Source organism: Aquarana catesbeiana, linkage group LG01, assembly GCF_042186555.1.
Source record: "Aquarana catesbeiana isolate 2022-GZ linkage group LG01, ASM4218655v1, whole genome shotgun sequence".
Lineage (NCBI taxonomy): Eukaryota > Metazoa > Chordata > Amphibia > Anura > Ranidae > Aquarana > Aquarana catesbeiana.
The window spans coordinates 472,373,273-472,605,843 of NC_133324.1; the positions used below are offsets into that span (position 1 = coordinate 472,373,273).

At 42.9% G+C, this 232,571-nt stretch overlaps 2 protein-coding genes across 5 annotated transcripts; one reads left to right on the forward strand and one right to left on the reverse strand.

Moving 5' to 3' along the window:
• The first annotated feature begins 32,674 nt into the window (after positions 1-32,674).
• Positions 32,675-164,881, forward strand: TMOD1 (tropomodulin 1). Of its 3 annotated transcripts, XM_073591241.1 has the most exons (11): positions 32,675-33,551; positions 36,182-36,276; positions 82,278-82,430; positions 84,581-84,737; positions 97,140-97,259; positions 131,796-131,885; positions 136,347-136,477; positions 150,056-150,163; positions 151,440-151,583; positions 155,105-155,249; positions 161,494-164,881. In XM_073591241.1, the coding sequence occupies exons 3-11, from the start codon at positions 82,311-82,313 to the stop codon at positions 161,556-161,558; spliced, it is 1,080 nt and encodes a 359-aa protein (XP_073447342.1). In that variant the 5' UTR covers positions 32,675-33,551; positions 36,182-36,276; positions 82,278-82,310; the 3' UTR covers positions 161,559-164,881. The 3 variants fall into 3 exon arrangements, with proteins under 3 accessions (XP_073447342.1, XP_073447341.1, XP_073447343.1); XM_073591240.1 differs by lacking the exon at positions 36,182-36,276; XM_073591242.1 differs by lacking the exons at positions 36,182-36,276; positions 161,494-164,881 and adding an exon at positions 159,266-159,834.
• Positions 164,882-182,666: 17,785 nt separating this feature from the next.
• TSTD2 (thiosulfate sulfurtransferase like domain containing 2) lies at positions 182,667-228,153 on the reverse strand. 2 transcript variants are annotated; one of them, XM_073591244.1, is made up of 10 exons: positions 227,911-228,153; positions 227,599-227,734; positions 219,818-220,143; positions 213,964-214,072; positions 210,424-210,549; positions 207,087-207,192; positions 196,951-197,069; positions 196,195-196,353; positions 191,625-191,763; positions 182,667-186,291 (listed from the first exon to the last, which is right to left on the reverse strand). In XM_073591244.1, the coding sequence occupies exons 1-10, from the start codon at positions 227,943-227,945 to the stop codon at positions 186,062-186,064; spliced, it is 1,485 nt and encodes a 494-aa protein (XP_073447345.1). In that variant the 5' UTR covers positions 227,946-228,153; the 3' UTR covers positions 182,667-186,061. The 2 variants fall into 2 exon arrangements, with proteins under 2 accessions (XP_073447345.1, XP_073447344.1); XM_073591243.1 differs by having other exon boundaries at positions 182,668-186,291; positions 227,599-228,153.
• Positions 228,154-232,571: the final 4,418 nt, after the last annotated feature.

Here is a 232,571-nt window from a genome sequence, read left to right on the forward strand (position 1 = left end):
TGCCTTCCACAGTCCATGCCCATCTGTTCCCATTGGCTGGGGAGAAGCTGTGAGCCATTTCCTGAATGGAGAGGAGCACAAGGTGAGAACGGCCCATGATGGGAAAGTGTCTGTGCCTTGTGTGCTGGCAACATGGAATGGTAACCGAGCTCAACGAGGCAAGAGGAGGAGAGTGCCGTCCTGGAGCCATGATGGGACCGATGTTACTGGTGAGGTATGACACTGCTCAGTGTCTCCTAGTCACCAGCTGGGATTCTCTGTACCCCCCCACCCTACTTACCCCACTTCCCTGACAACTGGGGAAAAGATACATATTCGGGAGGGGACCTTCCCCCAACACCTGCCAACACTGACAGAGAAACCTTCAGAAATTGCAAAAACAAATCCCTTAACACCTCGGGGGGCCCCTGAAGGGCTGCAGGCTCAAGATTGTGTCACATGGCTTTGCCCTCCCAGATCTAAGTTGCCCCCTCCAAAGCCCCCTGACCACCCCCTCCACCCTGCATGCTATGCCCAGCTGCTGAGCTCCTTTCCCATTACAACAAACTATACTGTTCCTCCTCCGCAGGGCTGAAATCACATTCCTTTACAACACAGCCAGTTAGCCATGATCTGCACAGGGTGTATCTGCCTACTACTGGGTCAGAAGGGCAACATAAAAGCCAGATACACCCTGTGAAGACTGACAGAATGTTTGTAAAGGAATGTGATTTCAGCCCTGTGTAATATGTGTGTGGGGGGGGGGAGGAGCTGTATACAGTGCTGGGATGGGAAAGGAGCTCTGCCAAGTAACCTGCCAGGAGTCCTTGTTCTCTGATTCTCCAGCGGTAATCTCTGTCCTCTGCTGTAAAGAGGAACTCAAAACCCTTAAGTCACTTTGAGTATCTTGCTGTCCGGTGGGTGTAGCTGCACGCATGTTGGAAGTAGTGGGGGGGGCCCAGGTCAACTTTTGCATCGGGGCCCACAAGCTTCAAGCTACGCCTCTGTGTGAACCCTATTAAAGTCTATGGGACCTGAACTTGAAAAATCAAAAGTCCCCATTTTGAAGGCTTACAGTGCCTTGAAAAAGTATTCATAGCCCTTGAAATTTTCCACATTTTGTCATGTTACAACCAAAAATGTAAATATATTTTATTGGGATTTTATGTGATAGACCAACACAAAGGGGCACATAATTGTGAAGTGGAAGGAAAATGATAAATGGTTTTCAAAATGTTTTACAAATAAATATGTGAAATATGTGTTGCGTGCATTTGTATTCAGCCCTCCTGAGTCAATACATTGTAGAACCACCTTTCACTGCAATTACAGCAGCAAATCATCTAGAGAATGTCATTTTTGCCCATTCTTCTGTGCAAAATAGCTCAAGCACTGGGATGCTGCATCTTTCTTATCCCTGGCTACCCTTCCCAGTTGATCTTACCTGTTGGTAACTACTTATCTGGAATGTTGCCAAGAACTCATTGTGAAACTTTTATTGACATGACACGCATTTCATGAAGGTATGGCTTCTTAGGTGAAAAAGTTGCAACCTCCATAAGGGCCAGTCCACACTAGAATTGCATAGGAACATGTGCCACTTTTCCATGTGATTCCTGAACATTCATTTAAATGGACTGCAAATCGCATCAGAATGCAGATAAAGGTACTGTTGTACCATGCTTTTTGGTGCACGCAAACGTACTGTGTTTGCAATCTGCATTTAGAGTGTATTGTCTTGTTACCTGTGTATTGTCTTGTTGAGTATTAGTGTCAGGAAGCTAGTTGTTAGGTAATTTGGACAGAGTATAATCCCCAATCCTCATTAAATTAAATAGGTAAGATGCCCGGCGGGTGTGGAGAGGCGTCTCCTTGTACATCTTGCGGCATGTTTGCGTTCCTTGATCATCCGATCGATGTTGAATGCTGCTGTGCAAAATGTAAGCGCATTGTTTCCCTGGAAGCTCAGGTTCTGAATCTGGGGAAGCAACTGTCAGCACTGAGAAGTCCCTCCGTACTAAAGGAGAGCCAGGAACGTACACGGCAGGTGCCGGCAGGGGCCAGCACAGAGGCGGGTGGAGACCAAGAGGTGCAGGCACTAGGAAAGAGTAGATGGATGACAGTCAGGAAGGGTAGAGAGGGAAGTGCCAGGGGGGCCGATCCAGGGCTGGAGCATCCCAATAAGCATGCTCCATTGAGTGACACTGGTGAAACCAGTCAGGGACCAGCACTGCTGGAGCTGAGGGACTCTCCTAGCTGCCGCGGTGAGAACTCCTCCAGTGAGAGTGGGGGGGAATCGAAGGGAAAGGAAAGACAGATTCTGGTGGTAGGGGACTCAATTCTTAGAAGCACAGAGAGGCCAATCTGTAACAAATACCTTAAGCATCGAACAGTATGTTGTCTACCAGGCGCTCGGGTTCGGCACATCACGGATCTGGTGGACAGATTACTGGGAGGGGCTGGGGAAGACCCAGCTGTCATAGTGCACGTTGGCACCAATGACAAAGTCAGAGGCAGATGGAGTGTCCTAAAGAACGATTTTAGGGACTTGGGAGCTAAATTGAGGAAAAGGACCTCCAAAGTAGTATTCTCAGGAATACTACCAGTACATCGAGCCACACCAGAAAGGCAGAGTGAGATTAGGGAAGTAAATAAGTGGCTGAAGAGCTGGTGTAGTAAGGAGGGGTTTGGGTTCCTGGAGGACTGGGCCAAATTCTCAGTCTATAACCAGTGCTATAGAAGGGATGGACTGCACCTAAATGAGAAGGGTGCAGATCAGCTAGGAATGAAGATGGCCAAAAAGTTAGAGGGGTTTTTAAACTAGGCAATGGGGGGGAGGGTCCAAAGGTAGAGATAGTCAGCGCGGAACATATTCCGGAGGGTAGTATTAGGGGCATTAGTGGTAGGTTAACCAAAGCACAAAAACCCAAGGTAAGTATAGTAGCAAGTCCTAGTTGCAATCTCAGAACACCCAATAAGAGGATAATATGCGACTGGTCTAAAGTATGTGGCATGTTTACCAATGCAGGGAGCTTGGTGGACAAGATGGGTGAACTAGAGATACTGCTGTATGAGGAGGATTTGGGTTTTGTGGGAATTTCAGAGACCTGGTTCAACAGCTCTCATGATTGGCTGGCAACCATTCAAGGGTATACCCTTTATCGCAAGGATAGAGAAGGTAAAAAAGGGGGAGGGGTAGTCCTATATATCAAGAATAATGTACGAGTGATAATAATAATGTGAGAGATGACATCACTAAGGGAGCTAGGGAGGAGGTGGAATCCTTATGGGTAGAGCTCCAAAGGGATGAAGCTAAGGGGAAAATAATACTGGGAGTATGCTATAGGCCCCCTTACCTGAGGGAGGAGAGGGAGACAGACCTCCTATCACAATTTGCATTAGCAGCAAGGATGGGACGTGTTATCATAATGGGGATTTTAACTATTCAGACATAGACTGGGCGGAGGGAACCGCGCATTCATCTAAGGCTCGCCAGTTCCTAAATGTCTCGCAGGACAATTTTATAGGTCAGATGGTAGACGCACCAACTAGAAATAAAGCGTTACTGGATCTATTACCAACAATACAGACCTGATCACAGATGTGGAAATACGGGGCAATTTAGGTAACAGCGATCACAGGTCAATTGGCTTCAGTACAAATCACACAAACAGGAAACATAAGGGGAATACAAAGACACTGAATTTCAAAGGAGCCAAATTCCCTAAACTGCAAACCTTGCTAGAAGGCATAAATTGGGATAAAATCTTAGGAACAAGAGATGGAGAGATGGGTTTGCTTTAAGAGCATATTAAATAAGGGCATTAGCCAATGCATCCCATTGGGTAATAAATTTAAAAGAGCGAACAAAAGTCCTGGATGGCTTAACTCCAATGTAAAAATGCATATAAAAGCAAAGGAGAAAGCCTTAAAAAAATACAAGGTTGAGGGATCATCATCAGCTTTCAGACTTTATAAAGAATGCAACAAGAAATGTAAGGGTGCAATAAGAACGGCTAAGATAGAAAATGAAAGACATATAGCGGAGGAGAGCAACATGGCGGAGGAGAGCAAAAAAAATCCAAAGAAATTCTTTAAGTATGTAAACAGTAAAAAAGGAGGACATACCATATTGGCCCCATAAAGAATGAGGAAGGACATCTGGTTACAAAGGATGGGGAAATGGCGAAGGTATTGAATTTATTCTTCTCCTCAGTCTTCACAAGGGAATCGGGGGGCTTCAGTAACCAAAACGGCAGTGTTTATCCTCATGACACATCACAGGAAGCACTTCCATGGTTAACAGAGGACAGAATTAAAATTAGACTTGGGAAACTTAACATTAATAAATCACCGGGACCAGATGGCTTGCACCCAAGGGTACTTAGGGAACTCAGTCAAGTAATTGCCAGACCATTGTTCCTAATTTTTACTGACAGTCTACTGCCTGGAATGGTACCAGCTGATTGGAGAAAAGCCAATGTAGCACCAATATTTAAAAAGGGCTCAAAATACATCCCTGGGAATTACAGACCAGTTAGCCTAACATCAATAATATGTAAACTCTTGGAGGGGATGATAAGGGACTATATACAAGATTTTAGTAATGAGAATGGTATCATTAGCAGTAATCAGCATGGATTCATGAAGAATCGTTCTTGCCAAACCAATCTATTAACCTTCTATGAGGAGGTGAGTTGCCATCTAGATAAAGGAAGGCCCGTAGACGTGGTGTATCTGGATTTTGCAAAAGTATTTGACACAGTTCCCCATAAACGTTTACTGTACAAAATAAGGTCCATTGGCATGGACCATAGGGTGAGTACATGGATTGAAAACTGGCTACAAGGGCGAGTTCAGAGGGTGGTGATAAATGGGGAGTACTCGGAATGGTCAGGGGTGGGTAGTGGGGTCCCCCAGGGTTCTGTGCTGGGACCAATCCTGTTTAATTTGTTCATAAACGACCTGGAGGATGGGGTAAACAGTTCAATCTCTGTATTTGCAGACGATACTAAGCTAAGCAGGGCAATAACTTCTCCGCAGGATGTGGAAACCTTGTTATAGATCTGAACAAATGAATGGGGTGGGCAACTACATGGCAAATGAGGTTCAATGTAAAAAACTGTAAAATAATGCATTTGGGCGGCAAAAATATGAATGCAATCTATACACTGGGGGGACCTCTGGGGGAATCTAGGATGGAATCTAGGATGGAAAAGTACCTGAGGGTCCTAGTAGATGATAGGCTCAGCAATGGCATGCAATGCCAAGCTGCTGCTAGCAAAGCAAACAGAATATTGGCATGCATTAAAAAGGGGATTAATTCCAGAGATAAAACGATAATTCTCCCCCTCTACTCTGGTCCGGCCGCACCTAGAGTATGCTGTCCAGTTCTGGGCACCAGTCCTCAGGAAGGATGTACTGGAAATGGAGCAAGTACAAAGAAGGGCAACAAAGCTAATAAAGGGTCTAGAGGATATTAGTTATGAGGAAAGGTTGCTAGCACTGAACTTATTCTCTCTGGAGAAGAGACGCTTGAGAGGGGATATGATTTCAATATACAAATACTGTACTGGTGACCCCACAATAGGGATAAAACTTTTTTGCAGAAGGGAGTTTAACAAGACTTGTGCCACTCATTAAAACTGGTGGTGGTCTCAGCGGGGGGCATTGATAGTTTCAAGAAACTATTAGATAAGCACTTGAACGACCGCAATATACAGGGATATACAATGTAATACTGACATATAATCACACGCATAGGTTGGACTTGTGTCTTTTTTCAACCTCACCTACTATGTAACTATGAGTGCTGTTAACAATGCATTGGCACCTGCAGCAGATCGCAATAGCACTGCACTCAAGCAAGGTGCAGAAAATGCACATACAATGTGCCTTTTCCTACACCGCAGTCTAGTGTGAGCCGACCCTTACTGCATTTCTAAAGGTCGGTGCTAACATTTGTGCAAGGTGAAGACAAGGCTTTTATCAAGCAAAATTAGCAATATCATGTTTTATGGGTATACTGCTCTATGCCATGTGGACAGTGAAAATATATAGAAAATTGCTGTGCTAATCTCCAATGTAAAACACAGTGTCAAAATAATAATGACATATATATAGCTGCTGCCACTAGAACAAAGTCCAAAGTAAATAAGAAAAAAATAAGTGTAGCGCTGGTGAACATGGATTAATGAAACAGTGAACTGTAATCAATAAATGTGAACTACTGTGTAAAAAAAGGGGATAGAACAATATTAATAAACAATGACTGTAATATATGAAGTCCAAATCCTGTAGGATAAAAAACCAAAGAAGCTCATAAATGGAAATCCCACTCAAATGACAGAGTTAAAATCCTCTGTGACTGATAGTTGAAATGATGAAAGTGTGATGATGATTATATAACACGGTAAGTGTCAGGCAATCAGGTGTACATTCATCAAATCAGAAATACTGGATGGCTACTTCTTACCGGACTCGGTGGGCACACCTGTCATACGACAGTGAGCCAATCAGGCATGTAATGATGACAAAGGGTCATACGCTCCTCGGGACTCCCGACTGGAAGAAGGACAGAGATGATGATAAAAATCCCTCCACCGATGAGCGTTGTATCAATTAGCCAGGCCAGATCGAATTATGGTGACCAAACATCCAGGACTCAGGCAGATCATCCATACAAAAGTGCACCAGACCTCTAGGAGTAGGTCAGTGGACTGATAGTGACACAATGGAAACGGTGTCACATGTAGATCAAAAACAAAAAAGAAAAGGAAAAAGGGAGCTCCATATGGTGCAGGTCAAAAAACTTCAAGAATTTAATCTGATAAAAAATGACAGATGCAGGTAAAAAAGTGATCACTAAAAGTATAAAAGCAATATGGGAAGCATGTGAAACACGCCCTACGCGTTTCGACCTACGGGTCTTCAACAGGGGCATAACATTAGCTGACAGCTTGAGAGCTGACAGCTTTAGTGCTGGTTCATACCACAAAAACGTACTCCAGATCTGTTCCAGATACGTTTCTGCATGCGCATTTTTTTTTTGTTTTACTGTGTTACAGTACAGTACAGTCCAGTGCAGGAAAAATGCAGCATTTTCTTTCTTTTTCTGGATCTGGAAAGCCCTGGAACTAACCGCAGTGGTGTGAACTATGCCACTGGAAATCATAAAATGTACTTTCCATGCGTTGGTGTGAACTGGTCATTAAAGCAGAAATAAACCCTCCTATCATTTACAGCCAAGGAAGCTGCTTCTGTTTGCAACTGCCATGGTGCTGCACATGTGATCAGTTATGACACCAGCCATTTGATGGCTTGACAGTTTGGTTGAGGATACAAGCTAATGTGACTATTAGCAATCCAGCTGTTTTTTTAGCAGCTGCAACCATGATCCTGGTGTGGTTTTTTTCAGCCAGTGATTAGTTTTCTCATAAAAGTGATCAGCTGCCTGATCACTTTTACAGTCAGGCCCCCCATCAGGGGGGTACAGCCGGTACACACATGTAAGGGGCCTGCCCGTCCGAGGGGCCCAGACCACAGGTCACAACCCGGGCTATCTTTAATACGCGGCAGCTGCCGTCAGAGCAGACTGGCTGCCAGGATGCAGGGGAGGGTGAAGAGGTGGGCGGATCCCACATGTTTGCAGGTCGGGGCCCGCTGTCAGACGCTGTACGGGGTGGGATAAGGTCAGGTGCCAGGTCGGAGGGCCCCATGGAGGAGGATATCAGGGGGGAGGAGCCCCTCCCCGCTCTTTTGTGTGTGCAGGTCGGAGGGCCCCATGGAGGAGGACATCAGGGGGAAGGAGTCCCTCCTCATTTTTTTGTGTGTGCAGATCGGATGGCCCCATGGAGGAGGAGGTCAGGTGGAGGAGCCCCCCCCACCCTATTTTGTGCATGCAGGCTCAGCTCCGGTCAGGTACCAGTGTGTGCCGGGCTGTGCAGGGTGGGTGAGGCCAGTTGGTGCCAGTGGAGGGCCCCATGGAGGAAAAGGTCAGGGTGGAGAAGTCCCCCCTTTTTTGCAGCTGCCGCCGGAGATCCTGATGGAGATGGCACACAGGCTCAGCTACCTCTCCTGGCACTGCTGGACACGTGAGAGCTGGGAGGACTGGTGCTTCCCTAGGTGTGTGTGACACTCCCTCCCACTTGTTCCGCTGCCCCCCTACCTGTGACACTGCCTCTCATCTTTCCCGCTGCCCTCCTACCTGTGACACTGCCTCCCACCTGTCCCGCTGCCCCCCTACCTGTGACACTGCCTCTCACCCGTCCCGCTGCCCCCCTACCTGTGACACTGCCTCTCACCTTTCCCGCTGACCCCCTACCTGTGACACTGCCTCCCACCTGTCCCGCTGCCCCCCTACCTGTGACACTGCCTCTCACCCGTCCCGCTGCCCCCCTACCTGTGACACTGCCTCCCACCTCTCCCGCTGCCCCTCTACCTGTAAAACTGCCTCCCCCCGTCCCGCTGCCCCCTTACCTTTGACACTGCCTCCCACCTGTCCCACTGCCCCCCTACCTGTCCCACTGCCCCCTACTTGTGACACTGCCCCCCTACCTGTGACACTGCCTCCCACCTGTCCTGCTGCCCCCCTACCTGTGACACTGCCTCCCACCTGTCCTGCTGCCCCCCCACCTGTCCCACTGCCCCCTTACCTTTGACACTGCCTCCCACCTGTTCCACTGCCCCCCTACCTGTCCCAACCCCCCCCTACCTGTGACACTGCCTCCCACCTGTCCCACACCCTCCCACCTGTCCCACTGTCCCCCAGCTGAGACACTGCCTCTAACCTGTGATGCTGTCCCCCTCCACTTTTCCCACTGCCCAGTGGCGTAGCTAGCACATCTGGCACCTGGGACTGGACATTTTTTTTGTAATCCCCCTCCCCCAAGAAAAATGGTATGTGGCAATATAGCGGTGCCATGCCAAAACTGTGGGTGTGGTCAGACTGCATCAACAGTGGGAAGGGCTTAAAGGGCCATGTGCTTTAATGACTCTGCCACAAGCGAGTATGTATTAGACAGTACAAACCTCAGTATATTAAATTTAATGAAATAAAACTGTTCTATTGCATATATTTTACTACACACAGCTAAACATGAAGCGATATTAACCACTTCAGCTCCGGAAGATTTGGCTGCTCAATTACCAGGACATTTTTTGCGATACGACACTGTGTCGCTTTAACTGACAATTGCGCGGTCGCGCGATGCTGTACCCAAACAAAATTGACGTCCTTTTTTCCCCACAAATAGAGCTTTCTTTTGGTGGTATTTAATCACCTCTGCGGTTTTGATGTTTTGATTAAACAAAAGAAGAGTGACAATTTTGAAAAAAAAACACTTTGGGGGTTATTTACGAAAGGCAACTCCACTTTGCACAAGTGCAAACTAAAAGTGCAAAGTGCACTTGAAATTGCACTGAAAGTGCACTTGGAAGTGCAGTTGCTGTAAATCTGAGGGGTAGATCTGAAATGAGGGGAAGCTCTGCTGATTTTATCATCCAATCATGTGCAAGCTAAAATGCTGGTTTTTATTTTCCTTGCATGTCCCCCTCGGATCTACAACGATTGCACCTCCAAGTGGATTTGCCTTTCGTAAATAACCCCCCCATTATCTTTTACTTTTTGCTATAATAAATAGCCCAAATTAAAAAAAAAAATGCTTTCCTCAGTTTAGGCCGATATGTATTCTTCTACATATTTTTGGTAAAAAAATTGCAATAAGAATATATTGATTGGTTTGCGCAAAGGTTATAGCGTCTACAAAATAAGGGAAAATTTATGGCATTTTTATTATTTTTTTTTTTTTACTAGTAATGGTGGTGATCTGCGATTTTTATCAGGCCTGCTATATTGCGGCAGACAAATTAGACACTTCTGACACATTTTTGGGATCACTGACAATTATACAGCGATCAGTGCTATAAAAATGCACTGATTACTGTATAAATGTCACTGGTAGGGAAGGGGTTAACACTAGGGGGCGATCAAGAGGTTAACTGTGTTCCCTAGTGTGTGTTCTAACTGTAGGGGGGATGGGACTGACTAGGGGAGGAGAGAGATCAGTGTTCATACTTGGTATGAACACACAATCTGTCTCCTCTCCCCTGAGAGAACCGGGATCTGTGTGTGTAAACAGGTTCTCGCTCTGTCACGAGCGTTCGCAGGTGCCCGGCGGTCATCGCGCCCGCTGGGCACTTGCATCGGCTCCAGCGTGGCGCCACAGGTGCACGCGTGCGCCCCCTAGTGGTCAAAAGGTGAATACAGTGCATACAGTTAAGTCGGTTCACCCAGGGGAGCCAACCTGCTGCAGTACAACTGCGGCGGCTGGTTGGGAAGGGGTTAAAGTCTTGTTTTTTTGTTTGTTTTTTCTAAATAATAAACATGTTATACTTACCTGCTCAGGCTAATGGTTTTGCACAGAGCAGCTTGGATCCTCCTCTTCTTGGGTCCCTTGCCGGAACCCCTTCCCCTCCCTCTTTCTGGGTACCCCCACAGCAAGCAGCCTGTGTCCATCCACACATGGAGCCATGGTTCGACTCCGCTCCCTCCATCTTTTGATTGGCTCACTGGCTGTGGTTGAGAGCAGTGTGAGCCAATGGCTCCCGCTGCTGCCAACAGCCAATCAGGAGTGTGATTTCCCAGACAGCCAAGGCTCTCGTGGACATAGCTGGATCGACAGGTGGCTCAGGTAAGAATTAGGTGGGGCTGGGGGGGGGCTGCTGCACACAGAAGGTTTTTCACCTTCATGCATAGAATGTTGTCCCTTTACAATCACTTTAACAATGAATGTGCTGTACTTAGAATACAGTAGTCAAGAGTAAGAAATGTAAAACACAGTGAGGGGAATTTATCAAAACTGGTGGAGTCAGAATTTGGAACAGCTGTGCATGGCAACCAATCAGCTTCTATCATCAGCTTGTTCAGCTTTTAAAATAAAATCTATGGGCTGATTTGTTGCCATGCATAGCTGTTCCAAATTCTGTCCGCTCTAGTTTTGATAAATTCCCCAAAGGGCTAAGCAGACAGGTGCTGAGACAGGTCCTGTATGCTGAGCCACTTTTTGCTGCATCTGCATCCACCAGAGAACTTCACCTATAGAAATGGGTACACAGGGACGAATGCAGACACTGTGCGTTTGTATACATGCATCCCTTCCTCAAATTTTGACATTCGACTGTCCATGCAGCTGCTGCGTCCCAATTGACTGACTGGACTGCCTGCACAGGGATGCACAGAACACCAAATATCCCCACATGGTACACGGCCATCACACTGGGCATGGACACATATGCCCCATATGAATGAGGCCTAATTGTCATGTGGGCCAGATAGCAGGAGCAGGAAAGAGAAGATGTTGGGTAATTAAAAGAGAAGTATGGGAATTTTATTTATGAATCATACTTACCTAGGTTGATGCTGCATCTGTCCTCCACCGGCTCTAAGGCTGAGAACTGAGTAATCAAACAGCCAATCACTCAGTTCTCAGTGCTCCCTGAGCAGAGAGCTGGTGGCTGTCAGTCTCTGGCTCTCCCCCCCCCCCTCTGGTGCTGACTGAAACACTGGGCTGTGGAGGGGGCGGGAGTGGCCGGCTCAGGCTCTCAGCGCCTCGCTGAGTTATGAGCTAGGTGCTGGTCCAGGCATGTGAGCAGATCCCAACCATATGGGACCGATTGGACCAATTCTGTGACATCAGCCGAGAGCAACCTTAAGCCTGCTGTCAGCTGAAAATGGGTCACAGTAGTGCAAAACAAGCTGCACTGATGTGATCAACAGGAGAAGTACAACCAAACAGGCTTTGGCTGTATCCTCCTCTGTATCCCCCAGTCCAGGACCTCCTCTGCACCCCCCAGTCAAGGGCTTCCTGTGTACTCCCCTCCTAGTCTAGGGCCTCCTCTACACCCCCCACTCCAGCACCTCCTCTGCACCCCTCCAGTCTTGAACCTCCTCTGCATCCCCCAAGTCCAGGTTCTCCCCTTCACCCCCCCAGGTCAGGGCCTCCTCTGCACCTCCAGCCCAGGGCCTCCTCCGCACCCCCCAGCCCAAGGCCTCCTCCGTACCCCCCATCAGCCCAGGGCCTCCACTGCACCCCCCAGCCAAGGGCCTCCTTCACACCCCCCTAGCCTGGGGCCTCCTCCACACCCCCCAATTCAGGGCCTCCTCTGCACCCCCCTCCCCTTCTCTGGGATGCCTCACGCAGAAAATACATAGGCTGTTTGGGCACTGGGCAGGACTAGGAGGGAGACCTGCCTGTTGATTACACTTGATCCAGCAGAAGTGACACCCTTAGAGCAGCGTTCATAGTGCGGGTGGGGCAGCACCCCTGGTGTCACCCCCCTAAATGTGTCACTGCCCCCACTAGTTTCGGCCCTGCCAAAGCCCCCCTTCCATGACACTTATGACACTTCCCCCCTCCTGTCCTGCTGCCCTCCTCCTGTCCCGCTGACCTCCTACCATGACACTTCCCCCTTCACTTCTGCTTCACCCCTGCCTGTCCCGCTGCCCCCCATTCATCCGGGTGCCTCCTCCTGTCATGCTGCTCTTCTCCTGTGACACTCCCCCCTCCTGTCCCACTTCCCCTTCCTAACACACTGCCCCCCCACCTGTCCCCCTGCTCCCTTCCTGTCCCACTTCCCCCTTCTGTGGTAGGAGGAGATGTGACTGGAGGAGGAGGAGATGGGATTGCAGGAGGATGAAGAGGACGTGGGATAGAGACATGGGATGGATAAGGAGGAGGACGTGGGATGGCCAGTGGGTGGATTCGATGAAACAGCCAGTGGGCGGGCCCTGGGGAATGTTGGTGGTTAGGCCGGGGGGGGGGGGGGGGGGCAGGCCTAAAGCTGTGCAAGGGGCTCCACCTTTTCTGATGGCTGCCCCGTTTACAGTAATGGGGATGATCCACCCTCCCACCAGGTATCCTGCGACTGCAGTAAATGGTGAGGATGGCTTGCCGCAGGGGAGATGGAAGAAAATCTGTTTCCTGATCTCCTCTGTGATGAATGAAATGGAAATCAATGAGGATTTCATCACCTCCAGTTTTAGGGTGTCATCTGTGTTTTATCAGCTGCTTTGAAAGGCAGGAGAGACATCAGGGGTCTAATAACCCTGATGTCTCCATAAAGAGTCACCTGCCCAAAGCTATCACAAGGGGGCTTGTTCAAACCCCTTGTGACACCAATAACGTTAAATGAAAAAATGTAAGTGTTTGCATTGTTTGCATTAAGGTAAAAAAAAATTCAGTCTCCCTGTGCCCCCTCTTCCCCTGTGTGAAGGGGAAAAGAGGGGAGAAGAGATTAGGGCTGTGCACGGCTGCATCTATTCTCCCCTCTTTTCCTCTTTACACGGCATTCAAGCAGCAGCAGGAGCCATTGGCGCTTGCTGTTGTCAATCAAATGCAGTGAGGAGAAAGTGGGGGCAGACCTAAGTCCCGCTGTGTAAGTTTATGGAGCACAGCTCCATAGACACACAGGTCAGGAGCACGGGAACTACATTTCTCCTCATAGCCAGCAGCTGGCTATGGTAGTTCCAAGAAGAAGAGGAGGAGCCAAGATTGCTGCCGGGGACCCCAGAAGAGGAGGATCAAAACCACTCGGAGCAATACCACTGCACAGAGCAGGTACGTATAGTTTGTTATTTTAATTTTAAAAAATTGCCTTTAGTAACACTTTAAATTTAAATAAATAAAAATAATTTAAAAATGTAAACACACCCTCATGCAAACACGCTAATGCAAACACATGTCCAGCATGCATATGTAAGTGGTGATTGCACCACACATGCAAGGTATCACTGCAAACATCAGAGTGAGAAAAATACAGTATATATGTTATTCTGCACTTAAGCCTAGGGGGCACCTTTGTGCCGCTCCTGTTGTGATTACTCACAGCAGAAGTCGATCTGTGAGTTCCGGGCACTGGATGTCCGCTGCCACCCACCAATCATTGGGCAGAGACACAGAACGGAGCACTGCCTATGTAAACAAAGCAGATCTCCATTCTGACGGGGGAAGGGATGGATTTTATGTCCTTGCAAAGCAGGGAATAAAATCCATCACTTTTCTGAGTAAAAGCAGCACACATAGTACAGTAAAACACTAGCTAGGCACACAGTTAACCCTTTGATCACCCTCAGTGTTTAACCCCTTCCCAGCCAGTGTCATTCGTACAGTAATAGTGCATATTTTTAGCACTGATCACTGTATTAGTGTCACCGGTTCCCACAAAGTGTCAATTAGTGTCAGAATATCAGCTGCAATATCGCAGTCCCACTATAAGTCGCTGATCGCCACCATTACTAGTATAAAAAAAATTAAATAAATACAAATTCCAGTAAATATAGCATAGCTATTACTTTTGGGCAAACAAATCAATATACGCTTATTGGGATTGTTTTTACCAAAAATATATAGCGGAATCCATATAGGCCTAAATTTTTGCAGAAATTAGATTTTTACATTTTTTTTAATTGGATATGTTTTATGGCATAAAGTAAAAAATACTCTCTCCAGAGAAATATAACTCTCCAGTTCTGTCAGGTTGGATGGTAAACGTTGGTGGACAGCCATTTTTAGATCTCTCCAGAGATGCCCAATTGGGTTTAAGTCAGGGCTCTGGCTGGGCCATTCAAGAACAGTCACGGAGTTGTTGTGAAGCCACTCCTTTGTTATTTTAGCTGTGTGCTTAGGGTCATTGTCTTGTTGGAAGGTAAACCTTTGGCCCAGTCTGAGGTCCTGAGCACTCTGGAGAAGGTTTTTGTCCAGGATATCCCTGTACTTCGCCGCATTCATCTTTCCCTCAATTGCAACCAGTCGTCCTGTCCCTGAAGCTGAAAAACACCCCCACAGCATGATGCTGCCACCACCATGCTTCACTGTTGGGACTGTATTGGACAGGTGATGAGCAGTGCCTGGTTTTCTCCACACATACCGCTTAGAATTAAGGCCAAAAAGTTCTATCTTGGTCTCATCAGACCAGAGAATCTTATTTCTCACCATCTTGGAGTCCTTCAGGTGTTTTTTAGCAAACTTCATGCGGGCTTTCGTGTGTCACTGAGGAGAGGCTTCCGTCGGGCCACTCTGCCATAAAGCCCCAACTGGTGGAGGGCTGCAGTGATGGTTGACTTTCTACAACTCTCTCCCATCTCCGGACTGCATCTCTGGAGCTCAGCCACAGTGATCTTTGGATTCTTCTTTACCTCTCTCACCAAGGCTCTTCTCCCCTGATAGCTCAGGTTGGCCAGACGGCCAACTCTAGGAAGGGTTCTGGTCATCCCAAACGTCTTCCATTTAAGGATTATGGAGGCCACTGTGCTCTTAGGAACCTTAAGTGCAGCTGAAATTTTTTGTAAACTTGGCCAGATCTGTGCCTTGCCACAATTCTGTCTCTGAGCTCTTCAGGCAGTTCATTTGACCTCATGATTCTCATTTGCTCTGACATGCACTGTGAGCTGTAAGGTCTTATATAGACAGGTGTGTGGCTTTCTTAATCAAGTCCAATCAGTATAATCAAACACAGCTGTACTCAAATGAAGGTGTAGAAGCATCTCAAGGATGATCAGAAGAAATGGACAGCACCTACGTTAAATATATGAGTGTCAAGCAAAGGGTCTGAATACTTAGGACCATGTGATATTTCAGTTTTTCTTTTTTTAATAAATCTGCAAAAATGTCAACAATTCTGTGTTTTTCTGTCAATATGTTGTGCTGTGTGTACATTAATGAGGAAAAAAATGAACTTAAATGATTTTAGCAAATGGCTGCAATATAACAAAGAGTGAAAAATGTAAGGGGGTCTGAATACTTTCCGTCCCCACTGTATATATATATATATATATATATATATATATATATACACATATATTATTATGTAGCAATGTGGACTGCAATTTTAAAGTACAGTGTTCTTCTGGTATTTCTATGCATCGCATGTCCCTCTAGTGATCAACTGACATCATGTTTGTGAGCCAAGCTAAAGGGATTGTGGGATAAGTAGTTCCACAAATTGATAATTGCTTCTCATGACCCTGTACCTGGACTACATATCCCAGGGATCTTTGCTGCCATCGGAGAGATTGCTGGGAGGAACTATATAAGAAGCCAAAGCCCTGCCCTGCGCTCTCTTCCTCCTGGGCCTGACGAGAGATGGACCTCTTCGTGCATGGGAGAGAGAGGTCGCGGCCTGTGACACGGTGTACAACATTCCAACCCAGATGAGAGGGGCCAAGCACTGGTTGCTGTTCATCGGACATCCATTCAGCACCACTTCGGTCACCTGCCAACCTGTGTTCTAAGCTTCGCATCGGAAGATCGTAACGGCGGTTTCCGCTGCACGTGTGTCACTACAGGGGCTGATGAGGACATTAAATCGGCTTGGTTGTTGGTGAGAGGGCAGTCACCCAGCTTTACAAATCCTTTTCTCATGGTTTCACTGGGACGCTTTGCACAGACATCTTTACCTTGGGAATACTTTACTGAACCTATCTTGAACACTGTGCATAGACACCTTAGCTTCTACCATTTCAAGAAATCTTATTGTTTGCTATTACACCTTATTGGAAACAATTAATAAGCTCCTACATGCCAGTGGAAACCATCAGATCTGCAATAGGGACATTGTTATCATTATTGCTACAAGGGTTTTTATACCATTAGCATTAAGTCTGACCTCTCATTAGGGTTAATGGTTTATTAGCTGGCCGAGGTTTCCCCCTTTAGAAGTTTGTCAGTATAACAATTTAATTTTGTTTATCCTTTCAGGTGCAAGCAGTACTCCATTGTACATGTGTGTATAATAGACTGTTTACCTGCAAATATCTTGACTTGTGTTATTGGGAGGAATTTCTTTGCTGAGTTGGTGCTATTGCCTAAAAATCAGCATATCTATTTCCTCCTCTATGTGACAATATCTTCTTTGAACTGTCTTAGTAAACATTATCAGAATATCAACGCACAGAGTTGTCTGGCTTATTGCTTTAAGGTGGTGCAAAGATGTCTGAACCCAGAGTGTCAGGTGAGTTGGAATGTTCATTAGGTCATGGCAGTGCAGATGAGCAGGTAAATCCAAGCAGCCCCTTAGGGGGTTGTGCTACATTTGGGGGCCCGTCCGGAATGCTATCTGCAGCTGGCCTTAGCCGGCTTCCGTGGGAAGTCGCTTCAAGGGCCGTAGTTGCTTGGGACAGGAGTCAGGGAGCTCCAACAGAGAAGAGCAGGTTGAGAGGCATCTCTCAACCAGTACTTATGAGAAGGGCCCTGTACCGGTGGGAGCTGCCTCTCAAGGGGCCAGTGCCCCCCCCCCCTCTTTCTCACGGAATTGAGCCGACTAGTTGATAGCTTTGTAAAGAATGGATCTGGAAATGCCAACCAGAGCTATCGAAGACTTATGCCCTGTACACGCGATCGGACTTTCCAACAACAAAACCGTGGATTTTTGTGCAAAGGATGTTGGCTCCAACTTGTCTTGCATACACACGGTCACACAAATGTTGGCTAACAATTATGAACGTGGGAACGTGGTGACGTACAAGATGTACGATGAGCCGAGAAAAAGGATGTTCAATAGCCAATGCGGCTCCTTCTGCTTGATTCCGAGCATGTGTGAACTTTTGTGCGTCGGATTGTGTACACACAATCGGAAATTCCGACAACAAAGTTTTGTTGGCGGAAAAATTTGAGAATCTGCTAGCCAACATTTATTGACGGAAAGTCCAACAACAAATGTTCGATGGAGCATACACAAGGTCGAACTTTCAGCCAACAAGCTCACATCCAACATTTGTTGTCGGAAAATCTGATCGAGGGTACAGGGCTTTAGGTTCTTCTCAGGGCAACTGCCGACTCCTGTGGGGGAAGATGAGTTTGAAACGTGGATGAGTCAGGCCCTGCAGGCCATGGAAGAGTGGGGTGTTCTAGAGGCTGTGAAAGGACAATGACTTAGTGAGAGCCTTCGAGGCCCAGCGGCTGATGTGATCCGTAATCTGAGGATGGGCAAGAAAACTTGTGTTGCCATGGATTACATAGATGCTCTGTATGCTGTACGGGGGGGGAGGGTTGAAACTACCGCAGACTTGATGTACGAATTCAATCACACCCACCAACAGAAGGGGGAGAGTCTGTCCGAATACATCTCTCGAGGATAATCTGATGCAGCATCCTGTCAACTCAAGAGGGGTATTGACCCCAAAGATATTGAGGTTCGCCTGGACTGGGTTCTGAAAGGGGCTCCACCAAATCATCCTATTGTATTAAAGTTACTACTGAAGAGAACTCAAGTGGTACCCACATACCCTGAACTGATAAGAGAAGTACGAGGGGAAAAGGCTCTATTAGAAGAGAAAAGCCAAAGATCGAGAGAAATGGGCTCTATTGCTGGGAACAAAGAGAAAGTGGTGGCTCGAGCTGTTCATGCGGAAATGGATTTCTCGGATGAAGATAGTGGAACTGAGTCTGAACCGGTGGGATTGGCCCTTCCTGACACTAACAAGCCAGTAGCAGAACTCGGGCCAACCAAATTGATGGCTCAGTTAGCTCAGGCCCAAACCCAAATGTATCATGGTCTGATGCGAGTCATGGAGACCCAAGCGAAGGTCCAGGAACAAGGGACTCATCGAGATGAGGAAAAACTGTACCAGGGGCGAGAGAAGAGATGTTATGGGTGTGGAGAGGATGGCATCAGCCCCAAATTACTCACGTAAGTTCTGAGAGCCTTACAAAAAACGACTTTTCCCAAAGCCGGTGGAAAACTTCAGGGGACCTCAATGAAGGAGCTAGTTGAGAGTCCTGAGGGGAAACTGCGCTCCAAAGCCAAGAAAAGAGACAAGAAAAAAAGGGGACGCAAGTCACCTGTTACCTCTACCCCTTTTTTACCTAAACAAGCAAAAGAAACAAAATCCTCAGAGAAGGGAAGACAGAGGCAGGAAATCAATGCACACCTTACTGAACGAATAGTTAGACCAACTCCACCGCCTCCGAGGAGGTTTGTTAGGGCCAAAACTATAGAGCCACCTGTGAGAAACCTATCCAAGAACTTAGTGGGGCCCTCCCCCATAGTCTCGGTACAAGTAGAGGGCATCTATACACAGGCCCTATTGGATACTGGAGCTCAGGTGACACTGCTGTATCGAGACTTTTACCACAAGTACTTGAAGCATATCCCTTTGTGCAAGCTTGAGGAATTAGAGATTTGAGGCACAGGGACCCAGAAGTGCCCATACGACGGATACATACCCATCAAGATAACCTTCGATCCTGCCATGGCTTGAAAACCAGAGACTTTCGATACGCTGGCTGTCCTCTGTCCCCGACCTCTTGGGGCAGGCCAAAATTCCTTATTGATAGGCACCAACACCAACCTTATGAGGAGACTACTCTCTCCTCTGGCTTTGGAGGGCACTCCAGTAGGGAAGATTCATCCTCAGTTGAGGCAGGCGTTGCAGCGAATATTACAAGAGAAGAAGGCACCTGCTGAAGGAGTGGGAAGATTGTAGCAACTGGATACCCATGAACGGGTGTTGCAGCCTGGGGAGAGGGCCTGTCTGAAAGCCACGGTCAAACTGTCATGGGACCAGCCGAGCCCTTACGTGGGGATGGAAGCTGATACAGCAGAGGAGGAGGCTGGAATAGATTTGGTCCCGGAGATCGTATCCACTCGGGCCTTAAGGAGAAGCGGGGGACGAATTCCTGTCAGCGTGAGGAACATCACTAGTCACCCAATCAGCTTAAAGCCCCATATGGTGATCGGGAAAGTGAGTGCTTCCACCCCAGTGGCGGGAGATGGAAGAAGAACCACTGTCCACTGCCCAAATCTACCCTCTGCCTTGGACGAGAGGATCAAAGCTCAGATAGCTCGATAGGAGAAAATGTTCTCCAAGAATGACTTTGATGTGGGCTGTGCCAGGAGTGCTCAACATCGAATTTGATTGAACGAAGATAAGCCTTTTCGAAAAAGGGCCAGGCGAATCCCCTTGTGTGATCTAGAGGATCTTTGAGAGCAGCTGGCTGAAATGAAGAGATCAGGGATCATGGTAGTGAGGAAGAAGAATGGGTCCCTTCGGATGTGCATCGACTACCAAACCTTGAACTGAAGAATTATCCCAGATCAGTACACAACCCCTTGCATAGAAGAAGCCTTACAATGCTTATCAGGGGCCAAATGGTTCAGTGTACTGGATTTAAAGAGTGGATATTACCAGATCCCCATGCATCCAGATGACCAAGAAAAGACGTCCTTCATCAGCCCTCTAGGGTTTTTCGAGTTTGACCGAATGCCACAGGGATTAAGAGGGGCCCCTGCTACTTTCCAGAGACTGATATTGAACACTGTGGGTGATATGAACTTGGTAGAAGTGTTAGTTTATCTCAATGATATCATTTTGTTCGACAGAATGTTGGAGGACCATGAAGCTTGGTTGGAGAAGGTTTTCCAGCGACTACACGCCGAGGGGTTGAAGCTGTCTTTAGAGAAGTGCCTAGGTTCTAACAGACCTCAGTCACATGCCTAGGGCATGTGGTGTCGGCCGAGGGAATAGCAACTGACCCTCAAAAGTTGGAGGCTGTCACTTCATGGCCTCGGCCCAATACCATCACAGAGTTCTTCTTGGGTTTCTGATCATACTATCCAAGATTTGTGAAGAACTTCTCACAGATTGCCCAGCCGTTGACCGAGCTGTTACAGAAGAAAACGGAGGGGGACCAGCAGAAAACCCAGAGGGGAGGGAAGCCTTGTGAGTCTATCCAGGAACAATGGGCAGAGAAATGTGAAAGGTCTTTTGAACGGCTGAAGGAGAGCCTGGTTGAAGCACTGGTGTTGGCCTACGCTGATCCATCAAAACCTTAGGAATTACAAGTGGATGCCAGCAGAGATGGCCTTGGAGGGGTATTGAACCAATAGTCAGAGGGAAAGCTCCATCCAGTGGCCAGAGTCGCAGCCTCACCCCCACACAGTGCCTTGAAAAAGTATTCATACCCCTTGAAATTTTCCACATTTTGTCATGTTACAACCAACAACGTAAATGTACTTTATTGGGACTTTATGTGATAGACCACCACAAAGTGGCACATAATTGTGAAGTGGAAGGAAAATGATAAATGGTTAAACAAAAAAGGAAGAGGAAAGAATGGAACTTATATGAGGTATGTCACTGAATAAATATCTAGTTTATATTGATCATTGAATTGTTTATTAATTCCAAATCCAGTTAAAAAGTATCATAATCTTTGGTAAAAGACATGATATACTGTAGATAACAGTTCACATGTATACACATACAATTATTATACAAAGTAAAATACAACATGATTGGCAGTACAATTTCATAGATCATTCATCCATTAATAATAAACATAAGCAATTGCTCTCAGTGAGCCAAACTTGTCTGGGCATCAGTTAAAAGTGTACTTGACGCACATTTTTTGGCTCAAGCCACTCATCAGGAGTAAAATGCTCTGAAATAAAATTAATAACTTAAAAAATGGTCCAATAGTGACGCCCAACCTATATCCAAGGGAAGACGGGGGACAGGGATGATGATCTCCCCTGGGGCTGAGGTGAGGAATCCCATCCAAACCGGGGACAGCAGCCAGGTGAAGACCAGGCAACCATATCACAACCATGTGAATCTTGTGTGTGCTTGATAACCCACACTGCTCTGCAAGGATATGTAAATGAGACCATGTGAGCTGAATGAACTGTTGATAAGGTGAACCTATACCAGTGACTAAATGGAGGTGATATATGGTGTGTGATTACTGCAGTGAACTTAACCCTTTCATGACTAAGCCTATTTTTGAAATTTGGTGTTTACAAGTTAAAATCCGTATTTTTTGCTAGAAAATTACTTAGAACCCCCAAACATTATATATATTTTTTTAGCAGAGAATCTAGAGAATAAAATGGCGATTGTTGCAATATTTTTTATCACACGGTATTTGTGCAGCGGTGTTTTAAACGCAAATTTTTGGAAAAGTGACACGTTCATGAATTTTAAAAAATCCAAACAGTAAAGTTACCCCAATTTTTTTGTATAATGTGAAAGATGATGTTACGCCGAGTAAATAGATACCAAACATGTCACCCTTTATAATTGCACGTACTCGTGGAATGGCAACAAACTACGGTACCTTTGAATTTCCATAGGCGACGCTTTAAAAATTTGTTACGGTTACCAGGTTTGAGCTACAGAGGAGGTCTAGGGCTAGAATTATTGCTCTCGCTCTGACGATCGCGGTGATACCTCACATGTGTGGTTTGAACACCGTTTACATATGCGGGCGCGACTTCCGTATGCGTTTTCTTCGCTGCGCGAGCTCGCGGGGACAGGGGCACTTTAAAAAAATTTTTTTTATTTTATTTTATTTATTTGTGTACTTTATAAATTGTGTTTAAAATTTTTTTTTTTTTTTTTTTTTACTTTTATTGCTGTCACAAGCAATGTAAACATCCCTTGTGACAGTAATATGTGGTGACAGGTACTCTTTATGGAGGGATGGGGGGTCTAAAAGACCCCCCATCCCTCCTTTACACTTCAAAGTATTCAGATCGCCGAAAACGGCAATTCTGAATACTGTGTACTTTTTTAAATTCGGCGCCATTGGCAGCCGAGTAAACGGGAAGTGACGTCATGACGTCGCTTCCGCGTTTACAACAAGAAGGCTGGAACGAAGCCGCTCGCAGCTTCGTTCCAGTCCGCCCCCACCCGCCGAAGGCAGCCGAACGGACACCGGGCCTCCCGATCGCACGGGAGGCCCGGTAACAGCGGCGGGAGGCGGCGGGAGGGGGGGGATTTCCCCTCCCGCTCCTCCGGTATAACAGCCGAGCGGCTTTTAGCCGCATCGGTTGTTATACACGGGTAGCCGATCGCCCGCTGTAAACAACGGTACTGGGATGATGCCTGCCTGCAGCTGCGGGCATCATCCCGGTATAACCCCGGAAAGCCGAGTACGCATATCTGCGTACGGTCGGCGGTGGAGGGCCACCCTGAAAAAAAAAAAATCACCAAAAATCCTAAAAAAAAATTAAAAAAAAAAATATTAAACTTACCTAAACCCTTGTTGCTAGGTCTTCCTAATCTGCCTCTTCCTATTCTGCGGCGTGTTCTGCTCCTGTGTGTTCCCAGAACACCACGGGGCCACTCGCGCGTGCGCAGTAGGAAACTGGCAGTGAAGCCGCAAGGCTGCACTGACTGTTTCCCTTACTTAGGATGGCGGTGCCGGGACCCGAGAGTCAAGGGGACGGGTCGGCCTCGGGCGGCTGACATAGCGGACACCCAGGACAGGTAAGTACTTATTTAAAGTCAGCAGCTACAGTGTTAGTAGCTGCTGACTTTAAAAATTTTTTTTTCAGGGACAGAATCCTGCTTTAAGTGTGCTAACTAAAAGGACTGCTACCAAAAAAGATGTGTGTGCATGTACCCACCAAAATTAAATCCAAGTCCAAACCCACCATTTGATAACTATGTGCGCTCCATAATGATGGTGAAATATAATAAGTGATACCAAAATAGACCTGAAAAGTGTTATGTGTGTGATATAAATGAGCCTCTGTTACCTTATGTGTATGATTCTGTGAATGTGAACATGTCTGGGATCCCTCATGACCCATGTGGAATGGTCAGCTGGCCAGCCTGAGCCACTCTTATCCCCGGTGAGGGGCGGGTTCCCACCAACGTCATGAAAAAACCCCACCAATGCGGCGGGGAATAGCGACAAGCTTTGGCTTCATCAGCGGCATATGAATCCATTGCAGAACCAAGCAAGTTCCAGCCCCAACTAGATGGGGGGGGGGGGATCCACCCAATGCTCAGGCCTGATGACCCGCTCAGCGGGGCATCAAACCATGACGCCGATGCATAGGAGGCAAGGCCCCAAGCCTATTTAAGGGGGAAAGGGGAAAGGCTGCCATGCATCGCAGCTCTGGAGTTAAAAACCATCCTGTCACCTCCCTCTTTCCCCACAGTGTGGGTTGTTAAGTACACACAAGATTCACATGGTTGTGATATGGTTGCCTGGTCGTCACCTGGCTGCTGTCTCCGGTTTGGATGGGATTCCTCACCTCAGCCCCAGGGGAGATCATCACCCCTGTCCCCCATCCTCCCTTGGATATAGGTTGGGCGTCGCTATTGGACCATTTTGTACATTTTGTAAGTTATAGATTCCCCCCCTTTTTTGAGAGATGATTCCCTTTTTAAAGGGTATCCTATATTTATAGATATATCCTATACTTATAGATATGTTATTGATTTAATTTCAGAGCATTTTACTCCTGATGAGTGGCTTGAGCAATGGAACGTGCGTCGAGTACACTTTGAACTGATGCCCAGACAAGTTTGGCTCACATGACTTTTTTTTTAATTGCATTTTAGTGTAAATATGAGATCTGAGGTCTTTTTGACCCCAGTTCTCATATTTAAGACGTCCTGTCATGCTTTTTTCTATTACAAGGGATATTTACATTCCTTGTAATAGGAATAAAAGTGACACTATTTTTTTTTTTTTAAACAGCGTAAAAATAAATAAAATAATGTAAAATAAATAATAAAAATAAAAAAAATGTTCAAAAAACCCCCGTCCCGACGAGCTCGCGCGCGCGCAGAAGCGAACGCATACGCGAGTAGCGCCCGCATATGAAAACGGTGGTCAAACCACACATGTGAGGTATCGCTGTGACCACTAGAGCGAGAGCAATAATTCTAGCTCTAGACCTCCTCTGTACCGCAAAACATGCAACCTGTACAATTTTTTAAACGTCGCCTATGGAGATTTTTGAGGGTAAAAGTTTGACGCCATTTCACGAGCGGGCGCAATTTTGAAGCGTGACATATTGGGTATCAATTTACTTGGCGTAACATTATATTTCACAATATAAAAAAAAATGGGCTAACTTTACTTTTGTCTTATTTTTTTATTCAAAAAAGTGATTTTTTTCCAAAAAAAGTGCGCTTTAAGACCGCTGCGCAAATACAGTGCAAAAAAAAAAGTATTGCAACGACCGCCATTTTATTCTCTAGGGTGTTAGAAGAAAAAAATATATAATGTTTGGGGGTTCTAAGTCATTTTCTAGCAAAAAAACCTGTTTTAAACATGTAAACACCTAAAATTCAAAACGAGGCTGGTCCTTAAGTGGTTAATGGATGAATGATCTATGAAATTTTACTGCCAATCATGTTGTATTTTACTTTGTATAATAATTGTATGTGTATACAAATGAGCTGTTATTTACAGTAAATCATGTCTTTTACCAAACATTATTGATACTTTTTGACTGGATTTGGACTTAATAAACAATTTAATGATCAATATAAACTAGATATTTATTCAGTGACATGCCTCATATAAAGTCCCATTCCTTCCTCTTCCTTTTTTGTTTAAACATATATTAGGGATGGAGGTTTGCCACTGTTATGATTGAGTTGTGTCAGGTCACATTATTACAATGATAAATGGTTTTAATTTTTTTTTTTCAAATAAATATCTGAAAAGTGTTATGTGCATTAGGTTATAAAAAAATATCCCAAGCTTTGAACATCTCACAGAGCAATGTTTAATCCATCATCTGAAAATGGAAAGAGTATTACACAACTGCAAACCTACCAAGACATGGCCGTCCACCTAAACTGACAGGCCGGGCAAGGAGAGCATTAATCAGAGAAGCAGCCAAGAGGCCCATGGTGACTCTGGAGGAGCTGCAGAGATCCACAGCTCAGGTAGGGGAATCTGTCCACAGGACAACTATTAGTCATGCACTCCACAAATCTGGCCTTTATGGAAGAGTGGCAAGAAGAAAGCCATTGTTGAAAGAAAGCCATAAGAAGTCCCGTTCACAGTTTGCGAGAAGTCATGTGAGGGACACAGCAAACATGTGGAAGAAGGTGCTCTGGTCAGATGAGACCAAAGTTGAACTTTTTGGCCTAAAAACTAACACTGCATATCACCCTGAACACACCATCCCCACCGTGAAACATGGTGGTGGCAGCATCTTGTTGTGGGGATGCTTTTCTTCAGCAGGGACAGAGAAGCTGGTCAGAGTTGATGGGAAGATGGATGGAGCCAAATACAGGCAATCTTAGAAGAAAACCTGTTATGCCCTGTACACACGATTGGATATTGATCGGACATTCCGACAACAAAATCCATGGATTTTTTCAGACGGATGTTGGCTCAAACTTGTTTTGCGTACACACGGTCGCACAAAGTTGTCAGAATTTCCGCTCGCTAAGAACGCGGTGACGTACACCATGTACGACGAGACTAGAAAAGGCCAGTTCAGAACCAAGTGCGCACCCTTTGGGCTCCTTTTGCTAATCTTGTGTTAGTAAAAGTTTGGTGAGAGATGATTCGTGCTTTTTCAGACTCGTGGTTTTCAGATCGTTTTCTGCGGTTCAGTTTGTGCTTGTGGGTTTGTATCTGCTCTTCAGTGCGTGCAAGCAAGCTACGCGTGACTTTGTCATTGTGTTCTTGTTTGTTCATTACTGTTTTTCAGGTCACTCTTCACAGGCCTTGCTGTTCTTCAGTGCGTTCTGTTACTTCGTTCTGAGCAGCCGACCATTTTCTAGCCATGTTTCGTATGCGTACTCCTCGTAGAGTTCGTGCTGTGTGGGGGCTTGGTGTTGGGGTCCTGACCTTGACACAAGTCCAGTCCATGAACAGGGTGGGGAGGAGTTCATGGACCAAGAATTGGTTGCTTCAGCGTGACCAGTTCTCTCATATGCCTTTGCTCCATGAGATCCGTGAGAATAATCCTGATGATTTCAGAAACTTTCTCCGGATGGCGGACCCTGTATTTCACCGTTTGTTGGCTTTGCTGACCCCCTATATCAGCAGGCAGGATACCTGCATGAGGCAAGCCATCACTCCAGAGCAGAGGCTCATCGCTACCCTGCGGTACTTGGCGACGGGGAGAAGCCTGCAAGTTCTCGACAGGCATCCCCCCCCAGGCTCTGGGAATTATTATCCCAGAGACCTGTTCTGCCATCATCCAGGTCCTGCAGAAGGAGTATATGAAGGTAAGATTTTTATCCTTTAATATCACATTTTATTGTATTTAATGTTTGATAATATATTGTATTTCTTTCCTCATTCCCTAATTACCATGATTGAAATATGCTGTGAATGTCCCCTTTCTCCTCATGCATGCTGGATTTTTATGTCATTATCTTTGTTGTCCTTCATACATATTTGCCTTCACTTACCTCCCCAGTATGGTCTCCTGCCCTATATTCACCTCATGTAGTCACTTAACAATGTATTTTATCAGCTCCATAGTAGTGTTTTACCCCAAACACCCCTAAAATGTTTTGAAATGTGATTGGTGCTTCAAATTCAGGCAGAGTGCCAGAGGCTTTTTTTTGGGGGTCCCCAAATCATTTTGAACCCTCCCTCCCCCCAACTGCTAAGTCAGCTGATACCAATTCTCTATCTATCCTCAATCATCTATCTGCTGACTTTGCCAAACCCATACACACTATACCCATCTCTTTTGTGCTCAGATTTATGGATGAATTCCCCAAAGCATGTAGTGCAAGGGCCTGCCTGTATACTTTCCAATGGTACTGTTTAAAGTTTGGGTATCCTATTATTATCTTGATAGGTAATAGCAGAATGTCCAAATGTGCTAAAATGTGTACAGTGTGTATTTATATCTTTGTATTATGACACTTCTTACCTGTCCAGTGGGCTGTCAATAGTGTAACTAAGGAGGGTCTGTTCAAAGTAATACACATTATATAGGCATTCATCTCTCAATGAAGTGGAGAGGGTTACCTGTCCAAGAGTCCCCCCCTCCCTATAATGTTAGAAATGGACCATGAGAGGGGGGGGGGAATCTGATAGGTGTACCTTATACTTTGGTCTTTAAAAATTCCCATAAATAAATGGTACTTGGTTACTAGATGTTATTATTGATCACTAATTGCTAAGAAAGTGTTTTACATATCAATAGACAGTAGTGGCCAAAAATAATTGAGACAAGAATGAAAAATGCTGGGCTCAGAAGGATAGTCTATTATATTTGTTAACATTCAATTTGCAACAATCATGAGCTGAAAACTGTGTGTGATTGATGAATAAAAAAACTATGTCCTTTTTCATACACAGGAAGACCTCAGCCAGGAGGAGGCTGTGGAATGTGCCACACAGGAGGAGGCTGTGGAATGTGGCAGCCAGGAGGAGGCGGGGGTAAGTGGCAGCCAGGAGGAGGCGGGGGTAAGTGGCAGCCAGGAGGAGGCGGGGCTAAGTGGCAGCCAGGAGAAGCCTGGGCCCAGTCGTAGCCTGACCAAATTGCAGGTTCCTCCCCTCCGCCTTCCATACAAAAGACCCAGGAAGGGGAGTCACGTGCAGGATTCAGCGCTCAGGCTCATTCAGGAGGCTTCTGTGTCTCTCAGAGCCTTACCCACTCCTGAAGAGGCCTTTGCCTGCATGGCTGCCACCAAACTGCAGGCCATGCAGGAGGGTCAACGCAAGCTGTGTGAGGACCTTCTGTATAAAGTCCAAAGTAAGGGGGTGAGTGGCGAAATCACACCCAATACCCACCTGAGTGAGTTGGCCCATCCCCCTCCTTCTCCGCCTGCTGCCAGAACTCCACCACCACAGCCACAGCATGGAAGGAAGCATGGAAGGAAGACCAGAGAGTGATGACCTGGGTTCAGTCTGGTCTGACAGAAGAAGCAGTCTCTTGTATGACCACAGCCTGGGGACACAGATGTCATCTGCTGTTTTCCGGATCTCTGGGACTTCTGGACCAGACTGCACTCCCTTAGATATGGACTCCTCAGGCCACCAATTTTGCTGTAAAAGAATTGATGTGTGCCCTGGGGGCCAAAGGCTTCACCAATTTCTGCTGTTTCTCCAGCGTTGCCTCCCTCTTTGGTTGTGAGCCCTTAATAAAGGAATTTTTGTTTCAATTATACTCGCCTATGTGTGTTTTCCTTAAAAAAAAAACAGTTTGTTGGTGAGGAGGCGGGTACATTTCAAAATACAATGTGAAATTAACAAGGGACACCAACACCAAACAATCTCATTGAGATGAAATAATACAAGATAATAATGGTGTTGTGGTAACTTGACACACAAAACACACACAAAAATATTCTGGAGTAAAAACCAAAAAAAAAGAAAAAAAAAAAAGCCTTGAAAAAAATACAAACCCAAAAAAAAAAAAATGTAAAAATTAAAAACAACCGAAAAAAAAATTGGTCAGATGTGACAAATCAAAATATATTGAGGGAATCCCGATAAAGAATAAAGAAAGAAGTTTGTGAGAAGTCTGTGTGAATATGAGCAGCAAAACTACTTCATTCTTCTCACATTATAAAGATGAACAGAGTGCGCTGTATTAAACTATTTAAAACATTGCAGCGTGACGAAAGTGCTGTATCCATTCCGAACGCTCATTTTATCAGACCGAGCTGTTCCGTCTCGGAATTTCTTCTGAGTATGCGTGGCACTTTGTGCGTCGGAACTGGCCACACATGGTCGGAATTGACGCGATCGGATTTTGTTGTCGGAAAATTTTATAGCCTGCTCTCAAACTTTGTGTGTCGGAAAATCCGATGGTATATGTCCGATGGAGCCCACACACGGTCGGAATATCTGACAACACGCTCCGTCGGAAAATCCGACCGTGTGTACGGGGCATTAGAGTATGCAAAAGACTTGAGACTGGGATGGTGGTTCACCTTCCAGCAACATACAGCCAGAGCTACAAAGGAATGGTTTAGATCAAAGCATATTCATGTGTTAGAATGGCCCAGTCAAAGTCCAGACCTAAATCCAATTGAGAATCTGTGGCAAGACTTGAAACTTGCTGTTCACAGACACTCTCCATCCAATCTGACAGAGCTTGAGCTATATTGCAAAGAAGCATAGGCAAAAATGTCACTCTCTAGATGTGCAAAGCTGGTAGAGAGACATACCCAAAAAGACTTGCAGCTGTAATTGCAGTGAAAGGTGGTTCTACAAAGTATTGACTCAGGGGGGCGCCATACAAATGCACGCCACACTTTTCACATATTTATTTGTAAAAAAAATTGAAAACCATTTATCATTTTCCTTCCACTTCACAATTATGTGCCACTTTGTGTTGGTCTATCACATAAAATCCCAATTAAATACATTTAAGTTTTTGGTTGTAACATGACAAAATGTGGAAAATTTCAAGGGGTGTGAATCCTTTTTAAGGCACTGTATATATACAGTATACAGTGGGGATGGAAAGTATTCAGACCCCCTTAAATTTTTCACTCTTTGTTATATTGCAGCCATTTGCTAAAATCATTTAAGTTAATTTTTTTCCTCATTAATGTACACACAGCACCCCATATTGACAGAAAAACACAGAATTGTTGTCATTTTTGCAGATTTATTACAAAAAAAAAATTGAAATATCACATGGTCCTAAGTATTCAGACCCTTTGCTCAGTATTTAGTAGAAGCACCCTTTTGATCTAATACAGCCATGAATCTTTTGGGAAAGATGCAACAAGTTTTTCACACCTGGATTTGGGGATCCTCTGCCATTCCTCCTTGCAGATCCTCTCCAGTTCTGTCAGGTTGGATGGTAAAAGTTGGTGGACAGCCATTTTTAGGTCTCTCCAGAGATGGTTTAAGTCAGGGCTCTGGCTGGGCCATTCAAGAACAGTCACGGAGTTGTTGTGAAGCCACTCCTTCGTTATTTTAGCTGTGTGCTTAGGGTCATTGTCTTGTTGGAAGGTAAACCTTCGGCCCAGTCTGAGGCCCTGAGCACTCTGGAGAAGGTTTTCATCCAGGATATCCCTGTACTTTCCCGCATTCATCTTTTCCTTGATTGCAACCAGTCATCCTGTCCCTGCAGCTGAAAAAACACCCCCACAGCATGATGCTGCCACCACCATGCTTCACTGTTGGGACTGTATTGGACAGGTGATGAGCAGTGCCTGGTTTTCTCCACACATACTGCTTAGAATTAAGGCCAAAAAGTTCTATCTTGGTCTCATCAGACCAGAGAATCTTATTTCTCACCATCTTGGAGTCCTTCAGGTGTCTTTTTGTAAACTCCATGCAGGCTTTCATGTGTCTTGCACTGAGGAGAGGCTTCCATCGGGCCACTCTGCCATAAAGCCCCAACTGGTGGAGGGCTGCAGTGATGGTTGACTTTCTACAACTTTCTCCCATCTCCCGACTGCATCTTTGAAGCTCGGCCACAGTGATCTTTGGGTTCTTCTTTACCTCTCTCACCAAGGCTCTTCTTCCCCGATAGCTCAGTTTGGCCGGACAGCCAGCTCTAGGAAGGGTTCTGGTCATCCCAAAGGTCTTCCATTTAAGGATTATGGAGGCCACTGTGCTCTTAGGAACCTTAAGTTCAGCTGAAATTTTTTTGTAAACTTGGCCAGATCTGTGCCTTGCCACAATTCTGTCTCTGAGCTCTTCAGGCAGTTCATTTGACCTCATGATTCTCATTTGCTCTGACATGCACTGTGAGCTGTAAGGTCTTATATAGACAGGTGTGTGGCTTTCCTAATCAAGTTCAATCAGTATAATCAAACACAGCTGGACTCAGATGAATGTGTAGAACCATCTCAAGGATGATCAGAAGAAATGGACAGCACCTGAGTTAAATATATGAATGTCACAGCAAAGGGTCTGAATACTTAGGACCATGTGATATTTCAATTTTTCTTTTTTAATAAATCTGCAAAAATGTCAACAATTCTGTGTTTTTCTGTCAATATGGGGTGCTGTGTGTACATTAATGAGGAAAAAAATGAACTTAAATGATTTTAGCAAATGGCTGCAATATAACAAAGAGTGAAAAATGTAAGGGGGTCTGAATACTTTCTGTCCCCACTGTATATGCCTTACAACCCAGACAAGAATTGCTGCTAACACCTTCCCAGTGTGTTCACTGAAAACACCACATATATCTACTACAACATAAAATAAGTGCAGCGCAATAGGGTAGAAATGTATGTTATACACACACACAGTGGCGGTGTATGGGCCATATCCATGCGTCTGGTCCCTATGCAGGATGCTGGATGCATGAATTCCAATGGGGGGGGAGGGGGGGGGTTTGAAGCATGTGATTGGAACCAGAGGCTCTAACACGTTTCAAAAAAGGATGGGCTTGGGGCGCAGAGCACTGCGAACCGAGCCCACTCAGTTATGTGAAATAGCAAATGAATATTTGGCTGTGGGTGCACTGATTGCTGCCCCCCTAATTAAATTACCACCAGCTGCCACAGTACACACATTAAACAAAATGTAAAGTATAGTGCATGAGATGGGTGTAGCACAATACAATGTAAATATAAACTATACTCATTGATCAGACTACACTCTGGAGAACTTGTGACAAAAAGCAAACATAATAATGTACCTTTTGATCACAAGTTCTGCAGAGTGTAGTCTGATCAATGAGTATAGTTTATATTCACATTGTATTATGCTACACCCATCTCATGCATTATATTTTCAATTTTGTTTAATGTGTGTATAACATACATTTCTACCTTATTGCGCTGCACTTATTTTATGTTGTAACATACACTTATTGGGAATTTATTTTTACCACAAATATGTAGCAGAATACATATTGGCCTAAGTTTGTGAAGAAATTCGATTTTTAGAATTTTTTTATTGGATATGTTTTATAGCAGAAAGTAAAAAATATATATTTTTTTTTTTTCTAAATTGTCATTTTTGTTTTGTTTAAAGTGCAAAAAAAAAACAAAAAAACGCAGTGGTGATCAAATACCACCAAAAGAAAGCTCTATTTGTGAGGAAAAAATACACAAATTTTATTTGGGTACAGTGTTGCATGACTGCGCAGTTGTCAAAGTAACGTTGTCCTGTATCGCAAAAGATGGCCTGGTCATGAAGGGGGGTAAATCTTAGGTCAAGTGGTTATATATATCAAGTCCAACACCGAGTTAATCAGGGGCGGCCCATCCATTAAGGGCGCATGGGCGCCGCCCACACCCCCGTCCATCGCTGCCTCTCCTATCCATGCGTCCGGCCCCTTTCAAAATTTTGAAAAAAACAAAACAAAAAAAACAATATTTCTTACTTTCTGTTATAAAACATATCCAATTAAAAAAAGAAAAAAACAATAGGTGGATATTAATTGGTTTGTGCAAAAGTTATAGCGTTTACAAACTATGGGATATATACTGGCATTTTTATTTATTTATTTCTAAAAAAAAGAAATACATAAAAAGACCTGATTATTATTAACACTTCATCCAATAGAAGCCCGCAGTAACTGTAAACAGCCTTCTTCATAGGAACAAAGAACATTCCTGGGGATGCTGTAGAAGTAGACGCTGTGAAAGCCATCACCTGGTATGGCGCCCCCTAGCGGTGCACCCAGTAGAAGCGCAGCCTTCCATCCCTGATAATAAGGCACACTACATCGGAGCGGAGCCCAGGCGGTGACGTCAGTTGAGTGACAGCTGCAGTGGCCGCAGATGCCTGGCGGAGGGTTCAGCTGCTGAGTTCCTCTAACAATACTTGTCCGGGAGTCTGCTGCATACAAGTCCTCCATAAGGACAAGTTCATCCCGCCTCTGTGCTCATCCTCTGTCTTTAAGCCTTCACTGCTTCAGCCAGGGTAAGGATAGATCTGATTTTATTTACAATGGGTGCTATCTTACTTCTCCTGCCTTGTGGGTTTAATACTGAGCCAGGCCATATCTGGTCAAAATATTCAGTTGTCACCAAAGGGGGGACTGTGCGGCTTCTCTATAAATAGAAGACAGTGATCTGCTACATGGGGACAATGCATGTTTGTGTGAGTGTGGAGTGCCTGGGATGGGATGCCCCGCACACCAAACATGTCTAATACTGGGATCTAATACTTTCCTATGACTTCTCATCATTATTCCACAACACTTATTATTAAAGGGAATGTCCATCATGTGTTCCCTTCAATGTTTAATATCCAGCTATCTGACAGGTGTACATGGCTTTATACACACCTCCATGTACACTAAACTACTTTTAATAAACATGCAAACATGTATTATATTGCAGCTTACCAGTTCTTAGATGTGACGGCTGCATTCATTTTCCTTCATAGGCTTCCTTTCCCTTATTTTTAACAGGTGATCCAGTACGTAAGTCTGTTGTTTTTCAAAAGAACAAGCTTTCTTCCAGATGTATCCATTTACAGCAGGGGTCTCCAAACTTTCTAAGACTCTGGGGGGGGGCAGACTGTGGCCAATGGGAGTAGAAAAGGTCCCGATGTCAGAGGAAATACACAATTCGCCATCTTTGGTGTCAGTGGGAGGAATTGTGCTCCTTTGTTGGTGTTGGTGGGAGGAATTGTGCCCCATCATTGGTGTCGTCTTGCCCGATTGTTGGTGTCATTGGGAGGAATTGTGCCCCATCGTTGGTGCAATTGGGAGGAATTGTGCCCCATCATTGGTGTCGTCTTGCCTAATTGTTGGTGTAATTGGAAGGAATTGTGCCCCTTCACTGGTCTCAGGGGGCATTATGCTCCATTGTTGGTATCAGTGGATGAAATAGTGCCCCAAGGGCCTGATAAAAGCAAGCAAAGTGCCATATCTGGCCCCTGAGCCGCAGTTTGGAGACCACTAGTTTACAGGGATGAGACAAACCATTTACCAATGACAGGGGTGCTTACAATGATCAGCTTTTATTTACTCTTGTAAAACATTTAGGCTCCATTCACACTGGTGCAACTTGTCATGCGAATTTGGACACATAGGGAGTTATTTACTAAAACTGTAAAGTACAAAATCTGGTGCAACTCTGTATAGAAACCAATCAGCTTCCAGGTTTTATTGCCAAAGCTTGATTGAACAAGCTGAATTTAGAAGCTGATTGGCTACCATGCACAGCTGCACTAGAATCTGAGTGCTCCAGTTTTATTAAATCTCCTCCATAAAGTCACATGACAAGTTGCAGCCCATTGTTTTCAATGGCACCTGTTCAAATCGGTGCGACTCAAAGTCGCAGTGATTTTGAAAAGGTGCCTGCACTACTTTGATGTGACTTTTGAAGCGACTTAGTGCCAGAGAATGTAAAATCGCATCAAAGTCACACTCCACAGTCACACTGGATATTGTGCGACTTTGGAGTCACACAAGCGTGAATGGAGCCTTATCCTAAAAGAAAAAGAAATTGTTGTTGTAACTGTTTATAAAATGTGAGCTGGAGTTTGGCTTCAATTTGTTAGTGTATTTAAATCTGCTAGTACATCTCACACATCCCTTCTCCCAGATTGACAATGCTGCTGTCTGCTGTGCCCCCTGTGCTTCTTCATCCAGAGTAGGGGCACTCTAATACAGGAGGTGTGTTACTGACCAGATCACCAGGTGAAAACAGAGGGAAAACAGCATAAAAAAAAGAAAACGAATGCAGCCACCACAGCTAAGGATTGGTAAGCTGCAATATATTACATTTTCTGCTTTGGGTTTATTACAGCTCTACCTATCCCAACATGTAATATATTGTAGCTTACCAATCCTTAGATGTGGTGGCTGCATTAGTGTCTTTATGGACCTTGATTTGTGCACTGGTGCGCAGTCATGTTGGAACAGATAGAGGCCATCTCCAAACAAAGTTGGGAGCATGAAATTGTCCAAAATGTCTTGGTATGCTGATGTCTTAAGAGTTCCCTTCACTGTAACTAAGGGGCCAAGCCCAACCACTGAAAAACAACCCCCACACCATAATCCCGCGTCCACCAAATGATTTGAACCAGTGCACAAAGCAAGGTCCATAAAGACATAGATGAGTGAGTTTGGGGTGGAGGAACTTGACTGGCCTGCACAGAGTCCTGACCTCAACCTGATAGAACACCTTTGGGATGAATTAGAGCGGAGACTGCGAGCCAGGCCTTCTCGTCCAACATCAGTGCCTGAACTCACAAATGCGCTTTTGGAAGAATGGTCAAACATTCCAATAGACACACTCCTAAGCCTTGTGGACAGCCTTCCAAGAAGAATTGAAGCTGTTATAGCTGCAAAGGGTGGGCCAACTCAATATTGAATCCTACGGACTAAGACTGGGATGCCAATAAAGTTCATGTGCATGTAAAGACAGGTGTCCCAATACTTTTGACAATATAGTGTATATTTGTATGACAATTTAAAACAGTTTATTGGAATAATTATTTTTTTATTTTTACTCTGTATTCCAAAGGCTTTTTTTTTTTTAATTTTTTTTTTTTTTTTTTGCTTTTTGCTTCTTTTTTATTTTATATGTGACCAGCAGCAGAGGACCAGGAGCTCTTCCTGCCACAGTTTCCCTACAGACAGACTGGGAAAGATCTTAGTCATGTGACAGCTGTATATCAATTAGGAAATAAGGTACTTAGATTTTTTTTTTAATAAAATAATTTTAGTGCCATCATTCACATACAGAAAGAGAAGGGATAATGTAAATTAAACAGTGTGTATTTAGTATCACTTTAATTTTAAAAGCTGAGAAGTCGCGGGGGGGGGGGGGGGGGGGGAGCAGCAGTAGGACAGAAGGACTTGGCGTAGTACATACATCATGTGTACCTTAAAGAATTTTTCTTGGGCATGTGTAGCATGCCCAGTGTCCTAAACTACTTAATGTGTTTAGCTATAAAAAAAAAAGATGCTAAAGGTTTAATACTTCTTTAACCACTTCAATACCAGCCACTTATACACCTTTCTGCCCAGACCAATTTTCAGCTTTCAGCGCTGTCACAGTTTGAATGACAATTGCGTGGTCATCCATTACTGTACCCAAACTAAATTTTTATCACTTTGTTCCCACAAATAGAGCTTTCTTTTGGTGGTATTTGATCACCTCTCCGGTTTTTATTTCTTGCTAAACAAATAAAAAAAGACCAAAAATTGTGAAAAAAATAAAAGTTTTGCTTTTGTTTCTGTTAAAAAATGTTGTAAATAAGTACGTTTTCTCTTTCACTGATGGACACTGATAAGGCAGCACTGACAGGCACTGATAAGGCGGCACCGATGAGGTGCAACCAATGAGCGGGCACTGACGGGCACTGACGATGGGCACTGATATGCAGGACTTATGGGCATTGATAGGCGGCACTGATGGGCACTCATGGGTGGCACTGGGTGGCACTGGTGGTCACTGATAGGCGACACTGCTAGGCACTGAAAGTCTGCAAAGATGGGTTCTTATGAGTGGCACTGATGGGCACTGATAGGTGGCACTGATGGGCACTGATACGAGGCACTGCTAAGCATCCCTGGTGGCACTGGCATTGGTAGGCATTGTGAGTGGGCACTGATTGGCAGCTGCCTGGGCACAGATTAGTATTTCCCTGGGGGTCTAGGGGGCATACCTGGTGGTCCAGTGTGGATGGCATGGCTTCCCTGGTGGTCCTGGGTGGGATCCGAGGGGGGGCTCTGCTGATAAACAATCAGCACAGACCCCCCCTGGACATGGCTGATCATGTGGTAAAGAGTCTCTGTCAGAGACTCTTTACCTAGATCGGTGTTGCGGGGTGTCAGACTGACACCCCGCAACAACGATCGCCGCGATGCGCACCCCCGGGGGCGCGCAGCAGCTCAATATCCTGAGGACGTCATATGACGCCCAGTCAGCATATTGAAACCACTTTGCAGCCATCATTCTGCTATATGGCGGGCAGCAAGTGGTTAAGGAAAGATGAAAAATAGCAGATTTACTGGCCAGATCACCAGATGAAAATAAATGGAAAAAAAAAGCCTAAAAAAGGGAAAACTAATGCAGCCACCACAATTAAGGATTTTTATCATACGTTAATTTTTATTTTTATAACATTATATATATATATATATATATATATATATATATATATATATATTAATACATGTTAGTACAATGTTAATATATGAATACATTTTGGGGTTTGGATACTTACTAACATTGATCTCATGCTGCCGATAAGTGTTTAGTGAGGCCGGCCTGTAAAATGATGCTTGCTCATTGACAAACATTGGTAAACCTGGCAGTGCTCAGGATGTAGTTTAGTAAGGATTGTCGATGAAATACCTAAGCTGTTCTAAATAATTCTAAGTAAAAGGACTGTACAAATTGGACACTGGTGTTGAAAAGCACACATTGAGTATCAAATATTTTTATTGGTTCCATTCATCTGTTACAATGTTATGAACTAATGTCCTCACAAACAGTTTTTAATACTGTCGTGGAAATTCCACTATCCGCTGTCTGTAATCCATGTCACTTTCAGCCCTTTGGTATAATGCATCTTAGTAGGACCCTGTTTCCCGTATCTTCTCAAGTAACACAGACATGACCACCAACCAATGAACAATGATTAGGGGAGTCTTATGGGCGTGTCTGGACAGGGGCAGTGTGTATGATTTTCCGCCCCCTGTCTCTGTAAGCCATCATCTTCAGCTAGACAAAGAAAGCCGAATGGCTGGCTTTGAAATCATGAATGCTCCTCCCTGACCATAACAAATCAAAGACTGCCGTTTTTACCGTTGGCGTGAATCCTTATTCTGCATTGTTCAGAGAACAACACATACCCAGATTATTCTATCATTCCTGAGGATGGGAGATTATCTGCAGGAACACGCCATAGCCCCCCCCCATGTGCTGATCAGACACACAGGGGCACACAAGCGTACATCCCCTCATAACCGATAATGTCTTTGCAGAACGAACATCCCCCCCCCAGACGATCGTCTATGCATTGCACAGGGGCCCTTCTCTGGCGGACATATCCTCACTCCGCAAACACCTCTCTGCATCCACAGAAAGCTTTTCACTACCAAAACGGATCTCAACTAGTGCCAGTCTGCCCCAGTCCGCTCTTTAGAGCGGGCTGCAGGAGAACTAACACTGGGAGACACTGTGACAATACATATTAAATACGTCCTAATAAAATTTCCACAACAATACGTTTTTTTTCCAGCCTAGCTGAACTTCTGGCTAGCATTTTCAAACACAGTTAAGATTTCTGTATGTGAACCTGTTAACAGATTAGTTATTTTACATTGTAGAGCCATTTTTGTGATCCAAATACCTCTGCCAGACAATACTGCCAGGTAGCCTGGATCAGGGCCCACTCCAGGCAATTAAAGCGTTTGTGAAGGCAAAACGTATTTATTATTACAGGTATTAATATACAGTATTGCTGACAATTTACACAGCGTATTACATGCTATAGATTCATATCAGTCCCTGTCAAGGAGCTTACAATCCAAGGTCCCCATCATACATACTAGGGCTAACTTAGACAGGACACCACTTTATCCCATATGCCATGTTGTATGTGCCCTATTTTGCAACATTTGTTTCCATATGCCATGCAATATGTTACCTATTATGTGATGCCTTAGGTTGTATGCCATGCTATATGTTCCTGATTCTTAGTGTCATTACGTTAGGGAGAGAATTGAAAAGGGGAGGCACTCTTTAAAAAAAAATACCTATCAAGCTCCCAATGAAAACACAGCATAGTGTCCTGTGAGCCTCCCCCCCCCCCACTCCCACTAGTGTCCTCCACTCCCCTTCACATCACCCCCTCCCCCACAGTAGTTTCCCCCCCGCCACAGTAGGGACCACTGCCCCCTCATATACATACGTGTCCTCTGCCTCCCTTCACATCACCCCCCCACTATAGTGTTCTCTGCCCCTCATAGCAGTGTCCTCTGCCCTCCCTCCACCCCGCAGTAGGGTCCTCTGCCCCTCTAACTATTGTAGTGTCCTCTGCCCCCTCCCCATAGCAGTGTCCACTGTCCCCTTTACATCACAATCCCCCCCACTGTAGTGTCACCTGCACCCCCATAGCAGTGTCCTGTGCCCCCTCAAAGTAGTGTCCTCTGTCCCCTTCACACCCCTCCACTATAGTCTCACCTGCCCCCCCCAAAGCAATGTCCTCTGTCCCCTTCCCACCCTCCCCCCACTGTAGCGTCCTCTGTGCCCCCCCAAAGCAATGTCCTTTGTCCCCTTTACACCCTCCCCCCACTGTAGTGTCCTCTGCCCCCCCCAAAGCAATGTCCTATGTCCCCTTCACCCCATCACCCCACTGTAGTGTCCTCTGCTCCCCCCAATGCAATGTCCTCTGTCCCCTTTACACCCCCTCCCAAGTGCAGTGTCCCCTGTCCCCTTCACCCCCCCAACTGTAGTTTCTTCTGTCCCCCCCACCCCCCCCACCCCCACTTTAGTGTCCTCTGTCCACCCCCCACTCCCACATGTGATGTCCTCTGCAAATATCCCAAGTCTCCCGCGAGGTGCGGGAGTCTCCCGGATTTCAGCTGCGGCTCCTGGACACCCACAAGTGCTGCGCGATATTCCAGCTGCGGGGCCGATCCCGGGCCAGCCACCTTACCAGCTACATTGTACTGACTCGTTGCTAGGACCACCTGCTGCTTGGCATCTAGCAACCAGTGACATCACGCGCGCACACAGTGAGGCCCTGGCATTCAGAGCGGAGGAGGCCTAGTGCTAAGCTCCACCCACCTCCTTCTCAAACTTCTCCGGTCCAGCACCGCGGCATGCTCAGGCTCAAAGGGAAGGGCTTGGTGTGATCGGGAAAATCAGAGGAGACCGATTGTCTGATCGGGCACCTGGCACCATCACCACAGGACTCTGTTGTTCCTCTGGCCCAGAAATGAATTCGAGGAGCTCCCCCTCCGCCAGACTTCTTCTTCTTCCCCTCCGGTCCAGAGATCATCTGATCATCTTCTGTGTGCTGAGATCAGCTGCCTGACTTCTTATCCCTGCCCTACTGAGGGACCTGAGAGATACCATCGGCCTTATCACTGGGGGGGGGGGGGTTTGCGGTAGGCAGCTGGTCAGAGAGTTCTCCGGGCAAGAAGCTAAGAAAGTGAGTCCCCCCATGGCCCCACCTAATCATATACCCCCGACCTGGTTTTAAACTCCACCCACCTGGTCATAAACTCCACCCACCTGGTCATAAACCCCCCCACCTGGTCATAAACCCCATCCACCTGGTCATAAACCAGGTGTCTAAGAATGGAGAAACTGTAAAGGCAAATAGACTAGGGAAGGGAAGTTGCACCTTGCAAGAAAATTTACCCCATGGCTTAGTTAATGTGGTGGGGAGCTACTTCCATCATCTAGTCAGTGGCAAGCAAAAATAAATTTTTAGCTGTGGCCTTCTTGAGTAGGGACAGGTGATTTATGTAGCATTGATTTCCTGGAATCCCTCTTCCCTCAGCTTAGGCATGCAGACAGGGGGGTGTGCTTAGCTGAGAAAAACCCTCCTCCACTCCTGAAGACTCCTGGGATGTATCATATAATGTGCCCAGGCCTGGAAACCAGGAAGTAACTGAAGAAATGTAAAAGACAAGTAAATATAATATACGGTACTTTCCTATCTATATACTAATGCTGGCAGCTTAAAGTGTTACTAAACCCACAACAGTAAAATCAGTCTGTATATGCAGTAAAGCATGCTTGTTATACTCACTGTGAAACCTAAGGGGTTAATCCTCTGTATTGTGTAAAAAGGCTGTTAGATCCTGTCTTCTCTGATCCTCCCCTCCTTCCACTGACTCCTAATAATTTCCTGATAACACAGAGCCTATGGAGTCAGGCTGCACATGGTCAGTTTGGTATTGCTAGAGAGGTTTTTTTTTCTTTGGAGGATGCATGTAATGAGCACAGGGCCAATCAGCACTGTCCAGACAGAGGGTCACGGGTCCTGCAGTCTCACAGGACAGTCAGAAAACTCCTCCTACAAGCTTTAACCAGTGCTTGGCTGGACACTGACTTCTATATACTGCTGATGAAAAAAGGTAATTAGCAGTTTATATTTACTAAAATAATTGCATTTCCATGTTCTGTGTACTGTGGGAGACTAGATATACAGGATCATGGGTTTAGTAACACTTTAAGGATTAAAATAGTCACTGCTGATTGAGAAAGTGAAGTTCCTCTTTAACCTTCATAGTATTTCCTAAGGTAACAAATTTCACTTAAAATGGTGCACTGTGCATGTTTCTGCAATAGTATAATACACAAGTGTGTTTATTATGTCATTTATGTGTCAACAAGATTTTCCACTTATGGTGCTCCATATTTATACCCGATCCACCCATAACTTTATAGAAGTAATAAATAATATAAACTATATTAATCAAATAACTATTCAATTTTCTGTAGGTGGTTGTATGCCTGCTACTTTTATGTGATATCCAGTATCCTTCTAACTTACTATCTGTGCACGTATATATAGCTTTAGGGCCATCATTTACTTCATGAACACTATTCTACTCCACAGGCATCACTTCACAAATCATTGCAAGTTTTGCTGTGCTTAAACCAAAGAAAAAAATGTTTACATAAGACATCTATAAAGACTTTTTTAGACATATTATCATATGGCTAAATGTATTTTATGTGCACTTTTGACGGCAGCTCTAATAAATGTCATACAAGTAATTAATGGTTTGGTGGTTTTTGGGGTAAATGGGTATGAGTCATGGTACGGTCTACAAAATGAAACAACCAAATTTAGACAAGACTTCTGTCTTCATTGTCTGTTTAGGACACTTAGAACTTTTCAGATAACCGTGAAAAAAGGGTAGGCTGTGTTTGTGGCACAAGGACACTATACATTCTCTTATCTGCTAGGAATGTCAATCTAATGCCAGCCATAGATGAAGCGTGTAAAAAGAAACTCAATCCGGATGACCGCACTCCAACGATAATTTCTTTATTGGTTAAACACCATACAGCAAGAGATGGAATCAACAGCTAACATGTTTCACACCGTAACTACTGGTGCTTACTCATAGCTTTTTTTGGCCCAGACACCTGGAGCAGGTCCTTTTCTATTGTTTGTCTATTTATCTGGATCATAGACGAAGCGTGGTTGCACGAAAGAAAATCGCTCGATTCCCCCCATCAACACAGTCAGTGCTGATGGGTTTATCCCTCCCGCAAAGCCATTGTGTTCTCCTGGCGGGGGGAGCCATCCCTGCCAGGAGAACACAGTGATTATTGCTAGCGGCTGTAATAGCTACTAGCAATAATCGCATGTAAAAATCCATCGATCAACTTGGGTACATTCAGCCTGCCTGCTGAACCATCCAAGATTCAAACCAACTATGGCTGTCCTAATTGCCTTGTGCTTTAAAGACTACCTATAGGTGATTCTACAATTTTTTTCATCATTTAGGCTTAAAAGGATCATTCACCTTTACAAAAAAACTGCCTATGCAGATAAGGGGCGCCTGTAGAATAAAACAAACTGTGTAGCTCTGACTAAAGATGAATAATACCCTTGCTATAGGTGTAGGCCATTTACATACCTTATGAAACTTGACTGGAATACTCCCAGGACGTTGCTAAGTACTCCCAGGATGTTGCTAAGTGAGGCCTAGTCATCCTCCACTATCACAGGAGTGAGCTTTCAAAACGCTGAGCTCAGAGCTACTGCATCAAGGGAGAGAAAGAGCATGTGAGGGGGTTTGAATCAGAGAAAGAGCTCACTCCTGTGATGGTGGAGGTGAGCATTGAAGACTAGGCCTCACTTAGCAACGTCCTGGGAGTATTCCAATCAGGCTTCATAAGGTATGTAAATTGCCTACACCTATAGCAAGGGTATTCTTCATCTTTAGTCAGAGCTGCAAAAACAGCAAGTGAGAGGAAATCCCTTCAAAATGAGAGGAAATCACCAGGGTCACAGAACTAGTGTCTCCATTGGAAGATTTCACCTCTATTCCTGCTCAGGTGACAACCCAAAATTTTTTTCCACTTTCAGTGATAATGTTAAACAGGACAAATAAAGAGGGTGAATCTCTGATATATGTTCTAATTCTTCTCCACACTATCCAAAAAAAAAAAAGTTTTGCCTTTAGTTACACTTAACCACCTCAGCTCTGGAAGGTTTACCCCCTTCATGACCAGGCCATTTTATTGCTATTTAGCACTGAGCTACTTTAACTGGTAACTGTGCAGTCATGCAGCACTGTACATACAGTACATTTAATTTATAGCCTTTTTTCAAACAAATAGGGCTTACTTTTGGTGGTATGTGATCAACTCTCTATATCAACGGCAAACAACCACTCCCCCCCCCCCCCCCCAAGCAGCCGGGCGGTGATGAGCGACTTATAATGGGACTGCGATAGTGCGGCAGGCAATCTGACATGGAGTGGGAGCTGTCTAACTGCCGCTGACATCACCAGTGGCACTAAGGCTAGGTTCCTATGCATTTTTTAGTGCGTTTTGCAGTTTGTAGAAACACACTACAGTCCATTTAACATGGTTTCCTGTGGTACACATTCAGCATTTTTCAGCCAGTGTGTTTTTGGAAAGGGTCAGGGACTTTTTTCCTGCAGCAGATTGCGTTTTGCATTTAATAGACTTCAATTGACCTAGAACAAAAACGCAAGTGTGTTTTTGATGCGTTTTGCATTTTTTTTTTTCTCTTTAACAAACTGTGAATAGCTGGTTCTTAAGGAGCTGGCAAACAAGCCTGTTTTCTTAACAACCAATGAGTCATTAGCTATCAGCGGGGTTCCCCTCTGACAACTGAATGTAAACACAAGAATTGCTGGCAATAAAAAAATCGTTAAAAAAACAGCATGGGGTCCCCCCTCATCCATACTGGGCCTTTTAGGTCTGGTATGGCTTTTGAAGGGAATCCCAGGGGCTTCTTCCCCACAACCATGGTTGGTGGTTGTGGGGGTCTGCAGGTAGGGTGCCTATTGGAGTCTGGAATCCAGATCCTGCCCCTCCCCCTATGTGAATGAGTATGGGGTACATAGTACCCCTACTCATTCACCAAAAAAAAAGAAAGAAGGTGTAGTGTAAAAAATGACAGTAGGCAGTTTTTGATAAGTCCTTTATTTAAAAAAACTAAAATAAAAAACAATACCCCCCGATGTAGATCCATCTTCAATCAGGATGCCCACCACACCGCCAGACCTGAAAAAAGAAAGTAATACTATAATACTATACACTGTCACTGTACTAATGGCACTGGCTTGGAAGGGGGTAACATCTTGGGTAATCAAGGGGTTCAATGTTTGCCTAAAGCCTGGTACACACTATGAGTTTTTTTTCAGTTGAACGTAAAAATAACTGTCAGTTCCGGTCGGAACTGCTGTACTAACTATGCAAAGTTAGTGCAGCTATCTCCCCCACTGAGCTGTTGTGTTCTGACAGACCAGAACGCTCCGATCAGCACTCACCGCCATTGGCGGAGAGAACTGATTGGGAGTCGGTCAGCTGCTGGTTTTCCAGCATGCTTGTCTGACAGAAGCCGGCCATGCGCCTGGCTTCTGTTGGACAGACCGACATACACACGGGCCAAGGCCAAATGTCGGTTGTCGGCTTTTTGTGCCTATTTAATTACATATTATGCGTGCATACAAAGCTTTTAAAGCATTAATACTTGTTAAAATATTTACCCCAAGCTGATCTCATTTAAATGTATAATTAAAAGAGAAGTATGATCTAACAAAAACCACACCTACATACTCACCAGGTGCGATGCTGCATCTGTCCCCCGAGACCGGGGATCAATCAAAGAGCACTGAACACTCAATTGTCCGTCTTCAATGAGCAGAGAGCAATGACTGTCAATCACTGCACTAGGCTCTGTCCGTCCAGTGCTCACTGGAGGCTGTGGAGGGTGTAAGAGGCTGACTTAGGCTCTAGGTGGCTCGCAGAGAGGCTGAGCCAGCTCCTGGTCCAGACATCTGGGTGGATCCCGACATTGAAGTCGGGATCCCTCCAAAGACTGGAGCAGCTGAGTGACTTCAGCCAACAGCCTGCTGTCAGTTGAATATTGGTCACAGACGTGCAGAACTAAGTGCTCTCCTGTGACCCACAGGAGAAGTAGGGCCAAAAAAGCTTTGGCCCTACTTCTTTAAATAAAAGCTTTGTTAACCACTTCAATACCAGGCACTTTCCCCCGGCCCAAACAAATTTTCAGCTTTTAGCGCTGTCACTTTTTAAATGACAATTCCGCGGTCATGCTACACTTTACCCAAACAACATTTTTATCATTTTGTTCCCACAAATAGAGCTTTCTTTTGGTGGTATTTGATCAACTCTGCAGTTTTTATTTGTTGCTAAACAAATAAAAAAAAACAAATTTTGAAAAAAAAAAAAGTTTTTCTTTGTTTCCTTTATAAAATTTTGTAAATAAGTAAGTTTTCTCCTTCACTGATGAGGCTGCACTGACGGGCACTGATATGCAGCACTGATGGGCATTGATAGGCGGCATTGATAGGTGGCACTGGTGGGCATTGATGGGCACTGATAGGCGACACTGATGGGCACTGAAAGGCTGCACTGATGGGTACTTTTGAGTGGCACTGTTAGGTGGCACTGATGGGCATTGATGGGCACTGATAGGCGGCACTGATGGGCATCAGTGATGACACTGGCAGGCATTGCTGATGGGCACTGATTGGCATCTGCCTGGGCACTGATTGGCATATCCCTGGTGGTCCAGGGTGGCATACCTGGTGGGCGTCCTTTGTGGTCATCCCTGGTGGACCTGGCAGCATCCCTGGTGGTCCTGGGCGGGCATCCGCTGGGGGGCTGTGCTGATAAACAATCAGCACAGACCCCCCCTGTCAGGAGAACAGCCAATCGGCTCTCCTCTACTTGTGTCTGTCAGACGCGAGTGAGGAAAAGCCGATAAATGGCTCTTCCTGTTTTCACTGTGATCAGCCATGATTGGATGCGGCTGATCACGTGGTAAAGAGCCTCTGTCAAAGGCTCTTTACCGAGATCAGTATTGCGGTGTGTCAGACTGACACCCCGCAACAACGATTGTCACGCTGCGTGTCCCTTTAGGGGGCGATCGCGGCTTATCCTGCTGGACGTCATATGACGCCCAGTCAGGATAACTGAACCACTTCCCAGCCGTCATTTTGCTATAGGCCAGGCAGGAAGTGGTTAAAGTGATTGTAAAGTCTCGTTTAAAATAATAAAACAACAAACATGTTATACTTGCCTCCTCTGTGCAGTTGGTTTTGCATAGATCAGCCCGGATCCTCCTCTTCTCGGGTCCCTCTTTGCTGCTCCTGGCCCCTCCCTCATATCGAGTGCCCCCACAGTCAGCAGCTTCCTATGGGAGCACTGGAGCCGAGGCACAGCTCTGTGTATCCAATCAGACATGGAGCCCTAACCTGGCCCCGCCCCCTCTCTCCCCTGATTGGCTGACTGACTTTGATTGACAGCCAGGGGATGTGTCCCAGATGACTTAGACATTCGTGGACATCGCTGCAGAGAGATGGGGCTCAGGTATTAGGGGGTGCTGGGGCGGCTGCTATACACAAGTTTTTTTATCTTAATGCATAGAATGCAATAAGATAAAAAAGCTTCTGCCTTTACAACTACTTTAAAACTACTAATTCCTTTTACAGTGATACTAAAAACGTATATTCAAGTATGTATTCTTAACTCACAAAAGTCCCTTCTATTGCTCTCAACCTCCTTCACATCTCAAAGTCCCTTTTTCTTTGCTGCTGTGATGTGACTTCCTTGTAAAGGGTGGCTCTGTTTGTTCCCCATGGTCCCACTGTATGTTGGAATGTAGCCACCCTCTCTTGCTCATTTCCAACTGGGGACCATGAGCTATAAGATTTGTAGTGTGCATAGATCAGTGCACATGACCACAACAAACATGTCCTGCTCATTCCAAACAAACACAAGTGAGGTTGAAAAGAGAGGTTTGGGAACTCATAGAGGATGTTACAAGGAAGAAGAAGAATTCAGTAAGAAACAAATTTCATGAAAAATAGGTTACAGGACCATTAGGTAGTGAACGTGTATGGGGTTATCTTTGGAGAAAAAAGGATATTGTTTAGTGTCACTTTAAAGTGCCTGTCCAGCCTTAAAACACATTCTTCTTAGCATGTTTGCCATGTGTCAGTTATAATCTGCCTTTTCCCGTATGCACTGTTCTTGTTTCTAACATGCTATTCTGGTCAGGTGCATTTTTATCATAATCAGTGGCCGTCATTTGTTACCCAATGACACATGAAGTTCTTATGTTCACTGCAATCACTGTAATCTGACTGTAAATGCCAGGATTGCATAGTGCAAAATAGTTCAGATAACAGTAACCACAGCAGACAAGCAGTACATGCAGGGAGATTTGACTTTTTACATAAAGGAAATGCACATGAAAGCAGATCTGGCCTTATTTGCTCTCTGGCCACTTTATTAGGTACACGGTTCAATTGCTTGGTAACACAAAATGCTAATCATCCAATCACATGACAGCAACTCAATGCATTTAGGCATCTAGACGCGGTGAAGACAACTTGTTGAAGTTCAAACCAGGGAAGAAAGAAGATTTAAGTGACTTTGAACATAGCATGGTTGTTGGTGCCAGGCGGGCTGGTCTGAGTATTTCAAAAACTGCTGATCTACTGGGATTTTCACACACAACCATATCTGGGAATTACAGAGAATGGTCCGAAAAGGAGGAAATGTCCAGTGAGCGGCAGTTGTGTAGACAAAAATGCCTTGTTGATGTCAGTTGAGAATGAGCAGACTGGTTTGAGACGATAGAAAGACAACAGTTACTCAAATAACCACACATTACAAGGTATGCAGAATACTATCTCTGAATGCACCACACTTCAAACCTTGAGGCAGATGGGCTACAGCAGCATGAGCAGCAGGAGAACACCCCGGGTTCCACTCATGTCAGCTAAGAACAGGAAACCAAGTCTACAATTCGCGCAGGCTCACCAAAATTGGACAATCAAAGATTGGAAAAACATTGTCTGGTCTGATGAGTCTCAATTTCAGCTACAACATTCAGATGGTAGGGTCAGAATTTGGTGTAAACAATATGAAAGCATGGATCCATCCTGCCTTGTATCAACAGTTCAGGCTGGTGGTGTAATGGTGTGGGGGGTATTTTCTTGGCACACTTTGGGCCCCTTAGTACCAATTGAGCATCGTTTAAACGCCACGGCCTACCTGAGTATTGTTGCTGACCATGTCCATCCCTTTGTGACTACAGTGTACCCATCTTCTGATACTTCCAGCAGGATAATGCACCATGTCACAAAGCTCAAATCATCTCACCACTGGTTTCTTGAACATGACAATGAGGTCACTGTACTCCAATGGCCTCCACAGTCACCAGATCTCAATCCAATATAGCACCTTTGAGATGTGGTGGAACAGGAGATTCACATCATGGATGTGCAGCCGACAAATCTGCAGTAACTGCGTGATGTTATCATGTCAGTATGGACCAAAATCTGAGGAATGTTTCCAATACCTTGTTGAATCTATGGCAAGAAGAAATAAGGTAGTTCGGAAGGCAAAAGGGGGTCCAACCCGATACTAGCAAGGTGTACCTAATAAAGTGGCTGGTGAGTGTATAATAAATAAATATATATATATATGTGTGTGTGTGTGTGTGTGTGTATATATATATATATATATATATATATATATATATATATATATATATACACACACAGTGGGGTAAAAAAGTATGTAGTCAGCCAACAATTGTTCAAGTTCTCCCACCTAAAAAGATGAGAGAGGTCTGTAATTGTCATCATAGGTATACCTCAACTATGAGAGACAAAATGTGGAAATAAATCCAGACATTCACATTGTCTGATTTTTGAAAGAATTTATTTGCAAATTATGGTGGAAAATAAGTATTTGGTCAATATCAAAAGTTCATCTCAATACTTTGTTATATATTCTTTGTTGGCAATGACAGAGGTCAAACATTTTCTGTAAGTCTTCACAAGGTTCTCACACACTGTTGCTGGTATGTTGGCCCATTCCTCCATGCAGATCTCCTCCAGAGCAGTGATGTTTTGGGGCTGTCGCTGGGCAACACGGACTTTCAACTCCCTCCAAAGGTTTTCTTGTACAAAAGGTTTTATTGAAAATATACATCAACAGATAAGTACAAAACGGTGATGGATACATCATGAGTTAACAGGTATAAGAATGCCGGTATCTGGCGGGTGAAACTATTATTCAAAAATTTAAGCCTGGACTCAGGCGGTACAATGCCGAGGCCAGGCGACATACCAAGACATATTCTCATCCCGCGTATTCTGGCGTAGTGGTATGGTATCAGCACATATTAATATGATTGCAAACATACATGAATAACTAAGATTTCTAAACGAGATGTTGTTGCAATACATAACGTTTCATGAAGAAATAAAATAAAAATATAAAATAAAGAGAAAACAAAAAAGAACCAGCACTAAAATCAGTTTAAATTGAATAACCTTAAAGAGGATAAAATACCTCTGAATGTAATAATTTGTGTATTATATTAAATTTCCGGTCCTTGTAGAATTAAGCCCAAGGGCCTGAATAAGGAGGAGAGAGAAATTGAAAGTGGGAAAGGAGGGGGGTAGAAAGGAGAGAAAGGAGGGAAGGACCCTGTAGTGGGGGGAACGGAGGCTTGTTATAGGGAAAGGAGCGTTCGATCAAATCTTGATGGGCTATTGTAAGTCACCCAGGGTTGCCATATCCTGAGGAATTTATCATGAGTGTCCATCACTATGGCCGTAAGTTTCTCATTTACCATGATATCATTCACACTATTTTTAACTGCTTCAAAACTAAGGTTCGGGGCTTTCCAGGCCCTTGCTATGGTGAGTTTAGTTGCAGTGAAAATCTGTGCTGCTAACTGACGTTCAGGACGAAGAAGTTCTGCAATTGGTTTCCATAAAAGGGCCTCAAAAGGGTCCCGCTTTATGTTGGTATTAAAAAGATTACGTAATAGTGCATATACTCTAACCCATAGTCTGCAGACCCTGGGACAGGTCCACCAAATATGCGCCATCGTGCCCTCCTGTGAGCACCTGTGAAAACAGAGGGGGGAGTAAGATGGGATGAAACTTGCTAATCTAGCCGGAGTATAATACCATCTATAGAAGACTTTATACGCGTTCTCTAAAAAAAGAACATTCTTGGAACATTTAGATAGCGCCGTAGTCATGCTATGCCAGTCCTCCGGATCTAATTGTTTCCCAAACTCAGCCTCCCATTGGAGATGATAGGGTCTCAATGGTATTGTCTTGGAATTATTTATAGCGGTATATATTAGAGAAATCAAACCCGAGGATTGGGGGCGTGATCTACAAAGGCTTTCAAATGGTGTCATGACAAAGGGGGCAGAATGAGATATTGTAAGCTGTCGGAGAAAATGTTTAATTTGCAGGTAACTGTAATGCTCCCTAAGGGGGATATCGTGTGAAGAACGTAAGGCAGCGAAAGAGATAATCTTGGTTGGGGTGAAAAACGAATGGATATCTATGAAGCCATTATCGGACCACCACTTAAATTGCAGTGGATTATCACAACCTGGTTGAAATAAAGGGCAGTGGAGGATACGAAGTAGTGGGAGATGAGGAGAAATTAGGCCTGCTGAGTACTTGACCGCATCCCACAATTTGAGGGAATGAGCTAAACAGGGACCTATTGTAGGGGGGCGATGTGCTTTAGGAAGCCAAGGAAGAGAAGCTAGAGGTGTTGGGTGTGCGTCAACCAAATCAATGGTGGCCCATAGGGGCATTTGTTGCTTTACATGAAGGTGAGATAATGGGGCGATACCCGCTGCTATATAATATGCTTGCAAATTAGGAACTGAAAGGCCACCATTGACTCTGTGCGCGTAAAGCACTTGTCTCTTGATCCTGGGCCTTTTTTGGCCCCATATAAATTGCATAATTTTACGTTGGTGTATTTGAATGATATGGGGAGGCACTGGAACTGGCAAAACTCTAAAATAATATAGCAATTTGGGGAGGTACGTCATTCGTACCGTCGCTATTCTGCCGAACCACGAAATCGGGATTGTGGACCAAGAGGCTAGCATAGCCTCCAGCTTTCGAAAAAGCGGAGGAAAATTGGCTTGATATAATCCCGAGTATTTTGGGGTAAGTTTAATACCCAGATAGGGTAAAGAGGTTAACCACTGAAACCAAAATGCCGACTGCAGGGCTTCTAATACCGGGGGCTGAAGGTTAATAGACATCGCTTTAGATTTTGCCGGATTAACTGAAAGGCCTGAAAACTAGGTGAAGGAGTCTAAGAGAGAGAATAAATTGGGGAGGGTGATTCTGGGTTTAGTAATGGTTAATAAAATGTCATCCGCAAACAGGGACAATTTGTGCACGTTGCCTGCTATTTCTACTGAGATATCTGGATGAGAGCGTATGGCCTCCGCCAGGGGTTCAAGTGCTAGTATAAATAGAAGGGGGGAGAGCGGGCACCCCTGTCGTGTTCCCCTTTTAATAGGGAAAGTAGGCGATTCATATCCATAGTAACGCACTTTAGCCTGAAGGGAGTGATATATGGCTGAGACCCAGCCCAAAAAGGAGGTGCCAAAACCGTAGTGTGTAAGGACCTGTGTCAAATAGGGCCAGGATAAGGTATCGAAAGCTTTATTAACATCTAAAGAAAGAAACATTGTACCCAAGGACCTTTCATGCACTATATGTTGGATTTGGAGGAGTCGTCGAATGGCATCACTTGCCTGTCTGCGGGGGACAAATCCCACCTGGTCTTTTTTTATTAGGCGTGGTAGGAAAGAATTCAAACGGTTGGCCAGAATTTTCGTCAATATCTTCATGTCAATATTGATTAAAGAGATTGGCCGAAAATTTGCCCAGGAGGAGTGATCTTAGTCTGGCTTAGGAATCATCACTATGTTGGCAGTTAGCAAGTCCGGCGTAAATGAATGACCTCCTTTGACCGAGTTATACATAGTCGTTAGGTGTGGGGCCAGGATCTCTGCAAATTTTTGATAAAACAAAGCAGTGAAGCCATCCGGACCTGGTCTTTTGCCCACTTTCAGTTCCTTAATGCACTGGAGTATCTCAGAGACCTGTATATCTCGGTCCATTAGGGAGATATGGGGTTCCGATAGAGAAGGTAAAGATAACTTATCTAAAAAATCATTCAGGCCCTGTGTTGAAGAATGATTTAGGGGGGAGTAGAGTTTAGTAAGTCGGTAACGGAATTCTTCCAGAATCCGCTGAGGGTTTCCCGTAAGGATATTATGACGGGTGCGCAGGCTTATGGGAGTAAATTTCGGGATAAAGGTTCGCAATCTGTTAGCCAACTGCGCATTAGGTTTGTTTGCCTTAGAATACCATTTCTGGCGGGCCCAACGTAAGGTACGGTCCGCTTCATTTGTCAGACATAGATCCAAGTCTGTACGGGCTTTGTCTAAAGCTCTGTGGTTAGCAAGAGTGGGGGTTAGTTTAAAGGTCGTCGAGCAATCCTCTAAGATCTGTTCTAACTTGCGTCGTGCCTGAAATCTTTCTCTCTTGCACTGAGACGCTATTCGAATAACACGACCCCGGAGGACTGCTTTATAACCCTCCCATAATGTTATTGGGGATGAGACCGACCCTGCATTAAGTCTAAAGTATTCCGTAGAAGCTTCTTTGATTTCATTGAGTATCGGTTTGAATGATAAAAGTGAATCATTCATCACCCAGGGAGCTTGTTGTGGTTTGTTGAGTAGGGAACGACAAACAGTTAGAACTGGGTCGTGATCAGACCAAGGGACTGTTAGGATCGATACCGAATCTATTAAAGGAAGGTGTTTCCATAACATAAACATATGGTCAATTCTAGAGTGAGAATGGTGGGGATGAGAATAGTGGGTGTAGTCCCTGCCCATGGGATGATACTCTCGCCATAGGTCTACTAGGTCCAAATTTTGTAGGGCCCGCCAGAATTTTTTCGCCGCAGGAGGGGGGGCTTTGTGGTCCGCCGGGTACTTATCAAGGGCCGGATTAAGCGTCACATTCGAATCACCCGCCAACAGGAGGGTGCCTCTTTGGTGGACCTGTAACAAGGAACAAACATGAGACAGAAATGGGCCCGGATTTTTGTTCGGGGCGTAATAGGTCATAATGGTTACTTCGTTATCCTGAACAGAACCCTGTAGGAGAAGATATCTGCCATTAGGGTCAGCTATCTGTTTATTGCAGATAAATGGGACCGATTTTCGTAGAGCTATAAGAACCCCTCTCTGTTTAGTAGGACCATTAGCTAAATATACTTGGGGATAATTCGCTGCAAAATATTTGGGGCAGGAAGAAGAAGAAAAATGAGTTTCCTGTAAACAGGCTATATCTATCTTTTGCTGCTTGAGGTATTTAAACCCTCCAAAGGTTTTCTGTGGGGTTGAAATCTGGAGACTGGCTAGGCCACTCCAGGACCTTGAAATGCTTCTTACAAAGCCACTCCTTCGTTGCCCGGGCGGTGTGTTTGGGATCATTGTCATGCTGAAAGACCCAGCCACGTTTCATCTTCAATGCCCTTGCTGTTGGCAGGAGGTTTGCACTTAAAATCTCACGATACATGGCCCCATTCATTCTTTCATGTACACGGATCAGTTGTCCTGTTCCCTTTGCAGAGAAACAGCCTCAAAGCATGATGTTGCCACCCCCATGCTTCACAGTAGGTATGGTGTTCTTTGGTTGCAACTCAGCATTCTCTCTCCTCCAAACACGACAAGTTGTGTTTCTACCAAACAGTTCTACTTTGGTTTCATCTGACCATATAACATTCTCCCAATCCTCTTCTGGATCATCCAAATGCTCTCTAGCAAACCTTAGATGGGCCCAGACATGTACTGGCTTAAGCAGGGGGACACGTCTGGCACTGCAGGATCTGAGTCCCGGGTGGCGTAGTGGTTCTGGGATTTTTGCTCACCGTTCTTGTGATCATTTTGACCCCACGGGGTGAGATCTTGCATGGAGCCCCAGATTGAGGGAGATTATCAGTGGTCTTCTATGTCTTCCATTTTCTTTTTTTTTTTTTTTTTATAACTTTATTTTGGGAGTGCAGATTATACATAGAATTCAACAATGCAGTACAACAGTTATCTGTTTCTTGTTAGTATTTATCACAAACATCAAATAAAAGAATTTTAAGTATATATTGGTTTAACAACAGGCATGTTTCCTTTGAAATGTGCTATTAAGGCAGGTAGTCATAGGTTAACGGTTCCAGTTTGATTTATCCATCAGTGCTGAGGAGAGTGCCCTCCATCCGTAATTAAATAGTAAGCTTAAACTAAGCATAATTCAAGCGAAGGTGTTCCAACGATGCCTTATGACTAACTATGTGACTTCTCAAGGAATCTCACCAGTCTATGCCTGTTATCTGAGTAGCGCTCTGCCATTTTTTGGTGAATTAAGTCTACGTATTGCATTATATAAAAATTATGGTGTTCATTCCCACGAACATAGGATTGGCACCACAATGGAATACTGCAATCCGGGGGTTTTTTCTTATTTTTTTATCCTCTTCCCCCCTTACTGATGGGGAAAAGAGACAAAGGACACTAGTAGTGTCAAAGGGAGAAAAAGGAAGTAAGAATAAGAGGAAACAGAAGTAGAGAAACAAAAAAAAAAAAAAAAAAGGGAGAGGTAGGTATAGGGCCCTGGAGAGACCGACGACCCGCAGCTCCGAAGCATCCAGGGGACAGACACCTATGTATACGAGTTGTATTCATCTGAAAAGCGGAACATATTCCAACGTGTCCACCGGGTGCTATGCTCCTCTTCTTTGTCCCCGATAGCAGCTGTGAGGCTCTCCATTTGCTGAATATCAGAGACCCTGCTAAACCATTGTGTCATTGTTGGAATGGACTGCTGCTTCCACATGCTGGGAATACACGCCCTAGCTGCGTTCAAGAGGTGTTTCAGCAAAGATTTGCGATACCTTTTGCTAGACATCGGAGTCAGGTTCAGGAGGACTGCCGCTGGATTGTTCCGCAGAGACACACCAGTGAGTCTGTGAATGATTTCCAACACTTGTCTCCAGAAAGGATCCAAGGCTGGACATTCCCAGAAGACGTGGATCAGTGTGCCAGTTTGTGTACTGCATCTCCAGCACAAAGGGCTGTGCCCCGGGAAAATGGATGCCAGCACCGAAGGGGTCCTGTACCATCGTGTCAGAATTTTGAAGGTAACTTCTTGGTATTTACTACATAAAGAGGATTTATGTGCAAAGAAGAGGATTCGAATCTTTTGGTCTTCTGTAAACGTGATGTTTAGGTCCCTCTCCCACTTCCCCAAGTAAGGGGGATCCTGTTGAGACGTATGGTTCAGTAAAATGTTGTATGAGAGAGAGAGAGATTTTCGAATTGGCTCCTCGCCCATGCACAACTCCTCAAAAGGTGTAGGTTGTCTACAGAAACCCTTGGCTTCTGGAAGGGATCTGAGAAAATGTGACAGCTGTAGGATCTTCCATCTGCCTAGCACGGAGTTGTTAAAGCTAGGGTATGTGTTAGAAGGGTCATTCCAACCCGTCGATCCACAAAAAGTGGAGGCTCTGACTAGACTCCGATCTGAGTGGAGCCGAAAGGATCTATCGGATAGGCCTGGATGGAAATCCGGGTGTCCAATTATGGGTGTCATTGGAGATGGAAAATTGGGCGTCTCCGCCAATTTGGAGTATCTACGGTGTTCCTCCAAGGTGGTATCGAGCAATGGGTGGGCAGGCAAGAATCTAGAAGAGTGAGTTCCACTCCAAGGTAAACCCTCAATAGGAAACTGAATTGTTTCCTGTTCTAATCCAATCCATAGCTTGTGTGATGAGTGTCTGCACCAATCTACAATTCTGTTCATGTGGACTGCTGTGTAATAGAGAGCTGGGTCAGGGAGGCCAACGCCTCCTCTCAGTTTTGGTCTCTGTAATAGGGATCTCTTGAGCCTCGGTGGTTTGCCCTGCCAGACATATCTGACGAATACTGATCGTAACTTACGGAAGAATTCCTGTGGAATCCTAACAGGCAATGCCTGGAGGAGGTAGAGTAGTCTCGGCATGATGTTCATTTTTAATACATTGCATCTGCCGAACCATGAGATCGCCAGTCCCCTCCACCTGTCTAGGTCCGTGGAGAACACATTCAGGAGTGGTTGAAAATTGAGATGATAAATGAGGTGTAGGTCAGAGGGGATTTTTGTACCCAAATATTTGATGGCCTGAGGAGACCACCTGAATGGGAAATTACCGCTAACAGAGGCCCGGGAACTAGGGGAGAGAGTGATGTTTAACGCTTCTGACTTTTGGAGGTTAATTTTGAAATCCGATAATTCCCCGTATTTATCTATTGCCGATAGTAAGTTAGGGAGAGACGTATGAGGATCTGAGATGTAGAATAACAGATCGTCCGCATACGCGGCAATTTTATGATGATAAGTACCCGTCTCGAGTCCCTTGATATTCGGATTAAGCCTTATGTGTTGTAATAAGGGCTCTAGTGCCATTATAAAGAGGAGCGGGGAAAGTGGGCATCCTTGCCTCGTGCCGTTGCTTATCTTAAAGGGGCTAGAGGTAATCCCATTTACTCTTACTGTTGCCGTGGGGGAGGAATATATGGCGGAAATCCATGATAACATGGGAGCTGGCATGCCAAGAGAAAAGTCCAATTCACCCTGTCAAACGCCTTTTCGGCGTCTGTAGATAACAAAATGAATGGGATGTTGAGGTGTTTAGCTCTAGCCACTACATTGATCGTCCTGATTGTATTATCTCGCGCCTCTCTGTTACGGATAAAGCCTGCTTGGTCTAGAGGGATTATACGTTGGAGAACTGAGCCTATTCGCTCTGCCAGGATTTTTGTGAATAGCTTCAGATCACAATTAAGAAGGGAGATAGGTCTGTAACTCGCGCACATCAGCGGGTCTTTTTCAGGCTTAGGGATGACAGTTATATTGGCTTGCAGGATATCTGAAGGTATGGCGTGATTATCCAATATGGCATTGAAAGCAGTAACGAAGTGAGCTGCCAGTTGAGTTTGGAAAGTCTTATAATAGGTGATGGTGAAACCATCGGGGCCTGGTGCCTTCCCTGTCGGAGTATTTGCTAAAGCTTTTGTGAGCTCATCTGGGGTGATAGGCTGCGAGAGCAAATCAACCTCCTCCTCATTAAGGGAAGGTAGTTTCGCAGCTGCGAGATACGCCTCTATAGATTCCACGCTATTTTGGTTTCGTACCCCCGAGGGAGAGGAATGTAAGTTGTACAGGGCTTCATAGAATACCCTGAAAGACTCCGCCATTTCTGCGGAATCGTGAATCTTGGATCCTGTGGGTGAAGATAAGGCAGTGATGTAGGAAAGGTTGCGTTGGGTCCTTATAGCATTTGCAAGTGTTCTGCTGCACTTATCTCCAAATTCGTAAAAGTTTCTACGTATCCTCAAGAGGTTATTCTTAGCGTGGAACAGAGAATGCTCTCTGATTTGCTCTCGGAGCCTGGTCACTTCTCCCTCCGTGGTTTTATCTGGGTGATGTTTGTGTCGTTTTTCACAGTCATGTAATTTTACTAGCAAGTCAGATAGCATTTTTTCTCTGGCTACTTTGAGTCTGTGACCATGTTTAATAAATATTCCTCTTATATAACATTTATGCGCTGACCAAATAGTTAGCGGATTGGGGACCGATTGTTTGTTACTTTCGAAAAAGAGATTCAGTTCTCGCAGAATGTCCGCTCTCACCTCAGGGTCTTGGATAAGAGATTCGTTTAGACGCCATGGGGCTCTCTTGGGAGTCGGGCGTTTCCAATTTAGGGTCAAAGAGATCGGAGCATGATCTGAAAGAGCGATGTGTCCAATCTGTGCCCCTGAGACAAGTGGAATCGTAGCGTGGGAGACCAGGAAGAGGTCAATCCTGGAATATGAGTTGTGGACAGCCGAGAAAAAGGTGTAATCTCTCTCTTGCGGATGAAGAATCCGCCATATGTCGACTAAGCGATAAGAATGCAGTAGCTCCCTGATTCGGTTCCGACATCGCAGAGAGAGGGCCGAGGATCCCGACGATGTGTCTTTACGGGGATCTATGGTAAGGTTAAGGTCTCCCCCTAACACTAGTGTTCCCTCTGTGAAGGAAGCCAAGGCGTCCAGGCATGATTCAAGTACAGACAATTGGTCTATATTTGGCAAGTACAGGTTCGCAAATGTAAATGTCTGTGACTGGATAGTACCTTTGACAAAAAGGTATCTACCTTCCGGGTCAGCATGGAGGTCCCTCAGCTGCCAAGGCAAAGTTTTAGCCAGGAGGATACTTGTCCCTTTAGACTTTGAGGAAGGTGAAGCACTGTGGTACACTATCGGGAAATGTTTGCTGTGGAGTTTAGGGATACAGTCAGCCCGAAAATGGGTCTCCTGTAGGAACACAATTTGGGGTCTCTGTCTCCAAAGGTCAGAAAGACAACTGGAACGCTTCTCTGGAGCATTTAAGCCTTTCACATTCCAAGATACAAACTTCAGAGACATGTCTGATAGAACGGAGCCGGGTCGCCAGACCTCTCCAGAACCCGGAACTATTAGAGATATATAAAAAAAAAAAAAAAAAAAGGGGGGAAGGGGGGGAGGGGGAAAATAGATTAGAGTAGAAGAGTTGCAGTGAAAGAGTGGTGAGAGACACAGATAGAGGCAGGAAAAATAAAAAGAAGAATGGAAGGACAAAAAAAAAAAAAAAAAAGATTGGGGAGAAGCAAGAATAATCTAAAACTCCAATCGGAGAATTACTGCCTAATGGGGCAGCTAGGGCCTAGTTGGGGAAGCGGTAGGGCACTTCAGAGGTCGGGCTCCCGGAACGCGAATCGCCCCCCAGGCCACCTCTCAATAGGAACGGTCCCATCCGGAACCGCCTTGGTATATTAGACTTCATTGAAAAGAGATAGCTCTTTAGAAACACAGAGCATACAAACCTATGACGTTCAGTATTTTATAACACTTCTTAACGTTATAACCAGTAACAATAAAACGTTGAGTAAAGCCTTAGTTAAAAGAACTATATTAAATTCTGATCTCCCGTTATTAGCTCTATTTACTAACTGGATCACTAAACCCACTGGGTCCCATCCAAGGGAGGGCAATCCAAAACTCCTTACCCGAGTCTCCATATCTGTGAAAGTCAGTTTCCATCTGAAACTATCTCAGGGTCCCGAGGTAGGGTAGTTGGTAAGCAGTAGGGGTGGATAAGGGAGGGGGTGAGGAGGGGAAAAGGGGGAGGTAAATGTGGGGGAGGGTGTGAAAAGGGGAAGGGTAGGGAGGGGAGGGAAGTAGTGGACCAATAGTTAGATAATTACCTCTCTATACAGATATTTATCCTTTGTTATTCTAAGAAATTCCAACTCTTGATATCAGCTAGTCCCTCTTTGTCCCCTCTCAGAGGTTAAACTCACTTCAGCGGTAAGCCTCAAAATTATTAAACAGTGTGAACTATTTGTACCCTTTTCTGAGTCTGGTAGTGTGGTACACATATAAACATAAATCAGTGAGGGGTTGCTGAATTATTATCGACAGAGTCTGTTATTTCTAGTTTACAACAATAATGACATATCTGTGTCTTCTTAATGATGATCTCTCCTGTGAGGCCCGCTTACTTGACTGCGTACTTTCCCTCCATTCCTGGAAAGAAAAAAAAAAACAGGGGGGGGGGACCAAAACTGTCCAGGATACTGGAGACTTAACTTGTCTCCATGGAGCCCCTAGGCCAGAGAGATACTAAAAAGTCTAACCAGAGCATACGAAAGATAACAACAATAGGCAAGTAAATAGCCAAGTTCAGGCTTCAGAGCGACTTATCTCTGTGAATTCAAGGTTCGTTGTCTTGTGGGGCCAGCTGTCTTCTACGCTGCGACCTGTTGTTGCGTCGAGGTCTTTGAGGTCTGCCCGACGGGTTTCCTGCTGGTATGTTAGTAGTAGGTGTCAGGACAAATGCCAGCCAGTTAGGTAATGCCATTGATGGTAGCCCAAGGGTAGTGAGGAAGGTGGGAACCTCCCTAGGGTGTCGGAGGATGTATGTGCGACCTCCCTTCCTTGCTATCAAATGAAAAGGATGGCCCCACTTGTAGGTGATTCCTTGTTCATTGAATTTCTCCAATAGGGGTTTCATGCAACGACGCATCTGTAGGGTCCTGCGGGAAACATCTGGTAGGAGAGATATCTGGGCTCCATCAAAGTCAATATGCCCTCTACGCCAGGCTCTTTGTAGAATGTCCTCTTTAATAGAGTAATTATGCAGGCAACATAGAACATCTCTAGGCCTGTCCTCCATCGCATTTCTGGGGCCAAGGGTTCTGTGGACCCTGTCTATTGCGATAGGTGTTTCTGTCGGGCGCTCTAAGCAATCATTAAATAGAGCAGTCACTGTCGTTTTTAAGTCCGCTTGCCGGGTCGCTTCTGGCAGACTGCGGATTCTTATGTTACGCCTGCGGCTGCGGTTTTCCTGGTCATCTAGTAACAAGTGTAGCTGTGCGATTTGGTCTGCCATCTCCTCTTTTGTGTCATTTAATTCTGTGAAGCCCTGGCGCAGGGTTGTGGTTTCTTCTTCAATGGAAGTGACTCTTGCGGTGACTGCTGTTACTGATTGCTTAATTCCAGCAATCTCTCCTCGTAACGCTGCCTCCATTCTAAGTGCCACTGAGTCCAGGTCATCTCTTGTGGGCAGCTTTTGCAATAGAGCCCATAATGTCTGTTCTCCAGTAAACATAGATGGGGGCATATGTGCAGGCACAAGCAGTGGGGCAGAGCTCATGGAAGTCTGCTGTAAGATGGGCAGAGGCGCATCAGGGGTTAAGCTCTGTGACTGAGAGCGTTGTATGTCATGTGAATCCCACTGCGGTGTGCAGCTGGGTTCTCCTCCCGGGCTTGTAAATGATGTGAGTGATACTGAGCGGGGGAGGGAGGGGGAAAGGTCGCTGCTCGGTGAGAACGGCAGCATGTCATTACACTGGGCTTGTCTCCCCCCTCCTCCTGTCGGCGCGCCAGGCTCCTCACCTTCGCTTGTGCTCAGCGCCATCTTAGGAATGTCCGGTGTAGAAGCCACTGGCTGTCTCGGCACCAGGTATCTCTCCATTCCGCTCTCCGCTCACACAGCACAGCTGAGCAGTCTTTCCTGGCCAAGAGGATACTCTGAGAGTCCAAAATGTGGGGTTTTTCTGTGTAGGCGATCTGTGAACAAGCCGCGACCCGGGAGCCCTCTGAGAAACACGGCTTCACTCCTCCATGCCGAGACCACGCCCCCCATTTTCTAATTATTGCTCCCACAGTTGATTTTTTCACACCAAGCTGCTTGCCTATTGCAGATTCAGTCTTCCCAGCCTGGTGCAGGTCTACAATTTTGTTTCTGTGTCCTTCGACAGCTCTTTGGTCTTCACCATAGTGGAGTTTGGAGTGGGACTGTTTGAGGTTGTGGACTGGTGTCTTTTATACTGATAACAAGTTCAAACAGGTGCCATTAATACAGGTAATGAGTGGAGTACAGAGGAGCCACTTAAAGAAGAAGATACAGGTCTGTGAGAGCCAGAAATCTTGCTTGTTTGTAGGTGACCAAATACTTATTTTCCACCATAATTTGCAAATAAATTCTTTCAAAAATCAGACAATGTGAATGTCTGGATTTGTTTCCACATTTTGTCTGTCATAGTTGAGGTATACCTACCCTGTTTCCCCGAAAATAAGACCTAGCGTGATTGTTGGTGATGGCTGCAATAAAAACCCTACCCCCCAAATAAGCCCTACTTAAAGTCCTTGTAGGTCTTATTTTCAGGGTAGGGCTTATTTTCAGGGAAACAGGGTAGGGCTTATTTGGAGGGTAGGGCTTATATTGCAGCCATCACTGACAATCACGCTAGGTCTTATTTTCGGGGAAACAGGGTATGATGACAATTACAGGCCTCTCTCATCTTTTTAAGTGGGAGAACTTGCACAATTGGTGGCTGACTAAATACTTTTTTGCCCCACTGTGTATATATATATATATATATATATATATATATGTGTGTATGTATGTGTGTAAAGGTTATAATTACAAATTTGTGTTATATGTTTGGATATATAAAATGAGCTAAGACATACTGAAAGTAATCTAATTTTTGTAGAAACAGTTGGGTGCTCAATGTCATATAGACATAGTTGTCAATTAAAATATATGATATCCTAAACCAGAGAACTAATATTTAGATAAAACCTTGGAGAGCAGCCAAAAGGATTAAAACAAACCTATAGCCTGTTAGTAAGTGCACATGATGGAACCAATTTACTAACGTTTGTGGTTAAGTGAGCAGATATGTATCTGGAAGTTGAATATTTAGTAAAGTGGTCCAGATTTCATTCACTTCACTTTCTTTCTTTCTAACCCTTTACAAAAAATGTGAATTTGACTCTTTTTTAATTTGGTATGAATCCCTCAGTGTTTTTTTAGCTGAACACATTGATCACAATTAATGAATAATTCCCCATTGAACTATTTGTTAAAATGCTTGCCCCACACTTTCAATGCTGCTGGCTTCTGTTGTCTCACTGCTGCTTCCCTGAACTCCTGGCCTTCAAAGGAAAGAGTTAAGAGTGGAGAGTGCAGCTTCCAGTCAGTCTGTTGGCTTGGGGAAGAGCAGGGGAATGCCTTGCCATCCTAGGCTATGGAGCTGTGTGTTTCTATTGATGCACACAGTGTAGGGGAACACAACTCTAGTCCCTGCATGCAAGGGTGGCTCCATAGGATGCATTGTTTCAAGAGAAAGTCCTGAAACAGGGAACTTGGGGCAGCAGTCATGACACCAACTTAAACATGAACATAGGCAAGGTAAAAAAAATAACGATGCTGCACACTCAAATACACTCAAGTGTATAAATCAGCTTCTGAAAGTGCTTAGAAAACTGAGGTTTAATTGCATGTGTTCTAGTTATTACTGTAAAAAATAAAGGTGACCATAGCATAGACATGGCAACTAGAAAATCTGACCAAAATGCAATTGTTCTTTAACCACTTCATGCCCATGCCATAGCTGAAAGACGGCTACAGCGCAGGCTCACATTGCCGGGGGGGCGTCTATGGACATCCTCCCATAATCGCACGCATCGGCACAGATCTGTGATTGCCATGTCCTTTGGACACAGCTGATCATAGATCGGGGTACAGAACCAATCACAGCAGCTCTTTACCATGTGACCAGCTGTGTCCAATCACAGCTGATCACAGTGTAAACAGGATTCTCCCGGTTATTTGGCAGTCCTCTCCTCACACTGACAACACCTGAGGATAGGAGAGCTGATAATCAGCAAATCCACACGGGGACATCTACTTTGATAATCAGGGCACTGATCATCAGTGTCCTGATTATCAGTGTAGCCTCAACAGTGCCCACATATGCTGCCAATCAGTGCCCACATGTGCTGCCAATCAGTGCTCATCAGTGCAGTCTATCAGTGCCCATCAGTTCAGCCTCATCAGCGCACATTAGTGAAGCAGAAATATTACTTATTTAGAAAATTTTATAACAGAAACAAAGACATTTTTATTTTATTTTTTCAATATTTTTCGATTGATAGCAAAAAATAAAAAACAAAGTGGTGATAAAATATCACCAAAAAAAAGCTCTATGTCCTAAAAAAAATGATAAAAATTTTGTTTGGGTACAATGTTGCATGACCGTGCAATTGTAATTCAAAATTTGACAGCACTGAAAGCTGAAAATTGGCCTGGGCAGGAAGGGGGTAAAAGTGCCCAGTAGGCAAGTGGTTAAAACAATAACTGGTATAAACAATCACTCTGCTAACAACTGAGCATGTCTGTTTAGTCATACATTATACAATTTTCTGGTACAAATTTTCCTTTAGATTTACCAAAACCATATAATAGGAGGTCAAGCCTAAACATTTTCAATTTGTATGCAATCAGGCAGGCCCTTGTACTACACAGTTGAAGGTAAATTTAAAGGAAATTGAACAAGAAAATTGTATAATAAGGCTCGGTTCACACTGGTGCTTTGCGGGAATCCTACGAATCCACTGCGGGTTCTTGCATCGCACCTGACTCGCAAGCTTATGCGAACCGCTGGGAGTGTCAATACAAAGATAACGACACCCCCAGATCGGTTCACATATTGCAGTGTGAAATGTCAGTTCGGACAGGAATCGGATCCCATGCTGGGATCGCATCGGGTCCGATTCTGGTGCGGACCAAAAAAGGGGTCCTGTGCGAGTTTGGTCCAAGTGCGATGCAAATTCAGCTATAGTATCTGTATGGCTGAAATCGCATTGCATAGACATTGCATGTGATTTGCACTGCAGTGTGGTCCAAATCACATGCGATATCGCACATCGCTCCATTGTGAAACGAGCCAACAGACAACACTGGTGCCAACATTTCCTTGCAGGAACAATAGCAATCGGGAAAATTCAGCTTTATTGATGTCAATAGTTTCCTCGGAAATTGTCCAGGGCAGGTCTGCAGAGGTCATGAAATTCCTATAGGCATACCTCCCAACTTTTTGAGATGGGCATGAGGGACAACTATTGGCAAAAGTATGTATGCATATGACACACCCCCTGCCACACCCCCTTAAAGAAGAATTATATGGAAAATAAATGAGTTAAGCCCAAAAGTTTTTTTTTACCACTACTATTCCTTTATATTGGCTTTTTACATTTACAAATGCAGCAATTTAGAAATCAGATGAAAGGTTTAGCAAAGGAAAACACTTTTTAAAAGCTAAAAAGTGCATTTTATATACAACTATATAGATCAGATCAACATGAGGGACAAATGAGGAGGAACGAGGGACAGAGGGACATTGCTCAAAATCAGGGACAGTCCCTCGAAATCAGGGACGGTTGTGAGGTATGCTATAGGCAATGAAAAGATGGGCATTTTATGCAATACCTCCTGAAGGTTTGAGAGGATCTGGAGCCCCTGGATAAACTATATACAATACTCGTCTTAACAACTTTCGCTATGGTGGTTGGGTTTGGCGCTGGGACGGGCTGTGGTGCTTCTCTTTCTTTTTTCGCTTCTTTTCAGGTCCTTCCTCTTTACTTGCTGGTATGCTGGTCTCTCCGCAGTGACATCACAATAGTTACAGTATGTTTACTATGACTCTCAGTACGAAATGAAGAGAGTACTTAACTCCAACCTACTTTCCTTTATTCGTTGATCAGGAATACTGTACCTGCTCATTGATCTTCTACCCCACTGTTTTGTTTAACCTGTAATGGTATATTTTGTTCTATGCTTGCTTTTTGTACTCCTATGAGTGCTTCCATTATCTGCCTATTTTCGTTTTGTCTTGTCTGTGTTGCGTGATTTTACCTTCATTAGCCCTCCCAGTTTTTTTTTTTTTGTCGTGTTGTCTTTTGTTGTTCAAATCTTTAGTAAAAACATTGCAACAGAAATTCCTACAAGCAAACTCGTGTCTTCCAGTCTGGCCATGACCTTCTAGATTAGGCAATGATCATCCTATGTCTATGGACATCTTAGTGAATACCTAATTGGGGATTAGGCAGCTGATCGAAACTTAATTCACTTTGATCCCATTGGGAGAGGGAGCGGGGAGCATGGCTATGTTACTTTCCTATTGTCAGATAAAACTGCTTCTGTGTGACCTTTTTACATGCTGTCACAGGCTGACATATGACCCAGGTCTTGACCTGAAAAACAACTCTCTATATGGGTACAATAACATGTCAGCCTGTCCGATGAGCTTAGTGAAAGGCTGAATTCTGTAGCGCTTATGCTGAATGCTATATTATCCCAGACAAGAATGTAAACATAGTCAAGGAGATTTGTGGTTCACATCTTAGTGATTCTTTTATTAGCTGAAAAGGTGCAGCCTTGTAAAGAAGGGCACCATAATTAATGCCCTTCAAAGAGATGGAAAACAGTCAAGAACCCTGAGGCTCAGCACCAACATACGCTACATAATAGTTGACACGCATGAAATCTGCATATTCCATTGCTCCAGGCATACATCACACTTTTCTATTTATTGAAACTAGTGTGATCAGTCTGTGGGGTTGATTTACTAAAATTATAGAGTGCTAAATCTGGTGCAGCTGTGCATGGTAGCCAATCAGCTTCTAACTTCAGCTTGTTCAATTAAGCTTTGACAATAAGGCTGGGTTCACACTGGTACGACATCCGACTTTGGGAGCACATGTCGCATGACATGTATAAATCAATGGTTCCCTATGAGAGCCGTCTTAACTGATCCGACACAAGTCAGTCCAACTTTGAAAAAGGTTCCTGCACTACTTTGGTCCAACTTTGGTCCTACTTCAACCCATTGAATATCATTGAAGTCGGATCAAAGTCAGATTATCACCTTAACGGATCTTGAAGGGGAACCCACGCCAAAATTAAAAAAGAAACGGCATAGGGTTCCCCCCCAATTCCATAGCAGGTCCTATGGGTCTGGTATGGATCTTGAGGGAGAAACCTCATAACAAAATTAAAAAAAAAACGACGTAGGGTCCTCCTCTACCAAGACCATACCAGACCCTTCCGTCTGGTATGGATTTTAAGGGGAACCCCCACACCGCAAAAAAAAAATCCATACCAGACCCTTATCTGAGCATGCAGCCCGGCAGGTCAGGAAAGGGGGGGATGAGCGAGCGCCCCCCCCAACCCTCCTGGACCATACCAGGCCACATGCCCTCAACATTTGAGGGTGGGGGCTTTGGGGCAGGGGGGGCTCTGCGCCCCCCACCCCAAACCACTTTTACCCTATGCTGATGGGGACAAGGGCCTCTTCCCCACAACCCTGCGCGGTGATTGTGAGGGTCTGCAGGTGGGCTTTTCAAAATCTGGAAGCCTCCTTTAACAGGAGGGCCCCCAGATCCCAGCCCCCCTACCCTATGTGAATGAGTATAGGGTACCCATTCACCCAATAGAAAGTGTCAAGGAAATAAAACCATCACACAGGTTTTTGTCCCTCATTAAACACGGCAGAATGGCTCTCCCGTGCAAACTGATGTACTTGTACGTCAGTCCGTAAAAGCAGGATAGCGGGTGCGTGCCGGCGGGTCCTGCGGACTTAAAGTGGGGGTCCACCTATCTATCGTTTTTTTTTTTTTTTAGTTCATTCACAAACTTTTTTCTTCTCAGCATTACATACTCACATATTGTGTGTAATATGTCCGCCTGTGTCAGATTTCGTCGGAAAGAATAACTTATATTATTCACTGCAGGCGGTTTCCATCTTCATTGTGGGCATTTGAAGCCCACAAGCATTTATTTCCTGGATGCGGTGAATGCTGTGCTCCCAGCATTCAATACTTGTTCCCGCACATGCTCAGTGGCATCCTGGAAAGCCTGAGACTAGCTCCCAGGAGACTGTGCGGAGTCTGGGAGAGGCTAGAAACACGCCTACTCCCACGGGAGGAGAACCAGGAAGTGCAAAGAAGAATAGAAAAATAAAAGGTAATTACGGCGATTTCAATTTTTTTAAACGGTATGTCAGCATCTAGGCAAGGAAGAGAATACATACAGATATTGTTCAAAATTTGGGTGGAACCCCGCTTTAATGTCTGCCGGCAGCCCGCGATCACGACGAGGAGAGGCAGAATGGGGAACTGCCTATGTCAACAAGGCATTTCCCCGTTCTGCCTAATGACATGACAGGGATTTACTGCTCCCAGTGATCGGCAGCAGTGATCTCTGTCATGTTTCGGTAAGCTCATCCCCCCTACAGTTAGAACACGCTGAGGGAACACACTTAACCCCTTGATCATCCCCTAGTGTTAACGCCTTCCCTGCCAGTATCATTTTTTACATTTATCAGTGCATTTTTATAGCACTGATCAATGTAATAATGTCACTGGTCCCCAAAAAGTGTAATTCGGGGTCAAATTTGTCCGCCGCAATTTCACAGTCCCCCCAAAAAATTTCAGATCGCCGCCATTACCAGTAAAAACAATAAAAAAAAAATAAAGGTCCTTAAATTGATCCCGTAGTTTGTAGATGCGATAACTTTTGCGCAAACCAATCAATATATACCTATTGGGATTTTTTTTTACCAAAAATATGTAGAAGAATATATATCGGCCTAAACTGATGAATAAATTTGTTTTTTTTAAATATTTTTTTTGGATATGTATTATAGCAGAAAGTAAAAATAAAATGTTTTTTTTTTTCAAAATTGTCGCTCTTTTTTGTTTATAGCGCAAGAAATAAAAACCGCAGAGGTGATTAAATACCACCAAAAGAAAGCTCTATTTGTGGGAAAAAAAAGGACAGCATCGCACGACCGCACAATTGTCAGTTAAAGCGACGCAGTGCCGTATCGCAAAAAATTTTCTGGTCATGGGGGTGAAACCTTCCAGGGCTGAAGTCGTTAAAGCAGCTCCAGCGTCTCTTCTCCCTCCGATGTGCTGGTTTTATTTCTTTGAAGCTTTTTTTGGGTGAATGGGTAGGGGTACAATGTACCCCATACTCATTCACATAGGGTGGGGGGGCCGGGATCTGGGGGCCCCCTTGTAAAGATTTTGATAAGCATGGGGACAAGGTGCTTTTGGTTGTGGGGCCCCCTCTGCCCCAAAGCACCCACCCCCCATGTTAAGGGCATGTGGCCTGGTATGGTACAGCAGGGGGGGCGCTCACTTGCCTCCCCCCCCCCCCTTTCCTGACCTGCCTAGCTGCGTGCTCTGATAAGGGTTTGGTTCCCCTTAAAATACATACCAGACTGAAGGGTCTGGTATAGTCTTGGTGAGGGGGACCCTACGCTGTTTTATTTGATTTTATTTTGGCAAGGGGTTCTTACTTAAGGTTAATACCAGACTCAAAGGGCCTGGTATTGTCGGGATCAAAGTCGGATCTCGTTCATTGAAGTTGTACAGAAGTCGGACATGAAGTCGCAGGGTAAAGTCGGATCCACAGTGGTACGACTATTGTGTTGTGCCAGTGTGAACCCAGCCTAAAACCTGGAAGCTGATTGGTTTCTATGCAGAGCTGCACCAGATTTTGCACTGCAACCCCTTTACAGTGCCTTGAAAAAGTATTCATACCCCTTGAAATTTTCCACATTTTGTCATGTTACAACCAAAAACGTAAATTTATTTTATTGGGATTTTATGGGATAGACCAACACAAAGTGGCACATAACTGTGAAGTGGAAGGAAAATGATAAATGGTTTTCCAAATTTTTTACAAATAAATAAGTGAAAAGTGTGGCGTGCACTTGTATTCAGCTGCAATTACAGCTGCAAGGCTTTTTGGTTATGTCTCTACCAGTTTTGCATATCTAGAGAGTGAAGTTTTTACCCATTCTCTTTTGCAAAATAGCTCAAGCTCAGTCAGATTGGATGGAGATCATCTGTAAACAGCAGTTTTCAGGTTTTGCCACAGATTCTCAATTGGATTTAGGTCTGGACTTTGACTGGGCCATTCTAACACATAAATATGCTTTGATCTAAACCAGTGTTTCTCAACTCCAGTCCTCAAGGCGCACCAACAGGTCATGTTTTCAGGATTTCCCTCAGATGAAACAGCTATGGTAATTACTAAGGCAGTGAAACTGATCAAATCACCTGTGCAAAATAGTGGAAATCCTGAAAACATGACCTGTTGGTGTGCCTTGAGGACTGGAGTTGAGAAACACTGATCTAAACCATCCCATTGTAGCTCTGGCTGTGTGTTTAGGGTCGTTGTTCCGCTGGAAGGTGAATCTCCGCCCCAGTCTCAAGTCTTTTGCAAACTCTAACAGGTTTTCTTCTAAGATTGTCCTGTATTTGGCACCATCCTTCTTGCCATCAGCTCTGACCAGCTTCCCTGTCCCTGCTGAAGAAAAGCATCCCCACAACATGATGCTGCCACCGTCATGTTTCACGGTGGGGATGGTTTGTTCAGGGTGATGTGTAGTGTTAGTTTTCTGTCACACATAGAGTTTTGCCTTTAGGCCAAAAAGTTTAATTTTAGTCTCATCTGACCAGAGCACCTTCTTCCACATGTTTGCTGTGTCCCCATATGGCTTCTCACAAACTGCAAATGGGACTTCTTTTGGCTGTCTTTCAACAATGGCTTTCTTCTTACCACTCTTCCATAAGGGACAGATTTGTGGAGTGTACAACTAATGCCCTGTACACACGATAGGATTTTCTGACGGAAAATGTTTGATGGGAGCTTGTTGTCGGAAATTCCGACCGTGTGTGGGCTCCATCGGACATTTTCAATCAAAATTTTCGTCACACAAAATTTGAGATCTGGATCTCAAATTTTCCAAAATTCGTTGTCATAAATTCTGATCATGTGTACACAATTCCAACGCACAAATTTCCATGCATGCTCGGAATCAAACAGAAGAGCCGCACTGGATATGGAACTTCATTTTTCTCGGCTCGTTGTACGTGTTGTACGGCACCGCGTTCTTGACTTTCAGAATTTCTGACAAGATTTGTGTGACCGTGTGTATGCAAGACAAGTTTGAGCTAACATCCGTCTGAAAAAAAACATGGATTTTGCTGTCGGAAAATCCGATCGTGTGTACAGGGCATTATAGTTGTCCTGTGGATACATTCTCCCACCTGAGCTGTGGATCTCTGCAGCTCCCCCAGAGTTAACATAGGCCTCTTGGCTGCTTCTCTGATTAATGCTCTCCTTGCCCGGCCTGTCAGGTTAGGTGGACGGCCATGTCTTGGTAGGTTTGCAGTTGTGCTATCCTCTTTTCATTTTTGGTTGACGGATTGAACAGTGCTCTGTGAGATGTTCAAAGATTGGGATATTTTTTTTTATAACCTAACCCTGCTTTAAACTTCTCCACAACTTTATCCCTGACCTGTCTGGTGTGTTCCTTGGCCTTCACGATGCTGTTTGTTCACAAAGGTTCTCTAACAAACCTCTGAGGGCTTCACAGAACATCTGTATTTATATTGAGATTAGATTACACACAGGTGGACTCAATTTACTAATTAGGTGACTTCTGAAGGCAATTGGTTCCACTAGGTTTTAGTTAGTGGTATAAGAGTAAAGGGGGCTGAATACAAATGCACGCCACACTTTTCAGATATTTATTTCTAAAAAATTTTGAAAACCATTTATTATTTTCCTTCCACTTCACAATTATGTGCCACTCTGTGTTGGTCTATCACAGGGGTAGGCAACCCCCGGCACTGGTGCCGCAAGCGGCATGCAAAGCCTCTTTTGCAAGCACTCAACTCCCTTTCCAACAGCAGAGCAGTATATGGAACTGTCAGTGAGACGTTAAGCATTCCAATCTCACAATTTCCCATGCCGCACCTGCACTGGGAGGAAGGCACTGTGCCCCCACACATTGTAAATCATGGGAAACATAGATTAGTTATCTAACTTGTTGTAGCTGCGATCGTAAGTTTTTGTGATGGGGAAGATATTGGGTGAAGTTCTGCTAGGGGGGCGGGCCACTGCCAAAGCCAATCACAGTCCTGCTAGCCCCACCCACCATCTGGAGGAAGATGACTCGCTTGGTTGCCACTAACAATCTCAAAGAAGGGATTTCACTGTGTTTGAGAAAACCACAATCAGGTTACAGTTTGTGGAGATACTGTTGAGCTTCTGGGAACTTTGTTGAAGGAAAAAAAAAATTATATATATATATATATATATATATATATATATATTACAGTTGTGCTCATAAGTTTACATACCCTGGTGATTTTGACCTGATAACATGCACACAAGTTGACACAAAAGGGTTTAAATGGCTATGAAAGGTAACCATCCTCACCTGTGATCTGTTTGTTTGTAATTAGTGTGTGTGTATATAAGGTCAATGAGTTTCTGGACTCCTGACAGACCCTTGCATCTTTCATCCAGTGCTGCACTGACGTTTTTGGGTTCTGAGTCATGGGGAAAGCAAAAGAATTGTCAAAGGATCTGCGGGAAAAGGTATTTGAACTGTATAAAATAGGAAAGGGATATAAAAAGATATCCAAGGAATTGAGAATGCCTATCAGCAGTGTTCAAACTCTAATCAAGAAGTGGAAAATGTTGAATGTTCTGTTGAAACCAAACCACGGTCAGGTAGACCAACTGCAATTTCATCCACAACTGCCAGGAAAATTGATCAGGATGCAAAGAAAAACCCACAAATAACTTCAGGTGAAATACAGGACTCTCTGAAAACATGCGGTGTGGCTGTTTCAAGATGTACAATAAGGAGGCACTTGAAGAAAGATGGGCTGCATGGTCGAGTCACCAGAAAAAAGCCGTTACTACGCAAATGCCACAAAGTATCTAGCTTACAATACCCCAAACAGCACAGAGACAAGCCTCAAACCTTCTGGCACAAAGTCATTTGGAGTGATGAGACCAAAATTGAGCTTTTTGGCCACAACCATAAATGCTACATTTGGAGAGGAGTCAACAAGGCCTATGATGAAAGGTACACCATTCCTACTGTGAAACACGGAGGTGGATTGCTGATGTTTTGGGGATGTGTGAGCTACAAAGGCACAGGAAATTTGGTCAAAATTGATGGTGAAATGAATGCAGTATGTTATCAAAAAATACTGGAGGAACATTTGTATTCGTCAGCCAGGAAGCTGCGCATGGGACATTCTTGGACATTCCAACATGACAATGATCCAAAACACAAGGCCAAGTCGACCTGTCATTGGCTATAGCAGAATAAAGTGAAGGTTCTGGAGTGGCCATCTCAGTCTCCTGACCTCAATATCATTGAGCCACTCTGGGGAGATCTCAGACATGCAGTTCATGCAAGACAGACCAAGAATTTACAGGAATTGGAGGTTTTTTGCCAAGAGGAATGGCAGCTTTACCATCTGAGAAGATAAAGAGCCTCATCCACAAATACCACAAAAGCTGTCATTGATGTTAAAGGAGGCAATACACGGTATTAAGAACTGGGGTATGTAAACTGTTGATCAGGGTCATTTGGGTAGTTTCTGCTGTCATTATGATTTAAAAAGAGTAAACACAGTTGATTGATAATACATGGCTTCAGCCAAACACTAACCATGAGTGAAGGAAATTTTTTTGTGTTATCATTCATATTCTCTGAAAAATGGCCAAGAAATCATAAAGTCACACATATACAGTATCTCACAAAAGTGAGTACACCCCTCACTTTTTTGTAAATATTTTATTATATCTTTTCATGTGACAACACTGAAGAAAAGACACTTTGCTAGAATGTAAAGTAGTGAGTGTACAGCTTGTATAACAGTGTAAATTTGATGTCCCCTCAAAATAACTCAACACACAGCCATTAATGTCTAAACCACTGGCAACAAAAGTGAGCACACCCCTAAGTGAAAATGTAAAAATTGGGCCCAATTAGCCATTTTCCCTCCCAAGTGTCATGTGACGTACTCATGTGTGAATGGGGAGCAGGTGTTTTAAATTTGGTGTTATCACTCTCACTCTCTCATACTGTTTACTGGAAGTTCAACATGGCACCTCATGGCAAAAGAACTCTCTGAGGATCTGAAGAAAAGAATTGTTGCTCTACATAAAGATGACCTAGGCTATAAGAAGATTGCCAAGACCCTGAAACTGAGCTGCAGCACGGTGGCCAAGACCATAAAGCGGTTTAATTGGACAGCTTCCACTCAGAACAGGCCTCAACATGGTCGACCAAAGAAGTTGAGTGCACGTGCTCAGCGTTATATCCAGAGGTTGTCTTTGGGAAATAGACGTATGAGTGCTGCCAACATTGCTGCAGGAGTTGAAGGGATGGGGGGCCAGCCTGTCAGTGCGCAGACCATACACCGCACACTGCATCAAATTGGTCTGCATGGCAGTTGTCCCAGAAGGAAGCCTCTTCTAAAGATGATGCACAAGGAAGCCCGCAAACAGTTTGCTGAAGACAAGCAGACTAAGGACATAGATTACTGGAACCATGTCATGTGGTCTGATGAGACCAAGATAAACTTATTTGGTTCAGATGGTGTCAAGCATGTGTGGCGGCAACCAGGTGAGGAGTACAAAAACAAGTGTGTCTTGCCTACAGTCAAGCATGGTGGTGGGAGTGTCATGGTCTGGGGCTGCATGAGTGCTGCCAGCACTGGGGAGCTACAGTTCATTGAGGGAACCAAGAATGCCAACATGTACTGTGACATACTGAAGCAGAGCATGATCCCCTCCCTTTGGAGACTGGGCCGAAGAGCAGTGTTCCAACATGATAACGACCCCAAACACACCTCCAAGATGACCATTGCCTTGCTAAAGAAGTTGAGGGTAAAGGTGATGGACTGGCCAAGCATGTCTCCAGACCTAAACCCTATTGAGCATCTGTGAGGCATCCTCAAATGAAAGGTGGAGGGGTGCAAGGTCTGTCACATCACCAGCTCCGTGATGTCGTCATGGAGGAGTGGAAGAGGACTCCAGTGACAACCTGTGAAAATATTGACACTGTGGACCCAATTTGGACATTTTCACTTAGGGGTGTACTCACTTTTGTTGTCATCAGTTTAGACATTAACGGCTGTGTGTTGTGTTGTTTTGAGGGTACGGCAAATTTACACTTTAAAGTGAGGTCCTTCGCGCTACTAATTTAGTGAATAAACATGAAAAATAATAATGTGAAGTACGTGAAATCGCCGCAAGATCTGAAGTGTACACTAAACACAATAAACGGTAAATAATAAAAGTGATCTGCGCGGACTTCTAACACATTAATATTATAAAAAAAATGTAAAAAATAAAAATTCCAAATAGTGTGAAAAAGTAAACACAATAGCTGAAATCCAAGAAAAAATGTGTATGCATCAAAAAAATTCATCAAAGTGATAGATTAGTGACAGTAATCATGAGTGTCCATAATCCTGGTTAATCTTCTAAATAAACAGTTGTGTTGTGAAATTGATATTAATCTTTGTGACTAAATAATCACGTAATGCTCCCAGAGCCCTTACCTCCAAATGGAGAGAAATAAGCCTTGGATCAATATCCTGGGATGAGATCGTCTATATGTCGTCCATACTCCCAATCAATATCCGTGTAGATGGTTATGGACGTGGTTCATGATCTGCTGAGCAAGCCCTCTCTCTGCTGACAGCTTGAATAGCCTCAAAATCTCTTGGTTCCGTTATGGACGTTCAGTGTTCGCCATTAAAGGAAATAAAAGAATACAGGGCTCCCATAGTGTAATATGTAAAGATAATACAATTTATTGAAAATACCAAGTTGTCTCTTACATCAAAAAAGTTAAAAACAAGCTTATCTGTATGTTTCCATGTGTCAAACACACTCCTTGCATCACTTCCGGTCTCTCAAACTTCCGGCCAATCCCTACGCACGTTACGTCACAACACGTGACTTCCCTGATGAAGCCATAACCACAACTCAATTTGTGCAAAACATTATTCAAAGTATAATTAAGAAGGGGGCTTTACAGCTCCATATTACGTGTGTCAAACAACCAACAATAGAATAAAAAAAAAAAAAAAAAAAAGTGTATAATTTCGAATTACTATTTTCGTGTCCTATTTAGTGTTTTAATTAAGTGTTCTTGCATAGCAAGACCACTTATTGTTATCTCACATATATATTTCTTATTATAGCCAAATTTACCACCCTAACTCCTCCCACAGCTTTTATACTACATAGACAGTAATATACCGAAACGTGCGGATTGATCCCGATTGGTTGTACTATTACTTTGTGGAAGGTTTCGCCGAATGGTTCACGAAATATCGTTGTTTTTGCGGCGAAATTGGTCTCATAGGAATGAATGGCAAAATGTTCAAAACTAGAGTGGGAGGTGACAAAAGCTGACAACCCCATGATCACCCAAAACATTATGACCACCCCATGATCAGCCAAAACATTATGACCACGACATAATCAGCCAAAACATTATGACCCCCCATGATCAGCCAAAACATTATGACCACCCCATGATCAGCCAAAACATTATGACCACCCCATGAAAAAAAAAAAAAGTTTTTTGGAAAAAAAAATAATTTTTGGAAAAAAAATCATTTTTGAAAAAAAAACATTTTTGAAAAAAAAAAATCATTTTTGAAAAAAAATTAAAAAATTCATTTTTGAAAAAAATGTTCAGCTCTTTCAGCTAATGATAGGACTTCTTCAACTTTTTTACTACTATTTATACTTTTTAAAATATTAAGCTTTTTAACACTTTTCACAGTTACTCCAGCCACTCCAACCACACAACAGTTACTTAACCGGTTCCCGACCGCCGCACGCTGATGTACGTCGGTAGAATGGCACGGCTGGGCAAATGGGCGTACCTGTATGTCCATTTGAATCCCCCGCCGTGCCTTTGCGTGCGCGCCGGCCGGGAGCTCCGTGGGTCTGGTCGCGGGTCCCGCGGACTCGATCGCCGCGGGGATACCCGCGATCGCCTCACGGAGAGGACAAACGGGGAGATGCTAATGTAAATAGCATCTCCCCGTTCTGCCTAGTGACAAGTGTCACTCGATCTCTGCTCCCTGTCATCGGGAGCAGAGATCAGTGACGTCACACACCAGTCCATCCCCTGACAGTTAGAAATCACTCCCCTAGGACACACTTAACCCCTCCCCGCCCCCTAGTGGTTAACCCCTTCACTGCCAGTGTCATTTACACAGTAATCAATGCATTTTTAATCGCACTGATCGCTGTATAAATGACAATGGTCCCAAAAATGTGTCAAAAATGTCCGACATGTCCGCCATAACGTCGCAGTCACAATAAAAATCGCTGATCGCTGCCATTACTAGTAAAAAAAAAATTATTAATAAAAATGCTGTAAAAATATCCCCTATTTAGTAAACGCTATAACTTTTGCGCAAACCAATCAATCAACGCTTATTGCGATTTTTTTTTTACCAAAAACATGTAGAAGAATACGATCGGCCTAAACTGAGGAAAAAAAATGTTTTTTTTATATATTTTTGGGGGATATTTATTATAGCAAAATGTAAAAAATAATGCTTTTTTTTCAAAATTGTCGCTCTTATATTGTTTATAGCGCACAAAATAAAAATCGCAGAGGCGATCAAATACCACCAAAAGAAATCTCTATTTGTGGGAAAAAAAGGACATCAATTTTGTTTGGGAGCCACGTCGCACGACCGCGCAATTGTCAGTTAAAGCGACGCAGTGCCGAATCGCAAAAAACGCTCTGGTCAGAAAGGGGGTAAATTCTTCCGGGGCTGAAGCGGTTAAGCCACTCCACCCAGTTACTCTGCCCACTCAAGTTGTAGACTACTGTAGGTGGAGGCAAGAACACTTCACACAATTTCCCCAGAAATTGTAGCTTTTCTAGTTCAATATAATCTCACTCTACTATTTAATTTTTATACCTCTCCACCTTTCATTTCAATCTACCTTTCCTAATGTGATTCCATTACGTGTAGCCCATAGCTCTGCATCATCTACTACTACCAACCTCTACATCACCTACTCCCAGTCTGCGTCACTTACTACTGAACCCCGGCACTCTGTGTTCCTTAAGGCTCCATTCACACTAGCGCGTTTTTTGATGCATTTTGCATTTTGCAGAAATGCACGGGAATTTTTTAACATGGGTTCCTATGGAACATGTTCACATCAATGCCTTTTTGTTTCTCTGCATTTTTGGAAAGGGTCAGGGACTTTTTTTCATGCAAAATGCAGCGTTTTGCATGTAATAGAATTCAATGGACAAGCATCAAAAACGCAAGTGCACCGTTTTTGCAGCGTTTTTGCCGTTTTTTTTTTTTTTTGTTTTTTTATTTTTTTTTTAGACTGTAAAAAAAAACTGTAAAAAAAAAAAAAAAAAAAAAAAAACGCAAATCGCGGCAAAAACGCCGCAAAAACGCTGCAAAAACGCTGCTCAAAAACGTGGCAAGCATGAAAAAAAACCTCCAAAAACGCTCAAAAGCAACATGCATAGGTGTGAATCGAGCCTTAAGCCACAGCCAGTATTCAGCACAAGGAAAATCACACCCAATTTTGCTGCGGCGCTCGGCTCCGCACTTTTTCTCAGCTGCGGGGGACAGATCTTGCACACAGGCCCACTGCTTTCAGAAAATGCCCCTGGCCTGAGCTCATCATTGCTCATCCATTCCATATGCTTGTATGTGACATCACATACAAGCACGTGGGCTGGATGCGAGAGGTGGATCAGTGGGGATGAGTGTGCAAGGACAGGTAGATGTGTCTCATCTCTACTTCCTTGCACCACTCTGCATATCATAGATGAGAAGAGGGTACAGCGCTAAGGCAGATGAGTAGGAGGGTACAGCGGTGGGGCAGATGAACAGGGGGGGATTAGTGGTGGGACAGAAGAGCAGGAGGGTACGATGGTGGGGCAGATGTGCAGGGGGTACAGTAGTGGAAGAGATGAGAAGGGGGTTCATCGGTGGGACAGAAGAGCAAGGGGGTTTCAGTGATGGGGACAAATGAGCAAGGGGTTACAGAGGTAGGACAGAGGAGCATTGGGGGGGGGGGTTCAGTGATGGGCCAGATAGATGAGAAGGGGGTTACAGAGGTGGGGCAGAAGAGCAGGGGGGTACAGAGGTGGGGCAGTCGTGCAGGGGTGTACAGTGGCAGGGCAGAGGAGAAAGGAGGTACAGTGGTGGGACAGATGAGCAGGGGATTACAGTGGTGGGGCAGAAGAGCAGGGGGGTACAGAGGTGGAGCAGAAGAGCAGGGGGGTACAGAGGTGAGACAGATGTGTAGGAGGTAAAGTGGTGGGGCAGATGAGAAAGGGGGTTACAGTGGTGGGAGCGATGAGAAGGGGGTTCAGCAGTGGGACAGAAGAATGGGTGTACAGCAGTGGGGAAGATGTTCAGGGAGGTACAGTGGTTGGGCAGAAGTACAGGAGGTACAGTGGTAGGAGTGATTAGAAGGGGGTTTAGCGGTGAGACAGAAGAGTACAGTACAGTGATAGGGAAGATGAGCTGGGGGGTTACAGTGGTGGAAAAGAATAAGCGGGGGGGTTCAGTGTTGGGGCAGATGTGAAAGGGAGGTGCATTAGTAGGACAGATAAGCATGGGGTTACAGTGGTGGGGCAGAAGAGCAGGGGGGCAGAAGAGCAGGGGTGTACAGAGGAGGGGCAGAAGAGCTGGGAGGTTCAGAGGTGGGAAAGATGAGCAGGGGGGGGTACAGTGGCAGGGAAGAGGAGAAAGGAGGTGTATTGGTGGGATAGAAGAGCAGGGGGTTACAGTGGTGGGGCAGAAGAGCAGGGGGAACAGAGGTGGGATAGAAGAGCAGGGGGAACAGTGGTGGGGCAGATGAGAAAGGGGGTTACAGTGGTGGGGCAGAAGAGCAGGGGGAACAGAGGTGGGATAGAAGAGCAGGGGGAACAGTGGTGGGGCAGATGAGAAAGGGGGTTACAGTGGTGGGGCAGATGAGCAGATGGGTTCAGTGTTAGGACAGGTGAGAAGGTGTTCAGCGTTGAGACAGAAGAGCATGGGGGTACAGCGGTGGAGCAGATGTGCAGGGAGTGGTGGGGCAGATGAGAAAGGGGGTACATTGTTGGGGCAGATGAGCAAGGGGGTTACAGTGGTGGGACAGAAGAGCAGCGTGGTACAGTGTTGGGGCAAATGTGCAGGGAGTTACAGTGGTGGGACAGATTAGCAGGGGGTACAGAGGTGGGGCAGATGCGCAGGTTAGTACAGTGAGGAGACAGATGAGGGGTACAGATTTGCAGGGGGTACAGTGATCTGAGGTGTGAGATACATGAATTGGGGCTGATCTAAGGCATGAGAGTGCAGGATGTTAATTAGTCACTACTCAAGTAGTTAACAGCATTTACTTTATAAAAAATCCATTTTGTGATTGAGAGTGTGAAGTTAACAGTTTTTTGTTATAAAATCGACAAGTTCAATTTCTTTGAAAACATTTTTCGGCACACTGTGCTCAAAAGGTTGCCTACCCCATGTCACATAAAATCCCAATAAAATACATTTATGTTTTTTGTTGTAACATGACAAAATGTAGATAATGTCAAGGGGTGTGAATACTTTTTCAAGGCACTGTATGTTAAAATAACAATATACAAAGCCCCCAAGCTAACTCAAAGAAGTTTTATGCACTGGGGTTAATTTACTAAAGGCAAAAAGGCTGTGCACTTTGCAAAGTGCAGTTTCACTCTGCAAGAGCCGTTGCTCCAAAGCTTAGTAAATGAGCAGAATCTCAGGACATATTACAGGACGTATTTCCTGAATGCAAAACGCTGGGATTTTTACGCCAGACTTTGCCTGCTCTTTTATATGTCCATGTGAATGTGGCCTGGAATACACCCATTTTAAATTCTGTGAAATTATCTGAATATGTTAATATGGGAAATACATTCAAGGGATTACAGTTTTCAGAATAAAGTAATCTTGGTTTTCATTGTTTTACCAAGCATAACTAGCAGTAATAACAGATGTGTGACTTCAAGCTCCCATCAATTTTCTAAAGGATAATTGTATTTTTAAAATACCTTACTTACAAACCCATCACCCAGATTTGTAAACAAAATAATTGAAATTATCTTTGATTTTGCTTTCCTGTGATAGAACTCTTGGGTTTTTCAGCAGTTCTGATCATATTTTAAAGGCAAGGACTAATAAACGCTTTTTCAAGAACGCCTTTGAAGTACATGGAGTCATATCAGAGAAAGCATTCATAGCAGTCCTGTAGATTTGCATCCTTACAGCTCCCAACATTCTCCAGGGATGAGCTAGAAGCAAGTACATTTAGGGGGATGCAGAAGATGCTCTACTTCACAAAGCCACACAACTACATCTTGGGTCCTCTCTTTATGATTTCCTTGTTTCTACTAGTTATGAATCAATACCCTTGTGCTTCCAGGAAAGTTTTGAACAGCAGAAATGATGATTGTATTAGTCTAAACTATTGCACATGTATTAACATGGTACAGAAGCACAATGAACCATTTTCATGTTATCAGGTGCACTTGCTGTTTTAAAGTAATTACTGACATTTTATTTTGATTCAAGGCTTAGTTCACATAATTTTGCGATCCAATGATTCCATCTGATAGAATCAGTTATTACCTACTGGTTTAAGACAAAAGAATCAAACCAGCAAAACTCCAACAGGGCCTTTCCAGTGAGACACCCTTCTAGAACATCTAGAACCGTAGTCTCCAAACTACAGCCCGTGGGCCACATGTAGCCCCTTGCCTGCCCTTATCCGGCCCTTGGGGCACTATTCCTCCCAGTAACACCAACAGTGGGGCATAATTCCTGCCACTGACATCAATTATGGGGCATTATTACTCTTACTAATATCAATGATGGGGCACTATTCCTCCCACTGACACCAACGGGGCATTATTTCCTCCACTGACACCAACAATGGGGCACTATTTCTTCCACTGATACCAATAATGGGGTAGTATTCCTCCCACTAATAACAATGATAGGACATTATTCCTCCTCCTACTGACCACCAAGCCTGAGGCCGTGTTTATTTTCACTGTGCTAGGACATTTTCTAACCCCACTGGCCACAATCTGGCCCCTTTAAAGTGTGAAGGACAGTAAACTGGCCCTTTGAAAAGTTTTGGAGACCCCTGATCTAGAGAAACAAGCTAAAGAAAGTATTATTGTGGGTAACAAAAGTGATTTCCATTCCACCTGTTCAGTATTGTAACTCATTGCTTAGGCAAACATGCTTACTGCATACAAGGAAGTTAAGCTTGAATCTTTTTTTTTTTTTTTCTTCCAGGCTGAAAGCTAAAAGTATCCAAAAGACTAGAAAATGTTACACCTAAAAGGTTTAGAAAAGTACCGGGATGTGGATGAGAATGAAATCTTAAACAAACTTACTGAGGAGGAACTGAGAGCTCTTGAAGGAGAACTAGAAGAATTAGATCCTGATGTGGGTACCACTTTTTTCTATTTTTCTTTATACTACTTAATTTCGGTTGATGACATTAACAGATTCTAATCTTTACTAAAGCATATCTAAGCCAAAAACAAAAATATTGTATGTTGCAGTTTACCAGTCCACAGATATGGTGGCTGCATTTGTTTTTAGTAGTTAGGGGAACAGTTAAAATATCTGACAACGTTCTTATTGCTGATTGCACCTTCTGCTTCCAGTCATTTCTTGTACAAGGCGTTACAGGGACAGGAAGTTAGGGAAAATCTCTACGGGTAAATGAACAAAGATAAAAACCTGACAAAAATTTTACCTTTTTAGTTTCAATAATTCTTATTGAAGTTTTCTAGGCAGTTGGAAGGTTAGAAGAAATAGTATCATAGTGGACAGCTATATTACAGTACAAAAACTTTTCGAGAAGAATACAAACATCATTTGACCTAAACGACCAGAAACTCAAATTGTCCCAAAACAAGAACATAAAACAGGTCAAAAATTAAAACAATTAGATCATCTCGAAGAGCCTGTAACCGCCCCCTAATAGCAACTATAGAGAGTTCGGGACCTTCTCATCTCCCTCCCCCCAAAGGGGGAGAGGGAAGGGGAGATATCATGATGACCCCACCGTGAGGTCAGTATCGTCTGTCCCATACTCCATATAAAAATTGGACATTCTGGAAATACTATTGTACCATATATGAAAACCTTCCCGTTATATGATGCATTCTTTACGTCACCATTTGTAGCGTCCCTCTCCCCACTGGAGACCGGGAGAGTACTGAAAAAGAAATTAGTCAGAGAAAAGGAGAAAGAAGAGGATAGGAGAAGAGAGTAGGATACCAGAGAAAAAAGTGCACTCTATATTGTGGAAATATCTGAACTCTTGCTACTCACAAAGAGTCAGACAGATATTTGATCCAGGGTTCCCAGATCATTTCAAATCTAGCTTGTTTGTCTAACAAGATCTCTGAGAGGCATTCATTTATCACGATCCATGAGAGCTTGGATTTCACTAAATTAAATGGGATTGTGGATGTTCTCCATGACCTAGCAATCGCTATCCTAGCTGCCATAAAGATGAAGGCTATGGGTTTCCCTGCCTGTCTTGGAGTTCCATCTACCGGTCGTCCCAAAAGAGCTTGCTGTGGAGCTTTACGTAAGTTTACCTGAGTAAGTGAATAAATAAAATTATAGATACGGATCCAAAAGCGTTAGGGCAAGACCACCATGTATGTAATACTGTGCCTTCCATCCCACATCCCTGAAAACATGAGGAAGAGGCTCCTGGAACATACACTGCTATTCTTGTTGGGACCATATACCATCTCATTAATACCTTGTAGTTACTTCAATCAAAGGGGTATTTATGTATGATCTTGACGCATACTGTGACATTTTGTACCATTCGTCCATTTCAAAAGTTTCGCCTAGGTTCTGTTCCCATTTCGTCATATAGAACAGTTTTTCCGACTTGGAAGTCAGTACTGCATAGATCTTAGAAATATGCCCAGTGTGTTTATCAAAAGTCCTGCACAAATACTCCATTGATGTGGAGGTTGTAATAAAATTTTACCTTTTTAAAAAAAAAACATTGTTGGCTGAAGTTAGACTTTAACCAGTTATGGACATTGGGTGTGCAGACATTCAAAATGACAGTGTCTGAGTGAAGGGGCCCTTCAACCCCCCTGATTTACCTTGACAGTGCTCCTCCGCCGCTCTGTTCACTGCCACAGCTGGTGAAAATGCTTGATGCTTCTGGCTGCAGGGGAGAATATGAATTATTCTCATATGACAGCACTTAGTTGAAGCAACCAAGTACTCAAGGTTGGATGTATACTTTTGTAGCTGAAATAATAATTTTTTTTTTCATAAAGTGACACAATTCAGACCAAAAAGAGGGACAATTGAAAAGGAAAGAGGAACAGATGGATTTGGCTGCAAAAGAGGGACATTCTTTGCAAATTAAGGACATTTGGAAGCTATGAGTTAGGTATTAAAGAACTGATCTCATGATTCCAGAGCTGCAGGGCAACAATGGTAAACAATGTGCTGAAAAAAAAGAATAAATACCTAGGTAAAGTGTTCTCAAAACCAACACTTATATCATAATCTAGTATTTGCAATATAATTTGTATTTTTCTTTACAGAATCAGTTATTACCTGCTGGTTTGAGACAAAAGAATCAGACCAGCAAAACTCCAACAGGGCCTTTCCAGAGAGACGCCCTTCTAGAACACCTAGAGAAGCAGGCTAAAGAAATGAAAGATAAGGAAGATCTGGTGCCTTATACTGGGGAAAAAAGAGGTGAGCACTGTGCCTTGCAGTGGTTTTGGTAAAAGAGGGCCAATTTTGTTTTTCAATGCATAGAAAATTTTGCAGGAAATTGCAGTTCTTCTTAAAAACCCTTTGTTCACATCATGGCACTGTAGTGCTGCACACTTGGAAAAATTAGAGGGTGTCCTTTTTTTCTTAATCAACAGATTTTTATTAGTTAGCAAATTCTTACACTTGGATTATATACAACAGTAGTATTTACCGAGTTGTTCAGTGTTACGGGAATTTTAGGTTATCAGGAATTTGTTGGTATACAATATGTTTAAAATGTTTCCCATTTAAATCAGTTCTCTGTTATTTGCTAGGTTGGACAGTAAACAGTTTGTAATAGGAGCAGAGCGGCCCATCCACTAGGGGCACAGGGGCACCGCCCCACCTATCCATGCGTCCGACCCCCTGATCTACATGCAGGGACACCGGACGTATGGATTCCAATGGGGGGGGGGGGAGTTGGGTTTAAGCACATGTTTAAAGCAAGAGGCTCTAGTAGGCTTCGAAAAAGTGTGGTCTCGGGGCACAGAGCACTGCGCTCCGAGCCCACCCAGTTGTGTTACAATAGTTGTGCTTCGGCATAGGATTGTTTGATGCCACCCCCCCCCCCCCACAAAAAAAATAAAAACACCAGTCACCACTGAATAGGAGTAGAAGTGTTGGAGGGGAATTATGGGGTGGATGCAGGTGATCAAGTGAGGGAGCAGGCAGCATTTTCCCAGGATCACTCCATTCTCCAACACATTTTGGCAAGTAGTCAATGTTATATTTCATAGAGATAGTGGCTGAAGTCAGGTGGCAAGTATTGTACCCCAGGGTTCTATGTTCTTTGGAGATTTGATAACCTGTCTGTAAATTCTGGTCTGTTTTCTCATTATTCATTATCTAAGTCACCAAATTTTTGTCTTTTGCAAAATTTATGTTTCTGGGTAGTCATGTTTTGGCAATTGTCTGCCTAGTTGCTTTAAATATGTGGGTGATAAGTTACAGCAGAGTTTCAGCCACCTGTGAAAAAAAAAAAAGGTCAGCAGCTACAAAAATTGTAGATGCTGACTTTTAAAAAAAATGAATCCACTCACCTCCAGTGATGTGCTCACCCCAGTTGGTCTTACCCGCTGTCTTCGGTCCCTGGCGCCGACATCTTCACTTGCGCCTTCACAGCCAGGTGCCCACTGCGCATGTTCAAGTTGTCGATGCAGTCTTCTGGGACCTGTCAGTGTCCCAGAAGACTGCAGGGTGGAGGGAGGAGAACTTCAGTTTACGAGCGGAATAGAAGTGGAAAGCGGGTACCTGTCAAAGTTGGGTACCTGTCCCCCCCCATTCCTCAAAAGTGCCAATTGTTCAAAAGGAGCAGGGGACAAGTCCTTAAAACGGAACTTCCCCTTTTGGGTGAAGCTCTGCTTTAAGTTAAGTTGAGCAACCCAGGTCAGGTTTCTAGAAATTAAAGTCAAAACTGCAGAAACTCAGAAAGTAATAAAGCCAGGGCTTTTCTCTGGCTAAAGGAGCATAATGCTTACGGCTGATTGCTTATTTTCAGAAATTTCAAACCATGCACGATATCCCAGCAATCATAGCAACAAACTTAATTTAAAATGATTGGAAGCCTTTGTTTTTTTACTTAAAATAAAAAAGATGTTATATTTACCTGCTGTGCACAATGGTAGCCCCATTCCTCCTCTTCTAAGGTTCCCCGCCAGCGCTCTTCATTTTTCCTCTTGTGCTCCCATAGTAAGCTGCTTACTATGGGGACACACGTGGGGATGTGCCCCCCAGTCAGGCTGTGTGCATCCATAGACACACACACAGCTCAGCCTGGCCATGCCCCCAGCTCCCTCCTCTTGGGATGTGATTGACAGCAGCAGGAGCCAATGACTCCCCCTGCTATCAGTACAGCCTATGAGAGCAGGGAGAGGGGAGAAAAGAACTGCATTCTAGCACAGCGCTGGATCGATAGAGGACTCAAGTAACTGTTAGGGAGGGGGGTGATGGGAACAGGCAGTGGAATGTGCAGAGAATGCATTAGGGTAAAAAAACCTTTTTAGTTTATAACCACTTTAATGCTGTGCTTGCTTTTTTATTTAACCAATACATCACCTAATTTTGAACACTATTGCTTGAATATATTATAAGACAAATGAAAACTCAAAAATGTTTCCATATCCAGAGTTAGCCTTTGGAACACACACGCCATGGTCGCCCAGACTCGTATGGCTTTTATACTCTATGCTAAATGCGTGTGCATCTCATTCATCTATTTCATAAGTTCAGAAATGGGAATGAAACCTCACGTTCCTATAACACATCTATCCAGAAAACAGCCTACTACAAGGTTCTCTTTTGGAGGTATTGAGTACCAGCTGGAATAACTCATATCATCTCGACCTACAGCGAGAGATGTGTTTTTATCACAGTTACGTGATAGTTTATGTTTTTGGGGTTTTATTCAAGATGCGCAAAGAGAGATCACAGAAACACTTATACAGTATGTATAACATTTAATCAAGTAATGACAGATACAGATAACAAATGTAATAAAATTAGTAAGTAACAAGAATACTTATAGATGCCTTTTTTGCCAAGGAGTTCTGCCTGCTTTTTTTGCGGCTTGGCACAGATGATCAAAACCAGGCACATGAATTTAAGCAGCCCTGAGACGAGACTGACTAGTCCAAGTTTTGGCTGTAGTATATAGGGTAGCATTGGGCCAAATACAAACTTTGAATAGCAGTACTACCTTTTAAAGAGATAGCCATCCTGGTCACTTTACAATGACATTCCCATAGCATTAGGTCATCTAAGGCAACCAGGCGTAAAATTCATTCTTAGATATTGTGAGCCAATAATAATAAAAAGAAATAGAAATTTTCCCCATCAAGGTGTTTTAGGGGATGCGGTCGCGTGGGGATGTACTACATTACTGATGGTCCTGTCTGATTGCATTTTCATCAATAACATTTGGCTTCCTTAAAACCCTGCTTCATACACTCACCGGCCACTTTATTTGGTACACCTGTTCAATTGCTTGGTAACACAAATTGCTAATCAGCCAATCACATGGCAGCAACTCAATGCATTTAGGCATCTAGATGTGGTAAAGACAACTTGCTGAAGTTCAAACCGAGCTTCAGAATAGGGAAAAAGGGGGATTTGAGTGACTTTGAACGTTACATGGTTGTTGGTGCCAGATGGGCTGGTCTGAGTATTTCAAAAACTGCCCATATACTGGGATTTTCATGCACAACCATCTCTAGGGTTTACAGAGAATGGTCTGGAAAAGAGAAAATATCCAGTGAGCGGCAGTTGTGTAGATGAAAATGCCTTGTTGATGTCAGGAGCATGGGCAGACTGGTTTGAGATGATAGAAAGGCAACAGTAACTCAAATAACCATTCGTTACAACCAAGGTATGCAGAAAACCATCTCTGAACGTGCAACACATCCAACCTTAAAGCAGATGTGCTACAGTAGCAGAAGACTACTCCTGTCAGCTAGGAACAGGAAATGGAGGCTACAATTTGCACATGCTCATCAAAATTTGAAAAAGTTGCCTGGTCTGAGTCTCGATTTCAGCTGTGACATTCAGATGGTAGGGTCAGAATTTGGCATAAACAACATGAAAGTGTGGATCCATCCTGCCTTGTATCAATGGTTCAGACTGGTGGTGGTGTAATGGCGTTTTCTTGGCACACTTTGGGCCCCTTAGTACCAATTGAGCATTGTTTAAACGCCGCGGCCTACCTGAGTATTGTTGCTGACCATGTTCATCCCTTTATGTCTACACTGTAACCTATCTTCTGATAGCTACTTCTAGCAGGATAATGCACCTTGTCACAAAGCTCAAATCATCTCAAACTGGTTTATTGAACATGACAATGAGTTCATGCCTAGCATGGTTGACAACCTACATTTCTCAAAATATGGGGCATGCTTATGTTTTACCATCTTTGAACTCTTCTAGCCTGAGCTGCCTCTAGTTCTTATCCAGGTCCCATCCCCCTACCAGTTCTTACGATAATTCTCCTCTTTCTACTCTTCTTTACATACATATCTTTTCTTGCCTGGACCTATCTGTCATTATAGCAACTTGAACCACCCACACGCTTCTCTAACATCATAATTGGTCTTAAAAAACATCTTCCTATAGAACCAAAAAAAAATGAATGATATTAATGTTTATTTACACATTCTGTTAGATATTTTAGCCCCTGCGTGGGCATGACTGTTGTTATATCGCTTCAAAAAACAATAAAAATGATTGAAACAGAAAACCCAAAAAAAAAATGATAGCTTTTAATAATGCAATGTCTCACACAAGAGTGATATCAATTTTCTTTTCAGTGTAGGAAATCAAAGTCGGTAGAGAACAGTGACATTTGTTGTGAATGAGGAGGTGGTTATAGCGTCACAGCTGTTCAATCCCTTACAAGATTAACAAGTTAATAAGCCAATAAAGGTTAGATTTAGTCCAAGTGAGTGGTTTCTAAATTCATCCCTGATGAGTGGGTTATATTTGGCTTTGGTGAGTGGTTATTTGATAAAACATGGCTGCCTCTTTGTTCTCTTGTCTGGCAGTCACTCTTTAGGGACAGGCCAGAAATAGACCCTGTGTAACATTCCTGCCTCCTTGCTATGTGTGCTCTGTGGTTGGTATCTCTTATCCAGACAATCCCACAGTCCTCATGTGATACTACATTCTTATCTTAGGTTTAAATGCACTTGGAAAGTTTCCTGACATCATTTTTGTTCCTGTCTGTGATACCTTGATAGAGGGCACATTTTAACTTTCAGTTTTTTTTTTTTTTTTTTATTCCATTCATCTAATATATATTAATTCAGTGTAGTCTGCAAAAGGCCAAGTATCATCAGACAAACACTGATACAATAAGCAGCAGAAAGCGTATCGAAGCATAAAACCCTCAAATCTCTAAAAATAAAACAGAAATTCCTGGCTGCACTTAAAACATGGGGGGGGAAGTTGTAAAGGAAGCCAAAAACAATTTACTTTTTAAACCATGTTGCAGGAAAATTAAGGTATGTGCACTGATGTTCATGGATTTAAATAGGAAGTTACTCCAGCAGTGTGGGTACATCCCATTAAGGTCTATGGGGAGTTATTGGGAGGCCTCCTTTGTCATGAAGGATATACCTTAAGGAAAGGTGACTAAGTATGCACCTGCAGGGTGATATAGCTAAGTCTAGCGTATTTAGGGGGCTAGGGAGGGGGACTGGAGAATTTTTTCTTACATACCAGATGCAGTCCAGTTTTTTTTCTGCATCAAAAATGCATACACAGTGTTTTCCAATTGCCCTTGTTCACACTAGCTCAGTCAGTTCCAGTCAGTTTCCGAGGCAGAAAAAAAAGTAGAACATGTTGCATTTTTTTCTGCAAAGAACTATACTGGAACATAGCAAAACGCATCAAAAATGCAACGGAGTGGAGTGTGGTGTGAACTGTAAGCAAAAACGTATCCGGAATGCATCCGGAGTGCTTTTTTGTGGTGTGAAGCACTCTGGATGCCTTCCTAGGGCCCTCTGTGTTTATATCACTCACTGACACATCTACTGTATGTTCCCTACTTCAGGTAGGAGGGACCTTTTTGGATGTCCACATTGCTGCCTGGGTGACATAGACATTTCCTATTGGCTCTCCAGTGGCGGGTCCTCATAGCCTATAGAAGACTGGACAGTGTGATGACATTACGATGTAGCAACCAGTCAGGGTGGGCACAGACTGCTGCGTTGGATCACCAGTCATCATTCACAAACTAGGGGGGAATATGAAGGTCTGGGGGCTTCAGAACTTAACCTTTTTATAGCTGGTAATAAGTTTGCTGATATATGGGCTTTAAAAAAACATTAATAAAATTATTTATATTACGCTGTCTGCAAAAATATTTTTGAAAAAACAAAAACAAAAGTTCCATATTCATTTCATATTCATGTATTAAAGATTTCATATCCTTTAAGTGGAAATACAGTATCTCACAAAACTGAGTACACCCCACACATTTTTGTAAATATTTTATTATATCTTTTCATGTGACAGCACTGAAGAAATTACACTTTGCTACAATGTAAAGTAGTGAGTGTACAGCTTGTATAACAGTATAAATTTGCTGTCCCCTCAAAATAACTCAACACACAGCCATTAATGTCTAAACCACTGGCAACAAAAGTGAGTACACCCCTAAGTGAAAATATCCAAATTGGGCCCAAAGTGCTAATATTTTGTGTGGCCACCATTATTTTCCAGCACTACCTTAACCCTCTTGGGCATGGAGTTCACCAGAAGTGTCACAGGTTGCCACTGGAGTCCTCTTCCACTCCTCCATGATGACATCATGGAGCTGGTGGATGTTAGAGACCTCCACCTTCCATTTGAAGATGCCGCACAGATGCTTGATAGGGTTTAGGTCTGGAGACATGCTTGGCCAGTCCATCTCCTTTACCCTCAGCTTCTTTAGCAAGGCATTGCTCATCTTGGAGGTTTGTGTTGGGGTCATTATCATGTAGGAATACTGCCCTGCGGCCCAGTCTCCGAAGGGAGGGGGATCATGCGCTGCTTCAGTATGTCACAGTACATGTTGGCATTCATGGTTCCCTCAATGACATGTAGCTCCCCAATGCTGGCAGCACTCATGCAGCCCCAGACCCTGACACTCCCATCACCATGCTTGACTGTAGGCAAGACACACTTATCTTTGTACTCCTCACCTGGTTGCCACCACACACGCTTGACACCATCTGAACCAAATAAGTTTATCTTGGTCTCATCAGACCACGTGACATGGTTCCAGTAATCCATGTCCTTAGTCTGCTTGTCTTCAGCAAACTGTTTGCGGGCTTAGTTGTGCATTATCTTTAGAAGAGGCTTCCTTCTAGGACAACAGCCATGCAGACAAAATTGATGCAGTGTGCGGCGTATGGTCTGAGCACTGACAGGCTGATCCCCCACCCCTTCAACCTCTGCAGCAATGCTGGCAGCACTCATACATTTTTTTTCCCAAAGACAACCTCTGGATATGGCGCTGAGCACATGCACTCAACTTCTTTGGTCGATTATGGCGAGGCCTCTTCTGAGTTGAATCTGTCCTGTTGTATGGTCTTGTCCACCATGCTGCAGCTTAAATTCAGGGTCTTGGCAATCTTCTGATAGCCTAGGCCATCTTTATGTAGAGCAACAATTCTTTTTTTCAGATCCTCAGAGAGTTCTTTGCCATGAGGTGCCATGTTGAACTTCCAGTGACCAGTATGAGAGAGCGATAATACCAAATTTAACACACCTGCTCCCCATTCACACCTGAGACCTTGTAACTAACGAGTCACACCGGGGAGGGAAAAATGGCTAACTGGGCCCAATTTGGACATTTTCACTTAGGGGTGTACTCCCTTTTGTCACCAGCGGTTTAGACATTAATGGCTGTGTGTTGAGTTATTTTGAGGGGACAACAAATTTACACGGTTATACAAGCTGTACACTCACTACTTTACATTGTAGCAAAGTGTCATTTCTTCAGTGTTGCCACATGAAAATATATATTAAAATATTTACAAAAATGTGAGGGTGTACTCAATTTGTGAGATACTGTATATATGAGCATGCAAGTAGTGACCTACTAATGTTGCGCTATGAACAAATCTTTGGAAGGATCAGAAGTATGGTAACAGGATGACTTCAGTGCTTCTAATAATAGACAGAAAAGTCACCCAGTTCTGAAAAGGATAGAGCTTGATTACCAATTTATATATAAAACCAGCATCATGGAAAACAACCAATCCTGAGAATATTTTATTACATTACCATATCTTGTTTAGGAAATAAGAACCAAGGCAGTGTTTTAACATTCCTGACATGGGATTTAACTGTAGAAAGACTATATTGTGCATTCAATGGTTTACTGACAGCAGTGCATTATTTTTGTATTAAAGGAAATCTGTGATCACAGCATAAACTTTCACTTTACAACATTAGCATTGTAATAACAGTACAAACAATAGTTATATTTGACAATCTGATATAAGATTACTTGAAAAATCCCCCTTCATGTTGTGAGTTCTGCTTGTCTCCTGCCCATTTCTTTCCACAACTTCCTGGATTCCCAGTAGGGTTGCCACCTTTTCTTCAAGCCAAACCCGAACACTTTAGCGGCGCACAGCATTTTTTTTTTTTTTTGTAGTATACACTGTGCATATAATCTAATCCTTCCTCCCGCACACAACACAGACTTTATGTATTGATGTAAAAGCGCCATTCTGCGCAGGTGTAATAAGAGCTCATGATAACGTACCCCCAGGGGTGTACCTTTGACAGCCTGGGCTCAGTAGGTTGAAGATGCTGGGTGTCATTCAACAGTGTACCCAAATTAAATTGTTATCATTGTTTCATAGAAATAGAGCTTTCTATTAAAGCTTCATTGGTTAAAGCCTAACAACCACTTCGCCGGACTCTAATCTAATGGGGGGTGCTAATATAAGGTGACTCCATTAACTATTAAATCAGCAGTCAGCATCCCCCATTATAGTCATCTTATATCAGCACCCCCCCCTTACAGAACACCATTATATTAGAGTCCCTTTATATTAGCACCCCTCCCCATTAGCTCATAGTCCCCTCATATCAGAATGAGAGGGGGTCAGAAAGGTGAGAGAGAGAGGGGAGTCAGGAAAAGGAGGGTTGGGAGAGAGGGGGAGAGAGAGGGGTGAGAGAGAGAGAGAGGAGGGTGAGAGAGAGGGGATAAGAGAGAGATAGAGAGGGGGGTGAGAGAGAGAGAGGGGTGAGAGCGAGGGGATGACAGAGAGAGGGGGTGAGAGAGAGGGTGAGAGAGACAGGTGGTGAGAGAGAGAGGGGGATGATAGAGAGAGATAGGAAGGTGAGAGAGGGGCAACAGAGAGAGTTGGTTGGGGGAGAGAGAGGGGGATAAGAGATGGGCAACAGAAAAAGGGGGTCAGAGAGATAGAGGGGGTGAGAAAGGGGCAACATAGAGAGGGGGTCAGAGAGAGAGAGAGGGGGGTGAGAAAGAAAGAGGGTGGGGTGGGTGAGAGAGCGAGGGGGGTGAGAGAGATGCAAAAAAGAGAGAGGGGGTCACAGAGGGAGAGGGGGTGAGAGACAGGGGGAGGGTGAGAGAGAGAGGGGGGGTGAGAGGGGCAACGGAGAGAGGAGGAGTGACAGAGGGGGGAGAGAGAGGGGTGACAGACGGGGTCAGAGAAAGGGGGGTGAGAGAGAGGGGGGTCAGAGTTAGGGGGTGAGTGAGAGAGGGGTGAGAGAGAGGGGGAGGGAGAGAGGGGTGACAGAGAGAGAGAGAGGGGTGACAGAGAGAGATGGGATGAAAGAGAGAGAGGGGGTGAGATAAATAGAGGGGGGTGAGAGAGAGGGGGTCAGAGAGAGAGAAGGTAAGAGAGAGGGGTAGGAGAGAGGGGGCAGATAGAGTGTGGAGGGAGGGAGAGAGAGCTAGGGGGTAAGAGAGAGGGAGGGTGAGAGAGAGAGGGGTGACAGAGAGGGGGGTAGGAGAGAGGGGTGACAGAGAGAGAGGGGGATCAGAGAGAGAGAGAGGTGACAGAGAGGGAGTTAAGAGAGAGAGAGAGGGGTGACAGAGAGAAACAGGTGAGAGAGAGGGGGGTAAACAAGAGAGGGGGTGAGAGAGAGGGGGTAAGAGAGGGGGTGAGAGAGAGATGGGGGGTGAGAGAGAGGGAGGGGGTGAGAGAGAGAGGAGGAAAGGGAGGGGGTGAGAGAGAGAGAGGGGGAGAGAGTGGGGGCTCAGAGAGACAGGGGGTGTGAGAGAGAGGGGGATAAGAGGGGGGTGGAAGAGAGGGGAATAGAGAAAGGGGGGGGAGCGAGGGGGGACACAGAAAGAGATGGGGGGTGAGAGAGGGGGTCAGAGAGAAGGGGATAAGAGAGAGAGGGGGATGGTGGGGAGAGAGAGGTGTGACAGGGAGAGAGAGGTGAGGGGGGTGTAAGAGAGAGAGAAAAGTGGTGGGAGAGAGAGGGGTGACAGAGAGGGGGTCACAGAGGGGGGGGGGGTGAGAGAGAGGAGGTGGGAGGGGTGACAGAGAGAGGGAGGTCAGAGAAGGGGGGGGGTGACAGAGAGCGAGGGGGGTGACAAAGGGACCCCTAGCCCTGTCTGCAGCCCCTCTTGTGCCCCCATGTCCCAGTCCCTGTCTGCCAGAAGGTGTGTGTGATGGTCAGTACAGTACCTTCCATGTCAGCAGCTGGCAGTACCCAGCAGAACCTATTTTCGTGGTCACAGAGGTGCTCTGAAGTGGATTTCTGTGAGGTGGAGTGGTCCTTATTTTCCGGTCCTATTTGTCAGCCTGTCCTCCTGAGCCTAGGAGTGAAGAGGAGGTTGAAGGAGTCCAGGGGTTCCAGGCTCTGACAGGTGCCGGAGATGCTGTGCCTGCATCTTCAGAGGTCTTCTCCCTCCCGGGCTATTGGTGCTTCCTTGCCCCACCCTCACTGCTCTCCTTCCCCACGGCCTCTGTCTCCTGGCCCGCCCGCACTGTGGAGATGGTAGCTGTAGAGGGGATGTCATCCTGCCCGCACCTTGCCGCCTTCGCTGTCCCGCTCCTAGCAACTGCTGTCATCGGAGCAGACCGGGCCTAACCACGACCGAGCCTTCATGCAGTGCCCTGTGGCTCCCTAAGCCCCGAAATTAATCCGCCCCCCTCAGCCGGGCGCCCTATGGTGGCTGCCTTATGGTGGCGCCAGCGCTGTGTCCGGGTTTCAGGAGGACAGAAACCTGGGCACAAGTGTCAAAACCCGGACTGTCCGGGTCATTCCCTTACAGGTGGCAACCCTAATTCCCAGCATGCTTTGCAGCTTCTGCTTTACTGTTTATTTTTAATTTCTAAGCACTACATATCCCATGGTACCTTGCTGCCTGCAAGCAGTGATTCATGTTCTGACTCTGCCTCCTGAAACTCCTCCTTTCAGCACCTCTGTAGTTCAGAAGGCAGGCTTTGTGATATATGTGACACAGCAGTGCCTACTCACAGGGTGTAGTGAATATGTGTCACAGAATCCAAGGAAGTAAATGTGTGGGGATCTTCACAAAGTAAGTTTACAGACTTCAAGATCATTCCGATTATTAGGAGTAGGCTAGAAATAATTGAAATACAACAGAGAAATTAATATATGATTTAACATTTTTGACCATAGATACGCTTTAAGAAAAATTAGCCTCTGGTTGTGCTTATATAAGACTGCTGTCTGTAAATAAAGGTATAAGTTTACGCTTGTCAATTAAGATGATCCGCACAGCCGGTTGTTGCTCTTACGAATCTTCATGTTTTTTTGAACAACCACAGTGTACAAACGCAGATAAAACCCGTTGACACATTTCAGCCTAAAAGGCCTTATTTATAACTACCAAGTAGTTATTGTATTGTTAGTTATGACTAAGGCCTTGTAGGCTGAAACGCGGCAACTGCTTTTATCTGAGTTTGTACACTGGGGGTTATATACTAAAGGAAAATCCACTTTGCACTGCAAGTGCACTTGAAAGTGCACTGAAAGTGCACTTGGAAGTAAAGTCACTGTAGATCCGAGGAGGACATGCAAGGAAAATAAAAAACAGCATTTTAGCCTGCACATGATTGGATGATAAAATTAGCAGAGCTTCCACTCATTTCAGATCTACCCCGTAAATTTAGAGCGACTGCACTTCCAAGTGCACTTGCAGTGCAAAGTGGATTTGCCTTTCGTAAATAACCCCCACTGTGTTTTTTCAAAAAAACATGAAGATTCTTAAGCACAACTGGCTGTGCGGATCATCTTAATGGATTGCTGTTTACAGAAAAAATGACTGTGGATCAAGCACCCGTGAACTCTGCTGTTATTCCTGTGTATGGGTAGTAGCACTATATACTTTTCTTATAGTTTACCATTACCATCCATGAGATAATTACCTGAATAATTAGGTTGTTTTAAACTGTGCTGTCAGGTAACTGGGGCATGTATGCACCATGGTCCACAGCACTATTTGGTTAATATACGCATATGCATGGTGATGTAGGTATGAGGTTATAATGCAGCCATCTTCATTGTTGCTTATTTGTCAACGGGGTTCACTTGAGAGACTCAGTACAGATTCGCCCATAAATTTGTTGAAGACACAGCCACCTATGGCCAAGCTAGGAAGTTTTTACTGAGATGAAGGTGCCATTTATACCTAATCTGCAGACATTCTTACCTCAAACAGTGATATAACAATTTCATTGTCCATTTAAAATCCTGTTAACAAAATGGAAATTATGGTTGTATTTGTCAGTGTATGATGGAAGTCTGTTGCACCGGTATAATATTAAAGATTGGTTCTATTATATTTTTTGGTGTGCAAAAATAGCCATTTACTTAGGAATGCAATTCTGATGTTTTACCTATTTTCAGGAAAACCCTGGATTCCAAAAAAGAAGCCAATTGACCCAGTTTTAGAAAGTGTCACTTTGGAGCCTGAACTGGAGGAAGCTTTAGCCAATGCCTCGGATGCTGAACTATGTGACATTGCAGGTACGTCTATATCAGGACTGCATGTGAGTGAGTGAGTATAATGCCGCGTACACATGAGCGGACTTTGCGGGAGACTTGGTCCGGAGGACCGGAGTCCGTCGGACAATTTGATCGTGTGTGGGCTCCAACGGACTTTTTTTCCCCAAAAGTTCGACGGACGTAGAAATGAAACATGTTTCAAATCTTTCAGACGGACTTGAGTCCGGTCGAAAAGTCCGCTTGTCTGTATGCTAGTCCGACGGACAAAAACCGACGCTAGGGCAGCTATTGGCTACTGGCTATGAACTTCCTTGTTTTAGTCCGGTCGTACGTCATCACGTACGAATCCGTTGGACTTTGGTTGATCGTGTTCATTCGGAAAGTCCGTTGAAAAGTCCGCCGGACAAAGTCTGCCGTAAACTCCGCTCGTGTGTACGCGGCATAACTGTGTCCATGAAAGCCCTCAGTGATGTTGTCACCTAAAATGGCATTTATTGTTCTTACAAAAAAGCCAAAGGATTATGCCTCTAAATAACAGAGGAATGAAAAAAAAAACGATGTTAAGTTTGGTAAATTATCATTGTATTAATGCTTTCTCTGTATACACTTGGCTGTGAAGGTTTAGTGTTACAAATCTAGGTGCTGTTCTCAGCAATTTGGTTTACAAAACAACTTTACTATTGAATAATGACTAATTTATTATTGAATTGTGATCTTCACAAAATCTAGTTTTCTGATGATTACATACATTGAAGAATTATTTCAAATGTGCTATCATCAGAAGACTAGTCCTATATAATCCAATAGAGCTCCTCACATGTACTTCCTCCTTTTTATGCAGTTGTAGTTTCTTTCTCTGTGCTTGCTGCATAACCAGTCACATTCAAAATTTCAAAGCTTTTTGGAATTTTACCTGTGGCTCTAAAGAGGTCTACAGACATGTTTGCCCAGCCTTGCTAAGATAAAGCAATGTTAATGTGTCTAAAGGCCTTACCAGACAATGGAAGACAAACTTTTTCCCAAACTTTTCCAGGGCAAGTTGCTGTCAGACTATATCAGGGACGTGCGGTGAGGTCAGTGGCTGGTGAGGCACTGGCTAGTATTAGAGTCTAATACACACAGATTACATGTGTTAGAGCAAGAGCAATAATTCTAGCACTAGACCTCCTCTGTAACTCTAAACATGTAAGCTATAAAAAAATAATTAAGTACTGAAGTTTGGCGCCATTCCACAAGTGTTTAAAGCTTGACATGTTAGGTATCTATTTACTTGGCGTAACATCAATTTTCACATTATACAAAAAAATCGTGTCATCTTTAGTGTTTTTTTTTTTTATTCATGAAACAGTTTTTTCCCAAAAAAAACGCGTTTGAAAAATCGCTGAGAAAATACCGTGTAACATAGAAGAGTTGCAAGGACCACCATTTTATTGCATAGAGTGTCTGCTAAAACAATATATATAATGTTTGGGGGTTCTGAGTAGTTTTATGGCAAAAAAAATATGATTATTACATGTAGGAGAGAAGTGTCAGAATTGGCCTGGGTGGCAAGGGGTTTATTACCATAAGTTATATACAAATAATTATTATATGTTGTTTTTAAGGTACCTTATTTATCGGCGTATAATACGCACTTTTTTTCCCTTAAAATCAGGGGGAAATAGTGGGTGCGTGTTATACGCCGATCCCCCGCTGATTGTGAGCCTTTTGGTGGCTTTCGGCCGTTCTTGGCGGCTCTCGGCCACTCTCGATGGCTTTCAGCGGCTCTCGCAGTCCCGCGTGAGCCGCCGAAAGCCACCAAGAGTGACTGAGTGCGTCCAAAAGCTGCCAAGAACTCTGCCTCACCTGCCTCCCCTGACTGCACGTCCCTGGAATATACCAAAGAGTGGCTGCAGTTGATTGGCTGCGTTTGCTGATTGTTGGAAAATTTTCCAACGCGTCCTTTCTACAGAAGCCAATTAAAGTGATTGTAAAGTCATTTTTTTAATAACAAACATGATATACTTACCTGCTTTGTGCAATGGTACTGCACAGAGCAGCCCCCACTGGTGTTCCTGGCTCCTCCGCTTCTCAGTGTGCCACCAAAGGAAGCCGCTTTCCATTATGGCACACCTGCATGCTCAATCTCGAACCCTGCTACCTGTGTCTATAGACACACACAGTGAGGCGAGGCACTGCCCCCCACTACTTTGTCACAGGATTTGACTAACAGCAGCAGGACAAGCATGTGAAAGCAGAAGGAAGAGGAGAGAGCCCTTACAGATGGCACTGAGCTGGATTGAGATTAGGCTCAGGTAAGTATAAGGGAGTTGAGGGGGCAATAAACATGCTAAAACATTTTTTTTTTACCTTGCAGAGAATGCATTAGGATAATAAATGTTTAGGGTTTACAACCGCTTTATATAACTGACTTCAGTCAAGCCGGGAGACCATGCAGTGATCAAAATTTTGATCAGTATATGGCCAGCTTAAGTTTTCCGCTCCCTTCTTCATAGGCACAAGTTTGTACATTTCCTGATACAGACATATGTATTCATACCAGTGTTGCCAACCGTCAGTATTTTTACTGGCATGCAGTAAAAAATGGGCACTTTTCTTCTGCCAGTAAATGCGGGACAGGAAAATGTCAGTAAAATATATGGCTGTGACGCTCGGCTCGGGAATGCACATTCGCAATTCCGGTCCGGAGCCAGCCGAGACCATCCTAGTGCCTGCTACAGTGTGTTTGGGCGGTGCCAGCAGGGGGCGTGTCTGGCAGAGGCGGTGCCTGAGCATGTCATGTGATGTCATGGTGCAAGGGAGCCTAGAGGAGCAAGGCAAGCCAGGAGTGGTAATGTCAGTGCTGTTTGGACTGGAGTGGACTGATGTGACCACCTGACATGGAGAGAGACTGTCACTGTGACTCAGGAGGGGACATGTCATGTCGGTGATCTGTGCTGCTGCACACTGCTGTCAGTGTCACTGTGAGAGTCAATTTCATGTGTGTGTGCCTACCCATTCTAATGTCTTGCCCTACTGAGTCCTGTCCCTGATCTACTTATTTCTTGTTTTATTTTTGATATAGTAAGTATGTTTTTTGCCTTAATATCTACCTTAAATCACATCGCTAATTGCACATTCTACTTGTTTGTAAGCCTAAATACTGACATTTGCACTTAAATCTTTAATTTTGTAACTTTTGGAAATGCCAGTGAAAACTTGGCTATGCCAGTAAATTTTGAGTATCGTGTCAGTAAATTTCAATCTGGTAGGTTGGCAACACTGATTTATACTTCAGTCTTTTCATAGACTCCTTTCACACTGGGGCGTTTTTCAGGAGCTTTAGCATTAAAAAAAGCGCCTGTAAAGCGCCAGAAAGAAGCCTCATCTGCAATTCCAATGTGAAAGCCGGAGTGCTTTCACACTGAGGCGCTGCGCTGGCAGGGCATCAAAAAAAGTCCTGCAAGCAGCTTCTTTGCAGCGTTTTAGGAGCGGTAAATACACTGGGAAGCACCTGAAAAGCGCCTTGGCAGCAGCGCTTTGTGGGTGCTTTTAACCCTTTATTCGGCCACTAGCGGGAGTTAAAAGCGCCCCGCTAGCACTCGAAAAATGCTAGTAAAGCGCCGCTAGTTTAAACGGCGCTTTACCAGCGCTTTTCGGGCACTGGCAGTGTGAAGGGGTTCACATTATTTATGTTTGCAGTGACAGCAGGAAACCTACAGTGAGTATAGTATGTTTAGGCAAATACCATATTTATCAGCGTATAACACACACTTTTTTCCCCTTAAAATCAGGTGAAATTCGGGGGTGCGTGTTATACGCCGAATCGCTGCCTTGGAGAGTAAGGAGGGACCAAGCGCCGCCGAAATGCACAGAGCCAAGTGTACTGTGTACTCGGCTAGGCTTAGGTCTGCTCAGCTCCGCTCCGCTCGCAGTCCCGCCTCCTAGCCTTTACGTCCCGCCATTTGACTGGTGTTGTGTCCATCATAGGAGCTGGGCCAAGGGGCGGGACTGCAAGATGAGCCGAGAGGAGCCCAATACACAGGACATCCGGCTCTGTCTATCTCAGCGTTGCAATAATTTAAAAAATCATGCTGCAATTTTGGGCAAGGCTGCAGATGGACACTGGGGAAGGCTGCAGATGGACACTGGGGAAGGCTGCAGAGGGACACTGGGGAAGGCTGCAGATGGACACTGGGGAAGGCTGCAGAGGGACACTGGGGAAGGCTGCAGATGGACACTGGGGAAGGCTGCAGATGGACACTGGGGAAGGCTGCAGATGGACACTGGGGAAGGCTGCAGAGGGACACTGGGGAAGGCTGCAGAGGGACACTGGGGAAGGCTGCAGATGGACACTGATAAGGCTGCATTGATGGGCATTTAAAAAGTAAGTTTTTTTTCCTTAAACTTCCCTCCTAAACTTGGGGTGCGTGTTATAAACCGGCACGTGTTATACGCCGATAAATACTGTATCTCTTTTGCACTAGAAACAAGTGTATACTTTGGTTTTGTGTTGTGACATGATATTGGAAATCCCTATGTGGGAATTCCTGGTGTAAATAATGTTTTTTTTTAAAGTGGGCAAATCAGGCCTTGAAGTGCAAATTTGGACTGTGTCCTTAATGTTCAACCCTTGATGTTGATCTTCACGCTGCATACATTGGGGTTGATTCACTAAAACTGGAGAGTGCAAAATCTGATGCAGCTCTGCATAGAAACCAATCAGCTTCCAGGGTTTTTTTTTTTTTGCCAAAGCTTAAAGGGTAAACATGTCTTAAAAACCTTAGTTTAGTGATCATCAGACAATGCTTCCAGCATATCATGTTTCTGTTACAGTGGGGAACGGAAAGTATTCAGACCCCCTTAAATTTTTCACTCTTTGTTGTATTGCAGCCATTTGCTAAAATCATTTAAGTTCATTTTTTTCCTCATTAATGTACACACAGCACCCCATATTGACAGAAAAACACAGAATTGTTGACATTTTTGCAGATTTATTAAAAAAGAAAAACTGAAATATCACATGGTCCTAAGTATTCAGACCCTTTGCTGTGACACTCATATATTTAACTCAGGTGCTGTCCATTTCTTCTGATCATCCTTAAGATGGTTCTACACCTTCATTTGAGTCCAGCTGTGTTTGATTATACTGATTGGACTTGATTAGGAAAGCCACACACCTGTCTATATAAGACCTTACAGCTCACAGTGCATATCAGAGCAAATGAGAATCATGAGGTCAAAGGAACTGCCTGAAGAGCTCAGAGACAAAATTGTGGCACGTCACAGATCTGGCCAAGGTTACAAAAAAAATTCTGCTGCACTTAAGGTTCCTAAGAGCACAGTGGCCTCCATAATCCTTAAATGGAAGATGTTTGGAACGAGCAGAACCCTTCCTAGAGCTGGCTGTCCGGCCAAACTGAGCTATCGGGGGAGGAGAGCCTTGGTGAGAGAGGTAAAGACAACCATCACTGCAGCCCTCCACCAGTCGGGGCTTTATGGCAGAGTGGCCCGACGGAAGCCTCTCCCCAGTGCAAGACACATGAAAGCCCGCATGGAGTTTGCTAATAAACACCTGAAGGACTCCAAGATGGTGAGAAATAAGATTCTCTGGTCTGATGAGACCAAGATAGAACTTTTTGGCCTTAATTCTAAATGGTATGTGTGGAGAAAACCAGGCACTGCTCATCACCTGTCCAATACAGTCCCAACAGTGAAGCCTGGTGGTGGCAGCATCATGCTGTGGGGGTGTTTTTCAGCTGTAGGGACAGGATGACTGGTTGCAATCAAGGGAAAAATGAATGAGGCCAAGTACAGGCATATCCTGGACGAAAACCTTCTCCAGAGTGCTCAGGACCTCAGACTGGGCCGAAGGTTTACCTTCCAACAAGACAATGACCCTAAGCACACAGCTAAAATAATGAAGGAGTGGCTTCACAACAACTCCGTGACTGTTCTTGAATGGCCCAGCCAGAGCCCTGACTTAAACCCAATTGAGCATCTCTGGAGAGACCTAAAAATGGCTGTCCACCAACGTTTACCATCCAACCTGACAGAACTGGAGAGGATCTGCAAGGAGGAATGGCAGAGGATCCCCAAATCCAGGTGTGAAGAACGTGTTGCATCTTTCTCAAAAAGATTCATGGCTGTATTAGTTCAAAAGGGTGCTTCTACTAAATAATGAGCAAAGGGTCTGAATACTTAGGACCATGTGATATTTCAGTTTTTCTTTTTTAATAAATCTGCAAAAATGTCAACAATTATGAGTTCTTCTGTCAATATGGAGTGCTGTGTGTACATTAATGAGGAAAAAAATGAACTTAAATGATTTCAGCAAATGGCTGCAATATAACAAAGAGTGAAAAATTTAAGGGGGTCTGAATACTTTCCGTCCCCACTGTGTGTTTTTATACAGTCTTCCAAAAATAAGACTGTAGTGCTGTTCCTGGCTTTTGTTGCTATGGTGGAAAAACATTGGCCTTGCTGCAACTGTATTATTTGCTACAATGTAGTACATATGTCTTCCTATCTTTAAAGGGTAACTCCGCATTTGTGGGCAAAAGAAAAAAATCAAATAAAGAATAAAATAATATAGTGTATACAGTTGCGACACAATTCATATTGTAATTGAATGTTATTAAAAATTACTTTTCCTTTTCAATCTGTAGCCGCTGTAATTTTCTGAAAATGCAATGAAATATGGCTACCTGGAGTTGTTCTGCACACAGAACGCCCCCAGAAACATAATTTCCTGCATTTGTGATTGGCTCATTGATTTTCCCAGAAGTCTGCACTAAGATACAAGTCAGATTTCCCGCATCCCCTGGAACAAAAATGTCATTTTTGGGGAGATACTCCCAATAGGTACACATTTAAAGGGAAGCAGGCCCAGCAGCATTCCTCATTAGTGCTCAGCAGGTACTCAGCTGATTGATAATTATGACACCCCTCCCATTGGGCTCACTTTCTCACATGGATACAGGCGAGCACACAGGGATTTCTTCCGAATAACAAAACGTAAGAATCTGCAACAAAGTTTTTTAAAATCCTTGCAATGTACAAAGATCACCCAGAGGGGAATGTTTTTTGTTCTCAACAAAAATGGAGTAAAGGCTTTAATTGAACAAGCTGAAGTTAGAGGTTGATTGGCTGCCATGCACAGTTGCAACATATTTTGCACTCTCCAGTTTTAGTAGATCAACTCCATTGTGTGCAGAGCCCAGCCAAAGCAGCAGACTAACCAAAAAGATTTCAGCTTGTATTACTAGAAAGTGGAAGCATGCAGCAGGTGTTCCAGAATGGTCCTGTTTGGACTCTCACAGTCACCACAACAATAAAAGACATTTTATGTTGCCATTGTTCTTTCAAACAAAAATGTGGCTTTAGCGGGTTGTGATTTTTTGTGTAAAAATGTAATGGTTTCTTCTGAGAAATGGAAAGTAAATCAAAAAACGATGACACATGCTCAGCAGATAGAAATGGTCTTTCTCTGTGAGGGTTGAACATTCTGTTCAGTTTAAGCTTTTAAACCTGGAATAGAAAAACATTGTGTCTGCCAAAATCCTAATGGACTTTTAATGTGGTATTCAAGTTTAATTATATTTGCAACAATATGAATTTTAACTCCAGCTAGAACATTGTGGTGTACAGTATGAGGATCAAGCTGTGTTATACTTATTGTTTCCAAAAAATAATAAAAAAGTATGGGACTTTGAGTGAGGCAGGCTGAAACACAATATGGGAGTAAAGATTTATTGGCATAAGTGTCAAAATGCGTAACATTGTACATGAAAAGTAAATGCTCAAAGCATATATAACACCCTAAAATAATGAGTATAATGAAATTGGAAAACCTTACATACATATAACCATAATATAAAACATAAATGCCATAACAAAGAAGCAAATGTACATAGTACATGAGTGTGATGGAATAAACCTTGTGGTGTAAAAATAATTGTCCATAAAACCAATATTGGAAATGGGGACTGCATCCGTAAAAGCTCAACGCGTTTCGTCGATAATCTGACTCATCAGGAGCGGATGCTAAAGTATCTGTAGATAAGAAAAGATCTAAATAAAAACCCATGTTATGGGAAAGTTAAATGTAAAAAATTGTTAAATAGATGGTCTAATCCACAAACTTACATTCCATTGAATGTTAAGCCCGAGTGATGCTGGTATGCAAGAGTCGCCATTTCAGTCTCACCGGGAGCTGAGGTGTTGAAATCTGCCGGAACACCAGACCCATACAAAAGGGCCCCCAACAAGTTGAGAATATACACTATGTAATGAGTATTATGCCAAAATTGGCTGGCAGAATCTGGAAGATAAATATAACATGTTGGATGTAGCAGACCAGGTAGCACTGTCACAATAGAGTGTAAAAGAAAGACTTATATTGAAAGTGCAAACAAGCCCAAAGTTTGGATATATGAGAGAGATAGTGTGATGGAAGTGTGAAATGAAGCGTATGCTAAGATGGACTACTGAGTGATGTGAGTGAGAGATATGGAGAAGATTGAACAGGAAATGAAAAAAGTGAAAGCGATAATGAATTAAAACAGCCTTAACACATGAAGTTACTCTCTAGTGGCAGATGGAAAGTGTTTGTGTATAGTGGATCAGACAGTGCAACCTGATCGTCTGGTCAGCTACAAGTGGGGACCGGATATATAGGGCGGACACCCACCAACGTCACGCAAGCACGATGACAGGCGGGAAGCGTCTGCTGCCAATGGCGCCAAACCGAATCCCGCCATTGCATCAGCCAAGACAGAATAGCTGTGGGAACTAGGCGGCGCCCAAAAAGGACGTCACTAGTGTGGCATGTGCATGGCGTCGATACGCAGGAGACCACACGCCCCCAATACCCCGCCAACAGGCACCAGAGGGAGACAGGGGGCGTTGTCTGGTGCACATTGCAACTCCCGGGGACGGGGGTGCTTTTGTGTTTGGGACTTGTGTTTCGGCGGATTTCAACACCTCAGCTCCCGGGGAGACTGATATGGCGACTCTTGCACACCAGCATCACTCGGGTTTAACATCAATGGAATGTAAGTTTGTGGATTAGACCATCTATTTAACAATTTTTTACATTTAACTTTCCCATAACATGGGTTTTTATTTAGATCATCTTTTCTTATCTACAGATACTTTATCATCCGCTCCTGATGAGTCGGATTATCGATGAAATGCGTAGATCTATTTAGGATGCAGTCCCCATTTCCATCATTGGTTTTATGCCCCGATTGGCAGCAGCTTTGTATGGGGCAGTTGCTGAAGAGTTAGAACCAGGAGCGCTGACAGGAACCCCAGAAGAGGAGAATCGGGGCTGCTCTGTGCAAAACCATTGCACAGATCAGGTAAGTATAACATGTTTATTTTTTAAAAAAAGTTTACAATCACTTTACCAACTGGAGCTGTTTGAAGCTTAGAGAGCAGGCTGCAGAGGACTGGTCTGTGGGGAATAATAAGGTAAGTATTTACGCCTTATTTATGCACCCCCTAGACCTAACAAGCATTTAATCCTTGCAGTGCGAGGGGGATCCACTGCAAGGGTGTTTTTTTTATTGTAAATATCTGGAGCTGGACTCTAAAAAGGACTGAAATCTGACTTTATGATCTTATGAGTGCTCCAACAGAAGCCAATGAGTCCTTATGATCTTCAAGGATCCTGTGAAAGTGATTCTAAAGGATTTTTTTTTTTTTTATAAAAAAAGTTGTCATACTCATCTGCTCTGTTTAAACATTTTGCACAGAACAGCCCCAATCCTCCTTTTCTGGAGTCCCCCACAGGCACTCCTGGCTCCTCCCTCTCTCTGAGTGCTACCATAGCAAGTCAGCATGTCGCTGGCTATGGGGGCACTCGTGCGGGCTCGCTCCCGAACCACCCTGTATCCATCCATTGACACGCACAGCGTGTCTCTGGCCCTCCTCCCACTGTCTCCTATCTGGCTTTGATTGCAAGCAGCAGGAGCCAATGGCTTCCTCTGCTGCCTTACTCTCAAGTGAGGAGAGAGATTGTTGAGAGCTGCTACTCTCTGGCACAATGCTGGATCTAGATCCGGGTCAAGTAAGTAAAAAGGAAGGGCTAGGGAGATGCACACAGAATGTGTTTATACCTGCAGAGAATGCCTTAAGGTAAAAAACATTCTGCCTTTATAACCACTTTAATATTTACTTCACTATACATGCAGCTAGAGAGACCAAAGATGGCCTGTTGTAAAGCTATTTTTCTGCTTTTTAACCACTTCAGCCCGAGCCTCTTTTTGAGACTTGTTGTTTACAAGTTAAAATCTGTTTTTTTTTGCTAGAAAATTACTTAGAACCCCCAAATATTATATATATATTTTTTCAGACACCCTAGAGAATAAAATGGTGGTCATTGCAATACTTTATGTCACACCGTATTTGTGCAGTGGTCTTTTTTGGGAAAAAATACACTTCTTTGAATTAAAAAATAAGACAACAGTAAAGTTAGCCCAATTTTTTTCCAATTTGTGAAAGATAATGTTACACCGAGTAAACTGATACCCAACATGTCACGCTTCAAAATTGCGCCCGCTCGTGGAATGGCGACAAACATTGGCACTTAAAAATCTCCATTGGTGACGTTTAAAAATGTCTACAGGTTACCAGTTTTCAGTTACAGAGGAGGTCTAGGCTAGAATTATTGCTCTCACTCTAACGATCGCGGCAATACTTCACATGTGTAGTTTAAACACGGTTTTAATATGCGGGCACCACTTATGTTTGCATTCGCTTTTGCGCGCAAGCTCGGCAAAACTGGGCGCTTTAAAAAATTTTTTTCTTATTTATTTTACTTTTTATTTTTTATTTTTGCACTGTTTAAAAAAAAAAAAATGGGTCACTTTTAATCCTATTACAAGGAATGTAAACATCCCATGTAATAGAAAAAAGACAGGAAATGACAGGACCTCTTAAATGTGAGATCTGGGGTCAAAAAGACCTCAGATCTCATATTTACACTAAAATGCAATAAAAAAAAAAAATAAATTATTTAAATGTCATTTTTTTTTACAAAAAAAATAATTCCCCTTTAAGAGCGTTTGACGTTGCTTCCGACCTCCAATGCTATGGAGGCATCTTTCCCTCATTCGGCATCCAGGCTGTGAGGGGAGCAGACGCGATCGTCTCCGCTGCTACCGATGTAAGCAGCGGAGAAAACCGGAGCACGGCAGGAGGGGGTGGTCCTCTCCCCATCTCCCGCCCCCAATAAAAGTGATCTCACGGCGAATCTGCCACAGAGACCACTTTTATCCTAAAGAGAACCGCACAATGTTTCTGAAAATACCGGGGTTACGGCAGCTAGCTGCTGCCATAACAATGGTATTTAGCGTCAAAGTACCTACGTACAGGTACAGGGATTTGCGTGACATGGTTAAAGTGATTGTAAAGGCAAACCTTTTATTTTTAAAAAATAACAAACATGTTTTATTAACCTGCTCCGTGCAGTGGTTTTGCACAGAGCAGCCCCAGTCCTCCTTTCCTCGGGTCTGCTACTGGTGTTGCTGGCTCTTCCTCCCAGCCAATAGCACCGCCTGCTGTCTCTTAGCCAATGAGTACAAGATTGGACTCAGGTGAGTATAAGGAGGGCTGGGGGGGACTGCATGCAGAAGGTTTTTTACCTCATTGTATAGCATGCATTAAGGTATGTAAATACTTAAAATATTAAAATATACATTACAATATGTAAATACTTAAAAGTGGAACTAAACTGTATCTGAGTACCACAAACACGCTATTTAATTTATTTTTAATATTCAAAGCAAACTCACCCATCCATGTCTCCATGCCACTGTTGAGAAATCACTGTTGAAAAAAACACCCCCTAGCATTTGTAGCCATGGCCATCTTGGGTAAGAACAGAAGCTGTGAAGCTGCAAGGAGTCACAGTCAGCCTCCCCCATTTAGCATGCCGTCGCCGGTGAGCTGAAGACTGGCAAACAACTGGCATGGGTGAGGATGGTGCTGGATCCCTGGACAGATAAGTGTCCTTATATTAAAAGTTAGAAGCTACAGCATTTGTATTGTTTTTTTCTATAGACAGAAGAACCTTTTTAAACAGTTCCCGCCTGGCCTATAGACAGATGTTGGCTGGCTGGGACATTTGTTCTTCCGGGGAGCCGTCATATGATGTCCTCCCAGGACACGCCATCTGTCACTGGCTCTGTCCATCGGGCCGCTGCCATTATTATGTGATCGCTGTGACCAATCACAACAGATCACATGACAATTGTAAACAATGGGTGGCTTTCATGCATGCCATTCATTGTGTGCAATTGTGTTGTTACCTTTGATTAATCACAGTGGTCACATGGTATAAACAGGACCAATAACAGCCCATCTGTACCATGTGATTAGCTTTGTACATTCACAATACACACTGAATGAATCAATTTCATTTAGTAAAAATGTTTTTTTTTTTAACAGTGAAATTCACTAGTATAAGCAATTACAATGTGTAAAAAAAAAAATCCTGATCACTTCTACAGAGTTGTACAATGTTACTATGGTAACACTGTATTGCTCTGGTTACAGTGTGTTAAAAAAAAAATTCTACAAAAAAAAAAAAAAAAAGTAATGCAAAAAGTATAAAATTTACATTTTTTTTTTAGATACGGTCACCAGTCAGTATCCTTGATCACCACCACACCAGATATATGATGATGCTGTACTGCACTTGTGACAGTATGTAAAAAAATTGGGGAAAAAACTTTTTTTCTTTAATTTCTTTATTTCCCCAAAAATTTTAACAAACAAAATCAACATTAAATAACTCACCATGCCTCTTACTAAATACCTTGGACTGTCTACTTTCCAAAAGGGGGTCATTTGGGGGATATTTTGTACTGTCCTGCCATTTTCAGGCCTCAAGAAATGAGATAGTACATCAGGATTGATCAATTTTCTTATATACAGTATCTCACAAAAGTGAGTACACCCCTTACAATTTTGTAAGTATTTTATTATATCTTTTCAAGTGACAACACTGAAGAAATTACACTTTGCTACAATGTAAAGTAGTAAGTGTACAGCTTGTATAACAGTGTAAATTTGCTGGCCCCTCAAAATAACTCAACACACAGCCATTAATGTCTAAATTTCTGGCAACAAAAGTGAGTACACCCCTAAGTGAAAATTTACAAATTGGGCCCAATTAGCCATTTTCCCTCCTCAGATTCATGTGACTCGTTAGTGTTACAAGGTCTCAGGTGTGAATGGGGAGCAGGTGTGTTAAATTTGGTGTTATTGCTCTCACTCTCTCATACTGGTCACTGGAAGTACAACATGGCACCAAATGGCAAAGAATTCTCTGAGGATCTGAAAAAAGAATTGTTACTCTACATAAAGATGGCCTAGGCTAAAAGAAGATTGCCACGCCCCTGAAATTGAGCTGCAGCATGGTGGCCAAGACCATACAGCGGTTTACCAGGACAGGTTCCACTCAGAACAGGCCTCGCCATGGTCGACCAAAGAACTTGAGTGCACATGCTGAGCGTCATATCCAGAGGTTGTCTTTGGGAAATAGACGTATGAGTGCTGCCAGCATTGCTGCAGAGGTTGAAGGGGTGGGGGGTCAGCCTGTCAGTGCTCATACCATACATCGCACACTGCATAAAATTGGTCTGCATGGCTGTCGTCCCAGAAGGAAGCCTCTTAAGACGATGCACAAGAAAGCCTGCAAACAGTTTGCTAAAGACAAGCAGACTAAGGACATGGTGAGACCGAGATAAGTGTATTTGGTTCAGATGGTGTCAAGCGTGTGTGGCTGCAACCAGGTGAGGAGTACAAAGACAAGTGTGTCTTGTCTACAGTCAAGCATGGTGGTGGGAGTATCATGATCTGGGGCTGCACGAATGCTGCCGGCACTGGGGAGCTACAGTTCATTGAGGGAACCATGAATGCCAACATGTACTGTGACATACTTAAGCAGAGCATGAACCCCTCCCTTCGGAGACTGGGCCACAGGACAGTATTCCAACATGATAATGATTCCAAACACACCTCTAAGAAGACTACTGCCTTGCTAAAGAAGCTGAGGGTAAAGGTGATGGACTGACCAAGCACGTCTCTAGACCTAAACCCTATTGAGCATCTGTGGGGCATCCTCAAACGGACAGTGGAGGAGCGCAAGGTCTCTAACATCCACCAGCTCCGTGATGTCATCATGGAGGAGTGGAAGAGGACTCCATTGGCAACCTGTGAATCTCTGGTGAACTCCATGCTCAAGAGGGTTAAGGCAGTGCTGGAAAATAATGGTGGCCACAAAAAATATTGACACTTTGGGCCCAATTTGGACATTTTCACTTAGTGGTGTACTCACTTTTGTTGCCAGCAGTTTAGACATTAATGGCTGTGTGTTGAGTTATTTTGAGGGGACAGCAAATTTACACTGTTATACAAGCTGTACACTCACTACTTTACATTGTAGCAAAGTGTAATTTCTTCAGTGTTGTCACATGAAAAGATAGAATTTAAATATTTACAAAAATGTGTGGGGTGTACTCACTTTTGTGTGATACTGTACATACCATTGTGGACTCTAGTTAAAACCCTTGTTAGGATTTTTTTTTGCTATCTGTGTTCTGTTGGGGAATTTCCCCTCATTTTTTGTCCTGTAAAAATAAATATGGGGGGGAGTACCCCTCTTAGGTGTCAGTAGAACAGGTGTTCCCATTGGAATAGTTCCCTTTTTTTTCCTGTTCTGCTGACTACTCACCAAATGTTCTCTCATTTTCAGTCCCTGTCACAATGCTTAACCCAATCATTATGTTAATATTCAAAATACAGACATAGGTTGTAAGTACAGAAAATGGAGAATTGAATTCAAATACTTTCCTATCAAGCTCCATGGCAGCACAGCTGGGTATAGTCCCCGCCCTCCATGCCTCCAGGACTTAACTCACATAAATTTGAGCCCACTTACAGCCTCTGCGTTCTGTAACTAGTCCTACCAAGCTGGGTGGGATCTGTGCTGCCATGGAGCTTGTCAGGAAAGGAAAATTATGGAAAGTATTTGAATTTAATTTTCTGTTTTCCTGACGGCTCCATGTCAGCACAGCTGGGAACTAACTAGCCAAAACAGGGGAGGGATAATGCTACACACTCAATTCTGACAAAAAAAAAAACAGAAGCCAGGATGCCTCTGCCAAACTTAACTGTCATTAAGCCATGAATATTAATATTTTGGTGCCCACGTAGCTGCCTTGCAGATAGTTTCAGACACTCGGCCTGCTGCCACCCTCAAGGTTGAGACCCTTCTAGTGAAGTGCCGTGATTCTCCTGGCACAGTCAACCCTTTCAACTTGTAGGCCAGGGAGATGAGCTTCACAACCAAGAGGCAATAATCTTGCCGGAAGCCGTAAAATCATTATGTGTTCCACCTGGAATGACAAACAGATGCTCCGACTTCCTGATGGCAGAAGTCACCTTGATTAAACACTTTAAAGCTTGGCCCACATCCGATGGGCTAATTTCTTGAGTACTCCCCAAAAGGAACATAGGAAGGACAACCTCTTGTGTGATATGGACTCTGAAGGTCAGTTCAGGCACAAAATTCGAGCACTGGCATAAGTACCACCCTGTCTGAGAAGTACGTGAGTATTGGTTCTTTAAACCCCAAGGCCACCAATGCTGACTCTCTTCTGGCTGATGTTATTGCCACCAGTAAAGCAGTTTTCAGTGAGAGGTACCATAGGGTCATTGAAGGCATCTGATGCAACAACGTCAAATAGCAATGGGAGATCCCATTTCGGAAACAACAATTCAAGGTTTCAACCAAATTGCATCTTGAAAAACAGTATAATTAAGTGTTGGATGCCCGCTGTATGCCGGTGAAGGCAGAGATAGCCAAAATGTGTGCCTATAGCATACTTACACATAGACCTAAATCAAACCACGACATTTCAGAACAGACTTCTGAAGAGTCCGACGTAAAATCTTGATCTGCAGTAATGCTGGGAATTTATGCCATATTCTACTATAGGCACGGTTAGCGCTGTCCTTTCTTGTTTTCATAAGAGTATTCACATTCTTCACAGAACATTCAAAATCCATTAGCCTCTGCCTCTCCAGAACCAGGCCATCAGCCTGAGCCTGTCAGATGCTGGATGAATGGGACTTTGGGGAAGATTTGATCTTACAGGCAGAGGGAGTCAATCCTTGACACTCATAAGGATGAGCAGAGGGTACCAAGGCCCCATCGGCCAATCTGGGATTATCACAAGAACTGTCACCTTCCCCCGCCACAGCCTCAGCTGGAAGCTGAGAATCAGAGGGAGCAGCAGAAAGGCATAAGCTGTCTTGGAGATTTTTGGTCTCCTTTAACTCAGCAGACATTCATCTTGAGGCAGGAAGCCAAACTCACCACTATAAAATTTAGGCTTGACCTTCTACGATCAAGAAAAAAGCAGTGATTGCGTTTGTCCTTGAAGGCCACCACATCTTCTGATGGTAAGGTCATGTATCTTGCCAATCCCAGAAGGGACAAACACTGACCAGAGGGGTGATCCCAACCCCTGGACATCTTTCAGTTCAAAAGGGCATAACTTTGACATCCTGCTGTGACAACATACGCCAATCTTGTAGAACGAGCACTTGATCCATCCAACATAAGGGAATTGTCAAGCTGTCCTCTGGAGGTACTTAAAATACTTCCAAAGCTTCACTTCTATTTAAAGGCATTTCACCAGCCTTACCTATCTGGGCAAAGGTCGTCCTCATTTTCCTGCTCAGAAGAGACTGAAGAGGATTGATTGGCTTGAGAAGCCCCTGAATAGAAGACTGGACATTGCCAGAATAGATGGCCCTTTCAGAAGATGAATTCAGCAATTCCTTTAGAGTGTCTTGACCATATGCTTAATTGTGACAATGTGGGCACCATCATCTTAATCACAGTCTGCCTGAACAAAGTAGGAATCACATGTTCATTCACCTCTTCTTGGGAAGAAGCTGACAAAGGTTAATTTGCTTGAGGAGGTTCTGAGACTACTCATTGGCAAAATATATGACCCCTTCACAGAGTGGAAGCAACTCCTTTAGAATGTGTTCAATGAATGTGACAACCTGGCAAGTGTGGACATCTTTATCCCTGGCTGCTTGTACTAGCAGGGCTTATAATGTCATGCTCATCTGGTATCATCATCCTCATCTCTGGTTGCTTAATCAAAGCAAGATTCACACAGTTATGTTCCTCTACATCTTCCCCTTTAAAGAGTCTGAAGAGACTGATTTGCCTGGGAAGGCTATTTGACTGTTCATTGCCAGAACATATAACCATATAAAAGCAAGACTCATACAGCCATGTTCATCCAATGTCTTCTTTACTGAAGAGCCTGAAGAGGGCTGTTTTGCTCTGAGACTGGTCATTACCAAAAGATAACCTTTCCGAAGGGTTTTGCGTACCATTTAACAAACCAGCCCATAAAAATATTTAAATGCAGTAGAAAAGTTTGCTTAGTAACAAACCCTAAAGGTTTAACCACTGCTAGAGGGAGACTGAAGCCTCCATCTACAGCCCTGATTCACCAGGTGGTTAATGAGCTAAACCTTGCCCTGCCAGGAAACAAAAAGGTAGGAATTTGCAACAGAATTACAATAATATTCTGCAATGTACACAAACCAAAGGAATTGTAGACATCATAAACATGCTTCCCCCCCTTTTTTTTATGAAAAACTGGAGAGCACTTAGAAATATAAAAGGATATCCTATATTTCAACAGGCCATAGCTGGTCATCCACAGATGACTCCTCTACCTTCTCTGGAAATGCTGGTCTTTTGAGGGGGTTGGCACAATGGCACAATAGTAAAGCAAACAAGAGAAACCACCAATGGGTTAATGCCATGTGTGAACAGACAAAGTATTACTTTGTGCACCTGTTATGCAGAGTACTCCCTGTGGAGGAGCTCAGGGTATGCATAGTGGCTGCAGGGAGCAAGGCACAACAATACCGAGCAATGCACCATTAATTTGTATACAAAGCATTTTTAAAATTTAGCTCACCCAACCTCCGCCATCGGACTGTAAACACCGGAACATCGTGGGTGCGTAACTGCGCGTGCCTAGGGGAGACTCTGCCAACACCGCTGCCTACTTTACATGGACCCAGCGGACCCCAGACAAGACTGTTAGCCATGATAAAAGCTGCCCCGAGGACCAGCAGCGGGGTTCCCTGGATTATTTGTCATTTAGCCGAGACACCAGGGACTGCCTCCAGTCTAATCCACACGCATGGATGGACGGCCAGCACTATAGACCAGCCAGGCCAATTTATATGAGTTAAGTCCTGGAAGCATGGGGGGGGGCAGAGCCTATACCCAGCTGTGCTGACATGGAGCCGTCAGGAAAAATTAGTTGCGTCTCTCCTAATTGTGTGAGGTTTTCCATTGACTAAAGTACTCCATCTTGTACATTGTATTCATTTCTTTGAGTCAACTTCTTGATATAAACCATGTCTTAAAAACCTTAGTTTAGTGATCATCAGACAGTGCTTCCAGCATATCATGTTTCTGTTATATGTTTTTATACAGTCTTCCAAAAATAGGACTGTAGCGCTGTTCCTGGCTTTTGTTGCTATGGTGGAAAAACATTGGCCTTGCTGCAACTGTATTATTTGCTGCAATGTAGTACATATTTCTTTCTATCTTTAAAGGGTAACTCTGCATTTGTGGGCAAAAGAAAAAAAACAAATAAAGAAAAAAGTATTATAGCGTATACAATTGCGAAACACGAGTCATATTGTAATTGAATGTTGTTAAAAATTACCTTTCCTTTTCAATCTGCAGCCACTGTAATTTTCTGAAAATGCAATGCAATATGGCTACCCAGAGTTGTTCTGTATACAGAATGTACAGAACACGCCCTAGAAACATAATTTCCTGCTTGTATGATTGGCTTACTGCACTAAGTCTGCACTAAGATACAAGTCAGATATCAGGCATCCCCTGCATCAAAAATGTCATTTTTTGGTGAGATACTTCCAATAGGAACCCGTCTAAAGGGATGCAGGCCCAGTAGCTTTCCTCATTAGTGCTCTGCAGGTGCACAGCTGATTGATAATTATGAAACCACTTCTATTAGATTTACTTTCCAACATGGACACAGACAAATACACAGTGATTTCTTCCGAATATCAAACGGTAGGAATGTGCAACAAAGTTTGTTATAACCCTTGTAATGTACATAGATCACCCAGAGGGGAATGTTTTTTTCTTAACAAAAGTGGATTTACTCTTTAATGTCTTCTCTGTCAGCAAAGTGGCCTATTTTTAAAAAAATAAACTCAACACACGCTGTTAATAAATAATAACTAGTCTGAGATTAGTGAGCTAGTTTTTTAAACAATTAAAAAAGTGTGTGTAATTGAGTATTTAGGTATTCAAAAAAATAAAGCTGTTATACTCAGTCCACAGGTGAAAAAAGGCTGCTGTGCTCACACAAAGGGCAGTGGCCCTTAACTTCACCTTGCTGTGGGGATTCTCACTTTTGGGCTAGTGCTGAGGAGTAACAACAGAACAAATCTAATGTAAGACATTTATAAAGCAATGATTCAGTGCACATTGTGGTAATCAATAATTTTTTGTACAAAGCAACAATTGCATTTTTGAAAATAATATATGTAGCAATAACTCTCGGTGGAGCTGCTGGTTTAAGCGGGCCTGTCCTCTATGCTCTTCACCCTTCTTAAATTTTTCAATTCCCTTGACACAAATGTAGTGCAGTGTTGTAATTATATGAATATCAACTTTAACCCACAATATACACTTACAGTTATAGTTACCTCTACCTGGGTGCTAGTAGCTCCACCTGCAGGAGAAATGACAACACTGCACACAAACTTCAGTAATAACCTAAAATAACTTCTTTCTTTGGATAAATAATATATTTATATAAAGAATTATTACAATGACTATACTATCACACCAACGTAGTGTAACGGTATAAGAAATAGTTGTGACAATCAGTAACAGATACAAATATATATATATCTAATTATGTATACATATACCCGGGAGCTCCCCCTGCTCTAGACCTTAAAGTCACTATCCTTTGTAACTAAATGCAGGGCCCTGCAATGATAAGGTAGTCCGAACTTCTTCAGTCTTCGCTAGCTTTTATAATTGTAATCCACAAGGGGTTCCTCCTGGGTGTTGCGCAGAGTAATGTATCACACTAAAACAATTGTAATCCAACAGGTTGACCAAGTGTTCTTATATGAAGAAACAAGCATCTAGCATCTGTTCTTGAATACTGAAGTCTATTCGGGTGTAAAGTTCTCCAACTTCACTTGTTCTGTGGGACTATCAGTCCCAGCAACACTCTGTAACAGTTCTAACTGTGTATGTAATAGTTAAACAAACTTCTGGGTGTTAACCCTCTCACCACACAAGATCCGGGCAGATGGATGTCTCCGCTTCAGCAGTTCTCAGTCCGTATCAAGACACCACCACGCCGTCACACTGTTCCATTCACAAACGACCAGGAGTCCTCGGTTATCTCCCCACGGGTCTCCGGAAAGATCACTTCAGCTGCTTCAGCACGCTGTGTTCTGATGGCAGGATCCTTGCAGCTGCTCCGCTCCTTCGCAAAGTAGGCCGCAACCCTGTAGGACACACACACCCACAGTGTTCTGCTGACAGGCCACACGTCCCAGGAACAAGAGACCTAAGATGGCCGCTCCTCACCCTTTTATATCCTCCCACAATGCAGTTCAGTTCTCACCTTGTCCAGGAGCATTGTGGGTGGGTCAGAGCTAAAGTTCCAAAGTAAATAATGAATCACTTCCATGTCATTTCACTTGATCATGAAACATAAACGTATTGTACTTTCTCAATTGTCCACAAGATGGCACTAACACAACCTATGTACTGTATAATACACATAGAGCTAGAAACAAAGGTTGTCAGTGCTACATACTCCCCCTGCTTTAAATCTTTGGTCCCCAAAGATATGTAAGACCTTGTTCCTGCTACACATCTTAACCTCTAACCGAGTGCACAGGACCAACAGAGGAGCCTCCCACCAATTCTCAGGTGTTGGAAAGCTACTCTGTGTACCCACAACTGTCACCTTAGTATCAGATACAGATGTGTCAAGGGGTGAAACAGGGCTCTCATTGTCCAGGTTGACTGAGGAGGAACTAGGCTCATCAGCATTCCTTTTGCTGGTAACTTTTGTTGTTTCAGAACACTTGCCCAATGTATCGTATGTTCATCTCTTGGGTGGGTGAATGTTCCTCTTTCCCCTCTGCTTTTTTGGTGTGTCCTCTATTTCTGGATGGACACTATTTTCTTCTACTTCAGTGGAAGATAAACACTTCTCAGCTTTTTCAGACAATGGCACAAACTCCGGAGCTTCTGGCCTGAGAGCCTCACTACTCTCTTCGGCTGTTGGTGATGAAACACTCGCTTCAGTTTCGGGTATGTTAGATGACCACAACCAGCTAATGTCCATCTCTCTCCCCTCATTGTCTTCAGTTATCAAAGCCCCAGACTGGGACCTAGTTACAGATAGTTGTACATCCTCTGATGTAGATGATAACTCCTCCTCTGGGATTATTCTGACTGCATCAGTGAGAGGCAAAAGGTGATTCCGATGCCAAGTCGTAGTTGGTCCAGTACTTCCTTCTGGCCTGATTTCAAATACTGAGCTGTTTACATACAACGTATGGCTGTGATCTCCAGCGATTCGCCAACTTGTGTTTGCCAGGAATACCCAAATTCCTTAATAGGACTCGATCACCGGGTTGAAGATCTTGGATCCTAACTTTGAGATCCAAGTTTCTCTTATTTCTACTCCCTCTGCTTTCTGACATAGACCGGGCCTTCTCATAGACAACCTTCAGACTCTTTCTCAGCCTATTTGCATAACCTCGATGAGAAGCCTCCGCGGTGTGATCCAGAGAAGTTCCAAAAGCTAGATCCACTGGCAACCTAGCCTCACGCCCAAACATCAGCCGATAAGGTGAATATCCGGTGACGTCACTCTTGGTGCTGTTATATGCATGCACTAAAGCGGCAATATGCTAACTCCAGTTGGGCTTTTTTTGTTCAGAGGTTAGTGTCCCTAACATATTAAGAAGAGTTCTATTAAACCTCTTTGGCTGAGGGTCTCCTTGCGGATGATAGGGTGTAGTTCTGGACTTTTGAATTCCTAATAGATCCAGCAACCTCCTGATGAGTGTACTCTCAAAGTCTCTTCCTTGACCTGAGTGGATCCTCTGTGGCAAGCCGTAATGGACGAAGAACTTTTCCACTAATGTCTTTGCCACTGTGACCGCCTTCTGATCTTTCGTGGAGAAAGCTTGAGCATATCTGGTAAAATGGTCTGTGACTACCAGAATATTTCCTTGCCCACTCAAGTAAGACTCTAGACACAGGAAGTCTATGCAAACTAGATCCATGGGGCCTTGGCTTGATAAATGTCCCATTGGGGCTGCCCGTTGTGGCAGCGTATTTCTCTGGATACACCTATGGCAGGAGTGACAGTAACTCTCCACTTCTTTCCTCATGTAAGGCCAGTAGAATCTATCTCTTATCAACTGAAGAGTTCTTTCTGACCCCAAATGCCCATGACAATCATGCAGAGCGATTAACACTGTCTCTCGGTGCTTCTCTGGCAGCAACAGTTGCCACTTCTCCTCCGGATCTTCAGAGGGGCCCCTTCAGTAGACCACCCCTTGCAACAACTGCAACCGATCCCACTCTTTGTGTAACAACAGAGCTTCTTTTCGGGCACTTCTCAAAAGTAAATCAGGGTGTTTTCCCTCCAGAGCTTCCAATACCAAGCTGCAGAGTGGATCTTCTTGTTGATCTCTCCTAAGATCTTTCCTTGATAACTTAGGTAAACCCTCTGCAGCAATCTGGGAGACATTACAGTAATACCTGGGTACTCCTGCGGTAGTCACTCCAATCTCTTCAGCTCTGGCTCCACCTTTCTCCTGCTTTACTGCTCCTTCACAAAGGGCTCTTACCCCATCGGGGGCAAGTTGCGTCCAATCCTCTTGTGAGCTCAGGGGGCTGTGGGGTCTTCTTGACAGCGCGTCTGCATCTCTGTTGCCCACTCCCAGTCTGTATTTCAGGCTGAAGGAGAATGTTGAGAGAGCAGCCAACCACCTATGGCCTGTAGCGTCCAATTTTGCGGTGGTGAATAAGTATGTAAGGGGGTTGTTATCTATTTTAACTACAAATTCGGCACCGTACAGATAATCTCTCAGCTTGTCCACCACAACCCACTTCAAGGCCAGAAACTCAAGTTTATGAGTTGGGTAGTTCTTTTCAGCAGGAGACAAGCTTCGGCTCACATAAGCAACAGGCTTTAATTGTCCATTGTGATCCTGATAGAGCACTCCGCCCAGTCCATCTCGGCTGGCATCCACATGCAGTTCATAGGGCTTGGTAGGATCCACATAAGCTAACACTGGAGCAGTTGTAAGACTCTTCTTCAATAGACTGAATGTCTCTTCACATTCTTGGGTCCACTGATCCATGATAGATTCCTTTTTCTTCCGGGCCCCTTCTTTTTGTCTCCCAGGTTGCTCCGAATCCACATCGGCCTCTTCCTGATTCTTCAGTAATTCTGTAAGTGGGTGAGCTATCTTTGCGAACCCCTCCACAAACCTCCGGTAGTAGGAGCAGAATCCTAGGAATGACCTGAGCTCAGTCACATTCGTGGGCCTTGGCCAAGAGGTAACAGCTTCCAATTTCTCGGGGTCAGTCGCTATCCCTTCTTCAGATACAATGTGCCCCAGATATTTCACTGAAGATTGGTAGAATTTACACTTCTCCATTGAAAGTTTCAAACCCTCTTCATGTAGCCTCTTTAGAACTTTTTCCAGTCGCTCTTCATGCTCTTCAATAGTTCGGCCAAACACAATGATATCGTCTAAGTATACTAAGACCTCAATCAAATTCATGTCGCCTACCGTCTTCTCCATGAGCCGCTGGAAAGTTGCTGGGGCCCCAGACAGACCTTGTGGCATCCGGTTGAATTCATAGAACCCCACGGGGGTGATGAAAGCAGTCTTCTCCTTATCCTCAGGACTCATGGGGATCTGATAATAGCCACTCTTCAGATCTAATACACTGAACCACTTCGCCCCTGACAGGCTCTGTAGGGCATCTTCTATATGGGGGGTAGTGTATTGATCAGGAATGGTCCGTCGGTTCAGAGTCCTGTAGTCGATACACAACCGGAGTGACCAATTTTTCTTCCTCACCACCACTATAGGAGAGGCGTATGGACTCCTGGACTCCTTGATAATCCCAGTCCTCTTCAGCTCAGCCAGCTGTTCTCGGAGGTCTTCAAGATCTCCCAGCGGGATCCTCCTGACCCTTTCCTGAAAAGGTTTGTCTTCCTCCAACCGTATCTTGTGCTCTGCACTCTTGGCATACCCCACATCAAACTCGCTTGTAGAGAAAACTTCCTTCCATCTCATGAGCTGGGCTTTGGCCCTCTCCATCCATGCAGGCATAAGGGAGGTGTTTTTCGGGTAAAAATTCTCTGTGGGAATCTCCTCTTCTGGCCCCTTTTTCACATCTCTTGGCGAAACCGGGGTTGCTTGATTCTCCTGCCCAAGTAGCATTCTTGCTGGTACCTTCACAGGCAAAGCTGTCATGTTCCGAACACTGACTGAGACTCTCCCCCTGCTTCTCTTAAGTGCCTTAGTGGATAACACTTTTGGGAGTATCTCCAGACCCACATCTTCTTCCTGAGTGTCCGTCTCTAAGACAATGAAAGGACCAGGTTGTCTCCAACTCAACTTGACAGAGGCTTTCATGCATATCACTTCACCCGGTTGTAGTAGTTCTTCATTTCAGTCCAAACGCCAAACTTTATCCCTCATAAGGAAAGTTCTGGGTACCTAGACCCCATATCTCCAATTCTTCCAACTTTTTCAGGGGCAGATGCTGGAGATGCTTCAGATAAAAATCTTTGTATAATAAGGTCACTTGAGCTCCGGTATCCAATAGTGCCTTAGCGTAGATTCCTTCTACCTGGATTGGGATAATCGGAGAGGGTCCCACTAAGTTGCAGGGAAATTCACCCTGAGTTTTCGGCTTCTTTTGCCTACTAGAACGTATCTTGACTCCTCGCTTCCATGGACGTTCACTCAACTTCATTCCTCCCTTTACTCTCAGAACTTTGGGAACTTGGGTTTCGTTGGAATTGACGACAGTTACAGGGCGCCCAGCTGACTCCTTCACTGGGGCCCTTTGAAGTTTTCCGCCGGCTTTTGGCGTTGTACTGCTGCTCTTGGACTTGGACACGCGTTTCCAAAATGCCCAACTCCTCCACAGTTAAAACAAAGTCCAGATCTGCTTCTGAAGGTGGAATTTGATACTCTCTTCAATTTTTCTGTTCCTTCATTGGGCGGATTTGGGGGTCTCGTGGTCAGCAAAGCCATCATTTCCATCAACTGAGCCTTAAGAAGTTCAATCTGGGGATCATCCTCCATCACATTAACTGTTCGGACTCCAACAGTGTGCTTTGGTTCTTGAAGGTTCTCCTTCTTCCTTTCCAGAATAGCTTCTTCCTCCCGTACAATCCGAATTAGATCTGGGTACTTTAATATACCTCAATCTTGGCGAGTCCTTAACTGGAGGGTGATGGGGTCCAGAGGCTGGGCACCCCTTAAGACCTGTTTGGCTCAAATTTCATCCACCTTACAAGGATCTAGTCCCTTCTTCAGTAATATCTGATGAATGACCTTGTCCAGCCGTCTCATATAGTCTGACAACTTCTCTCCAGCTTCCTGATAGGTGTGTTCTAATTGGTAAATTAGGTCGGAAACCTTTTCAGTAGGTCCAAACACATCTTGCAGGATATCTAAATAGTCTTGGGCTACACAGTTCTGTTTGCTGAGCTTTAGATTTCGAATGGCCTCGGAAGCAGGCCCTTTGAGACTCTCAGTAATCCGCTGTTTCTTCTGAGTTTCAGGGATGTCCCACTCATCCAATACCTGCGTGGTCTGTTCCAACCATTCTTCAAAGGTATCCTCTCCTTTGGGTACAGGCCGTTGGCCCGAGAAAATGCCCAGTTTTCGTTACCCAGTCCCTGAATAGGTTGGGTTCCCTTTCTGACATTGGGACACCAAATTTCCCAGGGCTGTGATGAGTTCTGGCTCAATTGCGGCCGGTGCTGACTGTGATGGGACCCTGATTCCTGTGGAACTCATTTGGGAGAAGGTGGCAGGATTCTCCCCTTCTTCCCTTGGGTGGGTCAGGTGGAATTTGGTCTTGTCAGCGAGTTCAACACTTGCACCCTTGAAATGTTCCGGAACTCCCTTCCGCCATTCCAATAATGCATAGGTACGGAACGCCTCATGATCAGGCCTTACTGCGACCACTTTGGCTCTATGTCCTGGGGATAGTGTTTTTACCACTTGGTTGATGAGTTCCTTCTCCCAGATATCTCCCCAGAGTTCCATGGCCAGGCTCGCTTCTGAGCGGACGCCTTCTGCCTCACACCACTGTGCCACAGTGGGGGGATCCATTCTAGGGTTCTTAAGAGGGTGTTTGGCTTTGGAGTGACAGTGATCCCAGACGAGCCCCCACATGTAGCAATTACTCTCGGTGGAGCTGCTGGTTTAAGCGGGCCTGTCCTCTATGCTCTTCACCCTTCTTAAATTGTTCAATCCCCTTGACACAAATGTAGTGCAGTGTTGTAATTATATGAATATCAACTTTAACCCACAATATACACTTACAGTTATAGTTACCTCTACCTGGGTGCTAGTAGCTCCACCTGCAGGAGAAATGACAACACTGCACACAAACTTCAGTAATAACCGAAAATAACTTCTTTCTTTGGGTAAATAATATATTTATATAAAGAATTATTACAATGACTATACTATCACACCAACGTAGTGTAACGGTGTAAGAAATAGTTGTGACAATCAGTAACAGACACAAATATATATATATCTAATTATGTATACATATACCCGGGAGCTCCCCCTGCTCTAGACCTTAAAGTCACTATCCTTTGTAACTAAATGCAGGGCCCTGCAATGATAAGGTAGTCCGAACTTCTTCAGTCTTCGCTAGCTTTTATAATTGTAATCCACAAGGGGTTCCTCCTGGTTGTTGCGCAGAGTAATGTATCACACTAAAACAATTGTAATCCAACAGGTTGACTAAGTGTTATAAGTGGTATATGAAGAAACAAGCATCTAGCATCCGTTCTTGAATACTGAAGTCTATTCAGGTGTAAAGTTCTCCAACTTCACTTGTTCTGTGGGACTATCAGTCCCAGCAACACTCTGTAACAGTTCTAACTGTGTATTTAATAGTTAAACAAACTTCTGGGTGTTAACAGCAGTTCTCAGTCCGTATCGAGACACCACCACGCCGTCACACTGTTCCGTTCACAAACGACCAGGAGTCCTCGGTTATCTCCCCACGGGTCTCCGGAACGATCACTTCGGCTGCTCCAGCACGCTGTGATGTGATGGCAGGATCCTTGCAGCTGCTCCGCTGCTTCGCAAAGTAGGCCGCAACACTGTAGGACACACACACACCCACAGGATTCTGCTGACAGGCCATGCGTCCCAGGAACAAGAGACCTAAGATGGCCGCTCCTCACCCTTTTATATCCTCCCACAATGCAGTTCAGTTCTCACCTTGTCCAGGAGCATTGTGGGTGGGTCAGAGCTAAAGTTCCAAAGTAAACAATGAATCACTTCCATGTCATTTCACTTGATCATGAAACGTAAACGTATTGTACTTTCTCAATTGTCCACAAGATGGCACTAACACAACCTATGTACTGTATAATACACATAGAGCTAGAAACAAAGGTTGTCAGCACTACATATATACACATTGATAAATGATATGGGAGTTCTCTGAAAACAGTTGTAAAAAAATAAAATACTGGTGAGATGTAAATGAAAAAAAAAAACCTCTGTAAATGTTGTGACAGTGATGTGCCCTGCCACAGTTTTAAAAGGGTTTTGTATCACCCAGGGTTCAGGGTTCTCATCCAGGAGGGGTTGAGGGGCTCCAGGATTCTTGTCCCACACGGAAGAAACTGTTTTTTACAGTTTCCCCACTGGTTGGTAAATCCTGGTTTGGGACCTGGAGTCCGGACACTTCGTAGAGACTTGGGAGGGATGAAGTCTCAAATCCTAGAACCAGGTTGTGCAGACAACAGGCACACTGATTATGAAGGTATGTGCACAGTTTTTAATAGAATCATGACTGGTTCTGGGCTTCACCCCAGCAGACAGTGGAAGTCTCTGCCCAGGAGTCAGGAGGGATCCACCTAGGAGACAGTTGGGAGTCAGCACAGCAAGGTGATGCTAGGTACATGCACACAGTTTGTGAGAGCACTGTCTGGAGGAGAGAGACAGGGGGCCTAAAGTGTGAGGCCAGTGCAAGTGCCCACTGCAAGTGTAAGCCAGGAAGCTGTTGGTCAATTGTTTTACAAACCCCTGTGAGGGAAACACATTGATTTATTGAACGTTGTTTTTTATAAAAGTGGGCAAGAAAAGCCCTAATATAATATTTAAGAGAGTGTCTGAGTCCTTAATGTGCTACCAATTGAAGCTGGTTCCTACAATGTGTATCAATGGAAGAAGGGTTAGGTTGCAGTTATTCATCAACAAACAAAAGAGGGGTGCAAATGTCAGTGTTCTGGGGGCAGTCCATTCTTACTTGTTATCTGCAAAAGTAGAAAATTTTTTGTACTTATTTTTGGTTTAGAAAATAACATTTTTGAAAAACATTACCATCAGAAGAAAGTCTTATTAGTCCCCAGAAAACTATAAGTATCACTTTGTTGTCTATATTGGCAAATCAATAGTCCCATTATAAAAAATGCTCAAAGTGGATAGCTAATCATTTGTTTCTAAAGTGGTTAATAATCTCCATATAATACTATACTGAGTTCACTTAGCTCACAAAGATCTTGTCCCTTAAGGCAGGCCATACATGGGTGGAATTTCAAAAGAATTTTCCTTTGAAAATCTTATCTAAGAATTTTTGTACAAATTTCACATTATTAGTGGGCTGCAGAAACAGCCGATTTTCACGCGCCCATCGAATTTGAGTAATCGGACATGTTGGAAATTTTTTGAATAACGAACGATTTTCTAATCAATAATGGGAGAATCGTGCAAGAAATGTAATTGGAAAAGTGATGCGCATGTGCAAGAAAAGAATATTCCTGGAAAGAAAAGAAGATTCCCAGCCACGAAAATTATTTTCTGTAGCAACAGGAGGTGAGATTGAAGGCTTGCAAAGGGAAGTAAAGGGCGCAACAAACAATATTATTTTATATAAAGTTGAATATAAAATGTGAACTCTATCACTAATAAAAATTAAAAATGTGGCATTAAATAAAAAAGTTCAAATATTATAACCAATATTATCTTAACATAACAACAGGTCCATATAATCAACGAAATATGGTGAATAAAAAATTCCTTCTGTATTCATTCCAATGTATTCATTCCATGACAGGAACAAGAAAGGTACCGCGTTTCGTGCTAAAGTCAGCGCTTACTCAAACCTCCAACAAAAGGAGGAGGTTTGAGTAAGCGCTGACTTTAGCGCAAAACGCATTACCTTTCTTGTTTCTATCATACCTGTGATGTGATTTTAATGCTTCAATAAAGATACCAAGAAGTGCAGTAATATTCCGGATTTTGCATGTCACTGAGTCTCACAGACGAGCTGTGCAGCACCCTGGGTTCCAGTTCACAACATGTGAGAGTCAGTCACTCACCTCGAGCGTAAATTTCTTTGTCTCATCTAAATGATTCAGAGAAGGATCGGGAGAAAGTGCTGTGGTCAGATGAGACCAAAATTGAGCTCTTGAACACTATCCCTACAGTCAAGCATGGAGGTGGAAACATTATGCTTTGGGGCTGTTTCTCTGCTAAAGGTACAGGCTGACTTTGGCACATTGAGGGGCCAAGTATTGTATCTTAGATGGGAACCCTCTTCCCTCAGCCAGAACACTGAAGATGGGTCGAGAATAGGTCTTCCAGCATAGCCAATAGCACAAAACATAGCGCCAAGGCAACAAAGGAGTAGCTCAAGAAGAAGCACATTAAGGTCATGGAGTAGCCTAGTCAGCCTCCAGACCTTAATCCTAAAAAAAATGTATGGAGGGAGCTGAAACTTCGAGTTGCCAAGAGACAGCCAAGATACCTTAAGGATTTAGAGAAGATCTGTAAAGACGAGTGGATCAAAATCTCTCCTGAGATGTGTGCAAAGCTGGTCACCAATTATAAGAAACGTCTTACCTCTGTGCTTGCCAACAAGGGTTTCTCCAACCAAGTACTAAGTCATGTTTTGCTTAGGGATCAAATACTTATTTTACTCACCAAACTGTAACTTAATTTATAGCATTTGTTTTATGTGTTTTTTTCTGGATTTTTGGTTGATACTCTGTCTCTGTCAGTTAAAATACACCTTGATAAAAAATTATAGACCCCACATTTCTTTGTAAGTGGGCAAACTTACAAATTCTGCAGGGGATCAAGCAATTATATTCCCCCACTGTACATTAAACATACATGCTGAAAATAAAAATAATAAAGAAGAAAGAGTAAGACATCTGTATTTTAAATGCCCTTTGAAGAAGAATTAGTAGTGGGATTGACATAGAAAAATCCATAGAAATGTAATAGAAGATTACACTTCTTATTTAAATTGCGCCATGCCATATACCCAGATGATTCTACTTGCATTCCATTTTGTTGTGGTGGTTCAAAAAGACTTACGTCGAACAAATTTGACAGAAATATTTCAGTTTGAAAGGATTTACTCTATTAGTTTATATTCATGTTTAAAAAGTCAGAACTCATAAATGCTGTATTTTTTTTTAATCATATCTTCTTTTATTATTTTTATATTTAAACAATACAAAACACACATACATCCTATATATATACTAATAATCACAATAATCATATATTCCAAAATTTAACAAACAGAGGGAAAAAAAAGAATTACCCCCTTCCCCTTATCATCTCCTATTGTCGTTATTTGTCTATTTACTTCCAACCAATCCTTCAGACCTGTATATTCATCCACCTCTTCCACACTTTCTCAAATTTCCCTGGACAGCCTCTATGTAAAAATATGTATTTTTCTTTAATTATAATTTCCTTTATCTGTGTTCTCCATTCACATATTGTTGGGGTGGTATGAAGACATTCATTTTTGTACTATGAGCTTGCAAGCCTGAAACATACTCCTTAACTATTGGTATAAGAGTGTTTTCCGGAATCCTGGTTTCATTTATCATACTTAGAAGACATATACTTTGCTCTAGCAACAGCTCCGTCCCAAAGACACTATTAATATTTGACATAACCCCCTTCCAATATTGATGGAGTTTGGGGCATCTCCATAGCATATGTATAAAGTTGGCTGGGCCAACTTTATACATATACCTAGGGCATACATATACATATACCTAGGGCAACTTTATACCTAGGGCATACAGGGGTATCTCTATGCTTCCATTTAAATAACTTCTCTAGTGTATAAGTCCTATGTAGGATAAATAGTTGGGTTAATGTTTGTGTAGGAGATAAGGAGACCATGGGTACTGCGGACAAGGCAGCCTCCCATTGTTCCTCCGATATAGACCCTAAGTTCCGTGCCCATCGTGCTCTAGATGGTATATCCACTGTTTCCTGAAACTTATCATAAAGTATACCATATAGTTGTGATATAAGACCTTTCTTAGCCTCCCTCCTGGACAACGAGATTATTAAAGATTTATTAAATTTAATTTTATGGGAACAGGCCTGCACCTATATAGCGTGTTTAAGCTGAAGAAACTGAAAAAATCTTTGATTTGAGTTCTGTAAAGTTTAAACTGTATCTAAACCCAAGAACAAAAATGTAATATATTTCAGCTGACCAGTTTTTAGATGTGGCGGCTATATTCGTTTTCTTTGCTTCTATTTGCCCCTTCTTCTCGGTTGTGATATGTCACATGACAGTTGAGGGAGAGCATGATAGGAATCTCTATGCTCGCTGCACTACATTGGTTGTCTGGTAAGTTCAGGGAGGGAGAGGGAAATTGTGCTGGGGGCCATAATGACCTAGGAAGGGGGGGGGGTGGAAATGAAAATTTTGCTGGCAGGGGAGATTTTTGGGGGAGGGAAAGACTTGTGCTGGGAAGAAAGTTGTGAAGAGTATTGCTTGCATGGGGAAATCTTGAATTTCCCCGACCCCAGCATTCTAACTTACACACCCCTGAACCCTGCACCCTCTGCATCAAATATTCCTGAATTCCTGATCCTTGTACTCTGCTTTATGTACTACCAACACTTTCACTCTGTGCATTCTAACTCCTGACCCCTGCACTCTGTGCTTGACACAGCCCTGCCCCCACAATCTGTGCTTCATACACCCCTGACCCCTGCATTTTGTGCACTACACAGTCCTAGACCCTGCACTCTTTGCATTATACATCCCAGACTCCTGCTCTATCTACACTATATTCTATATTACATACTTCCGACCAAAGCTCTCTATAGCCAGTGTGCACAAAAGCATATATAATGGTTGTACTGAGGTGTATACTGTTCATGTCTGTGATAAACAGCAATTAGAGCATATGTTATGTGTACAAAGACTATGGAACATGTGGGCCGTGCATACAGCGAATAGGCTCGGGTTTTGTTTAACCATTATTTTAAGCCCCTCCCACTGTTGCAACTATTTGGCCACACCATGGATTCATGGTAGAATTGTAAAGAAACACAGGAGGGTGCAAACGCCTATTGCATTATTACCAACATCTTTATTTTATAAAATTGCCAAAAACATAAAAACACGAGAAGATACAAGCATGTCAAGTCACAACTCCAGCACAGGTGATGTCCAAACGTCTGTGGTTGGAAAACTGTCGCGTTTCAGGGGCTTGTATCTTCTCGTGTTTGTGAGTATGTTTTTGGCAATTTTCTAAAATAAAAATGGTGCTGGTGATAATGCACTAGGCGCCCTCCTGTATTTTTTGTACAGTGTATGTTAAGTTTCCCAGCTTGAGGAGAGCAGCATCGTTGTGGGCATTACATATGTGTTGTTGGTTGTGAGACAGAGTGAGTCTGATCAATTCATGGCAGCATACTTTGCATGCTGCATTACTACTTTCCTTGGGGTGCCCAAAGGTGCCCCAGGTTATTCACTGTCCAAAGCAATGCCCCTGCTTTATTATTTTGTTTTTGGATTTAGAAATACTTTAAAGTTCAGGTTGTTTACCAAAAAGCAAGAAAGCTGGAACCCTGATGCCTTCAAGACCTTTCCTATTCATTTATATCATGATGAACAGTTGTACACTAGTGGTTCTCACACTTTTGTCCATTAGCATGTGTCATCTGCAATCATAAATTGTAACACACACCGACAGCTGGCAGTGCATAGGTGAAACTGTAAAATTGTGGCATTTTTTATAGGATTTTTGTTTAGTAGTCTATTCAAATTTGATGTTTTATAAAAGATAAAGACACAGTTCCTGACATATGTGACTTAGTTTCAAGTGGTCTAGACCCTAGAACTAGACAACTATTCTGCTGTATTCAATAAATTGCAGTTGGATAACTGCAAACAGATCATTCGTGTGCCTGATACATAAATCCTTTTGCACTCCAATAAAGCCATGTTGATTAAGTTGATGCTGTATAAATTTAGCAAGAAAGCAAAACAGATAAATAGTCAGATAAATAACAGATAAAAAGATATCTGACTAACAGATAAATAGTCAGTGGCATTCCTCTGTAAGGCTACAGTAAAGTAGGTAAATAATAATGTGAAAATTGCAGTTAACTAATTATTTTCAGCTAACCAATTTTCAACTATCGTAATTCATCTAACTGCAGTAAATTGCAATCTGCTTAGTTGCTTTAAATTTCTGTACAAATTGTTATTGCTTTAATGTTATTTAATAAACCCAAAAATGCAGTAACTAAAGCACTGCTGGCATTGCTCGCAGTGACTGAAGTGGACTTCATTAACATTGCATATATTTTATAGGCAATGATAATATATTTAAAATACAAAAATATTTTCAGTGATTTCTTACTTTTTTCCAGTGGAATTACAAGTATTATTACCCATTATGGATAATGTAGCACGAGAATCAAACTTCAGGTGTTTGTTTCCTAGGCTGGACAGCTCTAGAGAAGGAGAGGAGTTTTTCAGGTGCAAAAATTAGTGCAAACGTGTGTTGCACATACTGTATACAAGTGCAACCATTGAGGTTTATGGGGGAAAACAATTATGGATATTTAAAAAAAAAAGCTCATTTACTTTTCTGAATGCAAGCTGTAGAAAAAAAATAAACCTCAATCACTGGATGTAAGTGGATGTGGAACAGCAAAACTGAAATGATTGGAGATTGCAGCTAAGATGTGTGAAAGGTAGAGTAAAGATCCAGTCAGAGATGTGGACAGGTAATTATACATTTGAAAGGGTGACTTAAGTGTAAAAGTTTCTACAACCTGATAACAAGCAAATAATACATGCATATTTTGCAGCATCTGGTGAGCATATAATCCACTGTTTTGCTTTCTTTCTTTCAGCTATCCTTGGAATGCACACTCTGATGAGTAATCAGCAGTATTATGAGGCCCTTGCAAGCAGCAATATTGTCAACAAGGAGGGTCTAAATAGTAAGTATATACTTTATATTACAATAATAATGCATATGTATTATATAATAAATACTTTCATTTTAGTCATATGTTTTGTCTTGCACTGTATAAATCATTGTGTAAATTATTTAGCAACAAATAAATTAAAATCCCTTGAGCTCCATTAAACTGTTACTAAACCCAGGACCCTGCATTCGCTATATCTGGTCCCCCACAGTACACAGAACATGGAAATGCAATTATTTTAGTAAAAATATACTGCTGAATACCTTTTCTCATCAGCAGTATATAGCAGTCTTAGGACTTCTATCAGTGTCCGGCCGAGCACTAGTTAAAGCTTGTAGGAGGAGTTTTCATTCTCCTCTGACTGTCCTATGAGGCTGCATGACCCCTGACCCTCCCAAAAAAATTAAATAAAACTCTCTAGCAATACACACCAAACTGAGCATGTGCAGAGTGCCTCCAAGGCTCCCAACTAACAGCCAGCAGATGGATTAGGGACAGTAAACAAGGGGAGGCTCAGAGAAGACAGGATCAAACAGCCTTTTTACACAATGCAAAGGATTAACCCCTTAGGTTCCCCAGTGAGTATAACAAGCATGCTTTACTGCATATACAGACTGATTTTACTGTTGTAACACTTTAAAGCGGTTCTAAAGGCAAAAGTTTTTTTTTATCTTGATGCATCCTATGCATTAAGATGAAAAATTGTCAATGTGCAGCAGCCTCCGCAAAACTTTCCTGAGCCCCAGCTTGATGCAGGGATGTTGCACAAGAACCTTGGCTGCCTGGGACTTTCCCTCCTGATTAGCTGAGACACAGCAGTGGGTGCCATTTGCTCACCTTGCTGTCAATCAAAGTCAGTGAGCCAATGAGAGAGGGGGTAGGGCTGATCCACGGCTCTGTGTCTAAATTGACACACCGAGTAGCGGCTCGGCTTGGGTGCCCCATAGCAAGCTGCTTGCTGTGTGTGCACTCGGCAGGAGGGAGGGGCCAGGAGCACCAGCAAGGGACTTGTGAGGAGGGGGATCTGGGCTGCTCTGTGCAAAACAATGATACAGAGCAGGTAAGCATAACATGTTTGTTATTTTTAAACAAACAAAAAAAACCAAGACTTTAATATCACTTGAAGTTCCAGTTTTGATTTCACTGCTGTTAATTGTGCACCAGTATGTACACTAGCCAATATGGCAGTCAAAAGTAGGCTAGCCTTTTAGAAGCACAATGAATATGACCAACTGCCTAAATGATTCAAGTACAGATATTTCTATGATTCAAACTGCATGATTAACACAAGTTCAACCTTCTTTATACATGCCCAGTTTTCACTATAATGAAATCACGGCGTATAGGACCATGGAAATTTGGTGAAGACCAGGGCTTTGAGAACTGGAGGTGCCCTACACCCCTCTATACAGAGTTGGTGCATTTGTGGGGAGGGGGATTCTGGTTTCCAAAACAACCGCGCCATAGTTAGTTAACAAATTGAAAGCATATTCCTGATATCAGAAGGCTGTCACACCAATAATATTGGTCTACTCTGGTTTGCCCCACTTGAAACCCGATGACTAAAGCGTGTGGTCAGGGCAGGCGATTTAGACAAGACAGATTAATAAAATGTGCAAAGGATTACTTCACTGACCACTAGTGTTACGGGAGTCCTTCTTTATTCGCCTCAAATGTAAGGGTCTCTTCTTAACCCCTAATCCAATTTAAAAGGATTGATAACTGACCACAAATACAGTGGGGCAAAAAAGTATTTAGTCAGCCACCAATTGTGCAAGTTGTCCCACTTAAAAAGATGAGAGAGGCCTGTAATTGTCATCATAGGTATACCTCAACTATGAGAGACAAAATGTGGAAACAAATCCAGAAAATCACATTGTCTGATTTTTGAAAGAATTTATTTCCAAATTATGGTGGAAAATAAGTATTTGGTCAATATCAAAAGTTCATCTCAATACTTTGTTATATATCCTTTGTTGGCAATGTTAGAGGTTAAACATTTTCTGTAAGTCTTCACAAGGTTGTCACACACTGTTGCTGGTATGTTGGCCCATGCAGATCTCCTCTAGAACAGTGATGTTTTGGGGCTGTCGCTGGGCAACACAGACTTTCAACTCCCTCCAAAGGTTTTCTATGGGGTTGAGATCTGGAGACTGGCTAGGCCACTCCAGGACCTTGAAATGCTTCTTATGAAGCCACTCCTTCGTTGCCCGGGCAGTGTGTTTGGGATCATTGTCATGCTGAAAGACCCAGTCATGTTTCATCTTCAATGCCCTTGCTGATGGGAGGAGATTTGCACTCAAAATCTCACGATACATGGCCCCATTCATTCTTTCATGCATACGGATCAGTCGTCCTGTTCCCTTTGCAGAGAAACAGCCCCAAAGCATGATGTTGCCACCCCCATGCTTCACAGTAGATATGGTGTTCTTTGGTTGCAACTCAGCATTCTCTCTCCTCCAAACACGAAGAGTTGTGTTTCTACCAAACAGTTCTACTTTGGTTTCATCTGACCATACGACATTCTCCCAGTCCTCTTCTGGATCATCCAAATGCTCTCTAGCAAACCTCAGACCGGCCCAGACATGTACTGGCTTAAGCAAGGGGACACGTCTGGCACTGCAGGATCTGAGTCCCTGGCAGCATAGTGTGTTACTGATGGTAGCCTTTGTTATGTTGATCCCAGCTCTCTGCAGGTCATTCACTAGGTCCCCCCGTGTGGTTCTGGGATTTTTGCTCACCGTTCTTGTGATCATTTTGACCCCATGGGGTGAGATCTTGCGTGGAGCCCCAGATCGAGGGAGATTATCAGTGGTCTTGTATGTCTTCCATTTTCTAATTATTGCTCCCACAGTTAATTTCTTCACACCAAGCTGCTTGCCTATTGCAGATTCAGTCTTCCCAGCCTGGTGCAGGTCTACAATTTTGTTTCTGGTGTCCTTCAACAGCTCTTTGGTCTTCACCATAGTGGAGTTTGGAGTGTGACTATTTGAGGTTGTGGACAGGTGTCTTTTATACTGATAACAAGTTCAAACAGGTGCCATTAATACAGGTAATGAGTGGAGGACAGAGGAGCCTCCTAAAGAAGAAGATACAGGTCTGTGAGAGCCAGAAAACTTGCTTGTTTGGAGGTGACCAAATACTTATTTTCCGCCATAATTAGCAAATAAATTCTTTCAAAAATCAGACAATGTTATTGTCTGGATTTGTTTCCACATTTTGTCTCTCATAGTTGAGGTATACCTATGATGACAATTACAGGGCTCTCATCTTTTTAAGTGGGAGAACTTGCACAATTGGTGGCTGACTAAATACTTTTTTGCCCCACTGTATAAGGGAGCATTTCTTCATCTTTAACTAATGTAAAGGGATCACTTCACTGACCACAAATGGAAGCACTTCACTGATCAACGATGTAATAGGGCACTTCTCCACTGAACACTTATGTAATGCCGTGTACACACCACCAAACTTTTCGTCGGACTGAACCCCGAAGGACTTTTTAACGGAGTTCCGACAGGGTTCCAACGAAACGGACTTGTCTACACACGATCACACCAAAGTCCGATCGTTTAGAAGGTGATGACGTACGACCGGACTAAAATAAGGAAGTTCATAGCCAATAGCTTCCCTTGCATCCTTTTTTGGCCGTCGGACTAGCATACAGGATTTTTCGATCGGACACGAGTCCGTTGGAAAGATTTGAAACATGTTCTATTTCTAAAGTCCGACAGATTTTTCAAGAGAAAAGGTCCAATGAAGCCCACACATGATCGAATTGTCCGACGGATTTGTTCCGTCGGACCAGTTTGGTCGAAAAGTCCGGTCGTGTGTACACGGCATAAGAGGTACTTCTACATTGGTCACAAATTCTTGTTACTGAGTACCAAGAGTGTAAAGACAGTGTGTTAAAAAAAAAGGTGTTGTCATAGAGGTGCCTCTAAGAGAGTAATGTGTGGTAGACTGTGAGAGAAGAAATGTCTCAGCCAATGATGTCTTGATGTGAACAATAGTTTATTGATTATACTGGCACCTTTCGTGGCAACTTGTCACCTCCCCAGAAAATACAGGTTAGCTAGATGGCTATTGAAGTGTGGCTGGATGCAGAGCTAGCAGCTTTGCATCCAGCTTACTGCTGCTAGCCAGTCACCGTTGTCAGCCACCTATCCAGCCAGTCATCATACAGAAAATTGGTGGTAGGCCTTTCAATAAAAGTATTTTTGAAGAAGAAAAGGTGTGCTGGTGAACTGTTCTGTTTTTCCAATGTAAACGCCAGTTTATGAAAATAACATTGGTAAAAGTCATCCATCATTTGGGCTATATTTCTCTGTCTCAGGGACTCAAAACATTTAAACCAGAAGGCCTGCATAACAACCAGGCAGCTAACCATTCAAAAGGGAGGTTTTCAATGTTCAAGTATTTGGATGTGCTTATTGGACGTAGTTAATACTCAGCACAGTATGCTTTCCGTAGGTGTAATTAAGCCCACGCGGTATAAACCTGTTCCTGATGAAGAACCTAATTCAACAGATGTGGATGAAACCTTAGAACGAGTTAAAAGCAATGACCCTGATCTTGAAGAGGTTAATCTCAATAATATAAGGGTATGTATTCATATGATTTTGACATTTGCTCACAACAGGACATCTATGAAAATCTCATAGCCACTAAACATTTATGGGTGCCAACCTGATCCTGGACTGTATTAACCATAATGGCACACATGGGCTAGTGCTTATGAAGCACAGTTAGGAAGTCAGCAGTAAGCCTACATTTTTTGCCCACCCCAAGACTTTTGTAAGAAATTAAGAAGAGAAATGCAGAGAGATCAGGGAATAGTGAGAGGAGCCAGAAAGTTATCCATAGTTCAAGAAATGTCAGTTAGTTAATGTATCCTTTTTCTTATTTGGTGGTTTGTACATCTAGAACAGGAGTAGGCAACCTTTTGAGCACAGTGTGCCAAAAAATGTTTTCATAGAAATTGAGCATGCAGATTTTATAACAAAAAAAATGTCAACTTCACACTCTCAATCACGAAAAGGATTTTTTATAAAGTAAATGCTGTAAACTACTTTATTAGTGAGAAATTAACATCCTGCACTCTTACGCCTCAGATCAGCCCCATTTCCTGCAACTCCACACCTCAGATGAGCCCCAATTCATGCAACTTCACACCTCTGATCACTGTACCCCCCTGCTCATCTGCCCAACCACTGTAACCCCCTGCACATCTGCTCCACCACTGTACTACCCTGCACATCTGCCCCACCACTGTAACCCCCTGCACATCTACCCCACCACTGTACCCCCCTGCTCATCTGCCCCACCACTGTACCATTCTGCATATCTGCCCCACCACGGTACACCCCTGCTCATCTGCCCCACCACTGTACCCCCTGCTCATCTGCCCCACCACTGTACCCCCTGCTCATCTGCCCCACCACTGTAACCCCCTGCACATCAGCCCCACCACTGTAACCCCCTGTACATCTGCCCCAGCAATGTACCCCATTTCTCACCAATGTACCCCCTTTCTCATCTGCCCCACCACTGTAACCCCCTGCACATCCGCCCCACCACTGTATCCCCCTGTACATCTGCTCCACCACTGTAACTCCCTGTACATCTTCCCCACCACTGTATCACCCTGCACTTCTGTCCCACCACTGTAACCCCCTGCTCATCTGCCCCACCACTGTTACCCCTTTCTCATCTGCCCCACAACTATTACCCCTTTCTCTTCTGCCCCACCACTGTACCTCCATGCACACCTGCTCCACCACTGAACCATCTTCTCATCTGTCCTAACACTGAACTTATCTGCTCATCTGCCCCACCACTGTAACCCCTTTCTCATCTGCCCCACGACTGTACCTCCTGCACATCTGTCTCACCTCTGTTCCCCCTGCTCTTCTGTCCCACCACTGTAACCCCCTCTCATGTGTTCCACCGATGTACCTGCTTTCTCCTCTGCACATCTGCCCCACCTCTGTACCCCCCTGTTCCCCTGCCCCATCGCTGTAACCCCCTGCTCATCTGTCCCACCAATGTACCTCCTTTACCCTCTGCCCCAACACTGAACCCCCCCGTTCATCTTTCCCACCACTGTAACCCCCTTCTCATCTGTCCCACCACTGTAACCCCCTGCTCATCTGCCCCATCACTGTACCCTCCTGCTTTTCTGTCCCACCGCTGAACCCCCTTCTCATCCCTTCCACCCCTGTACCTCCTGCACATCTGTCCCACCACTGTACCCCCTTTCTCTTCTGTCCCACCACTTTAATCCCCCCTGCTCATCTGCCCTATCAATGTTCCCCTTTTCTCATCTGCCCCACCACTGTACCTCCTTGCACATCTGCTCCACCGCTGTATCCCCATGCTCTTCTGTTTCACTACTGAATCACCTTCTCATCTGTCCTGACACTGAACCCATCTGCTCATCTGCCCCACCACTGTAACCCGCTTTCTCATCTGCCCCACCAGTGTACCTCCTGCACATCTGTCTCACCTCTGTACCCCTCTGCTCTTCTGCCCCACATCTGTTCCCCCTGCTCTCCTGCCCCACCACTGTAACCCCCAGCTTATCTGCCTCACCAATAAACCTCCTTTTAAATCTGCCCCACTGCTCTACCTCTCTGCTTTTCTGCCCCAACACTAGACCCCCCTGCACATCTGCCCCTCCAACGTACCCTTCTGCTCTTCTGTTCCACCTCTGAATCCCTTCTGCTAATTTTCCCCACTGATGTACCCTCCTGCTCATCTGCTCCACTGCTGTACCCTCTTCTCATCTATGATATGCAGAGTGGTGAAAGGAAGCAAAGATGAGACACATCTACCTGTCCTGGCACACTCATCTTGCTGATCCACCTCTTGCTTCCAGCCCACTTGCTTCTATGTGATGTATGGGATGTATGTGATGTCACATACCAGCATCTGAAATAGCTGCACAATAATGAGCTCAGGTCAGGGGCATTTTCTGAAAGCAGTGGGCCTGTGTGCAGAATCATAATTTGGGCCCCCGCAGCTGAGAAAAAGTGGTTGGGTGTGATTTTCATTGCACTGAATACTGGCTGTGGCTTAAAGGGACGCAGAGTGCCGGTGTTCAGTAGTAAGTGATGCAAAGGTTCAGAATAATTTTGACAAAGTTCCCAGAAGCTCCACAGTAATTCCACAAACTGTCACCTGATTGTGGTTTTCTCAATCACAGTGAAATCTCTTCTTTCTGAGATTGGTAGTGGCAACCAAGTGAGTCATCTTCCTCAAGATGGTGGACGGGGCTAGCAGGACTGTGATTGGCTTTAGCAGTGGCCAATGACAGTCCTCCTGGAAACAGGGACCGCCCCCTAGCAGAACTGCACCCAATCTCTTCCCCATCACAAAAGCTGACGATCGCAGCAACATCAAAAGTTAGAGAACGGAACAATGTTTCCCATCTTTTACAATGTGTGGGGGCACAGTGCCACCCCCTCAGTGGAGGTGTGGCGTGGGGAATTCTGAAACTGGAATGCATTAGTGTCCCACTGACACTACCTTGCGCTGCTCTGCTGATGGGGAGGGAGTCGAGTGTCGGCAAAAGAGGCTTTGCGTGCCGCTTGCGGCACCAGTACCGGGGGTTGCCTACCCCTGATCTAGAAAGTAATGCTGCTTATAAAACAGACCTTATTCTGTCTTCAAAAGCACATTGTAGCATTCGTTTTTACTAAAATAATCATATGACACAAGGGGTGAAGGTTATCCACTTGACCTCAGAAAGATTTACCCCCCTTCAATGACCAGGCAATTTTTGTTTTTTTGGCACTGCGCTACTTTAACTGAAAATTGCACGGTCATGATAAAATGTACCCAAATCAAATTTATACCATTTTTTTTTAACACAAATAGAGTATTTGTTCACCACTGTTTTTTTTATTTCTGCTTTATAAACAAAAAAAGACCAAAACTTTTTGAAAAAAACAAAATTATTTACGTTCTGCCATAAAACATATCCAATAAAAAAATTTAAAAAATCAAATATCTTTATAAATTTAGGCCAACATGTATTCGCTACATATTTTTGGTAAAAAAAATCAGAATAAGAGTACTTTTATTTGTTTGCGCGAAGGTTATATAGCGTCTACAAACTATGGTAGTATACTGGAATTTATTTTAATTTTTTTTCCATAGTAGTAATGACAGTGGTCAGTGACTTATAGCAGGACTGTGATAGTATGGCGGGCAGTCTGACACTAACTGACACTTTGTGGAAACCAGTGACACTAATACAGTGATCACTACTAAAAATAAACACTGACACTGTACTAATAACATTGGCTGCGAAGGGGTTAACATCTAGGGCGATCAAAGGATTAAATGTGTGCCTTAGGCTTCATGTACAAGGGACGTTTTTACAACCTCTCCTGAACGATCTAACTTGACAGATAGTAACCGACGTTTAAAACGTCCATTTTACCGCATTTACATGCCGCATTTAGCATCGTTTTGACGCATTTGCCTTTAGAAGCGTTTTTTCCAAATAGCCAAAAATGAAAAACGCCTGTAAAAGAAACGCAGCTAAACACGAGTTACCGCGGTTAGATGCGCTTGGCATTTGAAATGCCTTTAAACTCAGCTTCTGAACGCATCTTTTTGCCTAACAGCGCTTGGTGCATTCACTGGGAGGTGCTTTTACTAAGGGATGTGCTGGTTTTTATTGCCTGCTTTGCAAGGAAATAAAGGTGGCTTGCGGAATAGCTACCATGGGAGGGGCAGTCCTGTGAGATGTTTTTCTGCTGACTATTGTTGGGGCTCTTTAAGAGCGTTTGTGCACCTAATGACAGCCCCAGGTAACCTGCATGCAGTATAGGTACAGTATAGGTATGGCATAGTTTTGTCACAGTTGCAAGGTAGATGTGGCTCAGATGCAGTAAAGGTTTGGTATAATGTGGCATAGGGTTGGTAAAAGTACAGACTAGTTTGGAAAAAGTGCAGTATAGAGTGCAGTATGGGTGCAGTATGTATTGAGTATACTTGGTGTCCTGTGCTCATTGTACAAACAGAAAGGTGCAGCGCTCTAAATAGGGGAATACCAACAGGCAGGGCGGAGACCACAGGTGGGTGCTCAGGCTGCGGTGTCCTCCAGACAACACCCAAATAGGTAGACAAAATAGAAAAATAGCCGGCAACTCCAATCCATAAGAAAAATGTATTGGCACATGTAGAAAAAAAAACAGACGTGTTTTGGCTGAAGAGCCTTGGTTACTGCATAAAAATGACACATTCTATATATAATATATGGGGATCTCCACCCACCCAATCAGCATCAAGCTAATCAAGCAAATTGAAGAGTTGGTGGGGGAGTATACCACTATGAAGAAACCTCAGGAACTGGACATACTATTGGTTGATGACCTATGCACATAAGCAGACAAAAAGTAATTAAAAACTAGCTGTAAAAATACTCATAACACAAGTGAGATAGGAGAAGGGAAAAAGGGAAGACTAGGAGAAAAGGAAACATTTAAAAAGAAAACTGAAAAAGAGGAAAAAAGGAACTATAGGGGACACTGAAAAAAAAAGAAAAAGAAAAAAAATGTTATAAGAACACAGAAAAAGAGGAAAAAGGAACTGTAAGGGACACGGAAGAGAAAAAAAATGTAAAAAGAAAACGGGCAAAGAGGAAATAGGAACTGTAGGGGACACAGAGGAAAAAAAGAAGGAAAAAAGGAGAAGAAAAATAGGAGGGAAATGGGGGGGGGGGGGGGGGGAGAGAAGAGAACAATACTGAGGTTTTTTCATAGTGGTATACTCCCCCACCAACCCAACAACTCTTCAATTTGCCTGATTAGCTTGATGTTGATTGGGTGGGTGGAGATCCCACTTCCCCATTTATATAAAGGATGTGTTTCTCTGTCATTTTTATGCAGTGACCAAGTGACATTTACTGTTATTTTTCTGAAGGTGGATGTCTTTCATTTGTTTCTTATTTCTTCGATCTTCAAATACAGGAAATTTACCACTACTGCACTGAAGTTGTATGAGAAAAATATTGCTATCATTTTGATTGAAAATGTAATGTGGTTGTAACCTTCTTAAAAATCTGTCACTACCAGCCCCCCTTTTATGCAGCATTAACACACAGTGTACATATTTGTGGAAAACAAAGCCTTTAAATAACATTTTTAGAGATCTTTAGGCCAGTCACGTGACTCCCGGTCGTTCTCCAACTCCAATGTACAGGCAACAGTGGGAGGGGGCCGAGATTTCCCTCTGACATCAGTCGGGGAGGTCACGTCACCAATGTGCTGGCTGCTCAGCCCCTCCCGCTGTAGCCCTTAGATGGGGAGGAGAGCCCCAGGAGTCACGTGACCTGCCTGAAGAGCTCTAAAAAAAACGGTATGTAGAAGCTTCATTTTCAACAAATATGTACACTGTGTGTTAATGCTGCATAAAAGAGGGGGTAAAATTTTTTAAGATTTACTTTAGAACTAATAGCAACAGGGGTGGGGGGCGGAGATGGCTCACAGGCACAGAGATGACAGACAGGCATGGAGGGGGGGAGGACAGAGGAGAGCTGCGGATGACTGAGTCACGTAAACTGACCACGGTGTCACGGCTCAGCAGCCATAATAAACCATGGTCAGTTAATGGGGGGGGGGGGGGGGGGGGCAGAACCAGGCAGGATCGGCCAGGTATTTTAGGTTATACAGGGGGCCAAATTACACAGCACAAGTACTGTGCTGTATAACATGCTTTAGGGGAACCAGATCCATTTTTTTTTTTAGGGTTACAAACACTTTAAATTCTTCCCACCATACTAAGTGAAAGCAGACATACACGGGACCATAGCTAGGCCCCCTTTCTGTCTGTAATATTACCCAATAAATATAAAAGCTATTGTATAGAAACCTTTCCAAAAGTTCAAGTGGAAATTTATTGTGAGCTACAGACAGTGGGTGACTTCTTTCTATTGAGATGATGTCCATACTCCAATAGATATACAGAGGGGAAAATATATATGTGATCCCCCTTTGTTGAAGTTTGCCCACTTACAAATAAATGAAGGGTCTATAATTTTTTATCATAGGTGTATTTTAAATGATAGAGACAGAATATCAACTGCAAGTTCAGAAAAAACATGATACAAATATTATAAAATGAGTTGCAGTTCAGTGAGTAAAATAAGCATTTGATCCCCAAGAAAAACATGACTTAGTACTTGGTGGAGAACCCCTTGTTGGCAAGCACAGAGGTAATACATTTCTTGTAGTTGGTTACCAGGTTTGCACACATCTCAAGAGGGATTTTGGTCCACTCTTTTTTACAGATCTTCTCTAAATCCTTAAGGTTTCTTGGCTGTTGCTTGGCAACTCGAAGTTTCAGCTCCCTCCATAAATTTTCTATAGGATTAAGGTCTGGAGACTGGTTAGGCCACTCCATGACCTTAATGTGCTTCTTCTTGAGCCACTCCTTTGTTTTCTTGGAGGTATGTTTTTGGTCATTGTCATGCTGGAAGACCCATCCACAACCCATCTTCAATGTTCTGGTTGAGGGAAGAAGGTTCTCATCCAAGATTTTACAATACATTGCCTGTCCCTTGGCTCCTCAATGTGGTAAAGTCGGCCGGTACCTTTAGCAGAGAAACAGCCCCAAACCATAATGTTTACACCTCTGTGCTTGACTGTAGGGGTGGTGTTCTTAGGGTCATAGTCAGCCTTTTTATTCCCCAAACATGGCAAGTCAAGTTAAGGCCAAAGGGCTCGAATTTTGGTCTCATCTGACCACAGCATTTACGCCCAATACTTCTCTGAAACATTTTGGATGTTCATTGGCAAACTTCAGACAGGCCTGTACATGTGCCTTCTTGAGGAGGGAGACCTTGCGGGCGCTGCAGGATTTCAGTTGAGGGCAGCGTGTTGCGTTACCAATGGTTTGTTTGGTGACTGTGGTCCCAACTGCCTTGAGATCATTTACAAGCTCCTCCCGTGTAGTTCTGGGCTGATCCCTCATTTTTTTCATGATCATCCTTACCCGAAGAGGGGAAATCTTACATGGAGCTCCAGACCAATGGATTGATGGTTATTTTGTATTTTTTCCATTTGCGAATAATCACTCCAACAGTTATCTCCTTCTTACCAAGCTTCTTGCTGATGGTCTTGTAGCCCATTCCAGCCTTGTGCAGGTATACAATCTTGTCCCGATGTCCTTTGACAGCTCTTTGGCCTTGCCTATGGTCGTGAGGTTTGAATGGAAGAAAGAGATTCTGTGGACAGGTGTCTTTTATACACATAACAAGTTGTCTTTAGGAGCACCTTCTTAAATTGACAGGACTAATCTGTATACCACATGAGCACATACTGTAGCCAGTCTGTGGAAGCCAGAAATTCTGTCTCTATCATTTAAAATATACCTATGATAAAAATGATAGATCCTTCATTTCTTTGTAAGTGGGCAAACTTACAAAATCTGCAGGGAATCAAATAATTATTTTCCCTACTGTATACAAAAACACAACTCATTGCTGGCAATCAAAAGACAATCCTCAGGAATCTGTAATGTATCCAGTTTTCTCAGTACATTGTTGGAGTCTAAGGCCCCTTTCACACAAGGCAGACTTCCACGGAGTCTCTCCGTTGATCTCCGCTGAGCCAGCGGATGACAGGTCCCTCTCTGCTCACTGAGCGGGGAGGGGCTTGTCAGGCGCCGCTGCCGCCTATGGAGGGATCGGATGAAAACGGACAGCATGTCCGTTTTCATCAGATCTCACCCGACCCGATCCACCAGCGACCGATCTGGACGTAGGGCCATCCCTCTGCTTTTAGCGGATCGGACCGGGTCGGATGTCAGCGGACATGTCTCCGCTGACATCCGTCGCTCCATAGGCTAACATGGAGCGCCCATTCAGGTCCGCCGTCAAAACTGATAGGCGGACCTGAACAGTCCATCGTGTGAAAGGGGCCTTAAACAAAGATGTAGATCTGATGCTATACACCTGATCTCGATGTCAATATATTTGCCTATTCTCTCTAACATCTAAGACTTTGATCTAAACAACTTCATATTAGAGGTTTTCCTAAATTATAGTAATAATCATAATAATACATCATTAATAGACATACATAGTTTCAGTTACGCAAAAAAACAGTTGATGGTTAGAAGTGAAATCATGACTTCATGTAGGTAGTCTTTTAAGGATAAGTGCTCTTCTCTAATATAGATGAAGTACATTAGTAACTTACAAGATTGTGAAGACTTCTCTGTTTGATTTGTAGAACTTAAATGCTGAAAATGATTGAACTTAAAGCTTTTACAGAGCCACAGATAACTTTATGCATGCTCTTAGTGCTCCTTACTACATAATCTTGCATAAAACAGATCAGCTAAATGGAACCAAGGATCCAGCAAGTCCACATGAAGCCTAAAGTAAGCCAAATATATCAAATGACAGTTGGATGTGCTAGCAACGGTCTAATTGCCCACAGCATTGACATGGACTCTACTATTCCATAAGCATGGTACAAATTTAACTTAAGGGTACATTTCAACCAGTCAGACACATTGGCACTTGCAATCTGCAGGTGCCCATGTGCCAAGTTCTGCACTGCAGTATTAAATTTAAAAAGTCTCTTTGCTCTGTCACAACTCTTTTGATGTCATTCACTCACTATTTCTTGCGGTTACCAGAGTGATGAGATTAGAAAGCAAATTCTTGGGAGGCACCTTATTAACCACTGTCACCAGTTCATATGGAACTGGGTACCTGCTTAGTTACATATTGTATGGAAAGCATCTTTCCTGTCTCCCCTTCAGAACCCCAAAGGTAGATTCTAATGTTCTTGGAGCAAATCCTGGCAGCCCTCCCTCCAATAACCTTACCAACCCCTTAGCCTCTCTGATTCTCATGCCCAGGCTTTTTAAATAAGGCAAAAGATATAGAGATGTGTTTTGCTATATCAGTTTTTCTGTAGACTTTATTGGGACTATTGTTCTTTTATATTTTAATTATTTGAGGGACCAGGACATGAAGTAACATTTGTACTCTTGGTTCTCTTTACTCTTTTAGGTACACTTTCCCCATTAGCACATTCTAGTATTTGTTTTTACTAAAATAATTGCATAATATAAGGGTTAAAATTTCATCACCATTCAGGTGAGCCTAGGACAGCATAACGTTCAAAAACAGACATGAGACAGTTGCCATTAAACAAAAAACAGTGATTACTAGAACCTTGTTAGCTGCCTGTAAATGCTGTTTTCAATATTTGAGAATATTGAATACAGGAGCTGCTGCTACTTAATAAATAAATGTGTTGGAATCTGGTTGTAGTGTTGGAACTTGTGGTTTCACAATTGCTGTAGGGATGTTAGTACCATTTAGTGAATAAAAAGCATTGAGGCTGGGATTTGTAATGTGTGTCTTCATTTTGCTGTGAGGCACCAATGTCAATATATTTATATAAATACCCATTCATGCATTGCATAAAAGTTTCCATGTAAAACTGCTGGCTAGATATTCATTATTAATATGCTGGATAATACCTGTGCAATCAGTTCAGTTATAACATTTCCTTTGCTAATTATTTTGAATGACTTCTAATATTTACAGTATACCCAACTAGCAGTAAAACGGTTAAGTAATGATTGGTATCCTGATTAAGAATAGATATTAGAAAAACATCATGTAAAAGCATGCATGACAGATGACCGAATCACAGTCCCAGATGGTTTGGCACAGACTTTTCCAGGGCAAATTACAAGTTGGCTCTATAGCTGATACAACATACTAAACCCACAAGAATTTGGGTAAATACCTAGTCTTTTATATACCGCTATTTTTGTTCTTAGAATATAATCACTTTGATACTGTTGCTCAGATCCTCAAATGTGTTTTTTCTGGCTTTATTTAGATTTTAAAAATCTGTGGTCTCAATAGTGATTGGGCTCCATAACATAAAGCGTATTTAAACCCAAGAGCAAAATTGAATATATTATAGATTGTCATCCCAGGGCGGAAGTGTTTTAGGACTGCAGAACACCTTCTCTTCTCCTTTCCTCTTCAACATAGAGGGGAAGTGTTCTGTAGTTTACAGAATGACTCCCAAGACTCAGGAACTTGTTAGCTCACCAGATTTCTGAGAAGATCTACAAGTATTTTTTGCACTTATCAAATGGATATAACAAAACATTTTCAATTGTATATTTAACAGTTCAGAGTGGAGCAAATAAGAGAAGTTTGTTGTTAGGGTTTTGTCACATACCTGTATGCAGAGCCTGAGATGACAAGAGTGGCTTTTTGCAAGTTCCCGCCTGAGTATTCCTGGATTTTGAGACAGGGCTGCAGGAGCAAAGGAAAGGCACAAGTGCCAAGGTGTAGACACTGTGAGCAGGAACTTGGGAGTGCAGGTATCTGACTTAGAGTTGGCGATGCACTGTAAAGAAACAAGGCCAGTTTATGGTGGAGTCAGGTCTGACAGTGGAGTAAAGAACACCAGGTCTTAAAGTGTTACTAAACCCAGGACCCTGCATTCACTATATCTGGTCTCCCACAGTACACAGAACATGATAATGCAATTATTTTAGCACATATAAACTGCTAAATACCTTTTCTCATCAGCAGTATATAACAGTCTTGTGACTTCTATCAGTATCTGGTCAAGCAGTGGTTAAAGCTTGTAGGAGGAGATTCTGACTGTCCTATGAGACTGCAAGACCCCTGACCCTCTGTCTAGATAGTCCTGATTGGCCCTGTGCTGATCACATGCACCCTCCCAAGAAAAAAAAAAGTCTCTAGCAATACACACCAAAATGAGCATATGCAGCCTGACTCTATAGACTCTGTGTTATCAGGAAATTATTAGGGGACAGTGGAAGGAGGGGAGGAACAGAGAAGCCAGGATCAAACAGCCTTTTTACACAATGCGGTGGATTAACCCCTTAGGTTCCACAGTGAGTATAACAAGCATGCTTTACTGCATATACAGACTGATTTTACTGTTGTGGATTTAGTAACACTTTAAGTAGAATCAGAAGTAGAATCAGAACCAAGAACAGGCAGACGTTGGCAACAGTTGTGCAGCAAGGTAGAGATTCACAAGGCAGAAGGTCTGTCCAGGTCGGGATCAGTAGCGGAGGCAGACAACAAACATGAGCAGGCTAGGGTAAACCGAGAGCAAGGTTAGAGAGGAAGCTGGGTCAATAACAGGATCAAGGATGCATATCAGGAATTGGATCACAAGAACAAGGCTGAAGACCATACAGCAAGGAACTAGTGCAGAGTTCAGGTTTAATCTGGCCGTTTGGTGGCAGTGGATGTGCACTCACGTTCACATGTGCACGTGCTTATACAGGTGGGCAATGATGTACATGCAGTCCATCTTCTGTGCTCATAAAAATGTGCACATTTATGCCCATGTGCACGTGCAGTAACCAGAAAACTAAATTTAGCCTGGCGGCTTGCACCGTGTTCCTGACAGGTTTACTCATACTTTATGCTTTTGAGCTTTTATGCACTTGACAACATATTTGCTTACCATGCTTTCTGCCATTTGCTCTGTATTGTTTTCTGGTTTTCATTAGCAAATGTGATCCATTTGGTTACAAAGATAGATTCAGAATGTTAATCCACATGTATAATGAATTTATATTATTTATGTTTAATATTTATAACATTTTTATGCCCACTCTTATATAGACCACTATATGCCTGCAAACCTGACATGCAACCTGTCCACCCCAGAGCCTCCTGCCAACACATTTCCCCTCTTTCCCTACCTTCTTACTGAAAATGCTGCTGACGTACATGTCCAATACACTGTATATTATGCAGAATTATAGCTCCCACCAGGAACCCAATATACTCAATCAGTCCACTTATGTGGCTTTAAGCATGGAGAGAACCCATGCTGAAAGTTGTCATTCTACATGGGCAGAAAAAAGATCACAAGGGGATGTTTCTACAATGAAAACACCTAGCTGTTAAAAGTGGTAAAGTGTAAAGTATTAAAGTGGCCAGATGATAGTTTAGACCAAGGGTGTCCAATCATTTGACCTTCTTGGGCCACAAGGGAAGAAGAGGAATTGTCTTGGGCCACACATAAAATACACTAAGTGCCGGTTCACACAGGGGCAGCCCGACTTGCAGCACGACTTTGCAAGGCGATCTGCACACGACTTCAGCGGCGGCTTGTAAAATGACTTCTGTATGGAAGTCAATGCAAGTTGCCCTCAAGTCATCCCAAAGTAGTACAGGAACCTTTTTTTAAGTCGGAGCGACTTAAGTGGTTCCTATTAGAACGTTTCCATAGTACAGGACAGAGCGCGACTTGTCAGGTGGCTAAGTCATCTGACAAGTCACCCCTGTGTGAACCGGCACTAACTATAAGGATAGCTGATGAGAAGAAAAAAATCGGGCAGATCACAAGTTAACAATCACTGATATGGATAATGTACCTATCTGAGTAAGTCCAGTAAAGGGACGCTGTCAATTTTTTTCTTTGGCCGCATGTGTTTGCTAAATGTAAACACATTTTTACTAAAAATATCTAGAAAAAAATCAGCATTTTTAAGTAGGTTTACAATTTTGTGTTGGGCTGCATTTATAGCCACCCATGGGCCACAGGTTGGACACCCATGGTTAAGACTGTAGCCATCCTGTTCTCTAAACATCCAGCCCTCACCTTGACAACATGCTCCCCCTAGTTTTTGTCTGCTTTATACAGAATGTAGAAGGAAGAACAGCATTTATGTAAAAAGCAAACAGAAAAACCGTGCATTCATTACCAGCACTCTGAACATTTTCTGGCAGGCTCCCCTTGTCTTCTCCTGCATCAGCCATAGTCCCATCCCCTATCTAAATAAACTTCCTCTTCTTTAATGTCCTGGGCAGACAATACCCCAATGGACTCAAGTGGGGGCACGTGGAGCAAAATTGGCTTAGCCCTAAATGATATACCTAACAAAGGCTTGTTCAGGGCACATTGTTTCCATTCCCTTTCAGGTTCAGAAAAGAGGCATCATTTTCTGGAATTCTTTCATCAATCATATGGGATTTGTGAATGACTCTCCCCAAATCTATATAGCACATTAAAAATGTGTAATTTTTAGAAAAATATGCTAATTTCCTCAAGGAAACTATGTTATTTTTTAATACACATTGAAATTATATTTATGTTATTTAAGTTCTAATTTATGTTGTATTCTGTTTTTAGAACATTCCTATTTTAACTTTAAAAGCTTACTCTGAAGCAATGAAAAATAATACCCATGTGAAGAAGTTCAGTATTGTGGGAACAAGAAGTAATGACCCTGTTGCTTTTGTAAGTAAATCATTGAACTGTAGATAGTGTATGTGTGGGTATATGTAAATATATATATATATACACAGTATGTGTATTTCTATTGTTGGCTTTACTTTGAATCTCGAAATTGGACAAATGACAACACTGGTTACAGTTTGAACAATCTACTAAATTTAAATAGAAATGTATAGAAATCTAAAGGTGTGTGGGTCTCACAAAACCCAATGCATTCATAACATTTAGATAAGATGAAGGTGAAGCTTTTCTTTTCTTTTTTTAATAGACTGGCCTGCAATTAACCACTTGACCAACGGAAGATTTAGCCCCCCCCCCCCGCCCCCCTTCATGACCAGGCCAATTTTTGTGATATGGCACTGAGCTTCTTTAACTGACAATTGCGCGATCATGCAACACTTTACCAAACTAAAATTTATGTCATTTTTTCCCACAAACAGAGCTTTCTTTTGGTGGTATTTGATCAGTTTCCCCTGTCCTCATTCAGAACATGCTCTACGCCCACTCTCTTTCCCCCATTTATAATCATCTGCTTTGTCTTCTCTCTCTTGCTCTTCCTCGTACTTGATGTGCTCTCACTCTGCCTTCTTTCTCTTTCCTCACCAATCATCTCTGTCTTTCCTGTTATTCAATGGTCAGCTGTCACTCCTCTCTACCCTGCTCACTCTGGCATGATCAGCTTCCATTTTCCTTACATTATGCCCCCCTGGTCCACAACCAGTTTTCTTAATCTCTGCTTTCTATACCCCCAGCTTCAATTCCAATTTACACTCTATCACGCCCCCACCATCCCCCCCATAGTGGCACACCAAATAAAACTGCGTCCAGCTAAAATATTGCCTTACTGGATTGATGTGAAGCAACAAACTGCAATCAGAAATAATATTTTACACCTGGCCATACACTGAGCTAATTTCTTTCCTGTATCACTCCTGTTGGGCCAGTGTTTTCTCTCGGCGGGGGAAGGGGTCCCCGCTGGGAGAAGACAGTGATTATCGCTAGCGGCTATAGCAACTGCTAGCGATAATCGCAAGAGAATCCGGCAGGCTGGTTGTATCGATTGATCAACTTGGTACATTCACCCTGCCCATTAACAGTTTGAATCTCGGCCGGTTCAGCAGGAATCGTGTATGGCCGGCCTACGTACTCTAAATAGCTTAAATCGAATTGGTTGCTCTGGTCTTTGTTCATCTTTGCATCTTATCAGCTAAGCCTAAAAAAGTAACTAAACTCAGCTGTGAATGCAGTACACTGATCCAGGGCTTTCTCTTTGTTTAAGGCTTTGGCAGACATGCTGAAGGTCAATAGTACACTGAAGACTTTAAATGTGGAATCTAATTTCATCAGTGGAAATGGAATCCTCGCTCTTGTAGAGTCACTCCAGTATAACACATCACTGGTTGAGCTGAAAATAGACAATCAGGTAAAAGCATGGCTATTGATGATATCTGAGATACCGCTGATTTTTTTTTTTTTTTTAGGCTGAATGCAGAGATCAGAACACAATGGGATGGGGCATGGGCTGCACCTTCTATTCTTCTCCTGTGTGCTAAAGGCTGTAATTTCCAGAAAGTTTGTCTAAAAAAAGAATAGGCTCTGAGGAGTGCAAGAATCCCATGGATGCAGCCTTGCTATTGAGTTAGGGAGTAGCTGGCTGTGGTCCACCCTTTGGTGGCCGGTGGACTTCTATTAATTTTTTTGCCTTCTTTCCCCACTATTACCACACTGTTCAACAACAATATTTCAATAGGATTATATGTACATTTAATTTATTTTATGTATGTTATCTACCTGTAAAATCCTCCCTTGTGTAGGCATTCAAAATGCTTGAGACGTCTGCGGGGGCGCTGTCATCTTGGATGTGGTGTCAGCAGCGCCAGCAGAATTAAAGCTGTCTTTCAATTTACACCCTATAGTATCCCCCCCTTTTTTATGCTCTCTACTGCTACATCTTTTATTTATGTGCCAGGTCCCCAGGGCAGCCTGTCATCTTATAAAAGTGCAGGGGCTGACAGTGGTAGCCACTGTTCTATCGAATAGTACCCTCCATCGCAAAATGATAAGCGTCGAGGGAGAATGTAATTGTCAGATTATTCGTCACTATTGTGGGGCGGGTTGTGGGTGTCTTGAAGGGCTGGTTTTGTGTGTGTTTTAACCTGCCCTTAGACACAGTGAAAACATGCCGTTTATTACGCTGAACCCGTCCTGCAACAGACAGAAAACATGGTGATCAATACAGGCAAAACCTGCCCCGTAACAGCGAGGCAGAATCTGACAAGTACGCTCTCCCATGGTTTGCATAGCATCGGACAATGCCTCCGACAATGTGCGTATGCGCTGAGTTGACATCATGTCAGCTGATCAACATATCAGCTGGAGTGACGTTGTTTACTGCGCATGTGTAGACTCATCGGAGGCATTTTTCGACGGGGGGGCATTTCTCGATGGAACACTGGAACACAGCAGACACTGACAAATCCTCCACCCTGCACATTATACATTAAAGTTTGCTTTGTTTATTGTTTTGTGGCCATGTCTCAACAAGGTTGTATCATTGCTTTTTACAATGTTTGGAGCCATTGTTTGAGCCAGAAGTTGGTACCTGGCAAAGTTATGCCTGTTGCTGGCTCCAATTACTGAATTGAGCAGGTATATTGTCTATTTTACACATGAGCACAAAAACAGTAAAAGCGGTTACCAATGTAAAAATGTGCAGTCTTATAACCCTTTACTGACATAAATGTAAACAATGATGTGCCAAAAGAAAAAAAGTGTACAGCTTAGGAAGGATAACTCCTAGCGTTACTCATTGCCCTTAGACCCCTTTCACACTGGAGGCGTTTTTCAGGCGCTTTAGCGCTAAAAATAGTGTCTGTAAAGCGCCTGAAAAATGCCTCATCTGCAATCCCAGTGTGAAGGCCCAAGTGCTTTCCCACTGGGGTGTTATGCTGGCAGGACGTTAAAAAAAAGTCCCGCAAGCAGCATATTTGAGGCGCTTATTAAAATCAATGGGCAGCGCTGCCAAAGTGCCTCCAAAGCGCCTCAGCAGCGGCGCTTTCTAAGCGCTTTTAACCCTTTATTCGACCGCTAGCGGGGGGTTAAAAGCGCCCCGCTAGTGGCTGAAAAGCATCTTTAAAACAATGGTAAAGCGCCACTAAAACTAGGGGCGCTTTACCGCCGACACCCCCGTGCTGTCAGCGTGAAAGTGCCCTTACTGCTGCTGCTAACTCTGTTGTGTGTGAGTTCTGGGGGTCAGCCTCTGCTTTGCCATAGGAGTGTCTTAAGCTGGGTTTACACTAATAGAATTCACTAATGGACTTGTTTAACATTTTGTAAAAACATTGTTAGAATGTTTGTTCGTTTTTCTAATCATTAGGGGGGTTAAATTGACGTTCATCTTCAACCACAGTGACAAAAAAATTTGAAGGAGCAGGATAGAAAATGTTTCTTGAATGTACGAATTTCTAAAGCCTGCCATATATGGTTGTATTTCAAACAAATTTTCTTTTGAATATCAAAAATTTAGTTTGTTTTGTAATCCTATGGTGCCACCATTGATTTCATAATTCGCCCAACCAAGCATTCAATTTCACCTCGTCTTGCTACAGAAAAGAAATTTAGTGGCCAGGAATCTTCTTTTCTTTCCAAGTCACAGCTCACGCACATTTCTTTTTTGATTATATCTCTCACACGATTCTCCCATCATTAATTAGACATTTAGTTTTTCAAAAAATTTTGATGGCCACACGAAAATTGGACCTTGCTCGCACCACAAATGGTGCGAAATCTGAACGAAAATCCATAATTACAATTTTCGAAAGAAAATTTGTTCGGAATTTGACCCATGTATTGCCGGCTTAACAGTGTATGTCGTTTTTGCTTGGTAAAATTAATTAATTCCAAAATTGAAGATTAAAGCAAACAAAATCATGAACTGCTTTTGAAATTCTACTGGTGTATTCCCAGCTTAAAGCGGAGTTCCACTCAAAAGTGGAACTTCCACTTATCTGTCTCCTCCCCATTTCTGATGCCATTTGGCACCTTTCAAGGGGGAAGGGGGAACGGGTACCTGTTTTTGACAGGTCCCCTTTTCCCACTTCCGGAGACGGCGCTGTGGCATTGTCTCACGAAAGTGCAGCCCCCTGCTCCTTCCTCTGCCGCCGGGCCAGTTAGAAAGCGCAGTGCACCTCGCGCATGCGCAGTAGGGTACCGGCTGTGAAGCCAAAAGGCTTCACTGCCGATTTCCCTTACTAAGAATGGCGGCGGCAGCACCCCGACAACCGATCTGAAAATCGGCTGGAGTGCCGACATAATGGGAACCCTGGACAGGTAAGGGTCCTAATATTAAAAGTCAGTAGCTACAGTAGTTCTAGCTGCTGAGTTTTAATTTTTTTTATTGGGGGGCGGAACACCTCTTTAAGATAAGTTAGCTTAAAGCGTAAGTAAACCCATCTATTTAACAGTTTCAAAAAACGGTTACATTCCTGGCATGCTGGGACTATAACTGTCACATTGGTTGTGTCCTCAACCAAACTGTCAAATCATCCAATGGCTGGTGTCATAACTGATCACATGTGCAGCATCATGGCAGTTGAGGATTAAACAGAAGCCAAGATGGCAGCTTCCTTGGCTGAAAACAATAGGAGGGGTTACTTCCACTTTAAGAAATGACAGCCCAAGATACTGTAAATCATCCTCTGCACTCTCATCCCAGTTCACTGTAGCAATAAAACATGGTTGCCCAACTGGATAGAAAAACTACAATCCATAGCAAATATCAGATATTTGACCAAAGTCACCTAGTGGTGCACTTATTTATGTTAAGCCAGCTGAAGATTAAATTAGTCTAACATTTTGATCTCTGGTAAGACAAGAAGATATTTTTAGTCTGTCATTTCTGTATAAACACTTTATGTAATTTACATTTCTTTTTGCTCCCTTTAGAGTCAAGCTCTAGGCAATAAAGTGGAGATGGAAATTGCAAATATGTTAGAAAAAAATGCAACGCTTTTGAAATTTGGCTATCATTTTACTCAACAAGGCCCCAGAATGCGAGCATCAAACGCAATGATGAACAATAATGATCTTGGTGAGTTGGTCCTCGAATCAGCCAGCTCTCTCAACTACTTGCAAAATAAGAGAAATTCTGCTGCATATTTGAATTGTTCTTACTACTATTTTCTTGTTATGGTCTTAAAATGTATTTAGCTTGACCGATGTATATCTGGTAATTTAGTTCATACATGAACAAATTACATTACACTTGAAAATCTCAGAATATACACTTTTAACTATGCTGCAATGGCTCAAAGGGGTTGATTTACTAAAGGCAAATCCACTTTGCACTACAAGTGCACTCGCTTTAGATCTAAGGGGAAGATCTAAAATGAGGGGAAGCTCTGCTGATTTTATCATCCAATCATTTACAAGCAAAAATGCTGTTTTTCATTTTTCTTGCATATCCCCCTTAGATCTACAGCGACTGCACTTCCAAGTGCACTTGTAGCACAAAGTGGGTTTGCCTTTAGTTAATCAACCCCACAGTCTTTTAAAATGCATCTTGCACCAGACAATGGACTCCCATTGATGTCATGCTTAAAAACTGTCAAGCGGGATAGGCACCAAAAACAGAACAATAACCGAGACGAAGATTTTAGAAAAACATGACAGGCATTGCAGAGCTTGTATTTAGGAAGAGTCTGTCTGCCTAAAACACTTGAACATCAAGTATTACAGCTTTCAAAAAAATGTAGTACATATGATATATAGTATGATGTGTGAGGTTTTAATACTGTATTTCTGTGTCATACTAATACTGTGTCACTGACACTTTCTGTTCTGGTAGCTGATGTCACCAAATCAGAAGGTGAAAGGAAATCTAACGTCTTACAGCTGTCACCAAAATAAAAAAAAATAAAGAGTTGAAATCTGCTAGGGAGGTTTTTATAGTGGCAATAGTGGGAATTAGGGAGATGTCTTCTCACTTCATTTTGTGCCTTGAGGATAGGAATTAAGAATGAATCTCCCCAGCATGGATGTTAATAAAAAAAAACGAATTTAGGTTTAAACTTCAACACTTTATCCAAAACAATTAAAAAAATTATTAGAGTTCTATTTTATATCTGAAAACAAAGAATGAACCAGTTCTAAAGAGACAAAGATAATTGTTATCTACATTTATACCTTCTTTTAGGAGTTAAAGTGACCTTGTGTGTCACAGAATCCCCCCCCAGCCCTCCCTTATATTTATCTGAGCCAATTCTTGACCCAGCACTGTGCATAAGAGCAGAGTCTCTCTCCACTCTCTCCCTTACTGGGCAAATTGATAGCAATGGGATCCACTGGCTCCCGCTGCTGTCAATCAAATTCTGTGAAAAGTTTTTTTTTTCCTGCTCTGTGACCCTCCTCTTCTCGTGTCCCCTGTTGATGCTCCTGGCTCCTCCTTTTCAGGGAATGCGCCCGTAGAAAGATGTTTTCTATGGTTGTACTCGTGCATGCTGGCTCCTGAGCTGCCCAGTCTGCATCTATTGACATAGACAGGGCGGCTCAGTTCCGCCACCCGCTCCCTTTTCACAGAATTTGATTGACAGCAGCGGGAGCCAGTGGTTACCATTGCTATAAATCTGCCCATTAAGGGAGAGAGTGGAGAGAGACGCTGCTCTTATGCACAGTGCTGGGTCAAGAATGGGCTCAGATAAATATATGGGAGGGCTGCGGGGAATTCTGTGACACACAAGGTTTTTTTACCTTAATGCATAGAATCCATTAAGGTAAAAAAAAGACTTAGACTTTAGAACCACCTTAATTTCCTTTTTAAACATACAGTGCCTTGAAAGAGTATTCATATCCCTTGAAATTTTCGACATTTTGTAATGTTACAACCAAAAACGTAAATGTATTTTATTGGGATTTTATGTGATAAACCAACACAAAGTGGCACATAATTGTGAAGTGGAAGGAAAATTATAAATGGTTTTCCAAATTTTTTACAAATAAATATATGAAAAGTGTGGCGTGCATTTGTATTCAGCCCCCTTTACTCTGATATCCCTAACTAAAATCTAGTGGAACCAATTGCCTTCAGAAGTCCCCTAATCCACCTGTGTGTAATTGAATCTCTGTATAATTACAGCTGTTCTGTGAAGTCCTCAGAGGTTTGTTGGAGAACCTTAGTGAACAAACAGCATCACGAATGCCAAGGAACACACCAGACAGGTCAGGGATAAAGTTGTGGAGAAGTTTAAAGCAGGTTTAGGTTATAAAAAAATATCCCAATCTTTGAACATCTCATGGAACACTGCTCAATCCATCATCCGAAAGTGGAAAGAGTATGGCACAATTGCGAACCTACCAAGACAAGGTCCACCTAAACTGACAGGCTGGGCAAAGAGAGCATTATTCAGAGAAGCAGCCAAGAGGCCCATGGTAACCCTGGAGGAGCTGCAGAGATCCGCAGCTCCGATAGGAGAATCTGTTCACAGGACAACTATTAGTTGGCCTTAATGGAAGAGTGGCTGAAAGAAAGCCATAAGAAGTCCCGTTTGCAGTTTGCGAGAAGCCATGTGGGGGACACAGCAAACATGTGGAAGAAAGTGCTCTGGTCAGATGAGACCAAAATTGAACATTTTAGCCTAAAAGCAAAACGCTATGTCTGGCAGAAAACTAACACCCTGAACACACCATCCCCACCGTGAACCATGGTGGTGGCAGCATCATGTTATGGGGATACTTTTCTCCAGCAGGGACAGGAAGATGGTCGGAGTTGATCGGAAGATGGATGGAGCCAAATACAGGGCAATCTTAGAAGAGAACCTGTTAGAGTCCGCAAAAGACTTGAGATTGGGGTGGAGGTTCACCTTCCAGCAGGACAATGACCCTAAACATACAGCATGAGCTACAATGGAATGGTTTAGATCAAAGCATATTTATGTGTTAGAATGGCCCAGTCAAAGTTCACACTTAAATCCAATTGAGAATCTGTGGCAAGACTTGAAAATTGCTGTTCACAGACGATCTGACAGAGCTTGAGCTATTTTGTAAAGAATGGACAAAAATATCACTCTCTAGACTTGCAAAGCTGGTAGAGACATCCCCAAAAATACTTGCAGCTGTAATTGCAGTGAAAGGTGGTTCTACAAAGTATTGACTCAGGGGGGCTGAATACAAATGTACGCCACACTTTTCACATATTTATTTGTAAAAAATTTGGAGAACCATTTATCATTTTCCTTCCATTTCACAATTATGTGCCACTTTGTGTTGGTCTATCACATAAAATCGCAATAAAATACATTTACGTTTTTGGTTGTAACATGACAAAATGTGGAAAATTTTAAGGCTTAATGTACACGGGATGTTTTACAACCACTCCTGAACGATTTCACTTGACAGATTGACAGATAGTAACCGACGTTTAAAAACATCTGTTTTGATGCATTTACATGCTACGATTAGCCACGTTTGCGTTTAGAAGCGTTTTTTAAATTTTTTTTCAAGTAGACAAAAATTAAAAATGGCTGTAAATGAAACGTGGCTAAACATGAGTTACCTCGTTTACACCCGTTTACAAGTTGTTACAGGCATTTCAAATTCCTCGGAACATCTGTCCTGTACGCATTTTTTTGCTTTCCAAAAAATGCTTCTAAACTCAACTGCCTAAAAACGACTATAAACGACATGTACATATGTATATGTGTATGTGTACATGTACTGATAAGATAACATAGAGAAGAGTTCAAGGGCTGCTGAAAAAAACGCCCAACTGCTCCTAAACATCTGTTTACCAGCAGCAGTGTATATGAAGCCTAAGGGGTATGAATACTTTTTCAAAGAACTGTACATGGTATATTATAACCTGATCTGGGCAGAGTTGGGTACATAAGTTTATAATCATAGGGGGCACTGGACAGATTTTTGTTATGCTTTCCTTCTCCAATAAAAAAAAAGTGCCTATTTTAGAGCCTCTGATAATAAGTGATAATAAGTGAATTTACTGATATTATCAATTTAGTGGGTATAAAAAAGATTTACAACTTCTTTCTTTAAAACATGTTACTCTTCCTTACTTGTACCCATAGAAACATGTAATCTGCTTCTTGTTTGCAGCTCGTATACGTAGGTCTGATGTCCCATGGCATAACCTTTCAACTCTGGACTTGGAAGATATATAAGTACAGAAAAAAAAATCTCTATATATTTTTCTTAGCAAAGCCTTGTCTATGCCACAAGCAGTGCTCACTCCTGCCATCTTCTGGCTGTCCACAGCCTATTCTGTATTCTTTCTGTATTTCATCAAAATACTTTTTCTTTTTTCAGACATTTCTGTTTTCATGCTTTTTCTGCCACTTTTTTGCATTTTTTAATCTCTTACATTGCAATATATATATAAAACATTTTAAGTGAAGATAATGTTTTAGATGTGGTTTTAAACATGGAGCATAACATACAGGAAGAGCCATTTGAATAATTAGAGTAGATTTTTAGCTGACCAATAAAGTCTGAGTCTCATGCTTACCAAATTATCTTTTTGAAAGCCTATGGCGTGCATAACACACCCAAAAACTTCACCCGGTGCCAAAAAAATGTGCACACACATAAAGAGTGAAACACAAAAAAGAGCAAACGGGTACACAATTATATCATAGGACAAAATTATTCTTCTCTGAAAATTACAAACAGCAAGAATTATATACTTAAAGGCCACTCATTATTGGGACCACTGTTAGTGTTATAGAGAAGCCTCCAATGACCATAAAAACGATATGTCCACGGCTGCTTATATCTCCTGGTCAGGGTTCAAAGCATATTGCCACTGTATTCAATGCAAGCTTTTTTAGCTAATAGGGTTAGTAGTACTTTCCCTACTGAACTCCCTGTTCACTGCAGAAAAATGATACAGTAAGTAGTCAGCAGTACTGAATATTAGCATAGCTAATTAGCTTAATTAGCGTTAGGTCAGGGCGAACCAAAAACTTCCTGATCCCTTCCCACTCTTGAATATACTCAATTCAATGGCCCCGTGGAAAGCTTAGGTAATGAATGGGCCATTCAGGACAACCATGACCATCAAAATAGCTAATCTTTCCAATCTGTTGAAATATTTATGTACGATAGAGCAAATTCTTTCCTTTTCATAAGTACAAAAGCTCAAAACTTAGCAAGCCCTGTCAGCTAAAGTCAAAAGGTAGACTAGAGCAGGTCCTGGGGGTTTCAGGGATGGGCAGGTGGCTTTATGGCCATTGTTCTAGGGGAAGAATCTGCTCTTTGATGCCCATTCTCACATAACTAAAACATAAAGAAAAATTAAGCAGCCTAGAAATCCTAAAATGCATGACTCTCTATGACAGAAATATCATCTTAATTTCGGACGTGGGGGCGTGGCTCTCTTTTGGCTACCTGTCATAATTATGGACGAATAGTGGCGTATAGTAGATAAGAGGAAGTGGAAATCTAAGTACCAACTTCAGAAATTAACATAGTATTTCAATAGTAGAGCTATATGTGGTTTGAGGCTTTCGTATTTGAGCACCTAATTAACACACTCTTAAGCCAGCCATAGACAGTTTGGATTCGAACCACGTATGAGCAGGCTGAATGTACCCAAGTTGATCAATCAATCAACTTGGGTACAATCAGCCTGTCGGATTTTACATGCGATTATTGCTAGAGGCTGTGTTCTCCCAGTGGGGACGGCTCCCCCCGCCCCACCCCGTCGGGAGAACACAGTGGCTCCATGGGAGAGATTCCCCCATCAACACTGACTGTGTTGATGGGGGAATCAATTTTCTTTCCTGCAAGCCATGGTTGAAAATTGCTCCATCTATAGCCGGCTTTAGTAAATGATAAAACAATATGAGACAACAAGAAGGAAGTTAGCATGACAACAAAAGACAGATTTTAGGGGATCTCCGGACCCTAACATCAAAGTGAAGTATCAGGTTTAAAAAAAGTAGGTGAGGATAAATAGGAGGTGGACATCGTTTATGGGTTAACCTGGACAATTATATAAATAATTTGTGACCATGAAGATGATAGGTTTGCACCATGTGCCTTAGGGAAATGACTGTCCTCAAGCAGACCTCTGATAATAAGGCTTATTTTATTAGGCATTCCGGAGAGAACTGATTATGTCTAAATTGCGGTAAACCCTAGCAACCAAGAGCAGACCGAATAATGACTGATTACAGTTTATTGGGTTCAGTGGTTTACTGAATTTTGGTCCATTTTCTTATTAAAAAAATCATATCTTTGTCAGTAATTGTAGGGTTGATTTAGCTTGTATATTGATTATCAGATCTTTGTTTTGTTCTAACTATATTTGTTTGTTTCACCAGTGAGAAAGAGAAGGCTGGCCGACCTGGATGGCCCAATTTTTCCAAGATGCCGAAGCGGGGTGTAGAGCTGAGCATGCTCCACACAGCAGGACCCCATCCAATAAGAGTTTGTACCAGAGTGTGGAATCCTTACAAGAGAGTGAGAACCCAGCAACTGTGTTACATACCTCAGTCCTCTGTTGTCATATATTATGCACCCAAATGGATCATCAGCATGTTACCTACAAGAGTAATCCATATAGTATATCAGCTGGCAGTTCCTCCCTCCATGACCAGCCATCGGATAATGCAACATTCAGTTGTTTTGCTGCTGCTTCCAGTGCCAGTTGGGATCAGCACAATGATTTTCAACATATATGTGTGACTCCATAGGTACTATACATGTTTAATGAACTAGTAACCAATAATGAGCACAGGACACATAATGTATTACTAGTATATCTGAAAAAATCATAATAGAGACCATGGTTATTACAGTTTCCAAGATCGCTACGGAATCCAAGGCCTCTGCAATTACTGCATATAAAAACTATTGTCAGTTGGTCGATCTGGCCCAAGCAAAACATAAGTTAGGTAATACTTTGGAAAAATACAAGGAAAAAAAAAAGAATATTTAGGAATTCAAATTACCTATGAAAAACTAGTTTGGTACAGCTGTCTTCATCAGGAGTAGTAGTAGTAGCTACTATAATTTTTCTTTACAGCAAGAAATATTGCCATCTTGTTAATGGAATGTCCTTCTGGTTGTTATTCCACTCTAGTAGTATATGGCATCATTGCTTATTCAAATGAGTGCAGAAATTAACATAAAGAGAGGTGCTACTGAATATTAATGGATTTCTGCAGCAGGGTAGCCCCCAGTTCACCTAGTGTACAAACATCAGTACTGCAATGTGATATAACAGATACAACCTGTGCAATGACACATCCCTGAGTTGTATTGTAACCCTATTCAGCACAACACTGTGTTGTGCTGACTGTAGAGTAGTTGGGCCATCTTACCTGAGCCCAAAGTGCTCTGGGAGGAAAATTCCATCTGTTCAAATATAGTTCTCTATCTGTGATTATAGGCTGTTAGAAAATTGTAGATGATACTAGAGCAGAAAGATAAAAAGAAAGTGCTATGTCCTATGTTTTTCCCTCTCATCACAGGTTTTGCTTAAATTTCCTACCATCCAATTATAATAAAGACATTTTAGGAATAAAGATGAAGCAAAGTTTGTTGGTTACAGACTTCGGAAAGAAGGCCACACACTGATCGTGTCACTCCATGCAAGAAAAACTTTTTTTTAGTCAAACTGGCTCACTGGAGGTCCCTTCCTGAAACCACTCCTCTCTAATGCATTTCACCCACATTGGACTTAATTGTGGATAACCTCTCAACAATTAGCATCAGAAATACATCAGAAGCAGTGGCTTCACATGGGGAATTCCAATCCATTCATACATAGTTACATACATAGTAGGTGAGGTTGAAAAAAGACACAAAAGTCCATCAAGTCCAACCCATGTGTGTGATTATATGTCAGTATTACATTGTATATCCCTGTATGTTTTGGTCCTTCAGGTGCTTATCTAATAGTTTTTTGAAACTATTGATACTCCCCGCTGAGACCACCGCCTGTGGAAGGGAATTCCACATCCTTGCCGCTGTTACAGTAAAGAACCCTCTACGTAGTTTAAGGTTAAACCTAATTTCTTCTAATTCTAATGAGTGGCCACGAGTCTTGTTAAACTCTCTTCTGCGAAAAAGTTTTATCCCTATTGTGGGGTCACCAGTCCGGTATTTGTAAATTGAAATCATATCCCCTCTCAAGCGTCTCTTCTCCAGAGAGAATAAGTTCAGTGCTCGCAACCTTTCCTCATAACTAAGATCCTCCAGACCCTTTATTAGCTTTGTTGCCCTTCTTTGTACTCGCTCCATTTCCAGTACATCCTTCCTGAGGACTGGTGCCCAGAACTGGACAGCATACTCCAGGTGCGGCCGGACCAGAGTCTTGTAGAGTGGGAGAATTATCATTTTATCTCTGGAGTTGATCCCCTTTTTAATGCATGCCAATATTCTGTTTGCTATGTTAGCAGCAGCTTGGCATTTCATGCCATTGCTGAGCCTATCATCTACTAGGACCCCCAGGTCCTTTTTCATCCTAGATTCCCCCAGATGTTCTCCCCCTAGTGATCTCTCAGTTTGGCTGAATACATTTTTTTTTTCATGATCAGTGTGTGGCCTTTTTTCAGATGGTTGTTGTGGTGCATCGTGCAGAGACAGACTCTTTGGACTGACACCCGTTTTGCCTTTGGCCAAAGAGAGATTAGTGGAGTTTGGAGCAGCACCCACTTTTGTGGAATCCATTAATTAGTTACTCCCAAACATTACCAATACGTCTTACCTGAAGCATTTAATATTTATTCAACTGTTTACAATAAGTGACAGGTAAAAGGCCTATTGGTAAAGAGCATTTCCTCTGTGTGACTGTATGAGCAAAAGGCAAGTCTGTTGTATGACAGTATTTTAGACATTTGTTCCCTTTTTTTACAAAGCCCGACCTTGAACACAACCAAGTCTTGTCATCCTCTAGTACTAAATGTCAGGGTGATAAAGGGAAACATAGCTCAATTTATCAGCTATACATTCTCAGCACAGGACTACAGACCAATGGAATAGAAGAAGAGGTGGATGTTATTTACACAGCTCACCTTACATATTATATTAGAATACTTTGAATTGAAGTAGAATTATAAGCAGAACTTTTTTTTTCCATTTTGGATAGAGTAAGGGAGGATTATAACCTGTCAGATTTTTTTTTCGCCATCTGTGTTTTTTGGAGATTTACCGTCACTTCCTGTCCCACAGCCAAACAGGAAGTGAGAGGAAATCCCTGCAAATTAAGGGAATTCCTTGAGGACCCCCAGGTCACCTGAACTACTGTCCCCATTGGAAGATTTCCCCTCTATTGTTTTTCTAGGGACAACCCAAAATGTGGTATTTTCTTTTACTTTCACTTTCAAAAATGATGGTAAACAGGACCAATAGAGAGAGGGAATCTCCCTAATGGGGACACGGACAGCAATAAAAACTTACAGTTCTAATCCCTCTCCTCTCTATCCAAAACTAAAAAAAGAAAAAGGTTTCACCTTTAGTTATACTTTAAGTTACCCTTACCCACTAAAGAAAAATGATTTTATTTGCAATCCATTCTGAAGTAACTGGCCAATTATGCATGTGTCTTCTATTCCACCACAGAAAAGACTACTTTAATGCCTCATTTAACAAACACAAATATTTCCGCGCTCATAGACTAACCGGTCTGCAGCCTCCTCTGAATCGCACCCCCTGGGGGGTGAGATAGATCATTGAAAAAAGAAGAAGAAGGATGGGGTAATGGCGCTACCTAAGCCGGGGTGTCTAGTATATAAACCTTACCTCTAAACTCAAATTAGTAAAGAACACTGGTAAGTATACCCATAAGGTTAAAAGTATTAATCATATAAGTGAAAAAGTGTAGCAGTGACGATACCTAAGCAATATCGTGGAGAGAGGTCCTAACTCAGAATCCCCTCCACCAATTAATAAAATATATGTAGCCCATCTACAGTGTCTACTAAAGTGAAAGTAAATGTACAGTGTCCAGCATGTGAACCGTGTAGTATCAAAATAATCTAGAGTCCATTGTATCCAACAGTCCCATCAAAAAAACATGGTGATTAAATGCACATGATTAATAAAAATTAACATGAATGAAAAAAATGATATTCATTCATATGACGTAAATGCGTAGCTCCGCCTTACGCATTTCATCATTGACGTTATCAAAGACGCCTTTGATAACGTCGATGATGAAACGCGTAAGGCGGAGCTACGCATTTACGTCATACCCGAAACTTTGAGCGAGCGTGGAACGCAGCTGAGGCGCACGCCGCTCGGCTGTTGGTTCCTATCTACAGCTCCCTCAGTGCTAGTTTTTTCCTATCTAGTGTGTGTCTACTGGCTCCTCTTGCGTGGGGAGGTCAGTTTGTTTTTATTGGCTTTGGCTGTTTTTTAATAAACATTTGGTTTTAAAATTCATCACACTATGGGAGCCCTGTTTTTTCATATGAGGACGTTGCTAAGACACTGACGGAACATTCGTTATCTGGAGCTGAGACACCTGGTGACGGCTGTGCTGGATCTAGGACTCCTGTTATCGTCTGCTACTACATGCCTATTACCCCTGCAGGGGTTTTAGGAGCTGGTGAGGGGGGATCCTTGAGGGGGAGCACTTAAGTCACTGGATTTCATCATCCCTGATCACGAGAGTCACCACTTACAAAGAACTTTGTGCCACTTTGGAGCTTCACATCAACATTTTTCCCACTATATATTTTTCCATTTTTTCATTTTGAATATAATTTTTTTCATTCATGTTAATTTTTATTAATCATGTGCATTTAATCACCATGTTTGTTTGATGGGACTGTTGGATACAATGGACTTTAGATTATTTTGATACTACACGGTTCACATGCTGGACACTGTACATTTACTTTCACTTTAGTAGACACTGTAGATGGTCTACATATATTTTATTAATTGGTGGAGGGGATTCTGAGTTAGGACCTCTCTCCACGATATTGCTTAGGTATCGTCACTGCTACACTTTTTCACTTATATGATTAATACTTTTAACCTTATGGGTATACTTACCAGTGTTCTTTACTAATTTGAGTTTAGAGGTAAGGTTTATATACTAGACACCCCGGCTTAGGTAGCGCCATTACCCCAACCTTAATGCCTCATTTGCCTTAGGCCACTGCTACACTTTCACAAATTTGCATCTCCATTACCTTACCTTCTTTGCAAAAGGATCACTTAAAGCAGACCTTGGGTCATTTTTTCAACTTTCCATCTATTAAATCTTCTGCCCTTGTTTTTTTAACTTTGGATAGAAAAACATATTTTTTTTGCCAGTAAATACCTTATACAGCCCACTTCCTGTTACTGGTCTGGTCATTAGCCTAGGCTTAAGACATCATGCACAGCTCTCTCTCTCCTGAGAGTTTGCCAGGAAGGGAGGGGGATGAGCCATAGAAGGGCTAATGAGAGCTGAAGGGCTGCAGAGCTGGAGATGTGCCTCTGTGTGTCTGTGTAAATCCAAGAAGTGAACAGGCAGCAGCTTCAGCTGCCCACAGTTAAAATGGCTGCAGCCAGACTTAGAAAAGGGAGATTTCTGCAGCATATTTGGCGAGTACAGAGTCACAGTATATGTAAAATAATATGCAAAGTGGTTGGAGGGAAGCTTCAGAATGGCAAAAATGTTTTTATTACAAATTATGTGAGCAGACTGAAGTTCCTCTTTAAGGACAGCTGAAATAAAAATAAATTGTTACCTTTCCCTGTTCGTCATCTTAAAGCTGGCCATACTTTATCCAATTTTCTTATTCAATTTCCTTTAGATTTACCTTCAACTATGTAGTACAAGGGCCTGTCTGATTGCATACAAATTGAAAGTGTTTAGGTGTCACCTCATATTATATGGTTTTGGTAAATCTAAAGAAAAATTGTGCAAGACAGTTGTATAATGTATGGCCAGCCTTACTTCCATAAACAACATTTATCATTTGTATTTTGTGAAACTCCAGTTTTATAGAGAAAAATAAATTCACTTCTGGGTGAACCACGTATATACATTGCAAGGATGTTTGTGAGTTCTTGCCAATTCATGAATTTTTTTGATCTGAAGAAATTGATATTTTCCTCACAGTTTACCTACTTAAAGGCCAATTGAAGCCTTGCTTTTTGTTACTGTAGTTCAGTAAGGCTGCATATACAGTAATAAATATGGGACTCTTTGTTTTTACCTCTAATACCCTGTGCTGGCAGCACATAGGAGACTCGGACCGTGGCACAAAGTAGATTCCCAGCCATCCAGCTGTCCATCTTGCCCCCTTTAACACTGTTCTAATCAACAGTGCATTGACTTCCTAAGCTTTAAATTGATTGGTAGAGTTGAAAGGTCTGTCTTTATTACCACCACCTAAACAATCTTAGTGTAGTAATAAGAAAAATATTCTGACCAACTCTCTGTTGACATGTATAAAATCAGTAGGCCGATCACCAAAGCATTAAAAATCTAATCTCTATGCCTTGTACATAAACAGTGTACAGAATGCCCTCACTTTGCCATATTTGCAAGGAAGCAACGTCAGTTATCTTCACAGTTCACAAGGCATTTACTTTTAAATAGGGATGTCAGCATTGAAGTCAGAACTTCATCCTGACCCACTCAAACCTCACTTTTGGCAAGAAGGGAGGAGGTATCCATCACATTTAGGCTGCATTCACACCTGAGCGTTTTCAGCTCATAAAACGCTTGTAAAATGCCCAAAAAAACGCCTGAAAAACGCCCAATGAACAAAAAATCCCAATCCCTGTTCACATCTGAGCATTTTGTCACCTGAAGCAAAACACCTGAAAAACGCCCTAAGCTCCAAAAAGAACATGAGCTTCTTTGCGTTTTTCTGCCTTTTACATTGGTGACCTGTACAAAATCGCAGGAAAAAACGTGGCAAAATCACAGTAAAAACGCCCGACTTTGAAATGCTCAGGTGTGAATGCAGCCTTAAGGTTCGGTGATTAAGTAAGGTGTAACAGGAGGGCCAAAGTTCTGACATATGAAGAATGAGCTCTGTGGGCTTGGGCCTTACAGGACTCTGAAGACAGCTAATGTTAAAATGTATGCACGCAATTGCAAGAGCCTGCAATTTACTCCTGCTGTCATGTTACTGCCTTGAGCTGTACTAAAGGCTAGTATTAAAATGCCATGCTATCATGTGTAAATCTTTCTTTCTACTTTTTCTACTGCTATACTTAATTTTGAACTGAATAAAGCTTTATTCTTTACAAATGCTATGAATTCATAAGTCAACAATGCAAACAGGAGATGTAAACTAACTGTTAACATTGCACTTAGTATTACAATGAAGTTTAAAAAAATCTATACCATACTGTGCGTTATCTTCTTAGACTGCAATTTTTTGTTACCCTTATGTGCCTTATATTGTATGGCTGTGTTGTTATTTGAAATTCAAATTATCGAATAAAAGTTATATTTCATTGACCCAGTCTAGTCCATGCTTTTATCAAAACGTGACCTTATTGTAATAAATTGCCATGCCGAAAAAAAAAATCCCCATTGTTTTTACTCTTATACATTTTAATTGCACCTACATTTGAAATGATAGTATATTCTTTACTATTACAAAAAATATTTAAAAACAATAGTATACCTATATATATGATGAAGGTAAATAGTAGCGCTACAGATAGTAATAACTAGACATGTGCACAGCCAAAAAATTTGTTCATTTTCGTTTTCGTTTCATTCGTTTATTTATTTTTTTTTCGTTTTTCAGGTCATTCATTATGATCGCAATTCGTAAATTCGTACATTCGTAAATTCGTTCATTCATAAATTCGTACATTCGTACATTTGTAAATTCAAAATTTGAAAATCCAAAAACCCGAAAATTCGAAAATCTGAAATAGTAACTAACTATTAAATTATGGGTATTGTAATTTCCTTTCAAATTTGGCTGTCAGTGAACATAACAAATACGAATTTATCCGAAATTACGAATTATCCGAAATAACGAATGCTGCATCTAAACAAATGGAACGGAACAAATTAATAATAAATAATAATAATAAAAAGTTTTTATTATTATTATTTTTATTCATTATTATTAATTCATTACGTTGCATTCGTTTGGATACGGCATTCGTTATTTCAGACCATTTGTAACCTTCGGATAAATTTGTATGTGTTACGTTCACTAACAGCCAAATTTGAAAGGAAACTACAATACCTATAATTTAATAGTTACTAGTAATAGTAGTTAAGTTATTATTAGTTAATTATTATTTCAGATTTGCGAATTTACACATTTACGAAATTACGAATTCACTAATTTACGAATTTACGAATTCACTAATTTACGAATGTACATACGTAAATTACGAATGTACGGATTTACGAATATATGAATTTACGAATTTACAAATTTTTCGAATTTACGAATATTCGGAAAAAATCGTTAAACGGGTTTTCGTTAATTTCGGATATTTCCGAATTAACGAATTTGTCAAAATTCGTTAAAAAACAAATTCAGAACGAAGTAGTGTGAGTAGTGTGATAATCAGACACTTTGTTGCTGCGCTCCAACTGTCACCACACCATGTGAGCAAACGTGCCACTGCTTCCCCAATCAGATGTACACTCACCAGCTAATATTGCCTCACACTCTTGTGTTTTGGCAAAAACAGCAAACACCCCTCAGGGTTAAAACGACATCCCATCAGATAGGAGTCCAAAGATAGCCATAATATGTGAAGAAAATAAGCTCCAAATAGTGTGATACCATATATAAAATTTTATTAAAACATAGCATTACATCACCCGCCTAATGGTAGTGCACTTACCAGAAGGCAATATGACTCTCGCATTAGTATCGTGCATGATCCCAGAGATATCATGTCGCAGTGAGCATAAGAAAAAACTTCAAATTTCGCCCGACCTCCTCGTCAAAAAACTCAGAACGTCACTTCTGGTGGTACATGATTGTCACTTCTGGTTGCCGTACAGCCACGTACCAACACGTTTCGTCATACCAACTTTGTCTTGGGATACCCATATTGCCTTCTGGTAAGTGCACCACCATTAGGTGAGTGATGTAATGCTATATTTAATAAAATTTTATATACGGTTTCACACAGTTTCATTTGGAGCTTATTTTCTCCACATATTACGGCTATCTTTGGACTCCTATCTGATGGGATGTAGTTTTAACCCTGAGGGGTGTTTGCTGTTTTTGCCCAAACACGAGAGTGTGAGGCAATATTAGCTTGTGAGTGTACATCTGATTGGGAAAGCGGTGGCACGTTTGCTCACATGGTGTGGTGACAGTTGGAGCTCAGCAACAAAGTGTCTGATTATCACACTACTCATGGACTATTAATTTACTCTCTTTATACCCTATCACTGTGGGGTTTTATTTGAGTGTTATTATTACTATCTGTAGCACTACTATTTACCTTCATCATATATATAGGTATACTATTTTTAAAATGCCTTTCTTGTCATAGTGGCTGCTATATATCTCAATATACAACAGTGAATTTATTATTATTGACTTGCTCTGTGGCGCAGTGTTTTTGATCTTTGTTGGTGGTGCATTAAAAGATCTTATTAATATTCTTTACTATACTTTGCAGGGATATGCTTGCTGACACTCTGTAGGTGGACTGTGTCATTGCACTGGTCCAATGTCATATTTGGGATACCACGTACAGAAATCCTATGGAGTGAAAAATAAGCAATTTTATTTAAATGTTACATCTTGCTGGTGATTTGCAAGACTTGCTGTACTTGCAATGAAGTGACTGCCAACTGGTTTACCCTATAAATGTTTATATAGACCACGCTGCCAAAAAATGTAAATCAAGATTACTAAACGCTTCCTAAAGATGTCCAATTATAGACAAAACTTGTTGAGGCAGTGTTCCCCAGCCGATACGGTACATCCCATCCCTGGAGTGCAACCCAGCTACTGGGGGAGGTGGTGGCCATCTTAAGCATAAGTGCTGTATGTACCTGTTGCTGGTCCATAGGCACATATACAGTATCTCACAAAAGTGAGTACACCCCTCACATTTTTGTAAATATTTTAGTAGTGAGTGTACAGCTTGTATAACAGTGTAAATTTGCTGTCCCCTCAAAATAACTCAACACGGCCATTAATGTCTAAACCGCTGGCAACAAAAGTGAGTACACCACTAAGTGAAAACGTTCCACATTGGGCTCAATTAGCCATTTTCCCTCCCCCGTGTCACGTGACTCGTTAGTTTTATAAGGTCTCAGGTGTGAATGGGGAGCAGGTGTGTTAAATTTGGTGTTATCGCTCTTATGCCCTGTACACACAATAGGATTTTCCGATAGAAAATGTGTGATAGGACCTTGTTGTCAGAAATTCCGACCGTGTGTAGGCTCCATCACACATTTTCCATAGGAATTTCCGACACACAAAGTTTGAGAGCTTGCTATAAAATTTTCCGACAACAAAATCCGTTGTCGGAAATTCCGATCGTGTATACACAAATCCGATGCACAAAGTGCCACGCATGCTCAGAATAAATTAAGAAAGGAAAGCTATTGGCTACTGCCCCGTTTATAGTCCCAATGTACGTGTTTTACGTCACCGCGTTCAGAACGATGGGATTTTCAGACAACTTTGTGTGGCCGTGTGTATGCAAGACAAGTTTGAGCCAACATCCGTCAGAAAAAATACCATGGATTTTGTTGTCGGAAAATCCTATCGTGTGTACAGGGCATTACTCTCTCATACTGGTCACTGGAAGTTCAACATGGCACCTCATGGCAAAGAACTCTGAGGATCTGAAAAAAAGAATTGTTGCTCGACATAAAGATGGCCTAGGCTATAAAAAGATTGCCAAGACCCTGAAACTGAACTGCAGCACGATGGCCATGACCATACAGCGGTTTAACAGGACAGGTTCCTCTTAGAACAGACCTCGCCATGGTCGACCAAAGAAGCTGAGTGCACATGCTCAGCCTTATATCCAGAGGTTGTCTTTGGGATATAGATTTATGAGTGCTGCCAGCATTGCTGCAGAAGTTGAAGGGGTGGGGTGTCAGCCTGTCAGTGCTCAGACCATATGCCGCACACTGCATCAAATTGGTCTGCATGGCTGTCATCCCAGAAGGAAGCCTCTTCTAAAGATGATGCACAAGAAAGCCCGCAGTTTTCTGAAGACAAGCAGACTAAGGACATGGATTACTGGAACCATGTCCTGTGGTCTAATAAGACCAAGATAAACTTATTTGGTCCAGATGGTGTCAAGCATGTGTGGCGGCAACCAAGTGAGGAGTACAAAGACAAGTGTGTCTTGCCTACAGTCAAGCATGGTGGTGGGAGTGTCATGGTCTGAGGCTGCATGAGTGCTGCCGGCACTGGGGAGCTACAGTTCATTGAGGGAACCATGAATGCCACATATTGACATATTGAAGCAGAGCATGATCCCCTGCCCTCGAAGACTGGGCCGCAGGGCAGTATTCCAACATGATAACCCCAAACACACCTCCAAGACGACCACTGCCTTGCTAAAGAAGCTGAGGGTAAAGATGATGGACTGGCCAAGCATGTCTCCAGACCTAAACCCTATTGAGCATCTGTGGGGCATCTTCAAATAGAAATTGGAGGAGCGCAAGGTCTCTAATATCCACCAGCTCCGTGATGTCGTCATGGAGGAGTAGAAGAGGACTCCGGTGGCAACCTGTGAAGCTCTGGTGAACTCCATGCCCAAGAGGGTTTAGGCAGTGCTGGAAAAAAATGGCTGCCACACAAAATATTAACACTTTGGGTCCAATTTGGACATTTTCACTTAGGGGTGTACTCACTTTTGTTGCCAGCGGTTTAGACATTAATGGCTGCGTGTTGTATTTTGTGGGGACAGCAAATTTACACTGTTATACAAGCTGTACGCTAACTACTTTACATTGTATCAAAGTGTCATTTCTTCAGTGTTGTCACATGGAAAGATATAATAAAATATTTACATAAATGTGAGGGTGTACTCAATTTTGCGAGATACTCTACATGTGAGTGTGTAATTGTAAGGTTTTATATGGTTTAATAAATATGGTTTAATAAAGTTGGCTGCTTTGTGCAATGAACCTTTTCCATGATACTGTTTTTTGAGTGGCAGTGAATGGCATTAGAGGAAATCGCATCCTGGTACTTGTGACTGGTCAAGTGAGACCTATCGAGTAATAGAAGGTAATAATGGAGTGTAAATTAGTGTGGGGTCACCTGGAGCACCTGAAAGTGGTCATGTGTTTATCTGTTACTAATGGCACCAGCATCTGTTCACCTACCCTTTGTTTTTCAAGCACTATTATTTGAATGGGACTTATTGATACATTGGACATTAATTGTATGTTCTGTTGTTAATTTTTTTTTTTTTTTGCACTTTTACTTGTGGCCAACTGTTTGATAACCTTGATTGCCATTTTTACACATTTATAGGGTTCACAAATGTGGAAGTCAGACACATTTTGAAGACTGCACAGCCATAATCATATTCAGGGTTTGCCTGTGGCACAGAGTTTTTATTGTTATTTGTTGCCAACCAGTTTAGTCACTCAAAAGCATTAAATTAGAGTACGCTGTATGTAGTTTAGCCATTACAAATGCATCCCTTCACCAATGCATGTGGGCATGGAAATGGTTTAAGATGAATTGGTATATAGTGAAATGAACCACCGAAGGTCAAATATGTTGCCTTCAACAGGTTGCCAACATCCCGGATCAGTACATAGGATAAGACCCTTGAATCAGGGAACTTATATACCCCCCAGTATAATGGGACTTTGTAGGCAAACCATACGATTAGATAAAAAATATGTTTTATTTATTTAGAAAAAGCTTAAAAACAAAGTACAATAGACATAAATCTCAAAAAGTACTTATACAATAGAATTTGCCTTTATATAATTATTGTATACTTCCATTTGTAAACAAGATATTTTCTCTAGAAGCCTAACATGTTTCAGGACGATGTCCCTTCTTCAGAGGCGTGTTGCAGAGAGAGAAAAAGTCATATATGTAGAAGATACATTCTGAAACAACAAATGAAAACAGTTTGCACAATGTAACAATATGAGCATAAGAAGTTTTAGCAGCCCAGCAACCCACAGTGTCCACCATACATACCAGTAGAAGGTTTAGGAATGAAAAGTAGGTGCATAAAATATGCACAGTCTTCCAGTTTTGGATGAGAAGGCAATTTATGTGTTTAGGGTAAAAACGCACTGATCGTCAGCTGAACAAACACACTGATCGCCAGCCGACCAACCAGTGTAGAGTAATGGTTATCCCTCAGCTTCAGACATGACTCCGCAAAGACCCCCAAATAGAAGGACAGCCCTGCTGGGTCCCCCAAAATGACCTTAGAAAAAAAGGAAAGGAAGCTTTAAGCAGTTTTGACAAAACCCATGAATTTGTATATATATTTTAAAATTATTTTATTTTATTTTATTTCCCATTTACCATAGGAGATTCTTTCATTTTAAACAAAGGTCATTTTGGGGGACCCAGCAGGGCTGTCCTTCTATTTGGGGGTCTTTGCGGAGTCATGTCTGAAGCTGAGGGATAACCATTACTCTACACTGGTTGGTCGGCTGGCGATCAGTGTGTTTGTTCAGCTGACGATCAGTGCGTTTTTACCCTAAACACATAAATTGCCTTCTCATCCAAAACTGGATGCCTGTGCATATTTTATGCACCTACTTTTTCATTCCTAAACCTTCTTACTGGTATGTATGGTGGACACTGTGGGTTGCTGGGCTGCTAAAACTTCTTATGCTCATATTGTTACATTGTGCAAACCGTTTTCATTTGTTGTTTCAGAATGTATCTTCTACATATATGACTTTTTCTCTCTCTGCAACACGCCTCTGAAGAAGGGACATCGTCCTGAAACATGTTAGGCTTCTAGAGAAAATATCTTGTTTACAAATGGAAGTATACAATAATTATATAAAGGCAAATTCTATTGTATAAGTACTTTTTGAGATTTATGTCTATTGTACTTTGTTTTTAAGCTTTTTCTAAATAAATAAAACATATTTTTTATCTAATCGTATGGTTTGCCTACAAAGTCCCATTATACTGGGGGGTATATAAGTTCCCTGATTCAAGGGTCTTATCCTATGGTTTAAGATGAAGCACACAAACACTAATAAAACATCTTTTGATTTTCTTAATTCAAGTTATTTCCAGAAATATCCTAAAGGGCTTTCTTTTTAATTCCACCAAATTTGTACCAGTTGTGGGGGAAGCATCCATTGATATCAGCAGCTTGTCGTGGACCACTGGGAGAGAAAAGAGTGTGTGTGGGGGGGGGAGAGGTGGGCAACATACAAAGCAGAAACTGGTTGAGGACTTAAAAAGTATCTAAACCCAGGAAGCTGTCCCAAGAAATGCAGGCAGAGGGCAAATAACTAGTCACCAGTACTGTCTCTGATTTCCCTACAGCTGATCTTTCTCCCATTATTGAATTACCATGCCTTGTTCTGCACTGCGTGTCAACATGAGAGTGGCCATCATGGTACAGGCAGGGTTTTGCTTTCTCAAAGTCAGTGCCTGCAGCAAGGAGAACATGGAGCAGTGCAGTAGCGACATCACCAAACCTCAGTCTGGATGTCTTCAAACCAGCAGTCAGAGGCAGCACAGCCTTAAGTTCGTACACACGATCCGATTGTTGGCCAACAGAGCGTCAGACTTTTGTCCGATGGGCGTGTTCCAGGAACTTGTCTTGCATACTAGCCGCACACAGTTGTCGGCCAACAAAAACATGAAGGTAGTGATGTACTACGTGGAATTTCAGCTCTTGAGCGCCACCCTTTGGGCACCTTCTGCTAATGTCGTGTTTGGTTAGCAATGATTCCGAGCATGTGTGTTTGTACTTTGGACTTTTGAGTGTTCGGACTTGTGTACACACGATACGAAAATCTGACAACAGACATTGTCCGCCGAAAATTTACTAGCCTCAGCCTGCTATCCAACATTTGTTGGCGGAAACAATTGTCTGATGGAGCGTACTAACAGTCGGATTTTAGGCAAACAGTCTGTTATCACACAATTTCCTGCCAAAAATCCAATCGCATGTATGAGGCTTACGCCTGGTACACATTATCAGTTTTTTGTTTGTTTTTTTTCAACCCAGTGGGCTGAACTGAAAAAAACAGTAGTTCACTGTACTAACTATCCAAATTTAGTGCAGCAATCTCCCCATGGAGCTATTGTGTTTTAACAGGGGGCCAGTCACCCAAGAGCACACCAGTCAGTGCTTGCAGCCATTGGCTGGTTCAGAGAGGGTGTCGTACACACAAGCTGAATGTTCAACAGAAACTGGCCGATATTCGGCCCGTGAGTACCAGGCTTTAGATCCCACACTGTGGATATAGAGATATGAGATTATAAGCACAGAAAAGTGTTCTGTTCTCTAATTTTTTTTAGGGCTTGGGAACAATTAACGTTTCTAAATGTTTCCCACAACATAGCAAATCCTGTAGCTGCATATGGAGAGTAAAGAAAAAGGAGAAAGAGCAGTGCAATGATCTAGAGTGGATGCATGCGCCTTCCTGTTATATTCAGTCTTGGTGACAGAATCCTCCAGCTGGGAAAACAGAATTTCTCTCCAACAACAAGATTTTGAAGATTTAGAGCAACTAGCCATGGCTGATTGTTGAGATGACTTACAAGAAGAGGACACAGCTCCCAAAGTTCCACCAGCCTACACTGCCTGCCAGGAAGTGAAGTGAGTTTGTTCCTGCTCTCTACTATACAGCAAACAAAAATTAGAAAAAAACAATAGCTGCGTTCTAAATGGCTCCAAACACTGGCAAGTCTAAGCTAATGAGAGTCAACCATCTCTACCCCATTTTACCCTAAATCAGGTTAATGGCTAAGTTCACTTTTCATAACATATTACACCCATATTCAGAGGCCCCAGATCCCCATTGTGGCAGCAAATCTGCTCCCTGTCTGCCCTGCCCACGTCACTCATTCACGGTCCTCTGTGAATGGAAAACTACAAGGTTCAGCAGCCTTTGCGGCTGTCGGCTTGTAGTTTGCAATGAACTACCATGGCGTTGTGAGCGCTGTAGTAGTTCAGTGAGTCTTCTGCCGCGTACACACAACTTTCCGGCAGACTAGGTCCGACGGTCTTCCCAACGGACTTTCGGCAGACTTCCGATGGACGTTCCGAATGAACGGACTTGTCAACACACGACCGGACTTTCCGGCAGAATAGGTCCGACGGTCTTCCCGACGGACTTTCGAATGAACGGACTTGCCCACACATGGACTAAAGTCCGTTCATTTTGAACCTGATGAGGTATGACGGGATTAGAAAAGGAAGTCAATCTCGCCGCTTTTATCGGCGAGATTGACACCTTGCGAGCCCCGTCGCGGGAGCCATCGCAGCATGCCCCAGGACTGTGACGTCATAAGGGGCGGGATCACCCAGTGACATCACCCCGTGACCACGCCCCATGCCTATATAAGTCGTTGCGCACCGTGCACACAGCATTACAGCGGGAGAGAGCGTCGTGTCAACATCGGAAGAAGAGAAGAGGGAACAAGACGATGGAGAAGACCGGGCCAACTCTAGCAAGAGAGCGGCAAAAGAGCAGAAGATAGCGGAGGAGCCTGGCAGAAGAACCGGAGAGCGGGAGAAGAACCAGACACCGGGAGAAGAGGCCGATGAGCGGGAGAAGAACCAGACACCGGCAGAAGAGGCCGAAGAGAGCGGAGAAGTCAGAAGAGACCCCCGGAGCTGCCTAATAAATTGCTTTAAAAACCTGTCTAGTGTGTTTTTTTATTGACATCTTTTTTCCCCAGGTGAATGGGTAGGGGTACGATGTACCCCATACTCATTCACATAGGGTGGGGGGCCGGGATCTGGGGGCCCCCTTATTAAAGGGGGCTCCCGGATTCCGGTAAGCCCCCTGCCCGCAGACCCTGATAACCAACAGCCAGGGTTGTCGGGAAGAGGCCCTTGTCCTCATCAACATGGAGACAAGGTGCTTTGGGGTGGGGGGCTGCAGGGCGCCCCCTTCCCCAAAGAACCCACCCCCCATGTTGAGGGCATGCAGCCTGGTACGGTTCAGGAGGGGAGGGGGGAGCTCGATCGTCCCCGCCCCCTTTCCTGACCGGTCGGGCTGCATGCTCGTATAAGGATCTGATATTGATTTTGGGCGTAGGCGTTTTTTCGGCGTAGGGGGTTCCCCTTAAAATCCATAATAGACCTAAGGGACATTGTAGCCTCTTTCTCGCTCTCACTGCAATAGGAAAATGTGTTTATCCTATTGCAGCGAGCGCGTGATATACAGTGCCTTGTCGCCGAGAACCAGCGCGATAGGATCACGCTGGAAACATTCTTGTGGGTAGGTGCTGTAGCTGCCCTTGCGTCGTATTTGGTCCATCGGACTAGCATACAGACGAACGGGTTTCCCGATAGGAACTGGCTCCAGTGGAGTTCCTGTGGGTAGATTTGAAACATGTTTCAAATCTAAAGTCCGTCTGATTTTTCGACAGCAAAGGTCCGATGAAGCCCACACACACGATCGAATTGTCCGGCGGACCGTTGCTGTCGAAAAGTCCGACCGTGTGTACACGGCATTCCTGTCAGAATGTATTGGCTTCCTCGTACAAGCAAGCCGATACACTGACAGGTCTGCAGGAGCCCTGCATAGCATCAGTGATCTGCTGAACGCTGGTGCAATGCTTTAAAGGCTCCTGCAACAAGAAATAATAAATGCAAATTTTTTTACCTGCAAAAAATGTGCATTTATTATTTTTTGTCAAAAGGTGAACTTATCCTTTAATCTTAGAGAACTCTATGAGATCTTTATGTTTGGGACTGTTTTAATTACAGACTTTTTTTACGTTCTTCTTAATTGGAATGACTTCTAAGGCCTAGTTTACACTTGCGGTTGAAGGTGGTAATAACAGGTGGTTGAGCAGCATTTTTACACCCCACCCCCCCAAATTACAAAGGTTTGCATTGCGGTGCCTTAAAACCACCCCAATGGGGTCAAATACCTTCTAAACAAATGATCCACCACGGAACACTTTTCAGAGGGTGATTTTACTGTAAACAAACTCTTAGTAATTGCAGAGAACCACAGTTGAGAAGCACTGTCCTGGAAGCAAGTTTACAAGTGACTACTGCACAGTTTGGGATTATGTTTGAGGTGACAGAAAATGTAAAATCAGAAACTTCTGTCATATTTGTGCTGGCAAGAACTTGAAATACTTTCTTTTGTCATTTTATAAATGCCAGGTCTTTTGTAGCCATTGTTACCATATAAGGCAAAGCAGTTGCCTCTATATTTACAATTTGCTCATGGTAGAACATGGTTGTTCAGATTCCATCACTTTTATTTTGATGCACTAGAATCAGAGAAGAATTGCGCAGCAAAATAAATACCCTAAATAGGAAACCTAAAACTATTCACTGATCTCTTTTAGGGATAGGCTTATCCCTCACCCCTAAACCTAAAAGATTAGGATTCCAGTTCCTAAATAATTTAGGTTTTGATACCATCATTCAGCCTCAAAGAAACCTTTGTTGTGTCCGTTCTATACAGTGGTAGGCCAGCATCTTGAACCCAGCCTTTCCTGAAATATAGAAAAAAGAGGGAGAGGTGAGGGCCCTCTGGTGAGGCTAGGTGTCTGGTCCTTTGTAGCAGTGGAGAGATGGCACTGAAGGCAGCACTTTGTAGAGAAGAAGCAGCTCTGGAGGGTCATAAAGGAAAGAGAAAGGCTCCTTCAGATACTTGCCTTTCCTTGTTAAGAATACGGAGATGTGCAAAACCTGATAAATGGCATGTTATTCTACTAGTTACTGGCACAGGTGATTCTGTCCTATTTGTTACCTAAAATGACACCTCTCCACAAAAAATAAGACTTGTTTGCACAGTCTATATCGTATTCCTGGGTGTACTAGAGACAGAATACATGTGCATTTTCTTTAGAAAAGAAGATTTTGCTTCCTTTCCTGTCCTGTAGACCCAACACTAATGCCCTGTACACACGGTCGGACTTTGTTCAGACATTCCGACAACAAAATCCATGGATTTTTTCCGATAGATGTTGGCTCAAACTTGTCTTGCATACACACGGTCACACAAAGTTGTCGGAAAATCCGATCGTTTTAAACGCGGTGACGTAAAATAGCTTTCATCTCTTTATTTATTCTGAGCATGCGTGGCACTTTGTCCGTCGGATTTGTGTACACACGATCGGAATTTCCGACAACGGATTTTGTTGTCGGAAAATTTTATCTCCTGCTCTCCAACTTTGTGTGTCAGAAAATCCGATGGAAAATGTCCGATGGAGCCCACACACGGTCGGAATATCCGACAACATGCTCCGATCGGACATTTTCCATCGGAAAATCCGACCGTGTGTACGGGGCATAAGTCTCTCCAAAGTAAGAGAAATGCCCTCTTGGACCGCTGACCTGCAAATGACTTTTGAAAGATCTGATCTATTCCTGTTCTGGTGACAATACAACATTTTGGATTTTCCCTCAAGTTCAGTCAACAGGCCAACTAGAAAGAGTAAAACTTAAGCAGCAGGATTTTCTTTCCTTCATCCACGGTTGTAAGGAAAGAAAAATCACTTGATTCCCCCATCGACACAGTCAGTGTTAATAGGGAAATGCCTCCCTCAGTGCTCTTGTGTTCTGCCGTGGGGGGTAGAAGTACCGGGGAGTCTTCCTGGCTGGCAGAACACAATGAATCACCCTGCCCATGGATCGATCGAACCGAATTTCGATCCATGTATGGCCGGCTACATTAGCAGCGGCACATATAGCACTAAAAACATGAAAGACGATCAAACCCCCTTAGTACACTATCCAGCACTCAGAAACATTGATTTTAGATACACTTTAAAGGACCAAATTTGTGTTTCATATAACTACATAAGCCACTGTGAACTTCATGCTGGTATGGGTATGTGTGTTAGTTTCTCATCTCTTCTGCTTTCATGGAAATGTACAGTATTAAACTAAACTTTCAGGGAACCCCCTCACCTTTACCTGTTTTAGTTTGGTTGTTGATGTTCATTCTGAGAATATTTCTTGAAGTCTTCTATCAAAAAATGTTTAGTGATAATGTGCACTAACCCTTTAAAATGAATTTGTAAATGACATCATGCGTACGGAAGAAATGCTAGCACTGGATAATAATACCTTTGAGAAATATAAAGTTTTAAGGTATATTTGGATCCATTTTGCCAATGCTAATGCCCTCAAGGAGATGTCATCACCTAATGGTAAACAAAATATAGGTGTCTTGCGAGCCACAGATGGACTAATGCCTCTATGGAGTAAACTATTTAAGCTGCAAGCACTGAACCACGTTTCATTGCGTGTAGATAGATAAAAAATATATAATAAATGTGCCCGCGCTAGTATAGTGTCACATATAAAATATATAAAAAATATTTTCACATATAAAACACATGTAATGTGATAAATAAAACCATACAGGTAAAATATAATGCAAATAACTATAAATGATAAACCACCAAGTGCATATAAAGGTGCAATCGTGGTAGTAACTAATAAAAGTGCAACGTGCTAAAATATAAATATCAAAACACTTTCCAGTGACAAATGAGTGTATATCCCAATTAATAAATACAAATCACAAAAAACGTGAATAAATAGTGTCCATAAAATGAATAAACATCATGCTTCTTCTGATGGGTGTATAAATCACAACACGTAAAAACTGTGCTCTCCCGTGACACCCCACATGTGCTTGCGCTCACCTTCAGTCCTGTGACACAGTAATTAAACGGTGTCAAAATAAGCATTTGGGCCACTCCTAGGCTCACTCAGGATACAATGATGCAAAGACACTCCTCCCAGGTGAAACTGCTAGGCTCACTCAGGTTACAATGGTGCAAAAACACTCCTCTCAGGTAAAACCAAGATCCAAAATCATAGAAAAAACAAACAGAGGGACTCCATAGTGCAATATAGCCAGGACATTTATTAAAGAATAAGCCCTCCAAGAGGGTACTCACATTGGATGGGTGCTAGAGTGCACCAGACTGTACAAGTAAGATAATAAGCAGCTGATCGTATGGCGTGCGGTATGGCATGTGCAATCCTCCTCCTCTGCTGACAGCTCCGTCCTACCCCTCCACTTTAAAGGACCAAATTTGTGTTTCATATAACTACATAAGCCACTGTGAACTTCATGCTGGTATGGGTATGTGTGTTAGTTTCTCATCTCTTCTGCTTTCATGGAAATGTACAGTATTGAACTAAACTTTCAGGGAACCCCCTCACCTTTACCTGTTTTAGTTTGGTTGTTGATGTTCATTCTGAGAATATTTCTTGAAGTCTTCTATCAAAAAATGTTTAGTGATAATGTGCACTAACCCTTTAAAATGAATTTGTAAATGACATCATGCGTACGGAAGAAATGCTAGCACTGGATAATAATACCTTTGAGAAATATAAAGTTTTAAGGTATATTTGGATCCATTTCGCCAATTCTAATGCCCTCAAGGAGATGTCATCACCTAATGGTAGTTCAGTGACTGCACCGCCTCTGTCCTCCAATAGGATAGTATAGTGGTTCCCCTGGCACCTTTAAGACAGCCTCCCTCTGACAGCCTCCTTACCTTCACATTTTTATTATCTTATCTTTTCGGTCCTAGAGATTCGCTCCTGCTCTGTCTTTCTCTCTTAGTCTTCTGCCCTTTTTTCACCTTCTTTTTCGACCACCTATGACCATTCCCTTCTTTCTTTCCTCTTTTTCTTATCTGTTCCTCCTGCTTTATTTTTTTATTACTGTAGGTCCTGGTAGTACTTATTTTACAGCTGTTGTTTACATGTCAACCAATATGTGCATAATATGCCATAATTAGTCTTTTTTTTCTTTTTTTTTTTTTGTAACTTGTGTACAAATTGTAAATTGTGTAACTTGCTTGTTATACTTGCACGTTATGTTCATGACCTTATCTTTATATTTCTTTGTTATGTTGTAAAACAAAGATATATTTGCCTCTAAAATGAATTTGTACGTTGCAAAGTGTATGTTAGTAAATAAAGTGAACCTGTGCTTATTAGTTTTCACCCACATCACCCTTTTCATTAAACTTGGGGAACATTCATTCACTTAACATATTATACCTTTTTAGTAAATCAACTCTACTGTTTCTCCATGATTCTTCCCTTTAAGACCCATAACTTTTATATGAAATAAATAAGTAAAGGCAAAGATTACATGTCTTATAATGAAAACATGTTTAATAATTTAAAAATTATTAACAGCAGCTTTACTTGTAATTAGAGGCTTATGTATTTTTTTGGCTTTTGCATTTACAAATGCCCTTAAACATTACTTGGTAATTAATGAAATCAAATTGCAAAGTAGTAGTAGTTCTATTTACTTATAAAACATCGTGTAATTATCAGTGGAAGGTTAAATCAAGTAAATGTTATCACATTTATACAGAAAGATATTTTTATACAGCACAGCAAAATCAGTTAACTTGGATAAAAAACAACTTGCAGTGAAGATGAGAAAACTGAAGCTGAAACATATTTGTCCTTTGAATTCAACAAAATACCCAAACAGCAAACACTAATGTAAGATCTTATTGGTTGCTTTGGATTAATGTCCACATTGCTCTTTGGACTCACCTGGTAGGTCTGCACACATAAAACATTAGTGTATTCTCTAAACTTAACCCCTTCCCAGGAGCCCTTTAAGTGGGTCTTAACACCAGAAGAAAGGATGGATGTTCAGATTTCACTATCACTCTGACTGGCTGTTCCTGTGGTTACATGATCAGAAGCCTGTCCCGTCACCCCTTTGATCACAATCAGACCAGCACTGTCTGCGACAGCTGGGTCACTGTGCAGGGTGCTTTCTCAGCACAGAAATCTCTATCCCCATTGACACATATGCGTTAAGACCCATCCTTGCTGCTGCCAGCCATATGCATTATGTTAATGGTAAATGAAAACCTGGAGCAAAAGAAACCCGGAGGCTGCCATTGCTGACACCTTCCTAAAGCCAGCCATAGATGGAATTAGCAGAAACCAGACGAATTTCGATCCATCTATGGGCAGAATGGCTGTACTGAAGTTGATCCATAGCCACCAGCAATAGTCATTGTATTCTACCGGTGGGGAAGGCTCCCAATCTGCAGAACACAGTAGTGCTGTGGGAGGGGTTTCCCCATCAACACTGACTGTGTTGGTGATGGAATGAAGAAATTTTCTTTCCTTCAATATTGCATAATATATGGCTTGCCAGTAATGTTGATCCTCTGACTTCAGTACATTCCAAGCAACTGACCTAGAACTAGCATGAAAGAAATGAACTCACAGTAAAGTCAAAACCCATAATTAGCGTATCTTGCTCCAGGTGACAGAATGTGCCCAGTGAAAAGACACATTCTAGTTTTCTTTAGGGCCTTTTTCACACTTGTCCATTTTGATTCAGGAAAAGTGTTGCATTTTGCAGCATGATAATGCATGTCAAGTGAAAAATCTAATTATTTCCTGCGTGGCTGTTTCATATCAATGCCCTGCAGTTTAGTGTGAAACTCAATGGGCCCATTGACATCAACATGTGTGCACTGCATGTACATGAAAAAAAGGAAAGCTTTCAAATTCTGTAAAAAAATCTAACTCTCTCCCCATAAATTAATGTTATCCAAGTTTCTCAAAACACAGCTTGTGTTGAATTTAAATCGATAGTAACCCGCATTCAAAAAAAAAAAAAGCAAATTGGGCCCCGGGCAGTGCATCGCATACTAGCACATTATGACAGATTTACCTGAAACCGAAGCGCTCCAGTGGCAAAATGTCCCTGCTGAAGGTGCTTCCATCTTCACCTAGTCTTCTTTCTGGGTTCGAGAGCTTCGGCCATATGAATGGCCGAGCCAGCGATGACATCACTCCCATGCATGCGCGCAGGAGTCGCTGTTTATGGCACGGCTCTGAAGGAACGGCATGGCTATGCTGTATATGAAGTGTGATATCATCTAAGGCACTGCTGTATTTTACCTACTGTCTGACAAAATGTAGAGCAAGATTTGGTGATGTCACTTCTATTCTCATTATTCTCCTTGCTGGGGAAAAAAGTGGACCTGCAGACAAGCATCTCCCTGCTTCTGCCGCATTCATTATGTAGATCTGAGCTTTATCTACCATTCTTGCAGCTGCTTGATCACTACCTCACCAGTCAACAGGGTGGCAGCTCTGACATGAGGAAGCAAAGCCCTGCTCCTCTACATGATTCAATGCAGGACAAGGCATGGTAAAAGCTGGTAATTAGATCAAATCAGCTGCATGGAAACCACAGGCAGTACTGGTGACTAGTCCTTTGTCCTCAGCTTGCCTTTTTTGTGTGCACAGTTTAAGTTATCTGTAATGAAATCTTGCAATAAGTGCAAGAGCAGAGGTAAATTTTTCACTAATTGGAACCAATAAGACTTGATCACACATACAGTATATAACTCAGAGAGTAATAATGGCCGATGTAGTATATGCAGTAACCCCTGCTTTAAGCATAGAAAGTAAACTGTATATACAAAAGTACTGCAAAAGCAAAATATGCTTAGGTTTAAAATAAAGCCTTCTAATAACGTACAAAACACCTACTCGTCAATTTATGGCTTACTAAAATGCATCTGTATTAAATATTATTCCATTCACCTAAGTAAAATACTCATAAAACTATGCAAAATCTGCACTCTTGTAAAAGCACTTGTGTTTATTCTTCCAAATGCAGAACAACTTCATGTAGAATATAGAATTACATCTCCTCTTGATCGTATATGTTTAGGAATGATATCACCAATATGATCATAAAGCTGCATATAAAGGTTGTGCAATTCCATCACTAAAGTATTTGTTCTTTATTAAAACCCCTGGATTAGGCATATTGATAAAAGGCAGTTCAGTTTAAAGAGTTTCTTTTGGAATCTTAGGCCTTTTCTGTGTACATTCACATTCTTCTTTAAAATGTTGCTGGTCTCTGTCACACTGATTGCTAAGTTCTTTCTCCTGGCATGTATGACAGCAGGCAGTGAGCCCTTGCTCCTGGCACTTTGTGCAGGTCAGCACCAGCTGGCAGCAGCGATAAGTAGAGCATAACCTGTATTTGTCCCAGGCTGTACCACAGTAATGGCAACCTAGTTAGAAAAACAGGTGTGAGAAATTCATTATCAAATAGTACATACAAGTACCAGACTATAAATGATCTGGTTTTTAAAGACATAATATGCTGTAATATTTATAAATGCATTGGTTACAAAAGCTCACAATCCACCACTTTCATGACAGACTAAAGCCAATCATAGATGGAGCAAATTTCTTTCCTGCAACCAAGGGTTGATTATTCGATTTTCTTTCCTTCCTCCACAGTTGGAAGGAAAGAAATTTGCTTAATCGATTGATCAACTTGGCCTGCGCATACATGGTTCGAATCTCGGCCGGATCAGAATAAATCATCTATGGGCGGCTTAAAGAGGTTGTAAACCTGCAAAAATTAAAAAAATAAACTCAGGGATCTTCCCCGAGTCCTTGGACACATGCTGGCACTGTCATGGAGCGAGAGGAACGGATCTACACGTTTGGTGGGAATGCAATCGCATCTGTCCATTTTGGACCGAAATATTTCAGGTATATAATGAGATTTATGAGGAGTCTCTCACCCCTTCTCCTAAAATGGCCCTATTGTCAATTTTACTGGGTTCTGTTAACTCTCAGAAATCAAGCCTTCCCAGATTTATCCTATCAGCTGCAAGACAGCTCATTTCCAGGTTTGGAAATCTACCACCACACCTCTTCTGATTCTCTGGGTAGATATAATGAATGACATTATGCTCATGGAGGAGATGCAGGCTAGGGAACTGGACGCATGGGAAAAACACAAGTTGTGGCATATATGGCTTCACTATTACACCTCGAAGAGTTTCATAGAAAATTTTCTATTTAGGCCTGGGCAGGTGGTTGGCTTGGATGCAGGGAACAGATAATTGGATTTGCCTGCCTCCTCTCCCACTTCCTGCTCTTTTAATAACCCCCCCCCCCCCGTTCCTTATCCTCTATTAAGTCTCCTTAACAGCCAACCCATCTAGAGGAGATCTGTGGTAGTTTTGCAATCTTTTTGGGCCACTTTGTGTCTACCACATTTATCAACCTATTCTTTTCTGCTTTTCTTGATTACCTTTCCTCTTTCTCCCCCCTTTTTTTCTAATCCCTTCCCCTTGGATGGAGGACTCATAGATCCCCTCCAATGTTTTGCTTTTATTATTTAATGCAACATTTCTATGATGTTCAACCAATTTAGTTAATTCTTAATTGTAACTGGTATTTGTGGTACTTCTCATACAATAATGATTGTTACCTGATTTTCCCTTCTCCCTCTTTTATTTTGTACCCCCATATGTTCTGATTTTCTCATAATAAAAACATATTTAACCAAACCTTGTGCATACAAAATCTGGTGCAGCTGTGCATCTTAACCAATCATCTTCTAACTTCAGCTTGTTCAATTAGGCCTTGACAATTAGGCTTCATACACAGGACATTTATTTAACGCACCTAAAAGCCAGCAGCGTTTTTGCAGAAAAAACACCTGATGCTTGTAAAAGTGTCTAAAGCTTTTACAAGCATCAAGCTCCTTGACGTTAATTCATTTAATTGGCCAGAATAAGTGATTAATTCTGACCATTGAAATGAATTAAATGCTCAAGCACTAGCTTTTAGGTGCATTTAGCAGCTTTTAGTAGTGTCAAGCATTTTTTCTGCCAAACTCTGCTGCTCCTGGACGACTGGCAGTGTTTTTTTTTCCTGCCTCCAAAAGCTCCTGCCACTAAACGCTGCTAAAAGCCTATGTGTGCATTAACATAAACTAGAAAACAATTTTAAAAGATGGATCTCAAACTACTATATATATTTTTGGGGGCAAAAAAAGAAACCAATTTGTCTAGTGTAGATGGGGTACCTCCACAACCAGGGTAATTAATTCAAAAAAAATTGGGAAAAGAAACGGGAAAGGGTGGTTGAATGAAGGACCAAACCATGGTATTCATATGCCAAATAAACTTTGTTAGTAAAAAAATATAAAGATAGAAAGATTACCGTATATGGTGCTCAGAGGGTAATCTTTCTATCGTTATATTTTTTTACTAACAAAGTTTATTTGGCATATGAATACCATGGTTTGGTCCTTCATTCAACCACTTGTCCCTTTCCCATTTCTTTTCCCAATTAACAAACTACCCTTCTAACACGCAGGGTAGTTTAGTTTAGAGGCAGGAAAAAAAATGTCAGACGTCCCTAGAAGCAGCTGTAAAAACATCCAGTGTACATGAGGCCTAAAACCTAGAAGCTGATTGGTTACTATGCACAGCTGCACCAGATTCTGTGTGCACCGGTTTTAGTAAATCACCCCCAAAAATTCATTTACCAGAAAGAATTTCCCCAGATCAGAAAAATGCTAAGGAAACATACACAGAAATGTGTTGGTTTCAAATAATTTTTGGGGGTATGAAGAAGTTATCTTTTTTTAGATTGACTGTATCCTGTATGCATTGGGCTTTTCTAAAATGACCCCCCCCCCCAACCCCCGTCTTATTTGTAAGGTTCACTGAACTCATGAGAGTGGCAGGCACATCTGTTCTGTACACAGTGTTCGTTTCAGGCGCCGACAAAGGTATATGTATGGATTACCCAATATAAACTGTTTACTGCTATATAGTTATGCAGTAATAACTGCAGTCTGTATACAGCAGGACTATATGTTTCTGAGCCTTGAAAGCCACACTCAATCCAAGATTTTGTCATCAACGCAATTTCCCTTTGTGACTTAAAGCTGAACTTTGGGCAGGTATAAAAGACACAGTTGAATGTGGCTCTGTAATCACCATCATCAATAAATATATTTTAAATGTCAACAGTAAAAGTACCAGATTTTGACATGGAATAGGCCTCTTCTAGTCCCTGTATATCTGAGCTCAGAGTCTGAGACAAAGTAGCAGTGCATGGAGATGAACAGTTAAAGCGGGATTCCACTCAAAAGGGGAAGTATCGTATTAAGGCCTCCTCCCCCCCTCCTCTTTGGCATTTTTTTTGGGTGGGGGGGTACACGCTTCCACTTCTGCTTGGATCACCTAGGCTATCCGAGTGGAAGATCTCCTTCTCCTTCCCCCTCCCTCCCCACAGTCTTCTGGGACATGTCACAGGTACCAGAAAGCTGCAGCACCATTCACAATGTACAACAAGGCTCACAAATGCACAGTGGGCACCCAGCTGTGAAACCGCAAGCTGTCACAGCCAGGTGCCCACAGTTAAGATTCTGGCACCGAGGACCAAGGATGGTCCCAAGTGCCCCCTCGGGTGAGCCCAGTGGTGGATCCTGTTTGTTAAAAGTCAACAGCTACAGTTTTTGTAGCTGCTAACTTTTAGTTTTCAGAAAACTAACTGAAGCTCCTCTTTAATGTCCTGCTGCATGCTGATAGGAGGGTTCATGAAAACCTGGGCTCAGGAGGAAGAGGGTTGAATGATTCTGATCATCAGACCAGAGGGTTCCTGGGCTCAGGAGGAAGAGGGTTGAATGATTCTGGTCATCAGACTGAGGGCACCTAACAGCAGAAAAAGGTACTGTGTTGAAAATCTCTGGATTAATGGTGAATATTGCAGCAAAAGAGGATTTTTAATTTTATATTTTTATCTTGTCATTATCTTGTCATGTATATTGTCAATTTTGTCAGGATTTTTGCTCAACGCCCAACTCTAGTGGTGAGTGTCAAAACTCGGTCAAGTTTGCATTGCTATCTGTGTTTCCACTGGGGAGATTTCCCTTATTTTTGTGTCACAGGAAAAAGAAATGTTGGCAAATCTTTCCTATGGGGACAGATACAGCAACAAAAACACTAGTGTTGATTAAAAGGAATCAAGACTGTTCACTTAGCAAAGTTAATGTTCACTAAGCGTAGTAGTAAGGTTTAATCTATGCTTACTTCACCTAATCACCCAATAATGTGCAAGAAAAAGCTCTTCAACCTATTTTCTGAATTATGGAAACATTCACTTTGCTAAGTGAATAATATTCATCTCCTTAATAAACAAGCTCCACTGTTTTTCTTTTTTTTCAGCACAGCATAGCAAGACCTTTGTGAGGTCTGTGTTGCTGTCTGCACCCTCCTGTCATTGTGAGACATGTACTCATCTTGTCCTGGTGTCACTGGGATACAGGATGAGGCAAAATATCCCCAAAGGAGTCCCAAGCAGGAAAAATAACCTGATAGAAGTCATATTGCTTATTCTATTCAAAACGTGGAAGGAGTTAGAATTCTTCCAGCTGGAAGAGTTTTTGTAGCCCTGCTATAAGATAGAATGAAATAATCTTAGCAGGATCAAGGTGACAGAATTGAGGAGCCACAGGTTGAGGCGCTAAACTTCCAGGGCACAGAAAGGCTATGGGCAATTTGGTGTCGTTTTTCTTTTTTTCTCTGTTGGTTGAACTAGATGTACTTGTGTCTGTTTTTAACCAGATTAACTTTACAACTATATGTACACAGTCAACAGCCCATTGTTGCATTTCGACAAAGGCAACATAGTAAAACATTTTTTTAAATCGAGGGAGGAAAAAAAGAAATCAGTTTTATAAATGAATGATAAACTTAAATGAATGAATAAGTCCCCCTTTCAGCCGTGAACAACCAGTAGCACCCCTCCTACATCCAGGATTGAAAAAGAGTCCCCCTTACATCCAGAAGCGCTCATAAGAGTCCCCCTTACATCCAGCAGCACACATCAGAGTCCCCACACACATCCAGGAGTGCTTATTTAGAGTCCTCTCCTACATCCATATGTGTGTATCTCGTCGCCCTGTAAATGCTTGGTGCAAGGCAATCATGTTATTGGTTGCTAGGACGTCGGTGGTCCTAGCAAGTAACAGTGAGGGGATGGGAGGAGAATCTACACTCAGGACTGGGGAAGAGTCACCACTGGCTAGCAGTAGATACACTGGTCCCCATATAAAACAGACAGGGTTGCTGTGGGCCTGTTAAACTATTGTAATATAGTGCTGATCTTTCTCTGTTTACTGTATCTTATTTAACTGGCTTTTTACAAATTTGACCCCCCAACACCTGGTTAAGTATTTAGCTTATTTTGTCACTGATTTAACGATCACAATTCCTAAATGCACAAAATACTGGAAACTCATAGTTTTAGGTAATAACAACAGAGGTTGTTGACCCAGGGAATATCTGATGATCTGAGCCCTCTGGGGAATCAGGAACAAATATATTTTCTTCCCTGCCTAAGCAAATTGGACCTTGCTTTATATAGGGTTTTATTTTTGCCTTCCCCTGGATCAATTGTGGGTACAGGATTCTGTATATGGAGGTTTTTAAATTGATTAATCTTCTACTGGTAGATGGGCGTGTGTCTTTTTTACAACCTGACTTAATATGTAATTATTAATATACAAGTATATATAAACAGTACTTACTTGATATGATGTCATTGTTAGAAGAAATGGTATATCGCCCATCAAAAACAAACAGCTTTCCCCTGAAAAAGCCATCTGGGAACTGTTCCAGATATTTATGGATGCCCCCCTTCAGCTGGTAGACTTCTTTGCAAATGGCCTACAGAAGGGATAAGGAAGAAAAAAACTAAAATACTATATATGCTTCTTACAAATCACTACATGAGGTGACTGTAGCGAAATTAGTGCACTTACAACAAAAACAACAAATATTGATTGTGAAGTGTATAAACTAAGTACTGTCCATAATACTTATTTCATTTTCACTAACATTTAAAGTTTCAGGTCAAGCTTTTGCAGTGTTCCCTTCTCCTGAGTCCAAATGGGTACTGTTTGTACCAAGAAGAAGAGGTCACCCAGAAAGCTTGTCCTGAAAATGGTAACGTTAGTGCAAATTAAATAAGTATTATGGAAAGTACTTTTTTTTTTTTTTTTTTTTTTTTATACAAATCACTGCAAAATCGATGTTTATAAATACTACTGCCAATTTCAGAATAACCTTCCCACCTGCCCCAGCATCCCTTTGAAAGGTTCTGAACATCAAGGGTGGGAAAGATCGGCCAATCACCTGACCACTGTGATTGGCTGTCACAGTGGTCAAATGATTGGGAGCCGGTCCTGCCATTAGCAGGGACCAAGAGCAGTCTTTCACAGCTCAGTCTCTGTGCTGTAAGCAAGCAGTGAACGAGCTCTGGGCACAGAAACATTGACCACCAGGAGCGCATATATGCAGTATGTGGGCATTAAAGCCCACCCTTTTGCTGCCACACATATGTGTTAGGCAGTCGTAAAGGAGGTAAAAAAGATTTCTGATTGATATCATCATTTCTGAATGGTATTCACAATAAATGTTATTATTTGAGTGGAATCAAAGCGATCCAACAGTCTACTTATCTCAATCAGGCACACTAACCTATTTGTAACAGACTAGCAGTGAATAAGAAAAGGTTCAGAGCAAAGCAAAAACAGAAAAAAGAGCCAATATAGGTAAAGATGAAAATGTAGGTGCCCCCATAACCTACTTTTATCTAAAAACAGGGGTTTTAAACAAGAACATACTGATAAATGTATGTCTAATGGTGCTCACATAAGGATGATATAGAACAGGCTTTCTCGACCTTTTAACCCTAGAGGAACCCCAAAAATAATTTTCATGTCTCAAGGAACCCTTACTAAAACCAAATCATCAGGGCTCAATAGGAACAATGCTCCTTATATAAGTGGTCAATAGGAAGAATGTCCCCCATAAAGTGGTGTTTAGAATGCCACCCTTAAAGATAGCTAAAAAGATATTTGGTGTCATGCTGCTGGCTTTGCTAAGTGGTCCTGAACCTTGAACTCTGTAGCCATCATCAAATAGGCAGTTCATCAGCCACAGCTCAAGGAACCCCTAGCAACCTCTGGAGGAACCTCAGGGTTCCACGGAACCCTGGTTGAGAATGGCTGATATAGAAAATAGTCCACTGTCTAGGGGACGCTTTTCAGGCAGCCTGCAAGAACCTTCTCAGGGTACTAAGAAACCACTGCGTTTTACTTCTTTATATGTAAATTCTGAAATTGTACATAAATGTTCCACAGTGTCAGCTATATGGGAAAACTTCTAGTGTTAAGTAGCGCCAACCCCTAGATTAAAACAGGATCTGCTGAATGAACAGATTTTAATACAATTCTAGTCAGAGATATATATATATATATACACACACACACACACACACACACACACACACACACACTGTATATATTATTGTACTTTCTTTTTTATCAGACAGAATTTATTGAAACATATGCAACATTATACAAGAATATTGTAGTAATAAGGGGGTAGTGGCTGCGCTGTAATAGGGGGGAAGGGGGAGGAGTGGGGATCGACAGGGGGGTAGGACTATGCTAAAAAAATAATAAAATCATGTGACCGTGGTGAAATAAGGCAAACTCAACTATGGGTGTATAATCAAATACAATTAGAATATAAAAATGTAAGCACAAACACAATATCTGTATATATATAAAATAAATATATATATACCAGCAAAAATCATATGCAAGGATAGGTGAATCTACTAGGAAAAAGGCATAAATCCAAAGTCTATCGTGATAACATAAGAAATACCTCCAATAACATTACTAGAACCTTGTCTGTAGCAAAAATATAAAATAATCAACAAATAAATCCACACATGAAATAATAAATAATGTGAATACAAAGTGAAAAAAGGTGTCCATAAACAATAGTCCCAGTGATTGGTGTTGGTGTCCCGCCAACACTTGGCGAAAAAAATACCATAAAAATAAAAAATGATAATAGTAAAAAATGACACAAACTAACAGCAGTCCCACCACCAAATTTAACAATCCTGGATGTGAATACGATGTTGAATGAATCAGGGGAAAGGAAGAAACCAGTGTGCTGACAGGTGGGGGCACCTTCGTGTTCCCAGGCCCCTTACCTTACGGCTGTAAGGTATACAGCATATGCCAAAGAAGCTCCACAGGCGGGGGAGTTCAGCAATACCGCAGATAACGTTGATTGATCCTCTGAAGAAGTCACGTGACGTGACGATACGCGTCAGGAGCACGGGACGCTGCCACACACTAGCTGGACGTGACGAGCTCGGCGCTCGTGGATGTTTTACCCCCCAGCTGTTTTTAAATGTAAGTGTACGAGTTTTAGAGATATTTTAATAAAGTATGTGTTAGACGGGATTATGCTATGTGCGGTTTCTGTTTTTTATATACCGCACTAAACAACTCTGCATAACGGGTGGTGGATTTGAAAGCGGGGAGAGTCCCTCAGATGATCCAGAACTTGGGACTATACGAGCTCGGCGTTCGTGGGTTGAGGCGTGCGCTCATTGACTAAAAGTGAGTGCAAACCCCCCTCTCCTCTCTCCCACCTGTGCCTCTAAACCAAACGGTATCATACTATGTAGCATTCGCTCTTTGTTTTTTCATATATGATACACGGCAACATCAATCAACGTTATCTGCGGTATTGCTGAACTCCCCCGCCTGTGGAGCTTCTTTGGCATATGCTGTATACCTTACAGCCGTAAGGTAAGGGGCCTGGGAACACGAAGGTGCCCCCACCTGTCAGCACACTGGTTTCTTCCTTTCCCCTGATTCATTCAACATCGTATTCACATCCAGGATTGTTAAATTTGGTGGTGGGACTGCTGTTAGTTTGTGTCATTTTTTACTATTATCATTTTTTATTTTTATGGTATTTTTTTCGCCAAGTGTTGGCGGGACACCAACACCAATCACTGGGACTATTGTTTATGGACACCTTTTTTCACTTTGTATTCACATTATTTATTATTTCATGTGTGGATTTATTTGTTGATTATTTTATATTTTTGCTACAGACAAGGTTCTAGTAATGTTATTGGAGGTATTTCTTATGTTATCACGATAGACTTTGGATTTATGCCTTTTTCCTAGTAGATTCACCTATCCTTGCATATGATTTTTGCTGGTATATATATATTTATTTTATATATATACAGATATTGTGTTTGTGCTTACATTTTTATATTCTAATTGTATTTGATTATACACCCATAGTTGAGTTTGCCTTATTTCACCACGGTCACATGATTTTATTATTTTTTTAGCATAGTCCTACCCCCCTGTCGATCCCCACTCCTCCCCCTTCCCCCCTATTACAGCGCAGCCACTACCCCCTTATTACTACAATTTTTTTTTATCTGTTCTGGAGCAGTTTTTTTGTGTGTTGCAGCAGTACTCCCTTAGTATAGGATTCCTCTGACAGCGCAGGAGTCTTCTACACAGTCATTATACAAGAATAATGGCAGCAGAATTATACAAAATAGTACAATCTCAAACAGATAGTCGGTTACAATTTGTAGGCAAACAGACAAAAAAGTCACAAAAGGCAGTTGTACAAAATGTGAAATATCCAGCCAAGGGCAATGATAGAGCAGTATATAACCACCAAAGCATAGCTAACATTTTTGTGGTATCAAATAACCCAGCCCTTGAGCCTTGAGGTTTCTTCAGGGGTGCCTTGGCAAAATGCCTAAAAATTGCCCAAAAATGTATACAAGTCAGCAGGTGGATCAAGCCTGCCTTTTACTTACACAAAGCCACGGGTTTTTATTGTGCACCATTTCAACCTTCCAGCCACAGGCATCCTAACAACCAGTAATGTCATCAGTGTTGATAATAAGGCCGTTGATCGTCTGCACAGCATTATTGTTGTTTGACCCTCCGCTACCCTTCTCAATCAACACTGGGGTCATATTAGCTGAGTGATGGAGAGAAACTGAGGGAGAGGAGAAACACTGGAATACTAGTCGGTACTAAAGTATTTTTGCTATGGAAGAAAAAAATCACCTCTAATGTTGGGTGTTCTTCATGTGTCGATGCTGCCGCGTTATGTAAAATTATTAGAATAGTTTTTACATTTTAGAATGCGGTGCCTTGAGACTGTCCATAATTTTAAAAAGGAAGGGAAAAAAGGAAGGGGGGGGGGATATTTTATATTTTATCTTACAATCAGTGTTCTCACCTTTGATCTTAGGTAAGCTGAACCACGTTCACAGCGGATTCCTCCTGTACAGTACATTAACACCGTCTTATCCTTAAATAGGTCCAGATTTTGATCAACATAGTCAGGAAAGTAGCTAAATTTCCTGATGTCTGGAGCCAGGCAATTCTGAAACCTCCCCTATATAAACACACAGAGCACATTAGAATAATAATACAGGCTACTTTAAAAAGAAATAATGTTCATGCTGGCAATCAGTAAATTCAACATAGTAAATTATTCTGTATTCCAACTTTATAATGTAGAAAACGGGGTGCAAAAGCACGGTACGGTACGGTATATATATCTTAGTGAGATCTAAATTTTGGATTCAGAAGATGAATTTAGCAATTTCTAAATGTAATGCTGAATATCCGTATAAAAAAAAGAAAATTTAGGAGGTTAAAAGGAACCTGTCAGAATAGAAATAAAGGAGCCCTCATTGCTAACTTGTTTTATCTGGTGCAAGCTCCAAAGCTGTCATGCGTTTCATTTACTTTGTAAGTTGATGACTCACAAAAAAAATAGTCTTTACTGCTCTACTGCAGACATTCGATGGTTGACAAAGGTAAGGAGGAGCTACCTTTGTCAGGTTATGCATCAAAGCAACACGCATACATCCTTTCTACTATAAAGGAGGGGCTAACTTACTAAAACAAAAAATAATATTTTTTATATTCACCAGCTTTCACAAAAATCTATCTTTTAAATATTCAGTGGATACATTTTAATACTTACAATTTTGCTTTCATAAAAATTCCGGCAATCCAGCAAAATTGTGTCCTTGTGTTCATAAAGAGATGCAGACAAAAATTGTTCCACTCTTTTATGAAACTCCTCCGGAGAGAGATGTATAGCTGTACAGACAAAATACAATGCCATGATATTAAAAAGGTTGCTAGCATTACACGGTTACACCATTGATTTTCATCTTCCTTATACTTCCAACAACAAAGTCTGTACTGATGACCCAAACCGAATGACCCATGGGGGGGCATGTGTGTGGCGAACCCGACCGACCAACAGGGGCCAACAGGGGTGGGGTATGGCTGTGGGTGCATTGTCTGCTGCCCCCCCACCCCTAAAAATATACCACCAGCCGCCACTAGTGTTATCTAATGGCTTAGAGCCCAAAGTACAGAAAGGAGCGTTACACAGTGTTACACAAACAGTAACCCCACTAGTTGGATGTCCAGGGAAGCCACTTTTTGTCATATTTCCATAGATATCCTCTGTTCATGTAGGTAAGCTTATACATAGGAAGCGAAGCATCTATCATGGCCTCCCAGGATGCCACCATAGGAGACTGCCGAAGTCCACTTCAGCAGAATCTCCTTTTTAGCATAATACATAAGGTAAGAAATCAACAATTTAAAATGATGTGACCGTTGTGCATCACCATGAAGTCCTAGCAAAGCTAAATCTGGTGAGACAGGTAATGATAGTTGTAAGTGAAGATCAACCAACTCAAAAACCTCTGACCAATAAGGAGTGAGCTTAACCACTTCCATACCAGGCCATAGTAAAATGACGCTGGCAGGAACACACTATCCCTCCGGACAGGCGTCATATGATGTCCGCCCGTTTTCAGCACACAGTGCGGCGATTGGGGATAAGGCATGTCCTTCAGGACACAGCCCATCCCCGATCAGTGTAAAGAGCCAATAAAAATGGCCCTTTACCATGTGACCAGCTGTGTCCAATCACAGCTGGTCACAAACACGGTCCTCGTGCACGCCCCCAGGGGCCCACAGAGCGCCGATCAGGGATGAGGCGTGTCACTTTGATACAGCCCATCCCCGATTGGGGTAAAGATTCAATTAAATTGGCTCTTTACCACGTAACCGGCTGTGTCCAATCACAGCCGGTCACAGAAAGTAAACAAGCTGCGGAAACTAACTGTTAATGGGTTCTGCTCCTCAAACACCAATCGCATGTGGGGGAGAAGATTATGGTAACAGCTAGTTACCGCCTATTGTACACACCAATACACACCGATTGCCCCCAGTAATAAAGAGGACCTGTCACCAGCCCATCTGAGTACCTGTCTCCTGCCCAGAGTACCTGAATACCTATCTGCAGCACCTCAGAGTACATGAGTACCTGTTACCAGCCCAGAGTACCTGAGAACCTATCTGCAGACCATCAGATTACTGGAGTACCTATCTGCAGCCCACTACAGTACCAGAGTACCTATCTGCAGCCCACTACAGTACCCAAGTACCTATCTGCCGCCAACTAGAGTACCCGAGTACCTATCTGCCGCCCACTAGAGTACCCGAGTACCTATCTGCTGCCCACTAGAATACCCGAGTACCTATCTGCCGCCCACTAGAGTACCCGAGTACCTATCTGACGCCCACTAGAGTATCCGAGTACCTATCTGCAGCCCCGAATACCTATCGGCAGCCTATTAGATTGCCTGAATACCTGTCTCAAGCCCATCAGAGTAACTGAGTACCTATCTGCAGACCATGTCTCATAGAATATATGTTCGGGTGTTTTCTTTCCAAAATGGGGTCATTTTGTGGGCAATTCCACTGTCCTGGTGCTCCAGAATGTTCAAAAGTGTGACAGGTCATCAGGAAATTAGATGCGTAATTTATGCTCCCAGAATGCCTGATGGTGCTTTCTGCATGTTGGGCCTCTCTATGTGGCCAGGATGTGTAAAAGTCTCACACATGTGGTATCGCCATATTCAGGACAAGTAGGAGAATGAGTTTTGGGGTGTAATTTTTGCTATGTGCATGCTAGGTGTTAGAAAAAAATCTTATGAATTGCCAACTTTGTGTAATAAAAAATACGTTTTCATTTTCTTTCCACATTTTCCAAAAACTTGTGGGGAAAAAAATGACATGTTCAAAAGACGCATTATGCCTCATAGAATATACGTTGGGGTGTATGCTTTCCAAAATTGGGTCATTTTGTGGGTAATTCCACTGTCCTGGCTCCAGGGCCTTCAAAGGTGTGATAGGTTGTTAGGAAATGATATGTGTAATTTATGCTCTCTGCATGTTGGGCCTTTCTATGTGGCCAGGCTGTGAAAAAGTTACACACATGTGGAATCACCATATTTAGGAGGAGTAGCAGAATGTGTTTTAGGTTGTATATGGAAGTATGTATATGCTGTGTGTGAGAAATAACTTGTTATGCCAATTTTGTGTATAAAAAAACAAAAATGTCTTAATATTCCCAAGAATTGTGGGAAAAAATTACAACTTCAAAAAACTTGCCATGCCTCTTACTAAATACCTTGGACTGTCTACTTTTCAAAATAGGTTCATTTAGGGGGTTATTTGTGCTGTCGTGACATTTCAGGGCCTCAAGAAATGAGATAGGCCGTCAGTGCATCAGGTGTGATTAATTTTCAATGATTGGCGCCATAGCTTGTAGACTCTATAACTTTCACACAGATGAAACAATATCCACTAACATGGGTTATTTTTACCAATGATATGTAGCAGCATAAATGTTGGCCCAAGTTTATGAACAAAAATTACTTATTTGCAAAATTTTATAATACAAACAAAAAAAGTGTGTTTTTTTTTTTTTTTTCGCTCTTTTTTCACTTATATCGCAAAAATAATAAACCCAGTGGTGATTAAATACCACCAAAAGAAAGCTCTATTTGTGTGAAAAAAAATTATAAAAATTTTGTTTGGGTACAGTGTTGCATGACTGAGTAATTTGCATTCAAATTGCGAGAGCACTGAAAGCTGAAAATTGGTCTGGGCAGGAAGGGGGTATAAGTGCCCTGTATTGAAGTGATTAAGACATATTCAAAACATATGCAAAAAGGATCCTGAGTGTATCAGACAGCAGGGACAAGAAACGTCCCGCCCCAGATTACATCCAAGAAGACTTCAAGGGGGTATAATAGACCCGGTGCAGAAACTTGACCTGTAAAAGTTTGTGTCTCAAGGAGATGATCAGCTTGGGACCCTGTTCCAGACAGTCCTTCCAGCCCTCTTTCTCCGGACAGGGAGTATCCTCCTTCCAAATTTCCAACAAAAGCTCTATCTTAGGGGAGTTGGCACACAGCAGTGCACCATACAGGGAGGATAAAGGTTTTTTTAAGGTCTCCCTGAGCCAGCAGCTCTTCAAAGTGATCAGCCTGGAGGATGGGTGGTTGTGGAAATTGCACCCTGGCCGCCTGCTGCAGCTTAAAGTAGTGAAATAACATCTTCTGTGGCAAACGGAACCGATGAGAAAGCTGAGGGAAGGGGAGCAAGGCCCTAGAAGGCATGATATCACCAAAGTCTTAACATCATATCTCGCACACAATTAAGGGTCAGGAATAGATCAAAAATGAAGGAAAGTAGGATTTCCCTGAAAGGGTTGGGCCGGGGAAATATGGCCAGGCTTCACGAATCGGCACCGAACCATCATCCAGACCCATGACCTTGGTTGCATCCGATACGCTATATTATGAAGATCAGCTAAGGAGCTCAAAAAGGCAACTTCCAAACAGACAGCAGCATTGGACTAAAGCCCCCAACCACCAGTAAACCGTTACCAGCATCGCCGCCCAATAATACACCTGAAAATTTGGAAGGGCCAGCCCCCCCAGACTAGTAGGAAGATGTAGTGTGGATTTTGCCAGATGAGGGAGAACACCATTTCAAATAAAAGGGGCCTACACAGCGATCCCGTAAAAAAGAGCTAGGGATCCACACTGGAGAGTTCCGAAAAACATTAAATTTAGAGAGGATCATCATTTTTAACAAGTTGATTTGGTCTTTAAGGTTCAGAGGGAGACCCGACCAGACCATTCCCACAATAGGGACAAGAGAGGAAGTAGGTTACGGTCAAAGAATTAATGAACACCCCTGGTCACCTATACCCACAGGCATTGAAAATTAATTCACCCAGCGTAGCAGGGAGAGGATTGCCGTCACGCGCACCATCATCCAGGAAAAAGAGGAGAGACTTAGACCAGTTAAAATGAACAAAGGAAAAGCCTCTATAGGTATCAAATAGCTTCGGAGCCGCTAAAAGCAACGGGCCTGCATCATTAAGATATAACAGGGTGTCGCCTGCATATAGAGATATCTTTTCCTCCAGTGTAGCCACCCTCAATCCCTTCACTGCTGAGGATTCCCAAACTAGGATAGCCAGGGGTTCTAATGCTAACGCAAATAAACCAGGGGACAACGGACAACCCTGACGTGTACCTCGATGCAAGTCAAAAGGGGTTGGAGATTCAGTCGTTGGTTTGGACCCGGGTCCTAGGAGCTCTGTAAAGCATCTGTATCCAACTCAGGAATTTATTTACAAACCCAAAGCAGCAGAGGACTTCCCAGAGATAGGGCCACTCAACTGAGTCAGTTACCTTTTTGGCGTCTAGTGAGGCAATTACCCTAGTACCAGGAATATCGTGCGCAAGCGTTTTATTAAGGAAAAGGCGTCATATGTTGATATCGGTTCCTTTCTCCGGCATGGAGCCCATTTGGTCCACATGAATCAAGTCCTCTATTACTGTAGAGAGGCGACTAGATAAGATTTTTATAAAAATGTTTCTCATCAACATTTAATAGGGAAATTGGCCTGTAGGAGGTACATTCCTGTGGGTCCTCGCTGAGTTTGGGAACCAACACTATAATAGCTTTCTCCATAGACACAGGGAGAGAAACCAGGGAGGAGAGCTCTGCAAAGAGAGGTAAGCTTAGGAGCTAATAGTTCAACAAATTGCATATAAAACTCCATAGGGAATCTGTCCGCACCAGAGGTTTTCCCGTTCTGGAGACAACCTATTGCTTCCTGGACCTCCTTTAAGGGAAATGTCAGCCTCCAGGAGCTCCTGATCTACAGCGCCCAGTGTGAGAAAGGGAACAGTGTCAAGAAAGGCAGCAAGGTCTGTGTCTGAAAATCGGGCCTTGGAAGGAGTATACAATATCTCACAAAATTGAGTGCACCCCTCACATTTTTGTAAATATTTTATTATATCTTTTAATGTGACAACACTGAAAAATGACACTTTGCTACAATGTAAAGTAGGGAGTGTATAGCTTGTATAACAGTGTAAATTTGCTGTCCCCTCAAAATAACTCAACACACAAACATTTATGTCTAAACTGCTGGCAACAAAAGGGAGTACACCCCTAAGTGAAAATGTCCGAATTGGGCCCAATTAGCCATTTTTCCTCCCCAGTGTCATGTGAATCGTTAGTGTTACGAGTTCTCAGCTGTGAATGGGGAGCAGGTATGTTAAATTTGGTGTTATCCTTCTCACTCTCTCATACTGGTCACTGGAAGTTCAACATGGCACCTCATGGCAAAGAACTCTAAGGATCTAAAAAAAAAAAGAATTGTTGCTCTACATTGAGAAGGCCTAGTCTATAGGAAGATTGCCAAGATCCTTAAAAAGAGCTGCAGCATGGTGGCCAAGACCATACAGTGGTTTAACAGGACAGGTTCCACTCAGACCAGATCTCGCCATGGTCGACCAAAGCAGTTGAGTGCACGTGCCCAGTGTCATATCCAGAGGTTGTCTTTGGGAAATATACGTATGAGTGCTGTCAGCATTGCTGCAGAGGTTGAAGGGGTGGGGGGGGGGGGGGTCAGCCTGTCAGTGCCCAGACCATACGCCACACACTGCATCAAATTGGTCTGCAGGGCTGTCATCCCAGAAGGAAGCCACTTCTAAAGATGATGCAGAAGAAAGTCCGCAAACAGTTTGCAGAAGACAAGAAAACTAAGGACATGAATTACTGGAACCATGTCCTGTGGTCTGATGAGACCAACATAAACTTATTTGGTTCAGATGGTGTCAAGCGTGTGTGCCAGCAACCAGGTGAGGAGTACAAAGACAAGTGTGTCTTGCCTATAGTCAAGCATGGTGGTGGGAGTGTCAAGGTCTGGGGCTGCATGGGTGCTGCTGGCACTGGGGAGCTACAGTTCATTGAGGGAACCATGAATGCCAACATGTACTGTGACATACTGAAGCAGAGCATGATCCCCTCTCAACACGACATTAGCAGAAGGTGCCCAAAGGGTGGCGCTCAAGAGCTGAAATTCCACGTAGTACGTGTTTGTTGTCCGACAATTGTGTGTCGTTAATATGCAAAACAATTTCCTCGCACACACCCTTCGGACAAAAGTCTGCCGCTCTGTTGGCCAACAATCCGATCCTGTGTATGAGGCTTTAAAGGCATCCCATAGAACTAGCAGAGATGCAGAGTCTCCATTGAGTACCCAATAGTTTTATAAGGACTCAGTGCTGGGCTCCTGCAACCTTGTGTCCATTGCTCAGAACCTAGACAGACCTCACAGCCGAACTCCAGGAAGGGACGAAAGGAACAGTTTTAGACAGAGTGGGGCATGGTCAGACACACCTCGGGGAAGGATACAAGCCTCATGCACAAAACGTAGAAAGGCAGGGGAGGCATATGTCAGGTCGAAACGTGAGGCCAAGTGACAGGTAAATTCCTTGCTAGTCGGGTGTAGGCGACACCAGATATCAGTAAGAGTAAACGTTTTGGCCCAGTGGGATAAATTAGCAGAGGAAAGTGTGGTGGCATGGAGTCTATCCAGATCCGAGCAAGGGACTATATTAAAATCACCTATAAGTAATACATTGTCAGTGTCATATTGCACAAGAAATTGCATAATTGTATAGAGTAATGCCCTGTACACACGATAGGATTTTCCGACAACAAATGTTCGATGTGAGCTTGTTGTCGGAAATTCCGACCGTGTGTAGGCTCCATCGGACATTTATTGTCAGAATTTCCGAGAACAAAAATTTCAGAGCTGGTTCTCAAATTTTCTGACAACAAAATCCGTTGTCGGAAATTCCGATCATGTGTACACAATTCCGACGCACAAAATTCCACGCATGCTCGGAATCAAGCAGAAGAGCCGCACTGGCATTGAACTTCATTTTTCTCCGCTCGTCGTACGTGTTGTACGTAACCGCCTTCTTGATGCTCGGAATTTCCAATAACATTTGTGCGACCGTGTGTATGCAAGACAAGTATGAGCCAACATCCGTCCGAAATAAATTCCAGGATTTTGTTATCGGAATGTTCGATCGTGTGTACGCAGCATAACTGGGTAGAGAGGAAGTGTCACTGCTCCAGGTGGGTTGAATCAAAGCAAAACGTTTCCCTCCAGTCTTGAAGTCCAGGTGCTGGCAATGCCGTGATAATTTAGACATCAAAAGAAATTCTGGACAGCACTCGAAAAAATAAGTTAGCCTTTTATTCAATGAAATGTCATCCAAAATACAGGTCACAGCAAAATGGAACAAAGCTTACGCGTTTCACACAAGGAGTGCTTAGTCATAGCTATGACTAAGCACTCCTCGTAGTGTGAAACGCATAAGCTTTGTTCCACTTTGCTGTGACCTGTGCGGCTGTCCAGAATTTCTTTTGATGTCTAAAGCATAACTGAGTAGGTGCTGGAGGTGGTAAATAGGGACCTACAAGCACTACATTGCAATCATAGATAGAAGCATGGAACGTAACATATCTGCCCTTTGGGTTAGTACGCATATAAAATTTTGAAACCAAAAGGGTGGATTGGTGCACTACAGCAATGCCTAAATAGAAAATTGATCTACTAAGAAGAATGCTATTCCCTGTATGGATCTCAAGGTCTGTCTTTCAGTTTTGGCTGAAGTGTACCTGTTCAGGGGTCCTAATAGTAAAATATTTACACCCAAGTGATTCCAATACAGACCCATCTGTTCAAAATGAATGGCATCCACTATTACAGAAATGGATAGTTGACAGCTACTGAATAATCTTGGAAGTTACTTCTCTTACCATCCCACCGCCTCCCACAGGAAAAAATGACATCAGCGCTATGCTCCACCCTATGTGTTTTGTCAAAAATTTAGTCATCAATGGCCCCTGATGACATCATTTAGGATGAAAAGCATAGGATGGAGCATAGTGTGCTGATGTCATTACGTCTTGCATGAGATGGTGAGGAGATTATCTTGCATGCTTGCAGGTTTGTATACTTAAGTTTATTAGCTTTTCTCTTGTTTTTTAAAGAAAATTTGAAGCTTTTGTTTTAAACTGCACTGTGTAGAGCGTTTTCACGTTTGCATGGTATGAATCTTTTTAGGATTATGAGGCACCTTAATTGATGCATGGCCAGCTGACCGGCTGGTCTTTGTCCTCTGTCAAAAAGTTCATCTATAAGTGCTGTTTGACCTTTTATGGTCTTGAGGCCTAAGTTTCTAGCGGTGGTGCGCAGCGGTAGCAAGTGGCATCATGGAGGAGTTTTGAACTTCTTGGAATTGAAGGTGGATTGTTTTAAATAGCATGATAAACTTTCAATTGTGAAGAGTTATTTTGAGATGTTTAGACTGCAGTGGAATTAGAACAATTACTATTCAATTTACATTATAATTCATTCACAATATTCATCTGTTTTGCATGGTATTCGGTGAACGATTCACAAGTTATTTATGGTATAGTTGTGATTTATCTATATACACACACAATGTATATCATGATATTGTGCAAACTGCTTCAAAATTGTGACTTCATACACGAAGTGCAGAATTTTACGTTTATTTAAAGATATTGACCTGTGACCGGTTGTCGGCAAACGTCAATCATCCAGTCCAGGCTGGGGAAATATCTCGACTTTACAGTAACGATGCACCCAGATGCCTGGACCTGCAGCTGGCTCAGCTTCTAAGTTGTGCTGCTGGGAGAATAAGTCAGCCGATCCCTCCCCTCCCCAGCCCAGCACACCAGTGACCTCTGGAGGGGCAGAGCAGTGAGTTGGTGACTGACAGTGACAGCTCTCTGCTCAGAATGGAGGGGAGAACTGAGCGATCTGCGGGGTTTGATTGCTCAGTTCTCCAGTTCTCAGTGCAGAGGCTGCAGGGGGACAGACACAGCATTGGATTGATGCTGCATCCACCTAGGTGAGTATAAGGTTTTTGTTTTTTTTAAACCAATACTTTTCTAAATATAAACCAAGAATTAGAATAATCTCAAAACTTCAGTCCAGAATTAGGGCTATTTTGCATACCATGACTTGTTGACTTTAGCTCAGAGAGAAAGGGACAACAGTGGAACGGGGGTTCTCCAGAAGGTGAAATTGGTTAAAAAGGTTTTATTTTTTAATAGAAATGGATCATTCACATCTTAGCAATCCATTGTGATGCATTTACTCACTTTATGACAGTGCTGCAGATTCAGACAATGATAGAGAGCCTGCATTTCAATGTAAAATGAAAGCACAGCCAAGATTTACCCATATAGAATAACATCAGAATTTTGGAGCTATGCAGGGACCTCTTTTGGCCTTTAACCTTCAGAACAGGGTCCATGTGCAGTTTCAAAGTGCTGTTGTGCTTACAAGTAAATTTAGGTTTTATTTTCACATTGGAGCATTCGCTCTCTGTCGTAATAGAATATTTTTTATTATAAATGTTGTAAGGCAGTGTACCACAATGATTAACATTGAGGGTTTTTTACTAAGGCTAGAGCATGCACAATCAAGCTCAATTCTGCATAGAAATCAGCTTCCAGGTTTTATTGCCAAAGCTTAATTGAACAAGCGGAGCTTAGAAGCTGATTGGTTTCTATGCAGAAGTGAGTCTGATTTGGCATCCCCCCGCTTTAGTAAAGAAACCCCAATGTGTTACAGTGGACTGCAACATAGGTGCATTAGCTAAGTGTGTTGGAATGCCACGAAAAGTGAATACACGAGTGAATAGTGCATTGCTGCACATTACCGCAATGCATATATGAAAATGGGCCCATAATGGGACTTTTTTTCCTTTTAGCATTACATTTTCTAAGCAGGTCAAACATTTCTGTAGTAAAATATAAAACATCTGTTCTACCTGTTTAATAGAGTTTATCATGCAGGTGTTGGTGACAGTCAACTGTTTATAAACATACCTGTTTCTTTATAGCAGACTTTGTGTGGATCAACACCCATTGGCACTATTTCTTGGAAAACTCCAACACGAAGGTCAGGAAAACAATGTGTACCCCCTTCACTTGTCTTCAAAATCATATGATAAAAAAAAAAAAAAATAAATTATTAATAATAATAATAATAATAATAATAATAATAAACACAGAATGCTCATGAATAATTAGGGTGAACAAACAAATGTAGCATTTTAGGACTTTTATTGTTACAGGTTGCATCGATTTTGGAACCTGTCCTGCTCAGTATAATACTTTGTAATGCAGCCTTTCTCAACCTTTTTACTCCTTGAACTTATTTTCATGTCTTGGGGAACCCCTGCTAAAACCAATTCATTGGATGTCTGCGAGATGGATGCACCTTACGTTGGTGGCTAGTTGGAAAACTGCCCCCTTTCAGTGGTAGTCAGAATGTCAATCTCACACACAGCTAAAAAGATTTCTTGTGTCATACTGCTGGTTCTGTAAAGTGGCATTGGCTCTGGTACTATACAAGCCCCATCAATTTAAAGGTTATTTTAAAACACTGCTTAGGGAACCTCTGGAGGAATGTGGAATAAATGATCCGCACTTCGGTTGTTGCTCTTAAAATGTCTTCATTTTATTGAATAGCCACAGTGAACAAACGCAGATTAAGTCAGTTGACGCGTTTCAGCCTATAAGGCCTTATGACTAAGGCCTTATAGGCTGGAACGCATCAACTGACTTAATCTGCATTTGTTCACTGTGGCTATTCAATAAAATGAAGACATTTTAAGAGCAACAACAGGAATGCAGATAATTTTTTCCATATTACTCTACTCAGCCACCGACTGTGGATCGAGCACCTGGGAGATCTGCTACCTATGTGGTGTATGGGTAGTAGCACTGACTTTTCTGTTTATACTTTGAACCTCTGGAGGAACCCTGGTTAAGAATGGCTGATATAATGTATACTGTATAAATGACATGCTGCAGTTTGCAGTAGCACAATACCATGTTTGCTCCAATGCGTATCTTTAACTCATCTTTGGGCTGCAGTAACTGAATTAGAATACACAGTGAGGGAAAAAAGTATATGATCCCCTACTGGTTTTGTAAGTTTGCCCACTGACAAAGAAATGACCAGTCTATTTTAATGGTAGGTTTATTTTAACAGTGAGAGACAGAAAAACAATAATAAAAAAAAAAAAATCCAGAAAAACGCATTTCAAAAAAGTTATAAATTGATTTGCATTTTAATGAGTGAAATAAGTATTTGATCCCCTATTAATTAGCAAGATTTCTGGCTCCCAGGTGTCTTCTATACAGGTAACAAGCTGAGATTAGGAGCACTCTCTTAAAGGGAGTGCTCCTAATCTCAGCTTGTTACCTGTATAAAAAACACCTGTCCACAGAAGCAATCAGATTCCAATCTCTCCACCATGGCCAAGACCAAAGAGCTTGTTCATCCTCAAAAGAAGTGCACACCACCACCAGTAAAAATGCGCACTCACCTCCCAGATGAGTTAAAACTCACATGCGGATCTCCCCACGAGCTCTTTGCTCTCGCTTCCTCTTCCCAATCAATGGTGGGTAATCCAGATGGCTCTTGTCTAATGGTAACTCAGCTCATTAACATCCAAAGAAACGAATCACCACCCAGCTTGTCTCAAGATTCCATGAGTTCAGGACTTCCCTCCTGGCTGCACACATGACACCCGCTCAGGATTTACATCGCACACAGCCACCAACTCCTCTCTAATTCTCCCCGATCACCACAACATTCGGGAAGGGATCCCCTTCCTTACGCTGCTTAGATTTTATTTTAATTGTGATCACTTTTATCCATTTTTTGTATGGTATTTTTAGAAATAAAAATCCCTGGTTTACCTGCACTATGCAGAAGCTTTTTATTTTTTATTTGCATATTATCCCGATGCAAGAAACTGCCTTCCAGTAGCCCTACTTCCATCACGGGATCTGGATCAAATCTGTCCCCGGCTTCTCCTTGGAACACATCCTTGAGGTCTATTGGCTGATATCCAGTTGGCGGCCCTTCCTGATGTTTCTTCACCCCACCAGAGAAGTCGAGAAGTGAGACAGAGGTTCCACCGTTCCAGATATCGTTTTCCAGCCTAGGTTTGGCTCCATGCACCATTGACTCCATGTCATATGACAGTGGAGTCCACGTCATCTGGTAAGAGTACCCATCTTATCTTACTTCCTGATGTTTTCATTCTGATGCCCCATATCGAGATGTTGGTTTACAGCTACGGAAGTTCTGTACCCCGTTGTTGACTCACAGTCACAGATCCACACCGTGCACCATTGACTTTATTTTCTAGTTTCACATCATTTTTTGGTCCATACCAGTTCCTCTTAATAATTTGAGTTTGGAATCATCCATTTACCATATGTGGACACTTTATACTGTGTTTGTTCATTTCACTTATGGTTTTTGTACATATGCTTTACTGTTCAGTACAGCATCTCTTACTTAATTGTTTCACTACACCCTAACTTCCTAATACTTCTTAGCGCTGCATTTTTTTCCCATTTAATCATTACAATGCAAATCAATGTATAACTTTTTTGAAATGCGTTTTTCTGGATTTTTTTTGTTGTTATTCTGTCTCTCATTGTTAAAATAAACCTACCATTAAAATTATAGACCGATCATTTCTTTGTCAGTGGGCAAATGTACAAAAGCAGCAGGGGATCAAATACTTTTTTAACTCACTGTATCTGTTACTCTAGGAGAAAAAGACTCTTCAAGCACCCTTCAATCTAATCATACCAAAACCATACCAACCAAACCAGACTGGTTTGTCTCTCAATTGCATATAAAAAGAAAGCAGTTCTTGATGTAATCTGCATGTATATGAAGTACTCATGACATTATTTGCATTGTCTGACTGACCACTGAACAACCCTCAAGACTGAAGTGGGTAATGATTGCCCAAATGTGTAAGGCTGGCCATAAACGGTTTGAATCTCAGCCGGTTCAGCAGAAACCAGCAGAGATTTGAACCGTTAATGGGCAGACTGAATGTACTAAGTTAATCAAATCGATCAACTTGGGTACAATCAGCCTGCTGGATTCTCTTATAGCTTCTGTAGATTATTCTGCTATAGCCGCTAGCAATAATCACCATCTTCTCCCTGCGGGGACAGCTTCCCCCCCCCCCGCCCCCCCGCCAGGAGCAGACAATAGCTCGGCAGGAGGGATTCCCCTGTCAGCACTGTCTGTGTAGATGGGGAAAATTTGCACCGTGTATGGCCAGCTTAAATTTCAACCATGCAAGCAAAAATTCAGGTCAAATATTATGTTAATGTGTCTTACCTTGAAATCATCCAGGCACATGCTGTGCTTAAACAGGGGGTGTGAAAGCATAGTGTTGATGTAAATTTTGGTGGAGACTTTGCTTCCCCCTACTGTACCATTTATTCCTTCTGTAGCTATACGAATCTACACAGCAGAAAAATAAAAAACAGTCGTTATCATCTCACTTGCTTCAGGATTTTATAAAAAGAATAAAAGAGACTGTTACGTGCTCTACTTATTTGTACAGTCCGAAATAGTTTTTGGATAACAAGCATAGGAAGAAAGCGCACCAGCCTAATGCATTACCGTAGGAATCCTTAATCAATAAAAATAACAAACTACTCACAAAAATACAAAGTCAAGTGCATGTATTAATCCAACAAGTCACTGGAAGTGTGTCTATCCACCAAGGCGCAGCTAATGCTAAGAGCCCTTGAGGAAGAGGGCAACACCCTTGAAATGCGCTAGATACACCCTGGTGGATGGACACGCTTCCAGGGGCTTGTTGGATTAAAACATGCACTTGACTTTGTATTTATGTGAGTAGTTTGGCATTCATTTTTATTGATTAAAGAGTCCTATGGTAATGCTCTAGGCTGGTGCTCTTTCTTCCTGTGCTAGTTTTGTAGTATTGGTTCTCCCTGAATTGAAGAAGGCAGCAAGGCTGATCCAGTGTGGGATGTTGAGGCCATCAGAGGTGGCTACTGATACCCTATCACGCTGAACAGATTTTAGATGAGCCTGCCCTCACCTTCAGTGTGGGCTACAGAGTCTGGAGGACTCCTTTTTCCTGTAGCGAGGACTTTAGTTCTGTTGATGTAAAATAGTTTCTGGACCTGATTAGGTTTCATCAAAGTATCATGGTCATTGGAGAAAAATGCAGGCTGCCATTGCTGACCTACTTAAAATGCTTACCACCTGGCTGTTATGCTGGCCAAACAGCGTTAATACTTTTGGGGTCATTGAGCTGGAACAAGTTTGCAGCCTAGGAATGTTTTTAAAAAAATTTTGAAGTTTGGGTCAGTGACTCAAAGTATTGAAGCCATTGAGTCAGAATGTTAGCAAGACACTAAGAATTTTCAGATGAAAAAGGGTGGGCACTGACAGTCTCTCTTTATGACAAATTGGGGATTGTCATCCATGACATGTGCCCACCATAGTTACAGTCATCCCTCACTTACATAGCTACAAAAAAAAAAACAAATAAACAATGAACAGTAAAAAAAAATAAAAATAATAAGATGAGTAGTAAATTGAAAAAAAACTCCTGTTACAGTCCAAAAAAAAAAAAATCAACTCTACCCAAATCATTCAGGGTTGCAAAAATAAAAGTATTTTAAAAAGTCAGAAACTGCCCTGCTATTCAACTAAAAAACTGTGGATGTGCAAGTATCACAAAAGTGAACCAAACACATTAATATTATGGTGATACTACAACAATCCCTACATAATGTTATCATTCATCAGGGAACTCAAATAGAGTTTTAGATGACAACGACCCAGGTTAGTAACCTATATGCTTAGCGTGTATTATAATTAACCAAATAAACACAATCAAAAATCGAAATTATCATCATTAAAAAAAAAAAAAAAATATATATATATATATATATATATATATATATATATATATATATATATATATATATATATATATATATATATAAAACGGAAAGTATTCAGACCCCCTTAAATTTTTCACTCTTTGTTATATTGCAGCCATTTGCTAAAATCATTTAAGTTCATTTTTTTCCCTCGTTAATGTACACACAGCACCCCATATTGACAGAAAAACACAGAATTGTGGACATTTTTGCAGATTTATTAAAAAAGGAAAACTGAAATATCACATGGTCCTAAGTATTCAGACCCTTTGCTCAGTATTTAGTTGAAGCACCCTTTTGATCTAATACAGCCATGAGTCTTTTTGGGAAAGATGCAACAAGTTTTTCACACCTGGATTTGGGGATCCTCTGCCATTCCTCCTTGCAGATCCTCTCCAGTTCTGTCAGGTTGAAAGGTAAACGTTGGTGGACAGCCATATTTAGGTCTCTCCAGAGATGCTCAATTGGGTTTAAGTCAGGGCTCTGGCTGGGCCATTCAAGTCACGGAGTTGTTGTGAAGCCACTCCTTCGTTATTTTAGCTGTGTGCTTAGGGTCATTGTCGGAAGGTAAACCTTCGGCCCAGTCTGAGGTCCTGAGCAATCTGTAGAAGCATACCGCTTAGAATTAAGGCCAAAAAGTTCTATCTTGGTCTCATCAGACCAGAGAATCTTATTTCTCACCATCTTGGAGTCCTTCAGGTTTTTTTAGCAAACTCCATGCGGGCTTTCATGTGTCTTGCACTGAAGAGAGGCTTCCGTCGGGCCACTCTGCCATAAAGCCCCGACTGGTGGAGGGCTGCAGTGATGGTTGACTTTCTACAACTTTCTCCCATCTCCCGACTGCATCTCTGGAGCTCAGCCACAGTGATCTTTGGGTTCTGCTTTACCTCTCTCACCAAGGCTCTTCTCCCTCGATAGCTCAGTTTGGCCGGACGGCCAGCTCTAGGAAGGGTTCTGGTCGTCCCAAACATTTTCCATTTAAGGATTATGGAGACCACTGTGCTCTTAGGAACCTTAAGTGCAGCAGAATTTTTTTTGTAACCTTGGCCAGATCTGTGCCTTGCCACAATTCTGTCTCTGAGCTCTTCAGGCAGTTCCTTTGACCTCATGATTCTCATTTGCTCTGACATGCACTGTGAGCTGTAAGGTCTTATATAGACAGGTGTGTGGCTTTCCTAATCAAGTCCAATCAGTATAATCAAACACAGCTGGACACAAATGAAGGTGTAGAATCATCTCAAGGATGATCAGAAGAAATGGACAGCACCTGAGTTAAATATATGAGTGTCACAGCAAAGGGTCTGAATACTTAGGACCATGTGATATTTCAGTTTTTCTTTTTTAATAAATCTGCAAAAATGTCAACAATTCTGTGTTTTTCTGTCACTATAGGGTGCTGTGTGTACATTAATGAGGAAAAAAAATGAACTTAAATGATTTTAGCAAATGGCTGCAATATAAAAAAAAGAGTGAAAAATTTAAGGGGGTCTGAATACTTTCCGCCCCCACTGTACACACACACCTTATGCATATGGTTTCCTGTGTCATTGACACCCAGGGCTCTATTTGAGCTCCCTGATGATGCCATTTTTTTTTTTTTTTTCTTGTGGGTTTAGTATTCTATTTTGGTGCCCCTCATTCGTACAGTTGGCGTTTTCAGTGCTATGGACCTCTTAGAAAGTGAGACACATTGTAATAGTATTATTGGGCCAATCCTTTGGGTACTGGGGGAGTTAAACTGCATGACAGGGCACAATACATGGGCATGCAGTGTAGAAGGGGTGCACTCAGGAGGCAAAGAGCCTGAAATAAGGAAGCACAGCGACAAAACAAAAAACAACTGACCTGTTTACTGTAGTGGCTGACTCAAATTTTAAAAGTATTTGGGTACCTTGCCTACACTTTTAAAGAATATGGGAAATGTTATTATCTCAAATGCATATATCCCGCTTACTTTTCCTGTAAGATGCAACAGTTGGCACAAACTTCGTTGCCAGTCACAGATCCACTGCGGGTTAATCACATCACAGTAGCAGTAATATAAAAGAACTTCACCTGGATCACTGCAAAAAAAAAGCATTAACAAACAATGTATTAACCTGTCAAAAAATTGCATGCAATTCTAAATAAACAAATGAAGAATAAAAAATGTCATTTAAAGAAAACCACCTCAAAACAACCAGTAGAACCAGAGATAGGCAGCTGACTTTATATGTAATCTCAAAGTTTCCTATCAGGCTTGGCCCTGGCAATTGACATTGGCATATGCATTTTTTTTTTTAACTTAAATACTTTTTTATTGTTTCTCAAATAGTAAAAAAAAACGTTACAACATCATGATACATTATATAGTATTTTACAATACTTAAAACATTTATATATTACTTTATCATCCCATCCCCTCCCTCCCAACCTACCCCTACACCACAGAGTCATTGAATATGTTTTTAGTTCTATTTATTATAGAGCCTCAGGGATAAAAAGACAGACAAGCTTCCTTAGAGGCAAAGGGCCGTGTCACGGAAAAAAAAAAAAAAAAAAGAGCGAAAAAAATCGCAACAAGGAAAAGGGACCTAGGTCTTATGCAAAAGAGGGGTATGAGCAGGATGATGGCAGGTAGCGAAGGAGAAACTCTCCATCGCCCCCTCATAAAAGACACCCTATCTCATCCAACCAAGGCTTCCACATGCTCACAAACTTCCCGTAATTACCACGCCTGACGAATATCACTTTTTCACTCCAAACTATTGAGTTCATGGTCTCAACCCAATTTCTCATTGTCGGGGGGTCTGTGCCTGCCATTTCTGTGCGATTAATTTCCTGACATTTCTGTGTGATTCATTTCAATACCACTTCAATGGTGCCGGTCGGAGCTTTACATTCCTCCATACCCCCTAGTAGGCATGTCTTGGCTACCGGTTCTAATGTGGTTCCGAAGATTTTATTTATCCTATCTATTATCTCCACCCAATATCTAAATAGCTTCGGGCACTTCCACACCATGTGGATAAAATCGCCTGTCGCCTTACACCTAGGACACGTATCATCCTGACTCCACCCAAGTTTGAACATTTTTTTAGGGGTATAGTAGACTCTATGTAATAGGCACAAGTGGGACACTTTCTCTGAAGGGGAGATCAAAGCCAATGCCCCTCGTTCTAAAATCTTGTCCCACTCTTCCATGGTCATTACCCCCACGTCTTTCTCCCATCCCATTTTACTCCTAGAGGGTCCTATTACACTCAATATTCTAGCTCCCAATCTGGTACATAACTCAGAGATTAGTCCTTTAGCTGTATCTGACTTAATTATTTTTAGGAGGGTAGGGGTCAGGGTCCATTCGATTCTTTGTGACCTAAACTGTGTTTGAATAGCGTGTCTTATCTGGAGATATTTGTAGAAGGAGTTATTTGGTATATTAAATTCCCGTTTAAAATCTGAAATGTTTTCATTATATTGCCCTCATATAACTGGTTTGGATGATCAATACCCTGCCTCTCCCACTCCCTGGGCCTCTCTATACTCCTTACTACCGCCAGGTTTTTATTATTCCATAGGGGAATATATTCTGTAATCCCATTATACCCCATTAGTGCCTTCATTACTTGCCATACTTTGCTAACTAGTTTTATAGTCGGGCATCTATGGATGAATGAGTCTGCCTCCACTAGTATGTTATGTGGGGCCCCCGTTAGCATCATTCTGCAACTAGAGTTTCCACCTCCTACACCACCACAACCCGCTTGGTGTTGCAGCTGGGATGCTAAGAAATATGATCTCAGGTGCGGTACTGCCACACCCCCTTCTTTAATCGGTAATTGCATAGTTTGCAGACTAATCCTAGGCTGGCCCTTCTTCCAAATTAGTTCCCTAAAAAGGGATTCTATTCTTTTAAACCACTTTTGACCTATCCAAACTGGGGAATTGTGAAATAGGTATAGTATCTGCGGCAACCATATCATCTTTCTTAGATTGCAGCGCCCGGCTACAGATAGTGGAAGTCGACTCCAAATATCTCCATTTTGCTTTGATTTAAGTAATAATGGGGTTAAATTGTTATTAACATACTGGTTTGTATCACTTGTGATCCAAACACCCAGATGTTTCAGCTTTGCTACTACTTTTAGGCGGGGGGCTTCAGACGGTATCAGACTGCCAAGTGGGTCAACCGGCAATAAGGCTGACTTCTCCCAGTTAATAACCAAGCCAAAAAATCGTCCAAACTCACCAACCATTTGTATCACTGTGTTTAAGGAGCTTTCAACGTCTCCAAGAAAAAATAGGACATCGTCCGCATAGGCATATGCATTTTTCAGCTCAGCTGCAATAACAATATTATCATATGTGGTCAGATGAGACCAAAATTGAGCTCTTTGGCATTAACTCAACGTGTTTGGAGGAAGAATAATGCTGACTATGACACGAAAAACACCATCTTTACAGTCAAGCACGGAGGTGGAAAAATTATGCTCTGGGGCTGTTTGTCTGCTAAAGGTACAGGCCAACTTTGCCGCATTGAAGGGCCAATGGTCAGGGCAATGTATTGCAAAATTTTGGACAAGAACCTTCTTCCCTCAGCTAGAACACTGAAGATGGGTGGTGAATGGGTCTTCTAGCATTACAATGACCCGCAACATACCGCCAAGGAAACAAGGAGTGGCTGAAGAAGCACATTAAGGTCATGGAGTGGCTTAGCCAGTCTCCAGGCCTTAATCCTATAGAAAATTTATGGGGAGAACTGAAACTTCAAGTTGCCAATCGACAGCCAAGAAACCTTAACAATTTATAGAATATCTGTAAAAAAGAGTGGACTAAAATCCCACCTGAGATGTGTGCAAACCTGGTAACCAACTACAAGAAATGCGTTACTTCTGTGCTTGCCAACAAGGGTTTGTCCACCAAGTACTAAGTCATGTTTTGCTTGGGGATCAAATACTTATTTTACTCCCTGAACTGCAACTCAATTTATAACATTTGTATCATGTGTTTATTCTGGATTTTTGGTTGATATTCTGTCTCTATTAAAAATAAACTGATTATAAAAATGATAGACCCTTCATTTCTTTGTAAGTGGGCAAACTTACAAAATCTTCAGGGGATCAAATAATTATTTTCCCCACTGTACATACTGTATTTTACAAAGGACTGCCAAAGGCTACCTGTATGGACCAAAAATACTGTCAGAGGCTGCTAACACAAAATATAATGGTGTCATTAACTGCTCACACGTTATTGTTCTCCAATGAAATAGAAACTGTAGACAGTAGAACCTACACTGATTTACCCAGAAGTTTCAACCACTTTATATTCTATCCAAAATGAAAAGAAAGTTTTGGCTATTAAGTGATTGTAGTCTTGTTTAAAAAAACAAAAACAAATAAAAAACGTGTTATACTTACATGCTCTGTGCAGTGGATTTGCACAGGGCAGCCTGGATCCTCCTCTTCTCAGGGCCCTCTTGGCTCTCCTGGCCCCTCCCTCCTGTCGAGTGCCCCCACAGCAAGCCGCTTGCTATGAAAGCCCCCGAGCTGAGCTGCAGCTCCGTGTGCCCGTGTGGTTCAGTCTCTCTCCTGATTGGCTGACTTTGATTGACAGCTGCAGGAGCCCATGGCGCCACTGCTGTGTCTCAGCCAGTCAGGGGGGGAAGTGTTCCGGACATCGATAGAGAGGGGGCTCAGGTAAGTATTAGGGGGGCTGAGGGTGGCTGCTGCACACAGAAGGCATTTTATCTTAATGCATAGAATGCATTAAGATAAAAAACCTTCTGCCTTTACAACCCCTTTAAATATTCTTTTTTTGAAAATAACATATGTGGCTAAGTGGTTAGCACTTCCACCTGGCAGTATTAGGGTCATCGGTTCGAATTCCAACCACAGCCCTGCTTGCCTGTAGTGTGCATGTTCTCCCTGTGCCTGTGTGGGTTTTCTCCCAAACACCTAAGACATGCTGGTAGGTTAATTGGATCCTGTCTAAATTGGCCCTAGTATGTGTATGTATGAACGTGAGTTAGGGACCTTTGATTGTAAATTCCTCGAGGGTAGGCACTGATGTGACTGTACAATATGTAAAGAGCTGTGTACAGTGGGGACGGAAAGTATTCAGACCCCCTTAAATTTTTCACTATTTGTTATATTGCAGCTATTTGCTAAAATCATTTAAGTTATTTTTTTTTTCCTCATTAATGTACACACAGCACCCCATATTGACAGAAAAAAAACACAGAATTGTTGACATTTTTACAGATTTATTAAAAAATAAAAACTGAAATATCACATGGTCCTAAGAATTCAGACCCTTTGCTGTGACAATCATATATTTAACTCAGGTGCTGTCCATTTCTTCTGATCATCCTTGAGATGGTTCTACGCCTTCATTTGAGTCCAGCTGTGTTTGATTATACTGATTGGACTTGATTAGGAAAGCCACACACCTGTCTATATAAGACCTTACAGCTCACAGTGCATGTCAGAGCAAATGAGAATCATGAGGTTAAAGGAACTGCCTGAAGAGCTCAGAGACAGAATTTTGGCAAGGCACAGATCTGGCCAAGGTTACAAAAAAATTTCTGCTGCACTTAAGGTTCCTAAGAGCACAGTGGCCTCCATAATCCTTAAATGGAAGACGTTTGGGATGACCAGAACCCTTCCTAGAGCTGGCCGTCCGGCCAAACTGAGCTATCGGTGAAGAAGAGCCTTGGTGAGAGAGGTAAAGAAGAACCCAAAGATCACTGTGGCTGAGCTCCTGAGATGCAGTCGGGAGATGGGAGAAAGTTGTAGAAAGTCAACCATCACTGCATCCCTCCATCAGTCGGGGCTTTATGACAGAGTGGCCCGACGGAAGCCTCTCCTCAGTGCAAGACACATGAAAGCCCGCATGGAGTTTGCTAAAAAACACCTGAAGGACTCCAAGATGGTGAAAAATAAGATTCTTTGGTCTGATGAGACCAAGATAGAACTTTTTGGCCTTAATTCTAAGCGGTATGTGTGGAGAAAGCCAGGCACTGCTCATCACCTGTCCAATACAGTCCCAACAGTGAAGCATGGTGGTGGCAGCATCATGCTGTGGGGGTGTTTTTCAGCTGCAGGGACAGGACGACTGGTTGCAATCGAGGGAAAGATGAATGCGGCCAAGTACAGGGATATCCTGGACGAAAACCTTCTCCAGAGTGCTCAGGACCTCAGACTGGGCCGAAGGTTTACCTTCCAACAAAACTATGACCCTAAGCACACAGCTAAAATAACGAAGGAGTGGCTTCACAACAACTCCGTGATTGTTCTTGAATGGCCCAGCCAGAGCCCTGACTTAAACCCAAGTGAGCATCTCTGGAGAGATCTAAAAATGACTGTCCACCAACGTTTACCATCCAACCTGACAGAACTGGAGAGGATCTGCAAGGAGGAATGGCAGAAGATCCCCAAATCCAGGTGTGAAAAACTTGTTGCATCTTTCCCAAAAAGACTCATGGCTGTATTAGATCAAACGGGTGCTTCTACTAAATACTGAGCAAAGGGTCTGAATACTTAGGACCATGTGATATTTCAGTTTTTCTTTTTTTAATAAATCTGCAAAAATGTGAACAATTCTGTGTTTTTCTGTCAATATAGGGTGCTGTGTGTACATTAATGAGGAAACAAATGAACTTAAATGATTTTAGCAAATGGCTGCAATATAACAAAGAGTCAAAAATGTAAGGGGGTCTGAATACTTTCCATCCCCACTGTATATTGAATGTGCCATATACAGTAAGTACCTTTATTAAATAAGATAAAATATTGTAGTTATTAAGGCATGCATATCTGTGTTTCTACCTTGTTAGCTCTTCTTTCGTGTAGTGACTTAGATCAGGTAACCAGTCAGAAACTGGGCTGTGATTCCAAGACATTTTGGCGGAGGCACCCGTGTTATCATCAAGGTCAGTGCATGGCACAGTGGTTGCAGCAGCTATGGCAAGTTCTTGTAAAATACTTTGTGTCCTTTTCAAAATTTCATTTGCATGAAGGGCAGCCACGTGTCTGTGAACAGTCCTGAGGTCTGTAAGCTCTTGTCCGCAACATCTCCACCGAATCACATCTTCTTGTCCAGTGTGAAGTGCATCACTGGATGACTGCAGTTCTTTAACGAAAAGAGCAAATGCCTGCAGATGAAGAATATTGCTGTGGTCTTATATATGTCAATCTTAGTCTGACTTAGTTCCAAAAAAAATGTTCACAACACTGCTGCTAAAACATAACCTTGGTCAGATGACAGTGCAATACAACAGGACAGACCTAAAATATACTGTGCCAGAAATACATTAAAGCTACTCTGTTGTTCCTCTATGAAAAATCAACCCAATGCTACTGGGGGGGGGGGGTACAGCTGGTGAATACTGTGAAGATTTCACTTTACCCACCAGACAAACCACCAGGCAGCCACCCACCAGGAGCATCTGGATGGATTTTTGTAGAGAAGGGATAGGTTCACAATAGACCCATCACGTATACAACAGCAGTATAAGTCACTTCTGAGACAGACTAGAGTAAGACATAGAACTCACTAAAAAACATATGTCAGGCACAAGGCCCGCAGGCCCAACCTGGTCCACTATGCCTTGTCATGTGGCCCTCCCACCCAGTTTGGTAGCCGAAATGTGGAGGAACTCCATCCCGCCACCTCACCCTCTGCTACCACTCCCCAGCTCTTACTTGTAAACAGAGAAGCCTCCTGTGTTTACAAGGCACAGCTTTGCTTTCAGCAGCTTCTAGATGTAACAGATGCAGCGCACCCATGAACTCTGTACTCTGTACGTAGCTCACCCTAGATACAACTGGCCCTTTGAGGGCAACCATACTGCTGATGTGATCCGCTATGAAATGGAGTTTGACACCCCTGCACTAAAACATGTGGCGTGAAAAGCTATTTACTTGTGTCGGCTTTATGTCTTTGCATGTGCTGTTGGGAAGTGAAAGACAAATGTCTATAGAGATTTGGGCCTGCAGCAGAAAATCAAACAAATCTCCAACAAAGTCTAACTAAGCATAGCAAACATTTGAAATGCACTTTTAATCAAAGATTCCTAAAAATAAAATAACTCAATGCACTCCAGGCTGCAGCAACTTTTCTTGTTTATTGGATTGTGGTAGGGGTACTGAGAAGAGCTTTTTCAAAGAGATTATTTGAAAAGGCACTTTCTAAGTGCATGACATATCAGCGGTGACCCCCTGCTACAACTCAAATAAAAAAAAAAAAAAAAAAAAAGGAGCTGCAGTCCGGAGTGCTCTGACTCAATTCATTTTCTGACTGATTTGCTCAAGTTCAATAAGCTGGACCAGCACCTCCGGATTTCAAAGTAAAGCCTGTAATGCGCCACTCATCTTAAATGATATAAATATCTTTCTGCTGAATTCAACCTATCCACGTCCTTTGATAAGAGTTTGGTAGGTAAGCATCAGAAAAGTTTTGTTAGCAGAATACATGAAAGGGCAAAGGGGAAAGGTTAGCATTTATTGAAAGTTTAGGTCTGCTTCCCAGGAACCCTGAAAAAATACAGTGCCTTGAAAAAGTATTCATACTTTGAAATTATCAACATTTTGTTGCAACCAAAAATGTAAATGTATTTTATTTTTCTGTGATAGACAAACACAAAGTGGCACATAATTGTGAAGTGGAAGGAAAATGATAAATGGTTTTCAAAATCGTTTACAAATAAATATGTGAAAAGTGTGGTGTGCATTTGTATTCAGCCCCCCTGAGTCAATACTTTGTAGAACCACCTTTCACTGCAGTTACAGCTGCAAGTCTTTTTGGGGATGTCTCTACCAGCTTTGCACATCTAGAGAGTGACATTTTTGCCCATTCTTCTTTGCAAAATAGCTCAAGCTCTGTCAGATTGGATGAAGAGCGTCTGTCAACAGCAATTTTAAAGTCTTGCCACAGATTCTCAATTGGATTTAGGTCTGGACTTTGACTGAACCATTCTAACACACGAATATGCTTTGATCTAAACCATGCTATTGTAGCTCTGGCTGTAAGTTTAGGGTCGTTGTCCTGCTGGAAGGTGAACCTCCACCCAATCTTAAGTCTATCGCAGACTCTAACAGTTTTTTTTCTAATGCCGCGTACACACGACCGGTTTAGCCATCGGAATAAACTCCGAAGGTTTCTCTGACGGATCTCCGACGGAATTCCATTCAAGCGGTCTTGCCTACACATGGTCAACCCAAAGTCAGACCTTCCAGAACGTGGTGACGTACAACACTTACGACGGGTCTAGAAAAAGGAAGTTCAATAGCCAGTAGCCAATAGCTTCCATCTCGTACTTGCTTCACAGCATGTGTCGTTTTTGGTCCATTGGAACAGCATACAGGACGATCGGTTTTCCCGATAGGAATTGGTTCCGTTGAAAATATTTAGAACATGTTCCATTTCTAGGTCCGTCAGAATTTTCAAAAAATAAGTCCAATGAGACCTACACACGATCGGAATAGACGATGAAAAGCTTCTGTCTGACATTTTCTGTCGGACATTCCGCTCCTGTGTACAGGATAAGATTGCATTGTATTTGGCTCCATCCATCTTCCCATCAAGTCTGACCAGCTTCCCTGTCCCTGCTGAAGAAAAGCATCCCTGCAAACAAGATGCTGCCACCACCATGTTTCAAGGTGGGGATGGTGAGTTCAGGATGATGTGCAGCATTGGTTTTCCACCACACATAGCGTTTTGCTTTTACGCCAAAAAGTTCAATTTTGGTCTCATCTGACCAGAGCACCTTCTTCCACATGCACACATAGGCTGTTATCAGTGTTTTTTTGCCAGGAGCGTTTAATGGCTGTAAAAAAAAAAACCCAGAACCAGTGGGTTTTGAGAGGAGTTTATCAGCTGTAAAAACGCTCTACCTCAGATAAAAGCTGAAAAACTCAGCTTTTCTGTATTTATCAGCATTTTTGATCCATAAGCTTTTGTGGGAGTATAGTTTTGCTAGAAAAAAGCTAAACAATGCTGAAAAACTCACTGTAAAAAAGCTGCAAAAAAAGTATTCTACAGCTAACGCTACTTGATTTTTTATAATGTCCAATGTGCATGAGTAACTTCACTTTTGTTGAGAAAAAAAAAAAAAAACAACAACAATCCCCTCTGGGTGATCAATGTACACTGCAAGGATTTTAACAAACTTTTTTGTTGCTCTGAAGGAATGGCCGTTTGCTTTACCATGTCCTTCACCATGTCAGACTGATTGGGAGGGTCTGGTTCATTATAATCAGCAGGCGCTCTCTGTGTTCTAATAAGAAAAGCTGTCTGCAACTCTTGCTGAGTATCTCATCAAAGCCAAAATTGCTATTTCTGGGGGTGCCTAAAACTTAAACTGTATCTTAGTGCAGACTTCTGGGAAATTCAGTGAGCCAATCACACAAGCATTAAATGACATTTCTGGGGTGTTCTGAGCACCAACCGTGTACAGAACAAATCCCGGGTTGCCATATTGCAGTCTGTTTTACAGAATATTATTACAGCGGCTACAGATTGAATGGAAAAGATCATTTTTAATAACATTAAATCACAATATGGCTTGTGTAGCAATTGCATATGATATATATATATATATATATATATATATATATATATATATATATATATATATATATATATATATATGTATTTTTTTTTTTTTTTCTATGCTATATTTTCACTACCTAGGTAATGAAGTAATACGTTATTTATTTATTTTTTAGGACAAACAAGTCTTTCTTTTGGTATTATTGTCTTGCAAAAAATTAGTTTTTATACAATCTCTAGACAATTAAAAAAAAATTCTTCTATTTTGTTGGGTGTTAGATTTAAAACTATTCTTACTGTAGATAACAATTTGAATTTTTATTCTATAATTTGGTCTGTTACAATTACACTAGAATTACATTTCTGATACAAAGTCCATTAGGTTATTTGCAAATGAAAAACAAAAAAAAAAATAGAAATATATAACAGAAATATATTATCTAAGGGTAGAAGGAGTTAATTGGGAACATTTAGTGCTTATTAAAAGGTTAAAGAGGAACAAATGTCATATAAAAAAAATCACTTAGGTTTGCTTTAAAGAGGAACTTTTTTTTTGGGGGGGGGGGGGGGGGGCAATACCTGGTTTTGACAGGTACCTGCTCCTACTGGTTAGATCACTGCAACGATCTGAGCAGAAGTTTGCTGCCCCCCTCAGGTCCCAGAAAGCTACGGGACCATTCACAAGGTGCGGCTCGCGCATGCGCAGTGCGAGACGGAGCGTAGTCACAACCGGCTTCCCAAAGTAAACATGCCGGTAGCCAAAATGCTTGCTTAGGTGAGGATGGCTCTGGATCCCTGGACAGGTAAGTGTCCTATTATTAAAAGTCAGCAGCTACAGTATTTGTAGCTGCTGACTTTTAATTTTAATTCCAGGGTGAAGAGCTGCTTTAACTCACATAATATGCAGTTCTAAGGTGATCTGCACATAAATGAACCATAGTAAGTAAATACAGTAAAATGTTAGACTGTCTTCAAAGAATTTTCTAAAAACTATTCCGAGCACTATTCAGAAGTGTCAATTTACAAATCAGAAGCTGTAGTTGCTGCTGTAACACAAAGATAGTCCCGTCTGTCATTTTGATGGCCAGGATTGCCAATAATAGCAGCAGGGCAGCAGAAGAGGTGTGTGGCTGGCAGTGTCAATTTCAGCCAGAGCACTGACCTGAATAGAGCTTCAAGAGAGTGGAGGAATGGCGCTACTGAGGAGAGGGGCAAGAATACAAAGGAATTGCTTTGCCCTGCATGCCTTGCTTGTTCACTATTCCTATTTTCAAAGCCTAACTCAAGGATGGAGAAAAAAAAAAAACTTGCAGAGGGGATGCACATTATCAGTGGCAGCCCATCCATACGGGGTGCCGCCTCCCTAATCCATGCGCCTGGCTTCTATTCTACATGCAGGGCACTGGACACATGGATTCCAATGGGGGTTTGTTTGTTTTTTTTTTTTTTTTTTGAAGCACATGATTAGAGCCTGAGGCCCTTCAAAAAAGGGTGAGCCCACCCACTTGTGTGTCTAGTATCGCATACTAGCCCATTATGATGCACTTACCTGCAAACGAAGCCGCAATGTCCCCGGGGTCCCCACTGGTGGCCACGTCCAACTTTACTCCTCTTCCTTCCAGGCCTCCGCCTCTGTGACTGGCCAGAGTCACGTCATGTCACTCATGCGCAGGGGAGCTGAAGGTCATGGCACGGGCTCTATAGAAACGGCGCAAGCATATATGGTAAATATCTTCTAAACTGTGCAGGTTTAGGAGATATTTCTAGTACCTACAGGTAAGCCTTATTATAGGCTTACCTGTAGGTAAAGGGGGTGTGTAAGGGTTTACAACAACTTTAAAGGGCTAAGGCCCCTTTCACACAGGCTTTCCGATCAGGTCCACCTGTCAGTTTTTTAGCCGGACCTGAACGGACGCTCTATTCATCCCTATGGGGCAGTGGATGTCAGCGGTGACATGTCCGCTGACACCTGCTGCTATCTGATCCAATCTTGTCTGTGAAATCCAGATGGATGGAAACCCTATTTTCCATCCGTTTGGTGGAGTGGATGGGATGAAAACAGACAGATGGATCGCTTTCATCCGATCTCCCCATAGAGGAGAGCGGGGCTCTGACAGGTCTTTCTCTGCACAGTGAGCAGGGACAGACCTGTCACCCATCTGCTCAATGGAGATCAGCGGATCGATCCCCTCCCTGAGCAAAACGGAGTCCGCCGGGCGGAAAGCCTGTGTGAAAAGACCACAAGTGTCACACAGTGTGGTGGCAGGCGTTTTACTGCATTGTAAAACGCCTGTCACCGCAAGGACACACAGAAAGCAATTGTTTCCTGTGTGTCCTATTCACACTGCAACGTAGCTCGGAGCTGCAGCATGCTGCTATAAAATGCAGACATGCTATACAGAATCGCACGGCACTGTACAGCAGAGTAGTGCATCACGTTGATGTAGAATGGTATGAAGAAAAAAAAAAAAAAAAAAGTAAGCTGTGTGTGATGCACTGAATCGCGCACCACACTGCCCCATACTGAGGTCGGGAACAGACAGCTGCCAGAGGGGTAAAGCGCTCTGGCAGCTGTCCGTTCCTGTGTTAATACAGCCTCGGGCTATGGTGCTGTGTATGAATGTACATTATTTTTCTCATTAAGGTGCATGCCATTAGGGTAACACATTCATTCAAATACGCTAACACACCAAAAAAAGGTGCATGCATTCATTATTTTTTTGTAGCATAGTGCACCACAAGGCATAGTAGTGCATTACTGTGAATTGGGGTGTGCTGTATTGCAGGTAGGCTGGTAAGGTGTGTTAGGATGCCATTAAGAATGAAAGGCAGTGCACCTATGTGCATGAGTTATCAAAGCACAACTGTGTGAACCCAGTCCAAGGGCTTACATTGCATCATGTGCATTACCTTAAAGCAGAGGTAGGCAACCTTAGAGTGGTGGAGATCCTACTGAACAACATGGATAGAAATCAAAGATCACTGGGCACGACGCACTATTTTTGGGAGCCAACCTAGCAAGGCCATTAAAAAAGTAAGGCAGTTTTGAAGAAAACTTGGGGCCAATTCACTCTGGGATCACACAGTAATGCAGCATTTCTCATGTGGTGCATTGTGACAGCCCATTTATTTGAATGGGGTGCAAATCACACTGGAATGCAGAAAAAGTAATGCGTTACTTTTAAAATCACGTTGCAGCAAACAGCATGGTACTGCGGAAACCATGCGATATGGTGCCCACAAACGCACCGCGTTTGTGATCTGCATCTGGGGTGATGTTACTAATACACACGGGCTGAATGCCGGGCGAAATCAGCCAGTTCAATAAAAACCGGCCTGTGTGTATAGCAGCTTGTCGGACAAGCATGCTGGAAAACCAGCAGCCAACCGGCTCCCAGTCAGCGCTCTCAGCCAATGGCTGAGAGCACTGATGGGAGTGTTCTGGCGAGGGGGCATTCCCCTGTTAGAACACAACAGCTCAGCGGAGGGGATCACTGTACTAACGTCAGGTCGCTGGGTGTACCAGGCTTTAGGACCTATATTAATGTGTGTTGCCTTAGGCCAGCCCATTCATTTATGGTCTACCTAGCGTACCACAACAGATCAAAAACTGTGCATCCAATGTACATTAGGGCAATGCACTGCAACACAAACATGCTGGGATGGTACATTGGTGTGCCATTCAGAATGTTTGGCACTGCATTGCACCAACATATGTTTCGTATTTCACTGCAATAGTGTAAATGGTTAAAAAAAAATGCCTTTCTTAATACTCACCTGTCCTGGCTGCACAGCTAAACTCTGCAACAAAGAGAAAATCTGGCTGACCAATATTCTACATTTGACACATCTGGTAGTGTAGAATGCCAGTATCGCCCATTGTATTCTGTGGCTCCAATGTCACTACAGGACACAAAGGCACTTTAAGCTCCACCAGCAAATTCAGGGTAAAATGTAAGAGGCACTGGAGGAGTACATAAACATCCACTGTCAGCAGAAAGAGTTCAGAGAAGCCCAGCACCAGAATTTGCAATGTTTTAAATCCCAAATGACATACCTTCTTTTTTGCAAATGGGTACCTCTTCCGTGTACCGCCATCCAATCCTGCTTTCAAGGTGCTCTGTGGTGTGGGGTCAGCAGACCCATTCAAGTCTTCATCAGGAAATCTCAAGTCACAGTAGTCCAGCAGATCACTGCAGGAGAAGACCTCTGCCTCATTACAGTAGGAAGACGTGGACATTTTTTTTTAGCAGCTTCAAAATTAAGTGGTTTACAAAAAAATAAAATATTCTCTTAAGGCAACGAGGCAGGATTGTTGTTTGATTCAGTTCCAATAAAAAAAAAAAATATCTAGCAGTAGATAACTTACTTGTGTAGATGTGTACAAGGTATAATAATACTCATCTACAAGTTTGAATCCTTTTTAACTGGTTTCTTCAGCAGTATACAGTTACTTATGATACCTGAAAGGTTACCAGCCAGTGCTGGACCTGAATTATTATATGCCAAGGTAGGTAGGTGTTACACCACCAGGTCAGCCTTGCCAGCACAAAACTGTGAATGAAGCTGCTGCTACTGCTGGTGGAAGCGTGTCAATGCCCCTCCCTCCAGGAAGTCTAGTAGTGACTTAGGGATCATCTGCAATTCACAGGCTGCACCTATTCTCATTGAACACACAGCTAGTGTGTAGGCTGGAGCTCTTGTTCATTCAGGGAATAGCTCTGTCATTTGCAAATTTTGCTGCCCCAATGTCCATATTGGAATGAGGAATAGCGATGAGCAAAGTGATTTCAATAAGAGCCCATCAATAACATACAGTGATTGTTATATCTTAAAGTGATTGTAAAGCTTGATTTATTTTTTTATTAAAATAACAAAGATGTACTTACCCGCCCTGTTTTTTGCGCAGAGCAGTTTTCCCACCAGCACTCTAGGTTCCACCCCCCCACCTCGTACCCCCATAGAAAGCCACTTGCTATGGGGCACTCATGCATGCTCACTCACACAGAATGGGTCTCGGCCCCGCCCCCTGCTCATTGTCACTGCTTAAATTGGAGCTCCAGCCCCCACTCCAAAAAATGTAATGTTAGCAGCTACAAATACTGTAGCTGCTGACTTTTAATATTAGGACACTGACCTGTTCAGGGGATTTTTCATTTGGCTCTTGGGTGCAGTGGCGGCTACTCATGCAGGTCGCATGAGCGCCGCCCCCATAATCCATGCGCCCGGCCCCTAATCTACATGAATGTTTTTTTGTTTTATTTCGAAGCACATGATTAGAGCCTGAGGCTCTAACTGGCTTCAAAAAGGGTGGGCTCAGAGCACAGAGCACTGTGCTCAGAGCCCACCCAGTTGTGTGACAATAGCAAATTAATATTCACTAATGTCTTCCTGTTTATCCTCCTGGGCAATCAGGAAGTGGGTCCTGAGACCCGATTGTCTGGGAGTCCTAAGACCTGATTGGCCTCCAGTCCTAAGTCCTGATTGGCCGGGAGGGGGGAGCGACTGCTGGGACTCGGGAGGAAACACAGGGGGGTAGCCGCGACCTGGATGGTGTAAGTGCAGGGCTGGTGGGGGGCCTGGCAGGCGACGGTCTAACAATGTGGTGATAGAGCGATGGGGGGGAGCGCTGATTGATCGAGCAAGCACTGGGGGGGTGGGAGGTGTTTAATTGGTTGGCTGGGGGGGGGGGTTGTTGTGGCTGGCTAGTTGGCTTTCCCACTGAATCTGCCCACTGGCCATCCCATGTCATCCTCCTTCTGCCTTCAACCTTTCAATGTCATCCTCCTTCGCCTGCAATCCCATCTCCTCCATCCCATGTCTTCATCCTCCAGTCCCATCTCCTCCATCCCATTCCTCCTCCAGTCCCATCCCATCCATCCCTTTTCCTCCTACCACAGTAGGGGAGCAGTGGGATAGGTGGGGGGCAGTGTGTTAGGAGGGGGCAAGGAGACAGGAGAGGGGCAGAGAGACAGGTGGGGGAAGTGTCACAGTAGAAGAGCAGTGTGACAGGAGGGGGGCAGTATGATAGGAGGGGGGCCGCCGAATAAAAGAGGGGGCAACAGAACTGGAGGGGGAAGTGTCATGGGAGGAGGTCAGCGGGACAGGTGGGGGAGTGGGACAGGTGGGGGGCAGCAGGACAGGAGGGGGAAGTGACATGGAAGAGGGGTAGCATCAAACGTGGGGGGGCAGTAGGACAGGTGGGGGGCAGTAGAACAGGTGAAGGGACAGCAGGACAGGTGGTGGGGCAGCAGGAAAGGTGGGGGGAAGTAGAACAGGTGAAGGGGCAACAGGACAGGTGGGGGGCAGCAGGTAAGGTGGGGGGCAGTGTCACAGGTGGGGGGAGAGTGTCACATGTGGGGGGGCAGTGTCACACACAGCTTGGGAGGCACCAGTCCTCCCAGCTCTCACTGGTCCAGCAGTACCAGGAGGGATAGTTGAGCCTGTGCACCATCTTCACCAGGCTCTCAAGAAAGCCGCAAGAAAGAGTGGGGGGGTGCCTCCACCCTGACCTTCTCCTCCATGGGGCCCTCCTTGCACAGACCGGCGCACACTGTAGTAACGGAGCGGAGCGGGCCCTGACCTGCACACACAAAAGAGCAGGGGGGGGCCTCCACCCTCCCTGACCTCCTCCTCCATGGGGCCCTCCGCTGGCACCTCCTCCCCCCCCCCCCAGTGCACAGCCCGGCACACACTGTGGTACCTGACCAAAGCGGAGCCTGCCTGACGGCGGGCCCCGACTTGTACAGTGCACACACGCGGAATCCGCCCACCTCTCCACCCTCCTCTGCATCCTGGCAGCTGGTCCGGTCTGACATTAGCTGCCATGTGTTAAAGATGGTCCGGGTTAGGACCCATGGTCTGGGCCCCTTTAGACGCCCAAGCCCCTTACTTGTGTACCGGCTGTACCACCCTGATGGCGGCCCTGGGTGTGAACTATGCCTAAAGCGAAACCCTCCTATCCTTTTCAGCCAAGGAAGCTGCACATGCGATCAGTTATGACACCAGCCATTGGATAGTTTGACTGTTTAGTGGAGAGCAGAAGCAAATGTGACAGTTATCATTACCGGCATGCTGAAAATGTAACTGTTTTTTTTTTAAACCGTTAAATCGATGGGTGTAGTTCAGGTTTAATTAATTTTTAATATTCAAAGCAAACCCCCCATCCATCCATGTCTCCATGATTTAATTTGATGAGAAATCACTTTGAAAAAAAAAAACCCCTAGCATTTCTGGTCGTGGCCATCTTGATGATGATTCATGTAGCATTTACTTTCTGGAATCCATCTGCCCTTAGCTCAGGCATACAGGCCAGGAGGGTGCGTTTAGCTGAGAAAAGCCCTCCTCCTTTCCTGAAGACTCCTGGGATGTGTGACATTATTTTTCTAGGCCTGGGAACCAGGAAGTACTGTAACTGAAGACATGTAATATGTAAATATGTAAATCTTCACCTTGTAAAACAACTAGGGTTGCATCAATACCGGTATCAGTGCTGATACTAAGCATTTACACAAGTATCGGTACTCGTGCAAATGCACCGATACCTGAAACCGATACTTTCAGGCGCAGTTCTTTCAGCCGTCAGCGGGATTCTCCTGAAAGCTGAAAAAAAAAAAAAAAAGCCGTTAATTATCAGTTGTTAAGGAGCGGGGCCGCTGCGTCCTTAACAACTGATGAATCACTCAGCTGTCAGTGGGGTTCCCCTGTTGACAGCTGAAGTGTTAGTGATCATGTACACAGGGCAGTTGAAAACCTGACAGGTGAAAAACTTTTGTTTTAGCGCTCATTTACACTTGCTTTGGCTTCAACACACAATAAAGCGCCTACCGCTTCAACATGCTTTTATGATGTGTTTTTGATGCTTCGGTGGTGCTTCAATGAAGCTTTGGTGATGCTTCGGTGAAGCGTCGGTGATGCTCTTTTGAAGCTTTGTTGAAGCTTGACAGATGCCCTGTGTGTGTGTGGATATCTCATACCTGCAATTTCTCCAAAACAAAGCAAAGCTAAAGCTGAATTAAAGCCTCTCAAAAGCCACAGGTGCTTCAAGCGAGCTTTGTCAAAGAGTTCTATGGAGGCTTTGAAGACGCTTTGAAGCACCACTAAAGCGACATGGGGTATAAATTTTGAAGCGAAGCCGAAGCAAAGCAAAGCAAATGCAAGGTGTAAACAGGACTATAAGCTAACCATATTATTTAGTGACAGGGACTTTGACTGTCTTTCAGAGAGCTTTAACAAAGCGTGTCCAAAGCCTTGTTTTGAAGCAAGTGTAAACTAGCCCTTACAGCTTTTACATACCAGGTTTATGCGAGTTTAGCAGCAGTTATGAGCATTTGAGATTAGAAGCGTTTTTCTTAGGGCTAGTTTACACTTGTTTCAAAACAAGGCTTCGGACACGGTTTGTTAAAGCTCTCTAAACGCCAGTCAAAGCTCCTGTCACTAAATAAAATGGTTAGCTTACAGTTCTGTTTACACCTTGCTTTTGCTTGGTGCTTCATTGAGGCTTCGGTGGGGCTTTGATGAGGCTTTGGTGGAGCTTTGATAGGGCTTCGGTGGGGCTTTGGAGAGGCTTTGGTGAGGCTTCGATAAAGCTTTGGTGGGGCTTCAGTGGGGCTTCAAGCAAGCTTTGCCATAGACTTCTTGGGAGGCTTTGAAGATGCTTTGAAAGCTAAAGCTACATGGGGTAAAATTTTTGAAGTGGAGCAAAGCAAAAGCAAGGTGTAAACAGGACTATAAGCTAACCATTTTATTTAGTAACAGGGACTTTGACTGTCTTTCAGAGAGCTTTAACAAAGCGTGCCTGAAGCCTTGTTTTGAAGCAAGTGTAAACTAGCCGTTAATGTATGTTGAAGCCGAAGGAGGCCCCCCAGGAGACCCCCCCAAATGCCCACAATGCATGATAAACAACTAAATTATTAACCATTTAAGCCATTCTGTGAGAGAAGACAGAGCAGCAGCAGAGAGCAGAGTGCTTGTAGATAGCTGTCTTATTTTTTGTGTTTTTACTGTGGATCCCATCATGAGCATGTGTGA

Excerpts from the sequence above, each read along its gene's own strand:
- TMOD1 (XM_073591241.1), top strand. The coding sequence starts at position 82,311 with ATGTTACACCTAAAAGGTTTAGAAAAGTACCGGGATGTGGATGAGAAT. Across the intron at positions 97,260-131,795 it reads TGAACTATGTGACATTGCAG|CTATCCTTGGAATGCACACT; the intron begins GTACGTCTATAT and ends TCTTTCTTTCAG. Across the intron at positions 150,164-151,439 it reads GTAATGACCCTGTTGCTTTT|GCTTTGGCAGACATGCTGAA; the intron begins GTAAGTAAATCA and ends TCTTTGTTTAAG.
- TSTD2 (XM_073591243.1), bottom strand. The coding sequence starts at position 227,781 with ATGTCCACGTCTTCCTACTGTAATGAGGCAGAGGTCTTCTCCTGCAGT. Across the intron at positions 210,550-213,963 it reads TGTTGCATCTTACAGGAAAA|ATTCGTATAGCTACAGAAGG; the intron begins GTAAGCGGGATA and ends TCTGCTGTGTAG. Across the intron at positions 191,764-196,194 it reads CAGCTTACCTAAGATCAAAG|GCCATTTGCAAAGAAGTCTA; the intron begins GTGAGAACACTG and ends TCCCTTCTGTAG.